This window comes from Phycodurus eques, chromosome 17 (assembly GCF_024500275.1).
Source record: "Phycodurus eques isolate BA_2022a chromosome 17, UOR_Pequ_1.1, whole genome shotgun sequence".
Taxonomy (NCBI): Eukaryota; Metazoa; Chordata; class Actinopteri; order Syngnathiformes; family Syngnathidae; genus Phycodurus; species Phycodurus eques.
In genome coordinates this window covers 4,583,373-4,852,055 of record NC_084541.1, presented here as the reverse complement: position 1 = coordinate 4,852,055, position 268,683 = coordinate 4,583,373, and the positions used below count along the sequence as shown (strand labels likewise).

At 43.4% G+C, this 268,683-nt stretch overlaps 2 protein-coding genes and 1 long non-coding RNA gene across 3 annotated transcripts; 2 read left to right on the top strand and 1 right to left on the bottom strand.

Moving 5' to 3' along the window:
* Nucleotides 1-7,873: 7,873 nt before the first annotated feature.
* Nucleotides 7,874-29,316, bottom strand: hspa8 (heat shock protein 8). Its single transcript, XM_061703351.1, is given in 10 exon segments — nt 7,874-8,181; nt 8,183-8,287; nt 9,089-9,321; nt 9,411-9,609; nt 21,593-21,795; nt 24,172-24,727; nt 24,840-24,992; nt 25,059-25,264; nt 27,656-27,875; nt 29,207-29,316. Coding segments are annotated over 9 exon segments (1,971 nt in total). The 5' UTR covers nt 27,861-27,875; nt 29,207-29,316; the 3' UTR covers nt 7,874-8,070.
* A 46,268-nt stretch (nt 29,317-75,584) lies between these two features.
* LOC133416450 (HMG box transcription factor BBX) lies at nt 75,585-240,158 on the top strand. The gene is given in 17 exon segments (XM_061703352.1): nt 75,585-78,815; nt 99,596-99,680; nt 120,646-120,826; nt 122,910-123,146; nt 145,902-146,103; nt 146,183-146,250; nt 160,772-160,846; nt 167,601-167,681; nt 183,838-183,906; nt 189,617-190,141; nt 190,144-190,408; nt 190,494-190,626; nt 191,027-191,172; nt 211,503-211,577; nt 211,850-212,047; nt 227,042-227,228; nt 238,066-240,158. Coding segments are annotated over 15 exon segments (2,496 nt in total). The 5' UTR covers nt 75,585-78,815; nt 99,596-99,680; nt 120,646-120,658; the 3' UTR covers nt 238,133-240,158.
* Nucleotides 240,159-267,619: 27,461 nt separating this feature from the next.
* On the top strand, nt 267,620-268,018 carry LOC133415679 (uncharacterized). The gene is made up of 3 exons (XR_009770161.1): nt 267,620-267,706; nt 267,787-267,890; nt 267,961-268,018. It is a non-coding gene; the product is annotated as an uncharacterized LOC133415679 (long non-coding RNA).
* The last annotated feature ends 665 nt before the right edge of the window (nt 268,019-268,683 follow it).

Sequence of the window (268,683 nt, the reverse complement as noted above, 5' to 3'; positions counted from 1 at the left end):
GAAAATGAAACGGAAACAACAAGTGGCGACACTGTAACCATGGAGACACAGACGCGTACACTCGGCTTTCAAAGATCCAGACTGCAGATGTGAACCGCCAAAGAACCCAACCTATGCAGTCAATGAAGGCGACACCGTCCATAGCGCTTCAGAAACACGTGTCACGCGGCCGAATCAGTCCCAATTCAGAGTTTGCGTTCTTCACGACGACATTTGCATTCTGGAGACTCCAGGGGCGTCACTTGATTTTATGGACACGGGGGCTTAGCCCCCAGAAGATGCATAGGAAATGAGCTAACATATCTGAGAACACTCCACAGAAAGCTAAATAAAAGACTGACAAATTGTTTTTCAATGTTTTCGTACAGATTTGACAAAGATACAATCATGTGTTCAAGTTTTAGGTCACCGTTAGATTTGTAGTGCGATTTCCGTCTGTTTTTAATCCACAGACATAGGAAGTATGTTTATAGTGTCTTATTATTTCAATTACTGGCTTTCTGGAGCTAACTAATTGTTACTAAAGTAGTAGTAGTAGTAGCAATGCTGCAAGATACAAATGTTGCAATCACACACAAAAAACAATAGCAAAAGAAAAATGAAAGATACAAATGCTGCAATCACAAAAAAATCTACAGTAAAAAATGCTGCAAGATAAAGCTGCTGAATCCCTAGAAAACAACTGCAGAAGAAAAATGCCCATCTCAAATATAATAAAAACAACAAAAACGTTTATTTATGGTTAGGTTCAGGACTAGGGTTGGGGTTAAGGCAGTTTAGGATGAGTTAAGGTTAGGATTATGGTGGTTGAAACTGGCGCACACCGAGCACCGCCGCCGAACTCGACTGAACTATGGCGCAGTGTGCGTGGCTTGGCAACTGTTTCCATGAGCGGCCCATCGGTCGGCCACTGGTTTTGACGCAATTCAAAATTATAATCTCCGTTGCACGGCGTTTTAACGTCCCAGTTTACAATCAAAATGCACAGAAGCAAGTGAAGTGAAGCCTCATGAAGCACCGACGCTTTCCTAACCGAAAAAGATTCAAAGCGTCAACGCTTCAGTGACAGTGACATCTGGTGGACAACTGAAGCCATAGCAACCTCTAAAGAGCACGTCTGAAACACTGGCACTGTTTCCCATGACAGCAATAAAAATTCCGAAAGGTCTGTATGGTCATTCAAGTGTTTTGTTCATACCGAATAATGATTATATCATCACGACAATAAAATATGCAGATGCTCTCCCCCATACTCTAAAACACATTCCAGATTAACCCAAAGAATAACTGATCCCTGGGCCCCACAGATAATTTTTTGGGGGGATTTTAACATAAATTAAGCAATCTGGAAGACTTCAAGCAGAAAAACCTTTATTTACACCGCTCAAGTACATGTTGATGTACATATTTAAGATTAAAATTCAATTTGCCTCATTTCTTTGCCTTTTTGTTCTGGCCTCCAACTTGAGCCAGGCCGATTTCCACCTGCACCCGATGCCTGCTTCAAGCTGTGCCACATGAATAGCATCCTCCTATTTTGAGCACACTCATTCTGGAAAATCATTTTACGTTTTACGTCATTTTTCACTATTACCTACTTCAAAGGCTAATCCCAAATGCATCCCCCAGGAAAATATTAAGTGAAGTATTCTTTGGGCTTTTTTTGGCCATTTCTGAATTTGAAGTTAGTTTGTTCTGTGTTGTGACATAACCCCTAACATCGCTCCATCGCTTAATACTTTCAACATTAACATCAATAAACCAACCATTCATCCATTTCCTGTACCACTTATCCTCACAAGGGTCGCGGGCGTGCTGGAGCCTAGCCTACCTATCATCGGGCGAGGGGCGGGGTACACCCTGAACTGGTCGCCAGCCAATCACAGGGCACACACACCATAAACTAAATTTTATAATTGTAGGCCCATTTCCGAATTAATATAAGATGTACTAGCGGATCAGCTCTTGTCGTCGATGTTATGTGTGCTTCCCGGTTCTGCTGGGACCACAACCTCAACACGAAAATACAAAAGACCAGTGCAACAAATACGACACTGGCTGATCTGATGAGCAAAAAATGCTGCTTAAACATAAGAGTAGGAATAGAGGATGTCTGCCCCAGAGGTGGGTAGAGTAGCCAATTATTGTACTCAAGTAAGAGTACTGGTGGCACGGTGGGCGACTGGTTAGAGTGTCAGCCTCACAGTTCTGAGGACCCGGGTTCAATCCCCGTCCCCGCCTGTGTGGAGTTTGCATGTTCTCCCCGTGCCTGCGTGGGTTTTCTCCGGGCACTCCGGTTTCCTCCCACATCCCAAAAAACATGCATAAATTGGAGACTCTAAATTGCCCGTAGGTGTGCATGTGAGTGCGAATGGTTGTCTGTTTGTATGTGCCCTGCGATTGGCTGGCAACCAGTTCAGGGTGTACCCCGCCTCCTGCCCAATGACAGCTGGGATAGGCTCCAGCATGCCCGCGACCCTAGTGAGGACAAGCGGCTCAGAAAATGGATGGATGGAAGTAAGAGTACTGTTACTTGATGATAATGTGACTCAAGTAAAAGCAGATAGTCCTAAAAAAAAAATTACTTGAGTATGAGTAAAAAAATACTTTTTTTTTAACCACAACATGAACATCAATAAAATAAAAATAACGAAATAAAATGCTTTTTACTGCAAGGTGTTTTCTCACGTTATATGGGGGCTGAAATATCCACGTTTTGGGAGATAGTGCCAGACAAATACGACAATACATGAAAGCCGTTGTTTTTGTTCGTCTAAATGTAAACATGAGTAGCACGCCTTCACGGTAACAACGACCTTTCCAAAATGGCCGCCACATAGGCACGACAATCAAGACTCTAAATTGCCCGTAGGTGTGAATGTGACTGTGAATGGTTGTTTGTTTCTATGTGCCCTGCGATTGGCTGGCGACCGGTTCAGGGTGTGCCCCCCCCCCCCCCCCCTTCTGCCCGAAGATCGCTGGGATAGGCTCCAGCAACCCATGACCCTTGTGAGGATAAGTGGTAAATGGATGGATGGAAGTAGCGAGTGACATTTGGATAATTGAAACGGAGTAAAAGTACCATTACTTCTTAACAGCTGAAGAGGCGGAAGTGTTTTTTCTGGTGTCATCAACTCCTGTGACTCCAAAGCAGGTCCAGAGTGCACATGCGGAACCCCAGGCCGATGCGCTTTCACATATTAGTCCACCGCAGAATAATATTCAGAAATTACGTGTGGACGGTGGATGTGTGGAATGGATCTAGCTACCAGCGTTCAAGGAGTACGAAACAGGCTATGACGACAACAACCCCCCCCCCAGGAAGAAAAATCACCGGATCTGTACGATTCACATAAATGGCCTATTTTGAGTTCAAAACAGCGAATTTTGCCAAAAGGAGACTAATTTGCATGTTTGCATAGTGCAGCGGCGCGTATCCTGGAGCCAGTAATGTTGGAGCAGGGCGTGTTCTTCCAGGAAAATACGCTGGATTCCTAATAATGTTGGATGTTCCCTTTGGTTGTCTCAAATGTAATTTGTTTCGTCTTTTGTAAAAGTTTTTCTGCTTTTGTTAATGTGTTTTATGAGATGTGTTTCACAATTTGTTATATTGTTTTGCACTTCCAGGCCACTGTAGTTTGTGATTTGTTTTCAGCATTTTTCCTTTGCAGTTGTCTGTGACTGCAGCATCGTTATCTTGCAGCAGTTTTCTTTTGCAGTTGTTTGGCGACCAGTTCAGGATGTACCCCGCCTCTCGCCCGAAGATAGCTGGGATAGGCTCCAGCACGCCCGCACCCCTAGTGAGGATAAGCGGTATAGACAATGGATGTGATTGCAGCATTTCTCACTTCCATTTTTCTTTTGCAGTTGATTTCTGTGATTGCTGCATTTTCATCTTGGAGCATGTTTTATGTGCTTGTGTGTTTTTTGTTTTGTCACTCCTATATTTGCCCCGTCCTTCAGCCTCTCTAAAATAGGCTGTTAATTTCCCTGCTGGAGAGAAACATCATCGCAGTTTTCCATCGAATGCAGCTGACGAATGTGTCCTCCGCAGCAGTCTTGTGCCATGGCGCCCTCCCGTCACCGTCTGCATTATTTTCTACGGCTTTGGTCCAAGAAAGCCAGGGTACGGGGACTCTGTAAAAAAATGGCAGCTCCATCTACATGTCCTCAACCGCCAAGGCAGCTGATGCCACAGTACCATGCTATGGGCTGAAATATGTGACACCAGGAATTGAATTAGAATTTACAAACTGAATTTGGAAAAACATAATTTTAATTTGTATTAACTGAAGTTGAATTTGTAGTCCAATAAACTTGAAAGTGAATACAAGAATTTTATATCTGCAATGAAAATTCAAATTACATATTTTGACATTCAGTTTGATCATTTCAGATTCATTTCGACAAATTCAGTTTCAAATTAGCTGTGACAGACATCCGGAACTGTAAGGGATAGCAATCTGTTTTGGAAATTAAATCGGGAAACAATCTCGTCTTTTGTAGTTTTAATAATATATTTGCAAAGAGAGAGACATTCAAGAGAGGTTACAAGTTGCTTCACATCTCTTCCGTCTCTGAGACACATGCGAAAGCAATGCCTAATACTGAAAAAATGGGAGGGGAATGAGGAAAGAAGAAAGGCCTATTCATAGCTAACTTGTCCTTGTGAGAAAAGGGAGGTTGGTATTCAGTATTTATAGGAAAAGCATTATAGCATCAAGTTTACAGTTCATTGAAACATGTGATTTGTAATGGAAATTAATAGTGCCATATAATGGAATAATAGTCATGTTTATCTCCTATTTATAACAACATGGAAAATGTGCCATGGTTTTTTAACTTGATCAAAACTGTGAGGCCAAATTTCAGCCCTCTGAGCTTTGACTTCAACTGTTTTGTCTGTGGTGAAATACATCAATGTCCAAAAACATGGACAACGGCTGCATAAGGGCTGGACTCCCAATTCAGCCATGTAAAACCACCGGAATTCACTTGGAACAGTGCTATCGAGATGTGCTGTGTGCGGTTTCTACCCTTAGGTGTCAGTAAAGCCTGGACGCAGTAATGTTGGGAAAGAACCGGAAAGACGACTTAGTCTCGTCGGTGTGACATATCCTTTCCTATGTTCTAAAGAAAGAACTTTTTTTTTTTTTTTTAATCATCTCTTACTGACCGTATGATGCATTCCACAAACGTTAAGGAAAGGTGGTATAAAGGTTAAAATAGCGTCGCTGGTTAGATTTGACTTCTGTCATGTGATAAAAAAAAAACGAAGGCGCTGATTGGCCGAAGACAAGATCTGTGTATCGCCGATCGATTTATATTCCTTACAGTTCACGGATGTCTGTCACAGCTAATTTGAAAATGAATTTGTCGAACTGAATCTGAAATGGGCGTCACGTTGGAAAAATGGTTAGCACATCGGCCTCACAGCTCTGAGGACCGCGGGGTTAAATTGCAGAGGTCTCATCTGTGTGGAGGTTGCATGTTCTCCCCGTGGCTGCGTGAGTTTCCTCCCACGTCCCAAAAACATGCGTGGTAGGTTGAAGACTCTAAATTGCCCGTAGGCGTGAATGTGAGTGCGAATGGTTGTTTGTTTCTATGTCCCCTGCGATTGGCTGGCGACCAGTTCAGGGTGTACCCTACCTCTCGCCCGAAGCACGCCCACGACCCTGAGGATAAGCAGTACAGAAGATGGATGGATCTGAAATGATCAAATGGAATTTTAAAATTAGAATTTTCATTGCTTATATATAATATATATATAAGTCCAATAAACTTGAAAATGAATGTTAAGGTTTATTTATATATATTTATATATATATATATATATATATATTGGACTTATTGGAAGTTTATTGGACTTCAGTTAATACCAATTCAAATTATTCATTCTTCTTCCGTTCCGCTTATCTTCACGGGCGCGCTGGAGCCTATCCCAGCTATTATTGGGCGAGGCAGGGTACACCTTGAACTGGTCGATGTTTTTCAAATTCAATTCCTGGTGGCACACATTTCAGCCCACACCATGCTGAGTCTTGGTATTACGATAGAGAAACAATATAGTGGACAGTTGCATTTGTCAGTATAGAGTCTTAAATCTTAACGTGAATGTAATGTGAGAAACTATATTGGAGTTATTTTCAAAAAGTAAGCAATTGTGGGAACAATTCATTGGCCTAAGTGTTCATGAAATAAATTGCACTTCAATTAAAAACAATAAGCAGTTAAAAAACGAGAATGTATTGTACTTACAATATTGCACTTCAAAATTTACTGTGCTTAAAAACTCTAAACTAGATTTTTTAAAAAAAGTTTAAACAGGCTGAATGCATAGATCCAAGCCTCCTCCTAGTACATTTGATGAAATTGTTTTAATAGTAAATTTTACTTCAGTGATTCTTCAGCATACTGCTAGTGGTACTTGTACACTTTGAGAATCACTGCATTTCGGAAATACATAGATCATTTTACACTTGATGGCAATGAGAGTCCCAGGATGCACGTCTTGAAACAATGAGTCCAAGCCCTGGAACAATGAATTCCTTCAATTTATCACAGAATACAGATACAGTAATCCTACACTATCCCAGTTCTTGCTTTGTTATTCCACCATATTGCAGATTTTTTTATTAGTTGTTACTTTATTTTTTTTTATAGTTTGTCAAATATTTTCACATCCATAGCTTTTGCTTTTTATACCACTGAGCATAATAATGCAAATACATCCTTTTTAAGAACAATTAACTCAAAGAATATATTGAACAATGGCATTGTAATGTAGAACAGTAAATATCTTACATAAATATAAATAAAACACTCAGGCTCTGTTCACAAAAAAATGCACTTGAACATTTGGCACAGATTAACAGACTACACACATTAATGCCTTAACTTGCATTAACTGCCAATCAAATTTTCAGTTTGTTAAGTGCAAAGTATAGCAACATTAATAACCGCACAAGTACGTCAAAGCAACTTGTTTTAAGATTTGTACTACTTTTCAAAAGGTCTTCAGCTTTTCTTTAAACGCTGCTTTTCAACATGTTCAATGGCTACATCTTACACTAGTGAGTAACGCTATACTGTAGTATAGTAGTATATAGTACAGTATATAATGTGAGCAGCCATGCACCATATAACACCGTCGGGCAAAGGGTTCCATAATTGCAAGCTGACAGGAAACATTGTGTTTTTTGTTCCCAGTTAGTTGGGTTGGATAGTTGTATTTGTGTTTAAAATTAGATTGTGTTTTAAATTAGATTTTTGTCACTGAGGTTTTAAGTAGTGTTTTTGTTGCGACTTCATAGAAATTGGTCATACAAGCTCTGTGTGATGGATGGCCGCGTTCATCCGGCTTGAATCCAAAATATTTCCACATCGTCACAGTGGAATTTGGCTTTGGAATTAATTGCATTTATGCCACTCAACCTTCTGGAACTGTGCAGCAACCAGGTCGCCGTCACAAAACTTAGCTTTGAGTACACGAGCGCCCGCATTTCAAAAGTACGCACACAATGAACCAGAGGGAGGGTCCCACCCCACCCAGCACTGTCGCTAATTGGTTTAGAGAACAGATGGGTTTCATGTCCCTGCTTTCAAGTCATTGGCCTTCTGAAACTACTATAAACCACTGAAGTTTAATTCTATTCCAGTTTGTCAAGATGCACATTTTGAGTGTGGTGGGCTGTTAGTCAGCTCAAGCACACCACACACACACACACACACACACACACACACACACACTAAAGCACAGCCAGAACATTTCCTGTGAGTCACATGCACGTTTAAAATAATAATTTAAAAAAAAGAAATAAATCAATTTGTGCACTCTGCCTATATGGAAAAACAGACTTTTAGCAAGACAAAGTTTTGATGCAAAAAAAGGGTCAAGTTTTAATGTCAAGGAAAAGACAACAGCACGATTGTGTCCCTTTCAGCTAATCAATCCAGTTGCAAACAATGAAAGAAACTTGAACCCTGTTTTTGTTTTTTCACAATATAATTACACTCTTCAGCATGATAAAACTGCTACAAGAGGGCTACCTTCTTAGATGCAGAAATATGTTAGCATGTGATGGAATACTTAGTCAACTTCCTCAATGGTTGGGCCAGAGGATCCACCACCAGGAGCAGCACCGCCAGCACCAGGGAATGCACCAGGCATACCTTCTGGCATACCACCTGGCATGCCTCCAGCACTCTGGTAGAGCTTTGTGATGATCGGGTTGCACACTTTCTCCAGTTCCTTCTGCTGGTGTTCATATTCATCCTTTTCAGCAGTCTAAACAAAAACACAATAAAAATGTTGAGTGAACCATCGAAGATGAAACGATTGTTGACACCCCTTTTTTTCCCCCCATGACAATGTGACTAGGAAAACATGTAATGTAACGTATATAAAAAAATAAAAAAATAAAAAATAAAAAAAACAACAACAAAAAATGTACTAACATACATACATACACGCCCATACACAGACTTGTCTCCCATTGAAAATGTATAGCGCATTATGAAGCGTAAAATACGACAACGGAGACCCCGGACTGTTGAACAGCTGAAGCTGTACATCAAGCAAGAACGGGAAATAATTCCACCTACAAAGCTTCAGCAATTAGTGTCCTCAGTTCCCAAACGTTTATTGAATGTTAAAAGAGAGGGTGATGTTACACAGTGATAAACATGACCCTGGTCCCAGTTTTTTGGGAAAGTGTTGCAGCCATAAAATTCTAAGTTAATGATTATTTGCTAAAAACAAAAATGTATCAGTTGGAACATTAAATATCTTGTCTCTGTAGTGTATTCAATTAAACATCCCAACTTCATTGGAATATGGGTTGTAATATTTTGCCAAAATTCTGAAATTATAAATATAAACTTATTTTTAAAAAATGGACAAATTAGACAATTTTTTTTTATTTTCATCAACTAAAACGAGACTTAACCATCACATTTTGAAATGACTCAAATGTGACAAAGTATAATAAGCATTTTTGTCCAAACAACAAACTAAAACTGAACTTAATATGGCTGTCAAAAACACTGGTTAACTTCTCATTGTTAATCAATAAGTTTTATCACATACCTGGTTCTTGTCAAGCCAGCTAATGACCTCATTGCATTTGTCCAATATATTTTTCTTGTCATCATCACTGATTTTCCCAGAAAGCTTTTCATCCTCCACTGTTGATTTCATGTTGAAAGCATAAGATTCCAGGCCATTCTTGGCAGACACCTTGTCACGTTGGACATCATCCTCTTCTTTGTACTTCTCAGCTTCCCGAACCATGCGTTCAATATCGTCCTTACTGAGACGTCCTAAAATTATATCAAAATGTAAAAAGCAGTCAAACCTGTACTTTTACAATTTATATTTTTCGTCAAGTATGTTAAAATTAACACTATACCCTTGTCATTGGTGATTGTGATCTTATTCTCCTTGCCAGTGCTCTTGTCAACTGCAGAGACATTCATGATGCCGTTTGCATCAATATCAAATGTCACTTCAATCTGAGGAACGCCACGAGGTGCTGGAGGGATGCCTGTTAGCTCAAACTTGCCCAACAAGTTATTGTCCTTGGTCATAGCACGCTCACCTTCATATACCTGTTGGCGGGTAGAAGGAGCATTTAACCAGACATGCAAATACCAAAGGGATGAAAAAGGTGACCAAAAAAAGAAAAATATTGTAAGGGTGGAGTCTGGGTGGGGGGGTCCACCGGGCCCCCGCATTGAATCTTTTTGATGTTAACAAACTTAAGCAATCTGGAAGACTCAAAGACTACAATAAGGCAAAAAATAATATTTTTTCAAGTCTTCACGCAGAAACACGTATTTACAGCGCTCGTACATGTTGATGTACAAATTTAAGATTAAAATAAAATTTGCCGCATTTCTTTGCTTTTTTGTTCTGGCCTCCAACTTGAGCCAGGCCAATCTCCACCTGATGCCTGCTTCAAGCTGTGCCACATGAATAGCACCCTCCTCTTTCAGCACTCTCATTCTGCAAAAGAATTGACTAAAATCATTGTCTGTTTCACTTCATTTTTCACTGTCACCAACTTCAAAGGCTAATACCAAATGCATCCTCCAAGAAAATAAGTACAATATTTATTTTTTTTTACTGTCCATTTCTGAATTTGAAGTTAGTTCATTCTGTGTTGTGACATAATCCCTAACATCGCTCTGTAAATTAATACATTTAACATAAGTAAACTAATTAGATCATTTTAGCTGTGTTTGCCAATTAATACAAGATGTACTACCAGATCAACTCTTGTCACCAATGTTGCGTGCTTCGCGGTTCCAATGGGAACACAAACACGGCCACGACCCGCAACACCTCAATGCAAAAAGACAAACGACCAGTGCAACAAATACGACACTGGCTGATATGATGAGCAAAAATATTGCTTAACCGTAAGGATTGCAATAATCGTTCTTGTTGAACTTAAAATTGTCCAAATTCTCAGAATTTCAGTCTCTCAACAGTAACTATTACAAATTATATATTAATTAAAAAAAATACAGCAGAACATCTCTATTATAAGAAGACCAAAACAGGTTGATTATATTTGTGTTTCATCAAAAGACCTTCGCAAACACCTTTTTGGAAAATGATTAAAAAATGCTGCCTATTTTCTGACATGTTATGGATCAAACCAGTAACTGAATTTGGTTCTTGGCCAAAACTGATGAACCCATGGCCGAAAGTCAAAACACCAGGACAAAATACTATGAGAGCTGCCAACTTCCAGAAATTCACTTCCAGAACAATTTGTCTTCGTTTCCATTTTTAAATGTATGTCAATAACATCACCGCGGGACAATTACTGTAGTATATTATGTAAAAGGATAAAAAAAAAAAAATCTATGTACTGGTAAATTTCACAATATTCCCAATACTCTATAACTGAAACACATTTAGCGCCAAACACTTATTAATACGATTTCACAAACTCATCCATTTAGTGCCATTTCAGTTGTATTTTTTTTTAATAATATATTTCACTCTGTTATATTGCAGTCATTTGCTAAAATCATTTAAATTCATTTTTTCCCCACATTAATGTACACCCAGCACCCCGTATTGACAGAAAAAAACAATTGTTGAACTTTTGCAGATTTATTAATAAAGAAAAACTGAAATATCACACAGCCATAAGTTTTCAGACCCTTTGCTGTGACACTCATATTTAATGCTGGTCCTGTCCATTTCTTCTAATGATCCTTGAGATGGTTCTTCACATTCATTGGAGTCCAGCTGTGTTTGATTATACTGATTGGACTTGATAAGGAAAGCCGCACACCTCTCTATAATAAGACCTTGTAGCTCACAATGCATGTCAGAGAAAATGACAATCATGAGGTCAAGGGAAGAGCCTAAAGAGCTCAGAGACAGAATTGTGGCAGAGCACAGATCTGGCCAAGGTTACAAAAAAAACATAACATTCTGCTGCATTGAAGGTCCCTAAGGGCACAGTGGCCTCCATAATCCTTAAATGGGACCATCAGAACCCTTCCTGGAGCTGGCCGTCCGGCCAAATCGAGCGATCGGGGGAGAAGAGCCTTGGTGAGAGAGGTAAAGAAGAACCCAAAGATCACTATGGCTGAGCTCCAGAGATGCAGTTAGGAGATGAGAGAAAGTTCTTGAAAGTCAACCATCACTGCAGCCCTCCACTAGCCAGGGCTTTATGCCAGAGTGGCCCGACAGAAGCCTCTCCTCAGTGCAAGACATGAAAGCCTGCATAGAGTTTTCTAAAAAACACCCAAAGGACTCCAAGATGGTGAGAAATAAGATTATCTGGTCTGATGAGACAAAGATATAACTTGTTGGCCTTAATTCTAAGCTCTATGTGTGGAAAAAGCCAGGTACTGCTCATCACCTGTCCACTACAGTCCCAACAGTGAAGCTGGTGGTGGCAGCATCATGCTGTGGGGTGTTTTTCAGCTGCAGGGACAGGACGACTGGCTGCAATCGAAGGAAAGATGGCAGAGTGGCACGACGGAAGCCTCTCCTCAGTGCAAGACACATGAAAGCCCGCATAGAGTTTTCTAAATAATACCCGAAGGACTCCAAGATGGTGAGAAAGAAGATTATCTGGTCTGATGAGACCAAGATATAACTTCCCAACAGTGAAGCATGGTGGTGGCAGCATCAGGCTGTGGGGTGTTTTTCAGCTGCAGGGACAGGATGACTGGCTGCAATCAAAGGAAAGATTAATGCGGCCAAGCACAGGGATATCCTGGACAAAAACCTTCTCCAGAGTGCTCAGGATCTCATACTGGGCTGAAGGTTCACCTTCCAACAAGACAATGAGCCTAAGCACACAGCTAAAACAACAAAGGAGTGGCTTCAGAATAACTCCATCACTGTTCTTGAATGACCCAGCCAAAGCCCCGACTTAAACCCAATTGAGCATCTCTGCAGAGACCAGAAAATGGCTGTCCACCAACGTTCACCATCCAACCTGACAGAACTGGAGAGGATCTGCAAGGAGGAATGGCAGAGGATCCCCAAATCCAGGTGTGAAAAACCCATTGCATCATTCCCAAAAAGACTCATGGCTGTATTAGCTCAAAAGGGTGCTTCTACTAAATACTGAGCAAAGGGTCTGAATACTTATGGCTGTGTGATATTTTCAGGTTTTCTTTTTGAATAAATTTGCAAAAATTTCAACAATTCAGTTTTTTTTTCTGTCAATATGGGGTGCTCTGTGTACATTAATGTGGAAAAAAATTAAATGATTTTAGCAAATCTCTGCAATATAATAATTTAAAGGGGTCTGAATACTTTCCATACCCCCTGTGTGTGTGTATTGTAACAGAGGGTTTGGCGCAGCGCTACAATAAGTAAGGCTTGGAAAGGATTTTAATGTTAAATCGACACCATATGGCAGCAGTAGCTTTGATTAGAGCTTTGTCAGCACGTCAACGGAAGACCATATCTGGTGAGGACCCATGTGACGTGGTGGAGCGTTGTAGGGGGAGAGACTGTGAGCCACGAGTTAGAGCGAAAAACCATGAATGAATACAGTTTGCTCTCAGTTTTGATTACGCCAAAAAGGATGATGTACCATCGTCATCCCTTTCCCAAAAAAGAAAGGGATAACGCTACGACAATGAACGCAGTGTCGAGCTTTCGAAGGACAAGATCGTGACCAGATCCACTGCCAATTGAGATTCAGCCTGATCTGGAGGTATCCTTATCTGATTCAGACCGATTACAATGAGCCTGATCTGGATGTATCCTTATCTGGGAGCAGCAGCGCGTCCTCTCGTCAGCCCCCAGAAAGTCACCGGAGAGGTAAGAACTTGCTAACTTCAAAGCTAACATCCATAGCCTGAGCGATTACTCCGTTTGACCATTATCTTCATGCAACGTCCACAAATAAGCACAACAGTTTGTCCTACGATACAACACGTTTACAAATCATACACCCTGTAGACAGAAAAACATGGAGCATCGATAGCTAGATTAGATTTTTTTTCCGCCGTTTTATTTCTAGACCGCGCCCAAAAATATTTTCAGACAATGTGGTGTATTGTATTTTTTTTTTTTTAAACCTTTCCTCATCGCACTTCAGCAACAATAAATAGTTTGTGGTAATTGTAAATATTTCTGTAAAGTGCAGTTGGTGCAACCAGCAGCAGATGCACTCACACACCTGCTGACAAGAAAGGTGAAAAAAAGTATTTTTCTCCATTTCTCACACCAGCAATAATGTTTCATTTTTATGCTAATTGTTTATTTTTTTTTATCATTTACAGGAGGTGCATCAAGCAGTGGGGCTGTTCATGGCTCGTCATTTGCTGATTGTGAACCCACTAAACTCCGACACGCACAGAACTGTACATACTTCAAAGTTCTTCATCAATTTGAAAATGCATGTTTTATACTTGTAAATAAACTGTTATTTTGCAATCAAAATACTTCTGTCTCATTTATGTTGTTATTAGTATGAAAACAGATATTTGAGCTTTCATGAAGGCAAAAAAATTTGCATCGAAGTGAAAGGTTTTTTTCTTCTTCTTGGAAACCGGTATTTTCAACTTACCTATGTTCAACTGCTGTTTACTAAAGAACGGTAAAAAGGTAGAAAGGTACTTTTTTTCCTGATGAAAGAAGAGGGTTAAATCTCTCCTTTGGTGGGTTCCATGTTTCTATCGCTATAGGACACAATTTTCTGTAGGCCTCCAAAAATTTGTCAAAGGCACCCGGCTGTCCCAATATCTGAAAAATGGCTGGCACTAAATGAGTTAATAAATGATGCCTTTAATATTTGTTACTTTAATGTATTTATTGGATCAGCCTTGGAATGGCGGACAATTCATTTTCAGCCAAATGTCTTCTCTTGCATGCTCTTTTCATATTTCCTATATCAACTAGACTTTACACCGATCTGAACCGCGCTTGTCGGGATCGGCCGAAAAGTAGCATTTTTTGCTGATCGGCTTTAATGAGTCTCTGCGGTTTAATGAGTCTCTTTCAAACTCCGTCAAAGTTCCCTGCTCAGCCTGAAATACACCTTAAAGTGCTCCTAAAGAAAGCTCTTGAACAAGTTTAACTCAGAGATGCTGCCGTGAAATTTGTATGGAATATTCCAATTACTTTTTTTTTTTTTGCTGTAGTCACCTTCTCCTTGGGTTAAGTTAGGGCTTTTTTAACAAGCTCCCCCTGCCTGCTGTGGTACAGCGCTCCCAACCAATAAAAATTTACTTCACAACAATTTTTCAAAATTAGTCTCAATTTCCATATTTTAAAAATTGTCAAGACCATAACTGGGATTAATAATCATAATTGTTAAATTGTGGCTTCAATGTCATTTTAGTGTTTTTATTACATAAACCTTGTAATGGTGGACGCAGTTGCAGCCTGAATCAAAGTACCACTATGAGATTTCAATGTCATCATCAAAAATATGTCTATGGATTAATTTGCCTTTTCCAATTCTGTTTTCAAAAAAAGCAAGTCTGTTAAACCAGATAAATCAGACAGATCACAAACGCCAAAATTAAAACTATTTTGCAAACAAACAATTCTCTTGCATGCCATTTTACAGTGGGTACGGAAAGTATTCAGACCCTCTTAAATCTTTCACTCTTTTGTACTGCAGCCATTTGCTAAAATCATTTAAGTAAATTTTTTCCACATTAATGTACACACAGCACCCCATATTGACAGAAAAAAAACATAATTGTTGAAATTTTTGCTGATTTATAAAAAAAAGAAAAACTGAAATATCACACAGCCATATGTATTCAGACCCTTTGCTCAGTATTTAGTAGAAGCTAATACAGCCATGAGTCTTTTTGGGAATGATGTAACATGTTTTTCACACCTGGATTTGTGGATCTGGCATTCCTCCTCAGATATCTTCTCCAGTTCTGTCAGGTTGGATGGTGATCATTGGTGGACAAGCCATTTTCAGGTCTCTCCAGAGATGCTCAATTGGGTTTAAGTCAGGGCTCTGGCTGGGCTATTCAAGAACAGTCACAAACTGTTCTGAAGCCACTCCTTCGTTATATTAGCTGTGTGCTTGGGGTCATTGTCTTGTTGGAAGGTGAACCTTCGGCCCAGCCTGAAGTCCTGAGCACTCTGGAGAAGGTTTTCATTCAAGATATCATTGTACTTGGCTGCATTCATCTTTCCTTTGATTGCAACCAGTCATCCTGTCCCTGCAGCTGAAAAACACCCCCACAGCATGATGCTGCCACCACTATGTTTCACTGTTGGGACTGTATTGGACAGGTGATGAGCAGTGCCTGGTTGCCTCCACACATGCCACTTTGAATTAAGGCCAACAATTTCTATATTGATCTCATCAGACCAGATAATCTTATTTCTCACCATCTTGGGAGTCCTTCAGGTGTTTTTTTTTTTTTTAGCAAACTCCATGCGGGATTTCATGTGTCTTGCACTGAGGAGAGGCTACCGAGGGCCACTCTGCCATAAAGCCCTGACAAGTGGAGGGCTGCAGTGATGGTTGACTTTCTCGAACTTTCTCCCATCTCCCTCCTGCATCTCTGGAGCTCAGCCATATTGATCTTTGGGTTCTTCGTTACCTCTCTCACCAAGGTTCTTCTCCCCCGATTGCTCAGTTTGTTTGGCTGGACGGCCAGCCGTAGGAAGGGTTCTGGAAGACACTGTGCTCTTAGGAACCTTAAGTGCAGCAGAAATTGTTTTGTAACCGTGGCCAGATCTGTGCCTTGCCAAAATTCTGTCTCTGAGCTCTTCAGGCAGTTCCTTTGACCTCATGATTCTCATTTGCTCTGACATGCACTATGAGCTGTTAAGATCTTATATAGACTGGACTTGATTAGGAAAGCCACACCCCTATCAGTTTAATCAAACAAAGCTGGACTCCAATGAAGGTTTAGAACCATCTCAAGGATGAATGATCAGAAGAAATGGACAGCACCAGAGTTAAATATGAGTGTCAAGCCAAGGGTCTGAATACTTATGGCTGAGTAATATTTCAGTTTTTCTTTCATAAATCTGCAAAAACCTAAACAATTCCGTTTTTTTTCCTGTCAAAATAGGGTGCTGCGTGTACATTAATGAGGGGGGGGGGGGAAATTATTTTAGTAAATGGCTGCGATATAACAGAGCGAAAAATTTAAGGGGGTCTTAATACTTTCCGTACCCACTGTACATCTGTAGCCACCCAGGAAAAACTATTATTAATTAATTTTATACAGTTGACCAAAAAAATTGGAGAAAAAAACATAAGGAATATGTCTCCGGTAAATGGAGCCGCAACGAACTATATTTACAATACCATCTGACTTTTTCAAAGCTATTGCGAAGTCTGTGCTAGATGATTTGCAGCAAATCAAGTGCTCACTTCAGTCAGGCGTGTTTCCTCAAGCTCTTCAAGTAGCTGCCATTAAGCCTCTTTTAAAAAGTAGAACGCTGGACGCTTCCAATTTAGCAAGCTATAGACATCTCAAATCTCCCTTTCATAGCCAAGATTGTTGAGAAAGTTATTTTTAAATCAACTCAGCAATTTCTTGAACTTAAATGGACTTTTTGACAAATTTCAATCAGTTTCCGAACTCATCACAGTACAGAATATGCTCTTAAAGTGCTAAGTGATATAAGTTTGAATAATGACTCGGGAAAGGCGTCAATTCTGGTCTTGTCTTCTTCAGTGCGGCTTTTGATACGGTAGATCATAATATACTGCGGAACAGGTTGGAAACGTGGGTAAGAAAGGAGTTATTTTGTAACCATTGGAAGTGTTCAATCTCATCGAATGACAATGACATATGGGGTCCCTCAAGGGTCAGTTCTTGGACCCCTCCTGTTCAGCCTGTATATGCTACCCTTGGGTCAAATTCTTCAGAACTTTAATTTTGACTATCATAGCTATGCAGATGACACACAGTTATATCTAGCAATGTCTCGAGATGACTCCAGTTCAATTGAGGTGTTGTGTCACTGTCTAAAACATAACTGGATGAGCCAGCCACTTTCTTCAATTAAACCACAACAAAACAGATCATTGTTTTTGGCAATAAAGAAAAGAGGATTGCTGTTAGTAAATACCTGGAGTCACTCTTTAAAAACCATAGACCAAGTCCTTTGCAGTCCCACATCCTGTCCTTCCCTGTCCTCTTTCATCTTGTCCTATTGGTTAGTTGTTGCATGTCCTCTTCACCCCCGTCCGTAAATAACACAATTTGACTTTGTAACGTTACTCTTAATCAAATATCTAGACTAACAGCCTCTTTATACTCCCGTGCTCACACGGCCGACAACACCCACATTGCATCACGACCGACGAATTGGCTCGTGCGGCCACTGTGTGTATAAAATTGTTGTTGCTGCGCATTAAACCGCCGCGGAGATCATCTCTCGTGATTGGTCCGTTTTAGTCACATGCTGTGATGACTTACTCAGCATGCCCCTTGGGCATACCATCCATGCCGCCGGCTTCTTGATCGATTTTGCAGCATAATTAAACGCATCATCTGCTTATCTAGGTCAATTTGTTCTAGCAGACACTGTTCCATGGTCGCCATTGTTGTTGCTTTGTTCCTTGTTACAGAAAGGAAAGTAAAAACTGCTACCGTAAATGGCCAAAAAAATGCAGCGGAAACTCCACTCTATGGTGTCCTAGCCAATACCAGCCGTAGTGACACCCCCGACTTGGAGGTGAACTGAAGTACATTTTCAAAACTGCACGCGTGGGTTGCGCTCTACACGCGGGACAGCCGCAGTGACGTCTTCTTTTCCTTTCGGCTTGTCCCATTAGGGGTCACCACAGCAAGTCATCCTTTTCCATGTAAGCCTATCTCCTGCATCCTCCTCCCGAACACCAACTGCCATCATGTCTTCCCTCACGACATCCATCAACCTTCTCTTTGGTCTTCCTCTAGCTCTCTTCCCTGGCAGCTCCATCTTCATCATCCTTCTACCAATATACGCACTATTTCTCCTCTGGACGTGTCCAAACCATTAAAGTCTGCTCTCTCTAACTTTGTCTCCAAAACATTAAACCTTAGCTGTCCCTCTGATGAGCTCATTTCTAATTTTATCCAACCTGGTCACTCCGAGAGCGAACCTCAACATCTTCATTTCTGCCACCTCCAAGTCTGCTTCCTGTTGTCTCTTCAGTGCCACTGTCTCTCATCCGTACATCATGGCTGGCCTCACCACTGTTTTATAAACGTGCCCTTCATCCTAGCAGAGAATCTTCTGTCACATAACACACCCGACACCTTCCTCCACCCGTTCCAACCTGCTTGGACCCGTTTCTTCACTTCCTGACCACACACACCATTGCTCTGGACGGTTGACCAAGTATTTAAAGTCCTCCACCCTTGCTATCTCTTGTCCTTGTAGCCTCACTCTTCCCCCACCAACCCTCTCATTCATGCACATATATTCTGTTTTACTTCGGCTAATCTTCATTCCTCTTCTTTCCAGTGCATGCCTCCATCTTTCTAACTGTTCCTCCAGCTGCTCCCTGCTTTCACTGCAGATCACGTCATCTGCAATCATCATGGTCCACGGGGATTCCAGTCTAACCTCATCTGTCAGCCTATCCATCACCACTGCAAAAAGGAAGGAGCGCAGGGCTGATCCCTGATGCAGTCCCACATCCACCTTGAATTCTTCTGTCACACCTCATCACTGTTCTGCTGCCCTCGTAAATATCCTGTAGTATTCTAACGTACTTCTCTGCCACTCCAGACCTCCGCATGCAGTACCACAGTTCCTGTCTGGGTACTCTGTCATAGGCTTTCGCTAGATCTACAAAGACACAATGTAGCTCCTTCTGACCTTCTCTGTACCTTTCCCAACATCCTCAAGGCAAATAATGCATCTGTGGTACGCTTTCTAGTCATGAAACCATACTGTTGCTCGCAAATACTCACTTCTGTCCTGAGTCTAGCCTCCACTACTCTTTCCCATAATTCCATTGTGTGGCTCATCAACTTTATTCCTCTATAGTTCCCACAGCTCTGCACATCACCTTTGTTCATAAAAATGGGCACCAATACACTTCCTCCATTCCTCAGGCATCTTCTCACGCACTAGAATTCTATTGAACAAGCTGTTCAAAAACTCCACAGCCACCTCTCCTTGATGTTTCCATACCGCCACAGGAATGTCATCAGGACCTTCTCTCCTTTCCATTTTTCATTCTCTTTAATGCCTTTCTAACTTCCTCCTTACTAATCATTGCCACTTCCTGGTCCACCACACTTGCCTCTTCTACTCTCCCTTCTCTCTCATTTTCCTCATTCATCAACTCCTCAAAGTATTCTTTCCATCTAGCTAGCACACTGCTGGCACCAGTCAACATGTTTTCATCTCTATCCTTAATCACCCTAACCTGCTGCACATCCTTCCCATCTCTATTCATCTGTCTGGCCAGCCTGTATAGATCCTTTTCTCCTCCTTTAGTGTCCAACCTGCCATACATGTCATCATATGCCTCGTTTGGCCTTCGCCACCTCTGCCTTTGGCCTGTGTTGCATCTCAATGTATTCCTTTTGCCTCTCCTCGGTCCTCTCAGTGTCCCACTTCTTAGCTAACCTTTTTCCTTGTATGATTTCCTGTACTGTGAGGTTCCACCACCAAGTCTCCTTCTCTCCTTTCCTGCCAGAAGATAAACCAAGTACTCTCCTGGCTGCCTCTCTGATCACCTTGGCTGCAGTGGTCCAGTCTTCTGGAAACTCCTCCCCTCCACCGAGAGCCTGTCTCACCTCTTCCCGGAAAGCTGCACAACACTCGTCCTGTCTCAGCTTCCACCACATGGTTCTCTTCTCTGCCTTTGTCTTCCTAATCTTCCTCCCCACCACCAGAGTCATCTTACACACCACCATTTTATGCGGTCTAGCCACACTCTCCCCTACCACTACCTTAAAGTTGGTAACCTCCTTCAGATTACATCGTCTGCACAAGATGTAATCCACCTGCGTGCTTCTACCTCCACTCTTGTATGTCACCCTATGTTCGTGCCTCTTCTGGAAAAAGGTGTTCACTACAGCCATTTTCATCCTTGTTGCAAAGTCTACCACCAACTGTCCCTCCAAATTCCTTTCCTGGATGCCGTACTTGTCCATCACCCCCATTACCTTCACCAACATGTCCATTACAATCTGCACTAATTACGACTGTCTCTCTGTCTGGGATGCTCAGAACTACTTCGTCTAGCTCCTTCCAGAATTTCTCTTTCACCTCTAGGTCACATCCTACCTGTGGGGCATAGCCACTAATCACATTACACATAACACCCTCATCACTCGATCTGATACTCTTTTCACCTCCAAGACATTCTTAGCCAAATCTTTTAAAATAACCCCGACTCCATTTCTCTTCCCATTTACACCATGGTAAAATAATTTAAACCCTGCCCCTAAACTTCTAGCCTTACTGCCTTTCCACCTGGTCTCCTGGACACACAAAAAAAAAAAAAAAAAAAAAAATCAACCTTTCTCCTAATCATCATATTAACCAACTCCCGAGATTTTCCTGTCATAGTCCCAACATTCAAAGTCCCCACATTCAGTTCTAGGCTCTGTGCTTTCCTCTTCTTTCTGAACCCACTTTCCACCTCTTCTTCGACTTTGACCCACAGTAGCTGAAAAAAATTGACGTAGCCGCAGTGACGTAATTTTTTTTTTAATTACAGAAGCTGAAAACATGGTTACGCATGTGACCAATTTGGTCACAGTCTTGATCCCTAAGTCATTTAATTTTTTTCCCCAGTCCTAATCACAATCGCTTAACAAGTGTACATCTGCATAATGAACATTTGACGGCTCTGCTGAAGCACATACAGTGGGTACGGGAAGTATACAGACCCCCTTAAATTTTTCACTCGTTATATTGCAGCCATTTAAGTAAATGTTTTCCTCCTTAAAATGTTCACACAGCACCCCATATTGAAAAAAAACAATTGTTTAAATTTTTGCAGATTTATTAATTTCACAAAGATTTGGTCAGTAGGTCAAAATCTCTCCTGTAAACCAAACTCATATGTACAGTGTACCGCATACACTGTCCATCCCTATAACTGGAATAATCGCAACATTTGAAATTTAGTTTTAAAAAATACATTGATGTACCGACCTGAATGAGCACACCCGGCTGGTTATCAGAGTAAGTGGTGAAGGTCTGAGTCTGCTTTGTAGGAATGGTGGTGTTACGCTTGATCAGGACAGTCATGACACCTCCCGCTGTCTCAATACCCAGAGATAAAGGAGTAACATCAAGTAGGAGCAGGTCCTGGACATTCTCTGACTTGTCACCAGACAAGATGGCAGCCTGGACAGCTGTGAAAAATCAGACATGCAAACACTAAAAGCATGAAGATGATGAAAAAAATTAAAAATAACATTGTTAAGTGGGGATGGGGGGGGGGTCTTGGGGGATCCCTCGGGCCCCCGCAGAGAATTGTTTTGATTTAAACAAATTAAGCAATCCAGAAGACTACAATAAGGCAAAATCTTGAATTTTCTTCACGCATAAAAACATTTACACCGCTCAAATTTAAGATTAAAATTAAATTTGCCTCATTTGTTTGCTTTTTTGTTTTGGCCTCCAACTTGAGCCAGGCCCATCACCTGCACCTGATGCCTGCTTCAAGCTGTGCCACATGAATACCACCCTCCTTTTTAAGCACTCTCATTCTGGAAAAGAATTGACTAAAATCATTGCCTGTTTCACTTCATTATCATCAACTTCAAAGGGTAATCCCAAATGCATCCGACAGGAAAATATTAAGTACAATATTTTTCTGTTTTTATTGGCCATTTCTGAATTTGAAGTTACTTCATTCTGTTTTGTGACATAATCTCTAACATCGCTCTGTCGCTTAATACATTTAACATTAACATCTGTAAACTAATTAGATAATTGTAGGCACGTTTCCTAATTAATACAAGATGTACTAGCGGATCAGCTCTTGTCGCCGATGTTACGTGTGCTTCACGGTTCCGCTGGCACCACAACCAGGGCCACGACCCGGCAGTACCTCAACGCGAAAATACAAAAGACCAGTGCAATAAATACAACACTGGCTGATCTGATGAGCAAATATGTTGCTTAAATGTATGTGTAGCAATAGCGGATATCCGCTCCAAAGGTGGGTAGAGTAGCCAAATATTGTACTCAAGTAAGAGTACTGTTACTTGACAATAATGTGAATACTTGAGTAAGAGTGAAAAGTACACAGCAAAAGAGTGAAAAGTACACAGTGAAATAATTCGAAGTACTGGGTAAATGGCACACACACAAAAATTTTTTTTTTTGCAATTTACTGCACGGTGTTTTCCATAGTGAGCTAAAATATCCACATTTGAGGAGACAATACTACAATGCGTGAAAGCTGTTGCTTTTGTTCGTCTAAATGTAAACAAGAGTAGCGCGCCGTTGTCTTAATGGTAACTCAAAATGGTGCCCATTTAGGCACGATGATCAGCCGGGGAGGCTTATCTAGTGTTATCTATGCCCGGGAAGCCCAATATAAGACTGTGAGGTCATTTGACTTTTTGTTGTTTGGTTGGTGAACTAGACTTAAACGTCACTAACGCTTAAATTAGATTGGTGCAAACAGCGCCCAATGCAGAGGTTGTAGTCTCGTGCACGAAAGAGTTGATAAATAAGCAATAATTGCTCAATAAAAGTGCCGTGCAACATTTAAATAATTGTAACGGAGTAAAAGTACCGTTACCGCTCGCTGCCAGCGTTCAAGGAATACGAAACAGCTTATGACGACGGCAAAGCCCCCCTATCCCCCCAGGAAAAACTCATCGGATCTACAGTGAACCCTCGTTTATCGCGGGAGTTTGGTTCCAGGACTGGACGCAATAAGCGAATTTCCGCAAAGTAGAGACACCATATTGATTTAATTATTTAACGTGTATTTTGACCTTTTAAAACTCTCTCAGTCATATTCATAGGATAATCATATCATAGGATATCACATTATTGAACACTACTTAAAATTGAATTGAACTTGAAGCAAAGTTTAACAGAAACACAAAAGATCACAAACACAGCAGAGCGTAAAATATAACCACGCGAAGTGAAGGCTTGATGCTAAAAGGACGGCGAGACGCAGAAATGGGACAAGCAGAGATGCTGGGCTGTCCCAACAGTCAAAGCGCCAATCGCAGCTGCGACTAGAAAACGTGATGCTGCGATTGGTCGTCTTCTTCCCATGGACCAATAGCAGCCTGTGTACAATGCGCTATGTCACCAAGATGTGATGCTTTGTGTTATGCAAGACACTTTCCTCCCCCCCGCCCCCCCGATTTTTCCTCTTTGTCATGCATGTTTTTTTGCCATTTTATTTTATGCTTGTTTTTTTATTTTTGCACTCGGAAATACTATTTATTATTAATATATTAATGAATTTAAGGGAGAACTTTGGGTGTTCACTTATCTCGATTTTTCTAAAACATTCACAAAATAATGTCCATATAGAAAACTTAAAAACCCCGCGAAGTCGTGAATCCGCGAGAGTCGAACCACAAAGTAGTGAGGGTTCACTGTATACGATTCACGTAAATGGCCTATTTTGAGTTCAAAACTGCAAACTTCGCCAAAAGGAGACTGATTTGCATGTATGGAAAATAGAAATCAATTCGATTTTTGAAACTTTAGAATTGCCTATTTTGTGAGCTACTCTGGATGAAGACACTTACCAGCACCATATGCAACAGCTTCATCTGGGTTGATGCTCTTGTTCAGTTCTTTTCCATTGAAGAAGTCCTGCAACAGCTTTTGGATCTTGGGGATGCGAGTGGAGCCACCAACCAAGACAATGTCATGAATCAGCCCTTTGTCCATCTTGGCATCACGTAGTGATTTTTCCACTGGATCCAAGGTGCCCCGAAAGAGGTCAGCATTGAGTTCCTCAAAGCGAGCTCTGGTGATGGAGGTGTAGAAATCAACTCCCTCATACAGAGAGTCAATTTCGATGCTTGCCTGAGTGCTGGAAGACAAGGTGCGCTTTGCCCTCTCGCATGCTGTGCGAAGACGACGGACAGCTCTCTTGTTGTCACTGATGTCTTTCTTGTACTTGCGCTTAAACTCTGCAATGAAGTGGTTGACCATGCGGTTGTCAAAATCTTCTCCACCAAGATGAGTATCACCAGCAGTGGACTTGACCTCAAAGATTCCATCTTCAATGGTCAAAATTGACACGTCAAAGGTGCCACCACCAAGATCAAATATGAGCACATTCCTCTCTGCACCAACCTGAAAATGTAACATTGTACAATGCAATTTTTTACAACAGTAAGAAACTGATAAGCCTTAAAATAAATAAATAGACAAATAAAAATTCCAAGCTGTGAGACTTCGAACTTACTTTTTTGTCCAATCCATAGGCTATAGCAGCTGCAGTTGGTTCATTGATAATACGCAAGACATTGAGACCAGAGATTGTTCCCGCATCCTTTGTAGCCTGGCGCTGGGAGTCGTTGAAGTAGGCAGGTACCGTGATTACAGCATTGTTGACAGACTGCAAACAAAGCAAATACAATTCAAATCACAAAGTCTTTGTAAAAACTGATCATTAAATCCTTACTTTTCCAAGATAGGCTTCAGCAATCTCCTTCATCTTTGTCAGCACCATTGAGGAGATCTCTTCTGGGTAGAAGGACTTCGTCTCACCCTTGTATTCAACTTGAACCTTTGGGCGAGTGTTGTCATCAACTACAATAAATGGCCAGTGTTTCATATCGGATTGTACAACTGACTCATCAAACCTCCGGCCAATTAATCGCTTGGCATCTGTAGAAACATGAAAGGTTATCAGCAGAGGTGGGTAGAGTAGCCAAATATTGTACTCAAGTACAACCCCAATTCCAATGAAGTTGGGACATTGGTGTTAAACAATTAAAAACAGAATACAATGATTTGCAAATCATGTTCAACCTATATTTAATAGAATACACTACAAAGACAAGATATTTATTTAATGTTCAAACTGACAAAACTATTGTTTTTAGTAAATCATTAACTTAGAATTTTATGGCTGCAACACGTTCCCAAAAAGCTGGGAAGACTGAGAAAGTTAAGGAATGCTCATCAAACACCTGTTTCCCACAGGTGAACAGGCTAATTGGGAACAGGTGGGTGCCATGATTGGGTATAAAGGGAGCCTCCCTGAATTGCTCAGCCATTCACAAGCAAAGATGGGGCGAGGTTCACCTCTTTGTGAACAAGTGCGTGAGAAAATAGTCAAAGAGTTTAAAGACAATGTTCCCCAACGTACAATTGCAAGGAATTTAGGGATTTCATCATCTACGGTCCATATCATCAGAAGGTTTAGGGAATCTGGAGAAATCACTGCATGTAAGCAGCAAGGCCGAAAACCAACTTTGAATGCCCATGACCTTTGATCCCTCAGGCGGCACTGCATCATTAACCTATAATTTGTAAAGGATATCAGCACATGGGCTCAGGAACACGTCAGAAAACCAAAGGATATCAGCACATGGGCTCAGTCAGGAACACGTCAGAAAACCAATGTCAGTAAATACAGTTCGGCGCTACATCTGTAAGTGCAACTTGAAACTCTACTATGCAAAGCAAGAGCCATTTATCAACAACACCCAGAAACGCCGTCGGCTTCTCTGGGCCCAAGCTCATCTAAGATGGACTGATGCAAAGTGGAAAAGTGTTATGTGATCCGACGAGTCCACATTTCAAATAGTTTTGGGAAATTGTGGATGTAGTTTCCTACGGGCCAAAGAGGAAAAGAACCATCCGGACTGTTATGGCCACAAAGTTCAAAAGCCAGCATCTGTGATGGTAACACAGTAACACAGTAGTGCCTAAAATCATTGTCTGTTTCACGTCATTTTTCATCATTACCTACTTCAAAGGCTAATCCCAAATGCATCCTCCAGGAAAATATTACGGAAAGTATTTTTTGTGTGCCATTTCTCAATTTGAAATTAGTTCATTCTGTGTTGTGACATAACCCCTGTAACACCGCTCCGTCGCTTAATACATTTAACATCCGTAAACTAATTAGATAATTGTAGGAGTGTTTCCTAATTAATACAAGATGTACTAGCTGGGACCACAACCACAACACGAAAATACAAAAGACCAGTGCAACAAATGCGACACTGGCTGATCTGATGAGCAAAAAATGTTGCTACCCTTACGTTAAGGGTAGCAATAGAGGATGGCCGCTCCAGGTGGGTAGGGTAGCCAAATATTGTACTCAAGTAAGAGTACTGTTACTTGATGATCATGTGACACAAGTAAAAAGTAGTCCTCCCAAAAAAATACTTGAGTACAAGTACATAACTTATGATTAAAAAAATAATACAATGTTTTTACTGCAAGGTGTTTTCTCAAGTTATAAGGGGGCTGAAATATCCACGTTTGGGCAGATAGTGCCAGACAAATGCAACAATACAAGCTGTTGTTTTTGTTCATCTTAATGTAAATAGGAGTAGGCGCTGTTGGCTTCATGGTAACGCCGACGTTCTCAAAATGGCCGCCACGTAGGCACGACAATCAGCCAGGCTGGCTTATAATGTTAATACCTATGCCCAGGAAGCCCAACAGAAGACATTGTGTGAGGTCATGTGACTTTGTGTCATTAGATTGGTGAACTAGACTTAAATGTCTAGAAGGGCCAGGCAAAACATTTAATTTTTTAATGGGATTCAAATTAAACTGTCAAGCATTTCAGAAAAGCATTATCATTAAACAAAACAAACCATAAAGAAATTAATGATTGTTGTTCAGTCATATTAAAAAAAAAAAAAAAAAAAAAAAAACTTTCACAAATTCTGCCAGGGTATGTAAACTTATGAGCACAACTGTACGGATATGCAGTCATACGTAGCAGTCATATTGGAATGAAAGTGTAGGCTACACCTTTTGGTGGTGTATTAGAATTAAAGTGTACACCTTTCTCATAACCACTAGATGTGGTGGCATACATTTATAAAATGTGCAAGTTTTTTCACTTTCCCCTATACCAACGGATAAGGCGCACTATTGACTTTTGACATTTTTTTTTTAACAGTAAACAGACTGCTTTCATGGAGGCCTGCAGAAACCTGAATATTTACTGCTTCGGTGCTGAGATCAGGGGATTTTCACAGTTCCAAGTGCAACAATGGCTCTAAAACACAACTACAGTTATACCTTACTTACCAAAGACTGTATTGGTGGGGTTCATTGCAACCTGGTTCTTCGCTGCATCACCTATCAGCCTCTCAGTATCTGTGAAGGCCACATAGCTAGGTGTTGTCCTGTTGCCTTGGTCATTGGCAATAATTTCAACTTTTCCATGCTGGAAGACACCAACACAGGAGTAGGTGGTCCCCAGATCAATACCAACTGCTGGTCCTTTCGACATACTTGGTCTGTTCCTCTGGAAAATAAATGCAAGCACATGAAATTGTTTTTAAGCAATTAAAAAATAAAATATATAAAAACCTCAATATGTTTCAAAAGAACAGATTGTGCATCATCATCCATCTAGAATGTAGCAGCAGTGAGGTAAAACAATGGCGGCAACATACTAAAGTACGAAGTGAATATCAAGGTTGGGAAGATTAATGTAGTTGGTTACAAGTTACCCTGTTGAAAATGTAACGGTGCAACTCAATTACTTTCTCAAAGTAGTTTCTGTCTCATTACCTTTTTAATTTGAAATTAATGCCTCAACATGACCCTTGGATGTTTCATCTTTAAAAAAAAGTGGATTAAAAACATTATTTTCGAGTTAATCGTGTTCTTGGAGGGTAGGTTAATTGAAGACTCTTAAATTTTAAGTGGGTGTGAATGAGAGTGTGAATGGTTGTCTGTCTATATGTGCCATGCGATTTGATGGAGACCAGTTCCGGGTGTACACCACCTCTCGCCCAGAGTCAGCTCCAGGCGCACCCACGACCCCAGTGAGGAAAAGCGGTACAGAAAATGGATCGATTGCTCATGTGTTCTTTACATTAAAACAAAATTGACTGACAACAAACGATAAAATTTACACTTTCTCTCACTACTTTAATGGACTACAATAGCAAATGTTGTAATTATGTAATCTAGTTACATGTAATTAGTAACTCCCCAATCTTGACATTGGCAGGTTCATACACAAAGGCAGGTTACCAATTTACTGATGTAATTTGAGGTCATCACAAGGTTCATAATCTCAATAGTCAAAGATAAGAATTGCATTTGTGAACTAGAACTAACAAATCATTTCGAGCTCGCCTAAGCACATGCAAAATGAGACGTACAGTACAAAATGGTGACCACGATGCTAGGATGTCATTATCTATGTTCGACAAGACTGCGCGTATGTTAATGTAAATAAAATGAGCAGGTAGCTTTAAAATATTCGACATGAAACATCCATTTATACTCTGAATGTTGTTTAAATGTTTGTCTCAACTCCACAGCAGAATGTAAGTGGCCGTTAGCTTGATTCGATTCCAGAACGTTCCCGAATGTCTTGCATCCCCCGCCCCCACCCACCCATTAATCTCCGGTCATGAGCCAATGCCATTTCGATTTTTAAAGAATTAAACACTACACAGGAAAACAACACTAAGAACATGAAATATCAATGTAATGTAGTTATGTAAGCGTAATTCAATCGGATTTATACAACAGTCACAAGCGACAAAACATGCAAAACGTTAACATAAAATGTTGGGATTAATGGAAAAAATACAGAAGAAACATCCATGCGTGACTAACCAAAGCAGTTAATCTGGTATAATTTTGAAAGGTGGGGAGGTCGAAGGGAAAGATGCGCAGAGACAACTTGTCCTTTGTATGGAAGCAGGAAAGGGAAGTACAAGTGTACTGACCGTTATTTATTACGGTCAAAGCATCCAATCACACGCAACGTTTTCTGTGCGTAATCAACGTACAGCCAATGGGCATTCTTCTGACGCGATACGTTAGAGTGACCGCATTCTATATGACGTATGTGTTCGCACACGAACGTAAACCGCTAGGCTTTAACCAATAGTCGGCAATTTCGAGAATATTCTATGCCATAGAATGCGACAAAAACAGCGTAAAAAAGTTTCGAGGTTTTACATGGGTAAGGGATCTTAACAAAGCTGACTAATCAGAAAATCAGAATTATAACCAAGGGCGATTCTCGAATCAGAGGTTTAGGGGTGCTGAGCTCCATGTAAGGCAAGATGAATTTAACTCCATCCATCCATCCATTTTCTGAGCCGCTTCTCCCCACCAGGGTCGCCGGCGCCCTGTAGCCCATCCCAGCTCCCATCGGGCAGGAGGCTGGGCACACCCTGAACTGGTTGCCAGCCAATCGCAGGGCACATATAAACAAACAACTATTCGCACTCACATTCACACCTACGGGAAATTTAGAGTTGTCGCTTAACCTACCATGCATGTTTTTGTGATGTGGGAGGAAACCAGAGTGCCCGGAGAAAACCCACGCAGGGACGCTGAGAACATGCAAACTCCACACAGGCGGGGCCCGGGGATTGAACCCCGGTCCTCAAATCTGTGAAGCTGACGCTCTAACCAGTCGTACACCATGCCGCCTGAATTTAACTCAACTATAAAATATGATAAAGGTTATTTACATGTTGAGCCACAGCAAAAGAGGAATGGATTGGATTTGTAAAAGAAACATTCTAAACCTACTAATTACTGGGGAAAGACAACCTATTTTGATACATACATGTTAATAAGAATATTACTAATATTTTCATAATACCTTTATATCAAAATAGACTAAAAATCGTTGAATAGAGAGGAGTGTTACACAAATAAAATGATCCCTAGTTTGTAAGAATCGGATGACGATTAGTTTTTATGCCACGTTATATGTCAAAAATTTGCCAACATTTTCTGCCCAGAAATCAATGTAAATAATTAGGAAACCTGTGACTGAAACCTTGACTCTTTTAAAGGAAAACACCCGTTTGTTTCTTATTGAGATAAAAATGTGATGTTTAAACTGGCCATTTTCAGATTTTTCAATGGCGTCAGCTCGAGCCTTCTCATTTTTAGGGTCAAACTGAGCAATTGCATCGCAGGAATGATTTCAAACTTCACAGTCAACAATAATAACTAGATCTGCGAGCAGCTATAATCGGGCCCTCGCACCCCAGCCACGTTGGGGCACTGGCAGTTTGAGTTCCTGGCACGTTGGGGTATTGGCACGATGAAGGGCCGCAAATTGCCCCCTGGCAGTAGGTTGGACACCACGCTGTAGGACATATGCAAAGTTATGGCCCATACTGAGTAAATGTTGGCCACACAAAAATGGAGTATGACCCGCAAATGGCCCCCAGGCCATAGGTTGACACCACTGCTGCAGGACAAGTGCAAAAGTATGACCCATGCAAATGTTGCAAAATGGTCTGGGCGCACAAAATGGGAGGACCGGCTGCAAATGACCCATGGGCCATAGGTTGAACACCACTGCTGCCAGAAACGCAAAGCCGTGTATCAAGTTATATTGAAAAAAGGCGGGCCATATAAAAATGGGGGATGGCAGCTAAATGGCCCACAGGCCATAGGTAGGACACCACTGCTGTTGGACAAGTGCAGACAAAGCCTTCTCAAAGGTTACATTGAGAAAATGCAGGTCACACAATAATGGGTGATGGCCCCAAAATGGCACCCAGGCCATAGGTTGGACACCACTGCTGTTGGACAAGTGCAAAGCCTTTTCAAAGGTTTATCTGAGTAAATGCAGGTGCTGAAAGAAGATAATGAACTCTTATGCCTACTACACTACTGTATGTATTGTCAGAAATGATGGTTGGACTTTTAACTACTGTGAATGTTACATGTAAAAGGCCGTAGATCATTCTGTAAAGAAGTCTTTGTTGCATGGGTTCGTGGGCGTAGGTGCAACGTAGCGCAAAGAGGTCTTTCATGAACTGTCACCATGTTCGGTTTTCGGCGACCTCAGAAAAGCTACGGTTGAAGAGCCGCCACTGGCAAATAGTATGTCGGGAAAAAAGCTTGGCCAAGAAGGCAGCAAGTTTAAACCCCAAGTCCAAGTCAATCACATGCAAGAATATTTCAGTTTACTTTTCACCTCCTCTCTCACATAGATACAAAAATAAAACAGTTGAGTTGGACAAATTCTAGATCACATAATGGTGGCAAAAGTTTTAAAATGATTAAAATTGGTCAAAATTCACAAAAACCTGACATTTGAACAGGGGTGTGTATACGTTTTATATCCACTGCAGCCTTGTTCCTGTTTTTGTTATCTGCCTGATAGGCCGACAGTCTTGTGCTGTTTAGTGCCAGGTGAAGGTGGAAACATATTTCTTGTAGCTGAACTTGCCTTTGTTATTTTACAAATATTGTATTTATGTTTTAGACTAAGTTATATTCAGCAATATCTGAACTTGCACATATTTTATTTAGTTATTTTTATTGTAGTTGATGTAGTAGTTTCATGGTCAGAAAAAGCAAAGCAGTTACTCAGTACTTGAGTAGTAATTTTAACTGAATACATTGTTACTATTGAATCTAACGTCACACAGTGCCCGTAAATAAACACAGGAATACTGTTCAAAATGGAGAGTATTTCCTAAACAAGTGAGAGAGAAGTGAACCAACCAGCTCTGCGTGGCATGATGAGAGGCTGTAAAATGAAAACATCACACAGTTGTTGATGTTGTGGCTCGTTCTCCTCTTTTGGTCCCCAAAGTTCATCCTCATACTCTGCTATCCTTCTTACACACATTTTCACAACACTTTCCATGAGCGGAAACAGAATGCACATTCATTCAAGAGCTGCTATCGACTACAACTCACGGCCAGGCACTACACACGGAGACTCCCTGACTTGAGTTTACGTTCAAGTTTAAATGTTCCTTTGGTCTGTCACCTGAAATGCTCCTGTCCAGTCCTCTTTCATCTTTGCTAACATCACAACAGGCAATTACCAGGCAAGAGCAACTCAACATCAAAGGACATCCATAATCTCAACGCTGAAATAATGGTTGGGAGACAACCCTTAAAAGGTTGTAAGTTAGTTTCTGTTGAGTGTCGGGTATCGGTTGTAATTACAATTTTGTAGAAGTCGGGATAATACACGCACCTGCCAAGTTTGGTTGGTGTAGGTGTGGCGTACCACGAATAGCTCTTTGATGAACTACATCAGCAACCTTTTGTGTGTCAATATCTTGAAAACTGCGTTACGTTTGTCGGGAAAAATAAATGCACTTGTCCGCTGATCCACAAACGCGCCTTCAACAATTCACAAGCCGAATTGAATATTTACAAATGATAAGTCATGATGAATGCACACACAACATTAAAAAACACGTGTAAATCACAGGTATGTAGTGGATCTGAAAAACACGTAAATCGCTGATATATTTGTGTCAATAAATTTAGGACAAATCTCAGTAAGTGCGGGTGTATTTGCGTAACACCATCTTTTACATTAATATAAGATGCATTTTCCATGAATGTAGCTGTATCATGTTATTATCCTTAAACGGTGGGTAGAGTAGCCAAACACAGTACTCAAGTAAGAGTAGTTACTTTAGAATAATATGACTCAAGTAAAAGTAAAAAGTAGTCAAAAAAATCAAAATAAATCAGAGCATCAACGTTAAATAAAATAAAATAAAACAATAGTATATGAGAGTCCACACACACCTGCCACCATTTAAAGTTTTAACTGCCCAAAAGCCAACAACACCCGACAGAATCTGAATCAGAATAATCTTTATTTGCCAAGTATGTCAAAAACACACAAGGAATTTGTCTCCAGTAGTTGGAGACAACAGACAGACAATTGACAGAGAATACATTTCATAAAAACAGTCACTGAGCAATCAAAGGTTACCAGTAATGTAATACCGGTACAATTATATTATTTTTAAACACATTTTTTTTATAATTACACAAAATGATGCTCAGTACTCTAGCAATTAGAGCAGTTTGAAATGACTAATAGAACAATAGTCTGGTGCAGTGACCATTGTGCAAATGGCGCAGAGACTTCAAGAAATTTGTGCAGTTTAAAGTGACTAGTAGTGCGATAATGGTGGCACGGTTGACGACTGGTTAGAGCATCAGCCTCACAGTTCTGAGGACCCGGGTTCAATCCCCGGCGCTGCCTGTGTGGCGTTTGCATGTTCTCCCCGTGCCTGCGTGGGTTTTCTCCGGGCACTCCGGTTTCCTCCCACATCCCAAAAACATGCATTAATTGACAACTCTAAATTGCCCGTAGGTGTGACTGGGAGTGTGAATGGTTGGTTGTTTGTATGTGCCCTGCGATTGGCTGGCAACCAGTTCAGGGTGTACCCCGCCTCCTGCCCGATGACAGCTGGGATAGGCTCCAGCACGCCCGCAACCCTAGTGAGGAGAAGCGGCTCAGAAAATGGATGGATGGATCGTGCGATAATCTGGGACAATGTGTCATGTCCTGCCCTGCAGTACCTTTTTTGGAGCCTGGATGGTGCTTTGCGCCCTCTCGTCCCCTCTCTCTCCCCTCCCCTTTCTTTCAGCACTTTCCTCTTGCCGCGCACCTGTCAACAATCAGCCCTCATCACCACCTACATATAAGCCTGCCTGTTCCCGGAAATCCACGCCAAAGTATTGCAGCTTATTCCAGCGGTACCACGACCCATTTACCTCATTAAAGCCACACTATTCCTTGTTTCCCTTTTTGACTCCTGTGTCTCTCCTCGTTCCCAGTATTCCCCCGTGTTCCTGATCCACGTCCTGCCGCCAAGCCAGCCGCCTGTCCACACCACTGCCTGCCAACGCACCCAGGACCACCTCTATTACCTTCCTAAATAAAATGTTCATCACAATCTATCTGCCTCCGCCTGCTCTTGGGTCCAGCTCCTCTCCATTCGTGACACAATGTCAATTATGCAAATGGTGCAGATACTGCTCAAGCGCATGAGTGCCCAGTATTGGTCAACAACAGATATGCAAGTAGTGCATGGTGGCGAGACTACTCGTGCACGAGTAATGTATAATTGGCCCGACAGAGATGTGACTACAATCTCAAGACAAAATTGGCAGCATGTTACAATGATTTGTAAGTTAACTGTTTAACCATAGAACACAAACTTTAAAATTTGTTAACACCATCACTAACATCGGGTAGATTTTGCCCGATATGAAATCGCGGATAAAATATAGTTTTCATCAATTTATGTAAAGGTACAACACTGTATGCCAAATTGAAGTACTCTTCTTTAATTTCTCAATATTACATCAAAAATTAAAAAAAGTACCATGGGGGACCCTTTAAAAAGGCAGCAAAATTATTGAAAAATGATGTCATCCTTATTGAGAAATTTCCAAATAAAAAAAAAGAATGGAGCTGGGGCCACTCATTCCATGTGAGCCTTGTCTGGTGAAGGCACAGTCTTCCTCCATCACTGACAACTGTGGGAGAGAGAAACAAAAATGGCATATTTTGAGCAGGGAAAAAAATGAACCACATTTTTTTGACTCTATAAATTTCCTTGGAAATGACCATTAAGTGATGTTTATTCATAGCCATTATACTAATTAAGGAGTACATGCAAATTCTGGGACAACTGGAATTTACGTTATACCTTATACCAGTGGTCCCCGACCACCGGTCCGCAGACCGGTACTGGGCCGTGAGGCATTTGTTACCGCGCCGCAGAGAAAGAATGACCAATTTATATAATTTCTGTTGTATTGCAAATCGCGTGTCAATGTGTTTTATTTTGAAAATTGACCGGATCTTCTCTGCCGCAAAAGCTGCGCGTCTCAATTGACACGTGGAGACTGCACATAACGCTTCCGTTTCCGGTCCCAGCCGGCTCAAACGCTTCTGTTTCCGGTCTGAGCAGGCTGGCTAACGGCGGCAGAGCTCAAAGAAGGAAATCATTTCATAAACTAATTCCGCTCATTACGTTTACCAAAAAGATTTGTTCTTTTGAATGATACGTTCGTAAACGAAACAACACTATATCAGGAGTCCTTAAAATACTTAAAATACGGTCCAACCTCACCCGCAGGAGTGCCAGGTGTAGGGATGTTGCATATATATAACACGCTGCAGATGAGGATTCTGAGCTGATGTGACAGACTTGAAGAGGGGAGCCTCTGCTCTGCCCATGTCTTGATGAGTGCCATTGCCAAAGCCTGCATATACTGCCTCCTCTTCATTTGTGTGTCACCTGTCTTCATGGCATTCTGCTTGTGTCTGTCATACATCACTTCTGCTTCCACATGATCAACATCTTCATCATTGTTTTCCCTGAACAGAAGCTTTTGTATTTCCTTCTCAGTCAGGTATTTCACAGATCTTCTGGACATTTCTTTTTTTTCCCTCTCTGAGTACTACAACTGCACTTGTAGATGTACTCTCGTACTCTTGTACTCTAGTAGAAAAAAAAGAAATCTGCATAGCTAACGATTGCAGATATAAATTAACATGAGCTACATGTTACTCACTTGTTAGCATGCCAGAGTAACCAAGCCTGTGACAGGATGACAGCTTTGGATGAAATATGGCAGAGAATGTGGCCGGCCTGAATGTTGTTTCTCTTGAAAAGGGCAATGATCGCCTGATTTAAACACACAAACACTACCATCAGGTAAATTCCACCGGTAAAATATGTTACTCTATCACTAACGTCGGGTGAAAATTACCCGAACCCATGCCTCTCGAAAAACCCATAGATGGGAGGAGGGAGGGATATATTTAATTCGGGTGCTGTCCATTTCTTCTGATCATCCTTAAAATGGTTCTACACCTTCATTGGAGTCCAGTTGTGTTTGATTATACTGATTGGACTTAATTAGGAAAGCCACACCCCTGTCTATATAAGACCTTACAGCTCACAGTGAATGTCAGAGAAGATAAGAATCATGAAGTCAAAGGAACTGTCTGAAGAGCTCAGAGACAGAATTGTGGCAAGGCACAGATCTGGCCAAGGTTACAAAAGGTTTAGTTTGCTAAAAAAAAAACACCTGAAGGACTCCAAGATGGTGAGAAATAAGATTCTCTGGTCAGATTAGACCAAGATAGAAATTGCTGGCCTTAATTCTAAGTGGCATGTGTGGAGAAAAGCAGGCACACCTGTCCAATAAAGTCCCAACAGTGAAGCATGGTGGTGGCAGCATCATGCTGTGGGTGTGTTTTTCAGCTGCAGGGACAGTTGCAATCGAAGAAAAGATGAATGTGGCCAAGTATAGGGATATCCTTCTCCAGAGTGCTCAGAACCTCAGACTGGGCCGAAGGTTCACCTTCAAAAAATGACAGTGATCCTAAGCACATAGCTAAAATACTGAAGGAGTGACTTCAGAACAACTCCGTGACTGTTTTTGAATGGCACAGCCAGAGCCCTGACTTAAACCCAATTGAGCATCTCTGGAGAGACCTGAAAATGGCTGCCCACCAACATTCACCATCCAACTTGACAGAACTGGAGAGGATCTGCAAGGAGGAATGGCAGATGATCCCCAAATCCAGGTGTGAAAAACTTGTTGCATCATTTCCAAAAAGACTAATGGCTGTATTAGCTCAAAAGGGTGCTTCTACTAAATACTGCGCAAAGGGTCTGAATACTTATGGCTCTGTGATATTTCAGTTTTTCTTTTTTAATAAATCTGCAAAGATTTCAACAATAAACATTTTTTTCTGTCAATATGGGGTGCTGTGTGTACATTAATGTGGAAACAAAATGAACTTAAATTATTTTATCAAATGGCTGCAATATAAAAAAAGAGTGAAAGATTTAAGGGGGTCTGAATAATTTCCGTACCCACTGAAAATCGATAAATATGATCCAGAATGCACGTTCTGCATTTTGCATCCCGTGCCTTCCGGTCTTCGTCTCCTTCCGGCGCTGTAACATAACACTAGCCAAACATCCTTTTCATTCGGCATTTGGTTGTACAAATGGTTCAGGCAGTGGCAAGTTTCTTTGGCTTTCCAAGTGAAAAAAGGAATATGTGACCAGTGGATAGGCAAAGTCAGTTGACAGGGGAAGAAATGTGGACAGCTATTGGTGCCGAGCAAGTATTCCAAACTCTGTGATGATCTCTTCGAACCGACGTGTTTTGAGAAACATTTAGCAGACAGCATTGGATACACAGGTGGAGTTAGGCAGAGACTGAAACCAGCTGCGGTGCCATTTTTCCTACGGCCACCGGGACCTCAACCGCAAGGAAGAGAACTGAATCTTGCAGCCACCACGGCGCAGCAGAGAAGTGGCGCAGACGAGAGGTGAGCATTTCCTTGTATATACCTACGACTCTATTATGGTTATTATGCACTGGGCATTGGGTAAAAAAAGACCCACGCAGTACTTTTCAGTACTGTCGTCTGTACTTTTGCCTGTATGACAAGCCAACACACAGCAAAAACTTTCGGTGCGGGGTGTTATAATATTATAGGAATATGTGCGGGCTTATATATAGAATATGTGCGGGGAATATGTGCGAGGTGTTATAATATTATAGGAATACTGCATACTGTCATGAACGGAACAGAGGCTAGGACCCAAAAATGCAAGACTCCAAAACAAATGGACAGTTTCCAAAAAGAGAGGTTTAATAGACGGGCATAGGTCGGTACACGGGCAGGCAATCCAAGAAGGGCAACAGTATCCAAGAACATGAGGCAAAGAGGCAAGGTCGATAATTGGAACAGGGTCAAAGTCTTACTGTGAGTCTGTGACAAGGAATGCTGGAACGTGACGACAAGGTACAACGAACTGGCAACGAGAGGGAATGAGACACGAGGTTAAATACAATAGGTAATTAGGGTGAACGAGGCACAGGTGGTGAAGATGCTCACAGGAGCAGGTGTGTGAGAAACGAGAGAGGAAGACAAAACCTGGCACACACGCACACGCACACACACACACACATGACAGTACCCCCCCCTTAACGGCCGGCCCCAGACGGCCCTGGGGCCCCTGGATGCGCAACGTGGAAGTCCCGAATGAGCGAATCATCCATGATAAACGCAGACGGTACCCATGAACGTTCCTCAGGCCCATAGCCCTCCCAGTCCACCAGATATTGAAACCCCCTCCCCCTCCGACGAGACGACAACAGCCGCTTCACAGCGAAGACAGGGCCCCCATCCACAAACCGGGGGGGAGGAGGGGGCCTGGAAGGCGGGACCAGAGGGGACTCCCGGGCTGGTTTGAGTAGGCTGACATGAAAAGCAGGGTGGACCCGCATCGACCTTGGGAGCCTCAGCTTCACGGTGACAGGGTTGATGATCTTTGTGATGGGGAAAGGCCTAACGAACCTGGGAGCGAGCTTCTTGGATTCCACCCGGAGTGGAATATGTTTGGTCGAGAGCCAAACTCGCTGACCCACTTTGTAGTTCGGGGCCGGTGTCCTCCGACGGTCAGCAGCGGCTTTGTAGGACCGTCCCTGGCGCAGCAGCATCTGTCGGGCTCGCTCCCAGGTCCTCCTGCAGCGTCTCACCAAGGTTAATGCCGCTGGAACTGTGGACTCAGGGGCTATGGCAGGAAACAGAGATGGTTGGTAACCATGCACAACGTGAAAAGGCGATAGACCAGTGGATGCAGAGGGGAGGGAATTGTGGGAGAATTCGACCCAAACCAATTTCTGAGACCAGGATCGCGGATCCTGTGAAGCGAGACATCGGAGCCCCGTCTCCAGGTCCTGGTTCAGCCTCTCGGTTTGGCCGTTGGTTTCAGGATGAAACCCAGATGACAGACTGACGGTAGCACCTATGAGATTGCAAAACTCCTTCCAAAATTGCGAAATGAATTGGGGACCCCTATCAGACACCACATTCTTGGGGAAACCATGGAACTTAAAAACCTGATTAATCATCAGCTCGGCAGTGTCTTTAGCTGAGGGGAGTTTTGGAAGTGCAATGAAGTGTGCCATCTTAGAGAACCTGTCAACAACTGTAAGAATGGTGGTATTGCCTTTAGAGGCCGGTAATCCTGTCACAAAGTCTACGGAAATGTCTGACCAAGGACGTTGTGGTATTGGCAGGGGTCGCAACTCCCCAGAAGGACGTTGATGAGAGGGCTTGTTGGCAGCACATACCTGGCAAGCATTGACATAATCAATAACATCCCTCCTAATATTAGGCCACCAAAAGCGCTGTTCGACCACTGATTGAGTCTTGGCAATGCCTGGGTGACATACAGTGCGGTTCGTGTGAGCCCAGTGGATGACTCTTCCCCTTAAGGTCGGAACCACATAAAGCCTGTTTTCAGGGCAATCGTCAGGGCTAGGAGTGTCTTTCAGAGCCCCTTTAACCGCCGTTTCAATGTCCCAAACAAAAGCGGAAATAAAACATGACTTGGGCAAAATAGTCTTTGGGTCGGACAAAGAATTCTCTTCGGAGAAAATGCGTGACAAAGCATGTGGCTTACCATTTTTAGAACCGGGTCGGTAGGATAGCGTGAAATTAAATCTAGTAAAGAACAGAGCCCATCTAGCCTGCCTCGCATTTAATCTTTTAGCAGTCTTAATATACTCAAGGTTCTTGTGATCTGTCCATACTAAAAACGGAGTCTGTGCCCCCTCTAGCCAGTGCCTCCACTCCATCAAGGCCACCTTGACTGCCAGCAGTTCACGGTCACCAATGTCATAATTTTTCTCAGCTGGGGTCAGTTTTTTGGAGAGAAAAACACTAGGATGTAATTTATCATCCTTGAGAGATTTCTGGGAGAGCACTGCTCCTATTCCGGCATCAGATGCATCGACTTCTACCACAAACTGCTGTTGGAGATCTGGCAAAGTAAGGATGGGAGCGGAGGTAAAGCTCGACTTAAGTTTTTGAAACGCTGCCTGACAAAGCGGGTTCCATGCAAAAGGTTTGTGTGGCGAGGTAAGATCATGCGAAGGAGAGGCTATAGAACTGAAATTCCTGATGAATTTTCTGTAGAAGTTTGCAAACCCTAAGAACCTTTGTACATCTTTGCGTGACGTGGGAGTAGGCCAATTAATTACTGCATCGACTTTGCAAGGGTCCATTTTGACTTCACCTTGAGCCAGGACAAAACCCAGAAAAGAAACTGACGCCCTGTGGAACTCACATTTCTCAGCCTTAACATATAGTTGGTTCTGCAGTAACTGCTGCAAAACAGAGCGGACATGAATAATGTGAGTCTCCTCATCCGGGGAGAAAATCAAAATGTCATCCAAATAAACAAAAACATAAACATTCAGCATGTCACGCAGGACATCATTGACGAGGTTCTGGAAAACAGCTGGAGCGTTAGTAAGCCCAAAAGGCATTACCAAATATTCATAATGTCCTGTTGGTGTGTTAAATGCTGTTTTCCATTCATCCCCCTCCCTTATTCTGACTAGATGATATGCATTTCTTAAGTCCAGTTTGGTGAAAACCTTGGCTCCCTCCAGGAACTCAAAGGCGGTGGAGATGAGAGGAAGAGGGTACCTGTTTTTTACAGTGATATCGTTGAGACCCCGGTAATCGATACAGGGTCGCAGGGTCTTGTCTTTCTTGTCCACAAAGAAAAATCCTGCTCCCGCAGGGGATGAAGATGGGCGAATGAGGCCGGCTGCCAGTGTTTCCTCCACGTACTCCTTCATGGCCTTGTGTTCTGGCCCTGAAAGAGAGAACAACCTGCCTCGTGGGGGTGTGGTTCCAGGCAGCAAGTCAATAGCACAGTCATAAGGTCTGTGGGGTGAAAAAAAAAAACGTCTTTAATATCCTGGTAACAGGTGGGCACTTGAGATAAATCAGGATCCCCAGATGGGGTCTGTGGATTGTCCTTAGAAACATGACCCTGAACATCACATGGCGGCTTGAAACAGTTCCGGGCGCAATTGCTGCCCCATGACATAACCTGCCCAGAGGACCAGTCAATGTGGGGGTTATGTAATCTCAACCATGGGTTCCCTAAGATAAGGTCCTGATTCATGGCGTCAAAAACATGAAAACTAATGCGTTCCGAGTGAGAATCGGGAAATGTCAATGTGAGTGTTTGAGTGCGGTGAGTGATTTTGCCCATAAAACTGCCGTCTGCAGCATAGGTGTTGCGGTGGCGTTTTATTTCAAAGGTTCTAAGGTGCATACGTTTAACGAGGATGGAGTTGAGTAAGTTTGCGTCAGAACCAGAGTCAATTAATACAGGTGTATGAATTTCTTGATCAGGAGAGCATAGTGTCACTTTAGGAAGAACCCGTGTAGGGTCTTCCTTCATCAAATTCAGACTCACCTCTCCCGTGCCCTTGCTACCGGCACCGGCAACTTTGACGTGACAGTTGCTCACGGAATGACCCAACTGACCGCAGTAGAAGCACCGCCCTTCCCTCAGCCGGCGTTGACGTTCCTCAGGGGAGAGACGGAACCTGCCCAGTTGCATGGGTTCCTCCGTGGGGACGTTAGCCAGTGGGCTGAGACCGGAACCAGGGGATCTGCCTTGGTTTGGCTGGTCACCGAGGCTTGTCCTCAAAGTGCGCGGTGACGCAGCCTTCCGCCGATCTCCATCCAGCTCGCGATCCAAAAGCCTCCTGTCGATTTTTACGGCGAGAGCGATGAGAGTGTCCAAGTCGGTCGGCAGGTCTAGCGGCACTAAATGATCCTTGACGGCGGGGGATAGTCCTTGAAAAAAGGCATCGAGTAGCGCCCGATTATTCCAATGACTCTCAGCTGCTAGAATGCGAAACTCAATCGCGTAATCTGACACCCTGCGCATGCCTTGTCGTAAGGTGACAAGGGAGCGAGCTGCTTCACGATCAGGAGTGGAAAATTGAAAAATTTGCTCCATAGTCTTTACGAAAAAAGCCCATGAATGACACGTGGCGGAATTGCGGCTCCATTCAGCAGTAGCCCACGCCTCCGCACGACCAGTCAGGTGGGAAATGACGAAAGCGATCTTTGCCCGCTCGGTGGGGAAGGCAGCTGCCTGGAGCTCAAAGTGGAGTTCGCACTGCGTGATGAACGGCTTAATGTTCCCAGAATTTCCCGAGAACCTCTCCGGTCGAGAGAGCTGTGGGCAGACAGCAGCGGAGGTGGCAGGTGGCTGCATGTTGACTGTTTCACATGGAAATACCGTGGCGGTATTGGGTGTGGTGCCAACTGGTTCCTTGTCTTGGATAATTTTCATAAGAAGTTCAAACTGTGAGGCCACCTGTCTCATCATATTGTCCTGATGCCTTGACAGTCCCTCTAGATGAAGGTGGAGGGCAGCAAGCTGCTCATCCTGCTTCGAGAGGCGTTGACCCTGCGCTTGAAGGGCTTTGCGCACCGGGTCTGAGTCTGCTGGGTCCATGTTATGGCCAGTTCGTTCTGTCATGAACGGAACAGAGGCTAGGACCCAAAAATGCAAGACTCCAAAACAAATGGACAGTTTCCAAAAAGAGAGGTTTAATAGACGGGCATAGGTCGGTACACGGGCAGGCAATCCAAGAAGGGCAACAGTATCCAAGAACATGAGGCAAAGAGGCAAGGTCGATAATCGGAACAGGGTCAAAGTCTTACTGTGAGTCTGTGACAAGGAATGCTGGAACGTGACGACAAGGTACAACGAACTGGCAACGAGAGGGAATGAGACAAGAGGTTAAATACAATAGGTAATTAGGGTGAACGAGGCACAGGTGGTGAAGATGCTCACAGGAGCAGGTGTGTGAGAAACGAGAAAGGAAGACAAAACCTGGCACACACGCACACACACACACACACACACACACACACATGACAGCATACTATGTAAAAGCTTGTGCCGTGTCACTGAAACATATATGAATATACAATCCATATAGTCGTGCTAAAAAAATATGATATTTCTAGCCATGACTATAAAAAGATGTGCTTTTTTTCCCTCAACTGTCTGACCCCGTGAGCATGCCTGTTATATTTTATTGTAACAAAAGAATCCTCCTCTCACTATTCTGGCATTTAGCGAATAGACATAATTTTGTTAATCCTAAAACAGGAAAAGTCTGATTTCATGTCAGACAGTCAGCAAAAAAGGATTATGTGTCTGCATTGGGGCGGCATGGTCGGCGACTGGTTACCACATCTGCCTCACAGTTCTGGGGGCCGGGGTTCAAATCCCGGCCTCGCCTGTGTGGAGTTTGCATGTTCTCTGCGTGGTTTGTCTCTGGGCACTCCGGTTTCCTCCCACATCCCAAAAACAGGCATGGTAGGTTGATTGAAGATTCTAAATTGCCCATAGGTGTGAATGTGAGTGCGAATGGTTGTTTGTTCTGTGATTGGCTGGCGACCAGTTCAGGGTGTACCCCTTCTTCCGCCCGAAGATAGCTGGGATATCCCATGGTATCACCTCCTTTTCAAGTCTTTTGGGTCGAAACTTTGGGTCACGTTGCACTAGTCAAAGTGAAGAGTTATATAATGGCCTGACAATACAGACACACCGCATTCCGATGCAATACCGTTATTGGATAGAGAATGATGATAGAGCTTCATGCTTGCTCACTAAAGCTAATTTGTAGTCCATGACTATCTGGTTTGGGGCCAATATGTTGTTCTCAACACATAAAAAGCTTGTCGCTGATGAGAACAAAGCCATTTTGATTTGGCCCTAAACACTTACTTCCCACTTTTCCTGTTCGGTCAGATAGTGTGTGTACAAAGTCCAAGTATATAGGTAAGTGCTAAGTGACCTTTATCTTCCTGCACCTAAGCAGGGCTCGATCCAAATGGAGGACTCTCAAAAGATATGGAACTTGTTCTCAGGGGAAGTTCCTGCCAAGGAGGGGGATCCAGGAGGCGCAGCCACCAACCCCGAGAATAATACTACATCGGCCCCCTGGTCCCTTTTGTGGACGTCCCACTGGGAGGGTCCTCTGTGTCTCCTGTTGATTCATCGCCCAGCCTGTCGTTCATCGCTCGACCCTGCAGGGGAACGGACCTGAAGGAGACTACATTCTCTCTTCCACCTCCGATGTTCACACCTCCAGCAACAGCTGTGGACTCACCACCTCTTATGCCTTTCATGCACCCCTGCCCGCCACTGTTTGCAGGCCCACCTATGATGGAAGGGTGTCCGTGATACCTGCCTCCACATCCTTTCAACCTGCAGCCACCCCCGAGGCTATCGCCCGTGTATCAGGGGATGTCACTGAATCTATTGTTGTATCTTGAAACTTAGACTAAGACTTGAAATAAAACCAAAAGACAAAAGCTGGAGCTGATCACTGAATGTTTATTTGAGGCCTCAAACAAAGCAATTTGCCAAGATGATAAAGAACTAAATGAGCACAATGAAACATTTCTTTATATACAGTTGTTCGGGCCTTGCCCATGTTGTTCTGAATCCATCTCTTGGTCCTGACTGGCCAGAACCAAGTTTCCCTAAGATGGCATAGTTTCTAATTGTGTCACAGCAGGCTCAGTATCATATGTTACCCAAACTATTGGTTTATAATCGTGTCTCAGCATCTTTAGTGATATTTTTTTAATATAAACAAGTCATGCAATATAACCATATGTATTTTAGTTTTTAATGGTGTGTGGTAACATAAGCTATAACTAGCTACTAAGTGTTTTACTTTTTAATAGTGTCTCGAAGCTATAGGCTAAGTAGTTATGGCATTTATCTCCCTCTTGGGAGCGCCATTGGTTCATTGGGCCATGCCAGTGGGTATCGGTGATGCCGAAGGGTGCCATTGGATAGCTTCCAGTTGGCAGTCATAAACCTCCAAGGTTGGCAGGTCTTCCCAAATTTGGGCCCACGCAATCAACCCGTTGGTCTCCCATTGGCTACTTTCAGCTGCACAGTTGTTTCTTGACATTTGTCGATTGTCACCCTTATTACCTGAGCAAGAAGACCCTAAAGAGGTATTTTTACTTCCCAAATGTAGCCTGTGAGAGGCCAACATATTTCATGATTCAGCGACTAGATGATTACTTATGAAGAACGTATGACGAACACCACTAAAGAACAAATCATAATATCAACTAGCTACAATGCGAATATTCCACAATCCCCCTACGAGATGCCAAAGCATCACGGAAACACCGGTTCTTAAAACAAGCAAAGTTTAACAGCAAGCATTAACTGAAACTTTACATGGATTCATGTGTACATGAACATGTGTAATTGCTAAACACTGATCTGTCAAGGGCACTTAGCTAGCTGTGCAAACTTCAGTAGCTATGGCGCTATTAGCTTACGCAATGACTGTCTCATCAAAAAATACATAACATGGTAAAGTACTCAAACAGAAGGATCACAACATAGATAACAGTAAGAATCGAATAATAAGGTAATACACATGACTATGAGTACCATTACATCAACACGAGCTAAAGTAACACATTATGTCATGACTTCTAAATGTGAATTTTTTGGTAGATTTTCATTCAGTCTAAATCACCTTAAAATATGAAAAAAATACTACATAAAAGCACGCAGGTTGGTTATAGTTACACAAAAGCACAAAAATGGGTGTTCTATAATTGTAAATAAGTGAGGATTGTCCGTACACATCCAGATCCGTTCCAAGATGGCCAGTGTGGTAGCCTCGGTTACGCGCTCTCTAGTATTGTTTTTGTTTTTGTGTTTTTCGTTCGTCTTTGGAGACATTACACGATTCACTTACACAAGGGGAGACTTGCTAACCATCATTAGGCTACTCCAGACTTTATTTCACCAACTTTCGCAGTTTTTTCCCCGAGTTACTCACCAGAGAGGCGTCCACGGTTTTCGGCGCATGGAGGCGGAGGTGACGCCACAAAGGGAAGCGAGCCGGCATCCAGGTGAAACTCCGCAAGAGAGGATACAGATTGGCGTTCCCGTCGATCCACCTCGTGAATGTACGCTCCCTACCCAACAAAATGGACGAGCTTCATCTTCTGATAAAGACCAGTAAAGACTTCGGACGTTCCGCCGCCATGTGCTTTACGGAGACCTGGCTCTGCGACGCTGTACCCGATGGCGCCGTCATGCTTCCGGGTTTTCATCTTCACCGAGCGGACCGCATCACGGAGTTATCGGGGAAAACAAAAGGCGGCGGGATATGCTTCTATATCAACGAAAAATGGTGTACGGACGTCACGGAGCTCAGCACACACTGCACCCCGCATTTGGAGTCGCTGTTTTTGTACTGTAAGCCATTCTACTCGCCGCGTGAGTTCGCGTCATTCATTCTTGCAGGCGCCTATATTCCGCCTCAAGCTAACACAAACGCCGCATTTCTAACGCTCGCCGAACAAGTCAAAGAAATTGAAAAAAAACCACCCGGACTCACCCCTCATTATTCTCGGGGACTTTAACAAAGCTAAATTCAACCACGAACTCCCTAAATACAAGTAGCACATTGACTGTCCTACCAGGGAAAATAACATTTTGAACCACTGCTATACTACGCTAAAAAACGCGTACCGTGCTATACCTCGTGCAGCCCTGGGCTTGTCTGATCACTGCTTAATTCACTTAATACCGACGTACAGGCAAGAATTTAAATGCGCGAAGCCTACAGTGAAAACAGTGAAAAAGTGGACGAATGAAGCAAAGATGGAACTTCAAAGCTGTTTAGACTGCACAGACTGGAGTGTCTTTGAAAATTTAGCTGGCAGCCTGGATGAATATACGGACACTGTCACTTCCTATATCAGTTTCTGTGAAGATGTGTGTGTACCAACAGTCATTTAGCATTTTCAACAACAACAAGCCGTGGTTCACTGCCAAACTTAAGCAGCATCGCCAAGCTAAGGAGGACGCATATCAGAGCGGGGACAGGGCCCTGTATAATCGAGGTAGAAACCAGCTGACTAAAGAAATTAACATTGCAAAGAGGAACTATGCAGTAAAGTTGGAAAAACAGTTTAGCGCTAACGACTCTAAATCAGTCTGGCATGCATTCCAATCGCTACTAATGAAGGAACCATGTATTTTATAATCACCTATTACTCTGGAGGTTCCATGCGTGTTCGTTTTCGTGGAAGAACTACAATTATAACGTGTTACAAGTCAACCAATTTATTCCTGACAGAGGAGTCTATACATTTTACAGAGCTTTGGGTCAGCAGCTACGCTTATCCTAGCCTCAGCAAAGACAGGGCAGACTGAACAACGCTCTCTGTTCTTGCCCCCGACTAATATAATGTTTGAAAGAGGAAGAATGCAATCGCTGTCGTCTGATTGGTCCATGGTCCCATCTGATAAAGTAAGTCGCCTCTCGAGAGCTACTAAGACTTGCCCGCACTGCTCAAAGGTCCTCACAGCCCTGATTAGGTCCCTATTATCCTGTCCCCACGTTGGCCCACTCTCCATAATCATCCATCATCCCTTGACCTCCCCATGACTCTTCCCCTGACTCCCCTGACCCCGTCTGGCATTGCAGTGGACTTGCTTCGATGCATCATGATCACTGGGAAATTCGCCATTTGTCACTGTTTTGACGGGGCATAATAATCCCGGGGCAGTGTAAAACGGATCCCTGATCCCTGTCCATTCCACGCATCCTTCCCTCATCAGAATCAGAATCGTCTTTATTTGCCAAGTATGTCCAAAAAACACACGAGGAATTTGTCTCCGGTAGTTGGAGCCGCTCTAGTACGACAACACTTTTGAGACCTAAAGACATTGACAAAAAACAGTAACTGAGCAATAAAGGGTTAATAGTTATCTGGTAATGCCAGTACAAATTATAATTTTTTTGGGACAATTGTGCAAAAGATGCAAAGTCCTCTAGCACTTAGAGCAGTTCGATTGACTAATATTGAATGACTAAGTGACGAGTCGCGTGATAATCTGGGACAATGTTGGTTGTGCAAATGTTGCAGATACTCCCCAATCAGTGTGCAAATGGAGCAGATGCTACTCTGGCATGAGTGGCCAGTATTGGTCAACAACAGATATGCAAATAGTGCAGCGTGGCAAGACTACTACAGTGAGTACATGAGTAATATATATTTGGCCCCACAGACACATATTTGGCCCCACAGAAATGTGACAACGAACTCAAGTCAGAAAATTGCCAGCATGTTGTAATGGAATTGTAGGTTAGGTGTTTAAGAAGTTGATCGCAAGAGGGAAGAAGCTGTTGGAATGTCTGCTAGTTCTAGTTTGCATTGATCGATAGCGCCTACCTGAGGGAAGGAGCTGGAAGAGCTGGTGACCGGGATGTGGAGGGTCCGAGATAATTTTGAACACTCTTGTCTTAGTTCTGGCAGCGTGCAAGTCCTCAAGGGTGGGTAGGGGGATACCGACAAGCCTTTCAGCAGTTTGGATTGTCCTTTTTTGTAGCAGCACCAAACCAGACTGTGATGGAAGAACACAGGACTGATTCGATGACCGCTGTGTAGAACTGCCTCAGCAGCTCCTGTGGCAGGCCGTGTTTTCTCAGAAGCCGCAGGAAGTACATCCTCTGCTGGGCCTTTTTGAGGACGGAGTTGATGTTGGTCGCCCACTTCAGGTCCTGAGAGACTGTAATTCCCAGTAACTTGAATGTCTCGATGGTTGACACAAGGCAGCTGGACAACCTGAGGGGCAGTTGTGGCGAAGGATGCCTCCTGAAGTCCACGATCATCTCTACAGTCTTGAGCGTGTTCAGCTCCAGGTTGTGTCGGCCGCACCCCAGCTCGAGCCGCTCCACTTCCTGTCGATATGCAGACTCCTGACCGTCCTTAATGAGGCCGATAACAGTGGTGTCATCTGCATACTTCAGGAGTTTGACAGCTGCTGAGGTGCAGTCGTTCGTGTAGAGAAAGAAGAGCAGCGGAGAGAGGACACAACCTTTGGGCACCCCAGTGCTGATGCTGCGTGTGGATGAGGTGGCCTCCCCCAGCCTCACCTGCTGTGTCCTGCCCATCAGGAAGCTGTAAATCTACTAGCAGATGGCAGGTGAGACGCTGAGCTGGAGAAGCTTGGATGAAAGGAGTTCAGGGAGGACGGTGTTGAACGCTGAACTGAAGTCCATGAACAGGATCCTCGCGTAGGTCCCTGCACTGTCGAGGTGTTCAAGGATGAAGGGCAGTCACATGTTGACTGCATCATCCGCAGACCTGTTCGCTGAAACCAAACTGCAGGGGGTCCAGCAGGGGACCTGTGACGCTCTGAGGTGGTCCAGCACCGTGGATGTATATGCATGTATGCCGGGAATACTTCAATGCAATTTCAAAACATGCCTACCATAACAAGACAGCATTTTTTGCCTTCACAGGGGGTTAATTCTACGAAATCCATGCTTACATGTTGTCTTGTAGGTGGCAGATGTACTGCTTGTTGAGTGAGTGGACGTGGTCTGCTGGGGTTGTGTTGAGCACATTTGAGACAGTTTTTGCAGAAATCTGTTGCAAAATCCCTTTGTAAACTACTGACTCTGAGCAGCAGCAATCATCCCCCCTTTTGACACATGGTCTAAACCATAACATCCACAGCGTCAGAAGTGGATGTTAGTACCAATCCCAATTTTATCATGAGATCCCTTCCCAACAAATTGACAGGACATGTGGAGGAAATTACAAAGGGATGTTTGAACGGCATACCTGGCCCAAGGTCACGCAGTGTGCATGAAGCGGGGTGTGTCAATGTCTTTTGTGACACCCCCATTCACACACGTTGAGTAACAGACTTGTTTGGTTGGAGTGAGAAGAACAGGTTTAGAGGCCATAATAATAGAAGTTGACGCCCCAGAATCAACAAGAAAGGTAACAGGTGTATTGTTTCTCAAACACTGAACTGTGGGACAGTTCATATAAGCAGCAGTTTTCAAAAGTGTGTGGATATCTGGTGCTTTGGCTGTAATTTCTTTTTCTAACTCGACACTCTTTTCCTGAATCTGAGCAAGCAGTGAATCAGTGCCACGTGTGTCTTCATTAGACAGAGGGGTGAGTGTTGGATGCAAGGTGTGGTGTGTCTGTGTGTCACCAGTTTTCGGACCTCAGCACCAGTGGGTCTGGACTGTTGGACATATTGGAGAAATTTGCGACAAAGTTTGTTGCCGCCTTCACTGTCCATGTGACGGTACGCCAGAACAGGTTGACCTTGGGGTCCAGGGAACTCAATCATGGGCATTCGAAGGTTTGGTTCCATCTTGGCCTTCTGTCTGGTGACCACTGGCGATGGCCATCCTTCCTGTTTCATGTAAAGAGATGGCATGCTGCCAGCAGGAGTAGGCTGTGCAGGCAGGGAGTAGGGAGGAGCGGCAGCAGCGGCAGGTTGTGTGAGGAGGGGAGGGAGTGGAGCAGTTGGAGGTCGTGGAGCCGTGTGCGCGGGAGGCAGCCAACGACTGTTGTCACCTGGCTGGACTTGCTGGGGCTGCTGATTGACTTGTGCCAGTGGGGGTTATGGGGGAGCGCAATCATTGGCGTCATCCCGACGTCTTCCACCAGGCAACCTCGGACACAGAGACACAGGAGGAGGTGCGCAGTTATCTCTTTTTTTCTTTTTTCATATTATTCATGTCTGAGTTCTTTCGACCCTTCTCCCGCCTATTAGCCTCAGCTTAACATATTTCCAGACGTTTGACGTTTTTCAAAATCTCCTAAATCCTGAACTTAATTTTTTTTTGTTCTTCTTCAAACTACTATATTCTTCCTCCAACCTTTCCTTCAGTTGCTGTAACTGCCAAACACTTAAACATCCCGTCACTGGGAAACCATATTCATTTATGCACTTCTCAACACACTCTATAGTTTTCCCCTATATTTTGCCCTCATATAGGTCATGACAGGTGACATATACACTTGTAATTCTCTTATGCTCTTCCAACTTCCCATTTTCACAGTACCCGCTAAAAGTGCTTCTCTTTTTTTTTTTTTTTTTTTTACAATATTCAAACGTCTTCGAAATTGTCGGGGACCCTAGCCCCTGGTTGTCGGTCATGAACATGAACAACCCCTAACCCACGTCAGACTCGAATTTAAGGACAATAATTCTAGCCTTTAACCCAGATTTAAGGACTCAGACATTATCAATGGAATGTGGGTAAAGCAATTACCAATACCACTTATTACCAGACAAATTTGTTTCAAACACAGTACATTGCTTTCCACCGTGTGAAATCAGAAATGGTCAAATTGTTTTACCGTAGTTCTTTATGTGGAGGACCAGGCAGGTCCGTGTTGATCTCGAGGCGACAGTCAGTTGTCCAGTGGCTGGCCAGTCCAAATGTCTCGGGGAAAGGGCAAGACAACTACTTGTCTTGGATGATCAGTCTCCACTTCTGACACGAAGTTTGTTTTGGAAATTAAATCAGAAAACAATCCTGTCTTCTTTAGTTTTCCAAATATCTTTGCAAAGAAAGAGACAGTCAAGATATTACGGTTGCTTTGCGCTTCTCCCCATCTCTGAAGAACACGGAAGACTAACGCACAGTTAAACTAAAATGGGAGGAAGATCAGGAAAGAAGAAAGACCTATTCACACAGTTATCTTGTCCTTGAGAGAAAAGGGAAGTTGGTACAACAGGATGACAGAAGGGAAGAAACAATTAAGCTACAACACTATATTTGAATAAGTCACACAAGAACAAAGAACTACTAAAGTACAACCCCAATTCCAATGACGTTGCGACATTGTGTTCAACATAAATAAAAACAGAATACAATGATTTGCAAATCATGTTCGACCTGTATTTAATTGAATACACTACAAAGACAAGATATTTAATGTTCAAACTGATAAACTTAATTGTTTTTAGCAAATAATCATTAACTAATTGTTGAAGCCCATGGACACCCCTGCTTATTTCAGCAAGACAATGCCAAACCACATTCTGCACGTGTTACAACAGCGTGGCTTCGTAGCAAAAGAGTGCGGGTACTTAACTGGCCTGCCTGCAGTCCAGACCCGTCTCCCATTGAAAATTTGTGGCGCATTATGAAGCGTAAAATACGACAACAGAGACCCTGGACTGTTGAACAGCTGAAGCTGTACATCAAGCAAGAATGGGAAAGAATTCCACCTACAAAACTTCAACAATTAGTGTCCTCAGTTCCCAAAAGTTTATTGAATTTTGTTAAAAGAAAAGGTGATGTAACACAGTGGTAAACATGACCCTGTCCCAGCTTTTTTGGAACGCGTTGCAGCCATAAAATTCTAAGTTAATGATTATTTGCTAAAAACAATCAAGTTTATCAGTTTCAACATTAAATGTCTTTGTAGTGTATTTAATTAAATATAGGTTGAACATGATTTGCAAAGCACTGTATTCTGTTTTTATTTATGTTTAACACAACGTCCCAACTTCATTGGAATTGGGCTTGTAGGAGTATTGCTACCTTAGAATAATATGACTCAAGTAAAATTTAGTCATCCAGAAATTTACTTGAGAGTAAGAAAGTACTCAATGAAAAAACTACAAGAGTAACTTCTGATCTTCAGAAACATTATTTGCTTTCTTCACTGAAATGACTTGATTAAGAAGCTGTTTGCTGACAGACTGAGTGATTGTGTGTGCGACGGCGTATGGTAGGCCATATCGAGATTGTCATATCACTGCCAAAACAACAATGGAAACATCTGCAACTTACCGTAAATTGTTTTCTCAAATTATAAGTGGGCTGAAATAGTTTGGGCAGTCACAATTTAAGAGCTGCATGACAAAGCTGTTCGTTTTTCAGAGTCTGGAAAGTAAACTCACTCCCGCGGCCGTCACCCCCAAAATGAGTAATTTTGATTGGCTAGCGAAGGCTACGTGCACGGTCATGTGACTGCCTTGTGTCGTCTGATTGACGCAACGGGCACCCTATGCGGAAGTCTAAGATGGAGTCTAAAAATAGATGCGCAGACGCAGGAATGGATAAATAAAAGTAGCGAACGTGATGTCGATCATTCTAACTGCGTACAAGTAGCGATTCTTCTTCACACACTCAAGTAAAAGTAAAACGTACGGTGCATTTAACGTAATCTGACAAGTAGTTTATGGAAAAATTTTACTTGAGTAAATATAACAGAGTAAATGTAGCACGTTACTATCCACCTCTTGTTATGAGTTACAATGGTAATTTTCTTATAATTTGATGAATAAAGGTGAAGATGTAAAAAAATGTAATCTGGAATTTTTTTTTATGCCACCTTGGTTTTATATGGGTAAAAGTCTTCAATGTTGAAAAAGATACAGGAATATTTTCAAAAAGTTAGTAAAACTTTCGGCATTCATAGTCATTCCTTACTTACTTACCCATTGAAATACACTTCATTTTATGGCGCTAAAGTCAAATGTGGATAATGGTAAATGCAAACAGCTTCAGAAAAATTGTGAGTTGCACAAATTTACCTGTGTTGCCCTTCAAACTCTGCAGATACAAGTCCATAAATGATCCTAACTATTCACACGTACTACATTTGTCTTCATACAATTGTAATAAAAAGACATGCAATAGTTATGACACGTTCAGAAATTCATATTACCGTAATTTCTCGTATATAATGTGCACTCATGTATAATACGCACCCCCATACTTGACCTCAAAATTCTGGAAAACCCTTCAACCTATATACAGACAAGCAAACACCAAAGGCATGAAAAAGCTGACAGACCAAAAATAAATATATTAACAAACATTGTAGGGGTGTCTGGGGGATCCCCGGGTGATTAATTGTTATTTTTGGGGGATTTTAACATAAATTAAGCAATCTGGAATACGAGAAGCAGAAAAACATTTATTTACACTGCTCAAGTACATGTTGACGTACATATTTAAGACTAAAATTAAATGTTCCTAATTTCTTTGCTTTTTTGTTTTGGCCTCCAACTTGAACCAGGCCCATCTCCACCTGCACCCAATGCCTGCTTCAAGCTGTGCCACATGAACAGCATCCTCCTATTTTGAGCACTCTCATTCTGGAAAAGAATTGACTAAAGAATTGCCATAAAATTCTAAGTTAATAATAATTTGCTAAAAACAATAAAGTTTATCAGTTTGAACATTAAATATCTTGTCTTTGTAGTGTATTGTATTAAATATAGGTTGAACATGATTTGCAAATCATTATATGTGCCCTGCGATTGGCTGGCGACCAGTTCAGGGTGTACCCTGCCTCCTGGCCGATGATAGCTGTTGTGAGGATAAGTGGCTCAGAAAATGGATGGTTGGATGGATGTATTCTGTTTTTATTTATGTTTAACACAACGTCCCAACTTCATTGGAATTGGGGTTGTAAACAAATACTTCATGGACAGCTCTTAGTCAGTTTTTAAATGTAGCAGTGAGAAGAATTTGGTATATGTAAATGTGTTTGCATAAGAAGTAAAGATTGTACATCACAAATATCTATTTGTGAATGGAAGTTTTTATATAATTTTTTTCCCCCGCGACTAACTGGTTTGCCCCATCAGAGCGTCCCCGCCGGCCAGCCTTACGTTGGCCAGTGTTCGCACACGACTGCTTTGGCTCGGACCTCAGCAGCTAGCGGTGGACCTTGCCGCCGGGGGCGGCAGCAGATCTCGCCGCTGACCCGTGGTGACAGTGGACCCCCGGTGACAGACTTCGCCACCAAGTGCGCCACATCAGCTCGTTGCCGGGCCGAAGCAGCGACACAAACTGGGCGAGCACAGAGTTTCTCAAGGCTGCTCCTTGTCCACCAAGTGCAGCTCAGCGGGAAAACGAAAAGATCAGTGTTTGCAAGCCTCACACCCCTCAGCCCCGGCCGAGAAAGACGCACACATCCACTTGGGACTTCCGCACCTTAGCGGAACCGGGACAGCAGCAGATCCCACCCCGAACCTGTGGCGAGGTCTGCCGCCACGAGGTCCACCATCACCACACTCAATCGCTGATAAAAAGTTTTGCTTTTGATCTGTGAGTGATCTGTGAGTGAAAATGCCTCGATCTGTCAACCAATCAGCATTCGTCAGCACAGCCCGCCCCGTCAGAGTTCCTGGTAGCTCTAGGAAGACCCTATCTGCCAGGAGAAACAAAATAATCCAAGGGTTTCAACTGTGTTAGTATGTTTGTTGTGTTGCTCGAAACGTACCCAATCTCAGATGATTAATGCTCTCATTTTATCCACTTACATTTGTCCATTGCAATATTTAACTTGGAAGCAGAAAAGGTTAAGCAGGCGACTTCAGCAACTGGGGAGGGTCTTGAAACTCCGATTTTTCGCTCGTTGTAGCCATGACGCACACGGAGGACATGGGCGGCATACGTAATTTCCGACAGAAAAGAAACACACACAATTTCCGTTCCAGGAACTCACTCGCACACACAGCTGTACCGAACGCCCTGTACTGAAGCGGTTCAAAACAAAAACATGTATCATTACATCCCTACTTGTAGGGTAATTCACTTCATATCGTACAGCAGTACAAAAAGTCAAGTCTCAACTCTTTTTATATTGTTTATATGCAAAAATAAATGCTGATCCAATATGGATTGCTGTTGGTTGAAAGCACTGTTTTCTTCAATTTGAGGTACAGCAGAGAACCTTGGTTATACCAGCTGCAATCCTCTAGATTAAAAAAGTCATCTTGAACTTAAATTTGTAATTTAAGATTTTTTTCTTAATATTTTTTTATGTACATTTGAGGCAGTGATACATATGATAAAAAGCTTGAAAATTATCACTTTTGATGACAATTTGTCATGCAGCGAGTAATATTTTGTCTTTTACACAAACCCCAGAATATCATGAACGGAACAGAGGATAGGACCCAAAAATGCACGACTCCAAAACAAATGGACAGTTTAAAAAAAGAGAGGTTTAATATACGGGCAGAGGTCGGTACACAGGCAGGCAATCCAAAAAAGGCAACAGTATCCAAAAACATGAGGCAAAAAGGCGAGGTCAATAATCGGAACAGGGTCTAGTCTTACTGTGAGTCTTTGACGTGGAAACAAGGAATGCTGGAACGCGACGACAAGGTACAACGAACTGGCGACGAGAAAGAATGAGACACGAGGTTAAATGCAAGGTGTAATTAGGGTGAACGAGGCACAGGTGGTGAAGATGCTCTCAGGAACAGGTGTGTATGAAACAGGGGGAAGACAAAAACCGGAACACACACCCATGACAGTACCCCCCACCCCCTTAACGGCCGGCTCCAGACAGCCACAGAGCCCCTGGATGCGCAACTCGGAAGTCCCGAATGAGCAAGTCATCCACAATAAATGCAGAAGGCACCCATGAACTTTCCTCAGGCCCGTAGCCCTCCCAGTCCACCAAATATTGAAACCCCCTCCGACGAGACGATAACAGCCGCCTCACAGTGAAGACAGGGCCCCCATCCATGAACCGGGGGGGGAGGAGGGGGCCTGGAAGGCGGGACCAGAGGGGACTCCCGGGCTGGCTTGAGCAGGCTGACGTGAAAAGCAGGGTGGACCCGCATCGACCTTGACAGGGTTGATGATCTTTGTGATGGGGAAGGGCCCAACGAACCTGGGTGCAAGCTTCCGGGACTCCACCTGGAGTGGGATATGCTTGGTGGAGAGCCAAACTCGCTGACCCACTTTATAGCTCGGTGCCGATGTCCTCTGACGCTCAGCAGCGGTTTTGTAGGACCGTACCTGGCGCAGCACCATCTGGCGGGCTCGCTCCCAGGTCCTCCTGCAGCATCTCACCAAGGTCAACGCCGCTGGAACTGTGGAATCTGGGGCTATGGCAGGAAATAGAGATGGTTGGTAACCATGCACAACGTGAAAAGGCGATAGACCAGTGGATGCAGAGGGGAGGGAATTGTGAGAGAATTCGACCCAAACCAGTTTCTGAGACCAGGATCATGGTTCCTGTGAAGCGAGACATCGGAGCCCAGTCTCCAGGTCCTGGTTCAGCCTCTCGGTTTGGCTGTTGGTTTCAGGGTGAAACCCAGATGACAGACTCACAGGGGCACCTATGAGATTGCAAAACTCCCTCCAAAATTGCGAAATGAATTGGGGACCCCTATCAGACACCACATTATTGGGGAAACCATGGAACTTGAAAACCTGGTGTATCATTAAATTGGCAGTGTCTTTAGCTGAGGGGAGTTTCGGGAGTGCAATGAAGTGTGTCATTTTACAGAACCTGTCCACGACTGTGAGAATGGTGGTATTTCCTTTCGAGGCCGGTAATCCCATTACAAAGTCTACGGAGATGTCTGATCAAGGACGTTGTGGTATAGTTAGGGGTCGCAACTCCCCAGAAGGACGTTTACGAGGGGACTTGTTGGCAGGACATACCTGGCAAGCATTGACATAATTGGTGACATCCCTTCGAACATTGGGCCACCAAAAGCGCTGTTCGACAACACATTGAGTCTTGGCAATGCCGAGGTGGCATACAGTCCGGTTAGTGTGGGCCCAGTGGATGACTCTTCTCCTTAAGGTTGGAACCACATAAAGGCTGTTTTCAGGGCAATTTTCAGGGCTAAGAGTGTTCTCCAGAGCCTCCTTTACCACAGTCTCAATGTCCCAAACAAAATCAGAAACGAAACATGACTTGGACAAAATGGTTTTAGGTACGGACAAAGAATTCTCTGCTCAGAAATGCACGATAAAGCATCTGGCTTACCATTTTTAGAACCAGGTCTGTAGGATAACGTGAAATTGAATCGAGTGGAAAACATAGCCCATCTAGCCTGCCTCGCATTTAATCTCTAAGCAGATTTAAGATATTCCAGGTTCTTGTGATCTGTCCATACTAAAAACGGAGTATGTGCCCCCTCTAGCCAGTGCCTCCACTCCACCAAAGCCACCTTGACTGCCAACAGTTCACGGTCACCAATGTCATAATTTCTCTCGGCTGTGGTCAGTTTTTTGGAGAGATAAGCACAAGGATGTAATTTACCATCCTTGAGACATTTTTGGGAGAGCACTGCTCCTATACCGGCATCAGACTCATCGACTTCTACCACAAATTGCTGTTTGAGATCTGGCAAAGTGAGGATGGGAGCGGAGGTAAAGCTCGATGTAAGTTTCTGAAAAGCTGCCTGACAAAGCGGGTTCCGTACGAAAGGTCTGTGTGGCGAGGTAAGATCATGCAAAGGCGAGGCTATAGAACTGAAGTTTCTAATGAACTTTCTGTAGAAATTTGCGAACCCTAAGAACCTTTGTACGTCTTTGCGTGACGTGGGAGTGGGCCAATTAGTCACGGCATCAACTTTGCAAGGGTCCATTTTGATTTCACCTGGAGCCAGCACGAACCCCAGAAAAGAAACGGAGGCCTTGTGGAACTCACATTTCTCAGCCTTGACGTATAGTTCATTCTGCAGTAACTGCTGCAACACAGAGCGGACATAAATGATGTGAGTCTCCTCATCCGGGGAGAATATCAAAATATCATCCAAATATACAAAAACATACACATTCAACATGTCACGCAGGACATCATTGACAAAGTTCTGGAACACAGCTGGAGCGTTAGTTAGTCCAAAAGGCATCACCAAATACTCGTAATGTCCCGTTGGTGTGTTGAATGCCGTTTTCCATTCATCCCACTCCCTTATCCTGACTAAATGATATGCATTTCTTAAGTCGAGTTTGGTGAAAACCTTGGCTCCCTCCAGGAACTCAAAGGCGGTGGAGATGAGAGGAAGAGAGTACCTGTTCTTCACTGTTGTCGTTGAGACCCCGGTAATCGATACAGGGTTGCAGAGTCTTGTCCTTCTTGTCCACAAAGAAAAATCCGGCTCTCGCAGGTGATGAAGATGGGCGAATAATCCCGGCTGCCAGTGATTCATCCACATACTCCTTCATAGCCTTGTGTTCTGGCCCTGAAAGAGAGAATAACCTCCTTTGTGGGGGTGTGGTTCCAGGCAGCAAGTCAACAGCACAATCATAAGGTCTGTGGGGTGGAAAGGGTTTGGCCTTGGACTTGGAAAAAATATCTTTAATGTCCTGGTAACAGGAGGGCACTTGTGATAAGTCAGGATCCCCAGATGGGGTCTGTGAATTGTCATTTGAAACATAGCCCTGAACATCACATGGAGGCTTGAAACAGTTCTGGGCGCAATTGCTGCCCCATGACATAACCTGCCCAGAGGACCAGTCAATGTGGGGGTTATGTAATTTCAACCATGGGTTCCCTTAGATAAAGTCATGATTAATGGCGTCAAAAACATGAAAACTAATGCGCGCCGAGTGTGAATGATGTTGATATAATGTTGCCATTAACAAAGCTAAACTCAACCACGAACTCCCTAAATACAAGCAGCACATCGACTGTCCTACCAGGGAAAATAATACTTTAGACCACTGCTACACTACGGTAAAAAACGCATACCGTGCTATACCTCGTGCAGCCCTGGGCTCATCTGATCACTGCTTAATTCACTTAATACCGACGTACAAGCAAGAACTTAAATGTGCGAAGCCTACAGTGAAAACAGTCAAAAAGTGGACCAATGAAGCCAAGATGGAACTTCAAAGCTGTTTAGACTGCACAGACTGGAGTGTCTTTGAAAATTCAGCTGGCAGCCTGAATGAATATACGGACACTGTCACATCCTATTTCAGTTTCTGTGAAGATGTTTGTGTACCAACAAAATCATTTCATGACATTCAACAACAACAAGCCGTGGTTCACTGCTAAACTTAAGCAGCTTCGCCAAGCTAAGGAAGATGCATATCAGAGCGGGGACAGGGCCCTGTATAATCGAGCTAGAAACCAGTTTACTAAAGAAATTAACATTGCAAAGAGGATCTATGCAGCAAAATTGGAAAAACAGTTTAGCGCGAACGACTCAAAATCAGTCTGGCATGCATTCCAATCGCTGACTAATTACAAGCGACGATCCCCCCAAGCTGAGAACAATAGCACACTAGCCAACGACTTGAATACCTTCTATTGCAGATTTGAAAAGGACAGTTTCACTTCACACACCCACCCGGCCGCACCCGCGACCACAACCACACCTCTGACTTCTGCGTTAACCATCCATGAACAGGATGTGAGACGCATCTTCAAACAACAGAAGATTAACAAAGCGGCAGGACCGGACCATGTGTCCCCATCCTGCCTCAATGTCTGCGCGGACCAGCTCACTCCAGTCTTCACTCAGATCTTCAACAGATCTTTGGAAATGTGCGAAGTTCCATCCTGTTTCAAACGCTCCACCATCATTCCAGTCCCCAAGAAACCTGCAATCTCTGGTCTGAATGACTACAGGCCTGTCGCTTTGACATCTGTGGTCATGAAGTCCTTTGAACGTCTCGTGCTGGACCACCTCAAGAGTGTCACAGGTCCCCTGCTGGACCCCCTGCAGTTTGCCTGCCAAGCGAACAGGTCTGCGGATGATGCAGTCAACATGGGACTGCACTTCATCCTAGAACACCTCGACAGTGCAGGGACCTACGCGAGGATCCTGTTCGTGGACTTCAGCTCAGCGTTCAACACCATCATCCCTGAACTCCTTTCAACCAAGCTTCTCCAGCTCAGCGTCTCACCTGCCATCTGCCAGTGGATTTACAGTTTTCTGACGGGCAGGACACAGCAGGTCAGGCTGGGAGAGACCACCTCATCCACACGCAGCATCAGCACTGGGGCGCCCCAAGGTTGTGTCCTCTCTCCGCTGCTCTTCTCTCTCTACACGAACGACTGCACCTCAGCGAACCCGACTGTCAAGCTCCTGAAGTTTGCAGATGACACCACTGTCATCGGCCTCATCAAGGACGGTGACGAGTCTGCATATCGACAGGAAGCGGAGCGGCTGGAGCTGTGGTGCAGCCGACACAACCTGGTGCTGAACACGCTCAAGACGTAGAGATGATCGTGGACTTCAGGAGGTATCCTTCGCCACAGCTGCCCCTCACGTTGTCCAGCTGCCTTGTGTCAACCGTCGAGACCTTCAAGTTCCTGGGAATTACAATCTCTCAGGACCTGAAGTGGGCGACCAACATCAACTCCGTCCTCAAAAAGGCCCAGCAGAGGATGTACTTCCTGCGGCTCAAAATCAAAACTGCTGAAAGGATTGTCGGTCCCCCCCTACCTACCATTGAGGACTTGCACGCTGCCAGAACTAAGACAAGGGCATGCAAAATCCTGTCGGATCGTCAGCACCCCGGTCACCAGCTCTTCCAGCTCCTTCCCTCAGGTCGGCGCTACCGATCAACGCAAACAAGAACTAGTAGACATTCCAACAGCTTCTTCCCTCTTGCGATCAACTTCTTAAACACCTAACCTATAATTCCATTACAACAAGCTGGAAATTTTTTGACTTGAGTTCGTTGTCACATTTCTATGGGGCCAATTATGTATTACTCGTGCACTCACTGTAGTTGTCTCGCCATGCTGCACTATTTGCATATACTGGCCACTCATGCCAGAGCAGCATCTGCTCCATTTGCACACTGATTGAGGAGTATCTGTAACATTTGCACAACCAACATTGTCCCAGATGATCGCACTACTCGTCACTTTAAACCGCATACACTCCTTGAAGTCTCAGCGCCCTTTGCACAATGGTCATTGCACCGGACTATTGCAATATTAGTAATTCGAACTGCTCTAAGTGCTCGAGGACTCTGCATCTTTTTGCACAATTGTTTTTTGTCAATGTCTTTATGTCTCCAAAGTGTTCTGTAAATTGACTGTCTGTTGTACTAGAGCGGCTCCAACTACCGGAGACAAATTCCTGGTGTGTTTTGGACATTCTTGGCAAATAAAGATGATTCTGATTCTGATTCTGATTCTGATATCAACATCACCACACTAGTGGTACACGTTCATTGCTGAATGACTCTCCAAAATGTATATTTCGTCATAGTGGCTGTTTGTTGTCATACTCGAGTGGCTCCAACTCCCAGAGACAAATTCCTTGTGTGTCTTGTAACATACAGTACTTGGCCAATAAAGCTGATCCCGATTCTGATTCTACATCTCTTTGTCATGGTGAAGAAGGAGCTGAGTCAAAAGGTGAAGCTCTTGATTTACTGGTCAATCAACAATACATTCCCACCCTCACCCCTGGTCAGGAGCTGTGGGTCATGCCTGAAAGCTTAAAATCACATATACGCAGGGTGTCCGGGCTCTCCCTTAGAGATAGGGTGAGAAGCTCAATCATCCAGGAGGAGTTCAGACTACACTGCAGAGCCACTGGTCAGTGCATTCACAGCAGCCAGATAAGGTGGCTCGGGCATCTGATTAGGATGCCTGCTGGACGCCTGCCTGGTGAGGTGTTCTGGGCATGTTTCACTGGTAGGAGGTCTCTGGTAGGAGGTGTCGGGGATGAGACAGGACCCGCTGGCCGTGGTACACCTCGGGATCCCCCCAGAAGAGCTGGACCAAGTGGCTCGGGAGAGTGAAGTGTGTACTTCCCTGCTAAAGCTGCTGCACCAGCGACATGATCATGGATAAGCAAAGACAATGGATATGGATGGACAATATGTGTTTATATATTAATTAATATGTATTCATGTAGAGAAAAAAATATTTGCACATTATCATGTTGCCTGTTGTGCTAGCAAAATCAACGTTAGACCACTCTCTTTTATAATAAACAATTATGAAACAAACTAAGGTGAGTGCATTTACAGTATTAGACTACAAATATATATTTGCAAACTTTTTTATTTGTATTTCTTTATCTTTAAGAAAGCACTTTTTGCCATGCATTCATGGGCACCCTCATAGCGTGGCTCTGTCATAGCGGGCACACCTTCCGCCGACCTGTTACCTTGAGCTTCAAACGATTTGTTGACTCTATGGCAGAATATACACCTCTGGAAATGGGTTCGTTGGAAAGTGCCCATCCCTCCTTTGCTAACAACTGAGCATAAGATTCGCAAATAGAGGCAGAGCGACGGTACCTAAGGCGGTTTTCAGGATTCAGGAGCAATGCAGAATTAGCAACATTTCTGCTCAAAGGGTAAGTTTATCACCACTTTCTTATTTTTATTCGATTGCCCATTCCCAAAAATGCAACTTCAAACAGATTACATTTATTGTTAGAGTAGCACTCCATTAAAATAAGTCATGCAACCAACATAGCAGCCAGGGATAAAGTTTGCTTGCTTACAGTGAATGGTATGTACCGTGCACGTCTTGTGCACTAAAGTTAATCAGAGACTCAAGGGAGCGATCTAAGAGTGAATTGAGGCTACGTTCAAATCTTGGTAGCAGTTTTAAAACTGCAATCTCCCCTTTCCACAGTTAGCAACAGAAAATGAATGTTAAATAATATACATACAGTACACAGCTCCATTTCCAATGTTTACATTTTAATTCAGTGCTCTTAAGTAACACAGATATATAAAAATGTTTGCTGTTGTATTAAGGCTAGCATACACCGAGCGACTCGGCCTAACCCAACTGAACTGTCGTGCAGGGTGCAGGGTTTGGCAATCTTATTCATGAGTGGCCGATCAGTCGGCCATTGGTTTTCCCGTGATTCAAAATTTTAATTGCAGTTGCATGTTATAGCAATTACCCAATGAAAATCATATAAGCTTTGCCGCGCCGCCCCCAAGCCATATACAGTGGGTATGGAAAGTATTCAGACCCCCTTAAATATTTCACTCTTTGTTATATTACAGCCATTTGCTAAAATCATTTAAGTTCATTTTTTCCTCATTAATGTACACCAAGCACCCCATATTGGCAGAAAGAAAAACAGAATTTTTGAAATTCTTGCAGATTTATTAAAAAATAAAAACTGAAATATCACACAGCCATAAGTATGCCTTTGCTCTTATATTTAACTCAGGTTCTTCTTATTATCCTTGAAATGGTTCTACACTTTCATTGGAGTCCAGGTGTGTTTGATTATACTGATTGGAATTGATTAGGAAAGCCACACACCTGTCGACATAAGACCTTACAGCTCAAAGTGCATGCCAGAGCAAATGAGAATCCTGAGGTCAAAGGAACTGCCTGAAGAGGTCAGAGACAGAATTGTGGCAAGGCACAGATCTGGCCAAGGTTACAAAAAACTATCTGCTGCACTTAAGGTTCCTAAGAGCACATTGGCCTCCATAATCCTTAAAGGAAAGACCAGAATCCTTCCTAGAGCTGGCCATCTGGTCAAACTGAGCAATCAGGGGAAAAGAGCCTTGGTGAGAGAGGTAAAGAAGAACCCAAAGATCACTGTGGCTGAGTTCCAGAGATGCAGTCGGGAGATAGGAGAAAGTTCTAGAAAGTCAACCATCACTGCAGCCCTCCACCAGTCAGTGCTTTATGGCAGAGTGGCCCGATGGAAGACTCTCCTCAGTGCAAGACACATGAAAGCCTGCATGGAGTTTGCTAAAGAAATACCTGAAGGACTCCAAGATGGTGAGAAATAAGCTTCTCTGGTCTGATGAGACCAAGATAGAACTTTTTGGCCTTAATTCTAAGCAGTATGTGTGGAGAAAACCAGGCACTGCTCATCACCTGTCCAATTCAGTCCCAACAATGAAGCATAGTGGTGGCAGCATCATACTGTGGGGGTCTTTTTCAGCTGCAGGGACAGGACAACTGGTTGCAATCAAAGGAAATATGAATGCAGCCAAGTACAGGGATATCCTGGAAAAATAATCCTGAGGTCAAAGGAACTGCCTGAAGAGGTCAGAGACAGAATTGTGGCAAGGCACAGATCTGGCCAAGGTTACAATAAACTATCTGCTGCACTTAAGGTTCCGAAGAGCACAGTGCCCTCCATAAGGAAAGACCAGAATCCTTCCTAGAGCTGGCCGTTTGGTCAAACTGAGCAATCTGGGGAGAAGAGCCTTGGTGAGAGAGGTAAAGAAGAACCGAAAGATCATTGTGGCTGAGTTCCGGAGATGCAGTCGGGAGATACGAGAAAGTTCTAGAAAGTCAACCATCACTGCAGCCCTCCACCAGTCAGTGCTTTATGGCAGAGTGGCCCGATGGAAGACTCTCCTTAGTGCAAGACACATGAAAGCCTGCATGGAGTTTGCTAAAGAAATACCTGAAGGACTCCAAGATGGTGAGAAATAACCTTCTCTGGTCTGATGAGACCAAGATAGAACCTTTTGGCCTTATTTCTAAGCAGTATGTGTGGAGAAAACCAGGCACTGCTCATCACCTGTCCAATTCAGTCCCAACAATGAAGCATGGTGGTGGCAGCATCATGCTGTGGGGGTGTTTTTCAGCTGCAGGGACAGGACAACTGGTTGCAATCAAAGGAAATATGAATGCGGCCAAGTACAAGGATATTCTGGAAAAAAACTTCTTCAGAATGCTTAGAACCTCAGATTGGGTCAACGGTTCACCTTCCAACAAGACAATGACCCTAAGCACACAGCTGAAATAACCAAGGAGTGGCTTCAGAACAACTCAGTTACTGTTTGTTTTAGCAAAACGTTTTCTGACAGAATAAGTAAGGAAGCAATTTTGTCTTTGTGGGTTTTTATTACAAAACAGAAAAGTATTTGCAAAGAGAGGAAAAGGTACAAGTCTTACAAGTTGTTACGCTTGACTGAAGCCCAGACAAAAATCCCCTTTGTTATTGAAGTGTGAGAAACATAAAGAAAACAAAACAACTATCTTTGTCCAGCTGCAGTCAACTTATCTTTACCGAATAACAGCGAGTAGTCACAACATAGCTAGGGACAATTAATACGCACAGTATGACCAGGAGAGAGCTAGTCGTCACAACATAACAATAAATTCTGTCAAGGTTGTATAAAACTATCCATCCATCCATCCATTTTCTGAGCCGCTTCTCCTCACTAGGGTCGCGGGCGTGCTGGAGCCTATCCCAGCTGTCATCGGGCAGGAGGCGAGGTACACCCTGAACTGGTTGCCAGCCAATCGCAGGGCACATACAAACAAACAACCATTTGCACTCACAGTCACGCCACGGGCAATTTAGAGTCTCCAATTAATGCATGTTTTTGGGATGTGGGAGGAAACCGGAGTGCCCGTAGAAAACCCATGCAGGCACGGGGAGAACATGCAAACTCCACACAGGCGGGGCCGGGGATTGAACCCGGGTCCTCAGAACTGTGAGGCTGACGCTCTAACCAGTCTTCCACGGTGCCGCCTTTGTATAAAACTAATAGAAGTAATATTTGGTATATATAAAACATAAATTTTCCATGTCCTTGAAGGGCCCAGCCAGAGCCCTGACTTAAACCCAATTGCTCATCTCTGGAAAGACCTGAAAATGGCTGTCCTCCAACGTTCACCATCCAACATGACAGAACTGGAGAGGATCTGCCAGGAGGAATGGCAGAGTATCCCCAAATCCAGGTGTGAAAAACTTGTTCCATCATTCCCAAAAAGACTCGTGGCTGTATTAGCACAAAAGGGTGCTTCTACTAAATACTGAGCAAAGGGTCTGAAGACTTACGGCTGTGTGATTTTTCAGTTTTTCTTTTTTAATAAATCTGCAAAAATGTCAACAACTCCGTTTTTTTCTGTCAATATGGGGTGTTGTGTGTACATTAATGAGGAAAAAACATGAACTCAAATGATTTTAGCAAATGGCTGCAATATAACAAAGACTGAAAAATTTAAGGGGGTCTGAATACTTTCCATAAATACAGTTTATAAAGTATCAAATATTGTGTTATACAACAATATTTAATTAACTATAAAAAAAGACAAAAAAAAAAAAGCTTGTGGCCAAAAGGCACTCACATGGTACGTACCGTGCTGGATACGTTCAAATGAAAGGGACACTTTTAAAATAACCCCAGTCTCGCTTTTATTCTCACCCATGTCTCCATGCTTTAGCAACCCGCTTCTTCCTTAACTATTAATCGATCTTCCATCCATCCATCCATTTTCTTCCGCTTATGGTCGATAAGGGGGTCGACCGGTAAATTGAGAGCTTCGCCTTACGGCGTAGCTCCTTCTTCTCCACAATGGACCGATACAAAGTCCGCACCCATGCAGACGCTACACCGATCCGCCTGTCGATCTCCCGTTCCATTCTTCTCTCATTCGTGAACAAGACCCCGAAGTACTTGAAGTCCTTCACTTGGGGCAGGATCTCATCCCGGACCTGGAGAGGGCATGCCTCCCTTTTCCGACTGAGGACCATGGTCTCAGATTTGGAGGTGCTGATTTCCATCCCAGCCACTTCACACTCGGCTGCGAACTGCTCCAGTGAGAGTTGGAGATCACGCATTGATGAAGCCAACAGAACCACATCATCTGCAAAAAGCAGAGATGCAATACTTAGGCCACCAAACCGTACCGAGGAGGTCTTTGAAGTATTCTCCCTCTACGCCTCGGCTGCGCCAAGGAATTCTGTCCATAAAAGTAATGAACAGACTCGGTGACAAAAGGCAGCGATGGCGGAGTCCAACTTGCACCAGAAACGAGTCCGACTTAGTGCCAGCAATGCGGACCAAACTCTGACACTAGTCATAGAGGGACCGAACAGCCCATAATACTCGCGAAGCACCCCCCACAGGACTCCTCGAGGGACACGGTCCAACGCCTTCTCCAAGTCCACAAAACACATGTGGACTGGTTGGGCAAACTCCCATGCACCCTCGAGGACCCGGCCGAGGGTGCAGAACTGGTTCACTGTTCCACGGCCAGGACGAAAACCACACTGCTCCTCCTGAATCTGAGATTCGACTTCCCGACGGACCCTCCTCTCCAGCACCCCTGAATAGACCTTACCAAGGAGGCTGAGGAGTGTGATCCCCCTGTAGTTAGAACACACCCTCCGGTCCCCCTTCTTAAAAAGAGGGACCCTCACCCCAGTTTGCCAATCCAGAGGCACTGTCCCTGATGTCCACGCGATGTTGAGGAGGCGTGTCAATCAGGACAGCCCCACAACATCCATCGAAACTCTTCCATCCCCTGGACCTTGCCACTGTTGGCCATGTTTGGTGTTATATCATATGCAGGCCCCAAATTACAAATTAATAAACTACCACCACACTCACTAATTTTGCGTGTTCGTTTTCTCTCAGGAAAGGTAAAACCAATCAAGAAACTCACACAGATAGAATTGTGAGCCGTTGATAATTCTCAAAAGTTCTACAAAAATATGTTGACAGAATTCTGGGTGTTTTCTCTCCTCCCTAGAGCTGAGCCTCGCGTCTGTGTTACAGGCGGAGAGACAATGTCGCATCTTTCCCTGGTCGCCCCACAATTTGTAGATTACAACACAAGTACGGGGAAGGCGGTGTTCCTCCTCACAGCTGGCTTGTCTCAGTTAGCTCCCAGTCATCCTGACCTGCTGTCTTCCCCCCTTTCTCTGGTAGATTTTTCCTGTAGCTGTCAACTAGAACATTCCTCTTCCTCTTTTGCAAGATCCTGTAAACAACTTGTCCAAACACACACACTGCAAGCATATTGCACAAGCTAAAATGTTTCAAGGTTATTGTGGGGCCACTAGTGTAAGCAATCTCATGCTGAATACTAAATCTGTGAATACGATAAGAATTGATAACATAACAATTCTATTGTATGGCTAATACAACAATTCATAATGTGTATTATTTTCTATGGCTAGTATAACACCACCGAGGAGCTTTTTAACTACCTCGGTGACCTCAACCCCAGATATAGGAGAGCCCGCCTCAGAGACCCCAGACTCTTCTTCCTCATGGGAAGGTGTGTCGGTAGAATTGAGGAGGTCTTTGAAGTATTCTCCCAACCGACTCAACGTCCCGAGTCGACGTCAGCTGCGCCCCATCCCCACTTTCCACATTGTTGATTGTGCACTGCTTCCCCCTCGTGAGACGCCGGATGGTGGACCAGAATTTTCTCGAAGCTGTCTGGAAGTATTTCTCCATGGCCTCACTGAACTCCTCCCATGCTCGAGTTTTTGCTTCAGTGACCACCAAAGCTGCATTCCGCTTGGCTAGCCGGTACCCATCAGCTGCCTCAGGAGTCCCACGGGCCAACGGCATCGCTCACCATTGGTGTCCACCAACGGGTTCAGGGGTTGCCGCCACGACAGGCCACCTTCCGCCCACAGCTCAGATCGGCTGCCTCAGCAATGGAGGCGTGGAACATGGTCCACTCGGACTCAATGTCCCCACCCCCCCCGGAACATGACCAAAGTTCTGTCGGAGGTGGGAGTTCAAACTCCTTCTGACAGGGGATTCTGCCAGACGTTCCCAGCAGACCCTCACAAGACGTTTGGGCCTGCCAGGTCAGACTGGCATTGTCCCCCACCATTGGAGCCAACTCACCACCAGGTGGTGATCAGTTCACAGCTTCGCCCCTCTCTTCACTTTAGTGTCAAAGACATGCGGCTGCAAGTCCGATGACACAAAGTCACAAAGTCGATCATCAAAGTGCTACCTTGGGTGTCCTGGTGCCACGTGCACGTGTGGAAAACCTTATGCTTGAACATGGTGTTCATTATGGAGAACCCGTAATGAGCACAGAAGTCCAATAATAGAACACCGCTCGTGGGGAGGCCGTTCCTCCAAATCATGCCCCTCCAGGTCTTACTGTCATTGCTCACGTGAGCATTGAAGTCCCGCGGCAGAATGATGGAGTCCCCAGCAGCAGCGCTCTCCAGCACCCCCGACAAGGACTCCAAAAAGGGTGGTTACTCTGAACTGCTGTTTGGTGCATAGGCACAAACAACAGTCAGGACCCATCCCGCCACCCGAATGTGGAGGGAGGGTACCCTCTTGTCCAACGGGGTGAACCCCAATGTACAGGCGCCGAGCCGGGGAGCAATAAGTATACCCACACCAGCACGGCGCCTCTCACTGTGGGCAACTCCAGAGTGGAAGAGAGTCCAACCCCTCTCAAGAGGACTGGTACCAGAGCCCAACCCATGGCCCCATGGGTGCAAGTGAATTGACACTATATTGCATGCACAATAACCGTCAGAAGTGTCGCGTAATTGTTGCACCAGCACCACGGGACCTGAGGACTCCGCCCCACCCATCCGAGTGGGGCCCACCCGAGAGTGGTCCGGTTGACAGGACACCACCCACAACGAGCGACCCAAGGCGCTCCACCAGCCCCCCCCCCCGCCTTCCCCACTGGCGGCCGGAGCAGGGAACCCAGGCGGGCGTCAGTTGTCACCACCCCAGCATCTGCAAACCATGAACGGGTCCACCATCGGCGCACGCCGGGAGGCCAGCCCAGTCATCTGTACCCGTCCCCACAGACGCCGAGACAGCAAACCCACGGTCAAGAGGAGATCCCCAATCTATGCATATGTCCTTTTTCGTCGTGTGAATCAGTCTAAAGTGTGAGAAAGAGAAAAAAACAACAAAACAAAAAACTTTTCACGCTTATTTTCATTAATTAAAAATTTTAGTTTTTTGTTGCTTATCGGCTGTAGATTAGATAAGAATGATCTTAACTAAGAGTTTTACCACATATCAGAATCAGAATCATCTTTATTTGCCAAGTATGTCCAAAAACACACAAGGAATTTGTCTCCGGTAGTTGGAGCCGCTCTCGTACAACAACAGACAGTCAATTTACGGAACACTTTGGAGACAGAAAGACATTGACAAAAAAAAAAACAGTCACTGAGTAGTAAAGGGTTGCTAGTTATCTGGTAATGCCGGTAAAAAAATTTTTTTGACAATTGTGCAAAAAGATGCAGAGTCCTCTAGCACTTAGAGCAGTTCGAATGACTAATATTGCAATAGTCCGGTGCAATGACCATTTGTGCAAAGGGCGCTGAGACTTCAAGGAGTGTATGCGGTTTAAAGTGATGAGTAGAGCGATAATCTGGGACAATGTTGGTTGTGCAAATGTTACAGATACTCCTCAATCAGTGTGCAAATGGAGCAGATGCTACTCTGGCATGAGTGGCCAGTATATACAAACAGTGCAGCATGGCGAGACAACTACAGTGAGTGCACGAGTAATACATAATTGGCCCCACAGAAATGTGACAACGAACTCAAGTCAAAAAATTGCCAGCATGTTGTAATGGAATTGTAGGTTAGGTGTTTAAGAAGTTGATCGCAAGAGGGAAGAAGCTGTTGGAATGTCTACTAGTTCTAGTTTGCATTGATCGGTAGCTCCTACCTGAGGGAAGGAGCTGGAAGAGCTGGTGACCGGGGTGCGGAGGGTCAGAGAGGATTTTGCACGCCCTTGTCTTAGTTCTGGCAGCGTGCAAGTCCTCAATGGTGGGTAGGGGGTTACCGACAAACCTTTCAGCAGTTTTGATTGTCCGTTGCAGTCGGAGTTTGTCCTTTTTTGTAGCAGCACCAAACCAGACTGTGATGGAAGAACACAGGACTGATTCGATGACCACTGTGTAGAACTGTCTCAGCAGCTTCGGTGGCAGGCCGTCCTTTCTCAGAAGCCGCAGGAAGTACATCCTCTGCTGGGCCTTTTTGAGGACGGAGTTGATGTTGGTCGCCCACTTCAGGTCCTGAGAGACTGTAATTCCCAGGAACTTGAAGGTCTTGACGGTTGACACAAGGCAGCTGGACAACGTGAGGGGCAGCTGTGGCGAAGGATGCCTCCTGAAGTCCACGATCATCTCTACAGTCTTGAGCGTGTTCAGCTCCAGGTTGTGTCGGCCGCACCACAGCTCCAGCCGCTCCGCTTCCTGTCGATATGCAGACTCGTCACCGTCCTTGATGAGGCCGATGACAGTGGTGTCAACTGCAAACTTCAGGAGTTTGACAGTCGGGTCCCCTGAGGTGCAGTTGTTCGTGTAGAGAGAGAAGAGCAGCGGAGAGAGGACACAACCTTGGGGCGCCCCAGTGCTGATGCTGCGTGTGGATGAGGTAGCCTCCCCCAGCCTCACCTGCTGTGTCCTGCCCACATATCAAAGAAACATAACTTTGTATAGTCGTTTTGCAATATTAACATAGACATCAAATTGTTCCTATTTAAACTTTATTTTTCGAATTAGGCACAAGCATAACGACGAATGTTTAATCTCACATTAGCTAAAAACTTGCATCTCACTCTTTAAGACTTGATAATTACTTTGGTGATATTTTACCTTTTATAGTCATAGTGACGAATGAATTGGATATATGCCTAAAGCTTTGACCAAATATGCCAATATAAGTCACATATTGAGATGTTTCACCGCCTGATAATTTTCCAATCAACAAATGAATTATGAACACTTTTACTGTACGTGTCAAAAGACTTGTAGGCTTTCATGAAATCTTTTGTGTAAGCTTGTATTAAAAGTTGTCGACCAAATACATGCCTCAGATCAGGCCAGGTGGGTGAACGGGACCCATGTCCATAACTGCGTTTTCCAAATCCTGGTTGCCACTGTTCTACAGAAGCTTTGCTGAATATTTTGGCTTGGCATCAGCTGGTACAAACTTGCATACTGTGATAAAACGCCACAAAAACTAGGTTTGTCAGCCATTATTATATGGTATTTCTGCCAATCAGTTTTATGTGCATGCGCACAATTATGTCACATTCCTCTTTGGCGAACGGACCCATTCTGGTTCATGAAGTGAAACAGGCTTGGGGGCTTTTCTACTTGTCTTCACACATAGTTGGGCAGTGGGAGTTATTTGAATTGTGTGTTTATGATGACCACTCTGTCACTGTGACACGTTTTTGCCACTACATCCAAAGTTTCTCGATACCCTCTCAGGTTTATAACCCTCATCATATAACACCTAGATTGAATGTATAACATAGCTGATATTAACTGATTAGGGTTATACATAATAAACAAGGGGCGGCATGGTGAACCAGTGGTTAGCACATCTGCCTCACAGTTCTGAGGACCCGGGTTAAAATCTGGCCTCGCCTGTGTGGAGTTTGCACGTTCTCCCCGTGGGTTTTCTCCAGGTTTTGCATGGTAGGATAACTGAAAACTCTAACTTGCTTGTAGGTGTGAATGTGAGTGCGAATGGCTGTTCATTTTTTTGTGCCATGCGATTGGCTGGTGATCAGTTCCGGGTGTACTCTGCCTCTCGCCCAGAGTCAACTGGGATAGGCTCCAGCACACCCGCGATCCTGGTTGGGAGAAGCGGTACGGAAAACCAAAGTACTATACATTATTTTCATTTTGTGACTGATAATTGTCAAAATGGATGATCGTATGTATTCATTTTTTTATGTGGGCTGAGGTCATCTTTGCGAAATGTAACATTTATCATCAGAATCATCTTTATACCTGGTCTATATCTTTATACCTGGTCTTTTTTATTTTTTTAAACTTTATTTGAAGTCATATGTAGCAGATACACAGTAGACAGTTAATTGAAAAGTCAAAGGTAATGTTAGATGAATATAATAGAACAATGCTAGGGGTACATAGTACAATGATGCAATAGTTACAAAAATACTTTCAACAGAGTGCAATCAGTCATAGTTATTATTTCGGATTTTCAGAGTATTGGATTGACTGGATGTATTGCCTGATATCAATATCAAAGGGAATAACGTCCATCCATCCATCCATTTTCTGAGCCGCTTCTCCTCACTTGGGTCGCGGGCGTGCTGGAGCCTATCCCAGCTGTCATCGGGCAGGAGGTGGGGTACACCCTGAACTGGTTGAGGGAATAACGTGAGGTTTCTTATTCATGAATTTACAGTGATGAATATGAAATTTGTCCATTATAAGAATAAAATGAATATGTGTGTGTTTTTTTTCTGTGCATCATAATTTTCTAAGAGACCCACCACTGCATCCTTCTACGGCAAACAACATAACATAAGCTTTGCCAGAATCTTTTAACAACAGGGCAATACCAAAATAGGTGAACAACACTCTTGGCGGTACTCCTTACAGAAACTACAATTTCTTTTTTGAATCTTTTTTTGATATAGTCTTAAGTTGGATAGAATCGGTGAATGATTTTAAAAGAGATTTCTTTAATTTTATTTGTAATCAAGTATCTATTAGGTATCAACCAGGTCTTTTTACATGTAATATTTCCCATAAATGGATTCCAATATGAAATTACACATGGCAATGAAGTAATATTTTTGGGAATAAAGGTCTAATAGAATTGTTGTTGTTACGAAGATGACTGAAAAACATACCTTGCCTATGAGAGTGTCTGTTGGGGATAACAAGGGGCACTTGTTGAGAAGTAAGTCTTTGTTCCGACTTAAATAACATACAGATTCCAGAGGAAATTGCACCAAAGACCTTGGCATAATGTGCAGGTGTGACAGGGATATTATACAGTGTATTCTGACAAGAATTCTTCATAAGTGAGAAAAAGACCATCCTTATTAAATAATTGATTTACTAATACAATATCATTTTGAAACCAGTATTCCAAGAAAAGAGACTTGTGTTTGAATAAGATGTCCCTGTTATTCCATATATAGTATTTATGGAGCCAAGAATTATGCTTGTAGATGAGACACCATGACAAAAAAACCTGACGATGAAAGACCAACATTTTAACAGTAATTTTATCAATATCATAATTACACATGAGGAGAAAGTTTAAGCCACCCAGTTTAGTCAACATATGGAGCGGTATATATTTTTGAAAAACTGTTTTAAGACAACTTATTGTAAATGTATTATTTAATGTGGAGAAATCCCGCAAATTAAGACCACCATTTCTATATGATACGATTTCTATGTGATATATGTTTTGTTCTCCATCACAATAACCTGGAATGACACTACTTCCGGTTTGATTTATTAAAAAAATTTCTACAAAACGTTATATTTTTATAACATTATGTTACCCGATGGGTTATAGAGATATGACATAGTCTTTTTTTCCCTACTTTATCGTGTTACATTAAGTACAACAATAATCATCAAGGAAATTTGGTCATTTGTTGATCAAGAACACATGCAACCGTCTACATATATCAACTGTATTAAATTGAACACACAAACATTTCAAATAATAAATTAGATCTCGACGAGCATCCATTCATTTTCATCACCGCTCATCCTGGTTAGGGTCGTGCGGCGCTGGAGCCTATCCCAGCAGACTTCGGGCGAAAGGCGGACTACACTCTGAACTGGTCGACAGTCAGTCGCAGGGCACATATGGACACTGATAACCATTCGCACTCACATTCACACCGTAACTGAGTGGGATCTGCACCCACGCTGCCCGTACAAAAGTCAGGCGAGTAGACCACTACACCATCAGTGACCTCGACGAGAGTAAAAGGTTAAATATTGAGTTTTTTTTTTTTTTTTTTATATATACGAGGCGAGTGTACCAGAACACCATTAGTGACCTCGACGAGCATAAAAGGTTAAATAAGATAAGGTAAATATTTTTTTTACGATTAAACGGGATCTCGCGATGTAATCTTTGGGTTTGTTTTAATTTGGTGACAAATAACCTGGCTTCCGGGTTTCAAGCTTCTTGATTGGTGAGACTTGCGGTTGTGTTGAGTACAGTTTGTGCTTAACTGTTAGGATGTGTCAATAAGTTAAAGAGGTGGACAACACTAATAATGAGAGGGCCTCACAATACTCCAAAAGGAAAAAAGGTACGTTAAAACATTACATTGATCATGACAAGGAATCTTTTATCAATCTTCTTCTGGGCAAACTCGGCCGTAACTCATGAGCCTCGCCGTTTATCACCGTGAAAAATGTTCCTATCGCTGTATTGGAGATGATGACCGCCCGCTGGCCTTTTCCCTTTGAAATCTATTTTGCGTTGCATTGTGTTTGTGATGTCAGTGTTTTTTCTTATATTATTTTGAGCAAGCTCGCACTGTTCTAATCATTCTGTCTTTAAACGGTGACACATCCAGTTAGCATGGTTTAACGCTAGCAAGCTAACTAGCTACTTTATTTCTAGTGGTGGAACATGGCTCAAAAACTACTGTAGCGCAAAATGCTGCACACAAATCCATATGCTTGAACAGAATAGCACCAGTTTAATTAACGATTGTAAATATTTTTCGAGGGGTAGTCTGATACATATCAGGGGGATTGCCATCAGGGAGTTTGACAGTGTGAAATACCTCACTACGAATGTGTTTTATCCTCGAAGCCAAAGCAAGATGGAATCTCCTTTGGCTTGTTAGAGTATGATTTGAATTGTGCAAGGTGATTAAAAATTGTTAGCCTATAAATTTGAGAGTACTGTGTGTGGCGTATTGAAATATTTATTAATTCATTTTGCTCAATAACAATAAAGACATGGCCCACGGAATCTCCTTTTGAAAAAATATATATATTTTATTTACTGGAAAATTCAAATGGTGAAAAAGATGGATGGATGGAATTATTTTTTTTACTGATATGAGTATTTGAATTATTGACAGTTGTTATCCATCAACAGGTCATAATTATTTCTAAGAAAAAACATTATTTATAGAAGTAATATTTGTCAGACATTTAATGCCAAAATGTCTTTACTGTTAAGTGTCAGAAATGAAGTGTTTTCTGAAGATGCTAATTACATTTTTGGATATATAGAATATTCTACTATTGCTTGATATGCATTTTTCATTAAATCTAACATGATTAAAATTTAATTGTGCAGCCCTACGCATGCATTTTGGTGTCTTCAGAGTTCCTTCTTTTCATGTTGTTTTACAAATGGTCCTTCTTTGTCACTCAGGCTGTCTTTACCGTTAATGCCATTGGAGAGAGCCGCATTATGTTGTTGCATACACCGGAGGGATCTGTGAGCTAAAGTACCAGATGAGCGAGCTATTTTGCATTCACACACTAGCAGACAGTAAAATAAATGTTATTTCAGAGATATGAATATGTATGAATTTGTAGTAGAAGTGTCAGAACTATTGCATGTCTTTAACCGGTATTACGACTATATAAAGACATGAGTGTAATCTGTTTGAGTAGTTAAGATTAGTTCTGGGTGCTCTATCAAGAAGCTCAATTCGATCAATATTTGACTAATGCTCGATGAGGAAGAAGATCAATTTTATTTTCTGTACTTTTCACAACTCTGCGAGACCTCCGCCAACATGGAGATCAATAGCATTCTCGAGTGCTATGCATATGTCATATTAAAGAAATCAGTGACTCTGTGCCACTCCTCTAATGTAAATAAAACAACGCTGCGGAACGATCGTGGTGGCAGTTGAAGTGCTTGTTTTTTGTGTTCGCTCTGATATCTGGGCAAGAAAGTAACAAGATGGTAGTTTGCTGATCCTGCATGTAAGAGAAAATGTTCATGGGGTTTGTTTACTTTAGCATTAGCAGCTAATAGCTAGCTCCGTTGCCTGAGCGATTGCCGGTCACGCAAAGAGTTTGACAGTGGGTCGGCCGTCGCTTGTCTGAGCTAACTGACAGTTGGATTTGCACAGTGTGACATTCTTAAGAATCAGTCTATTTATTTTCTTATTTGCTTTATTTACAGACCACCGCATTATATTCCTTCTACATGACGTCACGTGTCTTTTTCGTGTTGTCGTCTTGATTTCCATTAGACTGGGCATGTGTAAGTACATTGCTGCCATTAAGCGATGAAAACCTACCACAAAGCAAAACCCGAAGAAATGCATTCAAATAATTATTGAAGCCATAATATGTTAACGATTACAACTGTAGAGGATTATGTTGCGCAATTTAACAGTATGCAGAATTATTTTAATCCTATTACATAATTACTGCAATAACTGTCCTGCAGAAATTCAGACAAATTGTTCTGGAAGTGAATTTCTATAGATTGGCAGCTCTGCAGTCATACCACTAAATGCATTTTTACTAATAAATGGCATAATAATATCTTCCGGTGCTTTGGTTTTTGGCCTTTGGTTTCTCATTTTCTTTTTCTTCTTCTTTTTCTTCTTCTTCTTTTGTTTCGGCCAATAATTTTCATTTCGGCACATCACTTATTTTGAGATCATTATATTTTGAAATACCTGCAGGGAAAGGTAATTTATTTATTTGTGATGTTTATGATTGTGAAGTAAACGTTCTGCGTTATAATTTGGTCTGGTCCAGTTTTATACATTTATAAACTTTAATACAATAATTATTGAGTCATATCGAATATTGGCATTGGGGCACGGTGGTGGTGGGGGGGATCGTGATATAAAATTATTGCCCAGCACGAGTTAAGATAATTTTATGCAGTTGTATCAGCAGAGTTTTAATGCCAACACATGTAAATTGTGCAAATCACACGATTTTTATAAAGCTGTTTGTCTTTATCGTTCTGCACTTTGGTCTTTACGGTAATGAAAAGAACTGTATTTCAGTGGGCCACCACTATTCACTGTGTCAAGAAGCATTGCTTATACTATGAATGCCTAAAATTTTTAATCATTAATAATTTTTTAAAAATAGGACTTGTTAAACTAAGGCGATATAATATACAGTAGCTGTGCAATCACATTTTGAATCTGAATTACTAACAGATTTTTTTACCATCAAAATATTCAATGTGCTTTTCAGCTTAACAAAATCAACATATTTAACTGCTAATTCAACATTTAATTCAACATTCAGCTGCAAAGGCAACATTCAGTGTCAAATATTCAATGTATTCAGTTGCAAACTCAACATTCAGTGTCAAATACTCAATGTATTCAGTTGAAAATACAACATTGAGTGTATATTTCAGCATTCTAGATACATTGTCTGGTTCAGTTTATGTTGCCCAATTCAACATTCAGCTGCAAATATAACATTGTGTATTTTCTTCTGAAAAACGTCATTTCGGGGTGTCTTCCATTCGGAGTTGGAGATTTCTCACTACCCCCAGAGTTGGCTTTCAAAGATGGCAACCCCGAGTGTTGACAGTAAGTAGAAGCTCTTGTAATCATTCCTTTCTTATCACTTGTGAATAGTTTTTGTCACACTAAATCGGCCGTATACATGGTATTGTTCAACGTACAAGCCCATCCAAAAGTATTGGAACGGAAATGCCAGTTACATTGTTTTTAGTGTATACTTAAGACATTTGGGTTACAGACAAAAGATGAATATGACACACATGTTGAGAATTCTAGCTTTTATCTCATGGTATTTCTAGGGGTGTTAAACGACTCAGGACAGAGCATCTATTGTTTGAAGCCACCCACTTTTCAATTGAGGAAAAGTATTGACACTGACATTATTAAATTAACTAAAAGTGAATAGCATTTAATATTTGGTGGCATCACCCTTACTTGCAATAACTGCATCAAGCCTGCGACCCATTGACTTCACCAGACTGTTGGATTCTTCATTTGAAATTGTTTTCCAGGCCTGTACTACAGCCTCTTACAGTTCTTTTTTTTCTTTTTTTTTTTTCTGGGGGTTTCTCCATTCAGTCACCTCTTCAGGAAGTTAAAAAGGCCAGTCTAAGACCTTCTGCTTTTCCCCCTTGATGTAGTCCTTTGTTGTGTTGGCAGTGTGTTTTTGGTCATTGTCTTGTTGCATTATGAAGTTTTTTCCGATTAGTTTGGATGCATTTTTCTGTTAATGGCCAGACAAAATGGTTTTGTAGACTTAAGAATGCACTCTGCTGCTACCATCATGAGTTACATCATCAATAAAGACTAAAACACAGATGCTCTCGTAGAGTGCAGTCGCTTTTCTGCTTGCTTTGCCTCTGTTTACATTTTCCTTGCTGATAAGCTTGTTTTTCTTCTTCCAAAGAAATTAGAAGCAGTAACTCCTGGATATTTTTAAACCTATGGGACTGTACTTTTTTTTGTAGATGCAGTCAGTTGTTGCTATATTCCACTATATTTTGATACCCCCTCACGATTACGTGAGTGTGGCCTGCTAAATAGCACAAGCCTGCTATTACCAATGAGACCGACAACAAGATTCCTCCCTTGTCCACTGAAGACGATCACAAACTGCTACAGAAGATGGCTTTCCTGGAAAAGAAATACACCGTCTTGAAGTGTATGTGGAAGGTAAATGGACAGTCGGGGAATGAAACCACTCTACCGATGTCTCAAAATGGTGCGCAGAAGCGTGCTAACAGACACCCTCCTGGCGCCACAAAGAGGACTGATGTGGACTGTGGAAACTGTAATGGATCATCTAGCAGTTCTCCCTGGAATTTAATGGGAGCAAAGTCTAAACATATGGAAAACATATTTAAAAATATATATATATATATATATAATAATAATAATTGTTTTTTCTAAACCTATCCTGGCCTTACAGAATGGTGGATCTGTATGCCTTTGTGCTGGAACAGTTTTGCTGTGCAACAGGAGAGTTTGAAATGCTCCTACTTATTTTTTAATTTTTTAAATTATTCCGATGTTTATTGAAAAGGCTGCCGGACAGAAAAGGGTTTTAGGGGACAGACAGAGTGGACAAGGGGACTAGGGATGAAAAACACAGCAGAACAATAGTGAGACAGTCTAGATGTTTGAACACAAGTAACATTAAAGCAGTCATTTGTAGATTTGGGACACACACACACGCACACACACACACCCAGTGAGGACATGCAATAACTAACCAATAGAACAAGACAAGTTAACGGGGTCGGGGGTCGTTTTGGGCTGGGGTTGCTCGGATGCGGGCGATGCCCGGTCCTACTTACCCCCTCTTCTCTGTGGTCTGCCGACCGGTCGGGCCGGGCCGGACCCGCAGGACTCTAGCCTCTTACTTCACACACTGCACATTTTTTAAATACCCAAACTGTACGTACTCCACACATTGGGCACACTCATTTCTCATTCAAGGTCCCCTGAGGGACTGGCACCAGGTATGTTGGGGCGGGCGCCGGGCCGGGTGCTGACACATCTGTGCTGGTTCCGGTCTGATCGTGCCCCCGCCCTTCACTGCTCTGCTGGTCCTCGAGTTCTTAATCCATCATACACCCGTCTGTGGGGGAGGGACAGGTTTGGCCTGGGGAGGACACTTGGCCGGATGTCCTGGCACTCTGGCCTGCTCTCTGGAACAACCATGCTTGTCTCCCGCAGATTTTTAATGCGCTACACACATTCGCATATCCTTTGGGGAGCTGGTCGGCCTGGGTGGGGGTGACGGTGGCGGGTCATTATTGCCCTGTGACTGTCTCGCCTCACCCCCACCAGTTTCTCCAATTTTAATGCACTACACCCCACCACACACAATCATGGTCCAGGGATAATGGTAACCAGTGGGGGACCTAGTAACCATAATAATAGGGCGGGTGGTGGGTTTTCACTTTTCTCTTGATTCGAGTCCTTCGGCTGGCCTGCGTTGCCTGCTACATCGGTCGCTACATCGAAGGGCAAGAAAAGAGACGCAAGTGAATGCAAAACATTGACGTCACACTTACAAATAGCTTTGAGCCTCTTTTACAAGACCCTGACCAAGAATGTTCACCCCCACCACAACTGAAAGGTATGAAACTAAATTACACAAGAAAAAAATGGCACCCCAAACGTTAATAGTTGGTGATGGAGCTGTCAAGGATGTGAAACGTTTTTGCAGTGAGAAGAACACCAAAGTACTGTGTTTTACCAATGATATGGTATGTGATATCTCTTTAAAAAAATCCTGGAGGTCACTAATGAGCACCCGGGTGTAAAATCTGTCATTATACACACAGGCACCCTGGATATTGTCAAGCAGCAATCAGAAGTAATGAAGCAAGATTTCATTGATCTTCTCACGAAAGTACAATGTTAGCATGCTGAAGTTTAAGTGGACTTCTGCCAATGGTACGATTTGGAGATGAACGTTTCAGTAGGCTCAGTCAATTAAATAAGTGGCTCAAAGAAGTGTGTACTGCGCCATCCGTGAGCTTCATTGATAATTTCTCAGTTTTTAGGGAACGCAGACGTCTTCACAAGGCAGACGGTTTCTGTCTAAATAGGCAAGGGGTTAAGTTATTGGCTGCCAACATTTTTTTTACGTCATTCAGCGGCCCGAAAGGAAAACATTGGCCTTGTTGATGCAGCTGAAGGACAAAAAGCGCAGGAGTCTCCAGTTGTTCCCAAACAATCGGAGGAACAAGAATTACGGCGACACGAGGCGCAGGTAGAGTCACCAGCGTCACCCAAACAATCGAAGGAACGACTGAGGAATGAGATGATGCAGCACTTAGAATCTCCCACACCCCTCTCTGCCCAATTGGAGCAAAACTCACTCTCTACGAGCCTAAATACCCTGTTAGGTGTGACGGACAGGATGAAGGCTATTGTTAATGTTGGAATCCAATGCACACCATGGCAAGATCTTCCTCCCAGCCCCCTCGCCTGAAATCAACGTCCACTAAGATGCGAAGGGCCCCTCATCCACCCATGAATAATCTTATCTCCAAATATGACTGATGTGCGGTGTCTTTTGCAGAATAAGTCAGACCCCTATGGAGATTAGGCATTTTTCATTGCTGGGACAAAAAGTTGGTCAAAAAAATATGGAACAAAAAAAAGTAGAACTACAAACTGAGAGAGGATAAAATGTGAATTTATCAAACCTTTGTCTCCAGTTATCGCTGCGAGACGAGCTCTTTTCAACATCAGGTCACTGATAATAAATCAATGTTGACTAATGACATAATTACAACCTATGATCTAAACGTTTTGCTACTAAATGAAATGTGGTTAACAGGAAGTGTTAACAATACAATAACACGTCGAGTAGGGGAAAAAAAGGCAGTGGTATTGTTATTTTTAAGTCATTATGTCAGTGTAAATAAATTATACTGGGTGATTTTAGCTCTTTTGAATATCTGTGACCCAAAGGTTATTGTTTTCATAATTAATAGACCTCCAAGATACAATGGTACATTTATGAAAGATTTTTCAGAACTGCTGTCAGATATTTGTACAGAAAACGATTTTGTCATAACGGGAGACTTTAACATTCATTTTGACGATAACATGGGGGGGGGGGGGGGGGGGAGAAATCTAAAGAACTCTGCTATGCTCGACACATTTGACCTCTCTCAACATATTACGACTTCAAAACTCTCAGAATTTGATACATTTGACCAAAAAACTGGAGAGAAAACTGCTCAGCAGCTGAAACCATCAACGAGGTGTCTTGGCTCAATACCAGATGACCTTTTTCAAAGCTATTGCGAAGCCTGTGCAAGCTGATTTGGCGCAAATAATCAATTGCTCACTTCATTCAGGCGAGTTTCCGAAACCTCTTAAAGTAGCTGCCATTAAGCCGCTTCTAAAAAAATAGAACGGTGGACGCTTCTATGTTAGCAAGCTATAGACCCATCTCAAATCTCCCTTTCATAGCCAAGGTTGTTGAGAGTTATTTTTAATCAACTCAGCAATTTCCTGAACTTGACTTTTTGACAAATTTCAATAAGGTTTCCGAACTCATCACAGTAGAGGATCTTCCTTTATTTAAGTGCTAAATGATATAAGGTTGAGTACGGACTCGGGGAAAGGTCTCAATTATGGTCTTGTTGGATCTCAGTGCGGCTTTTAATACGGTAGATCATAATATACTGCTGAAAGGGTTGGAAACGTTGGTAGTACTAAATGGAACAGTCTTGAAATTGTTCAGATCCTACCTGGAGGATACTTTATTTTGTAATCATCAGAAGTGTTCAATCTCATTGAATGGCAATGGGCTACGGGGTCCCTCAAGGGTCAGTTCTTGGACCCCTCCTGTTGAGCCTGCATATGCTCCCCATGGGTCAAAATTTTCAGAGCTTTAATTTTGACCATCATAGCTATGCAGATGACTCATATCTAGCAGTGTCTCCACATAACTACAGTTAATTTGAGGTTTTGTGTCATTGTATAAAACGGATAAATAACTGGATGAGCCAAAATATTTTTCAATTATACCACAACAGCCACTTAGAGTGGTTAGCACTGTGCCACTTAGAGTGGTTAGCACATCTGCCTCACAGTTCTGGGGACCGGGGTTCAAATCCCGGCAAACATGGTGAAGCAGCATTTAGCTATTATGCTGCACACAAATGGAATAAGTTGCCAACAGAAGTGACGTCAGCCCCAAGTGTGCATGTTTTTAAGTCCAGGTTAAAAACTTCTTTTTTTTCTCATGCTTTTTAGAGCAGTTCCACTTTTAAATATTTCTTGCAATGTACGCTGTTTTAATTGTACTTTTTAGTTTTCTCTTTGTTTTAAATGATGATAAGCAGTTTTTTTAAAATTCTTTTAATCATGTAAAGGACATTGAGTTACCTTGTGCATGAAATGCGATATATAAATAAATTTGCTTTTCTTTGCTTTAGTGAGCCCCTTCCAGAAGCAGCCATCCAAGCCCAAGCCATGAAATTACCTACAACATGCTTCACAGATGAGCTTGTGTGTTTTGGGTTATAAGCAGATCCTTTCTTTCGCCATACTACCTTTCCATCACTTTGGTAGAGATTAATCATGGTCTCATCAGTCCACAAAACTTTGTTCCACAACTTTTGTGGCTCATCTCTGTACTTTGCAAAATCCAATCTGTTCTTCCAGTTCTTTTTGCTGATGAGTTGTTTGCACCTTGTGGTATGGCCTGTATATTTCTTCTCCCAGTCTTCTTAGAACAGTGGATTGCGATAACTTCACCCCTGCCCTGTGGAGGTTGTCAGTGATGTCTTTGGGAATTTCTTCACAGCTCTCACAATGTTTCTGTCATCAACTGCTGTTGATAACCTTGGCCGACCTGTTCGATGTCAGTACACCAGTAGTGTCTTTCTTGATTTATCCAAATTGTTGCATTGGCTATGCCCAATGTTTGTGCAATAGCTCTGATCGAGTTTCCCTCTTCTCTCAGGTTCAAAATGGTTTGCTTTTCTCCCATAGACTGCTCTCTGGTCTTGGTTTGCTTAACAGCGAATGCAGTTTTCACAGGTGGAACCCAAAGCAAAAAACAACCACAATCTAATGTTTAAGCAATCAATCTAAAAGGCAACACCTGAACAAATAGAAACACCCATCAGTCACGTGTTCCAGGACTTTTGCTCACTTGATAAGTGGGTGGCTTCAAACAAAGGGTACTCTGTTTTTTAACACATCTGGATGTAAATACCATGATATAAAAGCTGTAATTCTGAACTTTTGCCCCTAATTCATCTTCTGATCTGAAACTCTAATGTCTTCAGTATACAACAAAAACTAAGGAATTGACCTTGCCGTTCCAATACTATTGGAGGGGACTGTAACATATATATCACAGTGCCAGCAGAACGTATTCATACCCCTCACATTTTCCACATATTGCTGTTAGACATATTCTCAAGCTGACACTTCTATTTTAAAAAAAAGTCTACATAAAATATCCCATAATGACAAAGTATGAACATATTTCAGACAATTGTCCAAATGTATTTCAAAAGTAAACATTTAAACATAATCTGTACATAAGTATTCACACCCTTGGCTTAATATTTTGGTGAAGCACCTTTGGCAGCAATCACAGCCAAACCAAAGTCTTCTTGGGTATAGCTCTACGAACCTGGCACACCTGTTTTGGGCCATTTTCTCCCATTCTTCTCTGCAGATCGTCTCAAGGTCAGTCAGGTTGGATGGGTAGCATCGGTGGACAGCCATTTTTATGTCTTTCCAGAGATGTTCGATTGGTTTCAAGTCCGGCTCTGGCTGGGCCATTCGAGGACATTTACAGGCTACATCTGAAGCCACTCCTTTGTCATCTTTTGCTGTGTGCTTTGGGTCACTGTCGTGTTGGAAGGTAAAATTGACGCCCTAGTCTGAGTTCCAGAACACTTTGGAGCAAGTTCTCAAAGAATTTGTCTATATTTGGCAGCTGTCATCTTACCCACTATGCGGACTAGTCGCCCAGATCCTGCGGCAGAAAAATAAGCCCCACAGCTTGATGCTGCAACCACCATGCTTCACAGTAGGGATGGTGTTAGCCAGGTGATGAGAAGTGCCTCTTCTTGTCCAGATATGACACTTGCAATTAAGGCCATTCATTCATTTTTCGTACCACTTATCCTCACTATGGTCATGAGTGTGCTGGAGCCTAAACCCAGCTGACTCTGGGCAAGAGGCAGGCTACACACTGAAATGTTTGCCAGCCAATCGCAGGGTACATATAAACAAACTATACACACTCGCATTCACACCTACGGGGAATTTAGAGTTTTACCATGCAAAACAAGCATGGTAGGATAACCTGGAGAAAACCCACGGGGAGAACATGCAAACTCCACAGGTGAGGCCAGATTTGAACCCTGGTCCTCAGAACTGTGAGGCAGACGTGCTAACTGCTGCAATCCAGGCCACAAAGTTCCATTTTGATTTCATCAGACTGGTTTTGTTTCTGCATGTCTGAGAATCCTTAAGGTGCCTTTTGGCAAACTCTTAAGAGGGCTGCCATGTGCCCTTTGGTGAGAAGTGGCTTCCTTCTGGCCACTCTCCCATAAAGACCTGATTGGTGGAGTGCGTTAGCAATGGTTGACCTACTAGATGGTTCTCCTATCCCCGCAAGGGAACACTGACGCTCCGCCTTAGTGACCATTGGGTTGTTGTTCACCTCTCTGACCAAGTCCCAAAAACATGGAGGACCCAAGCACAACAGTTTTTACAGGGCCATTCAGGCGGATGGCCATGATGCTGAACCCAATGGTAATGCAGGGGCCAGGCAATAGTGTCTGGTGGCGGCCGCTGGACGAGCGCCACCGGAGCAAGGACTGGAGGCCACCGCTGGACGAGCGCCGCCGGAGCAGGGACGGGAGCCGGCCGCTGGACGGGAGCTGGCCGCTGGATGACCGCTGCCGGAGCAGGGACGGGAGGCGCCCGCTGGACGAGCGCCGCCGGAACAGGGACGGGAGGCGGCCGCTGGATGAGCGCCGCCGGAGCATGGACGGGAGCCTGGCACAACTTCCGAGGAGCCGGGACGGCTGCCTGTCGTAGCTGCCGAGGAGTCGGGACGGCTGCCTGGCGTAGCTGCCGAGGAGTCGGGACGGGTGCTGGGCGCAGTTGCCGAGGAACCGGGATAGGTGCCTGGCGCAGCTGCCGAAGAGCTGGGACGGGAACCTGACGCAGCTGCAGAGGAGCCGGACGGGAGCCTGCTGCAGCTGAATAATAGAGTAAAAATTTAAATGAAAGAATTACTCCCTTGTTCAATCATTAATTAATTGTGGATAATCACAATTTTTGGTTAATTTTCACTGGTCACACCCAAGCCTGATTATTTCCAGACCTGTTCAATCAAGAAATCACATAAACATAATCTGTGCCGACAAAATCAAGTCGGACACAAGATTTAAAACACCTGCAACAAAAGGACACGATCCAAAGAAATTCCAGAACAGTCGAGTTATAAAGTAATTGACATCAGTCTGGAAAGTGTTTTCTCAAGCTTTAGGATTTCAGCAAATGCATAGGAAGAGCCATTATCCTAACATGGAGAAAACATAGAACAAAGGTGAACCTTCCCAGGAGTGGCCGGCCTATAAAGATTACACGAGAACAGCAATGACTCATCCAGGAGGCCACAAAGGAGCTCAGGACAACGTCTAAAGAACTGCAGGCCTCCCTTGCCTCAGTTAAGGTCAGTATTCATGACACAACAACAAGGAAGAGACTTGGCAAAAATTGCATCCATGGCAGAATTCAAAGCCAAAAACCACTGCTAACCTCAAACAACATAAAGGCTAGATTTCTTTTGTAACATATATAATACATCACACCAACAGTCAAACATGGTGGTGGTAGTGTGGTCTAGGGCTGTTTTGTTCCTGCAGGACTTAGGCTAGTTGCTGTGATTGATGGAACCATTAATTCTTCGCTTTAAGAGAGAATCCTGAAGGAGAATGTTCAGCCAACAATTTGTGACCTCAAGCTGAAGCGTACTTGGGTTCTCCAGCAGGATAACTATCCAAAACACACCACCAAGTCAACTTCTGAATGGCTTAAAAAAACAAAATGAATGCTTTAAAGTGGCCTAGTCCAAGTCCAGAATTGAATCTGATTGAAATGCAGTGGCATGACCTTGAGAAGGGCCTTCATGCTCAAAAACTGTCGCTTTTTGCTGAAACAATTCTGCAAGGAAGAGTGGGCCAAAATATATCCACAGAGATGTGAAAGATTCATTGCCAGTTATAGAAAACGCTTGATTTCAGTTGTTGATCCTGAGGATGACCCAAGCAGTTATTAGGTTTAGGGAGCAATTACTTTTTCACACAGGGCCAAGTAACTATGAATGTTTTTTTTTCCTTACTAAATGAAATCACCGGTAAAATACAGTATTTTAAGTTCACTTTGGTTGTATTGTCTGATACTAAGTGGGGAAACTGCAAAAACTTAAGAATTTGAGAACGGGGGCCAATACTTTTTCACGGCTCTCTCTCTCTCTCTATCTATCTCTCAATCTATATATCTCTCTCTCTATATATCTATCTATCTATCTCTCTCTCTCTCTCTCTCTCTCTCTCTCTCTCTCTCTCTATATATATATATATATATATATATATATATATATATATATATATATATATATATATATACACACACACACACACACACACACACACGTGTGTGGACTGGTTAGAGCGTCAGCCTCACAGTTCCGAGGACCCGGGTTCAATCCCCGGCCCCGCCTGTGTGGAGTTTGCATGTTCTCCCCGTACCTGTGTGGGTTTTCTCCGGGCACTCCGGTTTCCTCCCATATCCCAAAAACATGCATTAAATGGAGACTCTAAATTGCCCGTAGGTGTGCCTGTGAGTGCGACTGGTTGTTTGTTTGTATGTGCCCTGCGATTGGCTGGCAACCAGTTCAGGGTGTACCCCGCCTCCTGCCCGATGACAGCTGGGATAGGCTCCAGCACGCCCGCGACCCTAGTGAGGAGAAGCGGCTCAGAAAATGGATGGATATATATATATATATTTATGTTTATGTTTTCATGACCTGTTTATGTGAAGAATGTTTAAAGTCCTATGTAGCAGTGAATAATCTTTGGACTAGTAATGCACATTCTGAATATTGTTTTAACTGATTAAACATTTATCAAAGACCATAGCATATAATATCCCTTATCTGGTTATTACAAAAAAAAAAATTATTCCAAAAATATTTGTGATGCAAAAATTTACAGCAGGCTAGCTGTAATGTAAATGTTTTCCCAAAGTAACAAAAGTGATGTCAATATTACAATGTTTGATAGCCAATTATTTGTATGTATTGTAGAGATCTTGGAGGAGAAAGCTGCCTGCAGCCTCAGGCCTTCACCATTTCCTCCAATGCCAGCAAATGAAGGCTTGGGACCAGACACTGAACCTTATTGAGCTGAGTGCATCATGATGTTGTCTTTCCTGTGGTTGGCACATCAGTGAGGGTGGAAGTAAGAAGACCAGAGAAGCTTGGACCTTCAGGTGGCACCTTCCTCCAGCACCCATACAGCAGCAACACCCTCACGGCCTCATAATTGTCGGCGGGATCATGATGACGCTCTCCAATTCCTCTGTGACTCCGAGGAAGCCAGTCAGAGGTGCCACGAAGAGTTGCTGGCTCAACTGAAGTCAGCCCAGCAGATAGATCAACTGTAAGAGTTAAATTTATGAATTTTTTCTTATCGTTTGCATTTTATGGTTACAGTTTTGTTCACTACCTTATCACTGGGAGTATTTGTATTTTTATTTTTTGCCAATTTGTATCTTTGGTCTGTTTGAATATTTTATTAAATTGTGTTATATTTGTACTTGGAGTCATTGCAGTAAATAAGAAAATAAACAATTGGGTAAAACACTTGGCAGGAAAGAAACTGACAGCGGTGCATTATTGATATCTATTTACAGTATGAACATTTTAAGAAAGAGCAGGATCATTTCCAAGTATGGCCTCGTGACATTTGCATTGTGTCCTCTACTCCTTTTCATTTGTCTGTCTTGGGCATCCATTTGGGTGGATTTCTGAAGGACCCATACACTTGTAGAAAACAAGCTGCCATCATGATAATTACCATTGCATCGATCCGAGTGTTCTGCAGATCTCTAGGCGCCTCCACTTGCACTTTATCCTGAAAATGCTTTATCCAAACATAAATTTAAAACATTATATGGTACAATAAATACATTTAAATGTATATTATACAGGTATAGTTGTTTCTTTTGTTTTGTTTGTGGTGGTCCATCTTATTTCTTTTCTATAAAATCCAAGATACTGCCGTTCCTGTTCCAATAATTTGTATTAGCGAATATAGGAATAAGGATGTGTATATATTATTTCTTATTATATTGCTATAGTACTATTTTGATGTTCTATAAAGTAATAGTTATATAGGATTATAAGGAAGTAGAGAGATATCCCACATAAGCTATTAATTCTGTTATATCCAGATTACGGATATGCTATGGTTGTATATAAATGATCCCTCCATCCATCCATTTTCTGAGCCGCTTCTCCTCACAAGGGTCGCGGGCGTGCTGGAGCCTATCCCAGCTATCATCGGGCAGGAGGCGGGGTACACCCTGAACTGGTTGCCAGCCAATCGCAGGGCACCAACAAACAAACAACCATTCGCACTCACATTCACACCTACGAGCAATTTAGAGTCTCCAATTAATGCATGTTTTTGAAATGTGGGAGGAAACCGGAGTGCCCGGAGAAAACCCACGCAGGCACGGGGAGAACATGCAAACTCCATACAGGCGGGGCCGGGGATTGAACCCCAGTCCTCAGAACTGTGAGGCTGACGCTCTAACCAGTCCTCCACCGTGCTGCCCCTTATATAAATGATTGATCCGTCAAAACAATATTCAGAATGTGCATCCCTATTCCAGAGGTCATTCATTGCGACATAGTACTTTTAAGAAATCTCCAAATAAACAGCCCACAAAAACATAAATAAAAACATGTCTACCACAAAGCCTCAGGGCTAATGTTAACTGCTGTTACCACAGGCTGCATTGTAGCTCGACTAATGAAAATGTTTTGCACTTCAGCAATAATACCATATACAGGACTTTTGCACTAGTACCACTGGTGCTAGCAACTTTTTCAGTTGGTCGCACCAGCACATGATTTGGTCGCACCCTTTTTTGAAGAGGTACAGCATGATAATGGAATACCATAGTTATGTATGAAGTAAAGATTGACAGCGTCTTGAGATATAGTAAAATAAAAATATTTGACTGGGAACAAGAAGTTTGTCCGCAACAAGCAGTGGCAGACAAAACAGGTCAATGAAATTAAAAAAAAAAAAAAAAAAAAAGGCTTTGCTTTTATTTGATAATTTGTTTGACTCACAGGGGCCAGTTCTTAGAGTGAACGCTGCTGCCATGCTTCCCCTGGGAAAACCACTTAATTTTGAGCATGACTGTATGATTGACATACATTTAAAAAGCATTGCACAAGTGTACCACCACCATATATAAGGATCGTTTGATTATTCACACTGTTTTGCAAAGTATGTACTGGCAAAACAAACCAATTTCCCTATTTAAAATCATAGTCCCAAACAAAACATCGGTAATACTGTAATCATTGCACTTTAATGATACTTTGTTTTCCTATACAGTCCTCTTTAAAGGAGTCTGGGCTCATTAACTTTGCAAATATCTTTATATATCTATGCTATAATCAGGTGTTAGATATATAGATAGATAGATAGATAGCTTTGTTAGCTTTGCTAGCTTCATAAGAAAGTTATAAAAACCTTTGCATGTAACTGTGTTTGTTACAGTTTATGAAAAAGTGTTTCCTGAGTTCTTGTTGTTGTTTATCACACTTAAATATTTCCCATCATCAAATTAATTTAAATATTAGTAACAAAGAAGTAAACACAAAACACATTAAATGAAGGTTTTTATTTTTATGGGAGAGAAAAAATGACCTACCTGGTCCTGTGTGAAAATGTGACTAGCCCCTAAACCTTATAACTGGTTAGGCCACCCTAAGCAGCAACAACTGCAATCAAGCATTTGCAATAACTTGCAATGAGTCTCTTACAGCACTGTGGAAGAATTTTGGCTAACTCATCTTTGCAGAATTCTTGTAATTCAGCCACATTGAAAGGTTTTCGAGCATGTAGTTTTTTTCTCTCCCTAAAAACGGCCTTTTCATTTACTTACAAAACAAATAAAAACATTAGAAAGTGGGCAAACACTTTCACACCACACTATAATGACTGAAATAAAAACAAGACAAATTAAGCAGGCAATCTTTGCAGTTAGCGATACCCCACACACACACACCCTCGTATAATTGAGACGATCATATGTGACGTCACATGGGGAAACAAGTTTTGGTTTTATTCCCATGACAAATGTAACTGCATTGATAATGTTAATGTGTGTAAAAAGAAAAACTGGAGGTGACTTGAGGCGGGACGATTTTACAAAGTAGGTGCGGGCTAGGTAGCTTGCTCACCATTAGTCAAGATGAGTTCACGGCCCCCACTTGTCATTTAAAATGTAAAATGTACGTCAATATGGGTATGTGATGGCCACTGGCCAGACACAACGGCAATCGTCTGTGACGTGGTGTACATCTCTCTCTCTCACTGTCTCTCTCTCTCTCTCTCTCTCTCTCTCTGTCTCTCTCTGTGTCTGTCTGTCTGTCTGTTGGGGAGAGTCCAGGAGGAGGAGATTGCAATGGAACGAAAGGCGACTTTCAACCATTCAAACATGCACTCGCACAACTGCGACAAGATGCAATTTTTAATCGCACAAGCTGAAAAAAAGGTCGCACATGCGACCAATTTGGTCGCAGTCTCGAGCCCTGATATATATATATATATATATATATATATATATATATATATATATATATACACACACACACACACACACACACGTCGAAAATACTATGTAGACGGTCAATTTAGTGTGACAAAAACTATTCAGAAATTATAAGAAACTGATTATTACAGGAGCTTCTACTTACTGTTTACACTCGGGGTAGCCATCTTTGAAAGCCAACTTGGACTGACTGAACGCGAGCATGCTGTGACTTCGCGAGAGCCTGCGTGATTTCCAGACGAAAACATGGCGGTGCCTCTTGCATAGACCCGGAAAAAGCAGCTACTATAAGACAAACTTTGTCTTTTCTTTTTCCTTTTTCAGCCGCGGGTTCTCGCTTAGTTTTTTTCTCTTCTCCTTCACTGGCTTTGCTAACAGGGATAACTAGCAGAGCGCCATTTGAGATTGTAACCGACAACTACCTCAACACTAATCCGTCTGTCATGGAGAATCCTAGTTTTCTAGTTCGGTTTGCCAGGAAGTCCTCCTCTCAATCGACAAGAGACGAAAACATGGCACTTGACTTGCTTCGTCAAGAAATCACCAGGCTCAAAAACAGCTTGGAATATACATGGCAACAGGTCACGGAGCTAAGATGAGATAATGCTCCGCTCCGATCAAACATGATGTCAACGACAGCAGAATTAAAAACTCTCGGATTGGAATATAAAATCATGAAAGAAACCATCACAAAGCATGCACTACAATCTCATTTTCTCAAGCATTCCAGAAAACGCACCAGAAGACCCTGACGCGCAGATTAAGAAGTTCAGGATGTCCGCGCTCAAGATACAGCAAGATACAGTCAACAAGATTACCTTTCATCGTGTTCATCAATTAGGAGGCCCCCATCCAGGAAACCAACCATGTCCCATCATTTAAAAGTTTGAACACTTCCAACAAGAAATGTTTGTGAAAATAAAAGGTTGTGAGCTCAAGGGAACATCTTTTGGAATGAACGACAAGTTCCCCAAGGAAATCAACGAGAGATGATGAAGAACAACTGTGAGAAAGGCCAACAAGCGTGGTTGGTTGTTGACAAGCTGTTCGACAGTCAACTTTTTCGTGATGCTAACGTAACCCCCTGGCTCTCCTAGAAAAGTACCTCTCCTGATTTGTTGTCATCAAAATCAAAAATTCATTTTGCTGAGACAAACAAAAGAATAGAACCACGCATCCCACCAGCATGAATCCTCACTCCTTTCTGTCTGTTTCCCTGCTGTTCTTGTTCTCACACAGGTCAAATAGAATCCTCACAACACTCTCCCCGTGCACTACAAACAACTACATACCATATTATCCCCTCAGCACTATTTTTTATTTTTGTTTACTACCCTTTTATGTACCCTGGCTTTGCAGTATGTAACTATATCATCCTTATCACCCTCGTTCAATGACATAACGAATTACATGCACACATTGTGTATCACACTTAACTTTTGTGTCATGGAATGTCAGTGGCATTCGATCACAGGCAAAGAGAATTATTATGAATTATATCATTAAATTTAAAACAGACCTCCTCCGATTACAAGAAATGCACCCTTTTCAGAATCAGAAGAAAAATGCCTCATGGACTCTAATTTCACTCAGGCTATCTCTGCTTTTTATAACAGCAGACAAAGAGGAGTCTCAATTCTAGTTCATAAAAGACTACTTTTTACAATAAATAGTACAGTAGCAGATCCAGAAGACCGATACCTAATGATACAGGCAACAGTATTTAACAAACTATACACAATTGTCAATGTCTACGCTCCTAATAAAGATGATCCAGCCTTTTTCCTCACTCTATTTTCACACTTGCTTAACTTGTCAGCCAATTCTACAATTATCATGGGAGGCGACTTTAACCTTACTCGTGATCCCTTTATAGAGCGTTCAAATCTCAACAATAGCTATCGACCACAATGCGCCAATATATTAGAGCAGTATATGGATGACATTGGACTTGTTGACATATGAAGGCTAAGAAAAGCGTACAAAAAGAGAGTACACATTTTTCTCGTCGGCACACAGCTCTTTCTCAAGAATAGATTTTTTCCGCTCGAACAATTTGGCACCTCAAAGAATGACCTCCAAAATACATCCAATCATCATCAGTGACCACGCACCAATTTCTACCTACCTAAAATATTTAGTCAAATCTGTTACCTCTACCAAAATGGCGCTGTAACATGTCCGTATTGAAAGACCCAGACTTTTTTTTTATTTATTGACTCCCCAACCATATCCCCATCTCTGCTGTGGGAAACAGGGAAATATGGAATGAGAGGTTGAATCATATCATACTCTTCGTACAAGAACAGTTAAGATACACTAACTTTGAATACAATAATAAATCAACCAAATTTCTCGCAAACCAACATCAATGCAATAAAGAAAAATCATTAATACAACCATTCAAGATTCAAATGGCAGCTGTACACAGTCACCACTAGAAATAAATGAAGTATTTTACAATTATAACAGGTTATATGCATCTTCGAGCAACTCAGACCAAAAAGAAATTGAAACTTTTATTAATGATCTAAACATTCCTCAATGAAACAGAAACTAAACAGTCTTGATGCTCCTTTAACCATCAGAGAATTACATAATGCATTTAAAAATTCGCAATCAGGACGAGTGCCTGGCCCGGACGGAATTTCGGTTGAATTTATTAAACACTTTTAGCGCCTCTATTTTTCAGAAAAGTCAAGGAGATAAAAGATAAAGGTCAAATTAGTAGCCATATGAACACAGCTGCAATCATGTTATACTAAAATCAGGCAAAGACTGAAAAGCACCGTGGTCTTGATTATTCGGAAATGGAAGAAGTTTGGAACCACCAGGACCCTTCCTAGATCTGGCCGTCCAACCAAGCTGAGTAACCGAGGAAGAAGAGCCTTGGTCAGAGAGGTGAACAACAACCCTATGGTCACAAAGGCGGAGCTCCAGTATTCCTTTGCGGCGATAGGACACCTATCCAGAAGGTTAACCATTGCCAACGCACTCCACCAATCAGGCCTTTATGGTAGAGCGGCCAGAAGGAAGCCACTTCTCACAAAAATACACATGCCAGCCTACTTGGAGTTTGCCAAAAGGCACCTTAATGATTCTCAGACCTGCAGAAACACAATTCTCTAGTCTGATGAAACCAAAATTGAACTTTTTGGTCTGAATTGAAAGCATCATATCTGGAGAAGAAGAGGCACTGTTCATCACCTGGCTGACACCATCCCTACTGTGAAGCATGCTCGTGGCAGCATCATGCTGTGGTGCTGTTTTTCTGCTGCAGGAACTGGGCGAGTTGTCTGCGTAGAGGGTAAGATGATAGATGCCAAATATAGAGAAATTCTTGAAGAGAACTTGCTCTAGAGTGCTCTTGAACTCAGACTAGGGGATCGATTAATCTTCCAACACGATAATGACTCAAAGCACACAGCCAAGATAACAAAGGAGTGGCTTCAGGAGCAGCCTGTGAATGTCCTTGAGTGGCCCAGCAAGAGCCCGGACTTGAATCCAATTGAACATCTCTGGAAAGTCCTTCAAATGGCTGTCCACCGACGCTGCCCTTCCAACCTGACTGACCTTGACAGGTTCTGGAGAGAAGAATAGGAGAAAATGCCCCGAAACAGGTGTGCCAAGCTCATAGAGACATACCCAAAAAGGTTTGAGACTGTGATTGCTGCCAAAGGCGCTTCAACAAAATATTAAGCCAAGGGTGTGAATGCTTATGTACCTATGATGTTTAAATGTTTACATTTTCAATAAATGTGCACAACTGTCTGAAAATGTTTATACTTTGTCATTATGGGATATTTTATTTTATTATTATTATTTTTTTTTTAAAAGAAAACTATCCTCAAATCAGCTTGAGCATAAGTCGAACATTACAAAATGTGGAAGAAGTGAAGGGGTGTGAATACCTTCTGGTGGCACTGTATCAAGATTATCTCGAAAGCCATTGCAGCGAGACTTGAAAAGGTACTCCCGTCCATAATCCACTATGACCAGACAGGTTTCATTAAAGGTAGATGTTCCACAAATAATGTCAGACGTCTATTAAATTTAATAAGCATGTCACAGCGTAAAATCTAAACGCAATCATCATGCCACATGACGCAGAGAAACCTTTCGATCAAGTTAAGTGGTCTTTTCCTATTTGCAGTACTTTGCAGCTTTGGAGAGTCATTTATACATTGGATCGCAGCATTGTACAACTCTCCAAAAACGGCACTCACTACGAACGAGATCACATCACAAAGTTTTACTCTACAACGAGGAACCAGACAAGGGTGTCCACTTTCACCAATGTTATTTGCAGTATCGAACCACTTGCTACCGCAATACGTCAGTGCTAATATTAAAAGTATCTGCTCGCCGGTGACAGAACACAAAATTAATTTGTATGCAGATGATATTCTTGTCTATTTACCATAACCCAAGTCATCTCTTCAAGCAGTCTTCAATCTCATGAGAACATTTTCACAATTATCAGATTACTCTGTCAACTGGACAAAATCAACAATACTCCCAATAACAGCAAACACGTGGAATCCTGCAGATCAAATCCCAGATTACCCCATTCGTATAGGAAACATTAAGTATTGAGGTATTACCTTTCGCCAAAAGTCACAGAGCTAACCAGTCTTAATTACATTCCACTTCTGGAAAAAAATCTCAGTTTACTTAATACGCTGGAATAATTTACCTATGTCACTACTTGGAAGAACAGCCACAATAAAAATGAAAACCTTACCTCAAATAAATTATTCTCAATGATTCCATTTAAGTCCACATTAAAATGGTTTCAAACCTTAGATTCTGCCATATCAAATGTTTATTCAAAAAATAAGAAAAATTGAATATTTAAGAATTTTTATCCACTCTTCAGAAAAGTAAACAGACTATAAACACTATTATTAAGATAACTAATACTTAATAAAATGTCTCCACCACAATGAAGAGCATCATTTTTGGCTACAATTGGAACAGATAGACTGCAACAACATCAAACTCCCATTTATTTCTACAAGCCTTAACCGCCATAGTCCCAATAATCGTGTCCACCCTAACGGCTTGGTGGAAATGTTTCGAAGCTACAGAATCTCAATTAGTTCCCAATCTAGCACAATTCAGATTTTGAAATTAACAACATACCCCTTTACTTTATCATATGAGAACAACGTGGAATTGACCACCTAAAACAACTATTTAACAATAAAATTCCTATGACACGTGATGAACTGTTCCAAGAATTTCAAATAACAGGTGGAAACTTCCTTCAACACAATAAATTAAAAGCGGCAATAAAAAAAAAAAAAGAACATCAACACTTCAGGGCACCCTTGAACTGCCGGAGTTTGTTCAGCAAATAATGCAAGCACTAAATCAGTGCACTTACCAATCACTAAATGGGAAGAAGCAAAGCAAAGCAAATTGATTTCATATACAAGGTAGCTCAATGTGCTTTACAAAAACAGCTTACAAATATTTTAAACATCATTTAAACACATTATCTACCGCTTATCCTCACAAGGGTTGCGGGCATTCTGGAGCCTATCCCAGCTATCTTCGGGCGAGAGGCGGGGTACACCCTGAACTGGTCGCCAGCCAATCGCAGGGCACATATAAACAAACAACCTTTCACACTCACATTCACATATATGGGCAATTTAGAGTCTTCAGTCAACCTACCGCGCATGTTTTTGAGATGTGGGAGGAAACCGGAGTACCTGGAGAAAACCCACACAGCCACGGGAAGAACATGGAAACTCCACACAGGCGGGGCCGGGTTTTGAACCCCGGTGCTCAGAACTGTGAGGCAGACAAAGAGAAAAAAATAAAAGTGCAATTAAAACAGCATACAGTGCAAGAAATATCATTTAAAAGTGGAAATGCTCTAAATATCATGAGGAAAAAGAGAGTTTTTAACCTGGACTTAAAAACATTCACACTTGGGGCTGATGTCACTTCTGTTGACAACTTATTCCATTTGCGTGCAGCAAAGGGTTCAAGGTTCAAGATGCTTTCATTATCACTTCAATATGCAGAACACATCCAGAGATTGAAATTACGGTATTCAAGGGCCCGTGGTGCTACAAAAGACAAATAATATCATCAACATAAAAAACTAAATAAAACTATGGTATAGCTAAATTAAAAAAAAAGCCATTTTGGGGTTAGTGAGAAGTCTCCTACTTTCCAAATGGAACGCACCCTGGAAGTAACGTTTTTTGAGGAAAAATACACTGAATGTTGAATTTGCAGTTGAATGTTGAATTTTTGAAGCTCAAAAGTACATTGAATATTTTGATGGTAAAAGCAAATTCTGTTTTAATGATTCAGATTTAAAATCTGATGGCACAAATATACTTCCATAGCATAAACAATGGCTAAATTAGATATTTTTTTTGTTTTTGTTATGTTTTTACCGTTCGTTCATTCATTCAGCCATTCATTTTCCGTACCGCTTATCCTCACGAAGGTCGCGGGCGTGCTGGAGCCTATCCCACCTATCTCTGGGGGAGAGGCAGGGTACACCCTGAACTGGTCGACAGCCCTGCTTCACCGTTAATTAATCAAATTATATGAAAATGACCCCAATACTAGTGAAAAGACTTAACTCAAGAGAGACTCTCCAATCGGGACCAGCAGGGTTGCCTGAGATCTCAGGTGGAGTAAATCTCAGCAGAATGCTCACAAGATGTACCTTCTTAGTTTGGCATGTGTGACATTGTATGGCATGCATCCAGTTGTTGCAGGGCTTTGGCCCATTTTTTGGTTGAATGTACTATTGAAGTGAAGTGTAATCAGATCAGACACAATGTCCCACTGTTGTTAGGAATCAATGTGATCTTGTGCTATCTAGTGTAATTCAATATCTGTTCAAATTTACAACCATTGTGGAGAAAAAAATTTTGCACAGAAGGTCAGGTCATGCAAAACTGAGAATTGTGTTCTGTATTTTATAGGACCTCTTCATTGCATGACAGAAAGGCTCTGGCAGATCCATCTTCATCCCTCATACAACATTTCAGTACTTTCATAATTTCCCCAGTAAGTACCTGATTTCCACTTAAGTCACTGGCATCTTTTCAGGAATTGTCTCAGAATATTTAACCCATTAGGGTCCGACATTAAGCCTTTTTGAGTGGTGGCCCATGAGTCAAGTTGTGATGGCCCTGTCAGAACTGGTAGTGGCCACGTATATTCATGATATAATAGTCCATTATTATTTTGTATGTAGCGTCTTTATACTGTATTATTTAGGACCTTTAAGAAGTCATTAGTACAATTGCATTCATGGCTATGACTGTGTACTAACCTCACTAAGAGCAAGGCTTTGCAATTGCACAAATTAATATTAATGCTTCAAAGAATAAATAAATTATGTGCTAAATTATATATTTTTTTACTTAGCACTGAAATATAATAATAATATACATATATATAGGCGGCACGGTGGCCGACTGGTTAGAGCCTCAGCCTCACAGTTCTGAGGACCCGGGTTCAATCCCCGGCCCCGACTGTGTGGAGTTTGCATGTTCTCCCCGTGCCTGCATGGGTTTTCTTCGGGCACTCCGGTTTCCTCTCTGGGCCCGAGCTCATCTAAGATAGACTGATGCAAAGTGGAAAAATGTTCTGTGGGCCGACAAGTCCACATTTCAAGTTATTTTGGAAATTGTGGATGTCATGTCCTCCGGCCCAAAGAGGAAAAGAACCATCCGGACTGTTATGGACGCAAAGTTCAAAAGCCAGCATCTGTGATGGTATGGGGCTGTGTCAGTGCCAATGGCATGGGTAAATTACACATCTGTGAAGGCACCATTAATGCTGAAAGGTACATACAAGTTTTAGAGAAACATATGCTGCCATCCGAGCAACGTCTTTTTCATGGACGCCCCTGCTTATTTCAGCAAGACAATCCCAAACCACATTCTGCACGTGTTACAACAGCGTGGCAGCTGAGGCAGTAAACCGCACAGAGATGGTGCCAGTTGGTGTCGAAATGGCTGAGGAGAGAGAGACAAGCACAGAAATGTGGGCAACGAAGAAGAACTTGTAGCTACAAAATACTGCATGTCTCTTATTTGGAAATACTTGGAATACAAGAGAGGTGACACGTTACAAACAAAAGGCACTATACTATGCAAGTCATGCCGACGGTTTGTTGCAGCCATCAAAGGAAACACGACTCATCTCTATAGCCAGCTTCAACACAACCACAAAGAGTTATATGAAGAGTTACAAAATCTAGCAGTAGCAAAAGCAGCATGCACACCCACACACACACACCCCTATAATGTGGGTCAATACACGGTGTTAGTTCTCCAGCACTTCTCCTCGAATTTAAGTATATTGCTGGAGATTGGCGGTACGGTGGTCGACAGGTTAGAGCGTCAGCCTCACAGTTCTGAGGACCGGGGTTCAATCCCCAGCCCCGTCTGTGTGGAGTTTGCATGTTCTCCCCGTGCCTGCGTGGGTTTTCTCCGGGCACTCCGGTTTCCTCCCACATCCCAAAAACATGCATTAATTGGAGACTCTAAATTGCCCGTAGGTGTGAATGTGAGTGTGCATGGTTGTTTGTTTGTATGTGCCCTGCGATTGGCTGGCGACCAGTTCAGGGTGTACCCCGCCTCATGCCCGATGATAGCTGGGATAGGCTCCAGTCCGCCCGCGACCCTAGTGAGGAGAAGTGGCTCAAAAAATGGATGGATGGCTGGATGGAGATCGTTCCTCATGCAAGTTTTTTTTAGGGCAATTGCTTTTGATTTCTGCCTCCAAAAAGGTTTTATACTGTACCTAAACACCTCATCCCCCTAATATTGCAACACCCTCATACCCCTTGGTGGGAAGAGAAAATATCAGAACATTGCAATTGGGTTGAAATTATGTTTACCTACATTTGACATTTTAAATTATTTAACTGATTTTTAGATTTTTATTTATTTCAACAGTCCACAAAGGAAGGAACATTGTTGTTTTGAGAAGCAGAAAATGTTTTAAGGGGCATTAATATGCTCCACTAAAGTGAATTAGAAACTGTAAAAAAGCCATGTGACGAAGTTGGTTATTTGTTAATATACTGAAGTAGCAGTAGGCAGGTGGATTTTGTTACAGTAAAACCCTGTTGTTTTATTTTTAATAATTGTTGTCTTTTTTCCCAGTGTCTCTAGAAATACTCACTCTCTGGGGCCATGTTGGCAGAAAAACGTTAACATTGTTTCCTGAAGCAGGGTCCGACATTAATGGTGGCCCGGGGCACCACCTATGTATAGACACTGGCCCGTTCGGGCCACTGAAAATTTCTAAGTTACTGAAAATCTTTGCCCACTGAAAATGGCCCGAAGCTGCGAGGGTACACCCTGAACTGGTCGCCAGCCAATGAATAATATATATATTTTTTTAAATAAATGAATTATCGTGTTTATTAATCATGATTTCAATATCAATCAAAATGATCGTGATGATTACTTTTTCCATAATCATGCAGCCCTAGCGTCCTCTCCCGCCTTCACACATGCCTGTGAAGCAAACCCAAACAAACATGTCAGATCATATAGCCAATAAAACTCACCATAAATACAAATCACCAACTGATCCATATGATCGGTATTGGCAGCGATCGGCAGATCTCACTCATGGATTTTTGGTACCGGAATCGGCAGCATGAAACACAGATTGGCGCACCCCTAATTATACATTGTGTACATAACAACAAGACACAAGATAGTGCATTGTTGGAATGTTAGTGCTAAGTAAATATTTTATTTTGTAATTTATTTATTCTTGTAAGCATTATTATTAGTTTGTGCAATTTCACTGCCTTTATTTTAGTGTGGTTAGTTCAGTCATCGCCATGAATGCATTTGTACTAATAATTTCTGAAAGAGGCTTAAATAATACAGTATAAAGACGCAAAATATAAAATAATCACTAAAACGAAACATATTAGGGCTGCACAATTAATTGGATTTTAAGTGTGATCGTGATTTTGGCTGCCAAATGAGCCTGATGACTGTGATTTATTATAATTATTTTTTAACATTTAAAATGCCGGCACTGCTACATATGAGAAGTGCTTCATTTGCAGCAGTGCCCGCGACCTCGTCAGCCATCCACCAGTGGGCGAACGTATGGTTAAGGCTTCATTAAGGGCCAGCACTGCGCTCCGTGGCAATGCAGCCCCAATGGGGGGCACAAGTCAGTGCAAACAGTAGGCCGGTCCCAAGCCCGGATAAATGCAGAGGCTTGCGTCAGGAAGGGCATCTGGCTTAAAACCTTGCCAAACAAATATGAGCGTTCATCCAAAGAATTCCATACCGGATCGGTCGTGGCCCGGGTTAACAACGTCCGCCACCGGCGCCGTCAACCTGCGGGGCGCCGTTGGAAATTCAGCTACTGTGGGTCGAAGTCAAAGAAGAAGAGGAGGTGGAAAGCGGGTTCTTCGGCAGAAAGAGAAGAGGAAAACACAGAGCCTAGAACTGAATGTGGGGACTTTGAATGTTGGGACTATGACAGGAAAATCTCGGGAGTTGGTTGACATGATGATGAGGAGAAAGGTTGATATATTGTGTGTCCAGGAGACCAGGTAGAAAGGCAGTAAGGCTAGAAGTTTAGGGGCAAGGTTTAAATTATTTTACCATGGTGTAGATGGGAAGAGAAATGGAGTCGGGGTTATTTTAAAAGAAGAGTTGGCTAAGAAGGGGCTGAAATTTGAAATTGAGGGTGTTATGTGTAATGTGATTAATGGCTATGCCTCACAGGTAGGATGTGACCTAAGGTGAAAGAGAAATTCTGGAAGGAGCTAGATGATGTAGTTCTGAGCATCCCAGACAGAGAGAGAGTCGTAATTGGTGCAGATTGTAATGGACATGTTGGTGAAGGTAATAGGGGTGATGAAGAAGTGATGGGTAAGTATGGCATCCAGGAAAGGAACTTGGAGGGACAGATGGTGGTAGACTTTGCAACAAGGATGCAAATGGCTGTAGTGAACACTTTTTTCCAGAAGAGGCACGAACATAGGGTGACCTACAAGAGCGGAGGTAGAAGCACACATGTGGATTACATCTTGTGCAGACGATGTAATCTGAAGGAGGTTACCGACTGTAAGGTAGTGGTAGGGGAGAGTGTGGCTAGACAGCATAGGATGGTGGTGTGTAAGATGACTCTGGTGGTGGGGAGGAAAATTAGGAAGACAAAGGCAGAGAAGAGAACCATGTGGTGGAAGCTGAGACAGGACGAGTGTTGTGCAGCTTTTCGGGAAGAGGTGATACAGGCTCTCGGTGGACGGGAGGAGCTTCCAGAAGACTGGACCACTGCAGCCAAGGTGATCAGAGAAGCAGGCAGGAGAGTACTTGGTGTATCTTCTGGCAGGAAAGGAGAGAAGGAGACTTGGTGGTGGAACCTCACATTACAGGAAATCATACAAGGAAAAAGGTTAGCTAAGAAGAAGTGGGACACTGAGAGGACCGAGGAGAGGCGAAAGGAATACATTGAGATGCGACACAGGGCAAAGGTAGAGGTGGCAAAGGCCAAACAAGAGGCATATGATGACATGTATGGCAGGTTTGACACTAAAGAAGGAGAAAAGGATCTATACAGGCTGGCCAGACACAGGGATAGAGATGGGAAGGATGTGCAGCAGGTTAGGGTGATTAAGGATAGAGATGGAAATATGTTGACTGGTGCCAGCAGTGTGCTTGCTAGATGGAAAGAATACTTCGAGGAGTTGATGAATGAGGAAAATGATAGAGAAGGGAGAGTAGAAGAGGCAAGTGTGGTGGACCAGGAAGTGGCAATGATTAGAAGGGGGAAGTTAGAAAGGCATTAAAGAGAATGAAAAATGGAAAGTCAGTTGGTCCTGATGACATTCCTGTGGAGGTATGGAAGCATCTAGGAGAGGTGGCTGTGGAGTTTTTGACCAGCTTGTTCAATAGAATTCTAGTGCGTGAGAAGATGCCTGAGGAATGGAGGAAAGGTGTACTGGTGCCCATTTTTAAGAACAAAGGTGATGTGCAGAGCTGTGGCAACTATAGAGGAATAAAGTTTATGAGCCACACAATGAAGTTATGGGAAAGAGTAGTCGAGGCTAGACTCAGGACAGAAGTGAGTATTTGCGAGCAACAGTATGGTTTCATGCCTAGAAACCACAGATGCATTATTTGCCTTGAGGATGTTGATGGAAAAGTACAGAGAAGGTCAGAAGGAGCTGCATTGTGTCTTTGTAGATCTAGAGAAAGCCTATGACAGAGTACCCAGAGAGGAACTGTCGCACTGCATGCGGAAGTCTGGAGTGGCAGAGAAGTATGTTTGAATAATACAGGACATGTACGAGGGCAGCAGAACAGCGGTGAGGTGTGCTGTAGAAGAATTTAAGGTGCATGTGGGACTGCATCAGGGATCAGCCCTGCGCTCCTTCCTTTTTGCAGTGGTGATGGATAGGCTGACAGATGAGGTTAGACTGGAATCCCCGTGGACCATGATGTTTGCAGATGACATTGTGATCTGCAGTGAAAGCAGGGAGCAGCTGGAGGAACAGTTAGAAAGATGGAGGCATGCACTGGAAAGAAGAGGAATGAAGATTAGCCGAAGTAAAACAGAATATATGTGCATGAATGAGAGTGGTTGTGGGGGAAGAGTGAGGCTACAGGGAGAATAGATAGCAAGGGTGGAGGACTTTAAATACTTGGGGTCAACCGTCCAGAGCAATGGTGAGTGTGGTCAGGAAGTGAAGAAACGGGTCAAAGCAGGTTGGAACGGGTGGAGGAAGGTGTCAGGTGTGTTATGTGACAGAAGAGTCTCTGCTAGGATGAAGGGCAAAGTTTATAAAATAGTAGTGAGGCCAGCCATGATGTATGGATTAGAGACAGTGGCTCTGAAGAGACAACAGGAAGCAGAGCTGGAGGTGGCGGAAATGAAGATGTTGAGGTTCGCTCTTGGCGTGACCAGGTTGGATAAAATTAGAAATGAGCTCATCAGAGGGACAGCCAAGGTTCGATGTTTTGGAGACAAAGTTAGAGAGCGCAGACTTCAATGGTTTGGACACGTCCAGAGGAGAAATAGTGAGTATATTGGAAGAAGGATGATGAGGATGGAGCTGCCAGGCAAGAGAGCTTGAGGAAGACCAAAGAGAAGGTTGATGGATGTCGTGAGGGAAGACATGATGGCAGTTGGTGTTCGAGAGGAGGATGCAGGAGATAGGCTTACATGGAAAAGGATGACGCGCTTTGGCGACCCCTAACGGGACAAGCCGAGAGGACAAGAAGAAGACTGCGCTCTGTGGCCAACTTCAAGATAAATGCCTAAAATGGCATTGATGTCCAATGTAGTAATATAAGAAGCTTTTATTTAAAGTTGACATTGTCAGCACGTAGGCGGAGAGGCGGCATGTCACGGTAAGACACTATTAAAAGGGCTCTAAGTAGATATCAGTGTTGTGTTTCTAAATACATTAAATATGTTTGAAGATAAGTGCTGAAAACATACAGTGCCACCAGAAAGTATTCACACCCTTCACGTTTTCCACATTATGCTATGTTACAGACTTATTCTAAAGCTGATTTGAGTATAGTTTTCTTTAAAAAAAAATCAAAATGAAATATCCCATAATGACAAAGTAAAAACATTTTCATACATTTAAATGTTTTTAAACTTTGTTTGGAAGTTTAAAAACATTTAAACTTCCAAACAATAGGTACATAAGTATTCACACCCTTTGGTGCATCTGATTTCTACTGATCATGCTTGAGATGCTTCTACAACTTGGAGTCCACCTCTGGTAAATTCAGTTGATTGAACATCATTTGGAATGGCACATCCCTCTGTATATAAGGTCTCATAGTTGGCAGTGCATATCAGAGCAGAAGCCAACCAATGAAGTCTAAGGAATTGTCTGCAGACCACCGTGACCGGATTGTGTCAAGGCACAAATCTGGGGAAGGATACAAAAGAATTTCAGCAACATTGAAGGTTCCAAAAAGCACTGCAATCTCAATTATTTGGAAATGGAAAAAGTTTGGAACCACCAGGACCCTTCCTAGATCTGGCCGTCTGCAGTTTGCATGTTCTCCCCGTGCCTGCGTGGGTTTTCTCCGGGCACTCCGGTTTCCTCCCACATTTCAAAAACATGCATTAATTGGAGACTCTAAATTGCTCGTAGGTGTGAATGTGAGTGCGACTGGTTGTTTGTTTGTATGTGCCCTGCGATTGGCTGGCAACCAGTTCAGGGTGTACCCCGGCTCCTGCCCAATGATGGCTGGGATAAGCTCCAGCACGCCCGCGACACTAGTGAAGAGAAGTGGCTCAGAAAATGGATGGATGGATGGATATTATTTTGTCCATAATAGTGCAGACCTATATTAAATCATGAATATACAGGGCCAGTACAAGTTCTGACAGGGCCACCACATCTTGGCTAATTGTGGCTTAACGTCAGACCATGTTAAGTATTAGGGATGTCACATTATGCATGATTACGCAAAATTAAAAGATGTGGTTTTGTCTCTTTATAAAATAATGAGCCATTGTAGTTAAAATTTTGCTTTAGGCTGGCTATATGGCGCCATGCTGCTGAGCTAGGCTGCTAGAGCGTGCCACTTCCTCATTTGAGTAGAAACGCACTCAATTGGACGTCGAACTGACCATGGGGTTACGTCACAAGAAATACACTGATTGGCTGACTGGCCCAACGTGACCGAAGGCTGTGTTAGGAGAGAGACACAAGTCCTTCCCGCTACACAGGTCTGAGCTTCGCTTTGCAATCATTTGGGGCAGCCTCCGTCCCAGCAAATGCAGACCCACGGGTTGGGATCAGCTGCCAGCCGAGTGGACCTTCGCTTCGTGAAGCCAGCATCGTGGCTCGCGGCAGCCGCCACCGGGAAGCCCCGTAATCGGCTGTTTGCGTGGCACTCCCTCCCCCCCCTCGAAGATTTGTAACATTAACACTCTTTAGTGGTGTACTAGTGAGTTTTTGTCTAAAGTTGAAACTCGTGTGTGAAAGAATATTACGCAGAGCGGGAATAACCATTCCGACTCCCAGATTACAGTCCCAAAAATGAAATAGGACCTATTTTCAAAAATGAAAATAGGTCCATTCCTGACAAATACTTGTACAAACATCAATGCAAAAATAAATAATTTCACATACTTCCCTCTTCAAAAGAAATGTCCACATTTCAAATGAAAGCATATTGCAGAAGCTGCTCTGAAAAATAAATAATTTTACAATATCACTAAGCGGATGAAAAGATACTGTAGGAGTCCCATGATTATTTTATGTTTTGTTACTTGGCTGTTTCTAAACCCGTGTTGCCTTTAAGAGTGTTCTTGCATCTCACTTGACTTAAATTTTGGGACTCAAGCAAAGAAAGCACTGTTAGTAAGCAGTATCCAATTTATAATGTTATAAATTTAAAAAATCTGATGATAAATACCGTTATAGTAGTGAACAGACAATTTCTCAAAGAAGAGTTTTGTTATTGTGAGCATCAGAATCAGAATCATCTTTATTTGCCAAGTATGTCCAAAACACACAAGGAATTTGTCTCCGGTAGTTGGAGCCGCTCTAGTACAACAGTCAATTTACAGAACACTTTGGAAACATAAAGACATTGACAAAAAACAATTGTGCAAAAAGATGCAGAGTCCTTTAGCACTTAGAGCAGTTCGAATGACTAATATTGCAATAGTCCGGTGCAATGACCATTGTGCAAACGGCGCTGAGACTTCAAGGAGTGTATGCGGTATAAAGTGACGAGTAGTGCGATAATCTGGGACAATGTTGGTTGTGCAAATGTTACAGATACTCATCAATCAGTGTGCAAATGGAGCAGATGCTACTCTGACATGAGTGGCCAGTATATGCAAATAGTGCAACATGGCGAGACAACTACAGTGAGTGCACGAGTAATACATAATTGTCCCCACCGAAATGTGACAACGAACTCAAGTCAAAAAATTGCCAGCTTGTTGTGATGGAATTATAGGTTAGCTGTTTAAGAAGTTGATTGCAAGAGGGAAGAAGCTGTTGGAATGTCTGCTAGTTCTAGTTTGCATTGATCGGTAGCGCCTACCTGAGGGAAGGAGCTGGAAGAGCTGGTGACCGGGGTGCGGAGGGTCCGAGAGGATTTTGCACGCCCTTGTCTTAGTTCTGGAAGTGTGCAAGTCCTCAAGTGTGGGTAGGGGGGTACCGACAATCCTTTCAGCAGTTTTAATTGTCCGTTGCAGTCGGAGTTTGTCCTTTTTTGTAGCAGCACCAAACCAGACTGTGATGGAAGAACACAGGGCTGATTCGATGACCGCTGTGTAGAACTGTCTCAGCAGCTCCGGTGGCAGGCTGTGCTTTCTCAGAAGCCGCAGGAAGTACATCCTCTGCTGGGCCTTTTTGAGGACGGAGTTGATGTTGGTCGCCCACTTCAGGTCCTAAGAGATTGTAATTCCCAGGAACTTGAAGGTCTCGACGGTTGACACAAGGTAGCTGGACAACGTGAGGGGCAGCTGTGGCGAAGGATGCCTCCTGAAGTCCACGATCATCTCTACAGTCTTGAGCGTGTTCAGCTCCAGGTTGTGTCGGCCGCACCACAGCTCCAGCCGCTCCGCTTCCTGTCGATATGCAGACTCGTCACCATCCTTGATGAGGCTGATGACAGTGGTGTCATCTGCAAACTTCAGGAGTTTGACAGTCGGGTTCGCTGAGGTGCAGTCGTTCGTGTAGAGAGAGAAGAGCAGCGGAGAGAGGACACAACCTTGGGGCGCCCCAGTGCTGATGCTGCGTGTGGATGTGGTGGTCTCTCCCAGCCTGACCTGCTGTGTCCTGCCCGTCAGAAAACTGTAAATCCACTGGCAGATGGCAGGTGAGACGCTGAGCTGGAGAAGCTTGGTTGAAAGGAGTTCAGGGATGATGGTGTTGAACGCTGAGCTGAAGTCCACGAACAGGATCCTCGCGTAGGTCCCTGCACTGTCGAGGTGTTCTAGGATGAAGTGCAGTCCCATGTTGACTGCATCATCCGCAAACCTGTTCGCTTGGCAGGCAAACTGTAGGGGGTCCAGCAGGGGACCTGTGACACTCTTGAGGTGGTCCAGCACGAGACGTTCAAAGGACTTCATGACCACAGATGTCAAAGCGACAGGCCTGTAGTCATTCAGACCAGAGATTGCTGGTTTCTTGGGGACTGGAATGATGGTGGAGCGTTTGAAACAGGATGGAACTTCGCACATTTCCAGAGATCTATTGAAGATCTGAGTGAAGACTAGAGCGAGCTGATCCGTGCAGACTTTGAGGGAGGATTGTTAATCTTTTCTTGTTTGAAGATGCGTCTCACATCCTGTTCATGGATGGTTAACGCAGAAGTCAGAGGTGTGATTGTGGTCGCGGGTGCGGCCGGATGGGTGTGTGGTGTGAGACTGTCCTTTTCAAATCTGCAGTAGAAGGTATTCAAGTCGTTGGCTAGTGTGCTATTGTTCTCAGCTTGGTGGGATCGTCGCTTGTAATTAGTCAGCGATTGGAATGCATCCCAGACTGATTTTGAGTCGTTCACGCTAAACTGTTTTTCCAACTTTGCTGCATAGATCCTCTTTGCAATGTTAATTTCTTTAGTAAACTGGTTTCTAGCTCAATTATACAGGGCCCTGTCCCCGCTCTGATATGCATCTTCCTTAGCTTGGCGAAGCTGCTTAAGTTTAGCAGTGAACCACGGCTTGTTGTTATTGAATGTGCGAAATGATTTTGTTGGGACACAAACCTCTTCACAGAAACTGATATAGGATGTGACAGTGTCCGTATATTCATCCAGGCTGCCAGCGGAATTTTCAAAGACACTCCAGTCTGTGCAGTCTAAACAGCTTTGAAGTTCCATCTTTGCTTCATTGTTCCACTTTTTCACTGTTTTCACTGGAGGCTTCGCGCATTTAAGTTCTTGCCTGTTTGTCGGTATTAAGTGAATTAAGCAGTGATCAGACGAACCCAGGGCTGCACGAGGTATAGCACGGTATGCGTTTTTTGTTTGTTCTTCCATCACAGTCTGGTTTGGTGCTGCTACAAAAAAGGACAAACTCCAACTGCAACGGACAATCAAAACTGCTGAAAAGATTGTCGGTACCCCCCTACCCACTCTTGAGGACTTGCACGCTGCCAGAACTAAGACAAGAGCGTGCAAAATCCTCTCTGACCCTCCACATCCCGGTCACCAGCTCTTCCAGGCCCTTCCCTCAGGTAGGCGCTACCGATCAATGCAAACTAGAACTAGCAGACATTCCAACAGCTTCTTCCCTCTTGCGATCAACTTCTTAAACAGCTAACATCCACAATTTTTTGACTTGAGTTTGTTGTCACATTTCTGTGGGGCCAGTTATATATTACTCGTGCACTCACTGTAGTAGTCTCGCCACGCTACACTATTTGCATATCTGTTGTTGACCAATACTGGCCACTCATGCCAGAGTAGCATCTGCTCCATTTGTACACTGATTGAGGAGTATCTGCAACATTTGCACAATCAACATTGTCCCAGATTATCGCGCTAATCGTCACTTTAAACTGCATACCCTCCTTGAAGTCTCGGCGCCCTTTGCACAATGGTCATTGCACCGGACTATTGCAATATTCGTCATTCGAACTGCTCTAAGTGCTAGAGGACTCTGCATCTTTTGCACAAGTGTCAAAAAAAAAAAATGTACCAGCATTACCAGATAACTATTAACCCTTTATTGCTCAGTGACTGTTTTTTTGTCAATGTCTTTATGTCTCAAATGTGTTCTTTGTCAATTGACTGACTGTTGTCGTACTAGAGTGGCTCCAACTAATGGAGACAAATTCCTTGTGTGTTTTTTGGACATACTTGGCAAATAAAGATGATTCTGCTTCTGATTCTGATGATGCGTTCAATGAAGTGCTTCCTTCAAGCATTCCGCGGCTTTGATATCCACTGTTCACACATTTACAATGGAAATACGTCTGATCCAGCCACATGTCCGTGGAGCTTGTGATTCATTTGCCCGCTCTGTGAGGAGGAGGGCTTGACCCTGTTTTGGTAGTTTGGTGGATCGGTGTACAACCAACGGATTTAAAATGGGATGTCTTCGCTGGTGTGTGTGTGCATCAATCCTCTCTCCTCGAAGCGGGTTATTGCATACCCTTTAACCTATTTAGTTCCAAGAACATATTTTTTTTTTTTTTTTAACCCAACCGTTCAGTGGCAAACCTGTATTAATACGTGTTTCATGTTTTTTCACGGGCACTGGTCGAGAGGAGGCTCTGAAGCAGTGTCAGAGAGAATAGAGGACTTGGAAAGAATTGTACTGAGGTGAAACTGCCAGCAGAGGGCAGCGATGGACCATTTTAGATTTGCAGTGTTTCCTTGCCAAAAATGACAGCGAGCATAAGCTGGAAGTCGGACGGGCTGTAGCATTTTTACACTCGAAGAGATAAAGTATATGTACATGATTCACAGAATATGTATTGTGGTAGTTTACACAATTGTGTATTAGTCTCATAAGTGTGTATAACAGATTTTGTATGATGAGGATTATGGTCGTCATGTCAACAGCCCATACACAACACGAAGTGTCATGACTGATGTAAATTCCGGCGCATGTGCATTACTTGCATCGTATTATAGAGCTAAATACATGATTATTTTGCAATCAACGGCCATTCCTAAATGTCACGGTAAGACAAGATTAAATGTCGCGTTTGCCTTGACTTCAAATTTGGCTGGCTTGACCACAGTAAAAAAACAAAAAACGGCAGAAGTAAATACAGATTGAAATCATAACTGTCGAGTTTTTTGGTATTTGTGACAGTTAACAACTGACCAATGGTCAACCAAACAACGGAGACGTACCGTCCTTGACAATTCATGACAGACCCTTTTCCAAAAATGTGAATATCATGGAAAAGTTTATTTATTTCTATAATTCCATTCAAAAAGTTAAACTTTCATAGATTATAGATTCAGGGCCCACAATTTAAACAATTTCAAGTATTTGTTTATTTTTGCATAATTCGGGTTTCCGGCTCATAAAACCCACAAAATCAGGAATTCAAAAAATTAGAATACTGCGAAGAAATCACCATCGACGTCTCAGTTTTTGAAGAAAAAAAGGAAATAAATTCGGGTCACATTAAAGCAATCAAAATATGATAGTTTCAAAACGATATGTTAATCTTCAATACTTGGTTGGGAATCCCTTTGCTATAATCACTGCCTTGATGCGCGGTGGCATTGAGGCAATCAGCCTGTCGCATTGCCTGGGAGTTATGGAAGCCCAGATTTCCTTGATGCTTGCTGTCAGTTCTTCTTTGTTTTTGGGTCTGGTGCTCCTCATTTTCCTCTTGATAATACCCCTTAGATTCTCAATGCGGTTTAGATCCGGCGAGTTGGCTGGCCAGTCAAGCACTGTGATGGCATGGACATCAAAGCAGGTTTTGGTGCTTCTGGCGGTATGGACTGGGGCCAGGTACTGCTGGAAGATGAAATCTGCATCTCCATAGAGCGCCTCAGCAGAAGAAATCATGAAGTCCTGTAAAACATTCTGATAGACTTGCGGTGACCTTCGATTTAAGAAAGCAGTTTCACACTGGACCTCAAGCGGCTTGAGTTCTGTTCTTCACCCATCTTCATCCTAACCTTGATTTCTGAATGAAAGGCACACTTTACTTTTATTGGAAAAGAGGACCTTGTACCACTGGCCAACAATCCAGTCGTGCTTCTCCTTGGCCCAGTTGAGACGCTTCCTACGTTGAGTCAGGCACAGAACTGACTTGACCCGAGGAGCCCAATAGTTGTAGCCCATCTCCCGGATGCCTCTGAATGTGATGGTTTTTGAAGCTGTGACTCGCCTCATTCCACTCTTTCTGGCTCTCTGCAAGATTCTTGAGTCTTCTCTGTTTGATAATCTGCTGAAGCCCACGGTCATCTCTTTTGTTGGTGCATCTTCTCCAGCACTCTGTGAACAGCCAGCCTCCTTTTGTGGCTTACCCATCCTATGGCGGGTATCAATGATGGTCTTCTGGCCAGTCTGCAGTCTTCCCCACATTGAATCCAACGGAGACAATTGAACCAAACTGAAGCAATTTAATGACATCTGGGGAAACCTGTGCAGGTGCTTTGAGTTTAGTAGATGATTAGTGTGTGACACTGTTTAAAACATTTATGGCCAGCAAAATTTGGGCTGATTTCTTCACAATATTAACATTTTTAGAAAATACTGATTTTGTGGGTTTTATGAGCTAGAAGCCCAAATTATGTAAAAATAAACATATACATCCTTGAAATTGTTTCAATTGTGGGCCCTTAATCTATAATCTATGAAAGTTTATTTTTTTAATGGAAATATGGAAATAAACTTTTCGATGATATTAATTTTTTTTGGAAAGGGTCTCTATATTGATGGGGATTTTTGTGTTCAATATATTTATTGACATTTTAACAGTCACAAAAACTAATACAGAAGTAAAAAACGGGGAAAAACCCCACCACACACAAAACTCAGCTTCCCTTTCCAACCTCCATCCATCCATCCATCCATTTTTTGAGCCGCTTCTCCTCACTAGGGTTGCAGGCGTGCTGGAGCCTATCCCAGTTATCATTGGGCAGGAGGCTGGGTACACCCTGAACTGGTTGCCAGCCAATCGCAGGGCACAAACAAACAACCATTCACACTCACAGTCACACCTATGGGCAATTTAGAGTTGTCAATTAACCTACCATGCATGTTTTTGGGATGTGGGAGGAAACCGGAGTACCCGGAGAAAACCCACGCAAGCACGGGGAGAACATGCAAACTCCACACAGGCGGGGCCGGGGATTGAACCTCAGAACTGTGAGGCAGACACTCTAACCAGTCGTCCCACCGTGCCGCCCCTTTCCACCCTGTCACATAAAAAACAAAAAACAGTATGCAAAATACAAGCATACTCATATAGACCAATAGTGTGTAGATTTGCCAGAATATTGCAAAGATTCATTCTTGCACCTTTGTTGATGGTTAAATAAAGAATGTCAAAAAAGGCCCCCATACCTGGTGAAACTCCCGGTCAGAGCCCCCATCGCACATCTAATTTTCTCAAATTTAAGATGACACAGCACATCTTTAATCCAATGTGATATTGGAGGAGGAGCTGCATCTTTCCATTTCAAAAGAATTAGGTGTCGTGCTAGCAAGGTTGAAAAGGCGATAACTCTTCAACCCCTGGCAGGTATTCCTAACCATTGACGGCGATTTTTGAATGTAAAGTCGGGGCTTACAGCCTAATCATTACTATTGCGTTTTATGTATTAACTGTATTTGCTTCCATTAAGTTGTAATTTGTGTTTGCAGGTTGTAAAAGCATATTTATTCAGTTAGCCCTTGGTAAAGTAGAATTATTTTGGGTATATTTAATTTGTATTGTTATCTATAATTTATTCTTATTTAAAGATTCATTTTGCAATAAAAACTGTTACATATTATTTCTTGAAAAGCAGTCCAATAAAAATAAGGATTTTCCCAGGAAATAATTGTGATTAATAATCGTGATAACAATATTGATCTCAATAATCGTGATGATTATTTTGGCCATAATGGTGCAGCCCTCCATTCTGTGAGACGCGACCACAAAACTTACCTATGTTTTACTGTACATAACTAAAGAACAGAAAAGGGTAGGATCAAAGTTTTTTTCCTGCTGAAAGAAAAGAGTCCATCCTTTCATTTGGTAGATTTGGTATATATATACAGCGCGGCGAAAAGCATGTCGCCACGGCAACAAAGTTATACGAAATGAAAGGTTTTTAATAACTTGTCATCCTCAATACGTTAAGATGAGACAGCCAAAGTTTGAAGTCGATTGGATAAACTGAAGGAGTTTGCAAAATGAGGGCTGTAAAAGGAGAAAAATAAGTCAACATTTTTAAGTAAATTAAAAATGGTGGGGCGGCACGGTGATCGACTGGTTAGAGCGTCTGCTTCACAGTTCTGAGGACCTGGGTTCAATCTTCGGCCCCGCCTCTGTGGAGTTTGCATGTTCTTTTTTTTCCGGGCACACTGGTTTCCTCCCACATCCCAAAACATGCATGGTCGGTTAATTGAAGACTCTAAATTGCCCGTAGGTGCGAATGGTTGTTTGTTTAAATGTGCCCTGCGATTGGCTGGCAACCAGTTCAGGGTGTACCCCGCCTCGTGCCCGAAGATAGCTGGGATAGGCTCCAGCACTCCCGCGACCCTTGTGAGGATAAGCGGCTCAGAAACTGGATGGATGGATAAAAATGGTGGTTGGGTTTAGAGTATAGCACAGAGAAACCTTTTTTATAAGTCTTGGGGCGTACATACAGTGGGTACGGAAAGTATTCAGACCCCCTTAAATTTTTCACTCTTTGTTATATTGCAGCCATTTAAGAGGGTCTGAATACTTTCCGTACCCACTGTATACACACACACACACACAGTCCCCTCCAAGTATTGGAAGGGCAAGGTCAATTTTAGTTGTATATTGAAACATTTTGGGTTTCAGATTAAAACATGAATATGAGATAAAAGTTCTGAATTCCAGCTTTTACAGTAACTTTTTTTTCCAGAAGCAATACAACAGTGACAAACGAAACAACATTTTCTCATCTTAAATAGTGGACAAAGTGATCACTAAAAATACTGTTCAAATACTCCAAAACAAAATTAAATAAAAATGTATAAACGTACCCGCGACCCTAGTGAGGAGAAGTGGCTCAGAAAATGGATGGATGGATGTATACCTTCTGTGCACTCTTCTTTTTGAAAAAAAAAACAAAAAGAAACAACTGTTGGCCTTTAGTAGAAAAATAAGCCACCCTGTACAGAACACATTTTTTTGTCCTGTTCGGCTGTTAGGTCAAGCAGAAAGGGGGATCTGTATCCCCTTTATGCCGGAACAGTTTTACTGTGTCACAGTGGACTTTTTAAGCTGCCACTGTGGTTTCTTAGTATTGTAATCGCTATTTATTGAGAATCAAAGTCGATCAGTCGAACAGAACGAGGTTTGAAAAAAGGAGTAAGAAAAGAAGACAACAAAAGACAAAGCACTTGCTGGTAAACAAGATGATAAAAGTAAATTTTTCTAATTTTTGTTTAAGAAAGGTATTGTTTATATTTTTTGCTTTTAATGCACTTCTTCTGTGACTTAACTCATTTAACATTTTAATATAATACAACCCGAATTCCAAAGAAGTTGGGACGTTGTGTGAAACATAAATAAAAACAGAATACAATGTGTAAAGGATATCACCACATGGGCTCAAGAACACTTCAGAAAACCAATGTCAGAAAATACAGTTTGGCGCTACATCCGTAAGTGCATCTTGAAACTCAACTATGCAAAGCAAAAGCCATTTATCAACAACACCCAGAAACGCTGCCGGATTATCTGGGCCTGAGCTCATCTAAAATGGACTGATGCAAAGTGGAAAAGTGTTCTGTGGTCCGAGGAGTCCACATTTCAAATTGTTTTTGGAAATTGTGGACGTCGTGTCCTCTAGGCCAAAGAGGAAAAGGACCATCTGGACTGTTATGGACGCAAAGTTCAAAAGCTAGCATTTGTGATGGTATGGGGCTGTGTTGGTGCCAATGGCATGGGTAACTTACACATCTGTGAAGGCACCATTAATGCTGAAAGGTGCATACAGGTTTTGGAGAAACATATGCTGCCATCCAAGCAACGTCTTTTTCATGGACGCCCCTGCTTATTTCAGCAAGTTTGGCGCTGTCTTGCTGAAAAACCACATTCTGCACGTGTTACAACAGTGTGGCTTCATAGTAAATGAGTGCAGGTACTAGACTGGCCTCCCTGCAGTCCAGACCTGTCTCCCATTGAAAATGTGTGGCACATTATGAAGCGTAAAATACGACAATGGAGACCCCGGACTGTTTAACAGCTGAAGCGGTACATCAAGCAAGAATGGGAAATAATTCAACCTACAAAGCTTCAACAATCAGTGTCCTCGGTTCCAAAACGTTTATTGAATGTTGTTAAAAGAAAAGGTGATGTCACACAGTGGTAAACATGACCCCTGTCCCACCTTTTTTGGAACGTGTTGCAGCCATAAAATTCTAAGTTAATGATTATTTGCTAAAAACAATAGTTTATCAGTTTGAACATTAAATATCTTGTCTTTGTAGTGTATTCAATTAAATATAGGTTGAACATGATTTACAAACCATTGTGTTCTGTTTTATTTATGTTTAACACAACATCCCAACGTCATTGGAATTGGGGTTGTACATCATAAAATAGGCTCCAGCATGCCCGCGACCCTAGCGAGGATAAAGCGGTATAGAAAATGGATGGATGGATCATAACATTTTAATGTACTTTCCATGGTATTACACACACATAATGTATTTTATAAATGTCTTAGTACAATTGATACTTTTTGAGTTGGCGAAAGTCACAAATACACAGTTTAATAACTTTACAAAGTGTTGTGGATGGCACGCGTTGTGTGTGCATGTGTGTGCTATGATAGCGGGCGGCCGGAGACAGCGGCTTGCTTGCTTGCGCTGCTAGGTCACGTGACGGCACGAAACACGAGAAGGGGGAGCCAAGAGCGCCTGCTTGAGTGCTTGCCGTTCAGTGCTGACTTCTGCTAAGTCCTGATGGATCGAAACACGGGAGGGGAGATGAGGAACAAAGCTCCGCGCTGAGACAGAAACGGCGAGTCTGCCATCGCCTGTTTGATGAACAGTGCATGCAAGAGTGAAACTGAAACTACTGTACCGATATTTCCAGGCTAGTATAGATCCGATCCAATACTGACTTGGTATCGATATTATTGTTAGTTTGAATCGATCTAATGGGCACGGCAGTTCTTCTGAGTATGCTGAATCATTAAAATCAGTTCGTTCAAACGATTTGTTCAAAAGGTTTGTTCACGAATTCATTCAATTCTTTTTCACAGAATCATTCAAGTGCTTCTTCATTCAACACTCAATATGTTCACCGAAGGACCATGCATTGTTGTTGTCACATATTAAACTAGGAAAGGCGGTGAGATTTTAACAACAATTAAATAATTAATTAAATAAAAAAACCTTTAGATAAATTACCACCTACCTATCTCTCTCTCAGCATGCTCTCGAACACCCGGCTTCGGTTGTGACTCGTGAACATGTGTGCAATGAGCTCAGTTACCGCACATATCCTTTCGCGTCCCCTTACGTCCAGCCAGGCTCCCGCCGGCCGGTGAGACTTTTCTGCATTCCACCGTGGTGGACAGCGTCGCTGACACCAGCACCCGCCACCCGGGCTTCGTGCTCACTCACCTTACTGTTATTGTCATCCGATTAGTGTAAAGCTTCTTTGAGTCTCTTGAGAAGCGCTATTTATTTTAGTATTATTACACAAAAAGCTGCATTAGAGACACAGAGCGGATATGTATGTGTAAATATGTACGTTTTATTTTACATTTCTTAATCTTTTCAAATAAGCCCCATTCCCCCCCCCCCCCCCCCCCCCCCCCTAAACTCCCTGCTTCTGCCACTTCAGTTTGCCATGCACTGGCAAATGTATCTCGCATGACTTTATGTGTAGTCTGTTAAGATTATGGAGACACCGTCCGACCCACGCCCCGTGTGTGCTTGTTTCCATGTGCTTGACTGACTCAACATTAGCCGTTAGCTTGAAGAAACGGCTGCCAGTGAAAGCTATTCCCACGAGGACGTCAGGACGAGCGGTTAAAATCACTCATGACTATGTTCACTGCGTAGTACGTCATTCCAACGCGAACGAATCACTCATTGTAATAGTTCGCAGTGAACTTCCGAATGAATCACTGCATATGTACTTGTACATCGCTCTTTAGCGGATCATGAACGAATAAGTTCGACGAACGAATCACTCGTGTGTATTGGATCGTGAAAGAATAAGTTCAACGAATTAATCACTCGTGTCTAACGGTTTGCGAACTAATAAGTTCAACGAACGAATCACACGTGTCTAATGGATCGCGAATGAAGAAGTTCAACGAACGAAGGACTCGTCTAACAGATCGCAAACGAAGTTCAACAAACGAATCACTCATGTCTTACGGATCGCGAACGAAGAAGTTCAACGGATGAATCACTTCATGAACTGATTGACTTGATTACGTTCACTAAAAAGATTTGTTCTTTTGAACGAAACGTTCGCGAACGAAACAACCCTATGGCTAACGTGTCAATGAACACGTAGGAGTTGAGAAATGCATCTGCAAAGCCGCCGCAATGTTAAAAATAATCAGTAGAGTGCACAACAATGATGTTTACGTTATCAAATAACTAGCGTCTTCAATATTAAGAATAATGCTGCAGTGCCAAACTTATACACTAAAGTGCTTCACAGTCTCACAATAGTATTTCCATGTGTATTTCTACATCGCGGAATTCACCTATTCCGGGGGTAGTCTGGAACCTAACCCCCGTGATAAACAAGGTACAACTGTATTACACTTTGGACATTGACCAGTGTCATGGAATGGATTGTGTTCACTTTTGGTTAAGGTTGGGATTTCACTGTTTTTTTTTTAAAAATAGCCTTACCTCATCATCCATCCATTTTCTACACCGCTTATCGTCACTCGGGTCGTGGGTATGCTGAAACCTATCCCACCTAACTGCGGGCAGGAAGTGGGGTACCCCCTGAACTGGTTGCCAGCCAATCACAGGGCACATATAAATAAACAACCATTCGCACTCACATTCATACCTACGGACAATTCAAGTCTTCAGTTAACCTACCATGCATGTTTTTGGGATGTGGGAAGAAACAGGAGTTCCCGGGAAAAGCCCACGCAGGCACGGGGAAAACAGGCAAACTCTACACAGGCGAGGCCGAATTTGAACTATGGGCCTCAGAACTGTGAGGCGGATGTGCTAACCAGTTGACCACCGTGCCGCCCCAGACCTAATCCTCACTATTAATTTTCTGATCACTTACTTCACTGCCTTCACCCACCCTGTCGCTTTCAATTCCTCAACTATTGTCTGTGTGGTCATCGCATGTATCAAAGCCACTGTACCAATGTGTTGCCATTAGGTGTGGTTATACCATGAAGGGTGAAGAAAGGTGTCAGGAGCCCCCTGCTGGAGTGGACACCACTGGAAAGCGGCCCAAACGTAAATGCCTGCAGTGGCACCCACTGCTGTCTAAAAAGGCATTGGATTTCTCTGAGGAGGAAGAGGAGGAGGAAGAAGAGGATGAAGAGGAGCTTGTGCAGGTGATTTTGTGTTTTTTGCTTGTCCATTTAATGAAGAACTTTTTCCACGTAAATGGCAGTGAAAACAAGGGCATTTTTTAAAATCTCAGAATGTATAAAAATTCCATCCATCCATCCATTTTCTGAGCCGATTCTCCTCACTAGGGACCCGGGCGTGCTGGAGCCTATCGCAGCTATCATCGGGCAGGAGGCGGGGTACACCCTGAACTGGTTGCCAGCCAATCGCAGGGCACATACAAACAAACAACCATTCGCACTCACATTCACACCTACGGGCAATTTAGAGTCTCCAATTCATGCATATTTTTGGGATGTGGGAGGAAACCGGAGTGCCCGGAGAAAACCCACGCAGGCACGGGGAGAACATGCAAACTCCACACAGGCAGGGCCGGGGATTGAACCCCGGTCCTCAGAACCGTGAGGCTGACGCTCTAACCAGTCGTCCACCGTGCCGCTGTATTAAAATTAAATAACTATAATCTGTTATTGGTCTTCCGTGCTCGTCATGGATTGTCCATAACGAACACATTAGAGTGTCCACATGTGCACTTGGTACCAGGACACCCTGGGCCGCAGTTCGTTGATCGACTTTGTGGTCATGTCATCGGACTTGGGGCCGCATGTCATGGACACTCAGGTAAAGAGTCAACCTATCACCACCAACTCCCACTTTCGGCAGAACTTGAAGCACATACCGGGGGAGGCTGGGGACACATTGAGTCCCAGTGGACCATATTACATGGCTCCATTATTGAGGCGACCGTCCGGAGCTGAGGCCATAAGGTGATCGGTGCCTGTCGTGGCGGCAATCCCCGAAACCATTGGTGGACACCAGTAGTAAGGGATACCGTCAAGCTGAAGAAGGAGTCCTATCGGGCCTTTTTGCCTTGTGGGAGTCCAGAGGCAGCTGATGGGCACTGGTTAGCCAAGCAGAATGCAGCTTTGGTGGTCGCTGAGGCAAAAACTTGGGCATGAGAGGATTGCAGTGAGGCCATGGAGAACGACTTCCAGACGGCTCTGGTCCACCATCCGGCGACTCAGGAGGGGGGAAGCAGTGCACCATCAACACTGTATAGTGGGGGATGGGGAGCTGCTGACCTCAACTCATGATGTTGTGAGTCGGTGGGCTGAATACTTTGAAGGCCTCCTCATTTCTACTAACACACCTTCCTATGAGGAAGTCTGTGGACCTTTGAAGACTTTGATATCTGAGGCGGGCTCTCCTATCTTGGGGGTTTAGGTTACCGAGGTGGTTAAAAATCTCCTTGGTGGCAGGGGGTGGATGAGATCGGCCCGGAGTTTTCTTTTCTCTGGATGTTGTGGGGCTGTCCTGGTTGACACACCTCTGCAGCATCGCGTGGACATCGGGGACAGTGCCTCTGGACTCGCAGATCAGGGGAGTTCGCCCAACCAGTCTACATGAGTTGTGGGCTTGGAAAAGACGTTTGACCGTGTCCTTTGGGGAGTCCTGTGGCGTGTGTCCCAGAAATATGGGGTACCAGACCCTATGATAAGGACCGTTCGGTCCCTCTACGACCGGTATCAGAGTTTTGTCCGCATTGCTGGCAGTAAGTCGAATATGTTTCCAGTGAGAGTTTGCCTTTGCCAAGGCTGCCCTTTTTCACTGTTCATTACCTTCATGGACAGAATTTGTAGGCACAGGAGAGTATCCGGGCTCTCCCATAGAGATAGGATGAAAAGCTTGGGAGATGCTCAGAATCGAGCCGCTGCTCCTCCGCATCGAGAGGAGCAAGAGGAAGTGGCTCAGCATCTGATTAGGATGACCCCTGGAGGCCTCCCTGGTAGGTCTTCTGGACCCTCCTACTGAGAGGAGGCCCCAGGGACGACCCAGGACACGGTGGAGTGGACACGCTGGAAAGACTATGTCTCTCGGCTGGCCTGGTAACGCCTCGGGATTCTCCCGGAAGAGCTGGTCGAAGTGGCTGGGGAGAGGGAAGTCTAGGATTTTCCTGCTTGAGCTGCTGCCTCACGACACGACTTTGGATAAGATGAAGAAAATGGATGGATGGATGGATGGATGAATGGATTAAAATGTTTTCAGCAACCACTGCATTGTGCCCAGGGCCAGGTGTCTCAAGGCCAGGGTGGTGGCACACCAGCGGAAGGACATGAGGACGCAAATGAACAGCGAGTTCGTCGGCCGATGAATGCCTTTCTTCTCTTCTGCAAACGCCATCGTTCCCTGGTGCGACATGAACACCCTCGTTTGGACAACCGAGGGGCCACCAAGATCCTGGCTGACTGGTGGGCTGTGTTGGAGCCTGCAGAGAAGCTGAAATACACCAATATGGCCAAGGAGGTGGGAACTGTTTGTTCATCTTAGACAATCATGAAGTATGAATTGATATAAAGTAGGGGTGTAACGATTTGTTTCAGCAACGATTCGATTCGTATTACGATTCGTGGTTACCGATTCAATTCAGGGACGACATTGGTTCATTTAGAATGTCACGATCCGAAACGATTGAGTGGCTGGAAATCACTTCAGTAACTTGTTAGCCAAAAATTCATCAAGTGTGACTGAATTAAATTCCTGCATACCGGACAGTGCAGGTGAAATTTCTTAGATTCCTGTTGTTTCTTGTAAGGGAATCAGGTAAAAATGAATTATGGTCATTAAATATAAAGATTCTCCTGATGTACAGTGGAGGAAGTACTTATTTGATCCCTCACTGATTTTGTAAGTTTATCCACTGACAGACATGAACTGTCCATAATTTTAATGGTAGGTGTATTTTAACTGGGATAGATGGAATATCAAAAAGAAAATATAGAAAATCACCTAAAATAAATTCTGGAAATTATTTTGCAATTCATTGGGGGAAATACGTTTTTGTTGTTGTTGGCCAGTACAGAGGTCAGACGTTTCTTGTAGTTGATCATCAGATTTACGCACATCTCGGGAGGACCTTTAGACCAGTCCTCTTTTGGACCACTCCTCTTTACAGATCCTCTCCAAATCCTTAAAGTTTCCAACTTGAAGCTTCAGCTCTCTCTTCAGATTTTCTATGAAATTTAGGTCTGGAGACTGGCTAGGCCACTCCATGAGCTTATTGTGCTTCTTCTTTAGCCACTCTTTCATTTCCTTGGCTGTGTGCTTTGGGTCATTGTTGTGCTGGAAGCCCCATCCACAACCCATTTTATGTTTTCTGTATGAGAGGAGGAGGTTGTCATCCAGGATTTCACGATTCCCTCCATATTGGTGCGGTGAAGTTGACGTGCAGAGAAACATCCCCAAAGCATAATGCTTCCACCACCATGCTTGACGGTGGGGAACGGACCACATCACCTTTTCCCAATCATTCTCTGATTCATTCAGGTGTACATTGGAAAACTTTGGACGGGCCTGTACATGTTCCTTTTTGAGTCGGGAGCGATCTTACAGGCGCTGCAAAATTGTAATCCTTAACGCCATAAGGTGTTACTGTTTTTCTTAGTGACTGTGGTCCCAGTTGCCTTGGGATTCATTAACAAGCTCCTCACATGTGGTTCTGGACTGATGCCTAACCTTTCTTATGATCATTGATACCCCATAAGGTGAAATCTTGCGAGGAGACCCAGATCAAGGGAGATTGACAGTCATTTTATGTTTATTCCATTTTCTAATACTTCTACCAACAGTTGTCTTCTTCTCCCCCAGCATCTTGCCAATGGTCTTGTAGCCCATTCCAGCCTTGTGCAGGTCTACAATCTTGTCCCTGATGTTCTTAGAAAGTTCTTTGGTCTTACCCATGATGGAAAGGTCAGTGTCTGATTGATTGATTCTGTGGACAAGTGTCTTTATACAGGTAGCAAGTTGAGATAGGTGTCTTCCATGCAGCTTTTGTTTTTTAAACCTGTCTTGTCCAGCTGCATGGCCTTGCAGAATGGTGGATGGTGCTGGAACAGTTTTGCCGTGCAACAGGGGAGTTTGAAATACTCCCTCTGTCTATTTCTATTTTTTTAAATTATTCTGATGTTTATTGAAAATGCAGCCAGACAGAAAAGGATTTTAGGGGACAGACAGCAATCGGGGAATAGGGGTGTGAATCACAGCAGGACAATAGTTTGACAGTTTAGGTAGTTGACCAAATCGTGTTCTGCGGATGAGGGGGGACACACCCGGTGAGGACACCAGATGAAGACACCCAGTGAGGACATGTTATAACTAACCAAGAGAACAAGATGAGAGAAGACAGAAAATGACAGGACAGGATGTGGGAAATGAGCAAGGCAGTGCTACTGACGAGTGTTGTGGTGGGATTCTTTTTAGTGTCTAAACACCTGTAAGAACCTGTGAGTTGATATGTTAGTATAACCTGTGTTGTTATTAGTGGTCCCAAGCAGTTAAAGCCTACACCGTGTCTATCGAACTTATTAGTGAATGAACACCATATCACATGCATGTTAGTCAACTGGTGTACTGAGTTGCTGAGTTGCACATTGGGTAAGGGGGGGCCAAGCCAGCGAGCCCGTTCAGCGGGGGACACAACCAGGGGGACGCCACCCACTCCCCAGGACCCAAGGGTGCCCTGACGCCACCCACGCCCCAGCCCAACCGAAGTGCCCCGACCAGTCCCAAAGGGAGGGGCGCCCCCCACACTGAATCCCCCCCCTCCCTCCGATCCCCACCCAGCGCGCCCCACCACTGCCACCGCTCCCACCACCCCCGGAGAACATGGGACGGTGTGGTGGGGTGTTGTGCATTAAAATTGAGAAGACTGGTGGGGTGAGGTGAGACGGACACAGGGCAATGACGACCCGTAACACCCACACCCAGCCCAACCAGCTCCCCAAAGAATGTGCGAATGTATGTGGTGCATTAAAGATCTGCGGGGGAAAGGCATGGCAAGCCAGAGATTAGGCCGGAGTGCCGGAAAACCTGGCCTAGTGTCCTACCCAGCCCGACACTGCCCTCCCCCCACCGACAGGTGTATGATGCATTAAAACTGGAAGACCAGCAGGGCAGAGAAAGGGGGGCAGACCGAAAACCAGCACAGATGTGCCAGTACCCGGCCAGACGCTTGCCCCATCATGTCTCGTGCCAGTCCCTCAGGGGACCCTGAAGGAGATGTGAAAGTGCGAAGTATGGGCAGTCTGAGTACTAAAAATGTGCAGTGAATGTGAAGAAAGAGGCCAGACTCCTGCTGGTCCGGCCCGGCCCCGCTGGCTGGACGACCTTAGAGAAAAGGGGGGCAGCCACCCCCCACCTCACTGAGACCCTACCACAAGCCTGATGTCAGCCAGGGACCCCAAACAACCAGAGGGAGAGAGGGGCGATGCCTGTGTCCTCCTCTTCCATCTTCCCAGAGACCCCCATCCACCAGGAGGGCAACACGGATACAACCAGACCCAAGAGGAGGAGGGGGAAACAGGCCCAGCATCCCCAGAGGCCCACATCGCAAATCCAGAAGGATAGGGCTTCAAGTACATGCAAGTGAACCTATGGCGTGCACAGGGGTCTAAAATGAGAAGATATGATTTGGTCACATTACATTACATTACATTACATTTACGTTACAGTACATTTTTTTTTAGCTATTGCTAGAATTACAAGTATTGCTCGAGCATGTTTATTTGGAAGCTATGTACCTTTTAAATCACCCAGTAGACAAAAATTAGGAGAAATCGGAATCCAACAGTTAAAAACTGAGCAAGGTTTCTGTGTATCTCATGACCAGAAGCGCCGTACGGTTGTACAATGCCAAAGAGCATGACAATAAAGTAAGTGTCTTGAGCGTTTTCAGTGCAATGATTGCATATGTTTGATTTTGAATAGCCAATTATATGCCTACTATATTGGGTATCGTGACCTATGGAGTACTTTGAATTGGATTAGCTGTAAATTACTGTTTGTTGTCATTGAGAATGTATTTCTGCAGATTTGTGCCCAGTAATCATTGTCAGTATACACTGAGAGGTAGACTTTTCCAGCAGGATGATAAAATGACTGCAATAATCTGATTCTTAAAACAATTGTGGCGTTCGAGGCTTGTGCTGATAAATGGGAGGTCTGAAAGTTTGGTGCTATAGCAGTCTATCTGTTCTAATTACAGCCAAGATAGTTGTTCAACATTTGGATGTAACCATTTAATGAGGTACTGTATGTAGGTAGCTAGGCTAATTCTTTTTTTCTTATTTTTAGTCGTCTTCTTTTCGTTTCGGCTTGTCCCGTTAGGGGTCGCCACAGCGTGTGATCCTTTTCCATGTATGCCTATCTTCTGCATCCTCCTCTCTAACCCAGCTGCCCTCGTGTCTTCCCTCACAACATCCATCAACCTTCTCTTTGGTCTTCCTCTAGCTCTCTGGCCTGGCAGCTCCATCCTCATCATCCTTCTACCAATATACTTACTATATACCTCTGGATGTGTCCAAACCATCTAAGTCTGGTCTCTCTAACTTTATCTCTAAACATCGAACCTTGGCTGTCCCTCTGATGAGCTCATTTCTAATTGTATCCAACCTGGTCACTCCTAGAGGGAACCTCAACATCTTAATGTCCGCCACCTCCAGCTCTGCTTCCTGTTGTCTCTTTAGTGCCACTGTCTATAATCCGTACATCATGGCTGGCCTCACCACTGTCTTATAAACTTTGCCCTTCATCCTAGCAGAGGCTCTTCTGTCACATAACACACCTGACACCTTCCTCCATCTGTTCCAACCACTTGGACCCGTTTCTTCACTTCCTTACCACACTCACCATTGCTCTGGACTGTTGAACCCAAGTATTTAAAGTCCTCCACCCTTGCTATCTCTTTTCCCTGCAGCCTCACTCTTCCCTCTCCACCCCTCTCATTCATGCACATATATGCTGTTTTACATCGGCTAATCTTCATTCCTCTTCTTTCCAGTGCATGCCTCCATCTTTCTAACTGTTCCTCCACCTGCTCCCTGGTTTCACTGCATATCACAATGTCATCTGCAAACATCATGGTCCATGGGGATTCCAGTCTAACCTCATCTGTCAGCCTATCCATCACCACTGCAAACAGGAAGGGGGTCAGGGCTGATCCCTGATGCACTCCCACCTCCACCTTAAACTCCTCTTTTTTACACCTAAAGCACACACCACCACTGTTCTTCTGCCCTCATACAAGGGTCCTGTATTATTTTAACATACTTCTCTGCCACTCCAGCCTTCCGCATGCAGTACCACAGTTCCTCTCTGGGTACTCTGTCGTAGGCTTTCTCTAGATCTACAAAGACACAATGTAGCTCCCTCTGACCTTCTCTGTACTTTTCCATCAACATCCTCAAGGCAAATAATGCATCTGTGCTACTCTTTCTAGGCATGAAACTATACTGTTGCTTGCAAATACTCACTTCTGTCCTGAGTCTAGCCTCCACTACTCTTTACCATAACTTAATTGTGCGGCTCATCAACTTTATTCCTCTATAGATCCCACACCTCTGCACATCACCCATGTTCTTAAAAATGGGCACGAGCACACTTTTCCTCCATTCCTCAGGCATCTTCTCACCCGCTAGAATTCTGTTGAGCAAGCTGGTCAAAATCTCCACAGATTTTCTCTACTAGATGCTTCCATACCTCCACAGGAATGTCATCAGGACCAATTGCCTTTCCATTTTTCATCCTCTTTAATGCCTTTCTAACTTCCCCCTTACTTATCATCAATCATCATTATTGGATGTATCTTGGAAGTAAGTTTTTATTTATTTATTTATTTGTTGTTGTTGTCCTTTTTCTTTTCTTTGGTCTTGTTCGGCTGTTAGGTCAAGCAGAATGGAGGATCTGTATCCCTTTTATGCCGGAACAGTTTTACTGTGTCACAGTGGAGTTTTTAAGCTTCTGCTGTGGTGTCTTAGTATTATAATTGATGTTTATTGCATACTGGGAGCTAATTGAGATCCTGTAGATTCTAAACTTTGTCATCAAGCCGTTAAGGTGGATGCGATTATTGGGTTCTTGAAACATTTATGGCGTTTAAGACATGGAAATAAATGGGAGTTTTGGGAGTTTGATGTTGTTGCAGTCTATTTCTTCCAATTCTAGCCAAGAATCATACTCCTCATTGTGGTGCAACCATTCGGTGAGGTATTGTAATTGGTTAGCTAAATAATAGTGTTAAAGTTGGGAGCATTTAGGCCTCCCTCCTGTTTACTTTCAAATGAAGTACTTATCTTGAAGAGCCAGGGCGTGACGTTGGCATCACGAAACAGTTGGCTGTCGACATATAGCTTGTTGATAACTAGCCACGCTCGTTTGTCTTTCTCACGGTAATTCTTCATTAACGGGTACAAGATTTTACGCCTCTCGTTGGTTTCCTTGGGGAACTGATTGTTCATTACAAACGAAGTCACTTTGAGCTTTCGACCTTTTGATTTTACAAACACTTTTTGCTGAAAGTGTTCAAACTTTGCTATGATAGGACGTGGTTGGTTTCCTGGACGAGGGCCTCTCAATCAGTGGACACGGTGAAAGGTAATCTTGTTGATTGTATCTTGCTGTATCTTGAGCGCGGAAATCATGAACTTTTTAATCTGCATCTCGGGGTTTTACGGAGCATTTTCTGGAATGCCGTAAAAAATGAAATTGTCGCTCATGCTTCGTGATTGAATGTCCAACATAGTTTCTTTCATGAGTTTATATTCCTAAGAGTTTTTAGTTCTGCTGACATTGACATCATGTGTGATCGAACCGCAATATTATCTAATCTTAGTTCCTTGACCTGTTGGTGTTAACTCCAAGATTTTTCTGAGTTCGGCAATCTCTTGGCGAAGCAAGTCAAGTGTAATTGACAATTTCTTGATGATTGAGAGGAGGACACTCGTCTGTGTCTCTGTCGAATGAAGTAAATCCTCAGTTGAAGTGGAAGAATCAGCTTTTTTTCCTCATCAGCGGCAGTTCGACGCGAGTCCTCAGATCCTCCATGACAGATGAGTTGGCGTTGATGTAGCTGCGCGGACCGCAAGTGGCTCTACGAGTTACCGCTGCTAGCAAAGCTGGCGAAGGAAAAGAGGAAAGAACGAAGCGACCATCCACTGTTGAAAAAGACTTGTGAAAAGAGAAATTTTGTCTTGTCATTGCTGCTTTTCCAAGTCTAAGCAAGGGGTACCGACTAGTTTTTTGTCTTCGGAAATCACACAATCTCTTGCGTTGTCACAGCATGCTCACATTCCCGACTCCGCCTATTTTTTGTCCTGTTCGGCTGTTAGGTCAAGCAGAATGGAGGATCTGTATCCCTTTTATGCCGGAACAGTTTTACTATGTCACAGTGGAGTTTTTAAGCTGCTGCTGTGGTTTCTTAGTATTATAATGGATTTTTAGTGAGAAACGAGAGTCGATCAGTCGAACAGAACAAGGTTTCTAGAGGGAAGTGTGAAAAGAAGACAACAGAAGACAAAGCACTAACTGTAAACGAAATGAGAAAAGTAAATCCATATATATCTACAACAATGACACATTAGATATGAGTGTTGTATGGCGTGGTAGTGCTACACCCTGTGAGGGAAGGACAGTACACGATAGGACAGGACAAGGACAGGAAAGGAAGCATCCAGGACAAAAGGTTGTGATCCTGGCTGTACAACTGAAGTGTGGTGGGAGTGGCTATGTAAATGATAAACGTCTATAGGGCGAGAGTGTGAGTGAGGGAATATCCAAGCAATTCGCATATTCATGAGTTATTGGTCGCAACAAGTGAGAGGCCCCACACCCAGCGAAAAGTCCCAGGGGTGAGGTGCCTGCGGACACTTGCAAGTGAATTGATGCCATTTCGCATACACAATGACTGACAGAAGTGTCCTGTAATTGCTGTGCCTGCACTGCGGAGGCTGAGGGCCCACCAATTCAGTCAAGGGGCGCGATTGGGCCCAGTAGTCCACCCGAGAGCAGCCCGGCGTATGGGACACATCCCACACTGAGGGATCCAGGGCGGTCCGCCGGCTCCACCGAGGCGCCACGACAACCGGCCACCCAGAGGAGGCCTCAGGGACCCAATGCCACCCCCCAGCCAAACTCCCCCCCACCACCACCGCCCGATGCGTGCGTCACCGCCGCCCACCAGTAGCTTGAGCGGGGGACCAAGGCGGGCGCCAGCTGGCACCGCCCCAGCACCCACGGAACATGGGCGAGTCCACCATCACACCATCAATGCTTTCCGGGAGGTCAATCGAGTGGTCCCTACACCCCTACCCCAAGAAGAGAAGATCCCCAGTCCATGCATGTCCTTTCACCATGCAAATCAGTCTGAAGTGTGAGAGAAAGCACAAGTGCATAAATGAATAAGAAAAAAAATGAAGTGAATGAAAAATAGAATACTACAACAACAGCAACCTCAACAACAAAGAATACAGAAGTCAAAAATGTACTTTTACACTTCCAAAATAGTCGTTCTTGTCAGATGGCACACTACCCAGGCAAAGGAATCAATAATTTAGATTTAGCATGTTGAGGAAGGGTGACCAGCTATGTATATATGTAATTGATTTTTTCGTTCTGCTGATATTTTTTCTAACGCAATATATTGTATGATGAGATTTAGCCAGTGATTGATGTTAATAGCTTGTTTGTTTTTCCAGTTGAATAGAATTGTTTTCTTCGCGGTAGCTAACGCGACGAGTAATGATTGTGAATTTTTATTAGGGAGGTCGATTGTGCTTAAGTCGCCAAGTATGCACAATCTTGGGGAAAGTGGAATCCTGCAGTTCAAAATATAAGAGAGTTTCTGCGTAACCGAAGTCCAAAAGCATTGAATTGGTGTGCATTCCCATATAGCATGAAAATAGGTGTCTGGGGTATTTTTGGTGCATTACGCGCATATATTAGATGGAGAGAAGCCCATTTTATGCATAGTGTATTAAGTCAAGTGTGTTCTATGGAGCACTTTATATGTATTGTGTATATTGTAAGCTATAAATTTGTGTTTTTTGTCATTCTATACATATTGTTACATATCTGTATCCAGTAATTACGGTCAGTGGACATATAAATGTATTCTTCCCATTTAGTGATTGGTAAATACATTGATTTAGTGCATGAAATTAATTTATAAACTTTTGAGGGATATATATATTTTTTTTTTTATTTGCTCCCGCAGTTCGAGGTTGCTCTGGAGTGTTGGTATTCTTTTTTTTTTTTTATCGCTGCTTTTAATTTATTGTATTGAAGAAAGTTTCCGCCTGTTATTTGGAATTCTTGGAACAGTTCATCACTTGCCCTAAAAATATTATCATTATGTTGTAGATCAGGCATGTCCAAAGTCCGGCCCCCGGGCTAAATCCGGCCCGTGTTCATATTTCCACTGGCCCGAAGCCTCTGTCATAAAACCAATAATATGTGGCCCGGCAGTACAAAATACACGCGCAATTTTATATTTCACCACAGGATGGCAGTAAACTTGTGGCTGAACTCTCGCGGGGCAGTTTTGCGCATGATCTGTTTTTTGCCCATTTCTAAAATGGCAACTGGAAAGTTGATAGCGAGGGCCGACGTTTCCAGGACAAATGGAAGTCTGAATATTTTTTCACTGAGTTTAGAAACAACTGCGTCTGCCAAATTTGCCAAGAGACTGTGGCTGTGTTCAAGGAGTTCAATATAAAGAGGCACTACCAGACGGAACATGCTAATTACGACAAGCTAACTGGGAACGAACGCAGTGAAAAATTGAAGCAACTGGAAGCTGATTTAACGGCACAGCAACACGTTTTCACAAGAGCCAGTGAGTCGAATGAAAATACAACAAAGGCAAGCTATGAGGTGGCAACGCTGATTGCCAAGCACTGCAAACCTTTTACTGAGGGTGAATTTATTAAAGACTGTGTGATGAAAATGGTGGAGAACATTTGTCCTGAGAAAAAGCAACAGTTCGCCAATGTTTTCCTGGCTCATAGCACTGTGTCACGAAGGATCGAAGAAGTTTCTTCTGATATTAAGAGACAGTTGGATGCAAAAGGAGTGGAGTTTGAATTTTTTTCGTGAGCCTGTGACGAAAGCACGGATGCATCTGACAGCGCTCAGTTACTGATTTTATTTTTAGAGGAGTGGACAGTGAAATGAACGTGCGTGAAGAGCTACTTGACCTCCAGAGCCTTAAGGACCAAACAAGAGGGAAAGATTTATTTGCTTTTGTTTGTTCCGCCGTACATGACATAAAATTAAAGTGGAATAAAATTACGGGGATTATTACGGATGGCGCACCTGCCATGGTTGGCGAGCACAGTGGATTATCAACCCTAGTGTGTAACAAAGTAACCGAAGAAGGAGGTAAAGCTATAAAACTCCATTGTATTATTCACCAACAAGCAGCTGGTACCAACAACTCCCTCTTGTCAACTTTTACCAGCAGCTGGATAAAGACAGGTTCAAAGAGATTCGTACATTTGCTAAGAAAATGTTGAGCTTGTTTGGCTCGACATACTTGTGTGAGAAGACATTCTCAGTCATGAACATGAATAAGAACCGCGTGAGGACAAGACGAAGTGACTCGCACCTGCGTGACATCTTGCGCATTAAAACCACCGCTTTTGAGCCAGACCTGCCCCATTTACTGCAGTCGAGATCTCAGTGTCACCCTTCACATTAATCCAAACATTTTGTTTGTTGATTCTGATGAATAAAGTTTGAGTTTGAGTCAAATTTAATAAAAATACTTTATTTTGCATTTAATTAATTTTTATTTTAACCTTCATTTATCCAGGTCAGGCAGTTATAAGATCTACCTAGCAGCAGACAGCATAGTAAAACAAAGTAAAATAAAAATACAAAAAAACCATTTCCCTCGTCAGTAGCATGTAAAATTAATGCTGGCCCGCATGACAATTTTTTTACGGCAATGTGGCCCCTGAGCCAAAACGTTTGGGCACCCCTGTTGTAGATGGTCAATTCCATGTTGTTCCCATGTGCTAAAATAAAGGGGTATATTGTTAATTTAGAAATCTGGATTGTGCCAGATTGGAGAGAGCATACTGGGAGATTGAGATCCTGTAGCTTCTAAACTTTTCCATCAAGCCATTAAGGTGGATGCGATTAATGGGTTCTTGATATCTACATTAATCAGTGATAAGGGCCGATAATTAGCCGGGAGATTGGGGTCTTTGCCTGAGTTTAGTAATAATTTAATTGAAGCTGTGTTCATATGGCTACTTATATGACCTTTATCGTTTATCTACTTGACTGTTCTAAAAAATAGAGGCACTAGTATTGGTCAGAAATGTTTAATGAACTCAACGGAGATTCCGTCCGGGCCAGATGCTCGCATATTTTTGAATGCATTCTGTAATTCTGTGATGGTTAAAGGAACATCAAGACTGTCTTTAATTTCTGTATTTAATTGAGGAATGTTTAGAGCCTTAATAAAAGTTTGGGTTGGGTTGTTTGAAGATGCTTATAAGCTGCTATCATAATTGTAAAATATTTCATTTATTTCAAGCGGTGACTGTGTACAGTTGGGGACGTGTTAAAGCCTGTTGGTTGGTGGGGGTCCCAGATAAGACTAAATTTTTAGATTGAGAGAAATTGGTGTGTGCTCACTGATGATGAATGGATGTATTTTGGAGGTAATTATTTTAGCTGCCGAATTGTTTGAGAGAAAAAAATCTATTCTTGAGAAAGAGCTTTGAACCGACAAGAAAAATGTATATTCTCTTTTTGTACGGTTTTTCAGCCTCCATATGTCAACAAGTCCGAAGTCGTCCATATACAGCTCGAATATATTGGCGCATTGTGGCTGATTGCTATTTTTGAGATTTGAGCGATATATAAGAGGATTTAGCATAAGGTTAAAGTCGCCTCTCATGATAATTGTAGACTTGGCTGACAAGTTAAACAAGTGTGAAAAGAGCATGTGAAAAAGGCTGGATCATCTTTATTAGGAGCGTATACACTGACAATTGTATTTTTAAAGTTAGTTAAATATTGGAGCCTGTATAATTATGTATCGGCCTTTTGGATCTCCTACTGTACTATTTATTGTAAAAAGTAGTCTTTTATGAACTAGTATTGAGACTCCTTTTTGTCTACTGTTATAAAAGGCCGAGATAGCCTGTGTAAAAGTCAATGAGGCCTTTTTCTTCTGACTCAATAAGGTGAGTTTCTTGTAATAGGAGGGAGGAGCTCTATTTTAAATTTAGTTATATTATCCATAAGTTTAATTCTCTTTGCCTGCGATCGAATGGCATTCACATTCCATGACACAAAAGTTCAGTGTGACATATAATGGGTACGTGTATAGTAATTTTAAACAGATTGGTTACTCTGTGTTCTTTGTTGTTGTTGTATTGTATTGGCAAATGTTATTTAAAGAGGGTGATAAAGAGCAAAGCCAGGGTACATAGAGGGGTAGCAATCAAAACACTGAACATAGAAAACAAACATGAGTGACAAGGGGATAATTTGGTGTGTGGTGGTGGTTTGTAGTGCACAACAAGTGTTTTGAGCGACTTGTGTGTTTATAGTGTGTGGAAGAAGCAGAAAGAATGAAACAAAAGAAATTGTATTCTTTTCTGTTTGATTTAAAAAAATATATATATTTTATTAGGTTTTTTTTTAATTGTTCGTACTTCGGCGATCCCAAAATCGTGCATATATTCATCTAATATTTGGGAAGACTGTGATTGTTTGGTAATTTTTTAACTTGAGCGGTCTACGGTTGAATTAAGAAGAAAAAGAAGAAGAAGAAGAAGAATCATTTATTGTCATGAACATGCATGCATGCACACGAAATGTGTTCTCTGCATTTAACCCATCACAGTGAACACATACACATGTTAGTTGAACACATTGGAGCAGGGGGCAGCTGAAGCGCTCGGGGAGCATTTCAGGGTATCAGTGTCTTGCTCAAGGACACCACAGCCGTGAGTCCGGGGGATGTTGGCGGATGGTCCAGTCGGGGTCTTGAACCGAGGTCCCCCACGGTGGCAGGCGATGATCTTAACCATTGGGACACGGCTGCCAGATCATTGTGTCAGAAGTGGGATTAAGTGGTATATTAAAGTCGCCACCTATAATAATAGTTGAATTAGCTGACAAATTGATCAGAGGTGAAAAAAGTGTGTGAATAAAAGCTGGATCGCCAATATTAGGGGCGTATACATTAACTAATGTGTATGATTTGTTAACTATATTTGAATGAACCATTATGTATCGGCCTTCTGGGTCAATTGTGTTATTTAGCGTAAAAAGTACTCTATTATGAATTAATATTGAGACTCCTCTTTGTCTGCTGTTTTCGCGAGCTGAAAAGGTCTGCCTGAACTTTAAATCGGAAAGGTAATTTTCTGATCTTCTGATTTTGACAAATGGGTTTCTTGTATGAAAAATATATCCGTTTGTAATTTCGTGATATAATCTATAATGTTAATTCTTTTGAACGTATGACATTTACATTCCGTAAAACAAAAGTTATGAAAGGCATATTAATGATAATTGTACAATTGCTAGAAGTGAATGTGGAACAATGTGTGTATCGTCTATACGTGTGTGGGAAAGATTGATAACTCCTAGAAATATATATCTCATGGGAACTTTCTTTCTGTGTAGTAGCTGGTAATATGAAATTGTGTTTGGCTTAGCCAAAACATGGAAACGGAAGACAAGGGAATATATCACAAGTTATACGTACAAGCACAAGTAGCATGCAAATACATATGTGTTCGGTGGGGGCAGGGAAAGGGGAGTGAGTGGGGGGTGCCATAAACAAGGGAAAAGTAAGTACCATAGAGAAAGTTAAATTAAAAAGAAAACAAGGGCCATGTCCCATGTCAGTGAGTGGAGAGTGCAATAGGACGTGCATGATTCCCTCCCCCGCCCGTAAGCACATTACTACAGTTTTTCAACGCTAAATACCAAATAGTAGAGCAAATAGAGGAATACTCATCTATTAGAAGAGCCAAGGGGGGACTTTGGAATCGCGAAACAGTTGACTGTCTACGTATAGATTGTCCCCAACCAGTGAGTTGCGTTTTCCTTGTTGCTGGTTATTCTTCATTAGAGGGTACAAGACTTTGCATCGCTTGTTGATTTCACATGGAGAATGGTCATTCATCCCAAACTGTGTGCCCTTCAGCTCCCGTCCTTTTGACTTCACAAAGAATCTCTGCTGGAAATGTTCAAATTTTTCCATGATTGGACTGTCATGAACGGAACAGAGGATAGGACCCAAAAATGCACAACTCCAAAACAAATGGAAAGTTTCAAAAAGAGAGGTTTAATATACATGCAGAGGTCGGTACACAGGCAGGAAATAAAAAAAAAGGCAAAAGTATCCAAAAAGGTGAGGCAAAAAGGCAAGGTCGATAATCAGAACAGGGTCTAGTCTTACTGTGAGTCTGTGACATGAAAACATGGAAGCTGGAACGTGACGAGAAGGTACAACGAATTGGCGACAAGAAAGAATGAGACACGAGGTTAAATGCAAGGGGTAATTAGGGTAAACGAGGCACAGGTGGTGAAGACACTCTGAGGAGCAGGTGTGTATGAAACGGGGGGGAAGACAAAAACCGGAACACACACCCATGACAGTGGGTGAATACTTGAATACCTGGTTAATCATCAACTCGGCAGTGTCTTTAGCTGAAGAGAGTTTCGGAAGTGCAATGAAGTGTGTCATCTTAGAGAACATGTCAACAACTGTGAGAGTGGTGGTATTACCTTTAGAGGCCGGTAATCCTGTCACAAAGTCTACGGAGATATCTGACCAAGGACGTTGTGGTATTGGCAGGGGTCGCAACTCCCCAGAAGGACGTTGACGAGAGGGCTTGTTAGCAGCACATACCTGGCAAACATTGACGTAATCGATAACAGCCCTCCTAACATTCGGCCACCAAAAGCGCTGTTCGACCACAGATTGCGTTTTGGCAATGCCTGGGTGACAAACGGTCCGGTTAGTGTGAGTCCAGTGGATGACTCTTCCCCTTAAGGTCGGGACCACATACAGCCTGTTTTCAGGGCAATCTTCAGGGCTAAGAGTATTCTTCAGAGCCTCTTTAACCGCAGTTTCAACGTCCCAAACAAAAGCAGAAATGAAACATGACTTGGGCAAAATAGTCTTAGGGTCGGACAAAGAATTCTCTTCGCAGAAAATACGTGATAACGCATCTGGCTTACCATTTTTAGAACCAGGTTGGTAGGATAACATGAAATTAAATCTCGTGAAGAACAGAGCCCATCTAGCCTGCCTTGCATTTATTCTTTTAGCAGATTTAATATTCTCAAGGCTGCGATTGGCTGGCAACCAGTTCAGGGTGTACCCCACCTCCTGCCTGATGACAGCTGGGATAGGCTCCAGCACGCCCGCGACCCTAGTGAGGAGAAACGGCTCAGAAAATGGATGGATGGATGGAATATACTCAAGGTTCTTGTGATCTGTCCATACTAAAAACGGAGTCTGTGCCCCCTCTAGCCAGTGCCTCCACTCTACCAAAGCCACCTTGACCGCCAGCAGTTCACGGTCACCTATGTCATAATTTCTCTCGGCTGGAGTCAGTTTTTAAGAGAGATAAGCACAAGGATGTAACTTACCATCCTTGAGACATTTCTGGGAGAGCACTGCTCCTATACCGACATCAGACGCATCAACTTCTACCACAAACTGCTGTTTGAGAGCTGGAAAAGTGAGGATGGGATTTTAATTTCTGAAAAGCTGATTGACAAACCGGGTTCCACACAAAGGGTCTCTGTGGCAAGGTAAGATCATGCAAAGGCGAGGCTATTGAACTGAAATTTCTGATGAATGTTTTTGTTGAAGTTTGCGAACCCTAAGAACCTTTGTACATCTTTGCGTGACGTGGGAGTAGGCCAATCAATCACGGCATCGAGTTTGCAAGGGTCCATTTTGACTTCACCTTGAGCCAGCACGAAATCCAGAAAAGAGCTTGTCCAGCTTGTGGAACTCACATTTCTCAGCCTTGACATATAGTTGATTCTGCAGTAACCGCTGCAATACAGAGTGGACATGAATAATGTGAGTCTCCTCATCCGGGGAGAATATCAAAATGTCGTCCAAATAGACAAAAACATACACATTCAACATGTCACGCAAGACAAAAGTTTTGGAAAACAGCTGGAGTGTTAGTTAGTCCAAAAGGCATTACCAAATACTCACAATGTCCCGTTGTTGTGTTGAATGCTGTTTTCCATTCATCCCCCTCCTTTATCCTGACTAGATGATACGCATTTCTTAAGTAAGTCTAGTTTGGTGAAAACCTTGGCTCCCTCCAGGAACTCAAGATGAGAGGAAGAGGGTACCTGTTTTTCTTTACAGTTATCTCGTTGAGACCCCGGTAATCGATACAGGGTCACAGGGTCTAGTCCTTTTTGTCCACAAAGAAAAATCCTGCTCCCGCAGGGGATGAAGCTGGGCAAATGATCCCGGCTGCCTGTGATTCTTCCACATACACCTTCATGGCCTTGGGTTCCGGCCCTGAAAGAGAGAACAACCTCCCCCGTGGAGGTGTGGTTCCAGGCAGCAAGTCAACTGCACAGTCATAAGGTCTATGGGGTGGAAGGGATTTAGCTTTGGATTTGGAAAAAAACTTCTTTAACGTCATGGTAACAGGTAGGCACTTGAAACAAGTCAGGATCAGAGTCAATAAATAGATCAAATCTCTTGATCTCGAGAGCATAGTGTCACCCAGGTAGGGTCTTCCTTAATGATATTTAGACTCACCACTCCCGTGCCCTTGTTACCGGCAACTTTGACATGACAGGTGCTCACGTAATGACCCAACTGCCCGCAGTAGAAGAACCGCCCTTCGCTCAGCCGGCATTGACGTTCCTCAGGGGAGAGACGGAACCTGCCCAGTAGCATAGGTTCATCAGTGTTGACGCTAGCCAGTGGATTGAGACTGGCAACAGGGGACCTGCCTTGGTTTGGGTGGTCACAGAGGCTCGTCCTCCAAGTGCGCGGTGATGTATCCCTATGCCGATCGCCATCCAGTTCGCGATCCAAAAGCTTTTTGTCGATCTTTACGGCGAGAGCGATGAGAGTGTCCAAGTCGGCAGGTCTAGTGGGACCAAATGATTCTTGATGGTGGGAGATAGTCCTTGAAAAATCCATCGAGTAGTGCCCTGTTGTTCCACTGACTCTCAGTTGCGAGAATGCGAAACTCAATCGCGTAATCTGACACCCTGCGCTTGCCTTGTTGTAAGGTGACAAGGAATACTGAAAAACCATCATCTTTACGAAAGAAGCCCAAATAGTGACAAGCGGCGGAATTGTGGCTCCATTCAGCAGTAGCCCACGCCTCCGCACTACCAGTCAGGTGGGAAATGACAAAAGCAATCTTTGCACGCTTGGTGGGGAAGGCAGCTGCCTGCATCTCAAAGTGGAGTTCGCACTGAGTGATAAATGGCTTAATGTTCCCAGAATCTCCAGCGAACCTCTCCGGTCAAGAGAGCTGTGGGCAGACAGCAGCGGAGGTGGCAGGTGGCTGCATGGTGACTGCTTCACCTGGAAACGGTGGTACAGTAGCGGCATCGGGTCCTGTGTCAGCTGGTTCCTTCTTCTGGAGCATATTCAGTAGCACTTCAAACTGTGAGTCCACCTTTCTCATAATAGTGGCCTGATGCTCTGACAGACCCTTTAGATGAAGGTGGAGGGCAGCAAGCTGCTCATCCCGCTTGATGCATTGACCTTGCGCTTGAAGGGCTTTGCGCACTGGGTCTGAGTCTGCTGGGTCCATGTTATGAACGGAACAGAGGATAGGACCCAAAAATGCACGACTCCAAAACAAATGGACAGTTTCAAAAAGAGCGGTGCGTTAACTCCAAGCTAGTTTTGAGCTACGTCTCCTGATGTAATGAATTGAGAAGTGATAGCTTCTTGTCAATGGAGAAGAGGACTTGAATATGGGCGTCGGATGAGCTGGGTAGTCGATCTTCAGTGCGAGCGGACGAGTTAGGCTTCTGTCTTTTCAGCGGGTTTCCTGCAGTTGTCATGGTGGGATCCGCTAGCTTGCATAACGAAGCAATTGAAAGATCCGTCCGTCCATTACATCTCGAGTGGCTCCACGATGGTCTCGTGGCGTCACCAGGGATTGGAAAAAAGTAATCAATAATAATCAGCCTCGCAATAAGAAGAAAAAAAGTGGATGAGGAGGAAATCAAGTCTCGGGGTTGCTCATCTGATCTTGAAAAATTTCGTCTGGGAAATCTCGCTGTCTCTCGCGGTGTCAGAGCATGTCACGTTATTTCCACTCCCTTCTCTCTCTCCTGTCTTTCATACAGCTAACGAGTTTAGAATAGGAGTACTTTAAGTGAGAGCACTACTCGTGGGAGCCAAAGTTCTTTATTGTTGGTAAGGGATCAAATACTTCATGCAATGAAATGCAAATACATCTCTATCTTTTTTTTTCTAAATGTGATTTTCTCGATTTTCTTTTAGATATTCTGTAAAAGAGATGTTTAATTGGTGTTAGAATTATGTGGAGAGTCCTACCGGGAGCCAAAGTTTGAGACTGACACTTCTAAACAGTCAAATAGTAATGGCTTGAAGCACTGTGAGGTTTTCTTTCGGAAAATCTTTTAGGAATAGAGTTAATAATACATAGAGAGCTAGATAAATTAACAAACCTGCTCCTGAAACAGTAGTTGACCTTTTTGCTGCTACTCCTCTTTTGTGCCACAAACGCGTCTTCTGATTCTGTCGTGTTAGCGGCTGGGGAGCTAAGCTAAGATAGGGAACTTGAAGGACTTCAAAGTGCACACGGAGAGCCGGGGTCACACACGCGCATCCTTATTGATACTTTCTCTGTCGCCGCCTTCTCATCTGCCATCCACCAGAAAGACCGACATATTAAATGTCAAGTGCTTTAAAAACAATACACACGCATACTGTGGTGTCTTTTCCAACCACTAGGGACAATATGTAAAGGAGTGACTGGATGTGGGGAGTAGAATGGGACATGAGGAAGAAAAATGACAATGAAGAAAGTAGCGTTGTGCTAACTGCTGTGTGCTGACTAAAAAATCAAGTGAATTAAAAATAATGTTTCTTGTAAATACAAAACATACATAACTTCAAATAACGTATCCCCTGTGTAAATCTGATGCATTATTTCCTAGTATTGATACAATCCATTGATTACCTTTTAAAACGATTGAAATCAATATATTTTTGACCGGAAGGCTAACTTGCCAAGCCCAGATCGATCCAGTTGGACTGTAGAAATATAAATCGGAACATCGATTTAATGAATGAATATTTACACCACTAATATACAGTAATCCCTCACTATATCGCGGTTCACTTGTGGCGGATTTAGTGCATCGCAGATTACTTACCTTCACATCTCTAATACAGTTAGCTTTATTGGCTATATGATTTAAATGTGGCGGTCATGACCCACATAAGGTCAATTGGGATCTTATTCTTAGCAGATAAAGAAACCTGACTGAGTAATCTCAATTCATACATTTAGTAAATCTCAGAATTGCTTGAGGATACAAAGAACATGACCGGAAAGCTACTGTTAAAACACAAACTACCTGTATTTAAATTAACTGTTGTATTGAGGAATAGTCCAGCCAGACATGAAGTTAAAATAATTTATTTTAATGCCCAGTTGTACTATAGTCATTAGCACATTCCTAACACTATTCATTTGTTTAAAATCAATCTTGTTATTTTACACCAATGGTTTGACATATGCATTAGTATTTCTGTATTTGAGTGCATTAGTTTAAGCAAAACATGATGTTGTGTACACCTTTTTCCCTCCAATAATGCCGTGGCTCTCCCCCCTAACCCCAAGTGTAATCTGTTACAACATGCATTTGTACATCAAATTCTGAAAGGAGATGCAGTAAGTGCAGGCATGTAATAGTATATTTATAGTAATAGTAACTTTGGGCTGCTCTGTTTGTGTTGTTTGATGGATTATAATTTACTGTAACATCGGTGCTAATCTTATTAGCAAATCCAACCAGGTCCCTCTGCTGGTCACTATATTACAGTTGATTGACTGCATATCAATACACGAACATTGCGCAGGAACCTGTGATGTGACTATTGCGCATAGGTACATTGCATTGTTCGAACAAAATATTGTGTGTCCCTAATGTAAACACATTAACAATATAAATAGGAACAAATTAAAGTTATGCGCAACGTCTAGCTTTGTTTTCTACAACTACAGTTGTCACGGTAAGGGTTTTTGAAGGCAAGGCAAAAACATGGAGGACCCAAGTGCAGGGAAGCAGGGAGGCAACGCAGTAGTGCAGGAGTATATAAAAAATTATATTTAATTCCAAAAACAAAAACAAAATGGGCAGAGTGCACAGGGACCTGGGAAGGTAAACTAGAAAAAACGGGTGGTATGGAACGACGTAGTTTGAGGGCAGGTTTGGATGGACGTGACTTAATTAGAGGCGTGGAACAAGGTGTGGGAACTGGTGAAAAATTAAATGACTTGGGAACAGGGTGAAAAAACGAGAGGGCAAAATTTTACCTTTACTTGGGTACCTCCGTTGGCCAACACGCGGCGGTCCCGGGTAGATGGCCAAACGGGTGCCCAAGAAAAGGTATTGGGCTTAGACTCACTGGATTGGAAAAGGGGAGACGTGACAAAAACTGACTAGGACTTGAAAAACTAGGGAAGGAACCAGAAAAATCTAAATCCGTGTCGGAGTCAGAATAAGAATCTAAAACAAAATGTGGAGGTAAAATTGTAGGGCACGGCGAATAACTAGGAAAAGGCGGGGACATGGGTGAAAAGGATAGAGAAGACAGAATGATAGGGCTTACTGGAGGAGGGTAGGTATGGTTGGCAGGCTTAGGACGGTGGGAGGCAGTCTGGTGTTGTCAAGGGTGACGCCGTGTTCCTTCCCCTGGGTCCTGTTCTGGTCGGTTCATTCTGTCACGGTAAGGGTTTTTGATGGCAAGGAAGGCAAGGCAAAAACAGGGAGGACCCAAGTGCAGGGAAGCAGGGAGGCAACGCAGTAGTGCAGGAGTAAATAAAAAATTATATTTAATTCCAAAAACAAAGGAAAACAAGGATCATGGAAAAGTCTCAAAGCTAAATTAACAAAGTCCAAAATCTAAACACAAAGTAACAAAGAAACACTTGAGTAAACGCAAAACAAGAAACAAGACATGACTGGTGAAAACTGAACATCACAACTGGCAACTATGACATGACACAGACAGTGACAATGACACCTGACAATGACATACTGCAAAGACACCTGACAAAGACAATGAACCGACAAGAACTGAAATAACTAAATACAAACAGATTGACGAGACAACGAGGAACACCTAGAAAAGACACGAGTGGCTGCAGAGAGCTGATTGGTCGACACAAGGTAGAAGGTTGACGTTAACAGGTGGACACAACAACCAAATGAGCACACGACAAACATGAAGACACAGGAAAACATGGAACAAAACTAAACACAACCCAAACCAAAATACAGACCATGACAACAGTACTGTCGGTAAAAACATCACAGCAATGAATTCTTGTTTTTCGTTGACTACTTTGCCAGGAGAGTCAGTGTGAGTAACGGTGCCATGCTTAAGGTAGGAAATCACTTGTTCACACCATGTCCGCATGGGATGTTGTTCATGTCATTCAAGCAGACCCTTTATCCAGCCTTTATCGCCTTTCATAGGCATATGCTTGTGTAGAGTGTGTGGACGGTGACCTCAAACCGACAAATAAAATACCTGCACCTCTCCAAATTATTACATATTAGCATTGAATTGCATATATGAAACAAAATGTATGTAATACTAAAATAAATGATTGTTCGCTAATTCACTGATTTCATTTATTGTGGGGGGTTTTCTGGAACGTAATGCCCACAATAAATGACGGTTTACATTTGCACATTCTCAGTTCAGTTCAATTCTGATGTTTATTCCACAGAAGATTTTGTTTTGTTTTTATTCAATCTTTTTTTATATTTGATGGTTTACAAAAATACTAGTGATGCACTGAAATGAAAATGAGGAAACCAAGGCTGAAAACCGAAATGCACAAACAAATAAATAATTATTCCAATTATTAGTAAAATTGCATTTATGGATATGATTTATGGCTGTTTACTCACCTAGGGCTGGGCAATATGGCAAAAAAAATATAATTAGGTTTCTTCATATCCGATCAAGATTATTATTTGGATTTTTTAATATTGTTTTTAAACTGATGGTTTTATGTCTGTACTGAAAACTAAAGTAACTAGAAGGTAGTTAAACTTTTTATTAACATATGAAATTAAGAAAATGAACATTGACAAATATTCAAACAATTTTTACTCAACATTATAACACGTAGAACAATCTAGAATAACACAGTGCAGCAGATAGGGGAAAAAATAAGTGATAATTTTTTAACATGAGTGATTTCTTTTGTGGCGGCACGGTGGACGACTGGTTAGAGCGTCAGCCTCACAGTTCTGAGGACCCGGGTTCAAGCCCTGGCCCCGCCTGTGTGGAGTTTGCATGTTCTCCCCGTGCCGGCGTGGGTTTTCTCCAGGCATTCCGGTTTCCTCCCACATCCCAAAAACATGCATTAATTGGAGACTCTAAATTGCCCGTAGGTGTGAATGTGAGTATGGATGGTTGTTTGTTTCTATGTGCCCTGCGATTGGCTGGCAACCAGTTCAGGGTGTACCCCGCCTCCTGCCCGATGACAGCTGGTATAGGCTCCAGCACGCCCGCGACCCTAGTGAGGAGAAGCGGCTCAGAAAATGGATGGATTGATGGATGGATTTCTTTTGTCAAAATAGCCTCATCTTCGGAGGGTAACTCCTAGTCATGGCTGACTTTTGTTTCGTTGCCCTCAGTTACGTGTTCAGTTCACCGCACCTCGTGTTTCTCAAGGTAAAGGTATTTTAAGATATCTTTTATTGTTTTATTATCGTCCAGCCCTAATTAAGACATATTTTGACGGACCTTCATAGCTGTTAAACAGTGTGACTGAGACGCCCACGGAGCACATCACCTCGTCGTTGGTGGCACTGCATTATGCAGAGAAGAGCACACAGGCAGCAGTGTTTTGGCTGTTTTGTTTTATGTGACAAAAGTCTTTTGGTCCAAAACCGAAAATGCACTTTTGGGCCATTTCTGAAAATTTGGTGCATCACTCAAAAATACTTTTTTTTCCTTTTCAGTACAAGGAGGCCTTTATGAAGGCAAACCCAGGCTATAAATGGTGTCCTACCAACAGCAAACCAGTTAAGAGGCCATTGTGTCAGACAGTTTGTAGCGCTCGCAAAAAGGTGTGGTCCTTCACTTCAATTACATCCAAGGACTCACCCACTTCCAAAAACATCCCCAAACCTGATGTCCCACAATTGAACTTTGCCATGGCTGGTATGTATAAACAACACTCAAAGGATTGGTTCGTGTGTGTAAAGACCAAGGCATTTCTACGACTGTCTGTCATTATCAGATCCAACTAAGATGGGTGGCCTCAGTATGCTGCTGTTAGCTGGAGAACATGCCCTAGCAAGCCGAGAGGTAAGTTACACTTTAAAGTCACCTGTTAGCGCATCCTTTGTACACTTCAACTTTTGCTGTGGTTCTAATGTCTTCCAATCAATCTTGAAGCACCAAACATAGATTTTTCATTGGGATTCCTACAAGGACTCAAAGGATAAAGGGAAAAAAGTATTTTCAGTGGCTCATGACATGCAGGCACAGCCCTTCAGTGTTTAGCAAGACAACATATTTGTAATTTGTGATCCTAAAAAAGCAATAAAAGTGGCGGAGAACAAACTTACGCTTCATAAGACACTCAGGACAACTTAACCCTGGTGAATTTATGGCATATGCAAATTGAATCGCAGTAACTCGATGAGGAACTCTGTAAACGTGTTACTTGGCTTGGAGAGCAATGCCCACCTGCTTTGGGCAGCGACACAAATATGCCGCTGTGCTCTTTTGACATCGCCACTAAAAGAAAAGAGAGCAGTAAAACATATCCGGTAATAAAATAGTAAAATAGTAGTAGTAATAGTAAATAGTAATGATAATAATAAGAAAATGAGTAATACAACTACCTTTGCTACATTTTCCATAGAGACTAAAGCCATTACATTGTGTTAGAGATGAAACAATATGAAAATGACACAATGCTACAATGAGCAGCACCTTTGCCTCTCTGCTTTCGGCTTAGGCCTTCCTTTGTGGTGTTTGCATGTTCTCCTGGTGCTTGCATGGGTTTTCTGTGGGTACTTGGGCTTTCTCCCACTTTCCAGATACATGCATGGTAGGTTCATTGAAATATCTAAATATTCCAGAGGTGTGTCTGTGACGGTGAATGGTGTTTGTGTCCTATGATCTATTGGTGACCAGTTCAGGATGTACCCTGCCTGTCATCCAAAGTCAGATGGTATTGACTTCAGCTCACCCCACAACCCTAATGAAGACAAGCAGTATAGAAAATGGATCTTAGTAACCAAAATGATCATGTTTATCAGTATTTTCACAATATTGCTCAAGAAATGTAAAAAAAAAGTAAAATACATGTACATGAAACAAAATTATTTTATTTGGAATAAACAAGATATAAAATCAACTTTTTCACAGAATTTAAATTTGAACAGTTGCAACCAAAAGTAATTTTAATGCATGCATGCAATACATTTAAAATTGCTAAGACCAATGTGATTTATACCCCGCCTCTCACCCGAAGATAGCTGGGATAGGCTCCAGCAGCCCGCGACCCTAGCGAGAATAAGCGGTAAAGAAAATGGATGAATGGATGAATGGGATCTATTTTATAACTATGGGGCATTATAATCTATAATCACTTTAAACCTGCATGGCACAACTTCTTTTTTGTTAATAAAAAAAAAATAAATAAACCATGCCACTACTAGAGGAGATTACACAATGCTGATTCAGCCTGTCAACTCCTCTAACATCTTGCTGTATTTTTCAGTATTTAATTTTTTATATTCAGTGAAAGTGTCTTGACAGCCAGCAACCCCCCGATACGGGCTGTTCGGTCCTTGTACGACCAGTGTCGGAGTTTGGTCCGCATTCCCGGCAGTTTCCTCGTTTCCGGTGAGGGTTGGACTCTGCCAAGGCTGTCCTTTGTCACCAATTCTATTCAGAACTTTTATGGGCAGAATTTCTAGGCGCAACCGAGGCGTAGAGGGAGGTCCGTTCTGTTGGCCTCAGTATTGCATCTCTGCTTTTTGCAGATGATGTGGTTCTGTTGGTTTCATCAAGCCGTGATCTCCAACTCTCACTGGAGCGGTTCGCAGCCGATTGTGAAGCGGTTGGGATTAAAATCAGCATCTCCAAATCTGAGACTATGGTCCTCAATCGGAAAAGGCCTGAATGCCCTCTCCAGGTCAGGGATGAGATCCTGTCTCAAGTGGAGGAGTTCAAGTATCTCGGGGTCTTGTTCACGAGTGAGGGAAGAATGGAATGGGAGATCGACAGGCAGATCGGTGCAGCTTCTGCAGTGATGCGGACTTTGTATAGGTCCGTTGTGGTGAAGAAGGAGTTAAGCCGATAGGTGAAGCTCTCAATTTATGACTGAAAGAACAAGATCCCGGATACAAGCGGCCGAAATGAGTTTTGTCCGCAGGGCTCTCCCTTAGAGAAAGGGTGAGAAGCTCGGTCATCCGGCAGGGGCTCAGAGTAGAGCCGCTGCTCCTCCACATTGAGAGGAGCCAGATGAGGTGGCTCGGACATCTGATTAGGATGCCACCTGGACGCCTCCCAGGTGAGGTGTTCCGGGCATGTCCCACCGGGAGGAGACCCCGGGTACGACCCAGGACATGCTGGAGAGACTATGTCTCCCGGCTGGCCTGGGAATGCCTCACGATCTCCCCGAAAGAGCTGGATGAAGTGGCTGGGGAGAAGTCTGGGCTTCCCTGCTAAAGCTATTGCCCACGGGACCCGACCTCGGATAAGTGGAAGAAAATGGATGGATGGATGGATGGATGAATGCCCCGATTAATTTCCCACGCTGGCCCAGTTGGTGGTGCACTGCAAATGATGTAGCGGAAATGACGGCACGGAAATGAAGCATTTTATAATTATTGTGTAAAACTAATAATAATAATTGCCTCAAACGAGCATCACCTCTTTCCGAGGACCTCTTGGATGGGCGTGTGGGCGCCGCAATGCGTGTCTGACAGCCAGCACTCCACTCGTACTGATCTTTTTTAAAATTATTATTACTTGTATTGATCTTTATCTCATTTCTTTTAACGTGTGTGTAAGTGATGTGGTTTGCTAGAACTTTTATCTACTTGATTATAACTTTATATATAACTTTATATATATTATAACGATTATATTATAATATATTATAATACTATATATTATAACTTGATTATAACGGTCGTTGCTGCTGCCACTTATCCCCCCACCTGTCATGACATGGTGGAACGCAGATTGGGAAGAGTTTCTCTCAGCCGTAGGGTTGGGCATCATTTGAATTTGAGCGATTCCTTATTTCAATTCCGGTTGCAAACGATTTTTGATTCCGATTCTTTTAGGGGGCAGGGTCAAAAAAGTTTTCATGGTTTAAATAAAGGGTGTCCAAATTATGAACATCCATTTTCTTAGCAGCCCGCAGCATAGACTAAAATGAACATTTGACTCGGGGTTCTTTATAACCAGTATCAGTATCAAACCTATGAACTGAAAGGCAATGTGTGTGGAACTAACCCAATTGACTTAATATTCATTAATTAATGTTGCAACTAAAAGATAAATATAGCATTGTTAAAATTGTTATTTAGGACTGTTTTATCACGTCAAATGGTTAATATGTGCAAGTTTTAACTTGACTTCCTGTTTTAAGCTTGTAGCCTTTTATTTTGAAGGGATATGCACCGGAATTCAGCATTTTGGCACGAAAAGTAATTTCTACTTTGAGTCACATTATCGTCAAGTAACAGTACTCTTACTTGAGTACAATATTTGGCTATTATACACACCTCTGGAGCGGACATCCTCTATTGGTACTCTTACATTTAAGCAACATTTTTTGCTCATCAGATCAGCCAGTGTCGCACTGGTCTTTCGTATTTTTGTGTTGCGGTTGTGGCCCCAGCAGAACCGCAAAGCACACGTAAAATTGGCGACAAGAACTGATCTGCTAGAACATTTTGTATTAATTAGGAAATGCGCCTACATTTATCGAATTAGTTTACAAATGTTAACGTTACATGTATTAAGCGACGGAGCGATGTTAGGGGTTATGTCACAACACAGAATGAACTAACGGCAAATTCAGAAATGGCCCAAAAAAAAAAGATTTCAAATTTTCCTGGAGGATGCATTTGGGATTAGCCTCTGAAGTTGGTAATAGTGAAAAATAATGTGAAACAGACAATGATTTTTATCTATTCTTTTCCAGAATGAGAGTGCTTAAAGAGGTGGATGCTATTCATATGGCACAGCTTGAAGCCTGGCTCAAATTGGAGGCCAAAACAAAAGAGCAAAGAAATTAGGCAAATTTAATTTTAATCTTAAATATGTACATCAACATGTACTTGAGCGGTGTAAATGAATGATTTTCTGCTTGAAGTCTTCCAGATTTCTTGGTTTATGTTAAAATCTCAAAGATTCTCTGCGGGGGCCTGGGGATCCCCCCAGACACACCCTACAATGTTTTTTTATTTTTACATTATTTTTTTTTTTTTTGGGTCTGTCACCTTTATCATGCCTTTGGTGTTTGCATGTCTGAAAGTTGCTACGGTGAAGTTTAAGATCAGTGTTAAGCCTTTTTTTTCTGGCATTGGCTCTTACGTTGGTTAGAAGACCAAATTAAACGCTAAAAACCATCATTGCAAAAGTGCAACTAACCTTTTACTTTGTTAGTGTTCTCAATGTTGACATAGACGTATTTTATTGTTTCACTCAACCAGGTGACTGAGAGTTGACTTCACTGAAGCTCCGCGCGGTGTAGGCTGAGGCTCGGAGCGCGTCAGACGCTACACAACGTGAAATCCAAGTGGTGCACTGACACGACTGGTCATTAATTTGAACAAGGTTAAGACATACTTTTGTTTGCCGCCGCCACTGTTGGGCACAAGCACGTCTTCGTGCGCGTTCTTCTTCGTTACACTCTTCTTCGGGGTCGGCGGACTCGGCATCGAAACTGGGAACCGAAATCTTTAAATTTGAAAAGAGTCCAGTTTTCGATTCTTGATGCCCAACCCTACTCAGCCGTGACTTCCTTATCTCCCTATGGACATTGTTTGCTGGCAACATACCAGCAGACATATCCCAGCTGAGCTCCAGAGACTTGACACGAAAAGCAGGAATCAATATCGGAAAAGAGGAAGAAGAGTTAGACTCTGACACGCCTCGGGCTCTTCAGACATCCTCCCCTATCCTGCTACCAAGTGTCAAATGACAGTTGTGATTCGTGATCACACACACCGCACATTGAGCAATTGGATATATGGACGCCGTGAACGGCGAGGTTGTATTGCCGTTTTATGCTGCACATATACAGTATATTTTACTTGATCACTTTCATTAAACCATAAAAAGAGAGATTAATAGTTGGAAGAAGCAGGTTGCTACAGAAACAGGAGGTGACGTAATAGGCTGTTTTGTACTCCTTGAGCGCTGGCAGCTAGATCCCGTCACAGGAGTTGACGAGACTAGAAAAAACACTTCCGCTGTTAAAAGGTAATGGTACTTCTACTCCGTTACAATCATCTAAATGTCGCTTGCTACTTTTATTTATCAGTTCTTGCTTATTTATCAACTATTTAGTGCGCGAGACTACAACTTCAACATCCCCATTGGGCGCTTACGTTCAGGCAACATTTTTGCTCATCAGATCAACCAGTGTCGTATTTGTTGCACTGGTCTTTTATATTTTTGCGTTCAGGTGCTGCGGGTCGTGGCCCTGGTTGTGGTCCCAGCGGAACCGCGAAGCACACGTAACATCGGCGACAAGAGTTGATCTGCTAGTACAGCTTGTATTAATTAGGAAATGCGCCTACAATTATCTAATTAGTTTACGGATGTTAATGTTAAATATATTAAGCAACGGAGCAATGTTAGGGATTATGTCACAACACGGAATGAACTAACTTCAAATTCAGAAATGGCCAATAAAAACAGAAAGATATTGTACTTAATATTTTCCTGGCGGATGCATTTGGGATTAGCTTTTGAAGTTGGTAATACTAAAAAATGAAGTGAAACAGACAAGGATTTTAGTCCATTCTTTTCCAGAATGAGAGTGCTTAAAGAGGAGGATGTTGTTAATGTGACACAGCTTGAGGCAGGCATGAGGTGCAGGTGGAGATGGGCCGGCCTCAAGTTGGAGGCCAGAACAAAAAAAGCAAAGAAATGAGGCAAATTTAATTTTAATCTTAGATGTGTACATCAACATGTACTGAGCGGTAAAGAAAATTTATTTGACCTTATTGTATTCTTCAATCCTCCAGATTGCTTAATTCATGTTAAAATAAAAAAAACAATTCTCTGTGGGGGCCCGGGGATCCCCCCAGATGCTCCTGAATGAAAATGAACTGACGTTCGAAAACCGTTCATAGGCGCCAGAATGAGCTTGTTCTCAATAATCTTCATCAGGCAGAAATTAACTAACTTCACTTCATGTTTGCGAAATATGAACTAGTTCATGAACTCGTTCAGGTACAAGACTGTTTCCAACTACAGTACTGTAGTTTAAAACATCACCACAGTGAATTATGGGTACACATAATGCTTTTTTGCTGACATTGTTAGTGTGAGGAACAGTGCCAATAGTTCCACAACCCAGGAAAACGCCTGTTCACACCATGTCCACACGAGCTGTTGTTCACGTCACTCAAGTAGGGCATGCCTCAAAGGGATGTGCTTGTGTAGAATGTGAGGATGGTGACTTCAAGTGGTCAAATAAAATACCTGCACCTCTCTAAATTAGTTCCACAAATTGTCATTGCGGCGGCACAGTGGCCGACTGTTTAACACATCCACCTCACAGTTCTGAGGACCCTGGTTCAAATCCAGCCTCACCTGTGTGTAGTTTGCATGTTCTCCCCATGCCAGCTTGGGTTTTCTTCGGGTATTCCGATTTCCCACATCCCAAAAACATGCATGCGAGGTTAATTAAAGACTCTCTTTCCCGTAGGTGTGTGCCCTGCGATTGGCTGGCAACCAGTTCAGGGTGTACCCCACCTCTCGCCCACAGTTAGCTGGGATAGGCTCCAGCATGCCCGCGACCCTAATGAGGGAGGATAATGGATGGATGGAAATTGGCATTGCATTGTATACAGCGGCTGAAATAAGTATTTAACACATCACCATTTTTCTCAAATATATTTCCAAAGGTGCTATTGACAGAAATTTCACCAGATGTTGGGAAAAACCCAAGTAATCTATACATAGAAAGAAAGTAGAACAAATAAGGTAAGAAATTAACTTGTGTGTAATAATGTGAAATGGCACAGGGAAAACGCATTGAACAGGGCAATTGGTATTTATTTAATACTTTGTACAAAAACCTTTGTTTGCAATGACAGCTTCAAGACGCCTCCTGTATATAGAAACATAGTCGCATGCATTGCTCTGGTGTGATTTTGGCCCATCCTTCCACACAAGAAGTCTTCAAATCTTGAAGGTTCCGTGTGCTTCTTTTATGAACCTTTAGTTCCAGTTCTTTCCATAGATTTTTTATTGGATTCAAGTCAGTTGATTGGCTGGGGCATTCGAGCAGCTTTACTTTTTTCTTTGAAACCAATTGAGTTTCCTTAGTAGTATTTTGGATCATTATCCTGATTAAATGTCCAACCTCGTTTCGTTTTCGTCACCCTTGTAGATGGCAGCAAGATTTTTGTCAAGAATGTCTCGCTACATTTGCCCATTCATCCTTGCTTCAATAATGTGAAGTTTACAAGTATCATTTGCTGAAAATCAGGCCCACACCATCATGTTCCCACCTCCAAACTTCACTGTTGGTATGTTGTTTTTAGGGTGATGTGCAGTGCCATTTCTCCACCAAACATGGTGTGCATTATGGCATCCAAACAGTTAAATTTTGCTCTCATTTGACCAGACTATATTCTCCCAGTGTTTAAGCGGCTTGTCCAAATGTTCAGCAAACTTTAAACGAGCTTTGAAATGCTTGGGTCTTGCGTGGTGAGCGTGTATACGGGCCATGACGGTGGAGTGCATTACTCACTGTTTTCCTTGTTCAAGAGTACCTGCTAATTCCAGGGGCCTCATGTACAAAGACGTGGATTTCCTACTGACATGGCGTCCGCTCAAATCCCGAAAATGTCGGAAGCACAAAAATATCCAGATGTATGAATCTGTGCGTACGCATGAATCCAAGCACATTTCCTTCGTACATCCCAATCAACGTAGAATTGACCGCACATGTTGGAGTAGCCGTCTCCTCCCTGTCCACGGCCACATTTAAATATGCAAATCATATTTAAATGAACCCTGCATCTGAGATCCCAATCTCTGCATGAACAGGAAAAAAGAAAATGAGCAAGGTAATGAAGAAAAATATTTTTTCTGAATGTGAAGTTGCTCAATGAAGTGGATGTGCACAAGAAAATCCTCTTTGGTACGCTGTCCTCCGGTGTTAACAACAAGCGAAAGAGGAGTGAATGGGACAGCGTGTGTGCGGCTGTCAATGTTGTGGGGTTGGAACAGCACACACAGTAAACTAAAAAAGAAGTGCTCAGACATAAGGATGGATGTGAAGTGGAGGACAGCTGCCCACCGCCAAAGTGTGGCTAAAACAGGCAGAAGAATCGACGCGGAGGACCTCAATCCGTTTGAGGTGAGAGTCGCTGCAATCATGGGTGACACTGCTCTCTCAGGGGTGGTGGGAGCACATGTGGCTGACTCTGATTACCCCCAAGGTAAATACCATTTATTTCTATAACTCACAAGAAATGTGTTCATACAGTAACCTACACTGAGCCGTATGAGATAAAGGTTCATGCGTAAATGTTGTATGTATGGTATTTTGTAATCTTTTGAAAAACTTTTGACTCCTGTTTGATTACTCAATTTATTATTTTAATACAAAGGAGAGGACACGCAGTCGCAGCCACGCGCGACATGTTCGGGGGATTCGTCCACCGTCCCCGGTGTCTCTGGTGTCACAGACGGGGGAGGATTCCTCCACCGTCCCTGGCATCTCCTCTGGCTTCCCCAGCATCTCTTGACGCAATTACGCTCCAAGAACTGGCTGCTGCTGCGTGCCTGACTGGCTGTGTCCTCACCTGTGCTGTGCTGGAGTTACAAGAAGAGATTGTGAGGGCAATTGGCGGCGTAAAATGATCGCCTTGATCAATTAATAGGTGTCCTCACAAATATCAGTGATTCATTAAATACAGTGGTTAACAAGTGAATTTAGAGTCTTTGCCTCTTTTACATTATTGAAATCAAATGTTGTCGGGCATGAATTGTTCATACGTGCTCACTGTTCATGTGTCTCTGTGCAGGTTTATTATAACAGTTTCCCAGCATCACCTCAAAGGTGTCCCCAAAGCACCAACAGCTGTAGAAATGTGCGTACGTCAACCATGAAGTTGGCGTGAGGCACCGCACGTTTCCACGGTCATTTCACTCTTAATACATCTGAACTTTGCCGTGAAAAAGAACATACGCCACGTTTTGGTGCGTACGCACCTTTTGTACATGAGGCCCCAGGTGTTTTTGAAACTTTCCACAGGTGTTCCTTGGCTCTCGGATAACTTCAGATTTTTCTTTGTTGTCCTCTGTCAGAAATCTTGCGAGGAGCACCTGATCGAGGCAAATTTCTGGTGGTATGATTGCCTGTCCACGAAAAAATTATTAATCTCTTAAAAAAAACAAAACAAAAAAAACAATTAGTGCTTGGAAGCGCCACTACAATATTTATGTGACAGTATTATACCGTGGTCTTGGTATTTTGGTAATCCTGAATATTCCATGGGCATACACACTTAGAACGTCTCAAGTTGTTGCTGTCAAAAAGAAAAAAAAACATTACATTGTCCAAATTAACGTGCAGCACCCTTTGCCGTCAGATTATACACGCAAACATAGCAACCTGACAGTTAGATTTCCTGATAAGTAAATGTGAAGTACTCTGAGGACAGGAATTTTCCATCCATCCATTTTCTTCGGCTTAAACGAGGTCAGGTTGCGGGGCCAGTAGCTTTAGCAGGGAAGCCCTGACTTCCATCTCACCAGCCACTGCATCCAGCTCTTCCGGGGGGATCCCGAGGCGTTCCCAGGCCAGCCGGCAGACGTAGTCTCTCCAGCGTGTCCTGGGTCATCCCCGGGGTCTCCTCCCGGTGGGACATGCCCGGAACACCTCACCAGGGAGGCGTCTCGGAGGCATCCTAATCAGATGCCCGATCCACCGAATCTGGCTTCTCTCAGTGTGGAGGAGCAGCGGCTCTACTCTGACCCCCTCCCGGATGACCGAGCTTGTCACCCTGTCTCAAAGGAAGAGCATGGACACCCTGCGGAGGAGACTCATTTCGGCCACTTGTATCCGGGATCTTGTTCTTTCGGTCAAGACCCACAGCTCGTGACCAGAGATGAGGGTAGGAACGTAGATCGACTGAAAATTGAGAGCTGCGCCTTCTGGGTTAGCTCCTTCTTCACCACAACGGACTGATACAAAGTCCGCATTACTGCAGATGATGGACCAGTCCGCTTGTTGATCTCCCGGTCCATTCTTTCCTCACTCGTGAACAAGACCCCAAGATGCTTGAACTCCTCCACTTGGGGCAGGCTCTCATTCCCGACCTGGAGAGGGCACTCCACCCTTTTCCGACTGAGGGCCATGGTCTCAGATTTGGAGGTGCTGATTTCCATTCCAACCTCTTCACACTCAGCTAAGAACCGCTCCAGTGGGAGTTGGAGATCATGGCTTGATGAAGTCAACAGAACCACATAATCTGCTAAAAGCAGAGATGCAATATTGAGGCCACCAAACTGGACCCTCTCTACACCTCAGCTGTGCCTAGAAATTCTGTCCATAAAAGTTATGAACAGAATCGGTACCAAAGGGCAGCCTTGGCGGCATCCAACCCTCAGCAGAAACAAATCTGAATTACTGCCGGCAGTGCGGACCAAACTCCGACACCAGTTGTACAGGGACTGGACAGCCCGTACCATGGGGTTCGGTACCCCATTCACCCGCCACAGGACTCCCCGACTCCTGAGGCAAGTCCACAAAACACGTCGACTGGTTGGGCGAACTCCCATGCACCCCCGATGACCCTGCCGAGGATGTCGAGGTGGTCCACTGATCCACGGCCAGGACAAAAACCACACTACAATCTGAGAAACAACTTCCTGATTGGCCCCCCTCTCCAGTCTCCAGCAACTCTGAATAGACCTTACCGGGGAGGCTGAGGACTGTGATCCCCCTGTAGTTGGAACACACCCTCTGGTCCCCTTTCTGAAAAAGGAGGGCTACCTAGCATCCTAGTCTGCCGATCCAGAGGCCCTGTCCCCAATGTCCACGTGATGTTACAAAAGTGTGTTAACCAGGACAGCCCCACAACATCAAGAGCCTTTAGGAACTTCGGGTGAATCTCATCCACCCCTCGGGCCTTGCCCCGAAGAAGCTTTTTAACCACCTTGGTGACATCAACCCCAAAGATAGCAGAGCCCGCCTCAGATATCCCAGACCCTTCTTACTCATGGGAAGGCGTGCCAGTTGAATTAAAGGAGGTCTTCAATGTATTCTCCCCACTGACTCACAACCTCCCGAATCGAGGTCAGCACCGCCCCATCCCCACTTTACAAAGTGTTGATGGTTCATTGGTTCCCCCTCCTGAGACGCCAGATGGTGGACCAGAATTTAATTGAAGCTGTCTGGAAGTCGTTCTCCATGGCCTCACCGAACTCCTCCAACGTCCGAGTTTTAGCCTCAGTGACCACCAAAGCTGCATACCCATCAGCCAAAAAGGCTGGATAGGACACCTCCTTCAGCTTGAAAGCATCCCTGCCCACTGTTGTCCACCAACGGGTTTGCTGCCACGACAGGCACCGACCACCTTACAGCCACAGCTCCGCTCGGCTGCTTCAGCAATGGAGGCGCAGAACAGGAGGCTGCCTCTCCTGGGACGTGGGTGAAGTTCTGCCAGAGGTGGGAGTTGAAACTCCTTATGACAGGGGATTCTGCCTGACTTTCCCAGCAGATCTTCACGTATGATACATATGGGCCTGCCAGGTAGGACTGGCATCTTCCCCCACCATTGGAGCCAACACAGCATCAGGTGGTGATCAGTTGACAGATCCGGCCTTGTCTTCACATGTGTGTCCAAGACATGCGGCCGCAAGTCCGATAACACGACCACGACATCGAACTACGGCCAAGGGTATCCGAGTGCCAAGTGCACGTATGGACACACTTATGCTTGAACATGGTGTTTGTTATGGACAATCCGCAATGAGCGGAAAGTCCAATAACAGAACACTGCTTGGGTTCTGATCGGGGTGGGGTGGTCCAAGGACTCCAATCAGAAGAAGAGTAATCACCTTTTATTGTCATGAACATGCATGCATGCACACGAAATTTGTTCTCTGCATTTTACCCATCACAGTGAACCGATACACATGTTAGTGGAACACACTAGAGCAGGGGGCAGCTAAAGCGCCCGGGGAGCATTTCGGGGTATCAGTGTCTTGCTCAAGGACACCACAGCCGTGAGTCCGGGGGATGTTGGCTGATGGTCCAGTCGGGATCTTGAACCTAGATCCCCTACGGTGGCAGGCGATGATCTTAACGATTGGGCCACGGCTGCCCAAAGGTTAACATCCACGGCTCAGGGTGAGTACTCTGAATTGCTGTTTGGTACATCAGCACAAACGACTGTCAGGACCTGTGTCCCCACCCGAAGGTGGAGGGTGCCTATCCTCTCGTCCACTGGGGTGAACCCCAATGTACAGGCGCCGAGCTGGGAGGCAATAAATATACCCATACCTACTCTGCGCCTCTCACCGTGAGCAACTCCAGAGTGGAATAGAGTCAACACCTCTCGAGACGAGTGGTATCAGAGCACAAGCTGTGTGTGGAGGCGAGCCCAACTATATCTAGTCGGAACTTCTCAACCTCACACACCAGCTCGGGTTACTTCCCTGCCAGAGAGGCGACATTCCACATCCCTAAAGCCAGCTTCTGTAGCCGGGGATCGGATCACTGCCCAGCTCACACTGCACCCGACCCCTATGGCCCCTCCCAGAGGTGGTGAGCCCATGGGAAAGGAAAGAAATTAGTGAATTTAAAATAATGAGCGATTTAATCATCTAGTTTATTTGGTGATTACGACACCTTTCATGACTTTGATGCAGCTGAGGAATTTTGGGGGAAAATGAATAGACAATTGACATGAATAGTTAACTCCGTAAGATTTAAATCAATTCGGAGAGGAGACCCAGTCAGCAAACTTGCATCGCACTGACGTCAGCCCTTTATCAAATGTTCCATCGCCCTGATGTTGCAGAACATTTCCTCATTGGCAATATGTTGCAGATACAGTGGGTACGGAAAGAATTCAGACCCCCTTAAATTTTTCACTCTGTTATATTGCAGCCATTTGCTAAAATCATTTTTAATTTTTTTCCTCATTAATGTACACACAGCACCCCATATTGACAGAAAAAAACTGAATTGTTGAAATATTTGCAGATGTATTAAAAAAGAAAAACAGAAATATCACACAGCTGTAAGTATTCAGACCCTTTGCTCAGTATTTAGTAGAAGCACCCTTTTGAGCTAATACAGCCATGAGTCTTTTTGGGAATGATGCAGCAGGTTTTTCACCTGGATTTGGTAATCCTCTGCCATTCCTCCTTGCAGATCCTCCCCAGTTCTGTCAGGTTGGATGGTGAACGTTGGTGGACAACCATTTTCAGGTCTCTCCAGAGATGCTCAATTGGGTTTAAGTCAGGGTTCTGGCTGGGCCATTCAAGAATAGTCACGGAGTTGTGAAGCTACCCTGTTGGTATTTTAGCTGTGTGCTTAGGGTCATTGTCTTGTTGGAACGTGAACCTTCGGCCCAGTATGAGGTCCTGAGCACTCTGGAGAAGGTTTTCGTCCAGGATATCCTTGTACTTGCATTCATCTTTCCTTGGATTGCAACCAGTCGTTCTTTCCCTGCAGCAGAAAAACACCCCCACCAGACCGTTTGGGGGCATGCGGGAGGGCGGTTCTTTGAAAACGGACACACAAACTTTGAGCTTTAAGTGTATAGATTTATTATATTGTTCATTTATGTAATGCATTTATATATGTGTGTTTTTGTGTGCGTGTGTGAGACCGCCGCGCCCCCTCCCCACCCCCGCTAATTGTTCCTCGGATTTTACTTTACTTTTTCCATTTCACAGCCCTGCTCCAAATAACTGAAGATGACTTGCTCTTTCCAACTACACTTACCGAAGCAGATACTGCACCAAGCTTACTTTCTGCACTCATCTTTCTTTTTAGTACTTTTCCTGCTGCGGGCGTATGGTTTATGTGTGTCTGGCCTGCCCTCCAACAGATGATTGTCATTGGCAGGCTTTAGTTGTCGATCAATGCAAAACTTGAAAGGGGGTATGTGGTTGGTTGGCCTGAAAAATACACACAGTTGGTGTGATATCGTTTTTCATTTTATATATATATATATATATATATATATATATATATATATATATATATATATATGTGTGTAATATAATATAATATAATATATTGAATGTTCATATCTAGATAAATATACATATATATAAATATATAAATACATATAATAACGATAAATCGCCCAGCCCTGGTAGGAAGTCAGTTTCAAGCCCGATTGCAAGTCGGCCAACTAATTTTAGAATCAGATCTAACCTTGAGTGTGGTCAAACGTCGTTAGCCGTACAGTGGGATATGAGGAAAAATTGGCAGTTCCCCACAGGTTTCGCTGGACCTTTCAAACCTGTTGAGGGCTCCACTCGATGCTTTTATTTTCATTGCAGAATGGTGAAGCAGCCTATTTAATTTAATCAAAGATTTTGGCATTGTTTTATAATGTAACCCCAGTATCTCTCTCTCCAGAGTCTTTTGACCACGAAACCAAGTTTACCTGATACAGACACGGAAGGGAGGCCCTTTCCAGATGAAAAAGAGCAGGTATGTTCTTAATCTGAGTCATTCTGTTGTAGTCTTCATGTTTAAGAAAAATTAGTAATTCAGACAAAAAGAAGAAACAAAAGTATAGAACTTGGTTAAACAGACACAGTAACTCGACGACAAGGTACAACGAACTGGCGACGAGAAAGAATGAAACACGAGGTTAAATGCAAGGGGTAATTTGGGTGAATGAGGCACAGGTGGTGAAGATGCTCTCAGGAGCAAGTGTGTGTGAAACAGGGGGAAGACAAAAAACGGAACACACACCCATGACAGGAATGAAGATAAGCCGAAGAAAGAAAGAATATACAGTGGGTACGGAAAGTATTCAGACCCCATTAAATTTGTCACTCTTTGTTATATTGCAGCCATTTGCTAAAATCATTAAGTTAATTTTTTCCCTCATTAATGTACACACAGCACCCCATATTGACAGAAAAAAACTGAATTGTTGAAAATATTGCAAATTTATTAAAAAGGAAAAACTGAAATATCACACATCCATAAGTATTCAAAGACCATTTGCTCAGTATTTTGTAGAAGCACCCTTTTGAGCGGATACAGCCATGAGTCTTTTGGGGAATGATGCAACAAGTTTTTCACACCTGGATTTGGGGATCATCTGCCATTCCTCCTTGCAGATCCTCTCCAGTTCTGTCAGGTTGGATGGTGAATGTTGGTGGACAGTCATTTTCAGGTCTCTCCAGAGATGTTCAATTGGGTTGCTGTCAGGGCTCTGGCTGGGCCATTCAAGAAAAGTCACTTAGTTGTTCTGAAGCCGCTCCTTTGTTTTTTTAGCTGTGCACTTAGTGTCATTGTCTTGTTGGAAGGTGAACCTTCGGCCCAGTCTGAGGTCTCGCTACTATATATATATATATATATATATATATATATATATATATATATATATATATATATATATATACACAACCGCAATTCCAATGAAGTTGGGACGTTGTGTTAAACATAAATAAAAACAGAATACAATGATTTGCAAATCATGTTCAACCTATATTTAATTGAATACACAACAAAGACAAGATATTTAATGTTCAAACTGAAAAACTTTATTGTTTTTAGCAAATAATCATTTAACAAGTCATGACCATAGGTGAAGGTAGGAACGTAGATCGACCGGTAAATTGAGAGCTTTGCCTTTCGGCTTAGCTCCTTCTTTACCACAACGGACCGATACAAAGTCCGCATCACTGCAGACGCTGCACCGATCCGCCTGTCGATCTCCCGTTCCATTCTTCCCTCACTCGTGAACAAGACCCCAAGATACTTGAACTCCTCCAATTGGGGCAGGATCTCATACCCGACCTGGAGAGGGCATGCCACCCTTTTCCGACTGAGGACCATGGTCTCAGATTTGGAGGTGCTGATTCTCATCCCAGCCGCTTCACACTCGGCTGCGAACTGCTCCAGTGAGAGTTGGAGGTCACGGCTTGATGAAGCCAACAGAACCACATTATCAGCTCAAAGCAGAGATTCAATACTGAGGCCACCAAACCGGACCCCCTCTACGCGACGACTGCGCCTAGAAATTCTGTCCATAAAAGTTATGAACAGAATCGGTGACAAAGGGCAGTCTTGGCGGAGTACAGCCCTCACCGGGAACAAGTCCGGCTTCTGCCGGTATGCGGACAAAACTCTGACTCCGGTCGTACAGGGACCGAACAGCCCGTATCAGGGGGTTCGGTACCCCATACTCGCGAAGCACCCTCCACAGGACTCCCTGAGGGACACGGTCGAACGCCTTCTCCAAGTCCACAAAACACATGTAAACTGGTTGGGTGAACTCCCATGCACCCTCGAGGACCCTGCAGAGGCTGTAGAGCTGGTCAACTGTTCCACGGCCAGGACGAAAACCACACTGCTCCTCCTGAATCTGAGATTCGACTTCCCGACGGACCCTCCTCTCCAGCACCCCTGAATAGACCTTACCAGGGAGGCTGAGGAGTGTGATCCCCCTGTAGTTGGAACACACCCTCCGGTCCCCCTTCTTAAAAAGGGGGACCACCACCCCAGTCTGCCAGTCCAGAGGTACTGTCCCCGAAGTCCACGCGATGTTGCAGAGGCGTGTCAACCAGGACAGCCCCACAACATCCAGTCTTTAGGAACTCTGGGCGAATCTCATCCACCCCTGGGGCCCTGCCACCGAGGAGCTTTTTAACTACCTCGGTGACCTCAAACCCAGAGATAGGAGAGTCCGCCTCAGAGAACCCACACTCTGTTGGGAAGGCGTATCGGTGGAATTGAGGAGGTCTTCAAAGTATTCTCCCCACCGACTCACAACATCCCGAGTTGAGGTCAGCAGCGCCCCATCCCCACTATACACAGTGATGATGGTGCACTGCTTTCCTCTCCTGAGACGCCGGATGGTGGACCAGAATTTCCTCGAAGCCGTCCGGAAGTCTTTCTCCATGGCCTCACCGAACTCCTCCCATACCCGTGTTTTTGCTTCAGTGACCACCAGAGCTGCATTCCGCTTGGCCAGCCGGTACCCATCAGCTGCCTCAGGAGTCCCACAGGCCAAAAAGGCCAAATAGGACTCCTTCTTCAGCTTAACGGCATCCCTCACCGTTGGTGTCCACCAACGGCCACAGCTCCGGTCGGCTGCCTCAGCAATGGAGGCGCGGAACATGGTCCACTCGGACTCGATGTCCCCCGCCTCCCCCGGAACATGAGCAAAGTTCTGTCAGAGGTGGGAGTTGAAACTCCTTCTGACGGGGGATTCTGCCAGATGTTCCCAGCAGAACCTCACAATACGTTTGGGCCTGCCATGTCGGACCGGCATCTTCCCCCACCATCGGAGCCAACTCACCACCAGGTGGTGATCAGTTGCCAGCTCCGCCTCTCTCTTCACCCGAGTGTCCAAGACATGCGGGCCGCAAGTCCGATGACACGACCACAAAGTCGATCATCGAATTGCGACCTAGGGTGTCCTGGTGCCAAGTGCACGTGTGGACACCCTTATGCTTGAACATGGTGTTCGTTATGGACAATCCGTGACGAGCACAGAAGTCCAATAACAGAACACCGCTCGCGTTCTGACCGGGGGGGCCTTTCCTCCCAATCACGCCCTTCCAGGTCTCACTGTCATTGCCCACGTGAGCATTGAAGTCCCCCAGCAGGACGATGGAGTCCCCTGCAGGAGCGCTCTCCAGCACCCCCTCCAAGGACTCCAAAAAGGGTTGGTACTCTGAACTGCTGTTTGGTGCATAGGCACAAACAACAGTCAGGACCCGTCCCCCCACCCGAAGGCGGAGTGAGGCTACCTTCTCGTCCACCGGGGTGAACCCCAATGTACAGGCGCCGCAGGTGTGGGTAAATATACCCACACCTGCTCGCCGCCTCTCACCGTGGGCAACTCCAGAGTGGAAGAGAGTCAACCCCTCTCGAGAGGACTTCTACCAGAGCCCAAGCTGTGTGGAGGCGAGTCCGACTATATCTCGTCGGAACTTCTTGACCTCACACACCAGCTCGGGCTTCTTCCCTGCCAGAGAGGTGACATTCCACGTCCCTAGAGCCAGCTTCTGTAGCCGGGGATCGGATCGCCAAGGTTCCTGCCTTCGGCCACCGCCCAGCTCACACTGCACCCGACCCCTATGGCCCCTCCCACAGGTGGTGAGCCCATGGGGAGGGGGACCCACGTAACCCTTTCGGGCTGTGGCCGGCCGGGCCCCATGGGTGCAGCCCCAGCCACCAGGTGCTCGCCTTCGAGCCCCACCACCAGGCCTGGATCCAGTGGGGGGCCCCGGTGACCCGCGTCCAGGCAAGGGAAAACGAAGTCCATTGTTTGTCATCATGATTAGGGGTCTTTGAGCCATGCTTTGTCTGGTCCCTCACCTAGGACCTGTTTTTCATTGGTGACTCTGCCAGGGACATAAAGCCCCAGACAACTTGGCTCCTAGGATCACTGGGACACACAAACCCCTCCACCACGACAAGGTGACGGCTCAAGGAGGGGTGTATATATATATATATATATATATATATATATATATATATACACACACACACACACACACACACACACACACACACACATCTGCGATTGGCTGGCAACCAGTTCGGGGTGTACCCCGCCTCCTGCCCGATGATCGCTGGGGTAGGCTCCAGCGCTCCCACGACCCTTGTGAGGAGAAGGGGCTCAGATAATGGATGGATGGGATGGTTATATATACATAGTCGCGAGGGGCCCTCAGGGTGTTCCCCCTCTCTCTCTCTCTCTCTTTGGTCATTGGTACACCGATGTCATATTAAACCATGTGGATTTCCCCCCCCCCCCCCCCCCCTCTCTCTCTCTCTCTCTATATATATATATATATATATATATATATATAAAATTTATATAATATATATTTATATAACTTTTATGGACAGAATTTCTAGGCGCAGTCGTCGCGTAGAGGGGGTCCGGTTTGGTGGCCTCAATATTGAATCTCTGCTTTTAGCTGATAATGTGGTTCTGTTGGCTTCATCAAGCCGTGACCTCCAACTCTCACTGGAGCAGTTCGCAGCCGAGTGTGAAGCGGCTGGGATGAGAATCAGCACCTCCAAATCTGAGACCATGGTCCTCAGTCGGAAAAGGGTGGCATGCCCTCTCCAGGTCGGGTATGAGATCCTGCCGCAATTGGAGGAGTTCAAGTATCTTGGGGTCTTGTTCACGAGTGAGGGAAGAATGGAACGGGAGATCGACAGGCGGATCAGTGCAGCGTCTGCAGTGATGCGGACTTTGTATCGGTCCGTTGTGGTAAAGAAGGAGCTCAGCCGAAAGGCAAAGCTCTCAATTTACCGGTCGATCTACGTTCCTACCTTCACCTATGGTCATGACTTGTTAAATGATTATTTGCTAAAAACAATAAAGTTTTTCAGTTTGAACATTAAATATCTTGTCTTTGTTGTGTATTCAATTAAATATAGGTTGAACATGATTTGCAAATCATTGTATTCTGTTTTTATTTATGTTTAACACAACGTCCCAACTTCATTGGAATTGCGGTTGTGTATATATATATATATATATATATATATATATATATATATATATATATATATATAGTAGCGAGACCTCAGACTGGGCCGAAGGTTCACCTTCCAACAAGACAATGACACTAAGTGCACAGCTAAAAAAACGAAGGAGCGGCTTCAGAACAACTAAGTGACTTTTCTTGAATGGCCCAGCCAGAGCCCTGACAGCAACCCAATTGAACATCTCTGGAGAGACCTGAAAATGACTGTCCACCAACATTCACCATCCAACCTGACAGAACTGGAGAGGATCTGCAAGGAGGAATGGCAGATGATCCCCAAATCCAGGTGTGAAAAACTTGTTGCATCATTCCCCAAAAGACTCATGGCTGTATCCGCTCAAAAGGGTGCTTCTACAAAATACTGAGCAAAGGGTCTTTGAATACTTATGGATGTGTGATATTTCAGTTTTTCCTTTTTAATAAATTTGCAAAATTTTCAACAATTCTGTTTTTTTCTGTCAATATGGGGTGCTGTGTGTACATTAATGAGGGAAAAAAATAACTTAATGATTTTAGCAAATGGCTGCAATATAACAAAGAGTGAAAAATTTAATGGGGTCTGAATACTTTCCGTACCCACTGTATATTCTTTCTTTCTTCGGCTTATCTTCATTCCTGTCATGGGTGTGCGTTCCGTTTTTTGTATATATATATATATATATTTACACACACAGTATGTATCCCATTCTAAATCCATTTGGTTTAATATGAATTTCCTCTCCCTTTTTATATCTTTTCCCTTTCTTCCAGGAGCCTATTTGTGAGGTCACACGCTGATGTTGGACAAGATGGCCTGGTTGACTGTCCACTCAAAATCAACCCAAATGTGTTCTATTGGGTTGATGAGACTGCAGGTTGTTGGAGGCCAGTGAAGTTAATACACACAAAATTCTATCATCCATGTCTTTATGGACCTTGCCTTTTGCACTGGTGCACAGACATGTTGGAACAGGAAGGGGTAATCCCCAACTGTTTGACTGTCCAAAATCTCTTAGAATGCTCAAGCATTCAGAGTTCCTTTCACTGGAGCTCAGGGGCTAATATTTTGGACATTTCCAACTTTGTGGGAACAGTATGGCCCCTTCCTTTTCCAACATGACTGTGCATCAGTGCACAAATCAAGGTTCACAAACATATGGATGAGAGAATTCATGTGGATGCACTCGACTGGCCTGCACAATCCTGACCACAACCCTGTAGAGCACGTTTAGATGAATTAGAGTGGAGACTGAGAGCCAGGCCTTCTCGTCCAACTTCAGTATGTAACCTAACAAATGCGCTTCTGGAAGAATGGTCATAAATTCCCATAAGCACGCTGTTAAAGCTAGTGGAAAGCCTTTCCAGAAAAGTGTAAGATGTTATAATTGCAGAGGGTACACCGATGTCATATTAAACCATGTGGATTAAGAATGGGATCTCACTTAAATTCTGAGTCAAAGCACGTGAGTGAATACTTTTGGCAATATAGTATATATACTCTCCTCGTTGAGCCCACATTAACAAAAAACATCTAAGAATCAAGTAAATAGGTGAGTGCCAATTCGGAAAATTTAGTGCAGAATGATTAAAAATCAAAATAAGTGAAAAAAAGTGGCATTGGCGCATCCCTACAGTTTATGCTTTTGCCAAGTATCCCAGTACTGATGGTTCAGTCATCATTCAATGAGATGATTTGGCATTGAAAATTTTGATTTTATGGTCTTTATGTTTTACAGATTTTGTCTAGTACAATTCCAAACAGAGTTCCTGAAACCACTGACCGCGGGGTAACATCTGCCCTTCCCCGACAGAAAGAGGTATGGCTGAACTTGAATTCTCCATTTGTTACGATTTATGATACCAGCTTTCTTCCAAGATTGCTTATGTTGAACTGAATTAGACTAAACATCAATTTACGGAATATTTGTTTCGGGTCCCAGACCTGCCGTGACTAGTGAAATCTGCGAGTAAGTGACCCCCCATGTTTATATGTCTGTATTAATAGTTTAAACCCTAAATATACCACAAACTAAGATCCCAAAATACCTGACTATCAGTTCAAACTAATCTAACAACATTCGCCTGAAAAAATGCTTTAAAGATTTTTTTCATTAAAAAAAAAAAAAAAATTGTCATCAGTGGATAATAATAATTGATAATAATTATAATAACTCCATCCGTATTGAACTGTAGGAATCAGGACGGATGAGAAGAGAGAGTAATAAGGGACCAACATCTACTAGAAATGTGAATCTAAAGGATCTTACAGAATAAAGCCATTTGTGACGCAGTCTCGGAATCATCCATCCATCCATTTTCTTTTCCGCTTATCCTCACTAGGGTCGCGGGCTGCTGGAGCCTATCCCAGCTATCTTCGGGCGGGAGGCGGGGTACACCCTGAACTGGTCACCAGCCAATCGCAGGGCACATAGAAAACAGAGAACTATTCACACTCACATTCACATATGGATATGATATATCAAACTTTTCATTCAAGGTCCATCGTGGAAGACTTATTTAACTTGAAATGTTATTCGTAATAATTAGACAGTGGAGAGAGCCAAGAGATAAATAGAAGCAAAAGTAACCTCTACCAGATATTTTCAAGAATATCCATCCATCCATCCATTTTCTGAGCCGCTTCTCCTCACTAGGGTCGCGGGCGTTCTGGAGTCTATCCCAGCTATCATCGTGTAGGAGGCGGGGTACACCCTCAACTGGTTGCCAGCCAATCGCAGGGCACATACAAACAAACAACCATTCGCACTCACATTCACACCTATGGGCAATTTAGAGACTTCAATCAACCTACCATGCATGTTTTTTGGGATGTGGGAGGAAACCGGAGTGCCTAGAGAAAACCCATGCAAGCACGGGGAGAACATGCAAACTCCACACAGGCGGGGCCGGGGATTGAACCCCGGTCCTCAGAACTGTGAGGCAGACGCTCTAACCAGTCGTCCACCGTGCCATCTGATTGTGACCAAATGGTTCTATTTTTGACTCGTCTGTCCAGAGAAAGGACTTCCAAAAGGCCTCTGACTTGTCCAAGCATTTTCAAGACAAATATTGCTTTATTATTTAATTTAATTAATTTAATTAAGTCATTGAGTAATATTTTTGTCCAACCGTTTCAGTCGCATACAGTCCCCTCCAAAAGTATTAGAAAGGCAAGGACAATTCCTTTGTTTTTGTTGTATACTGAAGACATTTGGGTTTCAGATCAAAAGTTCAGAATTCCAGCTTTTATTTCATCGTATTTACATTAGGCTTTTCACGATCAGGATTTTTGGGGCCGATCACCGATCAGCGAGTTTAAAAAAACGATAACCAATCACCGATCTGATCACAAGATGGAGCAATGTGTCTATTTACATGTTCATTTACTGTATTTACCTGTGTACTCTATACTGAGTATCTTCAGAAGTATTCTCTATTCTCTAGTCCAGTGATTCCCAACCAGTGTGCCGTGGCACATTTAGTGTGCCATGAGTGATCTTCCGGTGTGCCGTGTGAAATTGTAAAATTTTACTTAACTGCTCAAAAAAATGATTCATTTCAAGAAATATTCAAGAAATAATGTATATTTGTTCGTCTATTTATGCCAGTGAGGCATAGTGACAGACAGAACTAATAAATGTTGTTCTATTAGATGGCAGGAAGTACATACAGTAATTACTGTGTATTTACTTTTTGTGACATTTTTGTTTGTTGGTGTGCCGTGAGATTTTCCAATTGTAAAATATGTGTCCTTCGCTCCATAAAGGTTGGAAACCACTGCTCTAGTCAGATCATATATTCTAATCAGTCAGGTCAAACCAACGTTACATAAATAATCTGTGCGAATTTACTGTAATTGAATTCCCTTATCCATCCATCCATCCATCTATTCTCTGAGCCGCTTATCCTCACAAGGCGGGAGTGCTGGAGCCTATCCCAGCTATCATCGGGCACTTCCTTTATTGTAATTAAATTAGTTCACACACACCAAAACCTTCGAGCGAGAGTTGACATAACACTGGCATGTTTACGGACAATGGTTAGTGCTAGCACTAGCTTGCTAGGCTACATAACGTTTTGTTGCTTGCTTGCGAGCCATATCATATTAAAAGTACCTGAACATACCTCAAGCAATCCTGAAAGGAACGTAATTTCTCGAGCACCGATGACCACCAGCACATGTTTTTTCCCACAATACACACAACGCGATTCATTGTTGTTGTCATCACCATGGTAACGAGTATATCCGGTCACCTTTGAATTGACAAAATAAAGCCCAGATATCGTAAAAGACGGGATGCGGTGGTATCGGAATACGAGTTTTTATTGCAGTAGTCTGACATAGCGCAATTCTGAAAGACCAAATTTGTCTTGTAGTCTGATCCAGGCATTATGTATTCTCTGTCTCAGATGTGCTGACGTTTTTTTTTTTTTTTTAATAACTTTCTTGGCTGTCAGATATTCACAGTAGTACAACCCCAATTCCAATGAAGTTGGGACGTTGTGTTAAACAAATAAAAATAGAATACAATGATTTGCAAATCATGTTCAACCTATATTTAATTGAATACACTACAAAGACAAGACATTTAATGTTCAAACTGATAAACTTTATTGTTTTTAGCAAATAACCATTAACTTAGAATTTTATGGCTGCAACACGTCCCAAAAAACTGGGACAGGGTCATGTTTACCACTGTGTTACATCACCTTTTATTTTAATAACATTCAATAAACGTTTGGGAACTGAGGACACTAATTGTTGAAGCTTTGTAGGTAGAATTCTTTCCCATTCTTGTTTGATGTACAGCTGCTTCAGCTGTTCAACAGTCCGGGGTCTCCGTTGTCGTATTTTACGCTTCATAATGCGCCACACATTTTCAATGGGAGACAGGTCTGAACTGCAGGCAGGCCAGTCTCGTGCCCTGCACTCGTTTACTACAAAGCCACGGTGTTGTAACACGTGCAGAATGTGGTTTGGGATTGTCTTGCTGAAATAAGCAGGGGCGTCCATGAAAAAGACATTGCTTGGATGGCAGCATGTTTATCCAAAACCTGTATGTACCTTTCAGCATTAATGGTGCCTTCACAGATGTGTAAGTTACCCAAGCCATTGACACGAACACAGCCCCATACCATCACAGATACTGGCTTTTGAACTTTGCGTCCATAACAGTCCGGATGGTTCTTTTCCTCTTTGGCCCGGAGGACACGACGTCCACAATTTCCAAAAACAATTTGAAATGTAGACTCGTCGGACCACAGAACACTTTTCCACTTTGCATCAGTCCATCTTAGATGAGCTCGGGCCCAGAGAAGCCGTTGGCGTTTCTGGTTGTTGTTGATAAATGGTAGAGTAGTAGAGTTTCAAGTTACACTTACGGATGTTACGCCGACCTGCATTTACTGACATTGGTTTTATGAAGTGTTCCTGAGACCATGTGGTGATATCCTTTACACATTGATGTCGGTTTTTGATGCAGTGCCACCTGATGGATCGAAGGCCACGTGCATTCAATGTTGGTTTTCGGCATTGCCGCTTACATGCAGTGATTTCTACAGATTCTCTGAACCTTTTGATAATATTATAGACCGTATATGATGAAATCCCTAAATTCCTTGCAATTGTACGTTGAGAACCATTGTCCTTAAACTGTTTGATTATTTTCTCATGTACTTGTTCACAAAGAGGTGAACCTCGCCCCTTCTTTGCTTGTGAATGACTGAGCAATTCAGCAAAGCTCCTTTTATTCCAAATCATGGCACCCACCTGTTCTCAATTAGCCTGTTCACCTGTGAGCATTCCTCAACTGTCAAACTCCACACCACTGTCATCGGCCTCATCAAGGACGGTGATGAGTCTGCATATCGACAGGAAGCGGAGCGGCTGGAGCTGTGGTGCGGCCGACACAACCTGGAGCTGAAGACGCTCAAGACTGTAGAGATGATCGTGGACTTCAGGAGGCATCCTTTGCCACAGCTCCCCTTCACGTTGTCCAGCTGCCTTGTGTCAACCGACGAGACCTTCAAGTTCCTGGGAATTACAGTCTCTCAGGACCTGAAGTGGGCGACCAACATCAACTCCATCCTCAAAAAGGCCCAGCAGAGGATGTACTTCCTGTGGCTTCTGAGAAAGCACGGCCTGCCACAGGAGCTGCTGAGGCAGTTTTACACAGCGGTCATCGAATCAGTCCTGTGTTCTTCCATCACAGTCTGGTTTGGTGCTTCTACAAAAAAGGACAAACTCTGACTGCAACGGACAATCAAAACTGCTGAAATTAATGTCGGTGCCCCCCGACCCACCCTTGAGGACTTGACACGCTGCCAAAACTAAGAGAAGAGCGTGCAAAATCCTCTCTGACCCTCCACCTCCCTGTCACCAGCTCTTCCAGCTCCTTCCCTCAGGTAGGCGCTACCGATCAATGCAAACTAGAACTAGCAGACATTCCAACAGCTTCTTCCATCTTGCAATCAACTTCTTAAACACCTAACCTACAATTCCATTCCAACATGCTGGCAATTTTTTGACTTGAGTTTGTTGTCACATTTCTGTGGGGCCAATTATATATTACTCGTGCACTCACTGTAGTAGTCTCTCCAAGCTACACTGTTTGCATATCTGTTGTTGACCAATACTGGCCACTCATGCCAGAGCAGCATCTGCTCCATTTGCACACTGATTGAGGAGTATCTGCAACATTTGCACAATCAACATTGTCCCAGATTATCGCACTACTCACTTGAAGTCTCGGCGCCCTTTGCACAATGGTCATTGCACCGGACTATTGCAATATTAGTCTTTCGAACTGCTCTAAGTGCAATAGGACTCTGCATCTTTTTGCACAATTGTCCAAAAAAAACCAACATTCTTTTTCAAAAAATGTTTCATTACCAGATAACTAGCAACCCTTTATTGCTCAGTGACTGTTTTTTGTCAATGTCTTTATGTCTCAAAAGTGTTCTCTGTCAATTGACTGTTGTCGTCGGCTCCAACTACCGGATACAAATTCCTTGTGTGTTTTTTGGACAAACTTGGCAAATAAAGATTATTCTGATTCTCATTCTTTCTCAGTCTTTTTTGCCACCGGTCCCATCTTTTTTGTGAACGTGTTGCAACCATAAAATTCTAAGATAATGATTATTTGCTAAAAACAATAAAGTTTATCAGTTTGAACATGAAATATCTTGTCTTTGTAGTGTATTCAATTAAATATAGCTTGAACAAGATTTGCAAATCATTCTATTCTGTTTTTGTTTAACACAACATCCCAACTTCATTGAAATTGGGGTTGTAAATACACACAATATATATATATATATATATATATATATATATAGAGAGAGAGAGAGAGAGAGAGAGAGATACACACACTATACACACACACACACACACATTGGATAGATTTTATTAGAAGTCATGACTAAACAATAATGAATTGTGAAAAAAAATGCATAGCTGATCAACACTCGTCATGCATGATGAAAATTGTCTGGAATGCTCATCACCAGCCAAAACATAATGCCAATTGCAAAATGTTTTATTTTACCATTTCTGTATTAACTTTAGTTTAAACAACAACAACACATTTACAGTGCATCTGGAAAATATTGACATCGCTTCACGTTTTTCACATTTTGGAATGTTACAGCCTCATTCTAGAATGGAATAAATAATTTCCCCCCCTCAAAAGTCTACATATAGTATCCTATAATGACAATGTGAAAACAAAATTTTGGGAAGTTTTTGAAAATTTTGAAAAAATAAAAAACTAGGAAATCACGTCCATAATTATTCATATACTTTGGCACGAAGCACAACATTTAGCTCATGTGTATCATGTTTCCACTGATCATCCTTGAGAGGGTCCTACAACTTAATTGGAGTCCACCTGTGGACTGGAAATGATTTGGAAAGGCACACACCTGTCTAAATAAGGTCCGACAGGTGACATTGCATGTCAGAGCACAAACCAAGCATGAAGTCAAAAGAATTGTCTGTCGACCTCTGAGACAAGATTGTCTCAAGGCACAAATCTGGGGAAGGGTACAGAAACATTTCTGAAGCTTTGAAGGTTCCAATGAGCACAGTGGCCTCCATCTTCTGTAAATGGAAGAAGTCCCGAACCACCAGGACTCTTCAATTAACCTGGAGAAGAAAAAAAAAAAAAAAAAAAAAACATCTCGAGTTTCACACCATAATGTAGGTGAAATAAAACTTTCATAAGCGGGTTGTAATTCAGTCTCATAAAAAAGATAGACGGAAGAATCCGAGTCCGGATCAGTTCAGGCCACAAGTAGGAGAGGACAGTGTTCTGTCATGGGTGTGTGTTCCGGTTTTTGTTTTCCCCCTGTCTCGTACACACCTGCTCCTGAGAGCATCTTTACCACCTGTGCCTCGTTTACACTAATTACCCCTTGCATTTAACCTTGTGTCTTATTCTTTCTAGTCGCCAGTTCGTTGTACCTTGTCATCGCGTTTCAGCATTCCTTCGTTCCACGTCACAGACTCACAGTAAGACTAGAACCTGTTCCGATTATCGACCTCGCCTTTTTGCCTCACGTTTTTGGATACTGTTTTTGGATTGCCTGCCCGTGTACCGACTTCTGCCTGTCTATTAAACCTCTCTTTTTGAAACTGTCCATTTGTTTTGGATTTTTGGGTCCTATCCTCTGTTCCGTTCATGACAGAACGAACTGGCCATAACAAGGACCCAGCAGACTCAGACCCGGTGCACAAAGCCCTTCAAGCACAGGGTCAATGCCTCTCAAAGCAGGATGAGCAGCTTGAAGCCCTCCACCTTCATCTAGAGAGACTGTCAGAGCATCAGGACAATATGCTGGGACAGGTGGCCTCGCAGTTTGAAGTTCTTATGAAAATGATTCAAAAGAAGGAACCAGTTGGCACAACAACTGATGCCGCCACGGTACCGTTTTCATGTGAAGCAGTTACCATGCAGCCACCTGTCACCTCCACTGCTGTCTGCCCACAGCTCTCTTGACCGGAGAGGTTCTCTGGAGATTCTGGGAATATTAACCCGTTCATCACTCAGTGCGAACTCCATTTTGAGCTGCAGGCAGCTGCCTTTCCCACCGAGCGGGCAAAAATCGCTTTCATCATTTCCCACCTGACTGGTCGTGCGAAGGCATGGGCTACTGCTGAATGGAGCCGCAATTCCGCCGCGTGTCATTCGTGGGCTTTTTTCGTAAAGACTATGGAGCAAATTTTTCAGTTTACCTCGCCAGATCGTGAGGCAGCTCGCTCCCTTGTGACCTTACAACAAGGCAAGTGCAGGGTGTCAGATTACACGATTGAGTTTCGCATTGTAGCAGCTGAGAGTCAGTGGAATAACAGGGCACTGCTTGATGCATTTTTACAAGGACTATCCACCGCCGTTAAGGATCATTTGGTCCCACTAGACCTGCCGACCGACTTGGACACACTCATCGCTCGCGCCGTAAAGATCGACAAGAGGCTTTTGGATCGTGAGCTGGACGGAGTTCGGTGGAGGGCTGCGTCACCGCGTACTTGGAGGACGAGCCTCAGTGACCAGCCAAACCAAGGCAGATTACCCTGTTTCCGGTCCCAATCCACTGGCTAGTGTCACCACGGATGAACCCATGTAACTGGGCAGGTTCCGTCTCTCCCCTGAGGAACGTCAACGCCGGCTAAGGGAAGGGCGGTGCTTCTACTGCGGTCAGTTGGGTCATTCCGTGAGCAACTGTCACGTCAAGGTTGCCGGTAACAAGGGCACGGGAGCGGTGAGTCTAAATTTCATGAAGGAAGACCCTACCCGGGTTCTTCCTAAAGTGACACTATGCTCTCCTGATCATCTCTGGTTCTGACGCAAACTTACTCAACTCCCTCCTCGTTAGACGGATGCACCTTAGAACCTTTCAAATAAAACGCCACCGCAACACCTATGCTGCAGATTTCCTGATTCCCACTCGGAATGCATTAGTTTTCATGTTTTTGACGCCATGAATCATGACCGTATTTTAGGGAACCCATGGTTGAAATTACATAACCCCCACATTGACTGGTCCTCTGGGCAGGTTATGTCATGGAGCAGCAATTGTGCCCAGAACTGTTTCAAGCCTCCATGTGATGTTCAAATGACAATCCACAGACCCCATCTGGGGATCCTGACTTATCTCAGGTGCCCACCTGTTTCCAGGACATTAACGATGTTTTTTCCAAGTCCAAGGCCAAATCTCTTCCACCTCACAGACCTTATGACTGTGCAGTTGACTTGCTGCCTGGAACCACACCCCCACAAGAGAGGTTATTCTCTCTTTCAGGGCCGGAACACAAGGCTATGAAGGTGTATGTGGATGAATCAGTGGCAGCCGGGATTATTCGCCCATCTTCATCCCCTGCGGGAGCCGTATTTTTCTTTGTGGACAAGAAGGACAAGACTCTGCGACCCTGTATCGATTACCGGGGTCTCAATGACATAACCGTGAAAAACAGGTACCCTCTTCCTCTCATCTCCACCGCCTTTGAGTTCCTCGAGGGAGCCAAGGTTTTCACCAAACTTGATTTAAGAAATGCATATCTAGTCAGGATAAGGAAGGGGGATCAATGGAAAACAGCATTCAACACACCAACGGGACATTACGAGTATTTGGTGATGCCTTTTGGACTAACTAACCCTCCAGCTGTGTTCCAGAATTTTGTCAATGATGTCTTGCGTGACATGTTGAATTTGTAAATTTTTTATATTTGGACGATATTTTGATATTCTCCCCGGATGAGGAGACTCACATCATTCATGTCCGCTCTGTGTTGCGGCAGTTACAACAGAGCGAACTTTGTGTCAAGGCTGAGAAATGTGAGTTCCACAAGGCGTCCGTTTCTTTTCTGGGGTTCGTGGTGGCTCCAGGTGAAATCAAAATGGACCGTTGCAAAATTGATACCGTGACTAATTGGCCCACTCCCACGTCACGCAAAGACGTACAAAGGTTCTTAGGGTTCGCTAATTTCTACAGAAAGTTCATTCGGCATTTCAGTTCTAGAGCCTCGCCTTTGCATGATCTTACGTCACCACACAGACCTTTCGTATGGAACCCGCTTTGTCAGACAGCTTTTCAGAAACTTAAATTGAGCTTTACCTCCACTCCCATCCTCACTTTGCCAGATCTCAAACAGCAGTTTGTGGTAGAAGTTGATGCGTCTGATGCCAGTATAGGAGCAGTGCTCTCCCAGAAATGTCTCAAGAATGGTAAGTTACAACATTGTGCTTATCTCTCAAAAAAACTGACCCCAGCCGAGAGAAATTATGACATTGGTAACTGTGAACTGCTGGCAGTCAAGGTGGCTTTGGTGGAGTGGAGGCACTGGCTAGAGTGGGCACATACTCCGTTTTTAGTTCAATTTCAATTTCATGTTATCCTCCCGACCTGGTTCTAAAAATGGTAAGCCAGATGCTTTATCGCGGTTTATCTGCGCAGAGAATTCTTTGTCAGAGCCTAAAACCATTTTGCCAAAGTCATGTTTCGTTTCTGCTTTTGTTTGGGACATTGAGACTGCGGTAAAGGAGACTCTGAAGAACACTCTGAGCCTTGAGAAAATTGCCCTGAAAACAGGCTTTATGTGGTCCCGACCTTAAGGTGTAGAGTCATTCACTGGGCTCACACTAACCGGACTGTATGTCACCCAGGCATTGCCAAGACTCAATCTGTGGTCGAACAGCGCTTTTGGTGGCCCAATGTTAGAAGGGATGTTACAAATTATGTCAATGCTTGCCAGGTATGTGCTGTTAACAAGTCCTCCCGTAAACGTCCTTCTGGGGAGTTGCGACCCCTGCCAATACCACAACGTCCTTGGTCAGACATCTCCGTAGACTTTGTGACGGGATAACCAGCCTTGAAAGGAAATACCACCATTCTCACAGTCGTGGACAGATTCTCTAAAATGGCACACTTCATTGCACTTCCAAAACTCCCCTCAGATAAAGACACTGCCGAGTTAATGATACATCAAGTGTTCAAGTTCCATGGTTTCTCCAAGAATGTGGTATCTGATAGGGGTGCCCAATTCATTTCACAATTTGGAAGGAGTTTTGCAATCTCATAGGTGCTACCGTCAGTCTGTCATCTGGGTTTCACCCCGAAACCAACGGACAAACTGAGAGGCTGAACCAGGACCTGGAGACTGGGCTCCGATGTCTCACTTCACAGGAGCCACGATCCTGGTTTCAGAAACTTGTTTGGGTCAAATTCTCTCACAATTCCCTCCCCTCTGCATCCACTGGTCTATCGTCTTTTCACGTTGTGCATGGTTACCAACCATCTCTATTTCCTGCCAAAGCCCAAGAGGCCACAGTTCCAGCGGCATTGACCTTGGCGAGACGCTGCAGGAGGACCTGGGAGCGAGCCCGCCAGATGCTGCTGTGCCAGGGACGGTCCTACAAAACGGCAGCTGACCGTAGGAGGACACCGGCCCTGAACGACAAAGAGGTTCAGCGAGTTTGGCTCGCCACAAAACATATTCCACTCCGGGTGGAGTCCAGGAAGCTCGCTCCCAGGTTCGTTGGGCCCTTCCCCATCACAAAGATCATCAACCCTGTCACGGTGAAGCTTAGGCTCCCAAGGTCGATGCGGGTCCACCCAGCTTTTCACATCAGACTGCTCAAGCCCGCCCGGGCTTCCCCTCTGGTCCCGCCTTCCAGGCACCCTCCTCCCCCCTGGTTCGTGGATGGGGGCCCTGTCTTCAATGTGAGGCGGCTGTTGTCGTCTCGTCTGAGGGGGAGGGTGTTTCAATATCTGGTGGAGTGGGCGGACTACGGGCCTGAGGAACGTTCTTGGGTGCCGTCTGCGTTTATCGTGGATGACTTGCTCATTCGGGACTTCCACGTTGCGCATCTCGGGGCTGCGGGGACGTCTGGGGCTGGCCATTAAGGGGCGGGGTACTGTCATGGGTGTGTGTTCCAGTTGTTGTTTTCCCCCTGTCTCGCACACACCTGCTCCTGAGAGCATTTTCACTACCTGTGCCTCATTCACCCTAATCACCCCTTGCATTTAACCTTCATGTTTCATTCTTTCTCGTCACCAGTTTGTTGTACCTTGTCGTCACGTTCCAGCATTCCTTCTTTCCACGTCACAGACTCACAGTAAGACTAGACCCTGTTCCGATTATCGACCTCGCCTTTTTGCCTCACGTTTTTTGATACTGTTGCCTTTTTTGGATTGCCTGCCTGTGTAGTAAACTCTGCCCGTATATTAAACCTCTCTTTTTGAAACTGTCCATTTGGTTTGGAGTCGTGCATTTTTGGTTCCTATCCTCTGTTCCGTTAATGACAGTTCGAGGGTCTGTCGGGGCCACACACGTATACTGGAAAAACGCGTAACCAACCATGCTGGAAAGATTTAAGCAAAGGGACTAGACAACAAGACAAGAAACAGTGTACAAGAGGAGCGACACTGAAAACAAGTGCAATACGATATAGACGAGCCTGCCGACCGTGTCCAGTGAACCACCTAGAATCAAGAAATTTTTCGCGGGCAATGGCATCGCGGCGCACAGTGAGATTTCTAATGCCGGGTTTGGTTCCAAAGACTGCAAACACCGGCTTGAAAAGCCAATAACCACGCAAATGTCATGCGGTTTTGGATGGCAAACTCACAAATTGCATTAGTTTCTACACGTGAAACCTCAAGAATGGTCAGGGAATTGTTACCGAAAAAAGCAATATTGGGAGTTATAGCGCAACGTCAACTTAACCACCACAATTTGTGGAAATAGAGAGTGCAATACCTTGGTACCTGTTCTCCAAACCATATGATCGGTGGGAATATCTGTTCCCCAAACTGGATCATGTTCTTTAAATTGGGCCTGTCTATGAAGACGGGAACAGGGTGTTCCAGAGATAATGTATAAACAATAGGGGCGATTCGAGCTGACCAATCGGGAACGAGTCTAGTGTAGACACAGCGTCCACAAAGCCAGTACACGCCCTCAAAAGTCCACGTGCCCAAAGGGTCAGGTGCTGACATGTAGGGAAGACAGGTAGTACCAGGAAGAGTCTGGGAATTGGGGAAGACAGGTAGTACGTGGAAGAGTTTGGGAATTGTTCAGAGAGGAGTTAGAGACAAAGGTTGTGCATGGTACAGATATAGAATGGCAATAAGATTTTGCCACCTCCCCAACATGCAAACGGACCAAATAGGGTATTGTACATAGCAAAACAGCGGAATTTTTCTCTGCGGCGAATGTGAATCGGGCCAAACAAAGGGACCACACCCGAATCATTTTTGGGTTTAAACCATCAACATCTCTGGTCACACTGATGTAGGGGAGAGGAGAACCTGTTTTAGCAATGATGGTTTGGTTAAGGTACTGTGGACTGATAAAAGAAGTTAAGGTTTTGAGGAAAGAGTGATGACTGAATTGGGATGTGCGGAAGGCACTACTTGTGGGTTTACAGCGGCCTGTGGCATGAAAGAACAAACATAGTAGAATGATTTTGAGAGCATGCCATGTGAAAGGCGTAAAGAAACCTAATATTCATACCGTAGGAAGTAAAATTAGCAGAGGTAGTGGCGATCACATGTAACCAAAGAAGCTTGTCATAGTTGTTACGTCTCGTAAGGTACAAAATTGTGTCAACTGTCAAAGTGGCCTCATCAATGCACGTATTGGTCACTATAATTACAGCAATTAATGCTACAGCACAGCGGAGGGGTTTGAAACCCCAGGGAGATGTCATCTTCTTTCTTCTGCTGGGTTGCAGGACGAATGTGCACAAGTGCGTGAGTGTGCACGCAACAGTTGAAGGGAAGGATCGTTGCCCGGCTTGGAGGTCATGACCTATAGCTTCTGCTCATCTTATGACCTATCGCCATGCATACGACGAGGGTGACAGACGCCCTGCACTGTCGCCACAAAGTGCGTTCAGTTGGAGTAGACAGTGAGTGAAGATTAGTGAGAAGTAGAGGGGCATGTGAGGGAAGGGGTGAGTGAGGAGAGGAGGGATAGGCGGAGGTCGGAGTGAGGCAGCCTTGGCAACAGCGTCTGCACGCGCATTCCCCTGAGAAACAGGGTCAGACATGTTGGTGTGTGCTGTACATTTGCAGACAGCGATAACAGAAGGGAAGAGGATGGCGTCGAGGATAGCAGCAACCTTGTCATGGTAAAGAATAGGTTTGCTGTCAGATTTAAAAAAGTTGCAGTGGCGCCAGAGGGTCATGAACCACTCCAAATGCATAAAGAGAGTCCATGTAGATGGTGACAGATTTACTTTCCGGTAGGCGGCAGACATCAGACCTTTCTATCAACTCAGCGGGTGAGGGAGTCACAATGTGGAAGTCATCAACAACAGCGAAGCCACTACGGTAGGACTCTCCGTCAGGGTCTTGTGATGAGCAGCCATCAACATAAAAAAAATTAAGTCTGAGTTTTGGAAAGGTGTGCCGGAAGGATCGACAAGAGGTGTGCATAGATGTTGTTACTCGGAGACGCAAGAGTGTGGCTCCCCCTCGTCAGGCAGAGGCATGAGTAGTACGGTTAAGAGTATCGCAACGCTGCACTGTCACATGGGGGAGGCCCAACAGCACTTCGTTGTCAAGTGAAAGGAGCGTTGTTCTTTTAAGATAGAACTTACACAGTGACGAACGCACACAAAGTTAGCGGAGAATACCCCATGTAGTCACATAAGGGTGGTGACAGCCTGTTCATAGGTGGCCACAGCACGAAGGCACTCAGAAAGGCCCTGTGCCACCGGATCAAGTTGACGAAAGAAGTACCCCACATGGCGAAGGAGGTCTCCATGACGCTGAAGTAACACGGAAGTCATGTTGCCATGAAATTTCCCCACAAACTGAACAAAGGGCTTGGATGAATCAGGAAGCCCAAGAGTGGGGGAGGATTGCAGGAAACACTTCAGATGTTCGAAACCGGCAGTAGCATCAGGCGTCCATTTGACATGTGATGAGAAAGTGAGTGACCTGTCCAGGGTGATAGAGTGCACAGCAGTCATAAGCAGAATAATTTGGGATGAAATGTCGACATTAAGAACACATTCCAAAAAAAGATTCTTGTTTCTTTGTAAGCAATTTGGGTGTGTCGACAATGGCCTGCACTCGGGTCAAAGGTTCAAAACTTCGGGTGAGTGCTTCGCAAAAGAGGGTGAGGCTGCACGACAGCCCCTAAGTGTGTCCAAGGGTACTTTTTTCCTTTGAAGGTAAATGCAAACCAAAATTGTGAGTCTTTGTGAACCGGTTCGGTTCAAAAAGCATTTGAGAGGTCAACAACTGAGAACCATTTAGTACCGGGTGGAATTTGGCTCAAAATAGTGTATGGATTTGGAGCCTAAGGAGTTGGAACATTTATTACGGCATTAACAGCTTGCAAATCTTCTACAAAATCGAGACGCAGTCGGCTGGCCTTAAGGTCAAAGTTTCTTCATTCTTCAATATTGGAGTTCAGACTGGTGAATCATCACATGGCATTATTATTATACCAGCTTTGAGCAATTACTTAAATACTGGGCAAATTCTGTTAACAGCGTCCACGCGCAGTGAATATTGGCACTGTTGAGGGCGATAGGATGACTTTGGTTGAATTTGAACAGCTGGACAGTTCTTTATCAGTCCTACATCATGCTTTCTGGTAGCTCAAAGTGTATTTGAAGCAGAGGAGAAATGTCTGACGGGGAACAAAACTGGGTGAAACGAGTAAGATTTGATGTAAGGAGAACGGAATGTAAAGCTCATGTACGCTCAGTGAAAACATTCCTATGCACATTGACAGATTTTGAAAAATATATATCAGATGTTTGTGCCCAATTAGTCATGCGTTGACATTGAACAAAAGGTCCTACATCCTGCCATCGCAACGAAGGTCTTTTGGCCAGAGAGACGTGTGGTGCTGACGGACAACATCAAAGACAGACATCTAACTTGAGAAAACACCTTGCAGTTAGTTGCAGATGTTTCTATTGTTGTTTTGGCAGTGGATATGGCAACATTAGCCCTATCATATGGTGTTGCACACACACACGCACACACAATGACAAAGTCTTGTCAGCAAACAGCTTCTTCATTAAGTCATTTAAGTGACTAAAGCAAACAATGTTTCTGTCGGGCCCAATGCATGTGTTGTTAAGTTTTTGGGCAGTTAAAAATTCCAATGGTGGCAGGTGTTTGTCGACTCCTATATGTTTTAAAAAAAAAATTTATTTGATGTACATGATCAGATTTTTTTTTTTTTTTAATTTGGTTATTCACCACCCTTTTACTGAAAAAAATCGTTTACTGAATAGGGCGGTTGTGCCAAAATCAACCAATGAATTAGAAAAAAAAAAACAGACAAAAGAAATAACACCTATATATGAATTTCCCGCTGTTATCATAAAAAGCTCTTCTTCAATGAGGAGCTGTAGCTGTCGTTAATGAGCAATAGAATAGTGTGTTTTCACTTATTTCTATATTGCACTATATTTTTAACCACACACTGATAAAAAAGCAAGTATTACTTAATTTGGAGTCTGGAACATATTAATTGCATTTCTATTAATTTCAATGGGGAATACAGGTATGACCTCGGTTTAAGAACGTTTCGAGATACAAACAGGGTCACGGAACGAAAAACGTTTGTAAACCGGGATTTCACTGAATACGGTTTTCAATATTTTATACAAATATCAATTTGAAAAGTGTGGCCTGCATGTGTATTCAGTGGAGCCGCAATGTGCTAGTAGCCCTATCTGTCAGTACCCCAATGAGCCCAGGGCTGCGAGGGCCCTTAATAGCTTTCTTGCAGCTGTAATATTTTACGTTTATTTTCGTAACAATGTTAATGTGGTGTGGCTGAAAAACATATCCATCCTCACTTGAGGTACAAACTGAGGTTAATTCAATTACTAGAGAGTGCATATTACTGTCATCGTAATACTGAATTTAGACAAGAGTCGCATCTGCAAGACAACTTTCATAAGGGAAAGAGTGAGCTAAAACATGCTTTCTTTCTGTTAGCAGTCATTGGGATCTGTACTGCCTGACAGAAAATCGTGCAGATGGTCTGCACTCTTTCAGCTTGCTGAGGTAAATTTGCTTATGTGGTTTATATACTGTGTACAGTATATGTTCAACATCTTAACAATAGGTGTTAGTCATATTCCCAGTTATAGCTTTATACTGATATCTGTATATTTTGGCTTTGTATCATAAAAGCAGAAACTAACCATTACAGTCCGTTTAAGTTCGGTGTGTATAGACTGTATATATGTACAGTGGGTACGGAAAGTATTCAAACCCCCTTAAATCTTTCACTCTTGTTATATTACAGCCATTTGGTAAAATCATTTAAGTTAATTTTCCCGTCATTAATGTACACATAGCACCCCATATTAACAGAAAAAAAACAGAATTGTTGAAATTTTGCAGATTTATTAAAAAACAAAAACTGAAATATAACACAGCCATAAATATTGAGACCTTTTGCTGTGACACTTATGTATTTAAGTCAGGTGCGGTCCATTTCTTCTGATCATCCTTGAGATGGTTCTACACCTTCATTGGAGTCCAGCTGTGTTTGATTATACTGATTAGACCTGATTAGGACAGCCACACACCTGTCTGTATAAGACCTTATACCATATTATACCTTACCATGTAAGACCAAACAGCTCACAGTGCATATCAGAGCAAATGAGAATCATGAGGTCAAATGAACTGCCTGAAGAGCTCAGAGACAGAATTGTGGCAAGGCACAGATCTGGCCAAGGTTACAAAAATATTTCTGCTGCACTTAAGGTTCCTAAGAGCACAGTGGCCTCCATAATCCTTAAATGGAAGACATTTGGGATGACCAGAACATTTCCTAGAGCTGGCCGTCCGGCCAAACTGAGCAATCGGGGAAGAAGAGCCTTGGTGAGAGAGGTAAAGAAGAACCCAAAGATCACTGTGGCTGAGCTCCAGAGATGCCGTCAGGAGATGAGAGAAAGATCTAGAAAGTCAACCATCACTGCAGCCCTCCACCAGTTGGGGCTTTATGGCAGAGTGGCCTGACGGAAGCCTCTCCTCAGTGCAAGACATATGGAAGCCCACATGGAGTTTGCTAAAAAAAAAAAACCTGGACTCCAAGATGGTGCGAAATAAGATTCTCTGGTCTGATGAGACCAAGATAGAACTTTTTTGCCTTAATTCTAACCGGTATGTGTGAAGAAAACCAGCCACGGCTCATCACCTGTCCAATACAGTCCCAACAGTGAAGCATGGTGGTGGCAGCATCATGCTGTGGGGGTGTTTTTCAGCTGCAGGAACAGGACGACTGGTTGCAATCGAAGGAAAGATGAATGTGGCCAAGTACAGGGATATCCTGGACGAAAACCTTCTCCAGAGCGCTCAGACTTGGCCGAAGGTTCACCTTCCAACAAGACAATGACCTTAAGCACACAGCTAAAATATTGAAGGAGTGGCTTCAGAACAACTCCGTGACTGTTCTTGAATGCCCCAGCCACAGCGCTGACTTAAACCCAATTGAGCATCTTTGGAGAGACATGAAAATGGCTGTCCACCAAAGTTCACCATCCAACCTGACAGAACTGGAAAGGATCTGCGACGAGGAATGGCAGAGGATCCCTAAATCCTGGTGTGAAAAACTTGTTGCATCATTCCCAAAAAGACTCATGGCTGTATTAGCTCAAAAGGGTGCTTCTACCAAATACTGAGCAAAGGGTCTGAATACTTATGGCTGTGTGATATTTCAGTTTTATCTTTTTAATAAATCTGCAAGAATTTCAAAAATTCCGGTTTTTTTTCTGTCAATATGGGGTGCTGTGTGTACATTGAGGAAAAAAATTAACTTAAATTATTTTGGCAAGCGGCTGCAATATAACAAAGAGTAAAAAATGTAAGGGGGTCTGAATACTTTCCGTACCCACTGTATGTGTATAGGGTGTTTGAAAAGTAAATTGGGCACTCAGCATTAGAAATTGCTGAAAGAATTTTCAGTATCACTGAAGCCATTACAAAAAAATGCACGAAACCTTGCACACTGGAAGACTTCGAGACACAGATTCAGGAGGTTCTCAGCGATATCCAAATTTGAGGAAATTGGTTGAAGTGCTTACTTTGAAATATGGAGATTGACTTTCATTGTCCCATGTAATAAATATAAATAATTTGTTTAAATCCATTTGTATTAGGAATATGGAATTTATTCATATATTTATTCATATAATTTATCCGTATATTTTGAATGCATAGTTAGTTTTTCACCCACCCTGTGTGTATATACATACTGTATGTACTGTACATATGTATGTATGTACAACCCTAATTCCAATGAAGTTGGGACGTTGTGTTAAAAATAAATAAAAACAGAATACAATGATTTGCAAATCATGTTCAACCTATATTTAATTCAATACACTACAAAGACAAGATATTTATTGTTCAAACTGATCAACTTTATTGATCAACTTAGAATTTTATGGCTGTGACACGTTCCAAAAAAGCTGGGACAGGTGGCAAAAAAAAAAAAAAGTTGAGGAATGCTCATCAAATACCTGTTTGGAACATCCCACTGGTGAACAGGCTAATTGGGAACAGGTGGGTGTCATGATTGGGTATAAAAGGAGTTTCCCTGAATTGCATTCACATGCAAAGATGGGGCGAGGTTCACCTCTTTCTGAACATCTGTGTGAGAAAATAGTCGAATAGTTTAAGGACAATGTCCCTCAACGTACAATTGCAAGGAATTTAGGGATTTCATCATCTACGGTCCATAATATTATCAAAAGGTTCAGCGAATCTGGAGAAATCACTGCATGTAAGCGGCAAGGCCGAAAACCAACATTGAATGCCCGTGACCTTCGATACCTCAGCCACCATTGCATCAAAAACTGACATCAATGTGTAAAGGATATCACCACATGGGACCAGGAACACTTCAGAAAACCAATGTCAGTAAATACAGTTCGGCGCTCCATCCGTAAGTGCAACTTGAAACTCTCCTATGCAAAGCAAAAGCCATTTATCAACAACACCCAGAAACGCCGCCGGCTTCTCTGGGCCCGAGCTCATCTAAGATGGACTGATGCAAAGTGGAAAAGTGTTCTGTGGTCCGACGAGTCCAGATTTCAAATTGTTTTTGTAAATTGTGGACGTCGTATCCTCCGGGCCAAAGAGGAAAAGAACCATCCGAACTGTTATGGACGCAAAGTTCAAACGCCAGCACCTGTGATGGTTTGGGGCTGTGATAGTGCCAAAGGAATGGGTAATTTACACATCTGTGAAGGCACCATTAATGCTGAAAGGTACATACAGGTTTTGGAAAAACATATGCTGCCGTCCAAGCAGCGCTTTTGCATGGACGCCCCTGCTTATTTCAGCAAGACAATGCCAAACCACATTCTGCACGTGTTACAACAGCGTGGCTTTGTAGTAAACGAGTGCGGGTACTAGACTGGCCTGCCTGCAGTCCAGACCTGTCTCCCATTGAAAATGTGTGGCGCATTATGAAGCGTAAAATACGATAACGGAGACCCCGGACTGTTGAACAGCTGAAGCTGTACATCAAGCAAGAATGGGAAATAATTCCACCTACAAAGCTTCAAAAATTAGTGTCCTCAGTTCCCAAACGTTTATTGAATGTTGTTAAAAGAAAAGGTGATGTAACACAGTGGTAAACATGACCCTGTCCCAGCTTTTTTGGAACCTGTTGCAGCCATACAATTCTAAGTTAATGATTATTTGCTAAAAACAATAAAGTTTATCAGTTTGAACATTAAATATCTTGTCTTTGTAGTGTATTTAATTAAATATAGGTTGAAAATGATTTGCAAATCATTGTATTCTGTTTATATTTGTTTAACACAACGTCCCAACTTCATTGGAATTGGGGTTGTATATACTGTACGTATGTACTGTATGTATCTGGTTATAGCACTACACCTGTGGATAAAATTGTTGGTACTGTTAATGAAAGAAAAACCCAAAGTGGTCACAGAAATAACTTGAATCTGACAAAAGTAATAATAAAACAGATTGTGAAAATAATGTAAATTGGACATTGCTTTTGAATTGTGGTTCAGCAGAAATATTTAAAAAAATCAACTTATGAAACAGGCCTCGACAAAAATGATGGAAAAGATTAAATTGACCATGGGGATATGTTCAAACAAGGTGTGTCCTCTAATTAGCATCACACGTGTCTTCAAACTTGTAATCAGTCAGTCGGCCTTTTTAAAGAGTGCCAAGTGTTGACTGCTGTGTACTAAACATGGACCAGAGGAAGCGAAGGAGAGATTTGTCTCAGGAGATTAGAAAGAAAATTATAGACAAGCACGTTACAGGTAAAGGCTATAAGACCATCTCCAAGCAGCTTGATGTTCCTGTGACTATAGTTGCACATATTATTCAGTAATTTAAGGTCCATTGGACTGTAGCCAACCTCCGTGGACGAATTGATGAGTAATTGAAGAGACAGATAATACAAATGGTAACAAAAGAGCTCAGAAATTAATTAATTAAAGGTGAACTCCAAGGTCAAGGTACATCAGTGTCAGATTGCACAATCCATCTCGTTGTTTGAGCCAAAGTGGACTTCATGGGAGACTACCAAGGAGGACACTGTTGAGATTAAATCAGAAAAAGCGAGACTGGAATTTGCCAAACTGCATGTTGACAAGCCGTAAAGCTTCTGGGAGAATGTCCTATGGACAGATGAGACAAAACAAACTTTTTGGCAAGGCACAGCAACTCTCTGTTCACAGACACAAAAATTATAGGTGAACTCCAAGGTCAAGGTACATCAGTGTCAGACTGCACCGTCCGTCGTCGTTCGAGCCAAAGTGGACTTCATAGAAGACTACCAAGGAGGTAACCACTGTTGAAAATAAATCATAAAAAAGTGAGACTGGAATTTGCCAAACCAAGCCACAAAGTTTCTAGGAGACTGTCCTAGACGAGACAAAACTGGACCATTCTGGCAAAGCACATCAGCTCTAGTTCACAGACACCAAAATGAAGTATATCAAGAATAGAACACGCTCTGTTATGTTCTGAGGCTGCTTTGTGCAGTTAGCACAGGGTGTCTCGAATCTGTACAGGATACAATGAAATTTCAAGAGCTTGGTTTTAGTCGCAGGTCATGGGTATTGCAACAGGATAATGACCCAAAACACACAACTAAAAACACCCAAGAATTGCTAAGAGCAAAATATTGGACTGAAGTGTCCAATATTTAAGACTGAAGTGTCCAATATGTAAGAGCAAAATATTGGACTGAAGTGGCTTTCCATTAGCCCTGATCTAAATCCTATTGAACATCTGTGGGAGGAGCTGAAGCATGCCGTCTGGAGAAAGCACCCTCAAATCTGAGACAACAAGAGCAGTTTATTTATATTGAGTGGGCCAAAATACCTGCTTCAGAGATGCAGAAGTATCATTGAAAGTTACAAAAAATATTTGTTTGCAGTGATTGCTTCAAAACTTTGTGCAACAAAATATAAAGGGTACCATCATTTTTGCCGAGGCCTGTTTCATGATTTTTAAAAAAATAATAATTCTGTTGAACCACAATTCATTAGCAATTAGTGATTTTCATTGGCAAATTTTCATGATTATTTTTTAATATTACTTCTATCAGATTCAAGTTATTTCTGTGACCACTGTGGGTTTTTCTTTCATTAACACAGAAGTGCCAACAATTATATCGTGTGTACATACTGTACATTACGGAAGGTTATTGCTTGATAGTTCTAGTAAAGCATGAAATTGACAAAAGGACATTTTTGTTTCTGTTCAGATGTGTTTAGCATCTGAAGCTAGGAAGATGGACACAGCTGTATCTCGGCAAGTAACCAGCTCATCTTCAGCCTCTTTCCATGAAACTACAGCAAATAGTCTTAAAGAGGAGAACTTGGAAAATGTTGATTGCCCTCTCACCTCGAATACATTACCTTCCCACTCCCCAATCACTTTGACTGAGACAATTTCCCTGGAACTTGACAGCCAAAATCAATGTGTCAAAAAGAATAAGAAAGAGGAGGTCATGTTAAATGATAATGATGAAACTCTACATTCTTCAGAGCAATTCCTTAAAAATCCTACAGATTCTGATGTTGGGGTTATCTTTGGAATTGAGACAGTGGCTGAAAGTGTCTGGAGGGATTCAGAGATGCCCAAGATGAAAATCCAATATGTTTCAGGTGGTGATATGTCTTGTCCACCCAAAATAAAGAGTAAACCCCAAGTTAAGACTGTCAAAGACAAAGACCTGGTTAATGATAGTGGCAAGTATGTGCAGCATCATGCCTGTAAGATGAAATAAAAGAAGAGATGAGTACTATGACAGAGATAGAAGAAACGAGTATAGAAAGCAAGGAAATTCAGGACAGCATGGAGGGATGCCCAAAGGTCCCCTACAAGTCTTCATCTGTGATGCTCAAAGAGGATGACAATAGGATGGAAATGCCAACTGAGGCCAATACAAAGATCCGTGGTGCAAGGAAATCCGAGAGGAGCTGTAAAGGCGCCTTGTACAAGACCCTTGTTTCTGAAGGGATGCTGACCTCGCTGAGAGCCAATATTGACCGTGGTACTTGTTGTTTGACCACTATATATCCAATGTGTTCACATTATTTTAATGAACAATGTCAATAATATTTTGGTTTTATCTCTAGGTAAAAGAGGTGCCTTTCGTGCTTCTGATCATGAAGCAAACTTTGGCGAGGATAGCTGGACACTATCCCAAATGGCATCTAATAACACCAAGAGACTAAAAAAATCCAAGTCCAAAGATGATTCTTCACAAGGGTGAGTCACATTACTCGGATATTTTTGGGGAAATGTACATAAGTGTTAACCAAACTTGATAGTTAGGCAAACTAAAACCAGCAAAGACTAATTAACCACACACACCAGTTCTTTTCAGTTTCACTAAAACATCTCTTGCCAAATCTTACAGAAATTACAAGTCATGCTGCTTTGAGTAGGTCTACATTATATAATTCAAGCAGGAAGATTGTTACAAACCGCTTTAGAAGTAAATCAGTCAATCACATACATTTTAGTGCGCTACAAAAATGTGCTTGAATTAATGTTCCATGGGCTCCACACTGCTCCCATGATCACTGTTGAGAAGTGGCCAGTTTCTTGTGTCTGTTTCCCTTTGAGTATATGGTCAGTAATGTTAACACTTATCTCAACTCATCAGAAAACTCGAAGAAGAATTTGAAAAGAAGTTTAACAGCCTCCCACAGTATAATCCAACAACATTTGATAAGAAATGGCCTTCTGTCATAAAGAGAAAGAAGACTGATTGGTCTTTGGCCCATGAGGAGACTTCCAAAACAGACAAAGGTGAGAATAAAATGTAATGAATATTAATATAACCGTCCTTCCAACTCATACAGTATGCACAGGGTTCCAGACTAACCTTTTTTACGTACACTCTGAAAAGTAAGATATTCATATTTCCATTCATTTTTACTGCATTACTGAGACATACTTTGACAATAAATTCCAAAACTAAATTAAATTTGAATTCAAGTTTAACATTTTTGACACAAAATAAACATTAATTACAAGTTATGCCAATTAAATCATAAAAATGTAAAATTTTAGGCTGGCAGTGCCAGTATTATCAGTAAATGTGGTATTCCCTGCATGTTGTATAGACAGCAGAATTGGCTGTTTATGGAATTCGTCTCCCTGAAATACCTGAACCAGTTGAGCTTGTGCAGCTGCTCATCCCGAAAATATTTTTCACCACGACCATTTCCTTAAAAAGTAAATCAGACTCATTATCAGGATTTCTCTTCTGGCACACTAGGTTTACAGAGAACCACTATTATCACCACTCAAGAACTTTCAGAATATTTTGTCAATAATGAGAGATAGACGGATAAAAACATATCGGTCTATCGCTATCTCAGCGCAAATACCACTTACTCGTAGTCGATAGGCCGATAACCGATACTTGGAGCCGATATTGATTTGCAGTAAAATGGAAAATATTAGCGTCAAAATTTTGAATAATACAAACTCCCAAGCGGCATGGTGGAGATTGGTTAGAGCGTCAGCCTCACAGTTCTGAGGACCGGGGTTCAATCTCCGGCCCCGCCTGTGTGGAGTTTGCATGTTCTCCCCGTGCCTGCGTGGGTTTTCTCCGGGCACTCCGGTTTCCTCCCACATCCCAAAAACATGCATTCATTGGAGACTCTAAATTGCCCATAGGTGTGACTGTGAGTGCAAATGGTTGTTTGTTTGTATGTGCCCTGCGATTGGCTGGCAACCAGTTCAGGGTGTACCCCGCCTCCTGCCCAATGATAGCTGGGATAGGCTCCAGCATGCCCGCGACCCTAGTGAGGAGAAGCGGCTCAGAAAATGGATGGATGGATGGACAAACTCCCAACACTTGTTTAAATGCCTTTAAGCATGGTTATTAAACAGCTTTCAGATGTGCAACATATTATTATTATTATTTTTTTATCTTAAGGCCTTTTCACACTGCACTTCTTCATTGTGAAATGCCCCCGCGTCAAAGCGCAACGTTGAATTGGAAATGGAATGGACATGGTGACGTAACAGCTTCATAGGGAGTCTGGAGGCTTTCCCCGCTGACTGGACCGCAATTCAGGAATATGTATTTATCGTTGTTGGAAAATAAATCCCTAACTTCGCTTATTTTAAGGAGGACGTGATGACGCAGCAGCAAAAAAGGAAAAAAAAAAAAAAGGGAATGAAAATGTACCATGCCAATTTCACGGCACCATCTCGGAGTTAAATCCGTTCATGAGCTTTCTGGTTCTAGGAAGAGCGCTTCGAGGGCTATTTCAGACTGCAGGGAGCTTTGAAAGGTAGTTTGAAAGCCTCCTGCAGTAACATCTCGGTATATTAATTTTCTATTCGCCCAAAGTTTAGGTTAGTGGGACACCAAAATTATTATGCCTTCTGCCATTTCCCCCTTGCTGTTTACAGTACAGGTCCACCAAAATATCACTCAGAAATCACTCCGCGAGCCCCGCTCACATTGGAGGAGCTTTTTGACGTCACTGCATCAAAACCCCAGAATAGCTCGGCGTCACGTCAAAACACGCTGTCGCGCAATTAGCACATACACAATGAATGGGAAAGTCGAGAGCGCCAGACGCTTTGCCAGGTGCAGTGTGAAAAGACTTTCAGACGATAGACATCTTTGTTTTACAATTTTAAGAAAAAGTTCAGGAGCTCTCGGGATCAGTAGCATGTCTTATAAAGTTAAACCAAAACTTAAACAAAAAGATAACCTAAGTTTTCTACAGCAAATGAAGTTGTCCAAAATTTCAGTATAACTGAAATATTATTCTTTAACTCGTCTTTGTTTTAAGTTCAAACAAAAACAAAAAGTGAGTTCCCAGGGTCAGCAGCATCTGCAGTAGCCCATCTGTATTACGTAATAAATTAGCCCTTTTTAAAAAGTAATAGGCCCGTAATGTGACAACTGGCCAATAACGTAATAAAAGTCCTGAACCAACACTTTTCACCAATAACGTACTAATACATTATTGGCTAATTATTACTATTATTAGTTATTGGCCTGGGAAAATAAATATATTTGCAAATGTAATAACTGTGCGGCACGGTGGCCGACTGGTTAGAGCGTCAGCCTCACAGTTCTGAGGAGTGGGGTTCAATCCCCGGCCTCGCCTGTGTGGAGTTTGCATGTTCTCCCCGTGCCTGCGAGGGTTTTCTCCGGGCACTCCGGTTTCCTCCCACATCCCAAAAACATGCATTCATTGAACACTCTAAATTGCCCGTAGGTGTGAATGTGAGTGCGAATGGTTGTTTGTTTGTATGTGCCCTGCGATTGGCTGGCAACCAGTTCAGGTTGTACCCCGCCTCCTGCCCGATGTTAGCTGGGATTGGCTCCAGCACGCCCGCGACCCTAGTGAGGAGAAGCGGCTCAGAAAATGGATGGATGGATGGATGTAATAACTGAGCGTTTATTACGTTATGGGCAATTATTATGTTATGGGCTTCTATGAGAGAACCCCATACTGTAATAGCAGCCCATGACGTAATAAAAGTCCTGAACCTTTAACGTCCACTACATTTGGAGATAGCTTGAAAGGTCGAACTCGATTGGACTGGATCATCATGAAAAACTGAAGGTGCCGACTCACCCCTGCATATTGAACGATTGGATACGTATTTGGGCTGGACGATATTGGAAAAACATCACATTGCTATTTTTTAAACCTGCGATATATATTGCGATGTGAAAAAATACAGGATCACTGTTGGTATAGTTTATTTTCTATGTAAACTAGTTCAAAGTTTAGTTCACCGTTTCAAATATTAACTAGTTCAGTTCATAATTCAAACATTTTAACTACTTTCAGCGCTCAAACACAAGTAGTTTTCAACATGTTGCTGACATTACTGGCATTCATTTTCCCATTGTTGCCACCCATTCAATCTACACTAGTAGCCAGCTGCAGCTTTCACCCTACAACCTCAAAAACATGAGGAGAAACGTGTTGCTTGAATGGTGTTTTTTTTTTTTTTGTTAAATAAGGAATTAAAACAAAAACAGGACTTTTGTCCTTAATGTGCAAACAAAAACACGCACCACAGTATGACAGCAACGATGGCATTCTGAGCAGCTCTGCCTGACTATATTCAGAAAATATTTTTTCTTATCTACTCATATTTTATTCCATATTATGGCAGTGTGATTGTACAGTTTTAACTAAAACATTCTGACATAAATAATAACTTTCCTCATAATGCATTTTTAAAATGATGTACTGTATTACAAAAGAGCCACAGAACACATTCGCTCCCATTTACGCAGTGTCCCTGAACGCACGTCACGCAGTGTGTCGTGCCATCCTAGTTTCATTCTGAAGATCGAAATAGGAAATGCAGCAGTTGTACATTTTTTCCCATGTTCTCTTTCATAGTTATAATACAAGGATTATACAACACTCTGGGCTCCTCCTTGTGTTGTTTAAAGCGTCATAATTTACCGTAACTTGAGTACTAATCTAATTAGCATGTCCAAACAGGTCCCCCTGCTGGTCACTTTTTAATATTACAGTTGATTCACTGCATAAAACAGTACACCAACATGTTAAATGGGCGGCTGTGAATCGGTACGTAGTGCAGGTCGACCAGTGACTGAAGGGTAACTGGTTTGAATCCCGGCTACGCATGTCGAACTGTCCTTGGGCAAGACACTGAACCCAAATTTGCTCCCAGTGTGCCTGGCAGCGCCTTGCATGCCAGCAGTCGCCCATTGGTGTATGAATGTGGGTGAATGTGAGGCTTGTAAAGTACTTTGGGCACTGTGATGGTGTAGATAAAGTGCTATATAAATGCAGTCTATTTACCAAATGTTTCCCATCATCAAACAAATGTAAATATTAGTCAATGACAACACAAGTAAACACAAAATGCCATTTTTAAATGTTTTTTATTATTACGGAAGAAAAAAAATCCAAAACTACATGGCCGTGTGAAAAAGTGATTGCCCCCCCCCCCATCCCCCACCCTCCGTTATAACATAACAGTGGTTTATCATGCCTGAGTTCAATTTCTGTAGCCACACCCAGGCCTGATACTGCCACACCTGTTCTCAATCAAGAAATCACTTAAATCGGACCTGCCTGACAAAGTGGAGAAGACCAAAAGATCCTCAAAAGCAAAACATCATGCCGAGATCTAAAGAAATTCAGGAAAAATTAGAACGTTATTGAGATCTATCAGTGTGGAAAAGGTTATAAAGCCATTTCTAAAGCCATTTTTTTGGGACTCCAGCAAACCACAGTGAGAGTCATTATCCACAAATGGCGAAAGCAAAGAACAGTGCTGAACCTTCCCAGGAGTGGTCGGCCGACAAAATTACCCCAAGAGCACAGCAACGACTCATCCAAGAGGTCATAAAAGACCTCACAACAACATCCAAGGAACTGTAGGTCTCACTTGCCTCAGGTAAGTTCAGTGTTCATGACTCCACAATAAAAAAGAGACAAAGCAAAAATGACCTGCATGGCAGAGTTCCAAGATGATAACCACTGCCGAGCAAAACGAACATTAAGGTCTGCCAGAAGACATCTTGATGATTCCTAACACCTTTGGGAAAATACTCTATGGTCTGACGAGTGTGTGAAAAATCAGTAAAGGGGCAAACACTTTTTCACACCATTGTATATCGTGCAGCCCTAATACGTATATGGACACTGAACAACGAGCCTGTATAGGTGTTTGATGCTGGATCTATAGTATTGTACTTTATCACATTTATAAGCTTAATAGTGAAGGAAGACGCTGGTTGCTAAAGAGTGGACTTGGGTGAGAATTAATGTAAGTGTGGATATTTTAAAAAACTCTCGCTGGCTCCTATTTATTTCAGTGTAACCAGCGAGGTATGTACCGCGCGTGTACATTTTGGTCACAAGCGTAGCTTTTTCTTACAAAGGCACATTATAAACAAGGGTGAACAGAAACACTTTGGTCTGCTTCTCAAATGAGCACCAGAGGTTGTTGCTTGGTGCTCATGTTTTTTTCATGTCCATTTGTAGACATACGTCATATACGTCACCAACTTATTTTCTGTACAAATAAAGGAATGTCATTAAACAAACAAAACATGTTTGTTTAAAAACCTAATAACTCTTTCTTTTACTTTTAGGTCTTTTTGTATGTGCTTTGTTTTTCTGTATTAGTCTTAGTCTGAGCCAGTTCACAGCTAGTAAACAGCATGTACAAACATGCCTGTAGCAATAGACATTCATTTAAACATATTGTATATTAATTTATACCCTCCATTCTGTATATATAATTATGCAATTATAGATATCCATCCATTTTCTACCGCTCATCCGGGTCGGGTCGCGGGGGCAGTTGCTTTAGCAGGGATGCCCAGACTTCCCTCTCCCCAGCCACTTCATCCAGCTCTTCCGAGGGGATCCCGAGGCGTTCCCAGGCCAACCGAAGGACGTAGTCTCTCCAGCGTGTCCTTGGGTCATCCCCGGGGTCTCCTCCCGGTGGGACGTGTCCGGAACACCTCACCAGGGAGGCGTCCGGGAGGCATCCGAATCAGATGCCCCAGCCACCTCATCTGGCTCCTCTCAATGTGGAGGAGCAGCGGCTCTACTCTGAGATCCTCCCGGATGACCGAAATTCTCACCCTATCTCTAAGGGGGAGCCCGTACACCCTGCGGAGGAAAACTCATTTCGGCCGCTACAATTATAGATATACTGAATTAATTAATTATAGATGTTTATTTTATCATCCCATTAAGAAATTGTCATCTTATTTATTTTTAATTTATGGCAAAAGGGGTTGTGCAGTAGTTGTGCCAGCCTAAACAATGCCATTAGCAATGATGATGAGCGGGAAGATGATGGGGGAGGGAAGGTGCATCGAGGGGTCTCGCACAGGGCGCCATTCAAACTAGAACCACACCAGACTTGCAGTATGGGACTGCGCGGTCAGCTGATTTTGCGCACTTATCGAAGGCTGCGACCCTGAATCTGTTTTGCACCACGGTCCGGTTACATGCAAAGACAAATTTTGACAGACCGCCGTAGCTGCTGTAAAGCAAAACAGAGACGCCTGCATGCACTATGGCGCTGCCTCATTGTCGGCCCCAGCACACACTGATGCTATTTTCAGACTGGATGTGGAAATTCATTTTGCCTCGCATCCCCCGCTTCTGTTTGATCGCGAGAGTCACTGAATGCACATTTGCTCCTTTTGCACTGTCACAACCATGAAAGAGGAGGGGCTTCACCTTCGGGAGGCGAAGACAATATTTCCTCCTGCCATATCAGAATCAGAATCATCTTTATTTGCCAAGTATGTCCAAAACACACAAGGAATTTGTCTCCGGTAGTTGGAGCCGCTCTAGTACAACAGACAGTCAATTTACAGAACACTTTGGAGACATAAAGACATTGACAAAAAACAATTGTGCAAAAAGATGCAGAGTCCTCTAGCACTTAGAGCAGTTCGAATGACTAATATTGCAATAGTCCGGTGCAATGACCATTGTGCAAAGGGCGCTGAGACTTCAAGGAGTGTATGCGGTTTAAAGTGACGAGTAGTGCGATCATCTGGGACAATGATGGTTGTGCAAATGTTACAGATACTCCTCAATCAGTGTGCAAATGTAGCACTCTGGCATGAGTGGCCAGTATATGCAAATATGAACAGCAATGGACGACGATGTGACCTGTATTATGGCGTTGTACTCGTTGTGGGAGTCCAAACATATTTGTAATGGGTCCACAACACCATCCAGAAGCACATGCAGCTTGGCGTATTTCACCGCTTTTTCCAGAAGCTGCGTCTGGGGACTGCAACTTCCAGTGCTAACTTGTGCCCAGTTTGACAACATGTTGACACGAATCGGTCCCAGGATTTCCCTATTCCCATTCCACCTGAGCTGTACAGCACCTGACCATTTGTCTCCAGTGAGTATATTCACTATATCTACTGAGTCACACTTGGAAGGTTTACCACAGCGCTGATAAATGTATAAAAAATACAGCACGCCTCCAAATTGCAAAAATTAATGGATTAATGAAAAGGTTGGCATGAATGGAATTTGGATCGTTCAGATTGTCTTGCTCTATCAACAGTCATACACACACACACACATCGATATACTGTACAAGTTCAAGATTGTATAAAGTCACCAGAATTTATTATTATTATTTATTATTTTGGAAAGCAGCTACAGTGACGTGAAGTATTGGCCCCGTTCTCAAATTCTTATTTTTGCATAGTTTCCCCACTTTGTTTAGCATCATAAAACAAATGGAAGTATCAGAAGAATACAACCCAAGTGATGGGGCCCGGCCGGGCATAGCCCGAAAGGGTAACATGGGTCCCCCTTCCCATCGGCCCACCACCTGTGGGAGGGGCCATTGGGGTCGGGTGCATTGTGAGCTGGGCGGTGACCGAAGGCAGGGACCTTGGCGATCCGATCCCCGGCTACAGAAGCTGGCTCTAACGTCACCTCTCTGGGAGGCAAGGAGCCCGAGCTGGTGTGCGAGGTCGAGAAGTTCCAACAAGAAATAGTCGGGCTCACCTCCACACACAGCTTGGGCTCTGGTACCAGTCCTCTCGAGAGGGGTTGGACTCTCTTCCACTCTGGAGTTGCCCACGGTGAGCAGCACCGAGCCGGGGGGCAATAAGTATACCCACACCTGCTCGGTGCCTCTCACCGTGGGCAACTCCAGAGTTCCTGTACATTGGGGTTCACCCCAGTGGACAAGAGGGTAGATGCTCTCAGGAGCAGGTGTGCACGACACAGTGGAAAGACAACAATCATAACACACACCCATGACAGGAACCCCCTCTGCCCCCTTAACGGCTGGGCCCAGACGGCCCCGGAACGTGGAAGTCCCAAATGAGTGAGTCATCAACGACAAACCTGGACAGCAGCCCTGCCAGTCCATCAGATATTGCAACCCCGTCCCCCTCCGACAAGATGACAACAGCCGCCTCACCGCGAAGACGGGGCCCCCGTCCATGAAAGGAGGGGGTGCCTGGAAGGTGGGACCAGAGGGGACTCCCAGTCGGGCTTGAGCATGGTGACAGGGTTGATGACCTTTGTGATGGGGAAAGGCCCAACAAACCTGGGAGCGTGATTCCAGGACTGGAAGATGCTTGATGGAGAGCCAAACCCGTTGACCCACTTTGTAGTTCGGGGCCGGTGTCCACTTATGGTCAGCTGCGGTCTTGTAGGACAGCGTCTCACCAAGGTCAATGCAGATGGAACCGTGGACTCTGGGGCTATGGCAGGAAACAGAGATGGTTGGTAACCATGTACAATGTGAAAAGGCAAAAGACCAGTGGATGCAGAGAGGAGAGAATTGTGAGAGAACGCGACCCAAACGAGCTTCTGAGTCCAGGATTGTGGCTCCTGTGAAGCGAGACATCGGAGACCAGTCTCCAGGTCCTGCTTCAGCCTCTCAGTTTGTCCGTTGGTTTCAGGATGAAACCCAGATGACAGACTGACGGTAGCACCTATTAAACTGCAAAACTCCTTCCAAAATCATGAAACGAATTGGGGGCCCCTATCCGATACCACATTATTGGGAAAAACATGAAACTTGAATACCTGGTTTATCATCAACTCGGCAGTTTCTTTAATTGCGGGGAGTTTCGGAAGTGCAATGAAGTGGGCCATCTTAGAGAACCTGTCAACAACTGTGAGAAGGGTGGTATTTCCTTTAGAGGCCGGTAATCCAATCACAATGTCTACGGAGATGTCTGACCAAGGACGTTGTGGTATTGGTAGGTGTCGCAATTCCCCCGAAGGACATTGACGAGAGGACTTGTTAGCAGCACATACCTGGCAAGCATTGACGTAATTGATAACATCCCTCCTAACATTAGGCCACCAAAAGCGCTGTTCGACCACAGATAGCGTTTTGGCAATGCCGCGGTGACATACAGTTAGTGTGAGCCCAGTGGATGACGCTTCCCCTTAAGGTCGGGACCACATAAAGCCTGTTTTCAGGGAAATCTTCAGGGCTAAGAGTGTTCTTCAGATCCTCTTTTACCACAGTTTCAATGTCCCAAACAAAAGCAGAAATAAAACATGACTTGGGCAAAATGGTTTTAGGGACGGACAAAGAATTCTTGTCGCAGAAAATATGCAATAAAGCATCTGGCTTACCATTTTTAGAACCAGCTCGGTAGGATAACGTGAAATTAAATCTTGTGAAGAATAGAGCCCATCTATCCTGCCAAGCATTTAATATTTTACCAGTCTTAAGATACGCAAGGTTCTTGTGATCTGTCTATACTAAAAACGGGCTCTGAGCCCCTTCTGGCCAGTGCCTCCACTCCACCAAAGCCACCTTGACAGCCAGCATTTCACAGTCACCTTTGTCGTAATTTCTCTCGGCTGGGGTCAGTTTTTTGGAGCGATAGGCACAAGGATGTAACTTATCATCCTTGAGGCATTTCTGGGAGAGCACTGCTCCTATTCCGGCATCAGACGCATCAACTTCTACAACAAACTGCTGTTTGAGATCTGGCAAAGTGAGGATGGGAGTGGAGGTAAAGCTCGATTTTAGTTTCTGAAAAGCTGACTGACTAACCGGGTTCCACGCAAAGGGTCTGTGTGGCGAGGTAAGATCATCCAAAGACGAGGGTATTGAACTGAAATTTCTAATGAACTTTCTGTAGAAATTTGCAAACCCTAAGAACCTTTGTACGTCCTTGCGTGACGTGGGAGTGGGCCAATTAGTCACGGCATCAACTTTGCAAGAGTCCATTTTGATTTCACCTTGAGCCAGCACGAAATCCAGAAAAGAAACAGAGGCCTTGTGGAACTCATATTTCTCAGCTTTGTCATATAGTTCATTCTGCAGTAACGGCTGCAACACAGAGCGGACATGAATAATGTGAGTCTCCTCATCCGGGGAGAATATCAAAATATCGTCCAAATATACAAAAACATACACATTGAACATGTCACGCAAGACAAAAGTTTTGGAAAACAGCTGGAGTGTCAGTTAGTCCAAACGGCATTACCAAATACTCACAATGTCCCGTTGGTGTGTTGAATGCTGTTTTCCATTCATCCCCCTCCCTTATCCTGACGAGATTTCTTAAGTCTAGTTTGGTGAAAACCTTGGCTCCCTCCAGGAACTCAAAGGCAGTGGAGATGAAAGGAAGAGGGTACCTGTTTTTCACAGTTATTTTGTTGAGACCCCGGTAATCGATACAGGGTCGCAGGGTCTTGTCCTTTTTGTCCACAAAGAAAAATCCTGCTCCTGCTGGGGATGAAGATGGGCGAATGATCACAGGCTGCCAGTGGTTCTTCCACATACTCTTTCATAGCCTTGTGTTCCGGCCCTGAAAGAGAGAACAACCTCCCCCGTGGAGGTGTGGTTCCAGGCAGCAAGTCAACTGCACAGTCATAAGGTCTGTGGGATGGAAGGGATTTGGCTTTGGACTTGGAAAAAACGTCTTTAATGTCATGGTAACAGGTGGGCACTTTAGACAAATCAGGATCCCCAGATGGGGTCTGTGGAATATCATTTGAAACATATCCCTGAACATTACATGGAGGCTTGAAACAGTTCTGGGCACAATTGCTGCTCCATGACATAACATGCCCAGAGGACCAGTCAATGTGGGAGTGATGTAATTTCAACCAAGGGTTCCCTAAAATAACCACGTACCGAGTGAGAATCAGGAAATGTTAATGTGAGTGTTTGGGTGCGGTGAGTGATCTTGGCCATAAAACTGCCATCTGCAGCATAAGCGTTGCAGTGGCGTCTTACTTGAAAAGTTCTAAGATGCATACGTCTAACAAGGAGGGAGTTGAGTAAATTTGCGTCAGAACCAGAGTCAATAAATACAGATGTATGAATCTCTTGATATGGAGAGCATAGTGTCACTTTAGGAAGAACCTGGGTAGGGTCTTCCTTAATGATATTTAGACTCACCACTCCCGTGCCCTTGTTACCGGCAACTTTGACATGACAGGTGCTCACAGAATGACCCAACTGCCTGCAGTAGAAGCACCGCCCTTCCCTCAGCCGGCGTTGACGTTCCTCACGGGAGAGACGGAACCTTCCCAGTTGCATGGGTTCATCCATGGTCACGCTAGCGAGTGGATTTAGACTGGCAACAGGGCATCTGCCTTGGTTTGGCTGGTCACCGAGGCTTTTCTGAATTCTACTCTGAGCCCCTCCCGAATGACAGAGCTTCTCACCCTATCTCTAAGGGAGAGCCCGGAAACCCTGCAGAGGAAACTAATTTCAGCCGCTTGTATCCGGGATGGTGGCACGGTGGCCGACTGGTTAGAGCGTCAGCCTCACAGTTCTGAGGACCCGGGTTCAATCCCCGCGGGACCCCGCCTGTGTGGAGTTTGCATGTTCTCCCCGTGCCTGCGTGGGTTTTCTCCGGGCACTCCGGTTTCCTCCCACATCCCAAAAACATGCATGGTAGGTTAATTGAAGACTCTAAATTGCCCGTAGGTGTGAATGTGAGTGTGAATGGTTGTTTGTTTGTATGTGCCCTGCGATTGGCTGGCAACCAGTTCAGGGTGTACCCCGCCTCCTGCCCGATGACAGCTGGGATAGGCTCCAGCACGCCCGCGACCCTAGTGAGGAGAAGCTGCTCAGAAAATGGATGGATGTATCCGGGATCTTGTTCTTTCGGTCACGACCCATAGCTCGTGACCATAGGTGAGGGTAGGAACGCAGATCAACCAGTAAGTCGAGAGCTTCGCTTTTCGGCTTAGCTCCTTCTTCACCACAATGGACCGATGCAAGATCCGCATCACTGCAGACGCTGCACCGATCTGCCTGTCAATCTCTCGTTCCATTCTTCCCTCACTCGTGAACAAGACCCCAAGATACTTGAACTCCTCCACTTGGGGCAGGATCTCATCCCGACCTGGAGAGGGCACTCCAACCTTTTCTGACTGAGGACCATGGTCTCAGAATTGGAGGTGCTGATTTTCATCCCAGCATGTGAAGCGGCTGGGAGGCTCTTTCACTCACCCGAGTGTCCAAGACATGCAGCCACAAGTCCAATGACACAACCACAACCACAAAGTCGATCATCGAACTGCGACCCAGGGTGCCCTGGTGCCAAGTGCACTTGTGGACAGCCTTATGCTTGAACATGGTGTTTGTTATGGACAATCCTTGGTGAGCACAGAAGTCCTATAACAGAATACCAATCAGGTTCTGATCGGTGGGGGGGGGGCCTTCCTCCCAAACTCGCCCTTCCAGGTCTCACTGCCATTGCCCACGTGAGCATTGAAGTCTCCCAGCAGAACGATGGAGTCCCCAGCGCTAGCGCTCTCCAGCACCCCCTCCAAGGACTCAAAAAAGGTTGAGTACTCGGAACTGCTGTTTGGTGCATAGGCACAAACAACAGTCAGGACCCGTCCCCCCACCCGAAGGCGGAGGGAGTCTACTCTCTTGTCCACCGGGGTGAACCCCAACGTACAGGCGACGAGCCTGGGGGCAATAAGTATATCCATACCTGCTCGGCACCTCTCACCGTGGGCAACTCCAGAGTGGAAGAGAGTCCAACCCCTCCCAAGAGGACTGGTACCGGAGACCAAGCCGTGTGTGGATGCAAGCCCAGCTATATCTAGTCGGAACTTCTCGACCTCACACACCAACCCAGCCTCCTTCCTTGCCACAGAGGCGACATTCCACATCCCTAGAGCCAGCTTCTGTAGCCGGGGATCGGATCGCCAAGGTCCCTGCCTTCAGCCACCGCCCAGCTCACACTGCACCCGGCTTCTATGGCCCATCCCACAGGTGGTGAGCCCATGGGAAGGTAGTATAGCAGTGGTCTAAAATGTTATTCTCCATGGTAGGACAGTCGATGTGCTGCTTGTATTTAGGGAGTCCATTGTTGAGTTCACTTTGTTAAAGTCCCCAAGAATAATGAGTGGTTAGTCTGGATGCTTTAATTCCAATTTTGTTTACTTGTTCAGCGAGCGTTAGTACATGTTAGCTCGAGCAGAAATGTAAACACCCGCAAGTATGAAAGATGCAAACTCATGCGGTGAGTAGAATGACTTACAGTTCAAAAACAGCGACTCCAAGTCCGGGCTACAGTGTGTGCTGAGCTCTGTGTGCTCAGTACACCATTTTTCGTTGATGTAGAACCATATCCCCCCAACTTTTGTTTTCCCCGTGATGCGGTCTGCTCGGTGAAGTTGGAAGCCTGGAAGCATTACGGCGCCACCAGGGACACATTCACAAAGCCATGTCTCCGTGAAGCACAGGGCAGGGGAACGTTCAAAGTCTTGTCTTTGAGAGAAGATGAACCTCGTCCATTTATTTGGGTCGGGAGTGTAGATTCGTGAGGTGAATCGCCGGGAGCGGCAATCGGAATCCTCTCTTACGGAGCTTCACCTGGATTCTGGCACACTTCCGCCTTTCATCGCCTTCGCCTCCATGCGCCGTACACGGCGGTCGCCCCACCGGTGAGTAACTAGGAGAAAAAACTGAGCGAAAGTTGGTGAAAGAAATTCCAGGTTGACTCCCTGTTTTGCAACTCCTTCCATTGTGTGAGTGAGTCGCGTAATGTCTCCAAAGATGAATGAAAAACACAAAAACATAGACAATACTAGAGAGCATGTAACTGATGCAACCACACAGTTAGGCGCCATCTTGACTCCTATTAAGGACACTGCCTCCCACTTTCGGCTGTTCAGGGCTCTCTTTTGTCCAAGAAACCACTTTGCTGCTCTCCAAACCCAGGCTACCGCCTGAACCAATTTTGACAGAAGGCTGAGCCTCTAGACATCCAAAAGATTGTTTATAACAGACCCTGCTGGAAGTCTCCGTAGCTCTGCATATTTTGGTTCTTCTTTTTCCTCTATTCTTCTGAGTGCAGCTGCAAATGATTTCTTTTGAAATTTGTTAATGTTCTCTCAAGCAACGGCTGCTATTTCTTTTGCTGATTTGATTGGCCAAACCCCCATTGGTAAACTCAAGAACTCCAGTCCATTTTGCCACTCCAAGTTCTCTTCCAAGTCTCAGGGGCTGGCTCCTCATGTAATTATGTCAGCAATGTTTCTCGATCCTGGAATCCACCACCAGTCTTGGGCTCTAGTGCCACCTTGGATCTCCCCAATCCTGTTAGCAAATTGTTTTGGATATACATAGTTTTCCTCCTGCTCTGCACCAAGAATTGTTTGAGTATCCACTAGATGATATGTCTTTATTCACACCTTGGCAATGAGACCTTTTTGTAGGCCATCAATTAGGGCTGAACCAGCTGATTTTCATTGGCACTGACAAAGGGTTGGATTGCTGTTTGCTTATTGATAGAGTTTAGGTGTCTTGGCTTTGGATGTGTGTGTATGGAAAAGTTAGCTGTTTAAGAAGTTGATGGCAAGAGGGAAGAAGCTGTTGGAATGTCTGCTAGTTTGAGTTTGCATTGTTCGGTAGCGCCGACCTGAGGGAATGAGCTGGAAGAGCTGGTGACCAGGATGTGGAGGGTCCAAGAGGATTTTGGTCGTGCTTCCTCAGAGGCCGCAGGAAGTACTCCTCTGCTGGGCTTTTTTGAGGATGGAGTTGATGTTTATTGCCCACTTCAGGTCCTGAGAGACTTGTAATTCCCAGGAACTTCAAGGTCTCGACGGTTGACACAAGGCAGCTGGATAGTGTGAGGGGCAGCTGTGGCGAAGACTGCCTCCTGAAATCCACAATCATCTCTACAGTCTTGAGCGTGTTCAGCTCCAGGTTGTGTCTGCTGCACCACAGCTCCAGCCGCTCCACTTCCTGTCAATATGCAGACTCGTCACCGTCTTTGATGAGGCCGATGACTGTGGTGTCATCTGCAAACTTCAGGAGTTTGACAGCCGGGTGCGTCAAGGTCCAGTCGTTCGTGTAGAGAGAGAAGCGCAGCGGAGAGAGGACACAACCTTGCTGCGTGTGGATAATTTGGCCTCCCCCAGCCTCACCTGGTGTGTCCTGCCTGTCAGGAAGCTGTAAATCCACTGGCAAATGGCAGGCGAGACACTGAGCTGGAGAAGCTTGGAGGAGAGGAGTTCGGGGATGATGGTGTTGAACGCAGAGCTGAAGTCCACGAACAGGATCCTCGCGTAGGTCCCCGCGCTGTCGAGGTTTTCTACGATGAAGTGCAGTCCCATGTTGACTGCATCATCCGCAGACCTGATTGCTCGGTAGCCAAACTGTAGGGGGTCCAGCAGGGGACCTGTGACGCTCTTGAGGTGGTCCAGCACGAGGCGTTCAAAGGACTTCATGACCACAGATGTCAAGGCGACAGGCCTGTAGTCATTCAGACCCGAGATTGCAGGTTTCTTGGGGACTGGGATGATGCTTGAGCGTTTGAAACAGGATGGTACTTCGCACAGATCCAGAGATCTGTTGAAGATCTGTGTGAAGACTGGAGTGAGCTGGTCTGCACAGACTTTGAGCCAGGATGGGGACACAAGGTCTGGGCCTGCCGCTTTGTTCATCTTTTGTTGTTTGAAGATGCATCTCAAATCCTGTTTGTGGATGGTCAACGCAGAAGTCAGAGGTCTGATTGTGGATTCTGGTGCAGCTGTCTGGGTGTTGGGTGTGACAGTGTCCTTTTTCGAATCTGCAGTAGAAGCTGTTTAAGTCGTTGGCTTGTCTACTATTTTTCTCATCCTAGGGGGATCGTCGCTTGTAATTGATTTGCGATTGTAATGCATGCCAGACTGATTTTAACTGTTTTTCCAACTTTGCTGCATAGTTTCTCTTTGCAATGTTAATTTCTTTAGTCAGCTGGTTTCTACTGTGATTATACAGGGCCCTGTCCCCGCTTCGATATGCGTCCTCTTTAGCCTGGCGAAGTTGCTTCAGTTTGGCAGTGAACCACGGCTTGTTGTTATTGAATGTGCGAAATGACTTTACACACACCTCTTTACAGACTCTAATATAGGATGTGATAGTGTCTGTATATTCATCCAAGCTGCCAGCTGAATTTTCAAAGACACTCCAGTCTGTGCAGCCCCGAGAATAATGAGGGGCGATTCCGGGTGTTTTTTTTCAATTTCGTTTACTTGTTCGTGTGAGCTTGAGGCGTAATGTTGACACCGGCGAGAATGAAAGATGCAAACTCTCGCGGCGAGTAGAAAGGCTTACAGTTCAAAAGCAGCGACTCTAAATGCGGGCTGCAGTGTGTGCTGAGCTCCGTGACGTCCGTACACCATTTTTCGCTGATATAGAAGCATATCCCGTCGCCTTTTGTTTTCCCCGATAACTCCATGACGCGGTCTGCCCGGTGAAGATGGAAGCTGGGAAGCATGACGGCGCCATCGAGGACAGCCTCACAAGCCAGGTCTCTGTAAAGCACAAGGCGGCGGAACGTCCGAAGTCTTTACTGGTCTTTATCAGAAGATGAGGCTCGTCCATTTTGTTGGGTAGGGAGCGTAGATTCACGAGGTGGATCGACGGAAACGCCAATCTGTATCCTCTCTTGTGGAGCTTCACTTGGATGCCGGCTCGCTTCCCTCTGTGGCGTCGCCTTCGGCTCCTTGCCCCAAAGACCGCAGTCGCTGCTCCGGTGAGTAACTCGGGGAAAAAAAACTGAGCGGATTTTGAAAGTTGGTGAAAGAAAGTCCGGGGTTGACTCCTCGATGTTTAACAAGTCTACCTTTGTGTAAGTGAGTCGCGTAATGTCTCCAAAGACGAACAAAAAATACAAAAACAAAAACAATACTAGAGAGCGCGTAACCGAGGCGTCCACACGGGTAGGCGCCATCTTGGATTTTAAGCTCAAGAAAAGATTTGACACTGACTTCTAATTACTAAGACTGTCAGGGTTGAGGTTAGTTCTTTTGACTAAGGGTCAATAACAACTGTCTTAAAAACTGCAGGTACAGTCCCAGAGGACAGGGATAACAGCTCTTAAACAAGCTTCCCAGGGAGAGGTTCGAGCAAGCATGTTGTTCATTTTGATGCACTAATGAGTTCTGCTTGTCTTTCAAGGGCTACTCCCTCAAAGTGTGAAATGGTAGCCAGACGAATATCTTCCTTAATGTTCATATTAGTCTCAAACAATTGACTGCACTAACCGGCAGACAAAGGCCTGCTGCAAACTGTGCGATGCGGTCGAACCCGATGAGACCGGAACATTGCGAAAAAAAGGCAGTTGTCGACTCACCCCCACACATTGAGCAATTTGATACATGGATGCTCTGAACAGCGAGCCTGTATAGGCGTTTGATGTTGTTCATATAGTATATTGTACTTTAGCCATTTCACATCACAACCATAAAAATATGGATTTATAGTTAAGGAAGAAGCGGTTTGCTAAAGGGAGTGAACGTGGGTGAGAATAAAAGCAAGTGTGTGGATATTTTAAAAGAGGCTCAATCGCTTGCTCCATTCATTTGAATGTACCCAGCCCAATACATACCGTGCATGTACATTTTGACCACAAGCTTTGCTTTTTCATCAACAGGCACATTAGAAATTATAACTATAATTAAGTTGTGTTGTGAAACACATTATTTTATACTTAATACCATGCTGCTTGAAAGTTTATGGACCCTTCTGAAATGGTCACTCTTTTTTGTAAAAAAACAAACTAACCTTGTTCAACGTATATCCAAATCCCAATTTGTAAAGCATACCTTCTGAATAGTACACACACTCACACACACAAAGAGATCTAGTGTCATTGTTTAATCCACAAATATGTTTTCTTTCCACATAAACAAAAAATTGCATGTGTGCAAAAGTATGTGAACCCTTCTATTAGTAGCTTGTGGTGCCTCCTTTTTCAACCATTACTTTAGCTGACATTAACTGTAACCAGTCTCACATCTGTTTATGGGGATTTTTGCTCACTTGCAAAACTCAGTTTGAGAGAGATTGGAGTGACATCTGGTATGCACCAATTTATTCAGGTCTCGCCACAACATTTCCGTTGGCTTAAGGTCCAGACTTTGTGGCAAAACGAACCCTCTTTCGCTGATGCCATTCCTTTGTAATTTTGCTGAAATGCATTGATTGATTGTCTTATTTAATCCATTTCCAGCCCAGTTTCAACACCCTGAATGATGGCAGCAGATTCTTGTCAAAAATTTCTTTATACGCCTGGAAATGTGTGGCTCTTAAGATATGATGGTGTCGTCCAGGTCCAGAAGTGAAAGCAGCCCCAGATCTTCACATTTCCATCCCCATGCTTCATCGTTGGGAGGAGGTTCTTTACTTCATATGGGTTGCTGGCTTTTCTCGAAACCTGGTGGTTTTGATTGTGACCATCCATCCATCCATTTTCTGAGCCGCTTCTCCTCACTAGGGTCGCGGGCGTGCTGGAGCCTATCCCAGCTATCATTGGGCAGGAGGCTGGGTACACCCTGAACTGGTTGCCAGCCAATCGCAGGGCACATATAAACAAACAACCATTCGCACTCACATTCACACCTACGGGCAATTTAGAGTTGCCAATTAACCAACCACGCATGTTTTTGGGATGTGGGTGGAAACCGGAGTGCCCGGAGAAAACCCACGCAGGCACGGGGAGAACATGCAAACTCCACACAGGCGGGGTCGGTGATTGAACCCCGGACCTCAGAACTGTGAGGCAGACGCTCTAACCAGTCGTCCACCGTGCCATCTGATTGTGACCAAATGGTTCTATTTTTGACTCGTCTGTCCAGAGAAAGGACTTCCAAAAGGCCTCTGACTTGTCCAAGTACTCTCTGGCAAAGTTGAAAAGGGCAGATTTGTCCTTTGTTGAGAGCAGATGCATCCTTCTTGAAATGCTCAAATCAATGTCATGGCTATTCACTTTTCAGCAGGTAGTAGATGCATGCACATTTATCTGAGATGCCACCTGAGAGATCTGCAACTCTCTAGAGGTGATACCTGTGTCAGGCTTTACCCTTTTATTTATGGTGTTTCTGAGTGATAGTTTCGATGGGCATCCAATTTTGGCAGAGTTGCTGTCATGTTGAAGACCGTCCATTTGTAACTTATTTGTCTGACAGTGGATGGATGGAGCTGGAGCCTTTAAGAAATGATCTGACAGCCCTCCCCTGATGGATGGGCTGTCAATACCCTCTTCTTAATGTCCTCGGACATTTCCTTTGCTCTTGTTTTTTTTGGTTTGTGATTTTTGGCCTCTGCTACCAGGGGTTTTCTTGCTTTCGCTCTGAACCCCCACGCACATGCACACGCATACACACACTCATACACACATGCACACCTCCCCACACTGCCTTCTAATTTGTAAATGTCTTTACATGCCTTGGTACTCAGACTTTGACTACGTTGCACATGTCTCCTAATCTTTGATATTTGTAGATTTAATTTATACTTTTATATTGTTTAATACTATAGTTTTATTTAGCTTCTTTATACTGATCTTTATTATTTATACCATCTTTTGTAGCACTGTAGGCCCTTGAGTACCATAATTGCAAACCTCTGTATGTGGTACGCGTATTGTAGACTTGACAATAAAAGTACGTTGTACCTTTCATCTCTCCATTAATTAGTGCAGGCCAAACCCTTTCCCACGGATGTCTTATTTCATTCGTTTGCTTAAATGATTTAATATGAACTCAAATGTTTAGCCTGTGTCTTTTACCTGCTGGATTTAACCAGTGCAGCTGGGGGTTCACATACTTTTGCACACGTACAATTATCAGTTTTTGTGGCCGTTCTGTCTCTCGCTTGCTTAAAACCCAGAAATTTATTTTTAGCGTGAGTTAAATTTTGAATCCCGGCAAAACCAGTGGCAGACTGATCGGCCACTCATGAAAACAGTTGCCAAACCATGCACACTACCTGGAGAGTAAGAAAAGCAGCTGTTGTTGTGTTTCCGTTTGTCCAGTCTCCAACAACTGGGCTCAAGTGTCAAGCAGAAGTTAGTCAGCAAAAATATATTATATATATATATATATATATATATATATATATATTTTTTTTTTTTTTTTTTTTTTTTTTTTAAATCAGTCATTTACTGGTCGCACATATGGAAATATCTGAAAAATGTAATTGCTCTCTTAGATTTTAGGGGGGAAATTTGACCATTTAGGGGCAGTCCTCAGCCCTGCATACTGTAAATGGCTGTCTGTACATGCATGTTTTCCGCCATCATGTTGTTTATGCTTTGTTTAAAAAAAATGTGTGGGCTCCCTAACATAGCATGTCCATGCTCATCTTTATTTGTTTGTATTTTTCTGTATTAGGACCATCTCCATCACAGAAAAAGACTTCATTCCACAAGATTGTTAGGAAGCACAAATACTTAAAGGAGAAACCAGGTGCAGTAGAAAATTATGATCTAGAATCTTGATAGTATGTTTTCGCAGGGATATCAACATTATCAAGAAGATGAAGAAATTTCAGCAAGATAATTTACTTTTTACATTTTCAAATGGTTAGTTAACGCAAAAATGACTAACAACAATCATAGTTTTGACCTATCTCCTTAACAATATTAATACAGTGGTACAAATAATTGGTATTACTTTGTTTGTGTAGTGGTAAAATGTTGTAATGTTTGTAATTGTTCTAATAAGACCCTTTTCAACAGCATTGGGACAGAGGGATTCCACTGTGTTGCTTTCCGTTTCAAAAGCCAAATCATGTGCCACCAATGCCATAATGTGCCCAGATGTGCAAGGCACCGCTAGTGTGGATATTCTAGTTGGTAGCCAGAAGAGGAAGGCTAGGAAGACAAAGATAACACACTTGGTACGCACAGCTGATTGCAGTGTATCTCTGCTTGAGGGTAAGTATTACGGTCAATCCTCTTAGATGTCTTTTTCCACTTGGTTGCCATAACGCACATAGTTTACTGTACTGTATTGACTGTGTAGTCTGACACATAAAATTTAGCTTCATAAAAATAACTTTGTCTGCCATGGTAGTTTCCAAAACCCGCTTTCCTTTGCCATGTCTGCCAAAGTAGTAAATTCATGCAAGAATGAGCAGACGAAGCAGTAGCAGACTAATTCAATGAGGGGTTGAGATCAGTTAGTAGCTTTCACCGGTTTTGCTTGGGTTATCAAAACCTTTGCCCAGGTTACAGCTACTTGGAATCATCAGTGAGAGATTACTTTAATCTGGGGGCTCATGTGGACTAACTAAAGTAAACAAAAGAACCTATTTCCTTGTTAGAATAAGTCTATTCTGACCGAATAATCTCCTTCCTTTTTTACTATTTCAACAATTAGTGGAAACGTGAGGGCACTTCATTTGTTTACATTTCAATCTGGATTGGTTCTACCTTTTATTTTGAAGCCTCCATTCTTCATGAGCGCAAAACTATTGGAAAATGTGACTGATGCTCAGATGAGTACCATTACATTGATTCTTCAATCAATAAATGGTTGTTTAGTTTTGGGTTTTACCTGTGAAGTCATACAGGCTCTAGTTAGAGTCGTAACAAACATGAAAACCAGAGAGCTGTATGAAAGACAAGAATGTGACCCTGAGAAGTTGGAAAATCAATCAAATCAAAAATCTAGTCAGGCCAACCTGCATATATTTTTTGCTCTTTAGTTTAACGCCCCAAGATGCCGCCCAAACGCTCTGTTCCTTCCAAGTGGAGGATAGCTAGAGTTAGCCACCAGCTACAGTATGTGCTACCAAGCCACAAGTATTGCTGAAGTTGCCTTACCCTATTTGTACAACAGTGCTGGAGGGGTTGTGGGTTTTATTCTCCAACGAAAGAGGTGGTCCAGTCGAACCATGCAGTCACACACGAGTTTAAATATGTAAAAGATATGGACAAGTACATACCTAATGTCCTATCCATCAACCAAAATATCATGTTTATTTTCTTCAGATATTCAGGGATACAAGTGGCACTCTTTAGCTTTTAAAACAAAGCTTAACAAAAGTTGTAAGATTGCACATTATCAATTCAAGTGTTGGAGTGGATTTATTATTGCTACATTTATGTTTCCAGACGTATTTTATTCAAGACAGAAGTTTTGCACTGAAATTCCAGAAGGGAAATAGGCGTCATTTTTTTCATAAAATAAAAGCAAAACTTGTTTTGAGTTTTCCTGTCATTTGTACTTACTGTTTTCTTGAGGAAAAAGTAAAATCAGTATGTAAAACGTAACAAAAAAGTTTAACATTTAATAAACAATAAACAAGGAAGGAAGACAAGAGATGGTTCTTTTACTCGCGAGGAGAACGGTCAGAGTTGTTCGCAGTTACAATCTCCTACCACTCTGAGCACACTCTGCCGATCCCTCTCTTTTTATTTTCTGAGGGAGGTTCCCAGTTACACAGCTGTTGCTGCTATAAAGTTGGGGGAGCACATAGCAGCAACGTGTAAACCATCTTCACAGACAACTTCAACTTACATGATTCAAACAAGGTTATATTGCTGAATAAATGCTTTCCAGTACTATAAAAGTAAATATGGGATAACTAATGTACATTCATTCTAAAATTTTCCTCCTGTTTAGCACATATTTGCTCAAATTCTCACATCACCTTACATCAGTCACTTCAGTTAGATTTTCGACAGTAGGATAATTTTTATGAAAACAAATACATCTACACTCAGAGGCAATGTTAATCTTTATTCATAGTCACCTGGATCTACAAATAAATCAGGCAGGTCATAATGCACATCATTATCATCATTACTGTCATTATCTTCAGGGTCAGGACCAAGTAAAGGATACATTTGAGCCATTCGGTTCTCCATGGGTGAGATTGCTTTTGTTATCAATCTATTAATGAGAGAACGCAGACAAGGAATACAACATCCACACAAGGTCAAAATTGCTGTAAAAACAGCAATTGATACCAAAATTGAGGACACCACGACTTTGTATTTTCCAAAGGCATTCATCCCGGAGTTCCACATGGAGGTGTCAACACCATTTTACCATTAAGGGTTCGGAGTCCCTCTATGGCCTCGGTGAGACTGCCATCCGTAGCTGTGTTGTTGGGAATGAATGTGCAGCATTGTTCTCCTGAACATAGCACATACTCCTCCTCTCAGCCAACAACATGTCAACAGCTATCCTGTTTTGGAATGCCATAAGTGATGTGGCTGATTCAAACCCACTCTGTGTCCAATTTCCCAATTTTTGCACTTTGTAACGGATGTAGTTGATTCTGTCAACGTTTTTGTTTGTTGTACACCACCAACACATCGAGTACTCAAATCCTGCAGCTTTTTGACACTCGAATTTGTACTCACTTAAAACACCATGGGGAACACTAACAGCGTCAATGTATGTTGGATCATTTTGGCCCGGCCAGTCTGCTGCTCTTTTCTGACGTCCCCAATGTTCTGGCATGACAGTGGATAAACTAGCTGTTAACTCTTATACAGACATAAGATGTGCCAATACCGGTAACAGCAAGGTCACTAGGGCACAAAGACCTGTTACATTCTTTGGCAATTTATCAAATAGTCTAGCATCTCCACACCACCACCAGATGTCCCCTCTTGGCTGCGGATTGAAGTCAATTTCTACCACTATTGATACTGTAGGAACCTTCATCCATCCATTTTCTGAGCCGCTTCTCCTCACGAGGGTCGCGGGCGTGCTGGAGCCTATCCCAGCTGTTATCGGGCAGGAGGCGGGGTACACCCTGAACTGGTTGCCAGCCAATCGCAGGGCACAAAGAAACAAACATCCATTTGCACTCACAGTCATGCCTACGGGCAATTTAGAGTTTCCAATTAATGCATGTTTTTGGGATGTGGGCGGAAACCGGAGTGCCCGGAGAAAACCCATGCAGGCACGGGCAGAACATGCAAACTCCACACAGGCGGGGACGGGGATTGAACCCCGCACCTCAGAACTGTGAGGCTGACGCTCTAACCAGTCGGCCACCCTACCGTGTAGGAACCTGAATTTTATAATCAGCTATTACTCCCGAGGTTCCATGAGTGTTCGTTTTCGTGAAAGCCATCTTCACAGACAACTTCAACTTACATGATATAAACAAGGTTATATTGCTGAATAAATGCTTTCCAATACTATAAGAGTAAATATGGGATAACTTCTTCTTTTCCTTTCGACTTGTCCCGTTAGGGGTCGCCACAGCGCGTCATCCTTTTCCATGTAAGCCTATCTCCTGCATCCTCCTCTCGAACACCAACTGCCATCATGTCTTCCCTCACGACATCCATCAACCTTCTCTTTGGTCTTCTTCTAGCTCTCTTGCCTGGCAGCTCCATCTTCATCATCCTTCTACCAATATACCCACTATTTCTCCTCTGGACGTGTCCAAAGCATTGAAGTCTGCTCTCTCTAACTTTGTCTCCAAAACATCGAACCTTGGCTGTCCCTCTGATGAGCTCATTTCTAATTTTATCCAACCTGGTCACTCCGAGAGCGAACCTCAACATCTTCATTTCCGCCACCTCCAACTCTGCTTCCTGTTGTCTCTTCAGTGCCACTGTCTCTAATCCGTACATCATGGCTGGCCTCACCACTGTTTTATAAACTTTGCCCTTCATCCTAGCAGAGACTCTTCTGTCACATAACACACCTGACACCTTCCTCCACCCGTTCCAGCCTACTTGGACCCGTTTCTTCACTTCCTGACCACACTCACCATTGCTCTGGACGGTTGACCCCAAGTATTTAAAGTCCTCCACCCTTGCTATCTATTCTCCCTGTAGCCTCACTCTTCCCCCACAACCACTCTCATTCATGCACATATATTCTGTTTTACTTTGGCTAATCTCCATTCCTCTTCTTTCCAGTGCATGCCTCCATCTTTCTAACTGTTCCTCCAGCTGCTCTCTGCTTTCACTGCAGATCACATTGTCATCTGCAAACATCATGGTCCACGGGGATTCCAGTCTAACCTCATCTGTCAGCCTATCCATCACCACTGCAAAAAGGAAGGGGCTCAGGGCTGATCCCTGATGCAGTCCCACGTCCACCTTAAATTAGTCTGTCACACCTACAGTACACCTCACCGCTGTTCTGCTGCCCTCGTACATGTCCTGTATTATTCTAACATACTTCTCTGCCACTCAAGACTTCTGCATGCAGTACCACAGTTCCTCTCTTGGTACTCTGTCATAGGCTTTCTCTAGATCTACAAAGACACAATGACCTTCTCTGTACTTTTCCATCAACATCCTCAAGACAAATAATGCATCTGTGGTACTCTTTCTAGGCATGAAACCATACTCTTGCTCGCAAATACTCACTTCTGTCCTGAGTCCTGTCATCAGGACCAACTGCCTTTCCATTTTTCATCCTCTTTAATGCCTTTCTAACTTCCCCCTTCTAATCATTGCCACTTCCTGGTCCACCACACTTGCCTCTTCTACTCTCCCTTGTCTCTCATTTTCCTCATTCATCAACTCCTCGAAGTATTCTTTCCATCTAGTTAGCACACTGCTGGCACCAGTCAACATATTTCCATCTCTATCCTTAATCACCCTAACCTGCTGCACATCCTTCCCATCTCTATCCCTCTGTCTGGCCAGCCTGTAAAGATCCTTTTCTCCTTCTTCAGTGTCCAACCTGCCATACATGTCATCATATGCCTCTTGTTTGGCCTTTGCCACCTCCTACCTTTGCCCTGTGTCACTTCTCAATGTATTCCTTTCGCCTCTCCTCGGTCCTCTCAGTGTCCCACTTCTGCTTAGCTAACCTTTCTCCTTGTATGATTTCCTGTACTGTGAGGTTCCACCACCAAGTCTCCTTCTCTCCTTTCCTGCCAGAAGATACACCAAGTACTCTTCTGCCTGCCTCTCTGATCACTTTGGCTGCAGTGGTCCAGTCTTCTGGAAGCTCCTCCCGTCCACCGAGAGCCTGTATCACCTCTTCCCGAAAAGCTGCACAACACTCGTCCTGTCTCAGCTTCCACCACATGGTTCTCTTCTCTGCCTTTGTCTTCCTAATCTTCCTCCCCACCACCAGAGTCATCTTACACACCACCATCCTATGCTGTCGAGCCACACTCTCCCCTACCACTACCTTACAGTTGGTAACCTCCTTCAGATTAAATCATTTGCACAAGATGTAATCCACCTGCGTGCTTGTAGGTCACCTTATGTTCATGCCTCTTCTGGAAAAATGTGTTCACTACAGCCATTTGCATCCTTGTTGCAAAGTCTACCACCATCTGTACCTCCAAGTTCCTTTCCTGGATGCTGTACCTACCCATCACTTCTTCGTCACCCCTATTACCTTTACCAACATGTCCATTACAATCTGCACCAATTACGACTCTCTCTCTGTCTGGGATGCTCAGAACTACTTTGTCTAGCTCCTTCCAGAATTTCTCTTTCACCTCTAGGTCACATCCTACCTGTGGGGCATAGCCACTAATCACATGACACATAACACCCTCAATTTCAAATTTCAGCCTCATCACTCGATCTGATACTCTTTTCACCTCCAAGACATTATTCTTTTAAAATAACCCGACTCCATTTCTCTTCCCATCTGCACCATCCATCCATCCATTTTCCAAGCCGCTTCTCCTCACTAGGGTCGCGGGCGTGCTGGAGCCGATCCCAGCTTTCTTCGGGCAGGAGGGAGAGTACACCCTGAACTGGTTGCCAGCCAATCGCTGGGCACATATTAAGAAACAACCATCCGCACTCACATTCACACCAATTTAGAGACCTCAATTAACCTACCATGCATGTTTTTGGGATGTGGGAGGAAACCGGAGTGCCCGGAGAAAACCCACACTGGTACGGGGAAAACATGCAAACTCCACACAGGCGGGGCCAGGGATTGAAACCCGCTCCTCAGAACTGTGAGGCAGACGCTCTAACCAGTCGGCCACCGTGCCGCCCATCTACACCATGGTAAAATAATTTAAACCCTGCCCCTAAACTTCTAGCCTTACTGCCTTTCCACCTGGTCTCCGGGACACACAATATATCAACTTTTCTCCTAATCATCATGTCAACCAACTCCCGAGATTTTCATGTCATAGTCCCAACATTCAAAGTCCCCACATTAAGTTCTAGGCTCTGTGCTTTCCTCTTCTCTTTCTGCCGAAGAACCCGCTTTCCACCTCTTCTTCTTCTTTGACTTCGAACCACAGGAGCTGAATTTCCAACGGCGCCCCGCAGGTTGACAGCGCCGGTGGCGGACGTTGTTAACCCGGGCCACGATCGATCTGGTATGGAATTCTTTGGATGAATACAGTTTGCACTGACTTGTGCCCCCCATAGGGCTGCATTAAATATGGGATAACTAATGTACATTTATTCTAACAGTCCCCAACCGGCTGGCGGGCCATGTGGTACCGGGCCGCATAGATTGGTTTGAAAAATATATAGATTTTTTTTTTCTTTTTTGCGGAGCAGGAGACGGGCCACCCCCCACCCCACCCTGTCGGGGACACTACGTCCACCCTCCTTCATCAACGATTATCTTCATGATTAGTATAAATCCAGCTATTTGTATCTGTTTTGAAATCCGTGCTTTTATTTTGAAAATGTTGACACCGGAAGTTTTTCCTGCTACTCTATCTCTGAGAGCTTGACGTAGAGTGAGAAGTCGTCATGTCACTTGTGGGTGAATTACTTTTCTCTCCATTCGTCGTCGTTTGCTACAGGTGTGTGAATGCACATTTTTAAGAAGTTTGTTGACGCATTACGGTTTTGACTGTAGAAATTACTTGACTGCTGTTGGTTGAGAAGCAAGCTAAATTGGTCAGTATTTGCATTGTCACTGGTAGAAGGTGTTCAATTGCTTGCAAGCTTCTTTCTTAGATGCCATTTCATGGCACTGTAAAACATTCATTGCATTCTAGCAGACCTAGTTATATTCCAGCACAGAAGTAAATTTAGGTTAGATTTTGTACAGTAAAAATTCGAACGAAGTTGGTTGGCCCCATATTTGTTTTGAATTTAGAATCAGTTTTATCCATGAAATACAAATATATAAAGGACTTGGCCGGTGTTAATATTGCAACATTAAAAAAATGTACTCGACAGCAGGGGTGCCCAAACTTTTTGGCTCAGGGGCCACATTGCCTTAAAAAAATTGTCATGCGGGCCAGCATTAATTTTACATGCTAACGACGAGGGGAATGCTTTTTTGTATTTTTATTTTACTGTTTTACTATGCTGTCTGCTGCTAGGTAGATCTTATAACTGCCTGACCTGGATAAATGAAGGTTAAAATAAAAATTAATTAAATGCAAAATAAAGTATTTTTATTAAATTTGACTCAAACTCAAACTTTATTCATCAGAATCAACAAACAACATGTTTGCATTAATGTGAAGGGTGATACTGAGATCTTGACTGCAGTAAATGGGGCAGGTCTGGCTCAAAAGCGGTGGTTTTAATGCGCAAGATGTCACGCAGGTGGGAGTCACTTAGTCTTGTCCTCACGCGGTTCTTATTCATGTTCATGACTGAGAATGTCTTCTCACACAAGTATGTCGAGCCAAACAAGCTCAACATTTTCTTAGCAAATGTACGAATCTCTTGGAACCTGTCTTTATCCAGCTGCTGGTAAAAGTTGACAAGAGGTAGTTGTTGGTACCGGCTGCGACACTCTGTGTCACACTGCAGCTCAATGAGCTCCAACTGCAGGTGGGCTGTAACGTCACTGAGATCCACGGAAACGGTTTGGCACATAGAACTTTTTGGTGAATAATACAATGGAGTTTTGTAGCTTTACCTCCTTCTTCGCTTACTGTGTTACACACTAGGGTTGATAATCCACTGTGCTCGCCAACCATGGCAGGTGCGCCATCCGTAATAATCCCCGTGATTTTATTCCACTTTAATTTTATGTCATGTACGGCGGAACAAACAAAAGCAAATAAATATTTCCCTCTTGTTTGGTCCTTAAGGCTCTGGAGGTCAAGTAGCTCTTCACGCACGTTCATTTCACTGTCCACTCCTCTAAAAAAAGTCAGTAACTGAGCGCTGTCGGATGCATCCGTGCTTTCGTCACAGGCTCACGAAAAAAATTCAAACTCCACTCCTTTTGCGTCCAACTGTCTCTTAATATCAGAAGAAACATCTTCGATCCTTCGTGACACAGTGCTACGAGCCAGGAAAACATTGGCGAACTGTTGCTTTTTCTCAGGACAAATGTTCTCCACCATTTTCATCACACAGTCTTTAATAAATTCACCCTCAGTAAAAGGTTTGCAGTGCTTGGCATTCAGCGTTGCCACCTCATAGCTTGCCTTTGTTGTATTTTCATTCGACTCACTGGCTCTTGTGAAAAAGTGTTGCTGTGCCATTAAACCAGCTTCCAGTTGCTTCAATTTTTCACTGCGTTCGTTCCCAGTTAGCTTGTCGTAATTAGCATGTTCCGTCTGGTAGTGCCTCTTTATATTGAACTCCTTGAACACAGCCACAGTCTCTTGGCAAATTAGGCAGACGCAGTTGTTTCTAATCTCAGTGAAAAAATATTCAGACTTCCATTTGTCCTGGAAACGTCGGCCCTCGCTATCAACTTTCCTTTTCTTACTTCCAGTTGCCATTTTAGAACTGGGCAAAAAACAGATCATGCGCAAAACGGCCCCGCGAGTGTTCAGCCACAAGTTTACTGCCATCCTGTGATGAAATATAAAATTGCGCGTGTATTTTGTACTGCCGGGCCACATATTATTGGTTTTATGACAGAGGCTTCAGGCCAGTGGAAATATGAACACGGGCCGGATTTGGCCCGGGGGCCGGACTTTGGGCATGTCTGCTCTACAGCTACCATTTGATGGTAACTTTTAGAGTGAGCTGCTTCACATGAAGACTAATTACAGCTCACTGGTAGAAATTAAGTTTTTCTTTATTATTGTCTTAGGTTGGAGAAATCAGAATGATTTAAATCGAAATGACAAAAACAGTCTGCATGTAAATCCGGTTACTAACTCGAGAACTCCCAGAATTTTCTGAAGTCATCAGACCTACCAGAACTGAGCCGAATGGCTGCTTGGTTTGAAACTAACTAACTACACCACTGCCTTGTGATTAATTGCGACATTTACAGAACATATACGACCACCCATAGGTTCATGAGATACTGTACATTTTTGACAACGTGGGAGGAAACTGGAATACCCTATACTAATTTTTTTAACATTGCAACATTAAAAATAACTCTTGATTGTAATTAAATGTTTGGTTTATGTGATCTCTTTTGATGTAAACATAACAGTACGATACAATTTTTGAAAACCATTTCTAACCATTTTTAACGAAACATTTCAACATTGGACACCGTTGTTGTTTGCGTTGTTGGGTCGTGACGTCAAAAGGGGATATGCCCAGTTTCCCCGGTGTTTTTAGCATTAGCTACAGTAGCAGCCGTGGCAGTGATGAACGCTGTTTAGCCTTTTCATTTTGAGCCAGCGTGTGATCAATGACATGAGGAGAGAGAAGAATTAACGAGCAAAAAAAAGTGGAGATGAGAATGAAAATGACGGGCGTGAAGCAGCTCGAGCTGGTCATTTTTGGGTAACTGCTTGCCAAAACCGACTGAGAAAGAGCGCATGCTGTAGTGTAAAGAGCTAGTATCATTTTCGTCGCCATGTTCACTGGAGTCATCAGGTAAAATAAACACGTCCTCGGAGTTACCGTCACTATCTCTACCAAAGACGATGTAACGTTCAACCGAGTAGTTGTGGTCTGTGATTGATGAGTGTACGTCAGCTTGCCATTCATTGTACAGCTAAATGGTAAATTGGACATACACAGCTCTGAGTGGATACTGTGGTGAACACTGTACATTTAGTAGTATCGTATTTATTAAACCATAAAAAGATAGATTAATAGTTAAGAAGTGGTTTTCTAAAGAGCGGACTGGCGAGAATAAAAGCAAGAGCGTTAGTCTCGCTGACACCCTTCATTTGAATGTGCGCTGGGTTCACGCTTCGCTTTTTCCTTCGCGGGCACATTATAGATTATGAATATAGTTAAGTCATTTTCTATGTGAATTAGTTCAAAGTTCTGTTCACCATTCCAAAAATGAACTAGTTCATAGTTAGGGGCCAAGCAGGGGACCTGCGAGGTCCCTATTGTATTTGTAGAAATTATTAGGGCCCGAGCAGCTCCGAGGAGCTAAGTTGTCTGGGTTTTTATGCCCCTGGCAGGGTCACCAATGGCAAACAGGTCCTCTGTGAGGGACCAGACAAAGCACGGCTCAAAGACCGCTTATGATGATGACAAAAAATGGTCTCAGGTTTCCCTTGCCCGGACGCGGGTCACCGGGGCCCCCCTCTGGAGCCAGGCCTGGAGGTGGGGCACCCATGGGGCCCGGCCGGGCACAGCCCGAAAGGGTAACGTGGGTAACCCTTCCCACACCACCACCTGTGGGAGGGGCCATAGCGGTCGGGTGCAGTGTGAGCTGGGCAGTGGCCGAAGGTGAGGACCTTGGCGATCCGATCCCCGGCTACAGAAGCTGGCTCTCTGGACGTGGAATGTCACCTCTCTAGCAGGGAAGAAACCCGAGCTGGTGTGTGAGGTTGAGAAGTTCCAACTAAATGTAGTCGGACTCGCCGCCACGCACAGCTTGGGCTCTGGTACCAGTCCTCTCGATAGGGGTTGGACTCTGTTCCAATCTGGAGTTGCCCACGGTGAGAGGCGCCGAGCAGGTGTGGGTATAGTTATTGCTCCCCGGCTCGGCACCTGTACATTGGGGTTCACCCCGGTGGACGAGAGGGTAGCCTCCCTCTGCCTTCGGGTAGGGGGACAGGTCCTGACTGTTGTTTGTGCCTATGCACCAAACAGCAGTTCAGAGTGCCCACCCTTTTTAGAGTCATTGGAGGGGGTGCTGGAGAGCGCTCCCGCTGGAGACTCCATCGTTCTGCCGGTGGCACTTCAATGCTCACGTGGATAATGACAGTGAGAGCTGGAAAGGCTTGATTGGGAGGAACGGACCCCCTCATCAGAACCGGAGCGGTGTTCTGTTATTGGACTTCTGTGCTCATCACGGATTGTCCATAACGAACACCATGTTCAAGCATAAGGATGTCCACACATGCACTTGGCACTAGGACACCGTAGGTCGCAGTTCGATGATCGACTTTGTGGTCGTGTCATCGGACCGCATGTCTTGGACACTCGGGTGAAGAGAGGGGCGGAACTGTCAACTGATCACCACCTGGTGGTGAGTTGGCTCCGATGGTGGGGGAAGATACCGGTCCGACGTGGCAGGCCCAAACGTATTGTGAGGGTCTGCTGGGAACGTCTGGCGGAATCCCCTGTCAGAAGGAGTTTCAACTCCCACCTCCGACAGAACTTTGCTCATGTTCCGGGTGACATCGAGTCCGAGTGGACGATGTTCCGCGCCTCCATTGTGGAGGCAGCCGGCCGGAGTTGTGGCCGTAAGGTGGTTGGTGCCTGTCGTGGCGGAAATCCCCGAACCCATTGGTGGACACCAACGGTGAAGGACGCCATCAAGCTGAAGAAGGAGTCCTATCGGGCCTGAGGTAGCCGATTGGTACCGGCTGGCCAAGCGGAATGCAGCTTTGGTGGTCGCTGAAGCAAAAACTCGGGCATGGGAGGAGTTCGGTGAGGCCATGGAGAAAGACTTCCGGATGGCTTCGAGGAAATTCTGGTCCACCATCCGGCGTCTCAGGAGGGGGAAGCAGTGCACCATCAACAGTCCCCCTTTTTAAGAAAGGGGATTGGAGGGTGTGTTCCAACTACAGGGGGATCACACTCCAGTCTCCCTGGTAAGGTCTATTCAGGGGTGCTGGAGAGGAGGGTCCGTCGGGAAGTTGAATCTCAGATTCAGGAGGAGCAGTGTGGTTTTCGTCCTGGCCGTGGAACAGTGGACCAGTGTGGCACGGTGGACCAGTGTGGCACGGTGGCCGACTGGTTAGAGCGTCAGCCTCACAGTTATGAGGACCCGGGTTCAATCCCCGGCCCGCCTGTGTGGAGTTTGCATGTTCTCCCCATGCCTGCGTGGGTTTTTTGTCATGAACATACATGCATGCACACGAAATTTGTTCTCTGCATTTTACCCATCACAGTGAACCCCCATTTTTGTGGGGCCAGCATTTTCTCAATATAACCTTTGATGCGGTTTTACATTTCTCTGACAGCAGTGGCGTCCAAACTACGGCCCATGGGCCATTTGCAACCCGTCCTCCCATTTTGTGCGGCCGGACCTCTTTCGAATATTTGCATGGGTCATACTTTTCCACTTGTCCGACAGCTTGGTGTCCAAACTACAGCCTGGGGGCCATTTGCGGTCCTTACTTCATTGTGCCAGTACTCCAACCTGCCAGGACCTCAAACTGCCAGTACTCCAACGGGGCCGGGGTGCAAAGGCCCGATTATAGGTCTTGAACCTAGGTCCCCCATGGTGGCAGGCGATGATCTCAACCATTGGGCCACGGCTCCCCAGGGAAGGACAGGACAAGATAAAACAGACAAGGGCAGGAGAAGAAGAAGGCAGGAAAAGGGTCGTGAACCCGGCTGTACAACTGAAGTGTGGTGGGATTGATTATGTAAATTCTAAAAGTCTATAGGACAAGAGTGTGAGTGAGGGGGATACACAAGCAATTTGCATATTCATGAGTTATTTGTCGCAATGTCGCTTTCTTAAATCCAAGGTCACCGCAACAGTCTACCAGAATGTTTTAGAGGACTTAATGATTCCTTCTGCAGTAAATCTGTATGGAGCTGCAGATTTCATCTTCCAGCAGGACTTGGCCCCTTCCCATACCGCCAGAAGGACCAAAACCTGGTTTGGTGCCCGTGCCATCACAGTGCTTGACGGGCCAGCCAACTCGTCAGATCTAAACCCCACTGAGAATCTAGGGGGTATTATCAAGAGAAAAATGATGGGCACCACACCCAAAAACAAAGAAGAAATGACAGCAAGCATCAAGGAAATCTGGGCTTCCATAACTCCCAGCCAATGCCTCAATTCCCAACCAAGTATTGAAGATTAACGTATTGTTTTGAAATATTTTAATTGATTGAATGTGACCCGGCGGCACGGTGGACGACTGGTTAGAGCGTCAGCCTCACAGTTCTGAGGACCCGGGTTCAATCCCCGGCCCCGCCTGTGTGGAGTTTGCATGTTCTCCCCGTGCCTGCGTGGGTTTTCTCCGGGCACTCCGGTTTCCTCCCACATCCCAAAAACATGCATTAATTGGAGACTCTAAATTGCCCGTAGGCATGACTGTGAGTGCGAATGGTTGTTAGTTTCTATGTGCCCTGCGATTGGCTGGCAACCAGTTCAGGGTGTACCCCGCCTCCTGCCCGATGACAGCTGGGATAGGCTCCAGCACGCCCGCGATCCGAGTGAGGCCGCTCAGAAAATGGATGGATGGATGGATGAATGTGACCCTAATTTCTTTCTTTTTTTCTACAAAAACTGAGATGGAAGTGATTTCTTCACAGTATTCACATTTTTTGAGTTCATGATTTCACGGGTTTTATGAGCTGGAAGCCCAAATTATGTAAAAATAAATAAATAGTTACTTGAAATTGTTTAAATTGTAAACCCTGAATCTATAATTTATGAAAGTTTCACATTTTGAATGGAGTTATGGAAATAAACTTTTTCATGATATTACATTTTATTTGAAAGGGTCTCTATACAGGCCATACCACAAGATGCAAACCATAAAATCAGCAAAAAGAATCGGAAGGCCAGATTGGATTTTGCAAAGAAGTACAGAGATGAGCCACAAAGGTTTTAGAAGAAAGTTTTCGAGACTGATGAGATCAAGATGAACCTCTACCAAAGTGATGGAAAGACCAAAGTATGGATAAAGAAAGGATCTGCTTATGATCCAAAACACACAAGCTCATCTGTGAAGCATGTTGGAGGTAATGTCATGGCTTGGGCTTGCTTGGCTGCTTCTGGAACGTGCTCACTAGTCTTTATTGATTATGTAACTCAGGGTGGTAGCAGCAGAATGAATTCTGAATTCTACAAAACCATTTTGGCTGGCAATTTACAGAAAAATTCATCCAAACTAATGGGGAGAAGCTTCATCATGCAACAAGAAAATGACCCAAAACACACTGCCAACACAACAAAGGACTTCATCAAGGGGGGAAATTGGAAGGTCTTAGACTGGCCAAGTCAATCGCCGGACCTTAACCCAATAGACTATGTGTTTTACCTCCTAAAGAGGAGACTGAAGTGAGAAACCCCCAGAAATAAACAAGATCTAAAGAGGCTGCAGTAAAGGCCTGGAAAAGCATTTCAAATGAAGAATGCAACAGTCTGGTGAAGGCAATGGGTCGCAGGCTTGATGCAGTTATTGCAAGTAAGGCTTATGCCACCAAATATTTCATGTTATTCACTTTAAGTTAATTGAATAATGTCTGTTCCAGTACTTTTGCTCACTTGGAAAGTGATTGTCTTTAAAAAAATATGCTCTGTCCTGAGTTGTTTAACACATCTCGATGTAAATACCATGAAATAAAAGCTGGAATTCTGAACTTTTGTCTCATATTCATCTTTTGATCTAAAACCCAAATGTCTTCAGAGTACAACAAAAACAAAGGAATTGACCATGCCGTTCCAATACTTTTGGAGGGGACTGTATGTCATCGGTCAACATATTTTATTACGTCAGGTTCGCATTGGGAAGGTCCATCCAACCTTTCAATTTACGCTGCAGTTGCATCACAAGATCTCAGATTTATTTGGATTTCTATGCACACTTGGAGGAGGCCAGATCCCAATCTGAGTATGTGTCATGTGTTTCTTTTTACTGTTCTGTTTGTCATCCCGGTGAAAACAATGTCACAGTTGATGTGAGCATGCAATGAATTAAAATCCTTAGGGTTCTCCACGAATTGTTTAGTTTTTGTCTTTTCTTGCAGAGGAAAAAATTAGGGATCTGAACCAGGTGCAGGAGAATATGCCATTTCCCCAACTCACTTTATGCAATGAAAAAGGGTGCTACAGTGATTCCAGACCAGTGGAGGGGAGCACTGGCACACAGGAGTTACCTGCTTTCTTCAGTTTAGCTGCTCTTGCTGAAGTGGCGGCCATGGAAAACATTCACAGGTATGGAGGATCCGTGCAATTTCAGTCGCCTGATTGTTCAAACCCCAAAGAATGGTGTCATGGAGCACTTCAATAAATGTAATCTATGATGTTTGTATTTGTGGCGTTTTGAATCACTCACACGGAACAAAATAAAATGAACAAAGTTGCATTTTTCTATAGTTAACTCGAGTAGTTTCCAAGATATATAAATAATGTATTGTATTTTCTAAAACTAATACCAATAATCAGAATCTTAACTCAATCACTGCCCGCCATTTTCAGAGAAGCTAATCCCATATTGCCAACTGTTTTGGAGCATTTTGTCTTGATTTTTCAAGAGCTACAGAATATTGTTTTCTATGATTATACAGTATAGTAAAGTATTTGCCCACTTCTGAAATTCTTATTTTTACCCACTTTGTTTAAAATCTTCAAACAAATGTAAGTGTCAGGCAGAGATAACCCAAGGAAAGATAAAATGCTATTTTTTAATGGTGATTTTAATTAGGGAAAACAAAAAACTATTCTAAGCTACCTGGCCCTGTGTGAAAAAGTAATTGCCCTCCTTTTTAAATCTTTAATTAACTGTGGCTAATCACGTTTTGGGGGAAACGCTGAGTTCATTTCCACACCAAAAGCCTGATTACTTCAAGACTTGTTCAATCAAGACATCACTTAAATAAAACCTGACAAAATAAAGTTGGCCAAAAGATCTAAAAAAAAGCTGCAACAAAATGGCACAATCCAAAGAATTTCAAGAACAGATGAGAAATTAATTGACATCTAGCAGTCAGGAAAGGGTCACAAAGCCATTTCAACTCCATCAAACAACGGTGTGAGCCATTATTCACAAATCAAGAAACAGTGGTGAACGTTCCCAGGAGTGGCCATCGGCCTTGCCTCAGTTAAGGTCGGTGTTCCTGACTCAACAGTAACGACGAGACTGGGGAAAAGTAGCATCCATGGTAGAGTTCTAAAGCGAAAACCACTGCTGACTAAAAAGAATAAAGACGTGTCTTACTTTTCCCGAAAAATGTCTGAATGATTCCCAAGACTTTTGGGAGGATATTCTATGGATTGTTGACACAAAAGTTGAGATTTTCAGAAGGTGTGTGTATTTTTCCATTTGGCATAAATGTAATGCAGCATTTTAGAAAAAGAATATCATGCCAACATTCAAACATGGTGGTATTAGTGTGATGGTCTGGGGCTGCTTTTATTACTTCAGGACTTGGATGACTTGCTGTGATTGATGGAACCATGAATTCTGCTCTTTACCAGAAAATCCTTAAGTAGAATATACAGCCATCAGTTTGTGACCTCATGCTGAAGCAGACTTGGTTTATGCAGCAGGACAACGATCAAAAACACACCAGCAAGTCAACTTCTAACTGGTTAAAAAAAGCAAAATTAAGGTTTTGGAGTGGCCTAGTCAAAGTCCTGAGTTGAATCCACTTGAAATGCAGTGGCATGATCTTGAAAAGGGCGTTCATACTTAAAAAACACTCCAGTGTTGCTGAATTAAAACAATCTGCAAGGAAGACTGGACCAAAATATCTCCACAGAGATGTGAAAGACTTCATTGCCAGTTATAGAAAATGCTTGATTTAAGGTGTTGCTGCTGAGGGTGGCACAACCAGTTACAGTATTAGGTTTAGGGGGCAATTACTTTCCACACAGGGCTAGGGGATAGTAATAATGCATTACATTTATATCACGCTTTTCATGATACTCAAAGAAGCGTTACAGTTCCACACATTATTCATTCACTCCACAGTCAGACAGCTACATGTGGCCAGCAGCAGGTAGTTTTGAATAGGTTCCCCCCCCACAATAAATAAAATCAAATCATTTTAAAACTGCATTTTATGTTTACCTGGGTTATCTTTGTCTGATATTTGCATTATTTTTTTTTATGATCTTTAACATTAAAGTGGCAAAGAAACGTGCATCCTTCCAACTTCCACTCTGTACATGAGGTTAAATCAGCCAACACGTATGGCAGGTAAAGGTATAGTGGATATAAAAAGTCTACACACCCCTGTTAAAATGTGTTGCTTCTGTGTAATCCAAAAAATTAGACCAACATTAGGGCTGCCCCAAATGATTATTTTGATACTAGTACTAGTCACCGATTATTTTTGCAATTAGTCGACTAATCGGGTCATATGTAAATCGCAGCTTATTGCACCAGCAAGCAGCTGCTCTTAAGGGAAACGAACTGGAAACTGGAAGCTTATGATGGTGATATTGTATATCACCATCATAAGCTTCCAGTTTGAAGTGTTTGAGGTATGTGCAAACTAAAAATAAAACAATTAAAATTATGGTACATTCAACCTTTATTCAACTTTGTAGTTTGTACCAGCATTCCTGATATGTTTATAAATGATGATGCAAATTAAATTGAAGGCAATACTCTGGCCTTTAACATTTTATCTATAAATGTTTAGTGCATTCTAAAATGGTACCAAAAACTATGCTCTATGGATAGTTGCACTATCGTACAAATGCAAGATGTCAACAAAAATAAATACATGTAAACATATTTCACTCTTCTCAGGCATCAAACATTTTATAGATGTAGAAGATAGTGCAAACACCTGAGTAAAATCAGGAAAAGGCACTGTGCTAACAAAAAAACTGAAATAAATACTTGCATAGGTTTTTATTTTATAATTTTGTTTAACCTTTATCCACGTAACGCAGTTAACAGATTCTCATTTGAAATACCTGGCTGCAGACAGGAGAGATAAGAAAAAACGTTTCGCTTTGCTTTACTTGTCTGTATAATTTAAAAATAGATATACAAAATCAAAATGAGGGAGGCACCGAAATGAAATAAATGATCCTTAAAATTAAGAAAATGTCCTATTCATACATGAATAAAGTAAGAACGTATTCACACCACTTCATGTTTTCCACATTTTGCTCTTAGACTTATTCTAAAGCTGATTTGAGTATAGATTTATTTTTTTTTAAATAAAAGAAAATCGACAAACTATCCCATAATGACAAAGTAAAAACATTTTCAGACATTTGTGTAAATTTATTTTAAAAAAATGTAAACATTCGAACATAATAGACATAAGTATTCACACCCTTTGCTATGACACTCAAACTTATGCTCAGGTGCATCTGATTTCCACTGATCATCCTTGAGATGCTTCTACAACTTGAATGGAGTCCACCTGTGATAAATTCAGTTGATCATTTGGAATGGGACACACTTGTCTATATAAGGTGTCATAGTTGGGAGTGCATAACAGAGCAGAAACAAATCAAGTCTAAGGAACTGTCTGCCGGCCTCCAAGACCGGATTGTGTCAAGGCAGAAATCTGGAGAAGGATACAAAATAATTTCAGCAGCATTGAAGGTCCCGTAAAGCACTCTGGTCTCGATTATTCGGACATGGAAGAAGTTTGGAACCACCAGGACCCTTCCTAGATCAGGCCGTCCGACCAAGCTGAGTAACCAGTGTAGCAATTATGTTTGAAATAAGAATTGTAATTAATTTACCATAAAGTAATAACCCGGGAGCGACGTTTGCGTTACTTCCGGTTTATCGTAAGTTTAATTTAATTGTTAAAAATAAAACTAATGTCTCGAAAAGAGCACCATGTACAATTTTTCTAATTTAACTTTAGGCGAAATGACGACAAACCTTTTTAATCAGTCTCAGAATCTGGAGGTTGCTACACTATGACATTTTGAGTCCTAGGTTACAGAGGTTTACTTAAATTCAGAACACACACAAAATACGACCATGAGTGGAATTTTATGGTATATTTAATGAAGCACACAACTACAACTACAAAGTACAACAAGAACATAACACTAAGGTTTAACGAAAGAAAAAAAATAAGGCGTACGAAAATGGAAAAGCGGACATCGTGTGTGGTCGCTGGGCTGATCTAAATGAGCGTGCAAGCGTTTAATGCGTTGAGTCAGAGCGAGAGAAGGCAAAGTTGGGATTTCGTATGAAGCTAGTAATTTCCACACAATTAATACACACTGATGTTGTACATCATAGTAAGGATTGCAGTGTCGACTCACGAACGCTGATCAGCTGGTATTTGGGGTGGTCTTCCTCCGGACCTCAGGCGGGAAAGAAGCAGGTTCGGTTGAAGAAAACCAGATGCACAAAAATGAAAAAGAATTGGGAAAGGAAAGTTGTTGTCCCATTTGGGATGCGCTCATAACTTCCCTGCCGGTTGACTTGGTGGTGAGCCGAGCTCTGGCCCTCAGAGGCGTGCGGGATCCGTCCGGGATCGAGCAGCTGCTCGTTGAGGCCCCGCCGACTGATCGTGGCTAGGGAAAGCGATCGGAGCTGCATGGTCGAGCGGCGGGCGTTCGCACACGTAGTGGCACCCGGAAGTGCCCGAGGACAAAAAGGGAACAAAAGAAGGGGAAGGGGTGGCCAGACGCCACCCAGCTGGCGAGCTACCAGCACAAAAGGAAAAAGAAGCCTCAACTCAGTTCAGCTCAACTCTACTCAACTGAGAAAGGGGTGAGTTTAAAGTTAAATACCACAGGGGCGGGGCATAGGAAGAGGGAGTGCCGACTTGGAGAAGACCAGGCCCACCAGCCTGAATCTTGTCTGCAAATTTGAGTAAATGGGTTTTTAAAATAATATTAATCTCAAACACTCCCAACTTTGTCCTCTCACGCATAGAATCATTGGTTTAAACTTTGGTCCGTGGCAGATGGGGTGCTTATTGTTGAATACAACATTTCGTACTGTTTGATTTCAAATCTTGAACAGCTTTCAAAATCTTGCAGAGGACCTATCAAAGTGAGAATGGGGACACAGACACCAAGGAATATTTGGAATATTTCTACACAGTCTGCAAGATATAAAAACTGACATTTTATCTTCCGTTAACAAACATCAAAGGCACGTCCACAAGTTCTGCTTGCAGTTCCTCTCAACGCCAGTGGGTGGCGCCTCACGCGCATGGGTGAATATTAACCACATAGTCTGCTTGAAAGGAGTGTCCCTCCAATCTTTTGGTCAGGGAAGGAGTCTTTTGAAGACAGGAATCAAGATTTGACGGGAAGCTGCTAATTAGGTTAAGGTCCACTTGACGTACACCAGGCCCTGTCCTCGTCGCCGTCTCACAGCAGGGCAGCGTGGAGCAGTGGGGGTTCTCAGGTGGTCGCGAGTCACTGTGGCGCCTCAAAGTTGCGGCGTACATGTCCGCTACACCGGGGAGGAAGGGCCTTGGTCAGAGAGGTGAACAAGAACCCTTTGGTCACTATGGCGGAGCTCCAGTGTTCCCTTGAGGGGATAGGAGAACCATCCAGAAGGTAAACCATTGCTAACGCACTCCACCAATCAGGCCTTTATGGTAGAGTGGCCAGACGGAAGCCACTTCTCACTAAAAGGCACATGGCAGCCCACTTGGAGTTTGCCAAAAGGCACCTTAAGGATTCTCAGACCTGCAGAAACAAAATTATCTGGTCAGATGAAACCAAAATAGAACTTTTTGGCCTGAATTGCAAGCATCATATCTGGAGAAGAATAGGCACTGCTCATCACCTGGCTAACCACCTGCTGTGAAGCATGGTTATGGCAGCATCATGCTGTGGGGCTTGTTTTTCTGCTGCAGGAACTGGGCGACTAGTCCGCATAGAGCAGGGATGTCAAGATCTTTTTTGTCTCGGGCAGCATTGTAGTTAGAATTTCCGTCAGAGGGCCGTTACAATAGTGAAACCATATAAATGTTTAATCATCACCAAAACATATTATTACCATTACACAACAAATTGAGGGATAACTACTTTTGAAATCAGAAGACAAGGATAATAGTTTGTTCAAGTATTGTTTAATTTACTGTAGAAGAAGGGTTTGGTAACAGAAAAATGCAATATCACAACATTTTTGTTTATTATTATGACAATTTTGAATTTGGGTACAGATTTTAGCAAAAATCACGGAAGTTGATGAACATGATTTGCTTTCGCGGGCCACATAAAATGATGTGGCGGGCCACATCTGGCCCCCGGGCCTTGAGTTTGACACCCTATGGCATAGAGGGTAAGAAGACAGCTGCCAAATATAGAGAAATTCTTTAAGAAAACTTGCTCCAAAGTGCTCTAGAAGTCAGACAAGGGCGTCGAGTCACCTTCCAACAAGACAATAACCCAAAGCACACAGTCAAGATAACAAAGGAGTGGCTTCAGGAGCAGCCTGTGAATGTGGACCTTGAGTGGACCAGCCAGAGCCCGGACTTGAATCCAATCGAATATCTCCGGAAAGACCTAAAAATGGCTGTCCACCGACGCTGCCCATCCAACCTGACTGAACTTAAGAGGATCTGCAGAGAAGAATGGGAGAAAACAGGTGTGCCAAGCTCGTAGAGACATACCCAAGAAGACAAGGCTGTGATTGCTGCCCAAGGTGCTTCACGAAAATACGGCGGTTAGCCATGATACTGTTATCCATAGCTCTTCAGGTTACATCTCAGCTAACCCGTATTACCACTACTGCGCATGTAAGTCAAAGACTGAAATGCAGTCAAGGCATCGAAGGTACCGAGGCAGTTTTGGAAGAAAAACAAAGCTTCAGAAAAATAAATGATGGTTGATTATTAAATTAGTTGTTGACGAGTTTGATACAATTTATTTTGATTCATCATAATCGTGACTTGTCGACTAATCTTGGCAGCCATAACTAACACACTTCTTTTCCAAATGTTTTCCAGCATTATGTGACCTATAATTGGAAAAATAACTTTGAAAGGAGATGTAAAAATAAACTGAGAAAATGTGGTTGCACAAATGTGCAGACCCTCTTATATTGGGGATGTGGCTGTGTCACGTGCCATTTCGTTTGTCGTATATCAGCCAATCGCGTTCTACTAGACAGCCAATCTGTCAGCTAATCACGTACTACAAGCCAGTACGTGACAACTTCCTATTTAAGGCCTTGTTGATTATCCAATCAGCGTTAGAGTGTTTAATGAAGATACAAGCAGAATGCCTCAACATGACCCAGTGAGAGCCTTTCGATGTTTGCCTGTTCCTGTCCCTGTGGCAGTTAGAGAGTCTGCTTGGAGTGTGAGTTCATCATTCTTCTCTCTGTGAAATGTGGATAAAGACCACAGTGAAATCTGAACTTTTCCTGACCTTACCAAGTCTTGCATCACATCGTCCGATCTTAAAGGCCTGGCCCTCTTAACTGTAAAGTGTAAAGTTGACTGCCGTTAATTGAATAGTAATGCTAGCTTTGACCTTTCACAATTGAGCTCAAACTGATAGTTAAAATCATTTCCAACTTTCCCAGTGTGCTGCATTTGGGTCCTAGGTCACACCCGCCCCGTGTAAACTGTGATCAGAATTATTTCTAAATATAATGATCTCAAAATTAGTGACGCACTGAAATGAAAATCCTTGAACAAAACCAAAAGAACGAAAATGAGAAACACAAGGGCGAAAGCTGAAAAATTGGAAGTAATTATTATGCCAATTATTAGTAAAATCGCAGTTATGGCTATAACTGCAGCGCTGCCAACTTATAGAAATTCACTTCCAGAACAATTTGTCTGAATTTCCATATTTTGTAAATTCAATTTAAGTACATTACCACAGGAGGCGGCACGGTGGACGACTGGTTAGAGCGTCAGCCTCACAGTTCTGAGGACCCAGCTTCAATCCCCGGCCCCGCCTGTGTGGAGTTTACATGTTCTCCCCTGTGCCTGTGTGGGTTTTCTCCGGGCACTCCGGTTTCCTCCCACATCCCAAAAACATGCATTAATTGGAGACTCTAAAATTGCCCGTAGGTGTGACTGAGAGTGCGAATGGTTGTTTGTTTGTATGTGCCCTGCGATTGGCTGGCAAACAGTTCAGGGTGTACCCCGCCTCCTGCCCGATGACAGCTGGGACTAGGCTCCAGCACGCCCGCGACCCTAGTGAAGAGAAGCGGCTCAGAAAATGGATGGATGGTATAGTGATGGATTTGATATACTACATTAGAGTCCAACTGGAAGTGGTTAAAACCAGAAGTCAGCTTCCAGAGATCGTTTTTCATCATTTCAATGATCAACCATCCTGGTTTTACGTGGCATTGTCTGTATCTTTTGAATATATTTTAAGTTAATGATTGGTCTTGGATATTTTGAAAGAATTTCATAGCTTAATCGCTATAATGCTCTTAGCTTAAAATGACGGGAACGCATGATTAAGCAAACAAAATTCACACAGAACAGTGAAGTAAAAAAAAAAACAACTTTATTGAAATATATGCTGTTCGAGCTTGAGAGTCAGTATATTTGTAAAAAAATATTTTCTGTTTCCTTGTAGTTTCACAAAAAAGAAAGAAAATGACAAACAATGATACATTAAACCTGTGGACACAATTTCGGTCTCCAGTGCCATATCTTTCTCAAATGTTGATGTTGAGTGTTAGGTCGCATCCTCACTAACGAGAAATGGAAGACCTGTACACCTGCCTTGACTCACATATGATTTTGTGGTATCTCATTCTAAATGCATATCATTTAATATGATGTTGGTCTACCCCATGCAGCTGTAACAGCTTCAACTCTTGTAGGAAGGCTTTCAACAAGGTTTAGGAGTGAGTTTGTTGGAATTTTTGCCCATTCTTCCCAGACCATATTTTTGAGGTCACAGTGATGTTGGATGAGAAGGTCTGGCTCACCGTCCAATCGAAATCAACCCAAGAGGTGTTCTATTGGGTGACTTTATGGGAATTTCTGCCCATTCTTCCAGGACCATATTTTTGAGGTCACACAGTGATGTTGGATGAGAAGGTCTGGCTCACCGTCCACTCAAAATCAAAGTTGTTCTATTGGGTCGAGAGCAGGACTCTTTGCAGGCCAGTCAAGTTCATTCATACCACATTCTCTCATCCAAATCTTTTTGAAGCTTGCTTTGTGCACTAATGCACAGACATGTTGCAACAGGAAGGGGTAATCCCCAAACTGTTTGACTGTCCAAAATCTCTTGGTATGCTGAAGCATTAAGAGTTCCTTTCACTAGAGCTCAGGGGCTAAAATTTGTTTGGATATGACCCTTTCCTGTTCCAACATGACTGTACATCAGTGCACAAATCAAGGTTCATAAAGACATGGATGAGAGTTTGATGTGGATTAAGTTGACTGGCCTGCAAAATCCTGACCTCAACCTTGTACAAAACTTTTGCATGAATTAGGGCCACATCCCGAAAACATTTACAGTAGGTTAATTGAAGACTCGAAATTCCTCGTAGGTGTGAATGTGAGTGTGAATGGTTGTTTGCTTATGCGCCCTGTGATTGGCTGGCGACCAGTTCAGGGCGTCTCCCGCTTCTCTCCTGCAGTTATCTGGGTTAGGCTCCAGCATACCCTTAGTGAGGATAAGCGGTGTAGAAAACGGATGGATGGATGTATGGCTACTGTAAGGAAGAGATCCTGCCCCAAGTGGAGGAGTTCAAGTATCTCAGGGTCTTGTTCACGAGTGAGGGAGGAATGGAGCGGGAGATCGACAGGTGGATCGGTGCAGCATCTGCAGTGATTCGGACTCTGTATCAGTCTGTTATGGTGAAGGAGCTGAGCCAAAAGGCAAAGCTATCTATTTACCGGTCGATCTACGTTCCTACCCTCACCAATTGTCACAAGCTGTGGATCGTGAACAAAAGAACAAGATCACGGATACAAGCTAGCACCACACAATGGTGCTAGCTGCTAAATGCCTAAACAAGTTCTGTGAACACGTTCTATCTCGTCCGTAATCGGTAAACTACTATCTTGTCCTCTTCCCATCCCATTCATGGAGCAAACACAAAAACACAAGCGCTTCAACTGCCACCACGATCACTACGGGTCTGCAGCATCATTTAGTTTACTTACAGGTGCGGCACAGAGTCGCGGCTCTTTTTAACGTGATACATGTATCGCATTTGATAACGTGCTTCAGGTGATTTTAGATGATAACTTCGTCGTAACATCTTTTATACATATTTTGCAGAGTACTTTTGTTTCCAAATGACATATGTTGGTGGAAGTCTCGCGGAGTAGCAAAAAGTATAAAAAACAAAATTGGTGATCCCCATTTTCCATATCGAGGGTTAATAAAATATTGATCAAATCGAGCCTCACAATATATCGCCCAGATCTAAGTCTTAGCACAAAACCTTCAAGCTTCTGCTAGAAAGCAAAAAAAAAAAAAAAAAGATCAAGAAAGGCCTACTCGAACAGATGAAATTTATTTGGGTGAAGTTAGAGGCAGTTTAAATGGTGGCAGGTGTGAGTTTGAATGTGATTGGTTAATTCTGAACACAGGCCACATCCCGTTATAGGAGGGTTTGCACACTTGTAATAATGGTATCAGAGTTTTGGATTGATTTATCTTTAAATCACAAAACCAGGCATTTGAACAAGGGGTGCGTAGACCTTTTTCATCCACTGTAAACATTCAAATCAGCTTTGATGTAAATGAGCACATTTGACAATCGAAAATGGCTTTTTTTGTTTTTTATAAGTGTTTGATATTCTGTGTATGAGTTACCAATGCGGGCTGGGGGTTTAACCCTGGGATTTTCTGCCTTCCGAGGTAGTAGCGGAGGCGTAACAGAGTCGCAATGTCGCCATCTGTGATCAGAGTGTGAAGTTTAGCATCGGAGACACATTACCTACACTCCTATGTTGAAAGCAATTGCCACACCGACAAAGCAGTGCATCTAATCATCTTAACGAGGCAAAAGCTGTGTGACTGGGCACTTAAGACACAGCATTGCCCACTTTGACGAATTCTGTCGAAAAGAGACATGAATAAATCCTGACTCTGTTATGCCTCTGATGTGACTATGGGAATGCCATTTAAAAGCTTTGTTTGATTTAATGTTTCATTTCAGAGGCCAGAGAGGCTTGAAGAGAGAACTTGCCCAGACTCCTGTCCTCATCTCTTGTGCTGATCAGTGAAACTTTGTTCCTTTGGGGATATGTAAAATGCCTTTCTGAATTTCTCTTCCCCCACTTTAGATATTCTGTACCTCAGTGTGTTACTAACATTAAGAGGTTGTCAGTTTTATTTTTAAAGTGGCCTTTATCAGGGTCATAACTTGCAATTTAAAAGTAAACATGAAATATGAACAGATTTATTTGTCACCTTTTTAACCCACACCATACCTGTAAGACGTTCTCTTCTGATAAAAGGGGTGATCCCATCACTTCTAATTCTAGTCGCTTTCACCTAAATTCCTGCTAACCAGTGTAAATGGTCACAATGGATATACAGTACTTTCTTTAGTTGTGGCCTATAATTCATATATACTGTATGATGTACATTAAATATGAAGAAACAATGGTTGAATTTTTGAAATGTTACATTATATGTATGTCCTATAGTATGTGTACCTACTATATTATACATACGAAGACAGTATGTTGTCGCTAACAGTGGCGGAGCTAGACCTTTATCCTTGGGGTGGCCAAGGCTATTTCAGGGGGTCCACAGACTATGACAATGAATTTCTTTTTCGACCAATGAATTGCAATTCGAGATTCTAAATGTTGCAATGTACATGCTGAGCACACAAAAGTTGAGATTTGTGTGCATAATTTAAAGTTTATTAACAATGTTTACAACACAATGTACACACAAACAACTGCAACTATTTTTCAATAATCACAGAGTAACCCACTCACACAGTTGTCCACTCACACACTCACAGGTACTCACACTCTCTCTCACACACACACTGCACATACACTCATAGATACACACACACACAAACTCTGTCCACTTTAACGTTCCCTTCTCTTTAAAAAGTTATTTATCTTGTCCCCCTGTCTTTGCATTTCTCAACGAACCGTATGAAAAAAAATTTGCCACTTTTGTTACTCTTAGCATCACTTACACAATGGCGCACAATGTTATCAAATCCCCACTTCAAGCCTAAAAAAATGTCAGGGGAAATAGAACACTTTAGATGTAATAACATTAAACTTTCAACTACTCAGTGGTTCCCAATTGGTTTTGCCTCAGGACCCAAAAGTTAACTTAGTCATTGTCGCCACCCAAATTTTGACATTCTTTCGCAACTTAATTTTATATCACAAAAAAAACACAGCCCAGTAATACAAAAGCCTTTATGCACTGTTGAAAACATGAAAACAGTTGATATATGTGTGTGTGTGTGTGTGTGTGTGTGTGCGTGTGTGTGCACAAACATGACAAGCATGAAATATGAAATAGAAAGGCAGACTTTTTATGTAGTTGAAAAAGGCAGACTTCTTGAATCAAATCAAATAAAACAGAACAAATAAAAAAGGCGGAATTCACTTGAATTGGAGGTAGGCTATACCTGTTTTAAACAAGCTAAACTGGTGACACTGGTGACATTTCAGAAATCAAACTATGAAATATAAAGGCAGAATTCACTTTAATTACAGTTTTTATGCTTTTTAAACAAGTTCCACTTGTGATGCTCATTAACAGCACTTTTGTGATGCCCTCAACTCCTGAAGTTTTCTTTGAAAGCATTCCACTAGTTTGTCTTAAGTGTTTTTAGCTAGCCTGTTGTGCAGTACCTTATGCATGAAATAAGATGCTGCATAGAAGAGAAAAAAATGCAAAAGCAACACTTTTGACACTGTAGCGGTGTCAGTTTTAAACAACAGTTTAGAGACGTAACAACGGGCAAAACGTGAAGGATAATCCCCCACTCTCCATCTTATACAGTGGGTATGGAAAGTATTCAGACCCCCTTAAATTTTTCACTATTTGTTATATTGCAGCCATTTACTAAAATCATTTAAGTTAATTTTTTCCCCCAATGTACACACAGCACCCCATAGTGACAGAAAAAAACGGATGATGAGAAGAAATGGATAGCACCTGAGTTAAATGTGTCACAGCAAAGGGTCTGAATACTTATGGCTGTGATATTTCAGTTTTCTTTTTTAATAAATCAGCAAAAATTTCAACAATTATGTTTTTCCTCGGCGGCACGGTGACCGACTGGTTACAGCGCCAGCCTCACAGTTCTGAGGACCGGGGTTCAATCCTCTGCCCCGCCTGTGTGGAGTTTGCATGTTCTCCCCGTGCCTGCGTGGGTTTTCTCCGGGCACTCCGGTTTCCTCCCACATCCCAAAAACATGCATAAATTGGAGACTCTAAATTGCCTGTAGGTGTGAATGTGAGTGCGAATGGTTGTTTGTTTGTACGTGCCCTGCAATTGGCTGGCAACCAGTTCAGGGTGTACCCGGCCTCCTGCCCGATGATAGCTGGGATAGGCTCCAGCACGCCCGCGACCCAAGTGAGGAGAAGCGGCTCAGAAATTGGATGGGTGGATGGATTTTACAAATAGTTGCAATATATCAAAGAGTGAGAAATTTAAGGGGGTCTGAAAACTTTCCGTACCCACTGTATTTCATTTTAGCCAACAGAGCTTTAAACAGCTAGCTAGCCAATTGTCTGCTAATTTCATTTCTCTAAAATCATTGGAGAAATACATAAATAAAAGCAGCAACTCGAATTAAATGTACATGTTAATGTGGAGTGGCTGTTGGAAGCTGACACTGGTCATCTGTAGACGCCATGAGATGTAACATGTCCGTGTGCCCCTGTTTGTGTTTGCCAGCGGGCGAGAGAGACTGGCACACTGCACTGGCTGCTTATTAAAACACTGCATGTGCTGGGTGATGTTTTCGCCATGAGAAGCAATTTAATGTTAACTTTAGCTTCATACAAGTGGTGTTTAGCAAAACATGATTTTGAACACAAAAGTGATTTTAAACAGTGACTCATTAGGACACCACCATAAAACGTATTTTAGAATGATGTCGTAGACTGGCTCTGGGGCAAATCATCATCTGTGGCTATTCTTCATCTTTTCGTAATAAATGTGGATTACAACGCTTTGTGTTACATAGCGCCAACTACTGTACAGGAGGGACTTAGCAGTCAAAAGACGTCACTGATTTCAAAATGCAAACGGCTCCTTTTGACAAGACATGCGGTGCCGTGATCTGTCAATCATCTTGGGGGGGGGGGGACACCTAGGGTGTCCAATCAGATTTCAGGGGGTTCCAGTGCTACCCCGGTCTCCCCTCTGGCTTCCACCTCTGGTCGCGAGATACATAAGACTGAATGTTTTAAAGAGTAGAGGTTTATAGCCCATACCCCTATGCATTTGAACTAGAGTTAATAGTTGGTGTTTTCCCCTCCTCTGTCTGTGGTTCATTGTCCCTGTCAGTGAGGCACAGGCCAGTATCAAAATTAACCTCTTGTGAAAGTGATATTATAGCCTTAATGCTTCTGTTCACACCCGCATTCACCAATGCATTCACCATTTGCTTGCTTAGGGGCATATTCTTCTGTGTGTTGAAGTCAGAAAAGGCGCAAAGCTCCACGGTTCGCTTGCTGCGTAGATTCTTCCATCCACTTGTAGGTAATATACGCACCCTCGTGCCAACTACGTACTCCCTGGAATGTGGACGTTCACTGACAAATCGGGACGTGCGCATAGTCAGCCGTCGACTTAAGCAGCTTTCTTTCTCTGCACTCTGGAGGCTGTAGTAACGCCCCATGAAGGTAAAACCTCATTTTGCACTTGAAGTTTGGAGGCAGTTACAATACACACCATACTACATGGAGGAGATTCCCGGAAAAATATCAAAACATATTCAAACTACCACTGAAAGGAAGTTTTCTTCTTTTTTAACCACCAACATTCATTCATTCGTCTTCCGTTCCGCCTATCCTCATTAGGGTCGTGGGCGTGCTGGAGCCTATCCAAGCTATCTTCGGGCGAGAGGCGGGGTACACCCTGAACTGGTCGCCAGCCAATCGCAGGGCCCATATAAACAAACAACCATTCGCACTTACATTCACACCTACGGGCAATTTAGAGTTTTAAATTAACCTACCATCTACCCTGAATGTTTTTGGGATGTGGGAGGAAACCGGAGTTCCTGGAGAAAACCCACGCAAGCACGGGGAGAACATGCAAATTTCGCACAGGCGGCGCCGGGATTTGAACCCCGGTCCTCAGAACTGTGAGGCAGATGTGCTAACCAGTCGGTCACCGTGCCGCCCACCAACATTCAGTTAAATGTTATTTATGAGAGAAGTCAATTTGTATGACAACAGGATGGCCACACAAATCCTGTGGGAACGGCAGCACAATACGCTAAAGGCTTGTCAATCCGCATTTCTAGTTCAGTTTTACATCAGCTAAAGCAGGGTTCTCAAACTCATTGTTGTCACGGGCCACATTGCAGTTATGGTTCCACTCGGAGGGCCGTTATGGCTGCAAACTCGTATGAATGTAGGATTGCCTCATATTATTACATATACACAAATTAATGGATTATTACTTTTGAAATCAAAAGCCAGTAAAAACTGTTCAACTACAGTATGAATCAATTTTATTTTAAAAGGGGGGTCGGTGCTTGCAATATCTCAATATTTTTAAAAGTGAACCCAATTTGGAATTTTGGTATTTTAGCAAGGAACACCAAGTCGCGGGCCACATAAAATGACTTGGCGGGCCGGATCTGGCCCCCGGGCCACCAGTTTGACATCTGTGAGTTATAGGGAGGACACGGTCACCACATGTTTTATCCAATATACTGTACAGTAACAATTTGTTACATCCTCCCCTTTTCCTCTCTGTGCCACATTTAGGGTTTCCTGCTGATGCACTTAACACGTTCTCCTCCCGCAGTAACATTTTGATTTTTTACATTATCAAGTAAAAAAATTCAAAACATGCAATAATATGCCAGTGAGGGCATATCACAGGCGCCGATGCGTTCAGTCATGATCACAGTATTGCTTATGAATGAAGCTTTGGACACGCCATAACTTGATTTCATATTTGGAGTGTGACATGTTTTCCAGGTGGATTTCAATGGCATGTCTCAGGAAAACTCCACATTCCATGAATTACATCATCCCTCCGACTTCAATGAGTAACACATTTCAAGCCGAGTACGCGCAAACAAGCAGAGTACGCACAGGGGTGTGGCAGAAGTTAATGCGGGAGAATTGCTGGCGTGTAAGCCAGGCACATAAAAGAGATTTAAGCCTGGTACACACATAAAGACAATTGGGCTGTTTTTGTCCTGATGCTGCCCCTTTCTGGCCAAGCATGTCAAAACAGCAGCCAATCTTATGTTTTATAAGATTATCCTATAGGATTGTCCTTAGGTCTAAGGTGTGTTAAGACTGGACTTGTCCCGATTTTACAGTCCGAAACAGGTCAGGGCCGACAATTATAAATAATGAATGCGTTCAATATTTACAATCCTGCTCACCATTAGCGGCACCCATGTAGTTTAAGTACAAAATGTGGAATGTCTCCTGAAGAAAGTGAAACAAAATTTTTATATAGAGAACTTGTTTGATACAAAAGAGCAAATGGAAAAACATTTTATGGACTGATGAAAAAAATAGAGCTTTTTGTCAATGCACACAAACCGATGTTTACAGATGGCACAATAATGTCATGGGTGTGTGTTCTGGTTGTTGTTTCCCCCCTGTCTCGTACACACCTGCTCCTGAGAGCATCTTCCCCACCCTTGCCTCGTTTAACCTCCTGTCTCATTCTTTCTGGTCGCCAGTTTGTTGTACCTTGTTGTCACGTTCCAGCATTCCTTGTTCCCACGTCACCGACTCATAGTAAGACTAGACCCTGTTCTGATTTTTGACCTTGCCTCTTTGCCTCACGTTTTTTGGATACTGTTGCCTTTTCGGATTGCCTGCCTGTGTACCGACCTTTGCTCGTATATTAAACCTCTCTTTTTTGAAACTGTCCATCTGTTTTGGAGTCGTGCATTTTGGGCCCTGTCCTCTGTTCCGTTCATGACAGAACAAACAGGCCATAACATGGACCCAGCAGACTCAAACCCGGTGCGTAAAGCCCTTCAAGCGCAGGGTCAACACATCACGAAGCAGGATGAGCAGCTTGCTGCCCCCTGCCTTCATCTAAAGGGACTGTCAGAGCATCAGGACACTATGATGAGACAGGTGGCCTCACAGTTTGAAGTTCTAATAAATATAGTTCAGAAGAAAGAACCAGCTGGCACAGCACCCGATGCCTCCACTGTACCACCGTTTCCATGTGAAGCAGTCACCATGCAGCCACCTGCCACCTCCGCTGCTGTCTGCCCACAGCTCTCTCGACCGGAGAGGTTCTCTGGAGATTCTGGAAACATTAAGCCGTATATCACACAGTGCAAACTCCACTTTGAGCTGCAGGCAGCTGCCTTCCCCACCGATCAGGCAAAGATCGCTTATGTAATTTCCCACCTGACTGGTCGTGCGGAGGCGTGGGCTATTGCTGAATGGAGCCACAATTCCGCCACGTGTCATTCTTGGGCTTCTTTCGTAAAGACTATGGAGCAAATCTTTCAGTATTCCACACCAGATCGTGAGGCGGCTCGCTCCCTTGTCACCTTACAACAAGGCAAGCGCAGGGTGTCAGATTACACGATTGTGTTTCGCATTCTAGCAGCTGAGAGTCAGTGGAACAACAGAGCACTACTCGATAAATTTTTTCAAGGACTATCCCCCGCCGTCAAGGTTCAGTTGGTCCCACTAGACCTGCAGACCGACTTGGACACTCTCATCGCTCTCACCGTGAAGATCGACAAAAGGCTTTTGGATCACAAGCTGGACGGAGATCGGTGGAAGGATGCGTCACCGCGCACTTGGAGGACGAGCCTCGGTAACCAGCCAAACCAAGGTAGATCCCCTGTTGCCAGTCTCAATCCACTGGCTAGCGTCACCAGGGATGAACCCATGCAACTGAGCAGGTTCCGTCTCTCCCTGCGGAACGTCAACACCGGCTGAGGGAAGGGCGGTGCTTCTACTGCGGGCAGTGGGGTCATTTTGTGAGCAACTGTCATGTCAAGGTTGCTGGTGCTGGTACCAAGGGTACGGGAGCGGTGAGTCTAAATTCCCTACCCTACCCGGGTTCTTCCTAAAGTGACTCTATGCTCTCCTGATAAAGAGATTCATACACCTGTATTGATTGACTCTGGTTTTGACGCAAATTGACTCAACTCCCTCCTCGTTAGACGTATGCACCTAAGAACCTTTCAATTAAGGCGCCACCGCAACACTTATGCCGCAGACAGTAGTTTTTTGGGCAAGATCACTCAACCCACCCAAACACTCACATTGACATTTCCTGATTCTCACTCGGAACGCATTGGTTTCCAAGTTTTTGACGCCATGAATTATGACCTTATTTTAGGGAACCCATGGTTGAAATTACATAACCCCCACATTGACTGGTCCTCTGGGCATCATGTCATGAGGCAGCAATTGCGCCCAGAACTGTTTCAAGCCTCCATGTAATGTTCAGGGATATGTTTCTAATGCAATTCCAAAGGATCCTGACTTATCTCAAGTGCTCACCTGTTACCATGACATTGAAGACGTTTCTTCCAAATCCAAAGCCAAATTTTGATTTAATTTTTAATAAATTTTGATTTAATTTCATGTTATCCTACCGACCTGGTTCTGAAAATGGTAAGACAGATGCTTTGCCACGTATATTCTGCGACAAGAATTCTTTGTCCGACCCTAAAACTATTTTGCCCAAGTCATGTTTTATTTCTGCTTTTGTTTGGGACGTTGAAACTGTGGTAAAAGAGGCTCTGAATAACACTCTTAGCCCTGAAGATTGCCCTGAAGACAGGCCTTATGTGGTCCCGACCATAAGGGGAGGCGTCATCCACTGGGCTCACACTAACCGGACTGTATGTCACCACGGCATTGCCAAAACGCTATCTGTGGTCGAACAGCGCTTTTGGTGGCCTAATGTTAGGAGGGATGTTATCAATTACGTCAATGCTTGCCAGGTATGTCCTGCTAACAAGCCCTCTCGTCAACGTCCTTCGGGGGTATTGCGACCTCTGCCAATACCACAACGTCCTTGGTCAGACATCGCCGTAGACTTTGTGATGGGATTACCGGCCTCTAAAGGAAATACCACCCTTCTCACAGTTGTTGACAGGTTCTCTAAAATGGCACACTTCATTGGACTTCCGAAACTCCCCTCACCTAAAGACACTGCCGAGTTGATGATTAACCATGTATTCAAGTTTCATGGTTTTCCCAAGAATGTGGTATCGGATAGGGGCCCCCCAATTCATTTCACGATTTTGGAAAGAGTTTTGCAGTTTAATAGGTGCTACCGTCAGTCTGTCATCTGGGTTTCATCCTGAAACCAACGGACAAACCGAGAGGCTGAACCAGGACCTGGAGACTGAGCTCCGATGTCTCGCTTCACAGGAGCCACAATCCTGGTCTCAGAAACTGGTTTGGGTCGAGTTCACTCACAACTCTCTCACCTCTGCATCCACTGGTCTATCGCCTTTTCACATTTTGCATGGTTACCAACCATCTCTGTTTCCTGCCATAGCCCCAGAATCCACAGTTCCAGCTGTATTGACCTTGGTGAGACGCTGCAGGAGGACCTTGGAGCGAGCCCGCCAGATGCAGCTCCACAAGGACGGTCCTACAAAACCTCAGATGACCGTAGGAGGACACCGGCCCCGAACTACAAAGTGGGTCAACGAGTGTGTCTCCCCTCCAAGCATATTCCACTCCGGGTGGAGTCCAGGAAGCTCGCTCCCAGGTTCGTTGGGCCCTTCCCCATCACAAAGGTCATCAACCCTGTCACCATGAAGCTTAGGCTCCCAATCTCGCCCGGGAGTCCCTTCTGAGAAGTGCAAAAAGCTATGAGCTAGATATAAGAAATATTTGGTTGCCATCGCTGCCAAAGGTTGTGCAACCAAATATTTAGGAGAGGTGCCAATATTGCTGCACATGCTGTTTTCTGTTTTTTCTTTCCTTTGAAATTAAAATATCAAAGTTTTAAAAAATGTCTCAATTAAATTACTTTGGACCTCCAATTAAAAAATGCCGATGATATAAGTTTGGTACATTTCCATTTATTTCTGAAGGTATTATACAGGTTATGCAAAAAATGAAGGGGTGCCAATAATGATGAGCAGGACTGTACAACCCAAACTCGTGTGTGTGTGTGTGTGTGTGTGTGTGTGTGTGTGTGTGTGTGTGGGGTGGGGGCGGGGGGGAAAGCCGTCAGCCGAGTCATGATGCCGAGAATCGTGACGTTAAACGGAATGTGGCCAATCAAAAAAGCGTCCTATACTTACGAACGTGACACGACCATAAATGAAAACAAACGTTTTACCCAATGTCATTTTTTGGATAAAGGTATGTTCCCCAGTCAGCATGAAGTATTTGCCAAAGCAAGTCTTTTTATTTATCTACACCATTTCCTTCAAGATCATTCGGCAAAGGTCGGCACATATCCGAAGTGTCTACTCGTCTTCGTTTTTCCGAGAACACGTGTGATCATGTGAGATGTTGAGATCGATGGTGGAATAGAATCTTTGTGTGTGGTGTTCTGTGTTGAGCTTATCAGAACACACCACACACAATACGACCAAAACTGTTAAATGTCTGATTTTTTTTTCTTTTTCATCTTTGTGTGGGTTCTATCCCAGATTTTAAAAAATTTAAAAAACTTTTAAGATAGGAAAAATCTTAGTGTGTACCAAGCTTTACACATGAATAGGAGAGTAGCCTTTAGTCCATTGCAGTCTTGGATTTGGTTTTAGAATATTTTAATGGTAAAATCCATATTTCGTCAAAACGTAATGGGACATTTTCATATAATTTGATCAGTAACAGTAAAGCCATGGGACACTGAATTTCCTTTTGAAAACCAATTAATTTTACTGGTATCAGTTTTTGAATTATTGGCAGTTGTTTCCATTAAAATGTCATAATTGTTTCGAAGAAAAAATTATTCTAAAGTAATATTTTTCAAACTTTTAATGCCAAAATGTCTTGACCGTTAGGTGTCCCGAATGAAGTTTCATGATTTGCAACATATATTCTGGAGATCCTAATGATATTATTGGATATATAGCATTTTTCTCCCATTTCTTAATATTCCTTTTGCATGAAAACTAACACAAATGCATCTTAGTGTCTTTAGAGTTCCTTTTTTTTGGTTCTTTTACAAATGGTCCTTCTTTGTCACGCAAGCTGTCTTTACCATTCATGCCACTGGAGAGAGCGTCATATTATTGCAATACACCAGAGGGATCTGCGAGCTGAAGGGCCAGGATAAGGCAGCCATTTTGCATTCACACAATTGCAGACATCAAAATCAATGGTGTTTCTTCTGAGAAATGAATGAATATGTATGAATTTGTGAGCGTGTAGGAACTTTTGCATGACTTTACCGTTATTACCATGACGTAAACGTTTTTCTGAAGATGTTTGTCTTTAGGCGGCACGGTGTAAGAATGGTTAGTACGGGAATAATGAGGATATGAGTTTTTTTCTTTTTTTTTTTTTTACATAAATATATTAAATAGAGAGCCGGAACGGTGGACGACTGGTTAGCACATCTGCCACAGTTCTGGGGACCAGGGTTCAAATTCCGGCCCCGCCTGTGTGGAGTTTGCATGTTCTCCCCGTGCCTGTGTTGGTTTTCTCCGGGTACTCCGGTTTCCTCCCACATTCGAAAAACATGCATGGTAAGTTAATTGGCAACGCTAAATTGCCCATAGGTGTGAATGTGAGTGCGAATGGTTGTTTATATGTGCCCTGCGGTTGGCTGGCGACCAGTTCAGGGTGTACCCCACCTCTCGCCCGAAGATAGCTGGGATAGGTTCCAGCACGCCCGCGACCCTAGTGAGGATAAGTGGTATGGAAAATGAATGAATGCAGTTTGTCTTTACCGTGATGCAAAAATTGTATTTCAGTGGGCCACCACCATTTGCTCTGTCAGTAAGGGTTGCCTTGACTGAGAATGCCTAAATCATCAATAACGTTTTTTAAAGTAGGACTCTATAAGTGTGGTTGTTTAAGCATGGGAGACATTTACCCATATAAAATCAAGGTACCATTAAAAAATTGCTAAATTAGATGCGTCTTCACCATTATTGATCACATTCTATGAAAATGACCCGTACACTTTAAAATCAAATCTAATAGATTAAAAAGTTTCATATGATTGACGCTCATATTTATTTCTGTGTCTATAGACATAATGGTCTACACAGTATGTAGACAATAATTTTATTTATATTTTTTGTTTACTTTTGTCTTGTTTTCTGTCCCTACCATGATTCATCATTACATTCTGTCCTAGCATATTGAACATGTATAATAGACCCTTTCCAAAAAAAAATTATATCATAGAAAAGTTTATTTATTTCCATAATTCCATTCAAAAAGTTAAACTTTCCTAGATTATAGATTCAGGGCCCACAATTTAAACAATTTCAAGTATTTATTTGTTTCTTTATACATAATTTGGCCTTCCAGCTCATAAAACCCTGAAATCATGAATTCCAAGAAATTTAATACTGTAAAGAAATTATCATTTACTTATCAGATTTTGGAGAAAAAAAAGATAAATTAGAGTCACAGTAAATCAATCAAAATATGGTACTTTCAAAACGATTTGTTAATCATCAATACTTGGTTGGGAATCCCTTAGCGCCACGGCATTGAGGCAATCAGTCTGTGGCATTGCCTGGGAGTTATGGAAGCCCAGATTTCCTTGATGTGTGCTGTCAGTTCTTCTTTGTTTTTGGGTCTGGTGCCACTCATTTTCCTCTTGATAATACTCCTTAGATTCTCAATGTGGTTTAGATCCGGCAAGTTGGCTGGCCAGTCAAGTACTGTGATGGCATGGGCATCAAACCAGATTTTGGTGCTTCTGGCGGTATGAGCATGGGCCTGGTCCTGCTGGAAGATGAAATCTGCATCTCCATACAGATCCTCAGCAGAAGGAATCATTAAGTCCTCTAAAACATTCTGGTAGACTGTTGTAGTGACCTTGGATTTAAGAAATTTTGGATTTAAGAAAGTAGACTTTACCAACACCTGCACTGGACATTGCACCCCAAATCATCATAGTGTGGATATTTCACACTGGACCTCAAGCAATTTGGGTTCTGTTCTTCACCCGTCTTCCTCCAAACGCTTGGACCTTGAATCCCGAAAGAAAGGCACACCTTACTTTCATCGGAAAAGAGGACCTCGGACCACTGGCCAACAGTCCAGTCCTTCTTCTCCATGGCCCAGTTGAGACTCTTCCTACGTTGGCTCAGGCTCAGAAGTATCTTGACCCGAGGAACCTGACAGTTGTAGCCCATCTCCCGGATACATTTGAATGTGGTGTTTTTTGAAGCAGTGACTCCCGCCTCATTCCACTCTTTCTGGATCTCTGCTAGATTCTTGGATCTTCTCTGTTTGATACGGTCATTTCTTTTGCTGGTGAATCTTCTCCTGGCCACATTTTGTCCTTCCACTAGACTTTCCATTGATATGCTTGGACACAGCACTTTGTGAACAGCCAGCCTCTTTAGCTATGAACTTTTGTGGCTTACCCATCCTAGGGAGGGTATCAATGATGGTCTTCTGGCCAGTTGTCAAGTCTGGAGTCTTCCCCATATTGAACACAACTGAGACAATTGAACCAAACTGAAGCATTTTAATGACACCCGGGGAAACCTGTGCAGGTGCTTTGAGTTTAATAGATGATTATTGTGTGACAGTTTAAAACATTTATGGCCTGCAAAATTTGGGCTGATTTCTTCACAGTATTCTAATTTTTTCAATTCCTGATTCCGTGGGTTTTAGGAGCTGGAAGCCCAAATTATGTAAAAATATACAAATAAATAATTGAAATTGTTTAAATAGTGGGCCCTGAATCTATAATCTATGAAAGTTTAACTTTTGGAATGGAATTATGGAAATAAACTTCTCCATGATATTCAGATTTTTTTGGAAAGGTTCTGTACATTATATCAACTGAAGCTGAGACAAATCAAAAAATGCAACTAAGTGTTGAATGTTGTTACAACCTCAGAGAATTCACAGCTAATTTCTTCACTTGCCTACGAGACTTTTTGCTAAGATTTTTAGAATGATATTTAATTGATCACGTTTTTTTTTTTTATTCGGGCACATGCACACTTTTTTAACTGTGTAGTAGTGTACTGTACTATTAACTAATAGAGTATAGTTATTTGTTAGGAACTTATTTTTCCAAGGTCAACTGTATTTAATTAGGATTCAAACGGTGAAGCTCAGTGATAATAAAGGTATGCATATTTCGTTGCTTAGCAGTCAGGCATAGAAAATACGTCTACAAAAATGAGCTTGTCTTTTCCCTTGAAGTCTTTGACTCTTGAGTTTTTCACCTCTTTGCAAATATGTGTCGTTTGATGAACAGAAAATGTCTTGGGAAAAATTAAGATTATTGGGGATTTTCTCCAAAATCAGGTATTCTTACATGGTTATATTTTATTCATGTCAGCCCAAGACTGGAATGAGCAAGCACCATATCTGCAGCCCATAATATCCCAATTTCCAATGGGTGAATGGGTTCATCGTAATTTGTCTGTTTTTTAAAATCTGTTTTTTTGACAAATAAAGCCATTCAATTTGACTCTATATTTTTTTAAATATGGAAGTTAAATTTGTAATTTGTTACACAGTCACGTCATTTGTCATCAGTAAGTCCTTTGCATAGACAAAATGTCTCATGCAAAAATAGATAATAAATTGCCAAAGAAAAGGAAAGGGAATATTCCAATTTATTTAATTTATTTTTTTATTTTTTTATTTTTTAGCACGTTTTTTTTTCTAGGTGTATAAATCATCAGGTAACTGTCAGCAAAACGGTGTCCAATACGAATGAGATTTCAAAAAAAGGGCACCACTGACTCCTTTCAGTATAATATTTGCACATTATCAATAAAACCAAAATTAATAATTATCTTTGAAGCAAGTATATACTTTTACCTACCCCCAAGTATATACTTTTACCTACCCCATAGAAATGATGTATTTACCTACTTGTTTTGAAAAATAAGTTGACTTCCAGAAAATAGCCATAAACTGCTGTCTACCTAACACAGTTCTATTAAGTCAGAGTTCCTATTAATGACATTAATTACGAGATAACCCTTTTATGTTAGTACTGTCGTTTTGAATGTAATATTTTTCTAATTCAGTATTGATTATACTTTAAGCTATGAAGGTATCAAATTTGGTCTTGCAGTGAGAACGCTGCAGAGCTCAGCAAAGATCAGGGGTGTCAAACTCATTTTTGTCGCGGGCCAGATTGTAGATACGGTTTTCCTCAGAGGGCCCTTATGATTGTAAAACCATATCAATGTTTAATAGCCTCATCATATTATTACACACAAACAACAGATTGATGGATAACTAGTTTTGAAATGAGAAGTCAAGGATAATGGTTTGTTCAATTATTGTTCAAGTAACTGTAAAAGGGGTTGTGAGGCAAAACATGCTTACAATAGTTCATTACTATTAATTACATATGAATATTATACAAAAATTGGAACAGATTTGAGCAAGAATCATGGTAGTTGACACACATGATTTGCTTTTGCGGGCCACATAAAATGATGTGGCGGGCTGGGTTTGGCCCCCGGGCCTTGAGTTTGACACCTGTGGCAAAGATGTAAGGAATTGAGTCCACCAGACTCATTGTGTAATATGTACCTTCATTAGAGGTTTTCCCATTTGGATGTTTTCCTTTGCAGTGCAAGTTGGTTCAGGGTGGTTCATATGAGTTTAAATGTATTTATTGTTGTTGTTTTTGTAGGGTTTTGTAAACTAAAAACATTCGATATGTGACGAATGAATACACATCAGTCATACAGTGAATGGTCATATGTTAGACTATAAACACTTTACTGGAATGTATATCGTGGCTTTGTTTTTCATATATATATATGAAGGAATAGGTTATACCAGATCTTTACCTCTTAACATTTAAAACATTTAGTCTCATCTACTTAATTGCTTCTCATCCTGACTGTTTCTTAAGAGCAATTGATAAATGCAGCCATGCCTTATTTAACCTGTTTGGTGAGAATTCTCTTATCCCGTTGTCTCTTTTTTGTACACTAGCTTACAGCTCATGTCATAACACTGCTGATGTAATTATTAGTCTATTTACATTTTCTGCTGACATAACTATTTGCTTGCTGAAGACTTATTAAAATGCCATCTATTACACATGCGTAAAGAGTTTCTTGCTTTTCTCAATGTGAAATCACATATATAAGATGTCAGATAGCCAGATTTACACATGAAATGCATTTTATTAAGGTGACCTGACATGAACATCTTCAATATAAACAGTTGACTGAACAAACTGAACTGAACGGCTGTGGTTCAGTTGGTAGGGCAGGTCGTCCAGAGACCGAAAGGTTGAAAAGTTTGAATTTCAGCTCTGACTGTCTGCTGTTGAAGTGTCCTTGGCCAAGACACTGAACCCTAATTTGCTCCCACTTGGCATGGTACCAGCCGTCCATTGGTGTATGAATGGGTGAATGTGAGCCTCTGGAAAGCACTTTTGGCACTGTGATGGTGTAGTTTAAAGCGCAATAAAAGTCTACTCCATTTACAATGAAAGTCTCACTCCTTCCCTGTAGGGGTGTTCAAAATAATCATACACATCATCGCAATACATGAACATGAGCAATTGTGCATCGATGCAGTGGCAGACCATAATCGTGGGGCTGTCAAAAAGTAATGAGCTCAATTTAATTTAACCTACTAATAACTGATTTGTTTTCGAAAATGTTCATGGTTTATAGTTTAAATACATGTTTGAAGGTTTATTATTATTTTTTTAAGTTTAGTTTAAGCTTGTTCTCTTCCTGTCAGCCATTTTGGAAATGACATCATTGTTAGATGTCTGTCAGAAGCAGAGAGCTGTGATTGAATTTCTTGATTTGGAAAGGTAACCACGACATTTAAAAAAGGTTGCAAATTGTTGATGGGACTGCTTCAATAGGCTACAGGGCAGTCAAAATGTGGATCCCCTGGATCAAATGTGAAGAACAAGAGCCTGATTTGAGTGACCTCCGTGACAAGCAAAGGAGCGGCAGACCATTTTTAGCAGTTAATCCTGGTAATAGTGCTAGGGTTGAGGCACTGATCAGAGAAGATTGTAGTGTCACCTTTGAGGACATCACCATCATGTGTCATCATTGATGACATAAACCTAACCCCATTCACATTTTACAACCTTTTGAAAATGTTTAGTGATGGTTGCCTTTCCAAAACAAGAAATTCAGTCACAACTCTGCTTCCGACAGGCATCCAACAATGACATAATTTCTAAAATGGTTGACAGAAAGAAGACAGGATTAAACAACTTTTTTTTTTGTTTTGTTTTTAGAATAAACCTTCAAACAAGTATTTATACGACAAACCGTGACCATTTCAGAGAAAATGCTCAATCATTTGTAGGTTTAATAAAATTCAGCTAATTACTTTTTGACTGCCCCTCGTATAATAGCATGAAGACATTTGTTGTTCAAGATTATTTGCACCGCGACATATTCTTGTGGTCTGTCTATGCTGGGTTTCAATAATAGTCTTATCCAGAGTGTTGGAGCTCTGCTCTCATCTAACTGACGTCATTCGTCACATACGAGACCACAACTAAACGTTAAGGATGCTCCAAACATTTTTTAAAGAAGATATCTGGACACATTTTTTATTTGATAAACCGACAGGGAAGCACAAACTGGACAGGTCCCATGATAGTGAAAACCTGTTGCATAGGAATGAATATATCGGGAACACCAGCAAAATAAGAAATCATCATGATCAAGGAAAATACAGCACAGCCAAAAAATGGTACGAGTCAGTCAACAATGTTTGCCTGACTCAGACAAAGAGAAGATAACCCAGGCTGTGGGAGCCTTTTGCAAAGGATTTACGGCCGTATTCTGTAATATTGCATGAAAGACAATTCTATAATCCTGCAAATCAGTGTCCATCAATGATGATATTCAGGCCCGGAGTGGGTAATCGGGAGCACCGGGAGAATTCCCGGTGGCTCGGGCTGCTTTAAGGGCAGCGGCCGCTTGCGTGATCCCCATTCACCACATTGCCAATGGCACACTGAAACTGGATGAGGCAATGTGAATATTTCACTCATTCATTGAGCTGGCGAAGGGCCGATTTACCAAGTACCGAGGTTCTCCAGCCTGCTACCGACCGCCCCTGTGTCAGTCATGTCCCCAGTTCAGAATCAGAATCATCTTGATTTGCCAAGTGGTTAACGATTTTAATCCTGGCCAGACTGACTTGGAGTCATTAGTAGTAAACTGTTCCATCCATCCATCATTCATGGATGCCTCATGCTGGACCACCTCAAGAGCATCACAGGACCACTGCTGGACCCCCTGCAGTTTGCATACATAGCAAACAGGTCTGTGGATGATGCAATCAACATGGGACTGCACTTCATCCTGGAACACCTCGATGGCACAGGGACCTATGCAAGGATCCTGTTCATGGACTTCAGCTCTATGTTCAATACCATCCATCCATCTTCTACCGCTTATCCGAGGTCGGGTCGCGGGGGCAGTAGCTTTAGCAGGGATGCCCAGACTTCCCTTTCCCCAGCCACTTTATCCATCTCTTCCGGGGGGATCCCGAGGCATTCCCAGGCCAGCCGAGAGACGTAGTCACTCCAGCGTGTCCTGGGTCGTCCCCGGGGTCTCCTCCCGGTGAGACGTGCCCGGAACACCTCACCGGGGAGGCGTCCGGGAGGCATCCGAATCAGATGCCCCAGCCACCTCATCTGGCTCCTCTCGATGTGAAGGAGCAACGGCTCTACTCTGAGATCCTCCCGGATAACCGAGCTTCTCACCCTATCTCGAAGGGAGAGCCCGGGCACCCTGCAGAGGAAACTCATTTCGGCCGCTTGTATCCGGGATCTCGTTCTTTCGGTCACGACCCACAGCTCGTGACCATAGGTGAGGGTAGGAACGTAGATCGACCGGTAAATCGAGAGCTTCGCCTTTCGGCTTAGCTCCTTCTTTACCACAACGGATCGATACAAAGTCAAAAGGGGCCGGCCTCGCTCTATGAAGCGGATAAAAGGCTGAAGCTCCTTTCTCTCTCGCTCGCTCTCTCACTCTCTCGTTGTTCCACCTGCCGAAGGTCTGGCCCAGACCGGGGAGCCCCTAACCACGAGGTGGCGGTGCCTGGGAGACACCGAACTTCCCTGCCACGCTGCCAAGCGTGGACCACAGGCAGCGCCTGCCAACTCCCCAAAGCTACCCTTTTGGGTGTGGAGCAGTTTACGGATGAGGCTCCGTTGGGAAGTAATTGCGGTGCGAGTTTTTCCCTGACAGCGTGGCAAGGATTGCCACTGCCAGCGCGCCGGCCAACCTGCACTTGAAGTGTGTCTTTTTCTCTTTCCTTCCTTTTCCTGCAAACAATCCCTCGTGAGCGCTCTTGCCAACCCCCGGAAGGTCGACCAGCCTGCCTGAATTGGTCAACACATGTAAGTCAAACTTGCGGTCTCCTAAAAGTACCGATTAGTGCATATTTGGGTTTTAAACTAACGATAACAGGAATTCCAGCTATATGCATTGTCATCCCATGCTCACTACCAACCTCACATCAAGAGTCAGTTTCCTTTGCCAATGTTTGTGTCCTTTGTTTGTTTTGTGTTTTTTTATGTATTGTTTCCCTTTAGATTCCCCATGTTAGATCATCAAATTTTCCATAAAATTCACTACCTACATTGTTGTGTGTTTGGGTTCGAGGAAAAAAAACCTCTGGTCGTCAAGAACTCTTATCTAATTCATGCAGCAACCTTCAAATTACGAGACTAAGGATAAAAGGTTTGTCGTCACTTTGTCCTGAAGTTTTATACATCTAAAAAGTGACGTGGTGCCCCTTTTCTAGATAAAATTGCTTGATTTATAACACTGTAATTTAAAATTACGCTAAACCGGAAGTAACGCAGGCGTCGCTTCCAGCTTTCTCCTAAATTAATTATTAATTACGTTTCTCCTAAATTAATTACATTTTTATTCAACCTATATACGTTACAATAGCACAATAGTAAATATTTCACTATCCCGTAACAGCACCAATTGCTTTACTTATTTATACATTGTAATGTATTACCAATGCCAGCTGCTAGACTTGTCACCAGGAATAAAATAGTTTTATCTTTATGAAGTGAATAAATTAATTTCCCTCACAGGATGAATAAAGCATCCATCCATCCATGGTCATCAGAATCAGCTTTATTGGCCAAGTATGTTACAAGAGACAAAAGGAATTTATCTCCGGTAGTTGGAGCCACTCGAATATGACAACAAACAGCCACTATGACAAAATGTACATTTAGGACAATCATTGAGCAAAGAACGTTTACCACTAGTGTGGTGATACTGATAAAATGGCAATAGTGCAAATGATGCAGAGCAATGCAAGCAATTTAGAGCAGTTTAAAGGGACAGTGCAATGATCTGGTACAGAGACGATTGCGCAAATGGTGCAGAGTTCTGCAACACAAGTGGCCAGTAGTAGTTGTTGTGTGCAACAACAGAGTGCAAATAGTGCAGCATGATAAAACAGTGATTGTACGAATAATGTAGAAATGTCCCGACAGAGATGTGCAAAGTTAGCAGCATGTTGCAATGAAATTGTACGCAAGTTAACTGTTTAAGAAGTTAATGGCAAGAGGGAAGAAGCTGTTGGAATGTCTGCTGGTTTTAGTTTTCATTGTTCGATAGCGCTTACCTGAAGGAAGGAGCTGGAATAGGTGGTGCCCAGGATGTGGAGGGTCCAAGAGGATTTTACATGCCCTTGTTATAGTCCTGGCACCGTGCAAGTCCACAAGAGTGGGTAGGTGGGTAACGCTAATTTTTTTCAGCAGCCTTGACTCTCCAGTGCAGTCTGATTTTGTCCTTCTTTGTGGCAGCACCAAACGAGACCATGATAGAGGAACACAGAACCGATTCAATGACTGCTGTGTAGAACTGCCTCAACGGCTCCTGTGGCAGGTGGTGTCGCCCAGCCTCATCTGCTCTGTCCTGCCCATCAGGAAGCTGTAAATCGAAACACTGAGCTGGAGACCCTTGGAGGAAAGAGTTCAGTGATGACGGTATTGAACATAGAGCTGAAGTCCATGAACAGGATCCTTGCACAGGTCCCTGTGCCATCGAGGTGTTCCAGGACGAAGTGCAGTCCCATGTTGATTGCATCATCCACAGAACTGTTTGCTATATATGCAAACCGCAGGGGGTCCAGCAGTGGTCCTGTGATGCTCTTGAGGTGGTCCAGCATGAGGCATCCATGAATGATGGATGGATGGAACAGTTTACTACTAATGACTCCAAGTCAGTCTGGCCAGGATTAAAATCGTTAACCACTTGGCAAATCAAGATGATTCTGATTCTGAACTGGGGACATGACTGACACAGGGGCGGTCGGTAGCAGGCTGGAGAAACTCGGTACTTGGTAAATCGGCCCTTCGCCAGCTCAATGAATGAGTGAAATATTCACATTGCCTCATCCAGTTTCAGTGTGCCATTGGCAATGTGGTGAATGGGGATCACGCAAGCGGCCGCTGCCCTTAAAGCAGCCCGACCCACCGGGAATTCTCCCGGTGCTCCCGATTACCCACTCCGGGCCTGAATATCATCATTGATGGACACTGATTTGCAGGATTATAGAATTGTCTTTCATGCAATATTACAGAATACGGCCGTAAATCCTTTGCAAAAGGCTCCCACAGCCTGGGTTATCTTCTCTTTGTCTGAGTCAGGCAAACATTGTTGTGCCATTTTTTGGCTGTGTATTTTCCTTGATCATGATGATTTCTTATTTTGCTGGTGTTCCCGATATATTCATATTCAAAATTATACATACTGTTAATAATATAGTTTGGCTTTGGAAATAGACAGAACATATGCTGCATCTGAACTGGACCCTGTAAAAAATAAATGTGTGGATGGGGGAAAAAAGTTAATCCATCTGTATGGTGCTGTTTGCTCAACGTGCTTACAACTATTAATGAACACAACAAACTAAAAGCTCAAACTCACTGATCTTCTCAGTTAGTTTTACCAAGGAAATCTTCATAATTAAAATACGTAAAGCACATGACACAACTACAGGACTCAGAGGACCCACTTCATCAGCACCCGTACAAAAAGGCTTGCTTCGTAACACTTTTGTTCCATCTGCAATACACACACTCAAGATGAACCCCATCCAGATAAAAAGGTTTCCGTACAGACTAAGGGCCTGATTTACTAAGATCCCAAATTAAGGGAAAATAGAGTTTGCATTGGAACAGATTGTGTGCTGAGTTTGTATGCATTTTGCTGGTGATTTCCTAAGAAGAACAGTACAAATGAAAAGAGGTGCAACAGGGTGGAGACAGCAGTATTTAAATGAGGGTTTTGCGTGTTTTAATGTTTCCACTGTGTAGAGTTTGGACAAGAAGCCAGGATGCAAGTGTAAAATTTTATGCTGTGGAATTAGAGGTTTTAGTCAAGGAGGACAACAAATACATTGCTGAATTACAACAAAAACATGAACATCACTAGAAAAAAATTTTGTATGGGAATTACAACAAAGTAAATTCTGCTGTTAACACCAGGAGAACAGCAGGAGAGGTCAGAAGATAAGATATAAAGCAGAGAACAAAATAGAAAATTGCCTTCAATAAAACCTCCACAAACAAAACTAATGGAAGGGCTGTCACTCACTCCCATCGGACATTCTGAGCAGGTGAATGGAATACCTGCTTTGACACCTTAGAACACACGCCAGTAGTTGAATGAACTCATGCTTGACTTCTGATTTCAAAACTAGTTATCCCTTAATTTGTTGTGTATATGTAGTACTCTGAAAATGTGATCAAACTTAGGGTTTCACAGTCATAACGGCCCTATGAAAAGAACTAACTACGTGGCCCATGCCAAAAATGAGTTTGATACCCCTGTCTTGGAACAATCCATCCATCCATCCATCCATTTCCTTTACCGCTTATCCTCACTAGGGTCGCGGGTGTGCTGGAGCCTACCCCAACTATCTTCAGGCGGGAGGCAGGGTACACCCCGAAACCGGCCGCCAGCCAATCGCAGGGCACACGAAACAAACAACTCACAATCACACCTATGGGCAATTTATAGTCTCCAATCAACCTACCACACATGTTTTGGGGATGTGGGAGAAAACCGGAGTGCCCGGAGAAAACCCATTCAGGCACGGGGAGAACATGCAAACTCCACACTGGCGGGGCCGGCATTTGAACCCCAGTCCCCAGAACTGTCTTAGAACAAGTGCACAAAAAATCAACTGTTTTGTCTTGAAGATGTAATTTATTTACCAAATCAAATGTGGCCAGATTTTTGCTCAATGTCGCTGTTAACACAATATAATCACTAACAAAAACAGTCCTCAGAAGTTCATCATTCACTTCCCAGATATGTTTCTACTATTTTCACCTGTCATTCCAAAAATGTTAAAAATACCTGTTCTCTGTATTCTGTCACTGTGTCTGTCTCCTCTTTGCCACAATAACCACAGCCATCTGAGCACAGGTTAATTTGTAGTTTCCCTTTAAACGTATTAGTTATCGATACAAAAATCATCACCGAAACTGCCTTGAGATTTGGCAAATTACAATGCATGCGCTCAATTAACACAGTAGCATTTTCTCCCCCCTGTATATTGCACAGGGCGGTTTAAACGCTCCATATTGCATATTCATCAAGGCAAATGTACAAAATAAACAGTACGTATTATCCTGCATATCTGAAAGATGCTGAAAGATGCAAAAACCTCAGGTTGCACATTTTATGCGGGTGATGTCAAGTTTGCACACGTTTTTCCACAAACAGACCTTGAGCAAATCAGCCCTAAGAGTAAAATAACGAAGCCACTACTCAAACATAAAATAGTATTCATCTGAAACATTTCTATATACAGTACCTTTGGAATTGTTGGCCTCATTCTGGGAGGATTTCCTCTTCTTCCTTTCTCCTAAGGAAATAAAAGTAAAACAATCCTAATAGTTATGTATCTGACCACCTGAAGTCTGTAGATAATTAGGTTTAGTCAGACTGAAAGCAATCCTCTGTTTCTAAAATCTACATTTTAAGGACTGTCCACACCCCTATTTGCAAATGAGCATGTCAGTTTTGTCTGTTTAGGCAACTTTGAGCCCTTTCCATTGGTTGTTGTGTTGACAGCATTGGTTTATGGTAATTAATGGCACCACTATTTGCATATACTGGCCACTCATGCCAGAGTAGAATCTGCTCCATTTGCACACTGATTGAGGAGTATCTGTAACATTTGCGCAACCAACATTGTCCCAGATTATCGCACTACTCGTCACTTTAAACCGCATACACTCCTTGAAGTCTCAGCGCCCTTTGCACAATGGTCATTGCACCGGACTATCGCAATATTAGTCATTCAAACTACTCTAAGTGCTAGAGGACTCTGCATCTTTTTGCACAATTGTTTTTTGTCAATGTCTTTATGTCTCCAAAGTGTTCTGTAAATTGACTGTCTGTTGTACTAGAGCGGCTCCAACTACCGGAGACAAATTCCTTGTGTGTTTTGGACATACTTGGCAAATAAAGATGATTCTGATTCTGATTCTCTTATTAAATATACAGAACCAAAAGCTGCAAATGCATAAGTTTTTTTTTCTTTTTGTCAGGTTACTTTACAGAAGTCCTTATCACGGCAGACATCTCTGATGGTAGGAAATGTGTGAAATATAACTTTTGCATATGTTTTCATACCTTTTACACAGTAGTTTTTAAAGCACCTTTGGAAGCAACTCCAGTCTGGATTCTTCTACAGGCTCTACTCACCATCAACATCAGACTCATGTACTTCATATCTGATTTTTTTTTTTCTTCAACAGTGTCCTGAGGTATGAAAAAATTTAATTAAATCCTGACCCATCCTGTTGGGAGCTCTGCATATTTAAATGATAATTTTTTATGCTGGTGCCTCATGCAATATGCAGTCACTCTCTTACGGCATTCTCCATTATGTAAACATACAGTAAAAATTATACTGGACTCTTCCACTGTGATTCTCTCCAAAGTCTCAATGAACAGGGGAGGAAGGGGAGGTTGTCCACTTATCTATCACATGCAGTTTCACTCTTTTTGGAGAAATAATAATAAAAAACAAAATGTCAAGATGGAAACTACCAGATGGAAGAGCAGACCCTCATTTAGTATCAATGCAATGAATGAATGTACATTGGGTACGGAAAGTATTCATACCCCCTTAAATTGTTCACTCTTTGTTATATTGCAGCCATTTGGTAAAATTATTTAAGTTCATTTTATTTCCTCATTAATGTACACACAGCATCCCATATTGACAGAAAAAAACAGAATTGTTGAAATTTTTGCAGATTTATTAAAAAAGAAAAACTGAAATAGCACACCGCCATAAGTATTCAGACCCTTTGCTCAGTATTTAGTTGAAGCGCCCTTTTGAGCTAATACAGTCATGAGTCTTTTTGGGAATGATGCAACAAGTTTTTCACATCTGGATTTGGGATCCTCTGCCATTCCTCCTTGCAGATCCTCTCCAGTTCTGTCAGGTCGGATGATGAACGTTGGCGGATAGCCATTTTCAGGTCTATCCGGAGATGCTCTGGCTCTGGCTGGGCCATTCATGAACAGTCACAGAGTTGTTCTGAAGCCACTCCATCATTATTTTAGCTGTGTGCTTAGGGTCATTGCCTTATTGGAACGTGAACCTTCGGCCCAGTCTGAGGTCCTGAGCACTCTTGAGGTTTTCATCAAAGATATCCCTGTACTTGGCCGGATTCATCTTTCCTTCGATTGCAACCAGTCGTCCCTGCAGCTGAAAAACACCCCCACAGCATGATGCTACCACCACCATGCGTCACTGTTGGGACTGTATTGGACAGGTGATGAGCAGTTAAATAAATGGGGCACATCAAAGGGTTGAATACTTATTTATGGCTGTGTGATATTTGAGTTTTTTTTTTTTTTTTATAAATTGCAAATATTTCAACAATTCCGTTTTTTCTGTTAATATGGGGTGCTGTGTGTCCATTAATGAGGAAAAAATGAACTGAAATGATTTTAGCAAATGGCTGCAATATAACAAAGACTGAAAACTGTAGCGTCCCTATTGTTGTCGCTGCTTTCCGTTGTTCAGGTACTAAGATTTAATGCTTGTTGCATGCTATTTTGCACCATCCCATCTACCTATGAGCTACAGCTAGCGCGGATGAATACGATGCCAAGACAGAGGTGAACGTGCGCCTTACGTCCGTTGTCAACGCAGCATAAGTCACTAAACATCGCCTCCATGACAGTGACTAAACTATTTTGACAAGTATCATTTTCACAAAGGACGGAGGGAGGATAAGACGGGAGATAGACAGTGGGGAAAGCAATTGCTAAGCTATCGTAACGAAGCCGCAAAACAACAAAAGTGGTACAGTACACTTAGGTCACATAGGTTTGGCTGGAACCGCGTCATAGCAGAGATTAGCCAACTCTGAAAAGCAAAATAACACCTACAGCACACCTCACCACTGTTCTGCTGCCCTCGCACATGTCCTGTATTATTCTAAAATACTTCTCTGCCACTCCAGACTTCCGCATGCAGTACCCCAGTTCCTCTCTGGGTACTCTGTCATAGGCTTTCTCTAGATCCACAAAACACAATGTAGCTCCTTCTGACCTTCTCAGTATTTTTCCATCAACATCCTCAAGGCAAATAATGCATCTGTGGTACTCTTTCTAGGCATGAAACCATACTGTTGCTCGCAAATACTCACCTCTGTCCTGAGTCTAGCCTCCACTACTCTTTCCCATAACTTCATTGTGTGGCTCATCAACTTTATCAGAATCAGAATCATCTTTATTTGCCAAGTATGTCCAAAACACACAAGGAATTTGTCTCCGGTAGTTGGAGCCGCTCTAGTACAACAGACAGTCAATTTACAGAACACTTTGGGGACATCAAGACATTGACAAAAAACAATTGTGCAAAAAGATGCAGAGTCCTCTAGCACTTAGAGCAGTTCGAACGACTAATATTGCAATAGTCCGGTGCAATGACCATTGTGCAAAGGGCGCTGAGACTTCAAGGAGTGTATGCGGTTTAAAGTGACGAGTAGTGCGATCATCCGGGACAATGTTGGTTGTGCAAATGTTACAGATACTCCTCAATCAGTGTGCAAATGGAGCAGATGCTACTCTGGCATGAGTGGCCAGTATATGCAAATAGTGCAGCATGGCGAGACAACTACAGTGAGTGCACGAGTAATACATAATTGGCCCCACAGAAATGTGACAACGAACTCAAGTCAAAAAATTGCCAGCTTGTTGTAATGGAATTATAGGTTAGGTGTTTAAGAAGTTGATCGCAAGAGGGAAGAAGCTGTTGGAATGTCTACTAGTTCTAGTTTGCGTTGATCGGTAGCGCCTACCTGAGGGAAGGAGCTGGAAGAGCTGGTGACCGGGGTGCAGACGGTCCGAGAGGATTTTGCACGCCCTTGTCTTAGTTCTGGCAGCGTGCAAGTCCTCAATGGTGGGTAGGGGGGTACCGACAATCCTTTCAGCAGTTTTGATTGTCCGTTGCAGTCGGAGTTTGTCCTTTTTTGTAGCAGCACCAACCCAGACTGTGATGGAAGAACACAGGACTGATTCGATGACCGCTGTGTAGAACTGTCTCAGCAGCTCCGATGGCAGGCCGTGCTTTCTCAGAAGCCGCAGGAAGTACATCCTCTGCTGGGCCTTTTTGAGGACGGAGTTGATGTTGTTCGCCCACTTCAGGTCCTGAGAGATTGTAATTCCCAGGAACCTGAAGGTCTCGATGGTTGACACAAGGCAGCTGGACAACGTGAGGGGCAGCTGTGGCGAAGGATGCCTCCTGAAGTCCACGATCATCTCTACCGTCTTGAACGTGTTCAGCTCCAGGTTGTGTCGGCCGCACCACAGCTCCAGCCGCTCCGCTTCCTGTCGATATGCAGACTCGTCACCGTCCTTGATGAGGCCGATGAGAGTGGTGTCATCTGCAAACTTCAGGAGCTTGACAGTCGGGTTCGCTGAGGTGCAGTCGTACGTGTAGAGAGAGAAGAGCAGCGGAGAGAGGACACAACCTTGGGGCGCCCCAGTGCTGATGCTGCGTGTGGATGAGGTGGCCTCCCCCAGCCTGACCTGCTGTGTCCTGCCCGTCAGAAAGCTATAAATCCACTGGCAGATGGCAGGTGAGATGCTGAGCTGGAGAAGCTTGGTTGAAAGGAGTTCAGGGATGATGGTGTTGAACGCTGAGCTGAAGTCCACGAACAGGATCCTCGCGTAGGTCCCTGCACTGTCGAGGTGTTCTAGGATGAAGTGCAGTCCCATGTTGACTGCATCATCCGCAGACCTGTTCGCTTGGTAGGCAAACTGCAGGGGGTCCAGCAGGGGACCTGTGACACTCTTGAGGTGGTCCAGCACGAGACGTTCAAAGGACTTCATGACCACAGATGTCAAAGCGACAGGCCTGTAGTCATTCAGACCAGAGATTGCAGGTTTCTTGGGGACTGGAATGATGGTGGAGCGTTTGAAACAGGATGGAACTTCGCACATTTCCAAAGATCTGTTAAAGATCTGAGTGAAGACTGGAGCGAGCTGGTCCGCGCAGACTCCTCTATTATTATTCCTCTATAGTTCCCACAGCTCTGGACATCACCCTTGTTCTGAAAAATGGGCACCAGCACACTTTTCCTCCATTCCTCAGGCATCTTCTCACGCGCTAGAATTCTAGCGCGAATTCTATTGAACAAGCTGGTCAAATACTCCACAGCCACCTCTCCTAAATGCTTCCATACCTCCACAGGAATGTCATCAGGACCAACTGCCTTTCCATTTTTCATCCTCTTTAATGCCTTTCTAACTTCCCCCTTACTAATCATTGCCATTTAGCACACTACTAGCACCAGTCAACAGATTTCCTCTATCCTTAATCACCCTAACCTGCTGCACATCCTTCCCATCTCTATCCCTCTGTCTGGGCCACCTGTATAGATCCTTTTCTCCTTCTTTAGTGTCCAACCTGGCATACATGTCATCACATGCCTCTTGTTTGGCCTTTGCTACCTCTTGTTGCATCTTAATGTATTCCTTTCGCCTCTCCTCGGTCCTCTCAGTGTACCACTTCTTCTTAGCTAACCTTTTTCCTTGTATGATTTCCTGTACTGTGAGGTTCCACCACCAAGTCTCCTTCTCTCCTTTCCTGCCAGAAGATAAACCAAGTACTCTCCTGCCTGCCTCTCTGATCATCTTGGCTGCAGTGGTCCAGTCTTCTGGAAGCTCCTCCTGTCCACTGACAGCCTGTCACACCTCTTCCCGAAAAGCTGCACTACACTCGTCCTGTCTCAGCGCCCCGAGGGAAGCCATACTCGGTGTTCGCTGATTGGTCCACCTAACTTATTAGGCGAGCCAATCAGCATAAACCATAAACTCTCTACACTCACGATTGGCTGTCCTGAGTGAGGGTGACTCCCACCCTCCGCCGGCGTTCGTAATATCGACGCCATTGCCGTTCAAGGTAAGCTTCCTTTGATTAATTTCTTCACTTTACATAGTGTTTATTGGGTCCGTCCAATGACTTATTTGCGTCGTCGAATGAATTTGTTTGTGTCCACACACGTTGCTTCCGAGTCATTAGTGGAACAGTTCAACAGGTGTCTGTGAAAATTCGAACTGAATGATGATATAATAGTATTGAGCCTATTACATCGTTTTTATTGGGTTAAAACGACTTTTTTGTGGCGAATTAATTTGTTTGTGTCCACACAGTCATGAGTACAGCAACAGCTCAACAGGTGTCTGTGAAAAATTCGAACTGAATGATGATATAATAGTATTGAGCCTATTACGTCGTTGTTATTGGGTCACATTAATTGTTTGTGTTGACACACGTGGCTTTCCAGTCAGTCAGGAAGTTGTTCATGGTAGATAGAAATTATAATATAATTTTATTTTCAGCACGATGGATTTCCATCCTCAATTCCGCTACCTGGCTTTTTCGAAACAGCTGACTCTGGAGTCTTCCAAGGAATCCTCCAAGATAGCCCGAGCCTCTAGGTACACTGTAGGATGAGAAATGTACATTGCGATCATGTGTGACATTATTTGATTATAATGAAAAATTGTTCATGGTCGTAGGTCTGCAGCCACGGTCACGACCTGCAAAATGGCGGATCAGGTGACGGCGTACGCCAAGGCTCGTGTGGTCCAGGTTGGAGGAGACCCCGGGTGCTGGCAGCTGGTGCTCAGCGAGTGTGAGCTCCAGTTTGGTCAGTACCGGGGCCGGACCTTCAAGTGGCTGCTGAGCAATGACGTGGGCTAGGCCTGCTCCATCCTGGCCTCTCACCAGAAGGAGCGGGACAGCGGAGACACGTCACAGTCGCCCCTGGCTCGGAACAAAGACGCCCTGGCATCCTACGCGCAGCTGTTCCCGGACATGTCCCTGGCCGTCCGCAACTGCATGATGCTCATGGGCGCACCGGTGGTCAGGGAGATGGATGACAAGCTGCTGGAGTTCGGGGAGTTCCGCCATGAGACCTATCGCTTCCTGTACGACTCCCCGGGTGAGGAGCATCGATCGTAAGTTGTCTTATTGCCTGTGAAAAATGTCATTAACCAAAATGAGGGAGGTTAGGTTAAATGAAATGATCCTATCCTAGATACGTGGCATGGATGAGGAAGACCAAGGTGTTCCAGGGCTCGCGGCTGCACTCCTTCCAACAGTACATCCTGGGCCGAGACAGACAGGCCAAGTACAACGCAGGTAAACGTGGTCATCATAGAGACCATCATCATCATTAAAAATGATTGTTGACACAGGCGTTTCTTTACAGAAGAGGGTGGGCCGTCTGACCAGCAGCTAATGAAGCCGCCGCAGAAGTCAAGTCTCAGCGTGAGTGAATTTAATGTCTCTACTGCGTAGTCTGAGTGAGAATGAAATTAGACTGACAGCGATGTCTCGACTCGACAGTGTCAGAGGAACCGTCAGCAGCCGCCTCAACCTCCGCCGCGTCCGCCTCTGGCGTAGGTGCACTTTCCAGAGGGCAGACAGCTGGCACAGTCGACCCCCGACACAAAGGTAGGCATTGCAACGGGGGCAGGCGCACGGGGGCCTGTGTGGGCGCCCCGCACTTATTACCAGAGTGTCGTCATCGTCCGTTCGTAGGTGCTGCCGAAGGGCTGGCGCCAAACTTTGCCGGAGACCGAGCACGAATGGCTGGCCAAAGCGCTCTACGTCAAAGGCTCCCGTGGGAAAATGGTCCTGACGTCGGAGCTCCAGCTATGGTGGGACCCCCCCAAAACGCCACTTTATTACACACAGCCCCCCACCTCCTCCAAGGCCTTCTTCCACCACCGCTTCTTCCTCTGGGTGCCGTACAAGATTTGGGGGTTGAAGCTGGCCTGCCCCCACTGCCGGCACCGGCTGACCGGAGGCGGGCTGTACCGGACTGTGCGGCGGGCGCTGGGCCTCCAAGATTGGTACTTCATGGGCATCGAGTACCTGGAGTGCATCGGCTGCCGCCGGAAGTACTCGGCCTGGGAAGAAGCCATCATCC